General features: G+C 37.6%; 19 protein-coding genes and 1 long non-coding RNA gene across 44 annotated transcripts in view; 10 read left to right on the forward strand and 10 right to left on the reverse strand.

Annotated features, from left to right (window-relative positions):
• The window catches only part of bcl11aa (BCL11 transcription factor A a), a 65,612-nt gene extending 10,096 nt beyond the window's left edge, over positions 1 to 55,516 (reverse strand). Inside the window, exons 1-2 of one of the 2 annotated variants that reach the window (XM_077236985.1) lie at positions 51,738 to 55,516; positions 48,030 to 48,365 (exon numbers count right to left, since the gene is read on the reverse strand). In XM_077236985.1, coding sequence (XP_077093100.1) covers positions 48,030 to 48,365; positions 51,738 to 51,792 — 391 coding nt within the window. In that variant the 5' untranslated portion in view covers positions 51,793 to 55,516. Of the gene's footprint in view, positions 1 to 48,029; positions 48,366 to 48,817; positions 49,019 to 51,737 lie in introns of those variants that run through there. The other variant, XM_077236986.1, reaches the window with a different exon arrangement.
• On the forward strand, positions 52,541 to 58,898 carry LOC143745100 (uncharacterized). Its single transcript, XR_013205945.1, has 2 exons — positions 52,541 to 53,279; positions 55,890 to 58,898. It is a non-coding gene; the product is annotated as an uncharacterized LOC143745100 (long non-coding RNA).
• Positions 58,899 to 60,648: 1,750 nt separating this feature from the next.
• Positions 60,649 to 72,639, forward strand: papolg (poly(A) polymerase gamma). Of its 6 annotated transcripts, none has more exons than XM_077236989.1 (23): positions 60,649 to 60,807; positions 61,413 to 61,580; positions 63,092 to 63,158; positions 66,164 to 66,245; positions 66,384 to 66,493; positions 66,577 to 66,630; positions 66,712 to 66,823; positions 66,915 to 67,004; positions 67,257 to 67,395; positions 67,568 to 67,640; positions 67,728 to 67,848; positions 67,931 to 68,015; positions 68,094 to 68,147; positions 68,449 to 68,568; positions 69,241 to 69,350; positions 69,471 to 69,592; positions 69,693 to 69,856; positions 70,325 to 70,437; positions 70,565 to 70,767; positions 70,944 to 71,024; positions 71,195 to 71,254; positions 71,327 to 71,427; positions 71,512 to 72,639. In XM_077236989.1, the coding sequence occupies exons 1-22, from the start codon at positions 60,791 to 60,793 to the stop codon at positions 71,423 to 71,425; spliced, it is 2,244 nt and encodes a 747-aa protein (XP_077093104.1). In that variant the 5' UTR covers positions 60,649 to 60,790; the 3' UTR covers positions 71,426 to 71,427; positions 71,512 to 72,639. The 6 variants fall into 6 exon arrangements, with proteins under 6 accessions (XP_077093104.1, XP_077093103.1, XP_077093102.1 ...); XM_077236988.1 differs by having other exon boundaries at positions 71,327 to 71,442; positions 71,512 to 71,638; XM_077236987.1 differs by having other exon boundaries at positions 71,327 to 72,639.
• Positions 72,640 to 77,394: 4,755 nt separating this feature from the next.
• On the forward strand, positions 77,395 to 88,663 carry rel (v-rel avian reticuloendotheliosis viral oncogene homolog). Its single transcript, XM_077236993.1, has 10 exons — positions 77,395 to 77,507; positions 78,213 to 78,248; positions 79,097 to 79,236; positions 79,353 to 79,501; positions 80,212 to 80,303; positions 84,063 to 84,203; positions 85,752 to 85,856; positions 86,252 to 86,467; positions 86,977 to 87,120; positions 87,212 to 88,663. Exons 1-10 carry the CDS (start codon positions 77,501 to 77,503, stop codon positions 87,985 to 87,987), a joined length of 1,806 nt encoding a protein of 601 aa, XP_077093108.1. The 5' UTR covers positions 77,395 to 77,500; the 3' UTR covers positions 87,988 to 88,663.
• Positions 88,664 to 96,169: 7,506 nt separating this feature from the next.
• On the forward strand, positions 96,170 to 104,359 carry pdlim1 (PDZ and LIM domain 1 (elfin)). The gene is made up of 7 exons (XM_077236994.1): positions 96,170 to 96,466; positions 97,764 to 97,915; positions 98,831 to 98,918; positions 100,671 to 100,855; positions 101,412 to 101,557; positions 101,791 to 101,908; positions 103,634 to 104,359. The coding sequence occupies exons 1-7, from the start codon at positions 96,374 to 96,376 to the stop codon at positions 103,818 to 103,820; spliced, it is 969 nt and encodes a 322-aa protein (XP_077093109.1). The 5' UTR covers positions 96,170 to 96,373; the 3' UTR covers positions 103,821 to 104,359.
• Positions 104,360 to 105,194: 835 nt separating this feature from the next.
• Positions 105,195 to 107,833, reverse strand: neurog3 (neurogenin 3). The gene is made up of 3 exons (XM_077236995.1): positions 107,683 to 107,833; positions 106,067 to 106,260; positions 105,195 to 105,981 (listed from the first exon to the last, which is right to left on the reverse strand). The coding sequence occupies exon 3, from the start codon at positions 105,978 to 105,980 to the stop codon at positions 105,330 to 105,332; it is 651 nt and encodes a 216-aa protein (XP_077093110.1). The 5' UTR covers position 105,981; positions 106,067 to 106,260; positions 107,683 to 107,833; the 3' UTR covers positions 105,195 to 105,329.
• Positions 107,834 to 110,460: 2,627 nt separating this feature from the next.
• On the forward strand, positions 110,461 to 123,343 carry sgpl1 (sphingosine-1-phosphate lyase 1). Its single transcript, XM_077236996.1, has 14 exons — positions 110,461 to 110,718; positions 114,319 to 114,484; positions 115,717 to 115,784; positions 116,402 to 116,549; positions 116,782 to 116,861; positions 117,815 to 117,943; positions 118,250 to 118,338; positions 118,533 to 118,641; positions 118,752 to 118,850; positions 118,950 to 119,096; positions 119,712 to 119,950; positions 120,125 to 120,271; positions 120,501 to 120,621; positions 121,408 to 123,343. The coding sequence occupies exons 1-14, from the start codon at positions 110,707 to 110,709 to the stop codon at positions 121,570 to 121,572; spliced, it is 1,719 nt and encodes a 572-aa protein (XP_077093111.1). The 5' UTR covers positions 110,461 to 110,706; the 3' UTR covers positions 121,573 to 123,343.
• Positions 123,344 to 124,712: 1,369 nt separating this feature from the next.
• Positions 124,713 to 127,924, reverse strand: pcbd1 (pterin-4 alpha-carbinolamine dehydratase/dimerization cofactor of hepatocyte nuclear factor 1 alpha). Its single transcript, XM_077236997.1, has 4 exons — positions 127,795 to 127,924; positions 125,592 to 125,723; positions 125,401 to 125,481; positions 124,713 to 125,195 (listed from the first exon to the last, which is right to left on the reverse strand). The coding sequence occupies exons 1-4, from the start codon at positions 127,795 to 127,797 to the stop codon at positions 125,103 to 125,105; spliced, it is 309 nt and encodes a 102-aa protein (XP_077093112.1). The 5' UTR covers positions 127,798 to 127,924; the 3' UTR covers positions 124,713 to 125,102.
• Positions 127,925 to 130,058: 2,134 nt separating this feature from the next.
• On the forward strand, positions 130,059 to 156,469 carry LOC143744702 (heparan-alpha-glucosaminide N-acetyltransferase). Its single transcript, XM_077236347.1, has 18 exons — positions 130,059 to 130,161; positions 130,275 to 130,369; positions 130,655 to 130,773; positions 131,894 to 132,012; positions 135,016 to 135,085; positions 135,984 to 136,050; positions 137,420 to 137,499; positions 140,994 to 141,070; positions 142,249 to 142,279; positions 143,104 to 143,264; positions 146,523 to 146,635; positions 146,850 to 146,971; positions 148,262 to 148,385; positions 148,801 to 148,887; positions 150,065 to 150,142; positions 154,654 to 154,724; positions 156,014 to 156,126; positions 156,207 to 156,469. The coding sequence occupies exons 1-18, from the start codon at positions 130,086 to 130,088 to the stop codon at positions 156,386 to 156,388; spliced, it is 1,785 nt and encodes a 594-aa protein (XP_077092462.1). The 5' UTR covers positions 130,059 to 130,085; the 3' UTR covers positions 156,389 to 156,469.
• Positions 156,470 to 161,599: 5,130 nt separating this feature from the next.
• On the forward strand, positions 161,600 to 190,588 carry ret (ret proto-oncogene receptor tyrosine kinase). The gene is made up of 20 exons (XM_077236998.1): positions 161,600 to 161,864; positions 175,637 to 175,870; positions 176,865 to 177,158; positions 180,625 to 180,863; positions 180,967 to 181,162; positions 182,125 to 182,324; positions 182,780 to 183,062; positions 183,189 to 183,320; positions 183,447 to 183,557; positions 184,177 to 184,287; positions 185,042 to 185,298; positions 185,460 to 185,607; positions 185,724 to 185,831; positions 185,932 to 186,146; positions 186,234 to 186,356; positions 186,514 to 186,584; positions 187,018 to 187,155; positions 187,428 to 187,527; positions 188,543 to 188,690; positions 189,722 to 190,588. The coding sequence occupies exons 1-20, from the start codon at positions 161,801 to 161,803 to the stop codon at positions 189,877 to 189,879; spliced, it is 3,330 nt and encodes a 1,109-aa protein (XP_077093113.1). The 5' UTR covers positions 161,600 to 161,800; the 3' UTR covers positions 189,880 to 190,588.
• Positions 190,589 to 191,081: 493 nt separating this feature from the next.
• Positions 191,082 to 198,061, forward strand: csgalnact2 (chondroitin sulfate N-acetylgalactosaminyltransferase 2). The gene is made up of 8 exons (XM_077237000.1): positions 191,082 to 191,222; positions 191,972 to 192,842; positions 193,013 to 193,229; positions 194,858 to 194,959; positions 195,325 to 195,506; positions 195,793 to 195,887; positions 195,970 to 196,051; positions 196,550 to 198,061. Exons 2-8 carry the CDS (start codon positions 192,191 to 192,193, stop codon positions 196,840 to 196,842), a joined length of 1,623 nt encoding a protein of 540 aa, XP_077093115.1. The 5' UTR covers positions 191,082 to 191,222; positions 191,972 to 192,190; the 3' UTR covers positions 196,843 to 198,061.
• Positions 198,062 to 198,322: 261 nt separating this feature from the next.
• On the reverse strand, positions 198,323 to 207,511 carry sec23ip (SEC23 interacting protein). Its single transcript, XM_077236999.1, has 18 exons — positions 207,289 to 207,511; positions 205,779 to 206,284; positions 204,589 to 204,802; positions 204,131 to 204,324; positions 203,950 to 204,039; positions 203,042 to 203,162; positions 202,754 to 202,843; positions 202,485 to 202,626; positions 201,654 to 201,862; positions 201,364 to 201,461; positions 201,055 to 201,222; positions 200,872 to 200,967; positions 200,618 to 200,791; positions 200,331 to 200,486; positions 200,049 to 200,151; positions 199,126 to 199,311; positions 198,878 to 199,043; positions 198,323 to 198,786 (listed from the first exon to the last, which is right to left on the reverse strand). Exons 1-18 carry the CDS (start codon positions 207,419 to 207,421, stop codon positions 198,705 to 198,707), a joined length of 2,928 nt encoding a protein of 975 aa, XP_077093114.1. The 5' UTR covers positions 207,422 to 207,511; the 3' UTR covers positions 198,323 to 198,704.
• Positions 207,512 to 208,053: 542 nt separating this feature from the next.
• mcmbp (minichromosome maintenance complex binding protein) lies at positions 208,054 to 215,974 on the forward strand. 5 transcript variants are annotated; one of them, XM_077237007.1, is made up of 16 exons: positions 208,054 to 208,244; positions 208,394 to 208,479; positions 208,830 to 208,970; positions 209,133 to 209,174; positions 209,671 to 209,760; positions 209,897 to 210,026; positions 210,150 to 210,304; positions 210,553 to 210,650; positions 210,739 to 210,908; positions 211,806 to 211,929; positions 212,142 to 212,259; positions 212,381 to 212,546; positions 214,301 to 214,434; positions 215,020 to 215,184; positions 215,356 to 215,444; positions 215,528 to 215,974. In XM_077237007.1, the coding sequence occupies exons 1-16, from the start codon at positions 208,055 to 208,057 to the stop codon at positions 215,652 to 215,654; spliced, it is 2,025 nt and encodes a 674-aa protein (XP_077093122.1). In that variant the 5' UTR covers position 208,054; the 3' UTR covers positions 215,655 to 215,974. The 5 variants fall into 5 exon arrangements, with proteins under 5 accessions (XP_077093122.1, XP_077093123.1, XP_077093125.1 ...); XM_077237008.1 differs by having other exon boundaries at positions 209,136 to 209,174; positions 209,668 to 209,760; XM_077237010.1 differs by having other exon boundaries at positions 209,136 to 209,174.
• Positions 215,745 to 234,369, reverse strand: inpp5f (inositol polyphosphate-5-phosphatase F). 5 transcript variants are annotated; one of them, XM_077237004.1, is made up of 20 exons: positions 233,927 to 234,369; positions 230,430 to 230,510; positions 229,150 to 229,286; positions 227,521 to 227,649; positions 227,111 to 227,278; positions 226,230 to 226,286; positions 225,927 to 226,116; positions 225,660 to 225,839; positions 225,295 to 225,362; positions 224,486 to 224,610; positions 224,322 to 224,399; positions 224,079 to 224,199; positions 223,719 to 223,847; positions 223,189 to 223,306; positions 222,872 to 223,070; positions 221,857 to 221,928; positions 221,662 to 221,735; positions 221,445 to 221,573; positions 221,190 to 221,277; positions 215,745 to 219,939 (listed from the first exon to the last, which is right to left on the reverse strand). In XM_077237004.1, exons 1-20 carry the CDS (start codon positions 234,030 to 234,032, stop codon positions 218,820 to 218,822), a joined length of 3,369 nt encoding a protein of 1,122 aa, XP_077093119.1. In that variant the 5' UTR covers positions 234,033 to 234,369; the 3' UTR covers positions 215,745 to 218,819. The 5 variants fall into 5 exon arrangements, with proteins under 5 accessions (XP_077093119.1, XP_077093118.1, XP_077093116.1 ...); XM_077237003.1 differs by having other exon boundaries at positions 225,927 to 226,125; XM_077237001.1 differs by having other exon boundaries at positions 225,927 to 226,125; positions 227,111 to 227,296; positions 233,927 to 234,338.
• Positions 234,370 to 236,166: 1,797 nt separating this feature from the next.
• Positions 236,167 to 244,665, reverse strand: bag3 (BCL2 associated athanogene 3). Of its 4 annotated transcripts, none has more exons than XM_077237012.1 (4): positions 244,297 to 244,665; positions 239,394 to 239,702; positions 238,230 to 238,523; positions 236,167 to 238,080 (listed from the first exon to the last, which is right to left on the reverse strand). In XM_077237012.1, exons 1-4 carry the CDS (start codon positions 244,486 to 244,488, stop codon positions 237,385 to 237,387), a joined length of 1,491 nt encoding a protein of 496 aa, XP_077093127.1. In that variant the 5' UTR covers positions 244,489 to 244,665; the 3' UTR covers positions 236,167 to 237,384. The 4 variants fall into 4 exon arrangements, with proteins under 4 accessions (XP_077093127.1, XP_077093126.1, XP_077093128.1 ...); XM_077237011.1 differs by having other exon boundaries at positions 239,433 to 239,702; positions 244,297 to 244,609; XM_077237013.1 differs by having other exon boundaries at positions 239,394 to 239,671; positions 244,297 to 244,530.
• A 745-nt stretch (positions 244,666 to 245,410) lies between these two features.
• On the forward strand, positions 245,411 to 254,934 carry tial1 (TIA1 cytotoxic granule-associated RNA binding protein-like 1). Of its 3 annotated transcripts, none has more exons than XM_077237016.1 (12): positions 245,411 to 245,593; positions 248,346 to 248,442; positions 248,762 to 248,914; positions 249,050 to 249,104; positions 249,573 to 249,660; positions 251,050 to 251,125; positions 251,438 to 251,546; positions 251,643 to 251,738; positions 251,840 to 251,924; positions 253,045 to 253,168; positions 253,338 to 253,477; positions 253,586 to 254,934. In XM_077237016.1, exons 1-12 carry the CDS (start codon positions 245,565 to 245,567, stop codon positions 253,698 to 253,700), a joined length of 1,167 nt encoding a protein of 388 aa, XP_077093131.1. In that variant the 5' UTR covers positions 245,411 to 245,564; the 3' UTR covers positions 253,701 to 254,934. The 3 variants fall into 3 exon arrangements, with proteins under 3 accessions (XP_077093131.1, XP_077093132.1, XP_077093133.1); XM_077237017.1 differs by having other exon boundaries at positions 248,765 to 248,914; XM_077237018.1 differs by lacking the exons at positions 245,411 to 245,593; positions 248,346 to 248,442; positions 248,762 to 248,914; positions 249,050 to 249,104; positions 249,573 to 249,660 and adding exons at positions 249,679 to 250,325; positions 250,534 to 250,601.
• A 55-nt stretch (positions 254,935 to 254,989) lies between these two features.
• On the reverse strand, positions 254,990 to 263,611 carry pkd2l1 (polycystic kidney disease 2-like 1). Its single transcript, XM_077237015.1, has 15 exons — positions 263,184 to 263,611; positions 262,703 to 262,816; positions 261,703 to 261,830; positions 260,843 to 261,096; positions 260,526 to 260,750; positions 259,560 to 259,788; positions 259,228 to 259,398; positions 257,992 to 258,173; positions 257,719 to 257,839; positions 257,526 to 257,624; positions 257,256 to 257,377; positions 257,043 to 257,160; positions 256,846 to 256,940; positions 256,400 to 256,538; positions 254,990 to 256,003 (listed from the first exon to the last, which is right to left on the reverse strand). The coding sequence occupies exons 1-15, from the start codon at positions 263,473 to 263,475 to the stop codon at positions 255,833 to 255,835; spliced, it is 2,460 nt and encodes an 819-aa protein (XP_077093130.1). The 5' UTR covers positions 263,476 to 263,611; the 3' UTR covers positions 254,990 to 255,832.
• A 2,712-nt stretch (positions 263,612 to 266,323) lies between these two features.
• Positions 266,324 to 266,736, reverse strand: atoh7 (atonal bHLH transcription factor 7). Its single transcript, XM_077236348.1, has one exon. The coding sequence runs from the start codon at positions 266,734 to 266,736 to the stop codon at positions 266,326 to 266,328; it is 411 nt and encodes a 136-aa protein (XP_077092463.1). The 3' UTR covers positions 266,324 to 266,325.
• A 6,531-nt stretch (positions 266,737 to 273,267) lies between these two features.
• The window catches only part of LOC143745122 (RING finger protein 122), a 17,824-nt gene continuing 2,733 nt past the window's right edge, over positions 273,268 to 288,358 (reverse strand). Inside the window, exons 1-6 of one of the 5 annotated variants that reach the window (XM_077237025.1) lie at positions 282,405 to 282,534; positions 275,354 to 275,510; positions 274,979 to 275,021; positions 274,820 to 274,861; positions 274,438 to 274,520; positions 273,268 to 274,038 (exon numbers count right to left, since the gene is read on the reverse strand). In XM_077237025.1, the coding sequence (XP_077093140.1) occupies positions 273,918 to 274,038; positions 274,438 to 274,520; positions 274,820 to 274,861; positions 274,979 to 275,021; positions 275,354 to 275,463 (399 nt within the window). In that variant the 5' untranslated portion in view covers positions 275,464 to 275,510; positions 282,405 to 282,534 and the 3' untranslated portion in view covers positions 273,268 to 273,917. Of the gene's footprint in view, positions 274,039 to 274,437; positions 274,521 to 274,819; positions 274,862 to 274,978; positions 275,022 to 275,353; positions 275,511 to 276,261; positions 276,284 to 277,621; positions 278,619 to 282,404; positions 282,535 to 288,358 lie in introns of those variants that run through there. The other 4 variants (XM_077237023.1, XM_077237024.1, XM_077237026.1 and 1 more) reach the window with 4 other exon arrangements.
• calhm2.1 (calcium homeostasis modulator family member 2, tandem duplicate 1) lies at positions 280,716 to 282,582 on the reverse strand. Of its 2 annotated transcripts, none has more exons than XM_077237020.1 (3): positions 282,405 to 282,582; positions 281,505 to 282,123; positions 280,716 to 281,398 (listed from the first exon to the last, which is right to left on the reverse strand). In XM_077237020.1, the coding sequence occupies exons 2-3, from the start codon at positions 282,048 to 282,050 to the stop codon at positions 281,015 to 281,017; spliced, it is 930 nt and encodes a 309-aa protein (XP_077093135.1). In that variant the 5' UTR covers positions 282,051 to 282,123; positions 282,405 to 282,582; the 3' UTR covers positions 280,716 to 281,014. The 2 variants fall into 2 exon arrangements, with proteins under 2 accessions (XP_077093135.1, XP_077093134.1); XM_077237019.1 differs by having other exon boundaries at positions 281,505 to 282,131.

Here is a 288,358-nt window from a genome sequence, read left to right on the forward strand (position 1 = left end):
ATTTCAAACAGCTCGTCTGGGATGCAGAATGTATAGAATCCGCCTAGGGGACAGGCCAGTCGAATAATATTGCAAAAGTGCACTCGTAGAATTGTAGACAAAATAACTCGTAGACAACACACACACATAACCTATTTGTCGGTGTTCAAAAGGCATCGTTTTAGTTACACAAGCGCATTTACAAATGAAAAAATGTTTTACCGTCATACCAATTCCATTAAAATACAGTTAAATACTGCTAAGTGCATGAAACGAGCATTACCAATGGATTTATCTTGACTGACACACATGGATGACTGACATGTATAGATAGAGAGCGTGTATATTTGGAGTAATGTCTACAGTTGGCTTTGTTAAGAGAGCGGGGTGCATTTCTATGTGTGCCGTCTGGATCGATGGCGCTGGCAGACTAAGATGAATGCCAGATTAAAACAGCTCGGGCAGCCCAATATCCCCGACATGCAGATTCATCCATTGTTCTTCCTCCCACCACTAAAACCACCCCCCTCACTCGGACTCTCACACACACACAAACGGCGTCCACGGCAAACAAAAGCACCGGATATGAACGCACTTGCGTAAAGCAATTCAAAACCTCCTACATGCGAAAGCGCAGGTCATTTGGACAGTTGCTGGCATTTCACAAGCTGTACTCTCAGGCTTCCATCTCGACAGCTTCACTGCTGTCACTAGCCGAGACTGCGGCTTCTTTTGTTTTGTCCTTGACGATTGTGTTAAGACAGCTCTCAGAGATAATGGTAATTGAAGTAATGCAACAATGCAGTAACAGGATTACTGAATGCAGGGGGGGAAAGGACAATGCCATGTAATATCATTTTTGAATTTTATCAGCGGCTTATGCTTTCAAGAGCCTCTGCATATATTTGTGTTTGAGGTGTCCCTTCACCTCTGCACCTGCTCAAGTCTCAAAATTATGAAATTACAATTTTCATATTACATTTTCATAAAGTAAATTAAGCACAATGCATATGAATCCTGTTTACAACGAATAAGTATTTTTGGGTTGCAATTTATATAAACGTACATTATAAAGAATTATATTCAAAAGTTTGGGGTTGGTAAGATTTTTTAATGTTTTTGAAAGAAGTCTCTTTGATCAAAAATACAGTAAAAAAGTAATATTGTGAAATATTATTAGCATTTGAAATAACTGTTTTGTATTCTAATATTTTTCTAATGTAAAAAAAAATGTGATGGCAAAGCTGAATTTTCAGCAGCCTTTACAGCAGTCTTCAGTGTCACATGCTCTTCAGAAATCATTCTAATGCTGATTTTAAAAATGTGATACTTTTTCAGACTTATTTAATGAGAATAAAGTTAAAAAGAACATCATTTATTTAAAGCAAAAAAAAAACTGTAACATTAGGCTACTAATGCCTTTACTGTCCCTTTTGATCAATTTAATGTGTCCTTGCTAAACAAAAAAATATCTTACTGACCCAAACTTTTTAAATCTAAAATTTGGTAACTGGTCCCAAATTCATTTGAAGTTTTTCACAACTTTTTGCATTAGCTAGATCATTTTAATTGCCCTGCAGTGTAACAAATACATTTTTAAAAGTACAAATATTATGCATACACATACACACGTTTATAGCAAAATACTGTTTAAAATACTTTTTACAAGTTCGCACTGCAGGCCATGTGAGTGAATCTCCGAAAAATACCAAAATACCAAACATCTAAAAACACAATAAAAAAAGAAAAGAAAATGTTTGCTAAATCTGACCAGAGTGAAGTTTCTAATGAGTGTCTGCGTTCAGGTCATGTGTGCCTCTGGCTTGTATCAGTATTCCTCCAAGCAGTCTGGTCGGGTCGGCCCAGCATCGCTCTCACACACTCGGCTCTTTGTCCGGTTCCAGACTCTTTGTGGTGTGCCGAGTGACTGGCCACAAACAAAGGCCTGTTTGACCAACACTTGTTCACTGACAAAGCTGGACAGAGGAAGTGCCATAAAAATCCTGCAAAAGACTCTAAGACACTTCTCACACTGTGTGTCCTCCAAAACCCAAACATTATGCATTTCTCTCCCTGTTGCCAAAAGAACGCAGAGTAATATCTAAACAACGAGATGTAATGCGCCCTTTATTTGCACTTTCCAAATAGACAGAGAGGGGAAAAAAGACTTAATTAAAAGAAATATTGAGATGACACAGAAACTACTATCTATGCGTGGAGTTAAGAAATAAAAGTCTTAAAATCTGTGACACTTGCAGCACTATAGCTTTTATAAGGAATGGAGTAAAAGAGTGTACATCCACAATTTTTGATGGTCAATCATCCTAAGGGGATAAAAAAATATGGGTTAAAATTAAAAAATCCAGCTGGAATTCCCTTTCCACATTATGCAAGTAATCCCAGCATCAACTCATTCCGATGTACACCATCATGTCTCCCGTCTGCCTGCCTGCCGGACAAACAAACGCAATTAAGAGCAGGAGAGATTTCCACACACCTGATTCCCCTCTCCTTATCATTATTACAGCGAGGAGAGACGTGTCCCCTCCAATCAGAAATACACACGGCTAAACAGGGCCTGCCCAGCTAATGATAACTGCAGAAAATGGCATATGTTTCCCTCTCAAGCCAGTCAAATCAAACCCGGCTGCTCAGGACCAACCGTAACGCGTGCGCATATACAGTTATTGCTGAATACAAGAAGCTGATTTCAGTATTTAAGAGCAACAATGAGGCTAATTTCACAATCCTCTCGGTGTGTCATTAGGCACTGCTCTACAATCTGCCACACAAGAACGAAGACAAAACACAATTACCCCCCAATGCTTTAAAAGAACCGGGATATGAAAGCGTTATTGTTTTGGCAAGGAGGCCAATCAGGACTTTATATGCGTGTATAAATGTATATTTGCGCATGTGAGACACGTGCACATGTGTCGTAGTTGGTTTGACTTTTGCTGGGGAGAAATATAAATACTGAGTGCGAGGGAGTTCGACTTCCCTGCTGCGACACTGTGCTTCTCTGCTTGTCATACACACATATTCACTATACAATATAACATTTATTTTGGCATTTATTTAAAAAAAAACATACAGCCCAAAGCAGTTTATGTTTTAAAGGATAAATATACACCATTCAAAAGTTTGGGGTCAGTAAGACTTTTTTTTTATATTTCATTTTTAAAACTTTTATTCATCAAGGACACATTAAATTAATTAAAAGTGACAGTAAAAACATTTGTTACAAATAATTTATATTTCAAATGAATGCTGTCCTCTTGAACTTTGTATTCATCAAATAATCCTAAAAAAAGGTATAATGGTTTCCAAAAATAAGCAGCACAACTGTTTTCAACACTGAAGATAATAAGAAATGTTTCTCAAGCAGCAAATCAGAATGATTTCTGAAGGATCTTGTGACAGTTTAAATTAAAATACAAAAAATCTGTTTTGTATATATATATATATATATATATATATATATATATATATATATATATATATATATATATATACCCAAACTTTTTAACTGTAAAATTGTGTATATTTATCACGACAAAAATATTGTATGAACTTGTTTTTTAGAGGATGTACAAAGTCCGTTCTTTTCATTTAGAGTCCATTTAAATAAAAGTAACCGCAAACATGTCTTTAAAAAGTGAAGTGAAGTTTTGGAGAAAACAAAAAGCATCATGTGTTTGCAACTGTCACTTGGTTTGTTTTTAATACAAATTACATTCATACACCTGCCTTAAGTGACCAAAAGTGTTTAAATGCTGCATATCTATGCAGACTTAACGACCTCAGAGAAACCTTTTCTTTAAAAAGCACTAACTCAGCAGTCAAACATACTCGGCTTATGGATGTGAATGTAGGGAGAGCGTGTACCCTGATGATGACTTCATGCAGAAGCAGCCCAGGAGCTGTGCTGGGGATCTGCTTTACCACTGGGGAACATGCCTGGAGAGCAAAATTCCCAGAGGGACAGATGGAGAACTCTTGGCGAAGACACCCGTGAACATTGAACAAAAACGTTATTCTGTCACCCGGATTATTGTAACTGCTGCTCCGACCGCTCCTGCACTTTGGATGTGCGAATCAGGCTTCCATAGACACTGGAATGGACTGTTTAAAAATGAATTCCTGCATAACCTCATAAATATAATTTTAATAATACAGTCAGAGCCTCTTAAACTGTGTTTATGAGTGTAATTAAATGGCCAAATCTTTATATAACCGTCAGAGCGTAAAACCATGTGCGCATCCTCTGTCTCGCTCTCTCTCTCTCTTGTGAGGAGAAAACCTCACTGCTGATGGTAGCAACTGTAGACTACTCTTAACCCAAAACCAAAATGTCAAAATTATAGAGAGCACAAATTACAGCATAGGAGGGTTGTGTGCTTTGCTCTTTTTCTTTTTTTAAGCTAAGGAGAAAAAAAAAATGCTCAGAAAAAAAGACCAGGCTAACCTGCATCCAGATACGCACACACATATCTGGGACCCTAGAAAGAATGATGCGACTGAAGAGGAATGGAAACAGAGAGTTATGTTCATTGTCATAAATAGCCTAATTAATCAATGTGCAAACTACTATACTGTTCCAAATGCATCAATTAATTAAACCCAGATTAATTTAATCCTGTGGAGGAACACAGGCTTTGTGCCCAAAATAATTACTGCAGAAAAAAAGTCATTATATTATTGGAATTATTGTTATAAAATAGATTTCAGTCTGAGGTATCCCCAAAGATTTACAAAAATGCATTTTTTGAAATTTACTTTTCAATATGACTGAGTACTAATTAAGCCTTAGCACTCATTTAACCGGCACAAACACCGAAACGGCATCAGTGTTGCACAAACATACAGATCATTCCTATAACAATGCGCACCGACGGGACTTCAGCTGCAGCCTCTGAAGCGCAGATCATGGAGACCTCTTTTCTTCATTGTCTCTCTCAGAGCCAGAGAGAACGATGGAATGAAATAGAGGGGAGGAGGTGGGGGTGAGTGAGATATTCACAGCACGTTCTGCATAAATGTATCGCTGCATCTGTAAGGAAGAGAAATTGGAGCTGCGCAGAGCTGGGGCCCGGGGCATGGCTTCAGACACTGTCAAAACATTTTCAGCCATTTTAATTAGAGGACCAAAGCCAGTTCTGAGGCTCCATAACATTTGCTTTCACATAATTGCACTTCGCTCAGCGTTTTCGCCCTTTCTGTCCCCCATCGTATTCAACTTGGGCAATTCATATTTCCATTAAGGCTTTTTTGTGCTTTTTCAATTTGAATATATTTTCTTATAGGACATTCAAACATTTATGAATAGCGTGTCCTACGGTGGCTGAACAGCTGGAAGTCTGTTCGCTTGTACTTCATTAATTATTCAGCTACCTTTGGCTCTGTCACTGTGGTATAGTGTATATAAAGTACAGTATCCGAAAAGCTTCCATTCAGGTTTTTTAAGGTTCTTATTCCGCATTTTCTCCGCATTTATCCTCTTTGAATCCCTATGCTCAGATAAACCTACAACCACACAAATGCTGACACTTGTGATGGGAGGTGTTCATATAAATTCAGAGGGGTAATTTTTTCCTGTTCCTTCACACGCAACAGGTCAGCGGTCACCTGTATGCAAAACACACACACACACACATATACATGGAGAGAACAGGGATGTGCAGGGACATGCAGACCAGAGCTGACAGCAGCAGCAGCTGGCGGCCACAGAAGATCACTCATCAGCCTTATACTATCATAAAGCTCAGCAAACACCAGGTACTGGCCTCACGCACTTGGAAAGACACACATGCATAAAACACAAACACTTTGCCTTTAACAAGCCATTATTTTCTATATTAGCAATAGGCATACAAGTACAGCTCTAATTTATCTGAATGGATTTCATTTCAATTGGGCAATAAAATTTTTAGCCGCAACGCAAAAAAAAAAACTCTGCTATTGACATTTTGTTAATACTAATACATACAGTAATATCATAAATAATCCAGTGCCAGAGCTTATCTAGCTGACTTAGTAGTAGGTGGCAGTATTGCACCTTAATGCTGGGTATAAAGTGCAAAAAAGAAGAAGAAGATGATGATGATGATGATGATGATGATGATGATGATAATGATGATGATGATGATGATGATGATGATGATGGTGATGATGATGATGATGATGATGCAGTGTGTAGCTACTACTGTCACACAAAATCATGTCATCAAAGATGACAAACGAAAGTGACACTTAATCCGCACTCAAAAAAGTTTGATAAAACACAAAAATAATTTAAAAATTACTTTGACTTATAGCATGATTTATTTTTTATTTTTTTATTGAAAATCTAATATAATGACAGGCCTAGTTCAGGTAAATTTGCATGTGCACTCTACAGGCAATTCTACAAACCAATGGGCCTTTTAAACTAAAACGCAGGACTCTCTGCCATATTAAACATTGCAATTTCTCTCGTACATCTCCTCTCCTTTATACTGTCTCTGGTATCTCTCCCTTTTGCTCTTTTTCATTTGTCCATCGTCACCAGGGGGCTGTTCAGGTGTTTGTTTTTCCCAGCCCAGACTATCGTTGGAAATGTTTTTTTTTTCTTCACTATCTGGCTGCAGGTCTGCACTGACTCAACCTTAGGGGTTCAGAAAGGAGAGGAGGGAGTTGATGATGGAGAAAGAGAGAAAAAAGAACAAAAGGAAAAGTTAAACCTGTAAGTCAGAGCCCTTTTTGCTCTGCAGTCTCCGGAGAAGAAACCTCAGCAAGACTGACCCTCTCTCATAAGCACACACATACAGAATCTAACACACACCTCACCTCACCAAGAGGCCGCTTTCTGCCTCACAGATGCCCAGAGCTCTCAAAACAACAAGGAAAGATGAAGAGAGAAAGAGAAAGTAAGAGAAAAGGAAATGGGGCATATGGGACTGTGAGCCGGATTCTAACATAAAATAGAATATCGAGAACATTAGAATAAAAAATTAGTCTTAAGAGCTACTTTTTTTTTGCACTTTTGTAGGAGAACTGAGTGAGAATTGATTTAATTACTGTGCAAACATACTAAAATCAGCATTTTAACAGCTACAAAAAAATAACTGTAATTATATTTTTCAGAAAAAAGCCTTTATCAGAATATGTAAAATGATGTGCACATAAACATGGTGACTGGAAAGACAGAACCCATACGGGCTTTAGCCAGTTATACAACTTTATCTCAGCATTTTTCCTCTGTATTAGAATATAGTCTTCAAATATATTCAACCAAGAGCTACAATCAATAAAAATACATTTTTAACGCAGATATATACTGTAACTGCTGCCTCGTCAACAGTAAAATCCCCTCAATAATTCTGGTGGCAGTAAGGGGGTTGAGAGAGCCATAAAAAGTTTATTCACATAACTGCCTCCTGGAGCCACTGACCCTTGCACTACAAGAGTTGACAGACATGCAGAGAGAGGTGTGAGGAGCCTGTGTATGTGTGTGTGTGTGTGTGTGTGTGTGTGTGTGTGTGTGTGTGTGTGTGTGTGTGTGTGTGTGTGTGTGTGTGTGTGTGTGTGTGCGTGCGTGCGTGCGTGCGTGCGTGCGTGCGTGCGTGCGTGCGTGCGTGCGTGCGTGTGTGTTCATGAGTAACACATGAGATCTGACTGTAGCTAGCTTCTACGCTTCAAAAGCTAATACTCAAATCAATAGCGGAGAAAAACTCCCCATGCAGCGGCCATGAACACTTTGAAAAGCACATAAAAATTACATTCATAACCTATTTTTTTTAAAAATTCTTTAGACCAATTAACCCAAAAAAACGGTGGTTTTGGGGAACAAGTTATTAAGTATAATTCTACAAAAATTATTCAAAAGAATATGCATGTTAGTGCCTAGATGTCATACTTAAAAAAAATGTTTTTTGAATATATTTTACAATATCACACAAGCAAACGCGTTTTGCACACAACTCCAAATCATATTCTGAGGGGGGGGGGGGGGGGGTTTAAATTTAAGTTCGTTAAATTTAAACTGTATTTACTTTTGTAAATACACAAACATGAACTGCAATAAAAAGTGTAACCAAAAGAAGTAGAAGAAAACATTTGAGACTTTGTTAGAACAGTGAGAAGTCTGCGTTGGTGAGGCTTGGTGAAAATAAAGAGATGAGAGAAGGTCCAAACAGATAGATCACTCACTCTGCCTCACAGCTCAGGCCTGTGTCTAACAAGAGGACAAAATTTCTCAAAATTATTCAGAGTGGACAAGCACACATCTACTGGGCACTGCCCTAAAAAGAACATATCCAGAGAGCGGGAAAGTAAGCGAGAGGCTAGCAGGAAAATGGGAAAGGGAAAGAGAGAAACAGCAGTTTGATGAACGTCAGAAGAAAGGCAGTATTGCAGCAGCAGGCCGCCTGGGGCTAGTTGTGTAGGAGAACACAGAGGCACACAGCCGTTACAGAGAAGTCAATAACGACACAGCCTCTGACATTTACACAAACACCAAGGCCCCGCCACTAGCGCCAAACAAACACCCCCAAAACACATACACACAGCCTTTAAAGGAAGCCCACAGTAGCTCCTCACACGCCAAAACAGAATGGGAAAGAAAAAGAGGAACAAGAATATGTAGAGGCTCTTTGCGCATGAGTGGATTTAAAGACGGGGCATGTAAGGAGATTGAGAGGTGTTGAAGATCCCTTTGCTTTACCGCTTTCTCTTATCATCAATCTCGTCCAGAGAAATTACCGACCGCCCTGGTTTCATTTTTTATCTTACTTAAGGGAGAGGGCAGCTGGCAAATTACAGAAATATATAAATCACACATTAAAAAGTTCCAGAAAACTATTTGCAATAATTTTTTTAGTGGTGTGTGCGTGCTAGAGTGTGAGTGCTCCATTAGGGCATTTTGAGAGCAGTCTAATGTGGCTAATGTTCCCATCAGAGATACTCTAAGTGCTGTGCCATTCATTTCCCTTCCACCCCCTTGAGCGCAGCGGTCACAAGCCCTCCAAATGCTTCCCTTCGAGGAGTGGCCAGCGCCTTTTAGCCAGGCCCAAAAGATCGGCCGGCTGCGCGGGAAGAGCCAGTGCCCGACCACCGACGCCCTCTCCCAAAGCTATGGGTCTACTAATTACCCCCATCTCAACACCAACAAACAACTTTTAAGACCTATTAGAGGGCAGTTGTCCGGGAAGGGGTTTTATGTCCCATTAAAACCAGAAGATTAAATTGCTATTCACATAAATTCACCCGACCTCATACCAGTAGGACTCGGATGCTAATAGCGTGTGGCCTATCGCTGCTAAACAGGCTACAGCAGGATGGCACCCTCCTGGAAAATAGCCTCGAGTGCGATCACATAAATAACCTCGGCTTTTCCGTTGAAGCCATTTCAGGTTTCAGTGGAATTCCTGTTCTCACGTCTCTCCCGACCTGTTTTTGTCTTTGCGCTCCACTCCCAGAATCCCCTCAGCATTCACTATCTGGGTTTCTTTGTTGATACTACCTTTCTCAGCTTTCGGTACGGCCTGGATGAGGGGGGGCGGGCAGGACGAACGGGCTGGATCTGCCGGGGCAAGAACTAGAAGTAATGTCAGCCAAGGCCAGAGAGAGCGAAACCCAGCAACCATGTCAAAGCCAACAAACACTCCCTATCTCATTCCCAAAGGAACTCTGTGACTCACTCTCCAGCAAGCCCCCGATTCGCTCCAAAACCTCTCAGCATAGCCATAACATACATGCCTCAAATTTGGCGTAGAAACCACAGCGACTAATACCAGAGACGTGAGTGTTGGGGTTAAAACGAGTGAAGATGTAAAACTTGATAAAACTTTTCTGGGCGCGAGGACACCAAACCCAACAGAACTCTGTCTGACCTGATACATCACACCACCCTCCTGACTGCCGCCCCAAGCTGTGTGACATGTCCACCGGGTCTGTGGAGAACATGTGACATTCATGCCTTTAAGAAGGAGTTCTCAGCACATCTATCGAACTCAGCTGGGACACGAGGCCACACACAAACAGAGCACTGTTTCAAGAGCGGCCAAGGCAGTGCTGTTGCATTCCTCCCGACTGGCGCATGGCCGGCTGGTGAGAGTGCGGTCGGCCTCCAAAGCTGCCCGTCATCTCAATCGCTCGTACGCACTGGGTCTGCTCTCACTCACTCTCTCTCTCCATGGAGACGTATGTTTTGCTCGCCTGGGCCGTAATACTGTAGCGTATACCAGGAAATTACATGTTCATTTAAAGCTTCTCATAAATACAGCTGAATTTAAAATACATCGGTTACTCATCTGAAGCCAAATAGGAATTCCCTGCCATCTAAATTACCCTTTTTCTAAACTTGTATGACTTCATATTATTCGGTGTAACACAAAACAAGGCAGCTGAAGTGTCTTGGTGTTTTTTGTTCATACAATGATTGTCAATAGGGTCCAATGTTGTTTTGGGACCCATTAACTTACAAATACAGTTGAAACCATTTTTAAAGTATCTTTTAAGTTCTGCAAAATATAGAAAAGTCATACTGGTTTGGACAACATGAGGGTGAGTAAATAAGGACAACATTTTCAGGTATGCCTAAATAAAGTATGGATGAAAGACCCTGGAGAAAAGATTGCCTCTGTCTATCTCAATTCACATTAACCTTTGGGCTTGAAATCTGCTGCTTGAACTCTTTTTCAGTATCTTCGTTTACAGTACATGTTGGTGCTGGAGAGGTGGAATGTCCATCAGGGCCAAGGGCCAAGGCTATAGAGGTATATAAAAGTAAGAAAGCAAAATTCAGAGGAGGGAGGGTGGGGGTGTGAAAAAGATAATGAGACAGACATCAAAGATCAGACCAGGAAACAAACTGCTTCCACATGGTCATAAAGCAATTTGAGCCATGCGTCAATACCCTGATAAGGCACATCAGATGCCCGTGGTGAGGCAGTGAGGCAGAGGTGAATGGACAAGCACTTGTCTGTGTGTGTGTGTGTGTGTGTGTGTGTGTGTGTGTGTGTGTGTGTGTGTGTGTGTGTGTGTGTGTGTGTGTGTGTGTGTGTGTGTGTGTGTGTGTGTGTGTGTGTGTGTGTGTGTGTGCTTTATTCATGCGGGACAGAGCGCATGACTCAAAGCCACTCGGCCCTGCACTTTATCGGGATAAAAAATTCAGACTGACCCTTCTACTGCCCCCGTTTGCAGGCCACAGCCATTAGCAGAAAGAAAGAGGGAGAGGTAGAGAGAGATAGAAGGAAAAAGAGAGAGACCTTTAGGTTTTTGTGACACCAGAGCACTTCCCCCATAAGTCTGATATAGCAGTGATGGGGAAGATAATTTAAAACTTTAGCATCTAAAGTTTAAAAGCTACTCAAAATTTTAAGTATTTAAACTCAAGTCAAGCTACTCTTTAAAAAAAATAGCCGGCTTCTCTTGAAGCTACTAACAAAAATCTAAATAAAAATATCTAAACAAAAGTATAATAAACAATAAATTTTAAAAGTATACAATAAATGATCAAATATAATAAAACATATATACAAATTATGTGTACTATATATATATATATTTCTGTCATAACAACTCTCAGAGAGATTTGCATGGTAACAGAAATTGGCATGGTAATGGATATAGCGATGTTAATGTATTTGGTCTATTGATAATAGATCTGCTATGCTGCTGCTGCAGAGCAAGTATAGACTTGCTACTGTGAATACATTTACAGACATCGCTGTGAGCATGTAAGACATGCTGCTGCTGCACATGAAACATAGCAGGGGAGCAAGGGTTCAAATAGCTCACGGTTCGGTTTGTTTCACGGTTTTAGGGTCACAGTTTCGTTATGGTTCGTTATGTGCAATGTTTAGGGGAAAAAAACAATAAGAACAAATAATCTAACCACAAGCACAAATAAATACAATAGAGCAAAGATACTAATAAAATAAACTATGCTTTTCAGGTAAGTCTAACATTTGTTTTCAGGTACAGAAACTGAATAAAATAATCAAATGTAAAATAACATTGCATATTTGACTGTATAAATTAAAGATTAATCCTTATTAAAGTTACAAAAGCTATCCAATTCAGAGCTGATTCAGAAGGCCTGCACTGATACAGTGAGTTGTCTTTCTTGACCATATAAGTTCACTTAAAGGGGTGGTAAAACGCATTTTTCCGAAGGCTTGATTGTGTTTGTGGGGTGCACTGTAACATCTGTTCATACTTCGTTTTTTAAAAATTGCATTATTTTTCATATATTTTACCTTTATTCTATACTGCTCTGCCCCTCCTTGTAAAAACGGTCTGATGGTTTCCTGATTCTATGAAGCCAGTCCCTCAAAACTACGCATTGGGCTCAGATTGGTTAGCTGGCCCAGTGTATTGTGATTCGCTAACCGTCTAGTGCACATTTTCCGGAAACGTCACGCCCCGTACCTTAACCGGTAGCCTAGTTTGTGCTTTGGTGTATGTCAGCTGCCTGACGCGGCGCTGCTGAGAGGGACCACCCTTGTTCGACAGAGAGTTGTGGAAGCCCTAAATAGCCTACTTCATGTTAAGGATAAATATAAAGCCTACTGATAAAGACACTGACAGCAGTATTGACAGAAAAATAGACTACAGAATATTTCGTTCTGTACTGACAGGTGCAATATTTGAAAATCGATATTTATTTATTTATTTATTTATTTTTAAATTATATATTTACATTTATATCTGAATTTGTCAAAACCTAGACTTTCAACCATCAAAATGTAATTTGTTAATATGTATTCGTGTACAAAATAACAGATAACATCTTTTCCCTTTCAAGGGAACTTCGAGCTGCGTCAAACGCTGCGGGAACGCCCCTGCGTTGTGCGTCATGAAGCACGTATGGAATCAGCCCAATGGAGAGATGAAACGTCATAGGCGGGTGACGTCATCGACCAGGAAACTATAAAGCACCCCAAAAACACAAGCGCATTAGCTTCTGTGCTTTCAGTCGCGCTACATGTGAATCTGTCCCTGTGTGATATTGTCTGTCTTACATACCCTGCACCACACAAACAATTTATCCCTATATATATATATATTGAGAGATTATGGCGGACGAACAGCAGTTTAGAAAGTGTGTTCCTCCCTGCTCGCGTTATTTAACGAGCGGGGATACACATGATCTTTGTGTTGTTTGTTTGGGAGTTCAGCATGCCCAGTTTGCTCTCGAGGGAGCAGACTGTGAGCATTGCGAGCGTTTGCCGTTAAGGACGCTCCGCTCCCGCCGGTCGCTCTTTGAGGAGAGCGGTTCGGTGCGCGCTCCCCGCGGTTCGGGTCCCGCTTCTGCCGAGGCAGAGCGGCGGCGCTTATCGTGGGGATCGCAGATGGATCTCACAGCGGGGTTTGAGACGGGCTCTGCCTTATCTCTCCCTTCACCTGTGAGATCCAGTGCCTCAGTCCCGGGTTCGGAAGCACGCGCTGCGGTTTCTTCCGCTCGGGCTGAGGCACCAATGCTATCCAGTTCTGAGGAACTTGATGTTGTTAGTGTTGAGGGAGATGTGGAGGATTCGCCACCCCACACTCCTGAGAGTGATGAGCTTATGGAGGTGTTAACAAGAGCTGTTGAAAAACTTAATATTGAATGGCCAGTGACTAGACAGGAGTCTGTTTCTAAATCAAAGTTGGATGAGAGATTTTTGCCGTCACGTGTGCAGCCTCCACGCCGGTGCCTGCCGTTTTTCCATGATCTCCACACCGAGGTGTCGAAATCATGGAGAAAACCGGTGTCATATAGAGTGTTTAGTCCCCAGACTTCAACATACGCTAATATTATGGGAGCCAAGGCTCATGGTTATGGTGCGTTGCCTCGTGTGGAAGAGACGCTTGCGAGCCATCTCTCCCCCGAAGCAGCATCATCTTTTAAGGCACCGGCATTACCCACCAAGCCTTTAAGAAACACTTCGGCTTTGGTGGGTAAAGCATATTCGGCAGCAGGTCAGGCTGCGTCATGTCTGCATACTATGTCAATCTTGCAGGCATACCAGGCTGATCTGCTAAGGGACATGAGTGAGAGTGAGGAGGTCAGTACTGACGTAGTTCGCGAACTGCGTCAGGCTGCTGATTTATCCCTGCGTGCCACCAGAGAATCGGCCAAATTAATGGGTCGTTCTATGGCAGCTCTGGTGGCCGCAGAAAGACATTTGTGGTTAAATCAGACTAATATTAAAGAGAGAGAAAAAGCTTTTCTTTTAGATGCTCCTCTTTCTCCCATGGGGTTGTTTGGTGATGCTGTGAATTCAGTTATCGATAAATTCCAAGAAGAAAAGAAACAAACTGCAGCTTTTAAAAAGTTTCTTCCCCTTAAAGTTCATGTCCCTGGGGCTGCTGGGCGGGAGCAGCCCCGGCCGTCTTCGAGCTCATCACATAGAGCGCAGCAGAGGCAGAGTGTCGCGTCTCGTGCTCCCCCTGCTGGACAGTGGGCTCAGCCGCGACACTCTCAGCCGAAGCCTTCTCCCAGTAGAACTGATCTGAGGACAGTTATATTGGCTAAGAAGGCTTCGGCTAAGAAGAAGTCCTGACGCCAAGCCGTTCAGGATGCTGAGGGTGGTCCCCACCGAGGCGGAAAGGTGTTCACCTCTTTTTACGGTGCCCATTCCTCCTCGGTGCCCTCAGGGGCTCGTTCTGCCAACCCCGCCTTTATGCCGGGGCACAGACGATCCCAGCGAGCGCTTTCCCGAGGGACGCTCGCTCCCTCTGAGGAGGGTCTCAGAGCGGTCAGACCAGTTGTTCCCTGCCGGTGCGCCGTTACAGGGCGCTGCGTCTGCTGCTCAAGTTACACCAGAGGCCAGTCTCGAGAGGCTGGTACCCTTAGTAGAATTTCTGGCAGAGTGGAAAAGCCTTCCAAAAATATCTCATTGGGTCCTGCAGACAGTAGAAAAGGGTTATGCTATCCAGTTCAGGTGTCGTCCACCAAAATTCAGAGGGGTTCTGCACACAGTGGTGGGCCCCGAGCAGGCTCTGGTATTGGAACAAGAGGTGAAAACGCTCCTTCAAAAAGAGGCTATAGAACGGGTTCCTCCTCCCAGTTTGGAGTCAGGTTATTACAGCCGATATTTCATCGTTCCAAAGAAGGATGGGGGGTTGCGTCCAATTTTAGACCTGCGCATATTGAATCGCTCGGTAGGGAAGCTAAAATTCAAGATGCTCACTATCAAGCAGATCGTGTCTCAAATCAGGTCCGAGGACTGGTTTGTCACGATAGATCTGAAGGACGCATACTTCCATGTGTCCATCCTTCCACAACACAGGAAGTTCCTGAGGTTCGCCTTCGGGGGCGAGGCGTACCAGTACAGGGTTCTTCCGTTTGGCCTAGCTTTATCTCCCCGCACTTTCACGAAATGCATGGATGCAGCACTAGTGCCTCTGAGGCTTCAGGGCATTCGTATTCTCAATTACATCGACGATTGGTTGATTTTAGCTCAGACCGAGCAGATGGCGGTTCGGCATCGAGATGTCGTCCTCGCTCATATCAGAAAGTTGGGGTTGAGGCTGAACGCAAAGAAAAGTGTATTATCTCCTTCCCAGAAGACCACTTTTCTGGGTGTCGTTTGGGATTCGGTATCGATGCGGGCGCGACTCTCTCCGACCCGCATCGCTTCGATTCTCTCAGCTGTGAAACAAGTGAAGCTAGGCCAGCTACTCACTGTCAAGCAGTTTCAGAGACTGTTGGGTCTGATGGCAGCAGCGTCCAACGTTATACCTTGCGGCCTGTTGTACATGAGACCGCTACAGTGGTGGCTCAGGACCAAGGGATTCTCCCCGAGGGGAAATCCGCTCCGCACGTTCAAAGTCACGCGGCGCTGCCTTCGTGCTCTGGTCATGTGGAGAGAAACTTGGTTCCTATCCAAAGGTCCTGTGCTGGGGGCTCTTTGTCGTCGCATAACGCTAACGACGGATGCTTCCCTCACAGGGTGGGGGGCGGTCATGAGTGGTCGCCCAGCCCAAGGTCTGTGGCAGGATCATCATCTTTCGTGGCACATAAATTGTCTAGAGATGTTGGCTGTGTTTCAGGCTCTGAAACACTTCCTAACAGACCTGAGAGGCCATCATGTGTTAGTTCAATCAGACAACACGTCGGTGGTCTCTTATATAAATCATCAGGGGGGCCTGCGGTCTCGCCGGCTTTACAAGTTGGCCCGTCAGATCCTCCTGTGGTCCCAAGGGAAGCTACTATCTCTGAGAGCAATGTATCTCCCTGGGTATTTGAATGTGGTAGCAGACTCCCTGTCGAGGCAGGGGCCGAGGCCAGGGGAATGGAGACTCCACCCCGAGGTGGTGGAGCTCCTTTGGTTGAGTTTCGGTCGCGCCGAGGTGGACCTATTCGCTTCCAAGGAGACCACTCATTGTCATCGGTGGTTCTCCATCACTCTTCCAGCCCCCCTGGGGTTGGATGCTATGGTGCAGCCGTGGCCGAGGTCACGTCTGTACGCCTTTCCCCCGATTGCTCTGTTACCAGGAGTTCTGGAGAGGGTCCGCCGGGACGGGGTCAGTCTACTACTAGTAGCCCCGTTCTGGCCGGCCCGAGTATGGTTTGCGGACCTGATTTCTCTCCTGGACGGTTCTCCTTTGGAGCTCCCGGTCAGGAGGGATCTACTCTCCCAGGCGGGGGGCACGATACTTCACCCCCGCCCAGAATTGTGGAAACTGTGGGCTTGGCCTCTGAGGGGGCCCAGCTCATAGACTCCGGTCTCTCAACCGAGGTTGTTGAGACCATTCTTAACTCCAGAGCTCCATCCACGAGGAAGCTTTATGCCTTGAAGTGGAAACTTTTCACTTCTTGGTGTGGAGAACACCTGCAGGACCCAGTTAACTGCCCAGTGGGTGCAGTGCTGGAATTCCTGCAGGAGCGCTTCTCCACAGGGTTATCCCCCTCCACACTAAAGGTGTATGTGGCGGCACTAGCTGCTTACCACGTCCCTTTCAGTGGAGTTTCTCTTGGGAGACACCCGCTTATAACTCGTTTCCTCCGTGGCACTTTGAGGCTGAGGCCAGCAGTTCGTACGAGGGTGCCGACTTGGGATCTGGCCATTGTATTAGAAGGTCTTTCCCTAGCTCCTTTTGAACCTATCGAAGAAGTTCCCGAGAAGTTTCTCACTTTTAAGACTATCTTTTTGCTTGCTATCTCTTCACTAAAAAGAATCGGAGATTTGCAGGCTCTGTCGGTTTCACCCTCGTGCCTGGAATTTGCACCTGGCATGGTTAAAGCTTTTCTGCATCCTAGACCAGGTTACGTTCCTAAGGTTCCTACTAATATTGTTAGACCTACGGTTCTGCAGGCTTTCTGTCCTCCTCCATTTATGTCATCGGACCAGGAGAAACTTAATTCACTCTGCCCTGTTAGGGCATTAGACGCTTATGTCCACAGAGCTGCCCTGTGGAGGAAATCAGAACAACTTTTTGTATGTTTCGGGCCACCCAGGAAAGGGTGTCCGGCGTCTAAACAGAGAATGAGCAAGTGGGTGGTTGAGGCTATCTCACTTGCTTATGAGTCGGCTGGCCAGCCTTCACCTTTGGTTGTCCGAGCTCACTCTACCAGGAGTATGGCTGCTTCTAAAGCTCTTTTGTCGGGGGTTTCCCTGAGTGATGTTTGTGATGCGGCTGGATGGTCTTCACCGCATACTTTTATTAAGTTCTATGACCTAGACTTAAGCTCTACCCCTGGGGCACAGGTGCTCTCGTCCTCTGTGCGCTAGTCTCACATGACGGTCATTTGGTCCTATGGCGACGTGGGTATTCGCGTTCCCGCAGCGTTTGACGCAGCTCGAAGTTCCCTTGAAAGGGAACGTCTCGGTTACGTATGTAACCCTAGTTCCCTGATAGGGAACGAGACGCTGCGTCGCTCCGCCATACTCCCGGCACTCCCGTTAGCGCTTCCTTCAAGCCTATCAGAAGCTAATGCGCTTGTGTTTTTGGGGTGCTTTATAGTTTCCTGGTCGATGACGTCACCCGCCTATGACGTTTCATCTCTCCATTGGGCTGATTCCATACGTGCTTCATGACGCACAACGCAGGGGCGTTCCCGCAGCGTTTGACGCAGCGTCTCGTTCCCTATCAGGGAACTAGGGTTACATACGTAACCGAGACGTTCATATTCTATTTTGCCTGGAAACGCTTCCAACACGCTTGCGTGTCACGTGAAAAATAGGCGTCGGTTCTATTTCTAGCATGCACGCATTTTCCGCGCGGCTCAAGCCGCGCCTGAGACGCGCGTGTCATGCAGGCAGTCTGCAAGCTCTAACCAGTTAACATGGGAGCCGAAATAAAAACGGACACACCACGCAGCTGAGACGCTTAGGGATTTTTTTGAGTAAAGACTGTGGATCTATAGTGATCGTTTCTGACTGTATGTATATATATATATATATATATATATATATATATATATATATATATATATAAAGTGGACCTGCAATCTGGATGAAAATAACAGCAGCGTTTCGACGGCATTGCGACAACTCATCTCCAAAACAGCAATATAAAATGGCCTCGCCCCGTTTATTAAGTATTCTCGGAGGAGGGGTTTATGTAAATAATGGGATATGCTGACATCAGCAAACCAGGAGGAATGTCGTGTAGTCCAAAACCGGCTGTTTGCTGTAGTACTTAGAAATTGAATTTTTTAAAAGCAAATATCTCCCTTTGCTTTGAACTTTGAGCGCTGTAACTTTGCAGATGTTGTTTATGCTCAAACAGCAACATTACATTCTAGCTAAAGTTAGAAAAGTGAAATCGTGTTTTACCACCCCTTTAAGGCATAACAGTATATGTCTGCTGGGATACTCATCAAGACGGACATGTTGACATACTTTTTGTGTGAATTTGTCCATCCAAGTGCAAGACTTGAAAGAGAACTCAATATTTGCGAGCAGTCTGAGATGAGTAGGCTACACACACACACATATCTTCTCACAGTGCGCACAAGTTCTTTTTCGCGTCTTTCTCTTGAATGTTTACATTGGCAAAGCTTAAATGAGTTTAGTTTTAAACACCGATAGTAACGTGTGCAGTTAAGGTCTCGCCTGCGCTCTCGCGCTATCAACTCCTGGGTGGTGATGATGCCGTAAATGACTGGTCATGTTCAGGCAGAGTTTACAAAGAGTAACCATTTTTTGATTATTGCTGTTGTAATGTATTATTTAGGAAGCCAGCAATTGAATTTATTGACAGTGGAACTGTCTGTTTTCAACAAACCAGATTATAGATGCATCATCAGTAGTGAGATCAACCACGGTCCAATTGCATCTTTTTTACCGAGAACTGTTACACCCCTATAACATAGCCTACATGAAATAACCCTCATAGCAGATCTACACAGGTGGAGCTGGAGAAGGTGGAGGGTTTCTAAAAGCGTGCTGCAGGCTGCTAACAGCAACACTACCGGTATTTGAATGTTGAGCCGCAGCTCATTGGCCGCTAATGCAATCAGCTGCGCTATGTAGATTATGATGAGATCGCAACCAAATGAGTTAAAGAACTATCAGCCTGCGCCATGTACAGTTTCATACCAGAACTACCTAGTTCTGGGATGAAACTGTACATGGCGCAGGCTGATAGGTCTTTAACTCATTTGGTTGCGATCACATCATTTTTACACAAACAATACATAATACAGCAACAAATCAATGACGATTATACTGAAAAGATACATTTACACTAAATGCAACTACTACTATTAGAAAATGCCACCGTTTCTTTAAATGCTGCAGTTCACCATGTTTTCAATTCCTAAAGCTACAAAAAGATTTTATTAACACTGACATGAACTATCCCAATTATCCAGTGAATCAGACTGCCCAATGTTACACATAAGAGAAGGCAGTGTGACTATTTTAACTTTCTTGGCTGCAAAGTTACACACACTATAAAATAGGGGGGTCTGCAATTATACTATTTGTCATGAGTATTATTATTTTGACTACTGTCAAAAGTACCAGCTACTGTGGCACTACTAGAAAGTGTAAAGTAGAAAGGCTGTTTTTAGTTAGTTACTCCACAAGCCTGTATGACAGTCTGAGAAAACGCTGCAAATACTTAATTGCATCTCTCTGAGTGTGTTTGATGGGTGGAGGGGACAGACATTAGCACGGTGTGGAAAGAAGATGCTAATACTACAGTATAACATTTACCATTTGTAACGGGGTGGTAAGATGGATGCCATGCATGCAGGGCTGTGGCTTTTGCTGCTCAGTCTAATTCTTCATGGCAGCGCTTCTACCCACATTTACTCGCAGACCCACAGATAATTCAATACAAGTGTTCTAATCCATATCATCCCATCGTATGTTACCGCTGACAGCCTAGCATTGGGGCTACAAACACTCCGCCTCTAACAACCAGTCAGTACGGCCACAGTCCGAACCCTCCTCTGCAAAAACGAACATATTACCATTTGTTTCATCTCCATCCATTTTTCTGCTTGGAGACAGAGTTAGTGGTATGTGTTGGACACAAAGCAAACGCTCTGAGCTCAGCATGAAGGCCTTTTCATGTATGAAAACCAGCCATTCATAAGCCAAAATGTGACTCGTTTCAACCCGGGACGCTTACACAACTGATACAAAAATCTTAATTACTGCAGATGTACCTGCAAGCCCTCTTCAACAGCTAAAGTCAATAAATCAGGTTTTAACACGGCAAGGAGCCACAACTCAAAGCATGCTGGAACATTACCTGCATGCTCTGCCAAAAATGTGTCCGGGGTCCTATAGATCAGAGATCTTATATGGGTGGCGTGAAACAGGGTACAAGGAAGTGAGGTGAACGGAGGGGGGAGGGGGGTCTGGGAGGAGGGTGGGGGTGGGGGGGGGGGTTCTGCAAGGTCGCTCAGGTTGACGCAACATATCTCAGATGCTTATCTCAAGTGCCTGGACTTCCCAAAAACAGCCTTGCAAAAAAAGAGAGGTGTGTGTCTCTGACATTTATTATGATGCAGTGTGTTTACCGTTTCTAGAAAATTGACTCACCAAACCCGTTTGAGCCCTTGACTTCAGGTTTTTTCCAGTAGCTGAGATGAGCAAAGGACACCGGTCTCTCTCTATCTGAGTATGTGTAGGCGAGACTTCACTATGTCTATATGATCCTGTTTCAGCTTCTAATTTTTGACCCCAACCTTGCCCTCCAGAGCTCGGTCCTCGACCCCATGTTGCATTACAGAACACAAAGTTATATAAAGCGATGTAAGTAGAGCAAAGCGCAAGCAGCAACGTTTCTGCCCTCTGTGGCTCCCAGCCAAACAGATAATGTATATTCAGCCTGCGGTGCAAACTAGGTCTGTATTTGTAAATACCACAACTCTGTACAGTATCAGACTGTTTTTAGAAGCCTGTCTGAACAGAGTAAAATTATGTATTTTCACAGTGGACAAGTGGAACTAATCCATTTCATTAAAAACAGACAATCAGATTCCAGTCACAGAACAGAGCACTTAGCGCAGACTGGCTTCAAACGGCAACTGACATCAATACTCTCTGCCCCGCAGTAGCGTGAGGAAGCGGGCTGGCTAAAATTGATGCCGTTCACAGTTCAAACCCCCTATACTTTCTGAGCTCATTTACAACTGTCTTTTTTACGCATTTCATCGGGCTGGAAAAGGCCAGAGAGTAGTCTCTAATAAACTCTAGATCACTGTGCACACACACATACATGTATATATTTACATTATTCACATAACAAGGCACGGTATACCTTGAATACGAACACAAATATTACACGTTAAAGACAGGAACAAAGGGTAGTGTCCATAGGGGTGCCATCTCAAAATTCTCAAAAAGTTATTTCCTAAGTCAGAGATGGGACCTAAAAAAAAAAACAGAATTAATTGAGGACTCAGGGAAGCATTCAATACAAGGAACCAAAATAACACAAAGTGCAAAATAGAGAATGAAGCAAGCTCAACAAAAATAAGCTGCAGGAGCATGTATATACACACACAAGATACATTATGATCATCAATGAGACTCCCATACAGCATGTAGGTCTGCTCAGCTTAAATCTCAATGTGAATGAGAAGTGTAACACAGCAGTTCTTAACCCTTTTGACTCAATGGACCCCTCATTGTCCAAAACAATATTCAAAGGCCTCCCATATTAAATAAGATGTTTCCTCTGGTATTTCTGCTATTTATTTTCAAACTTTTTTATTAACAGAAACTGACAGTGTGATATATTACATCACTTTACCACGATTCATTTTGTTATTCCAGAAGATTCAAGAATCTGATTCTGTATGGTTTTCAACAAACACAATAGTTATTAAATATTTTAAGTCACCCCTCGGAAGTTTGCTTAGTGCCAGTCCATTGGGCCCCGGCCCCAAGTTGAGAACCACTGGTGTTGTGCTATAATACATAACATGCTATAATAAGTCCATTTCCACATTATAGTCTAGATAGATGGATAGATCGATAATTATATTAATATAATTCATTAATTTAAGAATATATTTAATTTAAGTATATTAATTAAATTAAATTTAAAACTGCACATTCTTTTGAGTCTGTTATAAACATTAACAATTAAATTATTAATTTAAATTGGGGAATCACCCCTGCATGAGTCCTATAGTAAGTAAGTAAAGATTATTTCTCAAGCGCTTTTCAAAGATAAAATCACAAAGCGCTGTACACGAGAAAGGTAAAATCAAAACTTTATATAAACGATGTAAATAAAATGTATATACAGTAAATATGTAAAATCAAAGTGACACTAGTTAAAACCCATCAACCAAAAGCTTTCTTGAATAAACAAGTCTTCAGATCTTTTTTAAAAGAGTCAACAGAGTCAGCCAGACGCAGAGACAGGGGCAGGGCGTTCCACAGACTGGGGGCAACATACTGAAAAGACAGGTCCCCTCGAGTCTAATAACGAGTTTTGGGGACCATAAGCAGGTTCTGACCAGAAGACCGAAGAGTGCGGCATGAGGAGTGCGGTCTCAAAAGGTCCTTGATGTACTGCGGGGCCTGACTGTTTAAGGCCCAGAAAGTCAGCACTAGTGGCCACTCTAGTCAAAGATGTCAGGACATACCTCTGCAAGGAAAAGACCGAAAGAGGTAGAAGTACAAGGCTGCAAGAAACTTTGCCATGTCACTTGATAAGCAACACTGGGCAGGGCGTGGTGACATTGTAAGAGTCACGGTACAGTAAAGTAGACCAGGAAATCCCCTCTGACCTAAAGAAAACACACAAACACACATTTACAAAGGCTCCTTCAGCTGTCTGGAGCTTCTTACCCAGACAAAAGAGCCTCAATCTGAGGAAATTGCATGAACCTTGACAGAACCGAGCGTAACTATGAGTATATGACACTGTTAAGAAAGGGAAAAAAATAAGATGACAGCCCCATTCATCAATAGGGTGTGGAGTGTATCTCACAATACGTCCAACTCTGAGAGGACAAGGGGAAACAAGCGGAGAAGCCATGTCAACTTTTCTAATCAATGTGCTTTGTGTGTTTAATGAGGATGAAACAAGACTTTTTGCCACTGTTGGAAATAAGGCGGCAAATAGATCGAGGGAGAGTCAGTGGACAGCGTCAGCCGTGGCACCCTTTTCCCGGTGGTGCCAGATTACATTTCCAACAACAGCTGCCTCCTTTGTCCGCTCGCAGCCAAGCCAAACTGCGCCTAAAATTTCATTTAATCTGCTGCAAAACCTGAGTGTCAGCCACTTAAATGGCAGCTAAAAGCACTACTCTCAGATAACTGACTGACACTTGCTAATAATAGACCCTGGCAACAGGGGAGCCAAGGCGGACATTTTGTGTAACCGTAGAGATTCGCCGGGTGCCTGGGAAACAGGGGAGTGGACGGTCCCAGCTCCCTTGATGGGTGGGATCCTCTCACAGGCCGTCTGCAACATAGCCCCCTCAAGCTCCACCCTTCCCCTTGCCCTGATCAGCCAATCCTAAACCAATGACCCAGGTTCTCTCTTTCAGCCCTCAGCCGCCATGCAACAATAGGCCTACATGCTTTTGTCTCCAAGTCTGGGGGCAAGTAGGAGGCAAGGAGGTGCAATCCAAAATAAAAAGTGAGGATTTATTGATGATATAAAAATGTCCTCTTTTCAACTTAAGCCCCCATATGTCTGAATGGTGACTTGGCTCTCCAGTCACAGGTTCGTCAAGCTGTGGCGGTTTGGACCCGGTCAAGGAGCAGAAGATTAGCGCATGGAAGAATGGGGGAAATTGGAGGAGGAGAAGGGGGGACAGGTTGAGCAGCTTCTGTGGTACTGTGTCATTACACAAGGTCTCAACACGCCCTATACGTGGGAATCTGAGACAAAGCCTGGCAGGTCAGGGCTGAGCTCAAAGCAACAGATCACCACGCTAAAACTACTGCTTGTGTGTTTAAGAGCAAAAAACCCAACGGACACATCATCTTGCTTTCTTTCTCTCATACGCAAAGGAGAGAGAGTTTTTAGAGAGGAGGAAACACCCTTTGTCTGAAAAATAAACAGATTCACTGTACTTCGTTGAGGCAACAACATAAAAAAAAACGTTCCGGTTCAATGGGTTCACAGATGCTGCTCTCTCGGTTTTGTTTTTCACTACCCATTTTCTGCTTTTCTTTCCTCAGGTTTCGAGAGGTGAAGCCGTCTGGAGTGGACACGTGTGGCAGGAAAACCTCAGCAAGAAACAGCAGAGAGGGACAAAGGGACAAAGGAGGCGTGAGACACTATATTGGGTTCGACTAACTTTCACATTAGTGAGGTTTCGATGCGTCTATATATATACATATAGTTTTGCAATGTTCTTGAACTGAAAGTCACCGTTAAGGTGCGATCATATAAACGAAACTTGCAGATTAGTAAAAATGATCAGGTCCATTGTCCATGATGCAGGAAGAACAACTTAGTCTTACTCAGAGGTCACTTCCAAACTAAGCAACTTTATCTTGGTCAACACAGCAAATTTGAAACATTCAAAGTTTAACACACTTTAAAATTATGAGAAATGCTTGTGTGGAAACGTTTTGACTCTCTCGCCCCTTACGTTAAATTCCAGATCACGCAGATTCCTATAACAAAGACAAAGGTGTGTTACAGTTATGTGCCCCTATAACAATCAGATCCCAAAATGGCACCATGACACATCTCATGACACAACTATCATGTTTGCATAATAGCTGCAAATGAATAACAATCATCATGGGGTTTTGAAGTTTAACTCAAGTGGTTAATGCATTTTTACCACTTTCTTTGCACTTTGTCACTTTACTCATGCCCATTCTCAAGTACTCATGCGGATCTCTAACATATCTGCTCAAAAGCAGGCTGGAAACAGAGAGATGGACAGAGAGAGTAAGACAGGAGGAAGAGAGCGGGCAGGGGGCCTCTTACAGCCTATGATGAAGACATAAAGGGAGTGAATGGAGGGGGTGATTTAGTCTGCTGTGGGAGATTTTCACTTCTGCATTCTTGTCATGTCCAGATGTTCTCCTCCAAACACACACACACATGCACGCACACACACACCAAACAGTGTCCATATGTACTCACTCAGTCTATACAAACACCGTAAACATCAGCGCAGTGACTACTGCATCAATACTAGGGGTCCGATGATGGATTTTTCCTAGAAAGCAGGACCGATGGCTGATATAATGCCTACGTAATACAATTTAAATATTGCAAATGAAATGCCCACAAAATGCTGAATTTAAAAATAATCAGTTAAATAATTATTTAACATAATACTCACTTACATAAATGCACTAAACTGATGTTTTTTTCGGAATAATTTTTCTTTGTAATGACTTTTTTTCCTTTTTGCGTTTGTTGTAAATAAGGGAGATACAGTACGATTCAAAATGTTGGGGTCGGAAAGTTTTTTTTTTGTTTATTCCGCAAGGATGCATGACACTGATCAAATATGACAGTAAAGATTTTTACATTGTTCATTTATATTTCAAATAAATGGTGTTCTTTAGAACTTTCAATTCATCAAAAAATCCTGAAAAAAGTATCAGTTTCCAAAAAAATATTGAGCAGCACAACTGCTCAATATTTCAATTGTAATTGTCAAAAAGTTTCAGTTGTAATAATAAAAAGAAATGTTTTTTGAGCACCAAATCAGCATTTTATAATGATTTCTGAAGGATTATGTGACACTGAAGACTGGAGTATTGATGCTGAAAGCTTTGCCATCACAGGAACAGTCACTTTAATTATTAGTTATATTAGATATTTTAAATTGTTATTATATTTCACATTATTTCAGTTTTTACTGTGTTTTTTATCAAATAAATGCAGCCTTATTGAGCATAAAAAAACTTTTTTTAAAAGATTTAAAAATCCTACCAACCCCAAACAGTAGTTCATTCGGCGGGCTGTAAATCTGAAAACAGAAAATGTGTATTATCAATTGACAAGGCGGTCAACAGATTTTGAAAATGACCCAAGTGTGATATCACTAATTAATACTGCTCTTTTTGTACTGCAAAACTTACACAAAATTCTCTCTCTATAGTCTCACTCTCACTATAGATAATCAAGTTTAAATATAGTACATTAGAAGTTAGTTTTACTCTTGTACAGGAAGCACAGTGGTGAACCTGTTAAGCAAAACAACCTCTGTCATCTCCACTGAGAGCGACGCATTTCGGACTAGGCCATGACAGCGGCGGGCCGCTCGGCGCAGGGGAGCGAGGCCTCTGACGAGCGAGGGGAATTGTGCGCCGATTACTGGCAGCTTGCCTTTCTGACTTGGCAGCTAGTGGTCACTGGGGGAGGAGGACATGATAGAGGCAGGATTTAGCCTCCGCTATACACACAGGGTAATGAGAGCCAGCCAGCGTGGATTTATGTGCATTAGGAGGCACTGGGCAACCCGGCCTGTGATACATTTATTTGGCTTTATTAGCCTTGTGGCATATACGTATTGTAGGTAATTTGGTTAAGGCTGTTAGGTCCATTATGCAGCGAGCATCGTCGGAGGAGGGAAAGGACTGTTATTAGTGGTCATCAGATGAGAATTATGAATGATAACGGAGGCCCATCTCTAATTTGTGTGGCTAAGGTCTCCATTTAAATTATGCATACAGTGCAGAGCCGATAAACAGCGGGGCATCTGTGCAGGGATGCGGCCGTTCCTGTGGTCAGGAGAATACTCTGGTCCCTGCTTTAAAATAAACACACACTTACAAACGCACACAAATACCCACAGAAAATCAATCCTGAACTGTGCTCGCCCTTTAGTCTATAACAGCTCTCTGTGTGTTCTTGTTTGCAGTGGTCTGGGCTGTATCTACGGCCTACTGGTCAGCTGTGTGTGACTGCGTTGTGATGCTGGGGTCACCCTATTCTGAAGGTCAGCGGGGACACGGATCAGTTTATTGACCGCCAGCTGAATGCAGAGCTCACCCCGGCGGACTGCTCTTACAGTTTACTCTCTTCCTGTGACACACTCACCTCCGCCGGGGCCTGTGGACACTCAGTGTCAGAGAGTAAAGCTCTTTTGTTCATTTCTGTGTAAAAGATAAATAAATAAAAGTACAAGGGCTTGTAAGACATATGAAGAGTGTTACAGTCCTTTAGTCTACCAGGCACAGGGGTCACCTGAGAATTCGGCTCTCTGCTGCTAACAGGTCCCGCACAGCACTGCCTGGTCAAGCAGAAACAGACATCTGTGTCTGGTCACAGGGACCATGAGAGGAAAACACGAAGACAAAACAGGAGAGGGGATAAAAAAGACAGAGAGGGCAAAAGGTTGCTGCACATAGGAGTTATCATGAATCAAAATTCAAACATGCTAGAAAAATAAATAATAATAAATAAATAAATAAAATGCAATAAAATTTGATCAAATAAAATAAATAAAATAAAAAGATGGCTTAATAAAAATTGCTAAATTAAAAAAAGAACTGAAGTGCTCAAAAATAATATTAAAAATACATACTACATAGAAATAAATATTTGTATATTTAAACAGAATTGGAATATTGAAATGTTTACAGATGGATTTTTTTCAGATGCTTTTATCCAAAACAATTTTATAAAACATTATTATAAAATTATAATAATATATATTTATTATTATAATCAATTTATTATAATGTTATAATAAATAGATATTCTGTGCTGAACTTTAAGAGGTTGACTCAGCACATTATAATTTCACTTTATCATAATTAACTGAATATGGGTTCATCAGTTAAGTAAAAATTCCATAATTGATAAAACACATTTTCTGTTCTGCAACCACTTGCATGTTTATTGTGCCAACATTTCATTATTGTTTTCTGAACATTCTTTTTTTTTTCTTCTTTTTTTTACAGTCAGCATTCAAAGACATTAAAAAGCTGCTATGGAGCATCCACACTCATCCTCAACACAAACAAACATCCAGCTAGGTAAAAATGGGCAAAAGGAACCAAACGCATGAATCTTAATTTCACCCGTCTCATCGTAGTAGAGTAAAACTGAGCTTTTTACAGTACGGCTCCCCCCATCCTGTGCAAGTACTACTGTACTGTTAAAAATAACTGAAGAGCGAGTAACTCTCTGGCTATTGATACAACCTCAACTCCAGCAGTGAGGTCACACACAGTCTCCTCCCCCACGGCCCGTCCACGCACGCTACCTCGCACATGCACCCGACCCGCAACTTATCAAAGGCATTAACAACTTTTCGTTAAAAGGCTATAAAGTCTGGCAAAGGTCAGAGTTCAAAGCGTTAGCTCTCCAGAGCAGAACATCACGGCTTATGGAATCAGTGTAATGTGTTTAACAACGCAGAGTTATAAAAATGGAATGTTTAAAAAAAGAGAAGGAGAGAGAGAGACAGAGATACACTCCTACACAAGCCCCTGTGTGTGTCGGAAAGGGAGAGCAGTACAACATTGAACAAAGAGCAGCCAGGCTGGCATGATGCATGTGTGTATGTGTGCACGCAAAAGAGAGAGAGGGTAAGAGTTTGCCCGCGGCATGCCGAGATGTCAAAACTGTCTCTCAGTAGCTGCAGAGAGACACAGACAAAGGCAGAGAGTCAGCCACTGCTGCTATTGATTACTTCTCACTGGAGAGCACTGTGTGAAGAGGGAAGACAATGGAGCAGATCAAACTCACACGCTCACCTCTCCACCCCACACAGAGTGCCACCGGCCTCTGCTCTCATGCAAACCACAAAGCCTGTGCTGCGCTCGCCAAAAACTCTGCCACATTTCAGAATTAAAGGAATAGTTCGGTCAAAGATGAAAATGACATCATTCACTCACCCTCGTGATGTAACCTGTATGACTCTCTTTCTTCCGTGGAACGCTAAAGGAGAATTTCTGAAAAAATTACCGGCTGCACTTTTCAACATAATGAAAGTAAATGCGTACTGTTGCTGGCAAGCTTCTAAACGCAAAAGCATCATAGAAGTGGTTCCTGCGACTGGTGGTTCAGTGTATGCCATATCTAATTGGTTCAGTGTACTCCATATCTTCTAAAGTCATACAAAAGATTTGTGTGATGAACAGACTCAAGGTATTAGTTTTTAGTTTGTTTGTTTTTTTTAGTTATTTACATTATTAATCCAACCTATTTAAATTTTATTTATATTCTCTCGTGCACATATGTGTTTGTATCTGTACCAAGAGCCCCTGGAAAGCTCTCTTTCATTGCTTGCTTTCAGAGAATAGAATGTAAATTTCAATCTGTTCATCATACAAAGCTACCTTATCTGGACTACTGGACTACTTCTTATGAAACTTTTATGGTGCTTTTGCATCCTTTTTTTAACTAAACAGCCCCTAATCCTGATTTACTTTCATTATATGTAAGAGTGGTTAAGATATTCTTAAAAAACTCTCTTATGTTTCAGTAGAAATTCATACTGGTTTTGAGATCACATAAGAGCAAGTAAATAGAGAGCGAAATTTTCCTTTTTGGTGAACTATTCCTTTAAAAAACTGCATTTTACAGGTACACAGATTCATTTCTCTATATATTCCATGTTCTATATCCTAATGAATTACACACATAAAGCTGTCTGGATATTTTAGTATTCAGGATTATAGTTTTGTTGGACACGTTGAAGCTATCAGTTGTGGACTGGGCCCCATTAAGGGCACTGATGTGGCTTTTGATGGTCCTTCTGCAGGAGTAATAGCTGTGGAAAACGTCTCTCTCTCCCTCTTTTTTTCACTCTCACTCTATGCCTCAGTGCCAAAGAGCTCTTGTCCAGGCAAACTGTTAATAAAAAGCACTTTAACAAGACTTCACACAGCCCAAAAGCAAACATCACAGATACTCTGGCCCATGTAAGCAGAACAACTACACGTTTACATAACTAAACAGAAACATCTAACAGTGCTGGGTGAACCTGTATCCAAGATAAACATGACAATTTCGTTTCATGGCACGGGCAGTGAAAAACAGAAATGGGTTATATAAACATGATTATATATTTATGTAAACATAAAAAAAGAAACCTCTTTGCCGCTGCACTTTTTTTTAATTCAAGCCAATTATAACTCCATAAATGAGGGTGCACCAGGGGTGTGGGAGGGCAGTTTTGGCTGCTGTGTTCAGGATGGAGGGAAAGGAAGGGTGAGCAGGTGCTGATGAGAATCTGGAGGGCATGTCCATTCATCAAACGGCCCAATCTTACGGCCCCCGCGCACAAACAAAATATGTCACGGTAAACATAATCCATACATCAAACTCCAACACAGCAGCCCCATTACCTTGTTCTCTCTCCACTGAAGTGAACAGAAGCAGTTGAAGCGACAGCCGGTTTAAGGCCGGTAAAGATCATTCACTTCCCTCTTTTGAAATCCCAGAACCCTCTGCTTTCGTTTTAAAAGAATATTTACACAAAACACTGCTAAAGCAGCATTACAAGAGAGCTCCATATGAGATATTTGAATCTCACACGAGTTTGAAGTTAGCATGTTGCTAAGCTAATAACCAATTTCTTGTCATCTTCCCTATAACTAGTAATGAGAAACGCTTGTAAACTGGCTGTTGTCATCAAAAGAGAAGCTTTTAGGGCTTCATCTGCAGTTTTCTGACTAAATAAAAGATTGGTGGTTTAATGTATTGAAAATGGAATTAAGACATTAGGCAGCCATAAATATTACTATTGTAATTTTACAGTTGCACCGTAAAATTTGACAAAATTGAGGTAAAATGAGAACAAAAACTTTGAATCAAGAGTCTCTAAAGAGAGCAACTGAAGTGTGAAGGGAAAGAGACAGTTGAAAAGAGGAGGAAGTACTGGACTTTATTTTTCAGTTGGTGTCGTGGGATTTTACTTTTGAAAGTTCCTGTTTGTGTAGGGAGTGTAATGCTAATGTCAAATAAAACACATTACGAGACGCGCGTTTTTGCAATTTCTTGGACATTTTACCATTTTAAAGAAATAGCCTGTTGGCCAAAGTTGCGAGAAATAGTATCGAGTTTGTTCTGTGCCATTTAATACATGCAAAGCCAGATCACATCTATCCTTAGAAATCCAAGCCAACTAAGACGGTGGGCAGGCTGTAATGAATTCCATGTTGTCTATGTTGAGCCTGTCCTTCTATACGTTCTGCTCTGGCCTCTCTATGTCCAGTCAGCCTGTCAGTCTGGCCCGGGCTGAGCCGTATCTGGCCTGTGGTTACATCTGGGGTTCAGATCTCTGACCCCAATCGGGATACATGTACCACAGTCCGTCCGTTCTTCCACACACATACATGAGCGGCAACATGAACACACTCTGAAATACCAGCCGTCTCATGTAGCACACACAATGTGACTTGTGTATCCGCCACCAAAACACTGTACTGGGTGCCGAACTTGTACATACCTTATGCTGGTGTTCAAAGGGATACTTTATTTCTTTATTTCTTCTGTGGCACACAAAAGAACATATTTTGAAGAATTTTTTTGTTTGTTTGTTTATTTGTTTTTTGGTCCATTAAATGAAAGTAAATGGGGTCTAAATGTGTTTTGGACCCCATTATATGTATAAAAACAGTTGAAATGTTTCTCAAAATATCTACTTTACTGTTTCACAGATGAAAAAGGTCTTGCAGGTTCAAAATGCCATGAGGGTGAGTAAATGATGAGGAATTTACATTTTTGAGTGAACTATCCCTTTAATACAACATGGTTTTCAGGAAGACGGATAACACACACATACAAAGCATTTGACAGAAGACTCACATTTGCTGGTGTGTCGCCGTGAATTCAGGAAAAGAGCTGGAGATATACACAACCGGTTCCTTAAAGAGCACCTGTAGAAAACCTCTAGACTGACTATTCAGATCAGCCACACACACTCACTCACCTACAAATAAATGTGACTGCCCTCTGGCAAACACATATTTGAGGAAAAATAAAACTCACCAGGAAATCATTCCACTAAAACTGGTGCGGGTTAATAAAAATAGATATAAAAAGAACTGCAATTATGTCATAAACATCTGGTGACATACTGAATGCTTTGAGGAGCATAGCAGAATGTACATAAACACACACTCCCCACACTCTCACACACAAATATAGCCATATAAAAGAAAAAATACATATTTTTTGTCTGGAAAAATCTAAATGACAACGTCATCTGTCGTTTAAACAAAAACATTCAAAGCATTAGGCCAGAGTCGCCCCTCATACCCCCAACCTGTGATTGACAGTTGGTGGCCACTTGAGTGATCGACTGGATAACTGTTGTAGCTGTGCTGGTCTAAGGCAGATGTGTCTGTGCGTGCGTGCGTGCGTGCGTGCGTGCGTGCGTGTGTGTGTGTGTGTATACCAAGGTTGATTAACTGCAGAGCAGACCAGTACTGACCTCTGTTCCCTGTGTCCAAGCTCACCTTTGATACAGAACCTAGCATGAGATGGGGAAGTGGGCCGTGCCTCAGATAAGACAGAATGCTTTTATGACACATTGCCTTAGAAGGAAGGAGTCTACCCTCACCCTCTCGAGATCATTCTATTGTAGAATATTTAAAAAAGTTTATGTATCAGAGCCCCCCACCTTCCCCGCTATTAGTTTTGATACAACGAAATCCAACAAATCAAGCAAATCGAAGACTCACACGAGTCAAGATCTGTTCTATCAAATCAACAGGAGGTGTGCATTTGTGACTTTTCAAAACATCCATGATTACTACGACTGCAACAATATATTAAAATTCTGCCCAATACCAATAAGACAATAATTATTTTCATTTTACGGCTGATGGCTGGCCAATATTATACATCTAAATTAATGGTAAAAAAACAACATTTTAAAATTAAAAAAGTTAATTTGAATAATGAATGTACAATATGAAAGATGAAGCATACATTTTCAATTTAAAATGTGCTATAGATAAGTGTAAATTGTTTGAATTGGGGGGGGGGGGGTTGTTCATATAAAAAAATACAATAAATATCCAATATTAATATACTGCTCAAAAGTTTGAGGTCAGTAAATTTTTTTTTACTGTTTGTATGGGAAGTCTCTTATGCTCACCAAGGCTGTTTATATTTGATCAAAAAAAAGTAAGATCAGTAATACAATTTACATATAAAATTTGAATACAATTTAATTTAATTTTAAATACAATTTAAAATAACTGTTTTCTATTTTAATATATTTTAAAATGTGATGTATTCATGTGATTGCAAAGCTGTATTTTCAGCAGCCATTACTCCAGTCTTCAGTGTCACATGATCCTTTAGATATCATTCTAATATGCTCAGGATTATTTTATAAATTGAAAGTTCAAAAGAACAGCATTTATTTATTTTTAAAAAATATATATTTTGTAACATTATCACATTGAAGTCTGTCACTTTTGATCAATTTCATGTATTCTTGAAGTATTCATTTCTGGAAGAAAAAAAAGTGTTGACCCCAAACATTTGAAACTTTATATTCACTAGAGAATATATAATTTAATTTCCATTATAGTTTTTAAAGGCATAAAATTCCCTGATATTTCCAGGTTTTAATGCCTGTGGGAACCCAGTAGACCCGTGTCTAAATCAAACGACCTAGCCAAAGTTCGAATATCACTAGGAATGAATTATGAAGCACAGTCACAACTGATGAATCACTGTTGCTGGGTCAGTGCCGGCCCAGGGTTCACTGACCATCCCTCAGAGAAGAGGGAGAAATCGATGGTGTCCTCTGTTGGCCGAGGGTAAGTGGGTCATACATCAGGGGTCCCGGGTTCAGAGAGCTGTTTAGCAAGTGGCGATCAGGCACTGGGCGGACAGTGACAGACTCCACAGAGGAAATGCCCTTGCTATGGCTCACTCGGCAGTTGACCCTGTCCAGTCAAACAAACACACACAAGGCCTTCATGTCCCGTTTAATGCACTGCTATAGCCTAAGCTCAGCATAATGGACAAAACAGTCATAAAAAGACCTCTCAAACACATCGATCAAAGCGGGTTTTTCTCAACCTAACAGCGCTTTTTCTTGTTAATTTGAACTCCTTCTTTCCTTTAAATCACAAGCGGGTACCTGCAGGTCATGAGCATTATCAGAATTGTGCTTTCATTTTCTTTTGGTTTTTTTTTGTTCTCAAAAGTCCTCCAAGCTAAAGAAGAAGATGACGGAGCCCTGGCTACAAGGCCAGGTAACCGGTCTAAACTGGTTCTGACATTGGAGTGTGTGCAGCTGGTGGTGAGAGAAAAGTAGCGTTGTTTTTGCCTTTAGCAAAAAGGAACCTGGAAGCATTTGAGGAATCGGCTGCAGGTACAGTAAAAGAGAGAGAGAGAGAAATCAAGAAAGAGAGGAGAATGAAAATGAGAGGTAAGGAAAAAAAACAAGCAGGCAGCACGACTGATGAGCGAGAGAGGAGGGTGAAAGGAATTGTAAAGGCTTGAGTGAGTGCGGGCTATGACACGGTCTCATCAAACAGCTGGACCTCAGCCAAGTTCATCTGTTAATGGACAACCACCATAGGGCCCCCAGCACTCCCCCTTCAACCAGCGGCTCCCTCACCCCCTCAAACCCTCGCCGCTCTCTCTTTCTCCCAAAAAGAAACAGACGTAGATTATTCTAAAGCCTTTTCTTTTTGTTGGAGATAAACAAAGTACTTCAGGTTCAGGGCTCGCCCTGGGACTCTGACAAAGCAATCTATCTTCCTGTCTGGCTCAGCCAGTTTGACCACACTGAGTCCAAGGAGGCTAATGGACCCACTGGACAATTTTGTCTTTGTGTGGTGGATGCCCCCTCCATTCTGCCACCCCCGTTCCAATGCCCCCTCACAGGCACAGATGTGCTTGACCAGGCCCTCTCTAACCTGGATCCATCTCTTCCTCTGTTTTATTAGATATCAAAAACTGAAACTGCTTCTAGTTTGCATTTTTGTAATGTATTTAAATATTTACAATTAGAAATGATATTATCAGCTGACAACCTGAAAAAAATGAAAAATGCATTTTAGAATGTATTAGTTTTAATGACAGCAGCACTCATGTTGCATGAACACCACATGCTTTATCGACTTAGAGCATTTTGTGTTTCAATGGAAGCAAGAACATTCTGACAGTCTATACAAAGAATTTCTTATTTTAAATTATAACGTAGCTTTATTTTAAAAAACATTATTTATTCTCAGGTTTAAAATGGATTTTGAATTTTCAATGTGTACACCGTGTGACACTTTAATACAGAGTGACAAAAAATAAGGGAGAAAAAGACGAAAAATAAGAATTAAAGATGAAAATGAGAGTTTGTGAGAGAAAGAGCAGGGGAGATACGAGATAAAAAGAATGGTTAGCATTAGCCTCAGACGTGTCGAGACACATACGCCTCCTGGATTTTCCCTGGAATGACATGCAACGGAATGAAACTCATGAGAGGGAAAAGTATAAAAGAACAAGGGAGGGAGAAGGAGAGAAAGTGCAGAAGAAAGGGGGGGGGAAAGAAGTGGACTAAAGTGTTTTAGTCCTTGCTTGCAGGGATTTTCAAACAGAGGGCGATTTCACTGCAGTTTTGTCTCTCAATCAAAGGCAGCATTATATATTCTTTTCATACTTTTCCTCGGTCAGGTAACACATTTGTCATATTGCACAATGTTCTATGCAGTTGATAAATCATGTGGTATAAGACATGTCACCATTCTATCAGAAATGTTTGGAAAGTTCCTTACCCACTTTTTTGGATATATTTGAGGGGGAAAAAAACTGTTAACAAATGTTGATTTAATAAGAAATGTAATGAATGTAAAACAAAATAGAACCAATAACAAAGTGAGCAAACAATCAGGAACACAGTGATTTTGATCTCCTGACCCTTAAACACAACACAGCACTCTATCCATTCTTGGTTCATGAAGTTAGACAAGGTAAAATTACTTGCAAATCAGTAAGCGAGCCAAATTGAATTAGAAACTGCTCCAATGGATTAAAAAAAAAAGTTTGTTATACACTAAAAAAAATAACCCACTTAAAGTATTCACTTGGGAATCAGACTTACTGGTTGCAGGGTGTATTTTTGATTGACTAAAAAAGTACCGTCACATAAGAAGAGTCATTCATTTGAGAATCTGATTTAGCTGTTTATGCATTGTAAAAAAAAAATAGGTTTCAAGGTTTCTAGTTCTCCTACTATTCGATAGAAAACTAAATAAACGCACAAACATAAACATTAATTTACTATGCCACACATCATCCATTACAGCAAGGACTACCAGACAAATGTTACGTCAACTAATTAATATTCATAAGCCTGATACAGTTTATAATATGTCCACTCCCACTTTTCAGATCATTCCTGGTTTCTTCTGAAAATTGATACAAGGATTAAGGAAGACTCAACATGAGCAGGTCGTCTATATATCATGCATGATTCAAATACACAGGTAAAGCCCCACTGTGTGTGTGTGTGTGTGTGTGTGTGTGTGTGTGTGTGTGTGTGTGTGTGTGTGTGTGTGTGTGTGTGTGTGTGTGTGTGTGTGTGTGTGTGTGTGTGTGTGTGTGTGTGTGTGTGTGTGTGTGTGTGTGTGTGTATGTGCTCATGCAACAGACTAGAGACAGCAGCACCCATCAGGGATAGGTTCCTGTTCAGAGCACAAACAGACACGGTTCACAACCCCCACTGTGAAACAAACAGTCCAGAGCCTCTGCCAGGATCTCATCTCACACTTACACACACACACATACACACACGAGTGAATGCATGCGGCATACAACACATCACACAAGCTGACTGCAAGCAGTCCAGAGCAAGACGTCTCAATCAAACAACAAACATAATTCCCAAAGGATGACAACACATTCTCTGCTGCACAGGTGCAAAGAGATGGTGACAAAGAGGGAAAAGAGCTTAAAGCAGAATTCAAGACGGAATTAGACACAGATGGCCGGAGAGAAGACCTCAGGATGGAGAGATATTTGCTTTTTAAGTCCGCTAATCAAGGAGAAAAGAGAACTAATCAACCCGTATTACAGAGATCAGATGTGCCGCCCGGGACGGAGTCAAACGGACAGCCAACGCTCTTCCCCTAAACATGCACAGCCGTTTCGTTCTTTCTTTACCCATTTTGAGACGATAAATTATCCATTAGATTTCATCATATCTTACTAAGGCAATTACATCAAGAAAATGATAGCACATTTGGAATCAATTATGCATGCCCTTGGCCGGAGACCAGAGGCTGGGAAGTCGGAAAGGGCAGATCCACTCCGCACATGCACACAAACACACACACACACCCATACATGCAAAGAAACCCATACTACACCGCGCTACACACACACACACACACACACACACACACACACACACACGCACACGCAAATAAAAAAAGACCCTGGATCTCACAGATGTGCCCCATCAGTTCATCTTACTGCCTAAAAAGTTCATGCACTTAATAATTTATTTGTGTTCTGGATACGGTTTCCCAGCTGAATATTAACAACTTTGAAGCGTGCTCACAGCCAGGGTAGGGCTAAAGGAGTCCGGAGGAAACAGTGTCTGCCGAGTCCCACCGGCCCGAGTCCATTCTCCTCCCCCTCCTCTCCTGAAACCAGCGGGTCCGTCCAAGGAATGAACCAAGCAGCCGTGCCATACACAACTTACTTTTACCCTGATTAAGAATTCTTTTTCATTGCAATGTAGGTTTCAGTGCTCCCTCGAACCATTTTTGACATAAACCGACGAGGAGAGAAAGGAAAAGGAACAAAAAAACGTATTATGCAAAATATTTTTATTTTAAATGATTTCCCTTTGTTTTTGTTTTTTAAATTATAATTATTATAATTTTATTTGAAATTGTATTTATTTCAGCTCTCTTCCTCTAATTGCTCACTATAATATATGCATTAGAATATGCATTTATTTGATTGACATTTTTTGTCCACAAGCAGCCTCTTCCTGGTTCAATTACATATGACAGTCTCTCTTTTGGGAAAAGCATACACTGAGATGTGTGTGCATTTCCATATGGGCTCCTCTGACTGTACGAATGCATGTTTGAGATCTGGAACCATTACAGCCACATGTCCACATGTGGAGGGACACACGCGACGTGCTGAAAGATTTAATTAATTTCCCTCAGCATGTTAACAGAGAGCCTCACTTAGTAAGACAAATCACTCTCAGAAAATGGCACTAGCATTTGAATCCCAGCAAGTGTGTGTGTGTGTGTGTGTGTGTGTGTGTGTGTGTGTGTGTGTGTGTGTGTGTGTGTGTGTGTGTGTGTGTGTGTGTGTGTGTGTGTGTGTGTGTGTGTGTGTGTGTGTGTGTGTGTGTGTGTGTGTGTGTGTGGGGGGGGGGGGGTGCTCAACATCTGCTTCCTCGTTGGGAAGGGGTTTTACGGTGGGTTTGGAGCAGAAAAAAATGTGTGAATGTTGTCATATGCAGAAGGTAGAATCGTCCTCCATGTGTGTGTAATTTGAGTGGTTAGACGAGGCTCTCACTGCTATCTCTGCAGTGTGTTACAGCGCAGGGCTGAGCCGGGTCTGATCAGCAGTGATTAAGTGTGCCGCTGTATGCAAAGTGCATTAATGAGGGTGTGCAGAGTCATCAAGTAAATTAAATATGTCAAATCTCCCGGTGAACTTTCAATCTTCACATACAAAATGCTGCTTTCATTTACATCCTCCATTTCTCGCTCAAAATCTGGGATGAAAAAAGCAAAGCACAGAAGCAATTAATACCTTTGCTTTTTTCTTTTTTTACGCAGGACCCCCTCCCCTGTGGAAGCATGCACACACACACACACACACACACTTACAAACACACGCATGCTTTCTCATACACAGCTCCCTGCAGAAGGTCTGACAGGCCGTGCTGATGTGTTCAGAATGCGTATGGTAATAGGCCAATCAAAAATGCAAAACAATTGGCAATTACTGAGAAGACCTAATGGTCATTAGAATTTACAACTAGGTAATGAACTAAAGTCTGCCCACACCATGCATATTCATAAAGCAATTTAGGCTTTGAAGATTAAAGAAGTGCTTAAAATTCAAATGAGCCTGAGCAAATTATCAGTAAGATTCAGTCAGGAAGTAGCGTGTGTGTGTGTGTGTGTGTGTGTGTGTGTGTGTGTGTGTGTGTGTGTGTGTGTGTGTGTGTGTGTGTGTGTGTGTGTGTGTGTGTGTGTGTGTGTGTGTGTGTGTGTGTGTGTGTGTGTGTGTGTGTGGCCTGGTAAACCCTACATTATGGGGACAAAATGTCCCCTGTATAATAATTTCAGATATGGCAATATCTGAAATCCTTGTTCGTGTGGGGACATTTTTTGGTCCCCATGAGGAAAACAGCTTATAAATCATACTAAGTGATGTTTTTTGAAAATGTAAAAATGCAGAAAGTTTTCTGTGATGGGTAGGTTTAGGGGTAGGGTTAGTGTAAGGGAATAGAATATACAGTTTGTACAGTATAAAAATCATTATGTGTATGGAAAGTCCCCATAAAACATGGAAACACTACGTGTGTGTGTGTGTGTGTGTGTGTGTGTGTGTGTGTGTGTGTGTGTGTGTGTGTGTGTGTGTGTGTGTGTGTGTGTGTGTGTGTGTGTGTGTGTGTGTGTGTGTGTGTGTGTGTGTGTTCTGTGTGTGTCGCCAGCACATGTTTTTACGAGTAGATGTTGCACCATTTTCCTCAAGTTTGTTAACAGGAAAAGCTGCCCAGCGTGTGTGTGTGTAAGCGAGTATGTGAGCCCCGTGGGCCTGACGGAGGCTAGTGAGGGTCTAGGTGTGAGCTCAGAGACCAATCAACACAATAATGGCTGCTTAACAAAGCTGGCTCTCAGCTTTACTCGACTCTTCGAAATCTTTATTTGTCTCTGTCCTCTCTTGTTCAGATTGGTTAATTCATAGAGACGAAGCGCTGTTCTGGCAATTGCCGGTTTATTGAGTAAATGGTCAATTTGAAAAGCGGTTCAATATTTGTGGTATAGCAAACATCTGACGAGGTAGACCAGTAACAGCGGTAATAAAACTAGCTTTAGTGCCTGTATAATAATTTGTTAAAATAGAACCATAATCATTTTCCATTCATTATGCAAATTACAGTGCCGATATTATACTTACAATGAAAGTGATTCAATTCAATCAAATAGCAATAGATACAAATACATAGTATTTATCAAAAGAAAATTTTGCACCAAAAAAGTAATATTTACATTTTTTGTACTATAAAAAAAACACAAAATGAGACATATCGCTGAGAAATAAACTTCATTATCCTCAACTACACTGACAGAATAAGGTTTTCAGATGAGCGCTCATGGAACGACAAATCCTTGTCTTCATCAATGAAATGAAAGGTTGATATCTGTGTCTAACTGTACATGGATCAAATATTAGAGCTTCTGTGCTCACAGGTAGATTGAGTCTGTGTGGGCTGCAGCTGGGATCTGGGTGGCTTCATCCCACTCAAATCTAAAAATAAAGCAATTAACTTATTGGCAGGCAGGAGGGGAAAGAGTATGACAGGCCGTCCTGCTCAGGGTGAGGGGTTGTGACCCAAACGGATCTCCAGCACAGTAAAGAAGAGCATAGTCACCACTGGAACTGACAGAACAGAACATTTCTGAGCATCCATATGGATCTATATACAGTATACACACACAGACACACACACACACGCATACAAAGCTAGAGTGAGCTTATCAGACTATGTGAGAAGTCCAATATCAAACACAATAAGAAGAATCAAATAAACATAACCATCAACCTATTGTTAAACTGTTTTATATGCTTTTTAAAAAAATGCTAAACAAAGTAACAGCTCATCAGTCCAATGAAGAGCTGATTTGCTCGAAAACACCACATTGTGTACTTTTTTGGTCATGCATTTTTGGATGTGCTGGCTTTTCATGTTCCTTTGATATCCTTGGATTAATTTTACATGTATACATTTTAAACAAAAAAAATATAATCGTTATTAATCTATGAAAGATCTGAGCCCTCGTCACGCAACGCGTCTGCATACCGTCACCGCAGCAGAGTTTAAACCACATACACACGCAAATACGTGTGCACACACATACACAAACACTACAACCCACTAAAACTAGGCAGGCACCCAATACCAACATGAGCACAGCAGGCAACCACCCAAATCACACACAAACACGGAGAGGGAGATACGGACAGCAGCTCCAGTCGTGGCACGCACGTTCTGGAGGACCTCACATGGGTAAGGGGTGTGGAGTGGCTTCAAGTAAAAGTCTGAGTGAAAGGATTTGACGGTGATCCACCAGCCTGCAAGAGACGGCCTGTCCTGCTTAAGCCTCTCTTGGTTTATTTTACATAACCGGATCAGAAAGTGGGTATAACATCCCGTCTTCACCTGTGTGAGAAATCTGAGGGCACTTCCCTGAGGAAAATTTCATTGCTCAGAGATTGCTTTTTATAGTTCAGGTGATAACTTTAAGAGGGGGTAAAAAAGAATTGTAGGATAAATTAAAAATCAAATACAATTACAGCTCAGATAATTCAGTTATGGGAGAATTTAATAAGAAATGTTCCATCGGAGATCTCATTTGACTGCAAACCTTGGTTATCTTGGCAAATCTGAGCACGGTATGAAACATTAAACTAGAGAAAAATCTGAGAAGCACAGGATTACAGCAAAAAAAACGCATGCTCTTTTATAGCTCAGTTTAAAGCAACAACTTTAAGAAGGAGGATAAAAGAATTTTAGAAGGAAAATATAAGACAAAGTTGATCTTTTCTCAGATGTTTTGCTAAAATTATTTAGGGAAAATCGAAATTAAACACACATGAGATAACTTTTAACAGACAACAAGAATGTGGATAAATTAAAATGAAATAAAACTATAGCTCAGATAATGCAGTTCTTGAAGAATTTGATAAGAACTTTGATTTCTTGGCAAATCTGAGCACAATCTGAAATCTCTTCTATGAGATTCCCTTTTTTCTGAATAGAAAAATCTCAATTTAATCACATTTTCGTTTTGATCAGCTTTTGAGATGCTAAAGCGATCTCATTTGTGATTTTTCTTCCCTACAGGTGGAAAGCGGACCTCCCTTAAGAGATTAGGAGAGACAGAATGATAGAAGGAGCGACAAAACAGACAGGAAGGGAGAAGAAAGAAAAAAAACACAGAGCGCTCAAGGTGTCTGTAGAGACTCAAGTCCTGCCATCTGTAACCATTAGAGCCCAGATGAATTGATCGTATTGAGCGACCCGGCTGGCGCGAGGGCAAAGCTGGTCAAGGTGACCTCATAGTGGAGTTGTGTCGCCCGGTGATACCAGGAGAGATAGAGCAAAAAGAAAGAAGACAGAAGTAAAAAATGAACTAGCCTAGCTCTGGAGCAGTGACGAGGCCATCGCATGTGTCTGACAGTGTGTGTGTGTGTGTGTAAAAGGTAAACAGAGTAGTGGAGGACACCCCTCCTGAAGCCCACCCGATGCCTCTAGCCCTGCTCTGTGCCAATTTCTCTTTGGCATTGGCCACTGAGGGATGTCCTGCAGTACTAGTGCCAACTCACACACACCTCGCATACACGGCTGCAGAAAACCACAAACAAACTCACAGGCCTCTCGCAGCCACACACACGTGGCCTAGTAATTCGGCACCATTCCTATCTGTGTTTATAGAAGCTGTCTGTAATCCGCAGAGATTTATAAATATGCTTTGTAGTACATAAACATTTTTATGGACACGTTCCTCTAAAACATCTGACACAATTTGAGAGCTGCAATACGACAGGACCCAGTGGGTCTGTGGCCGTCCACCCACATGCAAAACACGCATTCATGTTGGTACAAATAAAACGAGGAGATCAGACCAGAGGGGAGCTTGAATATCAGCTAAATTATCACAAAATCTCTCCGTACAGGTATAACCACACTTCTCACGAACATAAAATCAACCCCTACACCTTCTAGACCTGCACGTACCTGCGAACAATAACAGCGTTTTACATTGAGCAGACAATCACTTTTATTTTTCATCTAACATCCGGAAGAAAGACAAAGCGATCACTCGAGGTAGTCCAGGAAAGATGGCGTGATCAGGTGGCATTATGGAGATGAGGACAGACAGAAAGGAGAGAGCTGGGTATTTCTCCTCTTGCGATGGAGGAGGCGATGCCATTGTCTGCAGGAGGGGGGGGGGGCTGAGAGCGTCATTGGGTGCTAAGAGCGTATGAAGGGGTGCGGGGGTGGGAGAACTGAGACGGAGCGGGTGGCACCGTGCCAGGCAGTGCCCGTCTGGCTGCTAAATACCTTTGTTTCCTTGCACACCAGCTTTTGCGCAAAAAAAACAGGTAAAACGGGCATGATTTGTAGGGTTTTAAGACTTTAAATATACTTTTTTCATTGAATATCTCTCAATTTCAAGCGAATATAAAAACAATGGTATTGCACAGATAACAAAATATATATATTCTCGTTTCTCATTTTTTTCCCAGGCAACACAAAATTCCCAACCCAACAAAAAATGTGTGCTGTAGCCCATTAGATGAGAATGGCGAATGAAAGGAAGCCGTCCACCCCCACAGCACCAAGCCGACTGTATCATGCAAATCAAGCCCGAGGATGCAGAATATCACAATGTTTCTGCGAGGGATGCTGCGAGACACATCTCCACATGCAGCAAAACCGCTCCAAGAGAATTAAACATCATTCTGTGCTATTATTACACCTCATCCCTCTGGAAAAGTTGCACACCTCTCACACACACACACACACACACTCACTCACATATTCAGTAATGCTATTTTTCTGAGATCAGACATGAGATGGTACGTATGCAGGGACTGGATACAAACACATACAAACACACATGGGCATACAACAGCGCGGTTTTCTTTGAAAGGGAAGACGGGGCTTGTGTGTGAAGAAATCCTGACGGTGAAAGAAAATAAAGGTTTGAAAAATTAGACCCCCCCCCCTCAAATTCGAAAACATATTCATAAAGAGTCTCTTTCAAGGCACCATCGCCGTTCGGGTAAGACATGTCTCTTTGTCGCTTCCTTATAATTCATTTTCCTGATTGCAAAGAAAAAAAAGGACATGCAAGGTTTGGGTGTTGCCCCAATAAAAAGCCGTGACAGCGCACACACACCTGCACAAATAAAATGATCTTGTGACACTGAGCTGACTCTGTATACATGCATATTTTCACATGTGCCGTCTATTACGTCTGTCACACACACTGCCATGCTATACACGGCGGTTTAGAAAATAAAAGCAACTGTCGTGGTAGCCTCGGCTCTCATTGATGACTGAACGTCAGCTAACGCTGCTCCTCACAAGTCCTCTTAAAAAACGATCAGTGTCAGCACACTCGCAGCTGAACTCCAGAAGGGTGCTTTGATGATAATTATGATCATGACAGATCGTCAAGCTCCAGATAATATGTGATTTAAAAAAAGGAGGAAGAAAAAAAAAACAATAAGGGGAAAAAAAGCTTAAATTGCTGGGGTCTTTGTTAAGCCACTCATTTGGGTCACATTTTGGCACAGAAAATTGCAGGCAGCTCACATGCCAGACAATCGCACACAGTGTAATTGATTCAATATTAATTGGATGCCCCTGATTTACATTGACTGTTACAGCCATATGCATAGCAGAGAGGGAAAGAGTGACAAAATGGGTGAGCGAGCGAGCAGGAGAGTTAGAGGCATTAAAAACCCACCCAGCAAAGGCCATTTAAAAAACAATTATCTGTATTGAGGTCCGTTCTGCATGGCGGCAGTGTTAGTCCGATTTAATCTGCCGATTTATTGGAGAGCAGTCATAATTTCTGAAGGGCTGCCATAGCGAAAGACAGAGTCTTGAAAATCGCTTGATAAAAAAAGTTCAGAGCTCCAAATGGCCCCCATATCGTGAGCCAAAGCGAATTCAATCTGTTCCATCGACATGTTTTTGGACAACGCGTTGCGAAACAGAAGATCATAGGATGTTACTCTGCATAATTTTTACATTTCATCAGACGTCTTACATTGTGAAGCAAAGGACACGATGCAGATTATATCAAGAGAGCGTATTCAAAGCTCTGGGAGCAGCATTAATTCAACTAGACACTTTTGTGACAACCTGTCTAATTTTTAGACATTTTCAGGGAATTGGCGGCTCCAAAATTTCATTTAGAGATTAAAAATTAAATAAATACATTATGTCTGTATCAAATCACAGCATTGGGAGAGGAGAGGGTCTCAGTCTTCTCTAAGGCCCTCTCACCAGGATACATTGTGCTATTTTGGGGTGATAGACAGCCACACACATGTGTGTATTGCCACTTTCTATGCTCACACAGCAAGTCCATTCCTCTGTGGCAGGTACTGCTTTTCCTCACACTGAACTGCTCTACATGGAAATGGAGCTGTTACATCACACATAACAATTTCCTTATTTGGTCATCCGAACTACACCATAATGATCCCTCTTAAAATAGATCAAATAAAATGCATAAAACTAAACATTAATTAAAAATATATATAAATAAAATATATAAACGAATAAAAGTTAAGAATAAAAATTATGTAAAAAAAAAAAAATTCTAATAATATATAAAAATATTTCATAGAAAGAATGTACATAAAAATCTTTAAAAAAAATAACATATAACAACAAAATAAATAATAGATAGAATATATGTCACAAAAATGCATACATAAATAACAGAATACAAATGTTTTTCTTTAAAGTGTTAAACTATCACCTTCAGTTTTGTGATTTTCTAGCCCACCTCCAACCCAGGTACAGATACACGCACACTATCACAAAGAATTCTAGTTTACATATTCATGGTAAGCTGCAGTCATAACTAACCTTGAATGTGTTATGTCTGAAATCGTCTATAATATGGCTAATTAATATCTCTTCCCTGTCTGACCTGCCATGGCAGCATATTCAGTAACATGCTGAGAATCTGTTATGGTCCTTCTCACAAAATTGTTTAAAAAAAATAATAATAACAAGCACACATAATACCAGTGACCCAACGCTATCAGCTGAACCCTGATACATTATGATGTAAATGAGTTTAATAACCCAGTTTAGCGGCTGACAGAAACAAGAGACGTGTGCAATAGCCGGCTCGCATAAAGGTTGTATAATTTGTGCTGAAACTGCATCAACATGCTAAAAACAAAGAGGGCAAGCAGACACAAATGACCCAGTTCAGCCTCCATATCTGATCAAATTTAAACGTACTATAGCACAGCATTGTGTTCCACAGCAGATTATTGAATACATTTGATATGCACACAGACCATACAAATGCACTTTCTCCATCTCAAAATATGCAAGTGGGAACTGTTGGAAAACAACTTGATACTTGAACTCAGCCGCCGATAATTAGCCCAGAGCAAAGGGTCAAGTCCAAATGACTGTTGATGGGGCTAACCGGACCCAGACGCTTCCTGGAACCTGATCTTTGAGGCAGACCAGAGAATGACCAAACGCAAAGCCAGGGCAGAAAAACAGACTGGAAAGTCTCACTCTCACATTTTCTACATTTAAAAAACAGCCACTCTAAATCACCCCACCAGCCCAAGACACTCATGGACACATAATAGCACGCCGACAACTTAATTTCACTTAACGCTCAGCTTAAGGAAGATTAGACTTATGCTGCTTTAAGATTCCAGCGTTTTCTTTTCTTTTTATAAAGTTGTTTACAGTGGAAATTAGGAGCTTGTTTTTTATGACTGTATTTTCTGTTTTATATAGTGCAAGTCAACCTCTAATTAAAATGCACATCCACGAAACTCAAACAAATAATTAGTGTTATATTATTGTTCCCTGACAAACCAAAATAACCAAACGGCCTTCCATTTCCTTTCCTTTTTTGACAGAAAGTGAAAATGTGCAGACGTGCATTTATACGGATAAGATGTGGCTGTGCAAGAACCCACAACGAAATCAAGATACATCTGTCGAGACCACATGAGAGAGGCTGTGCAGCACAGAGAGGCATTTCCCATGAGTCTGTGGACACACACCGAGGGGGATGGCCTCTCCTGTCACAGCAAGGACTCCTCGAACCGCCCTTCCAGTGCCAAAATCTCCCCCTCTCAATCCCTCTTTTTCTCCCAGTAGGGATGAGGGGCCCGTCGTGCCATTAAGAACACACCCTTTGCACTCCACTTTGACGGCCAGTAACAAAACTGCAACTTTTAAGTCAAAGTCTACAACTATGGGCCTTGAGGGGAGTGAACGACAAGTTACCAGAGAAAAGGGATTTAAAAAACACAAAGTGAAATTGTGCTAAACCGAAGCATATAGACGGTGGTGGGAATGTGTGATCTACGGTTAGAGTCTGAGCTTAATTATCCAAATCCCACAGAGTCAAACTGAAGGAGATGCTTGATTCAAAGCAGCGATGATCTTAAGATAATAAAGCAGTTTTTTTTGTTTTTTTTGTTTTTTTTTATCTATGTATGAAGTAATGCCAGTTCCTCTTTTTGGTCTTAATAGCTTCTCACTCTGAGGTTTGATTGAATATACCCCCTTCCCCTTCCTGCCCCACAGCTTTAAAATATTCAGCGTTCTGATACGTCTCCAGAGCTGGGAACGAGACGCCCCACGGAGGAAGGACATGTGTCTACGATATGTAGCCCACGCAACAACTCGGCTCCACCACAAACGTTCCTCACACAGACACAACAAAATAAATAAAAATCACATGGGATGAGATTACCTGTAATGTTTTCCTGTTTGGGACAGATTCCTCGAGAAGACGTCGATAAGCAGTCGTCATCCTCCGGCGTGACCTGGACGCCCACCTCCACAGGGTTGGACGCTCTCCTCAGCTCACCATGCGAGGGCGAGGGGGGCTTATCCACTGCTTTGTCCATGCACAAAGTGCCATTGCACTGCTTCCTTTTGTGCTCAATGAAAATAAGGATTTCTCCCAAAGGGAAGTTCATCTGACACTGGCCACAGGTGAGCAGGTCCTGGTCTCCCTCTGGAGATACCTGTACCAGCCCGCGCTGTTCCTGCCTCTCCTCCGAGACCACGGCTGACAGGGGCTCGGCTGCTCACAGGAAGAATCCATATGCGACACAGAGGGAACGAAAAGCAGAGGGAATATTAGAGACTGGGTGCTGTAATGAACGCAGGCAAAATGAGGGAGCACATTTATATCCGGACAAAAAGAAAAAGAAAAACATTTTATGCTCCACATCAAACTCCCAGCATTTTAATTTAGTATTTAATTTTAATTTCAGATCCATTAAATGTAATTACCTCACACAAGTTATAAATAATAATAATAATAATAAACATAAAAAAGAAAATCAATTAGTCATTGCCAGTTGAACTTCAATGAACAAGTACAAAAACATAAGATTCTCATAACTAATAGCAAGGGCCTGACATTTTATTAACATTTAATTTATTAAATGTAAAAGTAACATAATTTTGTTATATCTGTTTTGGTTCATTAGCATTGTGTTTAAAACTACAGTAAATTCATCTCAGGCTGACTCTTTGTTTCACTCAACGATACACACATCTGGATCGTGAAATGACTGCATGGACAACACGTGTAGATATCCAGCTAACCCAACACAGTCACACCTGCAGCAATACATGCTTCACGCTTTTTCCCCTCACGACAAAGTTAGATATAAGGTTCACACACACATTCGGGTATTTTATAATGATTGTTTAGTGAAAGCTTTTGCGCAGAGGTTAAACTAGCTTGCTAACGGTTAAGAATCTTGACCTTCTTTATTAGCTGCCAATTTCATGCTTTAATGAACCTAAAACCACAGAGAATCAAAAAATAGATTTTAATTTTAGTGGGTGATGATTGGTACAGATTTTGATAAAAAAAAGATGTTGGGATCATGTGCAGGTCGGATAAATTTACTTCAGCCCAGTCTGGGGCAGCTATGAGGGGCAGATGTGGAGAACCTCCTAGACGTGCTTATCAGGAAAATATCCCACGCATTTGCACATGAAATAACAAAGATGAAGTGTGATAATCCCCCCTTCTCTATATGGAGTAATGCTTTTCGTCAAGTTTAAATGCTCACCATACAAATAATTAAAAGAAAACCTAAGCGATCAAAAGTGAACTCAAAAACTATTTTAATTCTCATAGATACAGAGTGATTCTTCACAGTGATTCTTCAAAGTGATATTGATTCGTAATGAATATGTGATTGTGATAAAATAGAGATAATCGATATATGCCAAACTTCAGACAAATAATAGCGAGCGAGTAGGCTATTATAAAGTTACAAAATATATATTTCAGTTAAAATACGTCACAATAAAATAGCAGCCTATATTCAACACTTCATTTGGCTATAACAATTATATACCTATTTTACTATCGCAGCTGCAATATAAAGATATCCGTACATATGCATATTGTTTAATTAGGCTAAAGAAACTTGACTGGTCTTGTATAAATAAACAACGATTTTGTAAATATGTTGCAAAGTAATATTCGACAATCTAGACATTTTAAAAACTGATAATAATAATAATAAGTTGGCTCAGAAAGTGTGGAAACTGTGGAAAAGTGTTTCATATTGAGTTTTCCCAACTGTTTTAAATTCCACAACTCACAGCGCTGGCAATGATATTACCTACATTCAAACTGTTTTTAAACCAGATAATATATTTAGATATTTCAAATCAATTCAAGTCTCTGAAATCAAAAGAAGCTTAATGCCAAAAAACAATGATAATATTTTCAAATAGTTCTTCTCTGAAATAGGCTATCGCTGTGTGTATGAACGTGGACATTTAAAGCTGGTTTTAAATAAAAGAATAAAAAAAATAACAGCTCATTCGTTATAGTGTCTCGTTCGCTTTAAAAAAATAACTGCCTTCCGTGTAATTATGAATTAGATAGCAAAGTTTATCAAGACTGACATTTGGTCTATAGGCTAGTGCCTAATCCTCATTTGTTAGTTTGCTTGATACTAGGGTACAAAAATACAAGGTATAAAAATTCTACATGTCATGCCAGGTCAGGACGGGGTTAAAAAAAAACAGTTACCAGTTCATATACAATACGTTTCGCGCTTGCTAACATATGGTCAAAAATAGATAAACGATAGCGGTGAAAGTGATCTGGTTCGAGTCTAGTTTATGATCGTCGTCTGCCCCCTAGCGGTGAGTTTCTGCCATGTACAGCAGCAGCGAGCACACGGAGTAACCCGCGCTCAGATCCCACAGCCTGTGTGTGGAAACCCAATAATGTTACACGATACTTTACAATGTTACAACAACTCGGGATTTGTGTCAAACATCCTTATCTAATAAAACGTGGACTGATGCTTTTGTAGCTTTACATTTGAGGTAAATATCTAAAAGACTGGAGCTAAAACGTTTTCGTTTTGTCGTCTTCCTGACAACATTTCAGGTCTATAAAATACAAAGCACACTTTGTTTACAAAAATGCAACTTACCACATAACTTCAAGACATGTTTAGAGTAAATTAAATAATGATAAAGATAATTCTAAGAATAGTAGCCTAGCAGTAGGCTACAGTAGCCTACAAAAATAGCAGAACTGACTGGGTTTCTCGATACATTTGTATTTAAATAGTTGTAACCTATTACATTTAGGTTTCGTCTTACCTTTGCCACCGACATTTAAGACAAAATCAGGCCTACGTGAATTTGAATTTATCCTTGCAAATGCACTCGAAACGGCAAAGATCGTAGCGTAAAATCGTCTCCTACTGCTTTTAAGCGAAAGCCCAAACGAGAAGATCAGAATCGCGTTTTGCTTCAAATGTAAGAAAAGCTTAAGTTTCAAATTCAAGCAGATTTTATATGCAGACGGGTTTCAATGTAATGTTAGTCTCACACAGGCGACTATGCGTGCTCTATTTGCTGGCAGTGGGTAGTACGCGCACGCGGCGCTTGTAAACAGTCGGACACGAGATTTTTCCCAATCAAAATTCACTTCCACTCTTTGAAAATCTTCCAAAAATAGTGCGTGAGGGGGGAAATCCTGCCCAGAATCACAGACAGACAGCGTTACGGGACATTCCACGAGATGTGAGCGCAAATAAGCGAGCGAAAGCCAGCGTGCATATACCCACCACAGTCCGGTATATGTGAGCGCTTGCTCTTAAGTGGTCAAAGCGACTGGGGCACGAGAGCCAAGACATATGCGCCTAAACACAGAGTCGGCATGAACTTCTCCAAGTATAGCGATGGAAAGCAAACTTTTCTGGCATTTCGGAGGACGAAGGTGTGCGTAAAGGCATTTCAGAGATGGGAGCGCTCTCTTCTCTAAAGTCCACTTGATCTGCGCTGTCCAGTGTCCAGTGTGTCTTCACTGAGAATTACGCTCCTCTCCAGCAACTCAACACTACAGAACGGAGCCAAAAACAGGTAAACGGAACGGGAACAACATATATTTGTCTTTACTTACGCGAAAAATCCCGTTTGCTTAAGTGCTGGGGTTTGCCTTGCTTGCGGCGAGACATGGTGGTTGGTGGTGGCTTTCAGCTCGGTTCACATCGGGAGAGCCGGGTTAGAAGGGAGACTCCAGAGAAATATCTTCATCAATGCCTTTGACATCCAAAATAAATTAGAAATAATACAAAGATGGCGCAGGGAAGATGGATTGTGGGATAGCCGTCATGGCTTTTTTGAAAAGAGAGAGAGAGAGATGAAAAAATGGCAAAAGCCCCCCTGAGCTGCAAGTTCAAGTGCGGACGTGACGTCCCTGCGAACTTGAACGTCAGGAGATGGATGGACATAGACATACAGAACATGGGCAGGGCAAAGCCGTGGAGTGGGAGGAGGGAATGGAAATAACAAAACCAATGGACACTCATTAGGGGCTGGACATGAAAAATAGACCCGAAGAAGCCAATGGACAGAAAGATCAGGGGGCCGGACAAGAGGCGAGAGAGAGAGAGCGAGAGACACGCACACACTGAAAGAGAGAGAGGGGGGAGATATGCTTAATGAAAGCAATGTGCGCTGCGGTGCGCGCGCGCGCGGGCGCGTGTGTGTGTGTGTGTGTGTGTGTGTGTGTGTGTGTGTGTGTGTGTGTGTGTGTGTGTGTGTGTGTGTGTGTGTGTGTGTGTGTGTGTGTGTGTGTTACGTGTGCGAGCGCGCGCGCCCGCTGGGGGTGGACGCAGGAAAACAGAGCACGAAAAGCCAATGGACAGGAGATTCAAGGGGGCCGGACATGCTATATATACAAAGAGAGGGGAGAGGGACCTCGCATATAAGGTTTCGTAGTGGACACTGATGGTGCTTCAAACACAGTCACTCAACTCCTGGTCAAACAGTCAGAGGTAGCGCGCAAGCTGCTTCTCGGTGAGATACGATCGGGTTGCATGAACAGGACAGACAGGTTCCGAGTCGGGGCATGTGGGTTCAACAGCCGCGTGCGAGACCACATTCCTCCAGAACAGAAGCCCACAGAAACTTAAGCGACATCACGTTGAGCGGGATAGGATACTAGCTCGCGCGCTTTGCGAGCGATGTAGGTGGGACTTAAATACTACAAGAGTGTAATTGTAAAAATATAACAACACACACTGACGAATAGATTGTGGGATCAGCCCACTAGAAAGAAAGGGGACGGGGTAATAACTTTCAGATGTGTTCAGATTATAGAGAATGGCGACTAGGGGGAGGAGGGGGGTGTCAGTAAACCGCCGCGTGGATTTAGAAATATAAAGATGCTGTAAACAGCGCCGATGCATTTGAAATTAAAGAGACATGAAGCGTATAACCTAGCGCGATGACAAGCTTGTTCAATGCATGAGGTGGGAGGAAGAGAGAGACACCCCTGCGAACTAGTAGAAGTACGACTAGACTATAGCGACTGCTCCAGACTCAAAGCAGAGGCTGCGTGAACAAGTGACAGTCTGCGGGGAAAAGGCACAATTCAATAGGGAACCGATCGGAACTGAAATCGAATGCTGGAGATAATACGTGACCCATGAGCGAGCGAGTGAGTGAGTGAAACTGCTTTGCAGGGTTATACGCTGACATCTTTGTTTCTGGACCAAGACTGATTGCTGTGTTGATGCGTGTGTGTGGGGTTTTTTTTTTTCTCGGCGTGAGGTGTCAGATCTTAACGCGAAAGTTGGGTGCGCTGGGTAAAAAGGTCAACGCTGCTCGAAGGCTATCTGGGAATGCCAATGGATTCGCTCGACTGTATCACACTGACTGTGCCGATGCTTTTCAGGTCATAGTTCTCAACAAGTGAAAAAGCACCGTATCGATCTGAATTTTGTATATAAAGCATTTGATTTAGTTTCATTGCAGCGCAGTATTCTCCAGCATGCACAAAGAGAGCTAGCTACATTTACAGCGATTTTGTGAGTGCAGCGCGTATATTAATAATAATAATTAATAATAATGATGTGTTTTAAGCAAAGAACGATTGCCTATATTCAAAGAAACATGTAGGGTTCTTGCATTTGCTATTATTTGCATATTACAAAAGCTTAGAGATAATTACATTGGTTTAAAACACCAGATTGGTTTCTGGATAAAAAGTAGGCTATCATAAGAAGATTCGCATGCGGACTAAAGCTGTAATACACTTTTTGTCTCTATCTAGGACCTTTATTTTTAAGTGTCTAATATGTCTGCGACCGTGCAGTGTGATTGACAGAAATGCACCACGGATTCCTTTAGGACCTCTCAAGAGGGATGTAGCCTATGTCATGCATCCCACAAAAGGATTGCATTGTTAAACCTCGATCGGAATATTTCGTAAAAAATAATAATAATAACTTTGTCGAGTTAAAAGAAAATTTTGTGGGTAGAAATGGCGTTTGGGGTTTGCTGTAGACTTAAACTGAAGGAATATTTCCCCGCGCGTGAATAGCAAATATTGGTGAGGTTAGAGCGCAACGTCTGTAAATAGCGTTTACTTTTGACTGATCGGTCGCTGTGTAGCTTTTGGTGCTGCTGGACAATTTTGAGGACGTTCATGCACTTCTGTAACACTAACCATGGCACCTACCCACTCAGGCCATTGGCTGATGGACTGCCTTTTTTTCTTTCTTTTTTTTTACATTTTCACTTTTCTTGAGAGTATGTCCCTGCTCCCAGGCGGACATTGATCAGCGCAAACGGAGCGTACACCTCCTTCAGGAATGAAAGCTATCAGCCTGCAACAAAACGCCGCGTACAAACAGAATCTCAATATGTAAATGACAATGCGATTGATCCCATCATAAATCAGCCAGACGTTAAATGCATAGCAATATCCATCTCTCCAATCCACGGTCAGGCGCGCTCGCTCGTACTGAAAAGGTGCTTTTGTGTTAGAGAGTGACAGAGGAAGCGATTGGAAATGAGAGTGAGAGGAAAGTGCGATGGCAGATTCATGCTTAAAATAACGTTTCAGCTCAATGCGCGAGGCCCTGTGGATGACACAAAAACCAGATTACCAAACCTATGACCGTTGCTATAAAATCAATGTATTAAAATGCTACCTTCTTGTAAATATATAGGTTTTCACTGTTTGGGGGAAAATGGATATAGGTCCATAGGTCAGAGAAGGAAAAACAAAGATAGTTACATTTCGTTTGGCCGTGTGCTTACCTTCCACGGGTAGTGGCTCAAGGAAATTGCCCCTTGGGCACATTTTAATATATGGAAATGACCAAGGGTTTATGCGATAAATCAACGCCCAATGCCCTGTTCATGCTTCATTTCTCTCATTTTCCCACTAGCTCTGACACTTCATCGGCAGATCTGTTTTCCTGCAACTGTTGTCCAGCGCTGATGACATGTTGAAAGAGGGGCTTTATTGGCATCTATGTTTTACCAGAGAGATTAGCACTGTCGCGTGCAGTTTGTGCGGGTATGAGGGAGAGAGTGCGCTATAGTGATTTCATTAATCTTTAGCCAACTTTATCTGTTAAGACTTTTTAGGACATATATGTTCGTTATGGGTCTTTCTGGTTGTAATCCATTTATTATTACAAAAGTAGGTTTTCCGCGCGTATTCCGCTTGAAAACGTGACAGGACTGTTCCAATACGTTATCTTGCCAAATTTATTAAAACTTTTCAAATAAAGTTGTAGTGCAAAGAGCAGCTGTCAGTCAGTATTGAGCATTTTATAGATAAAAAAAAAAGTTTAAGGCAAACACGACTAGTACTTGTTCTAACACTAATTCGTGTTAATTAGTGCTAAACAAAATGCAAAAGAAAAACGTATTGCAAAAGAAAAAAAACTATTTGTGCACCCTTCTTAATGTTTTGTGAATACGTACTTAATAAAAAATGCTTATTTATTCATTTTCTATTGTTATTTTTGTTATATTGCTAAGTTTTATTTATTATTACACAATGTCTTTTCTAATTAAAAAAGTGGGCATGTATACTCTTATGGAAACTTTCTTAAACGACTACAGTGCAAATATGTTACAGAGAATTGAGCCACGTTTTACTGGTTTAACCCAAATACAGAGCCAATGGCAAAATGTAAATTAAAAAAGTAAACAAAAATATTTGCCATATTATTTATTTGCCTCTTTATCTGCCCGTTTTGTTTGCCAGATGTGGCTAGTATGCTTAGATCTCACACTCTCTGGTTCACAGATTTTTGTGGATGCCTTTGGACTGATGTACAGACAGATCAAGAGTGAAGGCCATGCACTGACCCACCACCTGGATGGAAAAAAGGTTTTCTTGCCTTGTTAATAGTGCTAAATTAAATGGCATGTATTTCTCAGATATAGTTGTAATCTTTATTTATCTTCTTGCGCGTTCCTCTCAGTCTCTGCAAATCGCTGTTGAGTAATTAATGTAAAATGTCAAGAAATGTGAGCATTATAAACGAAATTATTTTGTCTCCGTCCATTCTCTTCGAAAGCATGTTTAATTCCCTAAAACACACCAGTGCAAACAACATTACTCCACTTTGTCCACTGTCGCAAAGACGAATATATATTTGACACAGGAAATCTGACTGACCAAGATTAATTATAGGCCTTGTCGTGTCGACTGTGACCACCTTATCCCACTGAATACAAGTTTTACCTCAAACGACGGAAAGAGGCGAAATGGGAATGCTCTTAAAATCCCTGGTAAGTCAAGTCTTGCCTTCTTTAAGGAATGTTAAGCTTCAGCAGTTCAGGCACATTCGCAGACTGAAAATTAATATTAATGGCTAGATTTCACAATGTGGCATTATCACACCGAGCGATGGGTGGGCATGCCATCTGGGTTTTGGCAGGTATTAGATATAATCAAAGGGATTACGTCTCTGTGGGCGAAATTATAAACGTGAGTACTGGTTATTCTGCGAAAAGGAACGGTGTGTGAGTGAGAGACAGAGAAAATCAGATTAGCCTACCCCTGATTGTTGACTACATGGGGACACATGCTGTAAGATATAAAGACTGCAATTATTGTATTGAAAAAAAGCTTTAATAGAACAAAAGACAAAGTAAAACACATCCATGAAATATTATTGCGTAATCGTTGTTATTTCAAGATGACGTGCTTCACAAGTTCATGCCAGTCGGTGTTTAATCTTACATAAATAGGATTGTGAATGGAACTATAGGGACGCAAATCGTTTATCTGTTGAGTAAGGTCTTTCGTTTATTTTCATGTTATTAGATTGCGCATTGAGGCAGTATAAGTTCATAAACACTTAAGAGATGTTGTTGCTTAACTTAAGAAATGTGTGAAACAATAAGTGGGGATATTCAACACATCTACACATAGGCCTGTGCGTTAACCATATGACAAACAAATAAACCACACAGCTCACATCCCCACAAGGATGGCTGTCATATTTGCTTTCATGCTAAACTTAGATATAGGCCTAACGCAATTAGTTATCAATGACATTGAAGTAATTAAAGTTTTACAATAACCCGTGTTATTGAAACTGGTAGGCTTAAATAAGTTAAATTGCATTGTCTGTAATGTGCAAAATGCAACAAAATAAGCGGTATAAACATGGCATTATTAATAAAATAGTAAAAAAAGTGAATTATATAAGTGGGATAAAAGGATAAACATTGGAGTCATTAAAGAGGTTTCTGATGGTCAACATGATTCGCGGAGTTTGAGAGATGCAGTCAGAGAAAAAGCAATATGTCGTGTTCCAGGCTCCCTCTGCTGTTCAGAATTAAGAGGACTTGACAAAAAGAAATGAACGTATCTTACTGAGAGAAGTGAATGAACCAACTTGATTTTATAACATTACAGACCATTCAATTAAACACAACGGAGTAAAACATATAAACACAACTTTTAACAACGTTATACGTCTGGGATTTAAAACTGAAATCTGGTTCTTCATTACAGTGTGAAGCTTCTTTTCCACATATTTGATTTTTTTTACAGTTGAGTTCCTGCTTGTAAAGAATGGTTTGTTATTTAATTGCACGTTTGACTTCTTTTTATGATTTTACGATTTGCTGAAGACTATAGGCTACAAAACGCACTGTTGTGTGACGATTGTGGAGAAAGGGACGTGAAGGTTTATACAATTATTGATTTTGTTCTTGACAAAGAGGAGGATGATCATCTTCTGTTATAATAAGACAAAAGGAAAATTAAAAGGTTCCAGTTCTAGCATTTTTCTATGAAAGATGAGTAAAATGTAGATTTCTTGAAGCTTTTTATAATTGCATTAGACATAAATTCTGCAAATCGTCCAAAACAAGCCAAACATTAAAGAATCTTTCCTATATTTTTGTCATTTAAATGCATTTTGTATTAAAAATTAATTGCACTGCATTGCATTTTGTTCTGTTGTTTCAACGACAGCCTTAAAATGAAGAATGTCGAACTAAACATTATCAGTCACTTTAGTTTTGATATACAAAGAACGAAAACAGAGATGCAATTTATTACTTGGTCCGAATATCTTTGCTTACCACTTGCATCCAGCAATAATTTGGCTAGTTGACTGACTTGATTTGACTATCATCAGACTGAGGAATTCTGGTCGTTATAATTGCTTCAGAACCATGGACAGCGACTACACGAAATCAACTCTTGCAAATGCTTCTCACAGCCACATAAACTCTGCCATTAAAAAAAAACGTCTCTGTAAACACGGCAGACATTCTCAGGAAACACGTTGGTTTCACGGCTCACGATACAGCTGAAGAATTCACTGAATGGTCTTTATAACATAGCGGGATGACCAGCTAAAAAAATTACAATATCTTTCTATCTAACAACTGATTCGGATTACATTACTAAATGCTTTCCTGCAGAATGAGGCTATCTGTATACATGCCTTTGTTAAGAGAACGAGGAACACGTTCAGCTGTTTACCTGTTGCAAAGACAAGAAAAGAAAATACAACAGGCTTCACTCTGCAGTAGCCTATAGAAGTGTTATGTTGCCATCAATGCCATGTTAAAATACAGTGGTTTCTAATATAATATTGTCTTGCATTGTATTGCATTTATCTCAGTCATATTCATGACTTCACAAAGTGCTTTTCTTTTATTCGGTTACAATTGTTCATTCGGACTTTTTACTTTCTGCTTCGAACATTTTCTTTGTAAATGCTGTCCATCTAAAATAAAGTGTTCTTGAAATGTTTTCGAAAATAAAGATGATCATTGAAATTTGAAATGGTGATAAAATGTTGTAATTAATAAAGAAAATGTCGTTGTGAGGCTCGTTTCTTGGTCTTAAATGAGCCAATAACATACATAGCCTATTAAAAAAACGTATACAATTTGAATTGAATTTATACAATCGACTGCAACATTGGAGGACGACATTACACAAGAATGTTGAAATGTTGACCAACGTGGTTTTGAGGGAAAAGTGTGATAAATCAAACTGAAATATAACGATTTGAGAATGTCAACGTGAACGCTCAGCAGAAAACTTGATTAAAGCTGTGCGGCTTTTATACACCTTTAATACAAGATCCAGTATAAATATAGCCCTCATTCATTTTTAACGATCGAGTAATTTTATTCTTCAAGTCACTGGAACAGAGTCATTGTGAATTTGTAACATGATCATGTATAAAACTTTGTAATATTAGGCTAAATAAAATAAATTATTGCCTTAAATTATTATTTAAAAGATTTGTTTGGGGGGGGGGGGTTACGACTATCTATCTATATCTATCTATCTATCATCAAGTCGAGAATGGTGTAATTTTTTCTTGCACAATAAAGTGAAATAGAATACAGCAAACGTGTGATTCTATGTGAAAATGGCCTTTTGCATCGATACACACATGTGTGCAGGCTGATATTATGGTGACAACCCTACAAAAAAAAGAAAGAATTTACTACAACACCATATACCACAACAAAACAGTATTGGGCATAGTAAAATAACTCTCACGCAACATTTCCTGTTCTGGTTTTCATTGGAGAGCTGCTGGACGTCATCACGCCCCACCACTGCCATTGAGCCACTAGAGGGTGCTGTAAATATGCGATTACGCACGGCACAAATTATTTTGCCAAAGCCTCGCTTGTGTCTAATCGATTCAATCACAATATGCCAAAGCTCGTATTAAACTGGAACTATTACTCACGCTTCAACAAATGGAGAAGATACAGCCCATTATAACCCTGAATGAATGTCCAAATTTTTCGTAAATAAATGGATTCCCTTTACTAGGGGTTAAGAATAAATATCTAAATAAAGTTACCAGGCCGTTACATGCCTCCAAAATCACAGACATCTGATTTAACAGATGAAAATGTATCCCTGTCAGTGTAATATACGGGTAGACAAGAATTATAAACAATAAGAAGTAATTTTTTTACAAATGTTCAATACCAGCAATATAGGAGACCCTGTGTTTTTTTCCACAGAAGAATATTGATGTAGGCTAGTTCTTGAGAAGCTTTTTAATGTCGTTTGTTTTTTGTTCAACTACATCACTTTCATCCATCAGTACTGTCGAAAAAATAGCTCAGTGTCGATAATCCCTCATTTTATGTTGAAAAAGGACCAAACTTGTCATGCAGTCTGTTGTAGCTACTACTTACGCAGATTGTTTGGTCACGTGATGCTGCCAGATAGCGAGGGGCACGTTGTCACAAATGGCCATCATGTATTCAAATACTTTTTTTGTCAAGGCCAGTGACTGAGAAAATGTGTACGCTTTTTTTTTTACATGTCTATGATTTCACTTTCAAAATAAACCTATTCTGAGATATATCCAACCGAATAACAACAAGCCCCGATCTCTACAGGATTCCTACGTTTTAACAGAGAGTGCAGATTTTCTTCAATAATATAGAAAAAATACTATTTATTAGTCGTCTCGCATGCTGCTCTGCTCAGTGTAGTCCAATAAAATCGTGATTGATATTTGAAAACATTCATCTGCTAGTGTCAGGCCGCAGAGCATGTCGGGAGATGTCTGTCCGGTGGGCGCCATATTGGAGCAACAACTATTGTTATAAATTGAGACGGGGCTGCTGCTGGCTGAGTTTACATGTTTTCTGCGCGTTTGTTCTGAAAATAAGTGGATATTTATACGCAAGGTCATGAAAGAGATGTCAACGTAAGTGTTCCATGTCCCAAAGGGATTTTAGTAGAGTTAACGGGTTAGTTGTTGATTTAAAAAAATGCCATGCTAGGCTAGTTTAGCCAGTTTATTAAGATAACGGTGAGAGAATGTAGATTGCAGCTGATAAACGGCCCGATTGTGTGTTTTTAATTTAATAAATTATTACATGACAGTGGTAAATACACGCATGCTTTAGTCCGTTGCATTTAAACAAAGTATTTTGGTGGTGTTTGTCAAGTAATCTTGTCTTTGTTTACACAAACATGGATTGGGCAATGCACGGTTCTTTCAATGCTTGTTTACGTTTCATGAAACGAAGCTTATTTGAATGTACAATATGATCTGCCATTGTTTATAAAGTTAAGCATATACACATAATATATAGGTCTATGTGTGTGTGAACATGAATATTTATATATTACTATTTTGTACTGTCATGATATGTTTAGAGCACCCCTTAATTTTTGTAAAGCTTTTTTGCTCAATACTATTTGATTTGTTAATAATATTAATATGTAATGTCTCTACAGTGCAGAATGAACCTTTTATTATTATTATTATTATTATTATTATTGTCATGATTGTGTCTTCATTTGCAGGACTGGTGACAGTACGCTTGGCGGGCAGCAGCCTCGGAAACATTATGGCATCACATCTTCAATCAGCCTGGCCTTTCCCAGAGAGATAGACCATATCTACACTCAAAAGCTCACTGAGGCTATGAAACCATTTGGAGTGTTTGAGGGTGAAGATGAACTCAATCACAGGTGAGGGCTTTCATTTATGTAACTTTTCAGTGGTTAGAGACTGCCACATGTTTGTTGCTATCTGTCTAGTGTCTTTGATGAAAGTACCAACACAAACCTTTGAAGGATCTTTACAGTCAACATATCTGGAGCTATCTGTATGCAAAATGTTCTTTATTGGTTACTGTTTTTGAAAGTATGATGACAACTTTTTATTATTATTTTTGTCATTGAAAACTATATGAATATTTGGGCACAGTACACCAATCAACACTTTCTAGTCCTTAAATGACAGTGCGTACTCTCTCTCCATGTTACTTTCATCCAGATATCCCTGTTTATTTGTCAGCTAAGTCCGTTGGATGGATGGAAATATTTGTTAAAACTACAGATCATACTTCAGCATTTTTGTATGTTTTGGAAAGGCAACAAGCCCAGTACATTATATTTGTTTAAGTAACTCTACTTTTTTGTAGGGCATAGCCATTCTCTCAAGTCATGTAGGACAGTTTAAAAAAAATTAAGATTTAGTACCCCATAGAAAGCCAAGTTTTATTAAAATCCTGTTTTGCCAGCATTGAATTGCCCCTTGAAGGTTGTCATTTTTGAGGTTTCACCCTCCAACATTTAGTCAATCCTATAGTACGTTTTTGAGTGCCCTGGAATTAAAACGCAGAGTGGCCGCCTCCAGTTATGTGGTGTGTGTGCTTGGCTTAGGAGTCACTGTGACATAGCAGTAACCACTTGATAATCATGGGACCAGCACTGACCCTGAAAATATTATAAAATATTATTGAGTGTCTTTGTCTTGGAGATTTGTTCCTTGGTGGAAAATACAATTTAAAATATGTATGTAATTGCTTGCCATCTAGTGCATAATAAAACAATTAAATTCTATATATATTTAGATTTTTCTTTTAATAACTGGAATATTTGAACATTTTACATAATTACTTATTGTAAATACATGTAGAGTATGTATGTGCAAATGCGTAGTGTATAAGCTACGCTGTCAGGCTAATTGTGTATCTGTATGCTATTCTGTATGCTATTTTCATTAAAATGTAGTTCAAACATATCATACAAAACATGATTTTGTGGGAATTGTAAGCAGGCTCTAAAGAAAGTACCTATTGGAGTCCTGAGACCCGATTTCAAGACACAAGACCTGATTTCTCATGACAGTGGTGCTCTATCTTACATAAAAGCATAAAATTAGAAAAATTATTGCAATCTTGCCATACCCTAGCTCACTTTACTTGCTTAAAATGAGACAATAAGAAATTGTGCAAAACGCTCATGTAACAGATTTTTGCATGCACCCAATTCAAATAAATATTTTTTTTTTTTTGCATATTTAACTAAACTCATGAACTTCTAACAATTTTTACATGGTTTTTGTTGCTGGTTAAGCAAAAATCCATAGACTTTTAATAGTTTTAGGTGTATAATTTACCTTCTACAAACTATTTTTTGTCAGAGTGTCTTCTATGTTTGTAATGACTAAGAGAGATGTGTTTGTGTCTGTACAGGCTTGCAGTTCTTGGGAAGCTGAATTCATTTGTTAAGGAGTGGATTTCAGAAATCAGTGAAACAAAGGTAAATAATACTACAGGTCTCTTGGCCTGTTACGTCATCGTCACATCACCTGTTATTAAGGATGGGAATTCGAGAACCGGTTCTTCTTCAGAACCGGTGCCCAGTGAACCGATTCCTTGGAACCGTTAGCATGCTTGCTTAACGATTCCTCTTATCGGTTCCGCTCGTTGCAAATGTGTCATGACGTCACACACGCGCTACGTTGTTTTGGTTATATTTCACGCGAAAAGACGACAATACAGTCACTTGCAACACTTGTAAAATTTCAATTTCGTCAAAGGGAACTACCTCCAATATGCAGAAACATTTGGCCACACAGCATGCAATTAATTTGACGCGAGTGTGAGTAATTAAAAATGCTCCAACTACTTTAAAAGCCTACATCTGGGCACATTTATGCTTTTATGAACAACCTGGTAAGCACGACCTGGAGAAGAGACAGTGCATGTGCGCTCATGTCACGAACAAATAGAATATGCAGGAGGTAATACCACTAACTTGAAATACCACGTTAGCCGTGTTCACTCGAGCTGTTATAACGCCTGCAGAGTCTGACTGCTTTAGAGTAAGCATGAGCTCCAATATTACCCAGATCCGCAGCCAAAAACAAATCATCTAGGCTTGGGCGGTATCCAAATTTTGATACCGTCAAACCTCCTCCCTATTTTACCGGGGTATACGGTATTACCGTGACTAATTAAAAATTATGACATAAGGCTCAGACAGCGTCACCAAACTGTTGGCTTGTGCCTACACCGTTCAGAAACTGAATACCAGATCGGGCAAAAAAAAAAAAAAAAATCAAGGCCAACCCGTGCACGTTGTGTCTGATCCCGGCTGACGGCATTAAATATAATATGAGCCGTAGCCCTATTTAGACTCGACTATTTCTAATACGTGGGCCGTTATAATATGGTGGTGCCAAATAATTATTTAACCCAGGTGCTGAGGGGGTGGTAGATATAAATACTATTTATAAATGAGCAAAAATAGGACAGTTGATAATATTTAATTATTTTAATTATGACAATTGTATTCATTTTATTAATTAATTTAAATTAAATTAACAAGCAAGAAGTGCATTTGTAAATCCGGTGACACACGTCCATTGATTTTTTATTAATACAACTTTTCTGTCAGTGCTGCAAAGATTAAGTTGACGATCGCCATCTCCTATTGAACGCGCATATAGAGAAATGCAAATCATGGATTACATAATCAGAAGGTATAGGCCAGCCTTTTTCTTTTCGTTTTGAATTGTTTCGTTTAAAGAAATTGACTATTGATATCTCCGTAGTGAACGCGCCTATAGAGAGAAATGCACATCATGGATTAATCAGAGAGTATGCTGCCTATATTTCTTTTCCTTTTGAATTGTTTCGTTTAAAGAAATTGATGAATCGCCATCTCCATAGTGAACGATAGAGAGAAATGCACATCATGGATTACATAATCAGAGAGTAGGCTAGCCTATTTCTTTTCGTTTGGAATAGTTTCGTTTAATTTGATGATCGCCATTTCCGTATGAACGCGCATAGAGAGAAATGCACATCATGGATTAAATAATCAGCGAGTGGCCTATTTCTTTTCGTTTTGAATTGTTTCGTTTAATGAAATTTCAAGCTTTATGATGAGATTTCAATGCAAGTGACCGCGGCGCACCAGCGCACGATCATGTCATGATTATGTTGTCTGCTATATTTGATTCTTATTTATTATTGGTTGATAAAAAAAGTATTAAAATTAAGATACAATTTATACAAAACAAAATTCACTTTAAAGAAAGGCCTTTTACAAAGTGAAAATCAATTAAGTGGTCAATGTCTGACTCCCGATGCATCCCATCTTACTCGTGCTGTTCAGTTTTCATTATCAACGTAAAAAAAATAACATTATAATATTTTAACAAATATAAACTAATGCGCTTATTTAATGAACTCGGGGCAAAATGCATCCTCGCAGCAGTGAGTGGGTGGTTGTTTCGGAGATGCGACATTAGGTTAGAGGTGTTTCCATCTCTCGCTGTCACCTTTTTTATTGCAACATTTACAAATTGCCTCGTCAGTATTTACCGCCTCTCTCTCTTTCTCCTCCACACTGTCACTTGATGACAACTACATAAGCATTTTTAGGCATTGAATAAATTATATTTATATATTATATATAAGTGCCGGTAATGACGGTAATGAAACTGATACGTTGCTATTTTAAGACCCCGCGGTATACGATATTACCGAAATACCGCCCAACCCTCCCACCCGCCCTAATGTTATCTGATTTAGGTATCCGCACCCGATGGTCAAATTACAAGTATTCTGTGTTACGCGTGATTATAAATGGATGATCGTCTTCAACAACGGACTCGTTGACGGAAGCGCGCGTCTCAGGGTAACATTATACAATGATGAATGAGCGCTGCTTTTAAATGAACATTTCTTTAAAACAAAATTGATTTGACAGAATTTCATTTTCTTAATGGCATAAACAGACTTTAGTCCCATGAAACTTTAACTGGAATGTCACTGTTTCTGTCACTGCGACTTCCCGAACAGGCGAACACACACACACACACACGCATGCGCACGCACACATCACTTTTGAAGTAAAATTGAAAATTGGATGCAGTGCACCGCGATGCTTCGAGATATCGAATTGAACTGAATCGATGACATGATAATCGTAATCGAACCGAACCATGAGACCAGTGTAGGTTCAAACCACTAATACTCTGTGCTGTGTCTTCTGATCAGATATTAAAGCGAGTTAATACAAACAAACACATTTGTACTTATTCCCTCACCCAATGAGAATCAATAAGAGAATCTATAAGGAATCGAATCGATTAGCAATATCGATAATGGAATCGGAATCGTTAAATTCTTATCAATTCCCATCCCTACCTGTTATGTCAAGAAGTTACTTTTTTTTTTTAACTTTTTTTTTTAACTTTTTTTTTTATCAAGAATTACAAGTTGCTTTTCTAAATAGTCTCTTTTGCCTCACAGAATCTTCCACCGTCAGCAGTAGCGAATGTTGGTGGCAAAATCTTTACTTTTGGGTCATATAGGCTGGGAGTGCACACTAAAGGTACATTTGATGAGCTTTCCTGTACAGTAAAGCAGCAGAACATTCTTAAAAGTCTTTCTTACCTTAAGGTTGCAGATCTTTTAAGTTATAAAGAGGAATATGTACCCTTTGCATATCAATATGTTTTTTTTTCTTTAGGTGCTGATATAGATGCTTTGTGTGTTGCCCCACGTCATGTTGAAAGAACTGACTTTTTTTCATCTTTCTTCGAAAAACTAAAACGGCATGATGAGATTAAGGATCTACGGGTGAATACCTTTTCCATTACTCAGAATTTCTGCCACTGCTTTGTTTTAAGAGTGACTTTATCTTGTGTATAATTCCTGTTTAGGCTGTGGAGGATGCTTTTGTGCCAGTGATCAAATTCAAGTTTGATGGCATTGAGGTAAAGCATCTGATGACGAATTGTTTATGATATAAGCCTGCATGATATTTATTTATTTACTTTTTGTCTTTACCCCCTCAGATTGATCTGCTGTTTGCCAGGCTCGCCCTACAGTCCATTCCTGATAACCTGGACCTAAGAGGAGACTCCCTCCTCAGAAACTTGGACATCAGATGCATTCGCAGTCTAAATGGTAATAACCTTCAAGAATTTATGTTTTAATGTCACATGTACAGTCTTAATTTCTCTATTTCATAGATTTACTTTTTATGTACATTTTGCAGGTTGCCGTGTTACGGATGAGATCCTATATTTGGTCCCTAATAAAGAGAATTTCAGATTAACATTGAGAGCGATTAAATTGTGGGCCAAACGTAAGTGTGAATATTTTTTTTCATTGCCTTTTGAGACTTTTTATTATTATTATTGATCGAGTATAGGAGAACAGAAATGATGGGGAGAAAAGGGTGAAATCGAAGAGGGAAATGAAATTGCTTCACACTCATGAGCACCACAGCTCAATGTGTCTTAACGTGTTAACCACTAGTTTCTGATGTCTTTTATTCTAAATCTTGGCTTTGCTAAGAATGCAATTCACTGATTTTTTTTTTTTTTTTTTTTTTTAGGCCGTGGAATATATTCCAACATGCTAGGCTTTCTGGGTGGAGTGTCCTGGGCTATGCTGGTGGCCAGAACATGTCAGCTCTACCCAAATGCTGTTGCCGCCACACTTGTGCACAAGTTCTTTCTGGTCTTCTCTAAATGGTGAGGTCACAGCACATGTGGTTCATATGGTGGAACTGAAACTTCACGTATTGTGTACTATTAATGTCTAGTCCATATCCTGTAGTCATGGAATGTCCATTGCTTTCCCCCCCCTCTCATCTCTTCACTGCATATTCTTTTTTAATTTTTCGTCAAATTTTTACTTCATCAGGGAATGGCCAAACCCTGTGCTTTTAAAACAACCTGAAGACAGCAATTTGAATCTCCCAGTCTGGGATCCGCGGGTTAGTATTATGTTCATCGTATACAGTTTTTCTAGGCTTTATGAAACTTTTCTGATTTCACTCTACCATCTGTTGTTTTACTTTAAGGTGAATCCATCAGACAGGTATCACCTGATGCCAATCATCACGCCTGCATACCCACAACAGAACTCTACCTACAACGTGTCTACTTCCACACGCACCATCATGAGTGAAGAGTTCAAGAATGGTATGTCATTTAAGTCAAAGCAGGTCAGATACTGGCCATCCCCCTTGACCATTGCTCATGTTTCTAATTTTTCTGTTTTAAGGTCTCACTGTTACAGATGAAATTCTTCTGGGTAAAGCCGACTGGTCCAAGTTGTTTGAACCTCCCAACTTTTTCCAGAAGTACAAGTAAGTGGTTATCCTTAGTGTCATATCAGAGATCAATTCCAGTAAAGTTTGAACTTAATGTTGGTTTTTTTGTTGCAGGCATTACATTGTCCTTACTGCCAGTGCATCCACTGAAGAAAACCATCTAGAGTGGTAAAATTAATTTCTTGGTGCTGCTTTTTTTGTGTCTGCAAAAATTGTTCTCATTTTAATTGGACTTAGTAATATTTGTCAGAGATCTCAAATTTACCTCCCAACCCCCAAAAAAGTATTAGAGTTTGACTTGCTTGTATGGGTTTGTACTAAAATGTTTTCATTCCACTTAAACAGCATACTAATAATAGAAAAGGCTACACTTAAACTCAAATTCACGATCTACATTCTGAAATCAGTTCATTGGGTTCTGTTTCTGGAACCACAGACTCTTCAAATAATGATGTTCTGGCCTCCACAGGATTGGACTGGTGGAATCAAAGATAAGAGTGTTGGTTGGAAATTTGGAGCGCAATGAGTACATCACCCTTGCTCATGTCAACCCACAGTCTTTTCCCGGTTCAAAAGAGAACCGCAATGAGTAAGTCATAGATAGGTCCAACAAATTGTCTAGGTATGAGTAATTTTATGTCACAATATAATGTTTGATTGTTTTTGTTTTCTTTGTCGGGTTTACATTTTATATTAATTCATAGTGAAAATACTCTGCATTTCAAATAAACGTGGTACCATTTTTGCATAATAGAAAGAAATCTTTTACAAGTGAAATGTATTTAATGTATTTTTTTTTTTCTGGAACTTGTTGGACGCAAATTATGATTTTATCATACAAAGTGCCTATGTAAAAGACAAAATCTCATTAAACATAAGGTAATGATTCCTGTAAATGCAAAGCAGTCCTGCACAGATTTATATCTATCATGGTGCAGACAGTATGGCAAAATCTATACCAGTTGACATTTCTATTGTACTTTATCTATCGTATTGTCATCCTGTCATAAAAAACACGAGGCTAATGTTTTGTTCATTAAGGCAAGAGGACAGATGATGCGAGGACACTATTGGATTTGCTCCGATTATTATTTTAATTTTATATATGTTCTCAGGGTTTCAGCTTCTGCTTCATACAACCAACTTTAATCACCATTTTATAATGCCAATATTTATTTTGCTGATATCTAATGGCCTCTATATAGGGACTAATAAAGAGAAATTAAAAATGTTTATACATTTGCATGCTGTTTTTTCACAGGAATGAATTTGTTTCCATGTGGTTTATTGGAATCAGCTTCAAAAAACTGGACAATTCTGACTGTGTGAATATTGACTTGACCTATGACATCCAGTCTTTCACCGATACTGGTAAGCTGCTCCGTCTGTGCATTCTGTTTTCCTCCATTGTCCTGTTAAAGTTACTGGTTATTTTTGGTGTAGAGAAAACGTGGGGTCTTTTAATGTCTAAAAGCTGGATTTCCGTTGTAGTTTATAGGCAGGCCAGCAACATCAACATGCTAAAGGATGGCATGACTATTGAGGCCACACATGTGAAGAAGAAACAGTTGCATCATTACCTGCCACCTGAACTTGTGCAGAGGAAGAAGAAGGTAAAACCACATAGTCTTCTAGTGTTTACATTAATGATCAATGCTCTTGGTCTCTAAATCTGTATAGCTATATCTGTAACCTATCTCTATCTCTTGGCAGAGTTTGGGAGATATAAACCGAAGCTCAAATGGTGGTGGGTCGAAGCGCTGCTCCCTGGATAGCAGTCAGCTGGACAGCTCCAGGGACACAGACATCGGCACCCCATTCAGCTCGCCTACACCAGTCAGCCAACCATGCCAACCAGTCTCCACACCTGAAGACAGGTAGTGTCACTGATTGTGATCAAATACTTGTGATTTATTGTAACTGATTTATCTGGTTTACACCAAAGAATTCTAAGGGATTCCTGAAAGATTGGGAGTTTAAGTGAATCTCAAATACCTGCCCAAGGGGCTGAGCGGGCAATTTTAAATTGATTGTATCAAACATGACTTTAAGCAGGCTTTTAAGAGATCTAGGGGTTGGAAGAGAAAACGAGATTTTTTTCTTCTCTTGCTTCAGTGCACAAATAATAAATGTCACAAATTGCAGTTTTTTTGTGGTCAAGCTAATTTTATGGCCTCATTCTCAAGCACAAGAAATGCAAAAATATGAGTTGGCCGAAGTGTCAAAATGCTGTTACATAAAATTTACTTATTTACAATTACCTAATTTTTCAACATTGACAGTAATTTTTTAACCTTCTATTTCTGTATAAGTATCTGTATCTTTTATCTCCCTCTTTTTTTCAGTAGTATCAGCCTACCCAGTCATCCAGTCCTTGTATTCATGGACAGCCCACCAGCATCAGAATTGTCGCCTCCAAAACCAGAACAGGGAATGTCAATTCCAGTCATCGGCTCCAGTAAGGGCCATTATATCTTCTGTCATTGACTAGTTCCTGTTTTTCTAATGGGGAAACACATTTGTTAGTGTTTTTGTAAGTTGCAATTCATTCTGATTCCACTCATTTAGTACGTTTTTCTTTTCAGAGCACATCGCCACTCCAGTTGCCAAGCCTCCAACACCTCCCGCTGGCAACACCATTCCTACAGTGGTGGGCCGCAGTGTGATACCACGCATTACCTCTTCCTCCCCTAGCCCAACAGACCTGCCCAACAGTGTCAATGGAGCACCAAAGAGACCTCACTCTCCATCTCTGGAGGATCCACCTAAGAGGCACAAAGACACAGAGGTTTCACAAAGCTCTTTATTTGCTTTTTCGTATACCATTCAAAAGCGCACACACACAAAAAGAAATCCATTATGAATGGTCAACCTCTTCATTTCTGAGGAACACTAATAAAAATGGAAAAATCCTATCTAGTCTTAACTTCAAGCATGCCTTAATATGTGAATGATATGCTTCAGGTGTTTTCTGATGACTCTGCGTTTAAAGAACCGAACCCTCCAACTAGCAATGGCTTGGATGGTGATGATGGGCAAACAGTGGTGAGTGTGTATATATATATTTTTTTCTTCATGTTTATTGCATTAACCACAGGTGTACACCACAATTGGATCATTTCACTGAAACTGTTTTCTTGCATCAACACAATGAGACCTAATGCAATGTTTGTGCAAAAAAAAAAATCCTGACTCCGCCCCCCTATTTGTCACAGGAGGGTCTTGCAGAAACCAAACCTATGCCAATACCAACAATCGATACATCAAGATCACAGGTAATTGACATGCAATTATTTTCATTATTTAATGTCAAAATTGAAATTAATTTAATAGTCTTATGTTTTCAGAGACTACCCAGTAAAGAGCTTCCGGATGCATCTTCCCCAATCCCCACAAGCAACCTCCGTGTGATTAAAAATTCAATCAGGCTCACCCTTAACCGATAACAGTGAGCTATCTACAGGTGACGTGAATTGTTGCTGTTGCTGCCACTCTTGGGTTTGCCCTTTAAACTATTTTTCCCCTTTTCTAGAGCATTTGTCTACACGGGTTTTCCCTTAAAGAGTGGAACCACACCCGTGTAACAGCAGTGCTGCTTTTAAACTGCTACTGATATTTGGCTGGTCTTCCTGCTTGTTAAAGAGTTGGTGTAAAGTATTGATTTATCCCCCCCCCCCCCCCCCCCCCTCCGAATGCTTGCTTAGACATCTATTTGAGCTTTTGAAACCACTTGTACAGTAGAGTAGTTTGTAAATAACTTTAAAAATCAATGTTAGTCTTTCTATGCCACCTTAATGTAGTTTTTATTAACAAAAAAAGTTGGAAAAAAAATTGTCCTGTTTGTCGCTGTAAATGAGATTCTTTGTTTGTCCAAAGGTTTTCCTTGCAGTCTTTTTGTAATGGCTGTATTGATTCTGGTACAGTATCTGGGAGGACCTTTTGTGTGGGGTGCGTATGTGTGTGAGTGTGTATTTGGACCAGCATTAGTAACTCAAAACCATGACTCCCATTACCGGTAACAAACGCTGCTGCCACTCCATAGTTTCGTTATCAGCTCAGAACAAAATAACCGTATTAGATCTGAGGTTTGGGTTTGTAGGGCCTACATTTCAAAGCAGGTTTGTGCTTTTACTGTGAGTTTGCTAAATGATAAACAAGTCCATGTTGGTTTTGCGTGTGCATGTGCATGATTGTAATTTCCTGCGTCTAGGGCGTCACCCCCTGCGCCTCCCATGGAGGTCTGAATGGCAGTGTCTCTTGAACATTCAGAACAGAGACTAAATAAGATTTCTGCCCTCTTTCCATTTATATTCCATTTTTCCTCCTTCATCCCCCATCCTTTCCACAACCTACTGCCCCTGCCCTGTTGGGGTGTACAGAGAACCTAGGCTTACTATTCATTTTGGGGTTTCTTAACATTTTATTTATTTGTACCATTATAATTTTTTATATCACAGGTATTGCAGTTTAACATCTTTTTTTTCTAGACATTCATTTCATCGCTCAGTTTGAATCTTCCTGTTACCTTTAGGACAATTTAAAAAAAAATCTACTTGTCATATTCTTTTGTAGGGCAAAAGTTGTATTTGAAAGGGTATTTTTGTATGTAATGTAAACTGCCTTCTTTACATTTGAGAACATAAAATTCACAAAACCCCAAGTGGCTCCTGTCCTTTTTTTTCCACTTTTCCTAAAACGTTCTTGTTCATGACAACGATTATTTTAAAGAGAAAACGGGACATATATTCTTTACATGCAGTGTAGGTATTCATGTTGCAACCAAGTAATAGCGCCACAGCTTACGATGACGACACCACCTATGGGCCATCCCTGCGACGTAGTTATTACTTGTGAAGTTGTAAACACTCGTCTCGTTGACCACAACTCTCACATAGGATGTATACTAATAAGCTACAAATAACAAACTGTTAATTACAAAAAAAATGTTTAACCAAGTAGAGTCAAAGCGTAATTTCTCTCGAAGAAGTTATTCTTTCACTGTTGTTGGAAATAAACTTCCTTGTTCGTGGGAGATTCCCAGTGCGTGCAGGGGATTACCCTTTCATGGGTTGATCACTTGCGTGAAATTTTAGTAAATACATGCGGCGTCCATTTTAAAGAATATTATGATACTGGTCATTCAATCTCTTAAAAAAAATGCACACACCGTGTCAGAACGATCTGATGTAGTTTTTTTTCTTTCAAAGTAGGTCCTTGTTTCTTAAAGAGATAGAAACGGCTATCAATTCAAAATGCAGGAGAACATCAAGAGGGGAGAAACTCCCAAGTCTCTGACTTGCTGAAGTGAAACTTGTAGTATAAAATAAAAATTTTCGTGGGATTTCAAACAAGTATGTATTTACTTTATTTTTAAAACAAGAAAATGTAAACACATTAATTATTAGTACACCTTGACATTTCTCATTTCAGTTCTGTCTAATTTGAATTTGACTTCGCACTATGCACTTCCCTTGTTGGATTGGCTGCGCAGACGACGAATAATATGGCAAGCCATATTAACAACTAGTAGGGTACAACGGGGCTAAAGGCACACCTTAAGAAGAAATGTGCTTTTTACTATTCCCATAGTGCATGATTGCAGGGGGGGGGGGGGGGATTGTATTGAACATTTATAGAGCAACAGATTTTGTGTGAAAATAAATCATAAATCACACATTTATACAAATATATGCTTAAACTAAAATAAGTTAATACTTGTTTAAAATGAAGTTAGCAAAGTTTGCACTATTTTCTGTTTATTTTGATAAAATAATTCAGTTTTGTTCTATAAATACTGTCATTAAAATGTTAATTAAAAAATAAAATTTAAAAATACATAATTATTTTTAAAAGTAAAGGTTCTGAAAGCATTAAATGAGATGGCACAATTTAATATAGATTTACAGTAGTAGCATTAAATCATATTTTGTTAAATGATGTTAATATCACATTTTTAAATATGGTTTCATTATAAATATGGTGATTAGTAAAGGTGAACACCCAATTTAATATATAATATTTAAAATCTGAATCTAACCATGTAAGGTCAACAAATGGAAAAGTCAGCCAGCAATTTATTAGATTAATAATTGTGCCTTTAGACCCGACAGCAGGGGCGCCTTTTACATATTCTGCCGTTGTTGAAAAACTTGCTTTAAGCTTGAATAAAACTGAAAATCATTAAGAAGTCCTTTGTCTCAAAATATATTGAATAATTTTAAACATTTTAAAAACATCTAATATTAGATCAAATTAACACAGAATCAACTTTGCACTGCTTCCCGTGATCATGTCAAGGATCAGCCAAATTTCCACATGCATCTGATTGTTTGGAAAGTGCTGCTGCAAGTTTTTGTGCCATCTAGTGGTTAAGAGGAAAATAAAATCAATGGAGCCTTTTACACCCTGGAACCTTTAGCCCTTTTGTATCCTATCTATATTTAGTTGCTAATACTTTTCTATTTAATATGTAATCCAATAGTAATTATAATATTCAATTAGTCACTATTCATTATTTTTTTCTTTCTCACTATCCCAGTCTGGTCTAGTCTTTGGAAGTCCATGTAATGATGTTTTGCCCTTGCAGTGAAAAAAATAGTTCCTCAATATAGTGATAAACTTTCATGGCCTTACAACTACTTTTGTTTGAGGGCAAGCCAAATTCGCAAGAGGTGGCATTATGCAAATGTAGGGTGACGTAGTTACATTACGGAAGTAATGGCAGGACTACAGACAAGGGCTGCATCCGAAATCGCGTACTTACCTACTATATATAGGCAAAATACAGTTTTTGACTAAAGTTCACTGTAGACTACTCATTAAAGAGTAGGCAATAATTACCTAGATGATCTACTTCCAGCAAGATACAGAAGTTCACACATAATGGAGACTTTACTATCCCATGAGGCCACGGATTTGTGAATGGCAGTGAAACAGCACAACTTGGCTGGTTGGTCACATGATAATGACAACATGGCAAATGTATTATTTCCAGATTACATTCATACTACACACATTTATATACTATATAGAAAATGCTTTTTTAGCAGTTGCAAAGTAATTGCTTATTCAAAATAAATACAAGAGAGTATGTGATGTGCCCTGGGAAGATTTCCCACTTTTTCGGTTCGTTCTTAGCAAAAATATTTTTTCGTTTAGTCAGGTTCCAGAGCGAAATTAAAGAACGTAAATTCACTTTACCTAATGAGAGTTTGTGCAAAGAGGCTAATATTTGAAAATAACTATAAAAATTGCAGAGAGTCAGAGACAGGTGCAGTTGTATGCTAAGCTAAACATGTTATTTTGTTAGCTATTTAACATTTTTAAATGGTCTACAGCAGTGTTTCTCAACCTCTCCTGCAGGGACCCCCTGACAGGACATGTTTTTGTTTTAACCCTGAAATGGCACACCTGATTCAATTAGTCAACTACACATTAAGCGTTTGAGCCTTTAATTAATTGAATCAGGTGTGCCATTTCAGGGTTAAAACAAAAACATGTCCTGTCAGGGGGTCCCTGCAGGAGAGGTTGAGAAACACTGGTCTACAGCAACCGTCAACAAAGGAGTGCGGGCGGCGTGCCTTCAGTTGTGGATGCCGCTTTTAGCTTCAGATGACCATTCTAAAATTATTTTAGAGCTCCGGATTCAACCCACTTTAATTTCCTCATTTGTTTGAATTTTTTTTAATTACTGTATATATTAATTAACAGCATACAATTATTTTACTATTGAATTATTTATTCATTAAAATAGGCTATAGCCTAAATTAGGTAGACTACTTGCATCATGTTTGTGATTTTGTTTTTATTCGTCATGTAGGATAGATTCTGACAATTAAAACAAAAATCAGGCCTGTTTATTTGTTTAAGACATCAATTACTTAAGACATCAAGTTACTTAAAATGTTATTCTTGTATTTTACTTTTCATATTTGTAGTAGGCTATATGGTAGTAAAACTACAGCGCTTCCAGTATGGCTATTTAACGGAGCTGTCAACACAGGAAAATCCGACAGCATGCCTTCAGTTGAAGAACACCCAATTATGTCTTATTAAATTGTATAGAATTTTAAAAAAAATGTATTTATTTACAAGTTTTGTGTTTGTTTTTTGTTTTGTTTTTTTTGTTTTATTCGTTGTACCTGTTTCTGAATATTGCTTTATATTTGGATCAATCAATAGAAACTAGTGCCTATTCAATTAGTAGGAAAACTGAATTACTGTGTTTGAATAGGGTAACACTTTTTTTTACAGTGTCTGTAACGCACGGACAGAGGCGGTCGGATCGATGTGCATCACTTTATTTCAACTTAAACACAAGCAGACATAAACCCAGGCATACAGTTAAACAAGGGGCAATCCAGTAACTCGTGGTGATAACAGGCTTAGGTCGAGGCAGGCAGCACAGGTTCATAAATAGTCCAGAAGACAGGCAAGGGCCAAGAGTCCAGGAAAACACGGAATACTAGAACAGGGAATAATCCTCAGAGATGTACGCTTACAATGTAACAAGACTTCGCACCAGACACAGAGATCATTCAGGCTTAAATAACGAGCTCAATAACCGGTAATCAAACACAACTGAAACATAATTAAACATAATGAGTCCATGGTAAAAACATAACACAAGAAGAGAGTACCCTCCGGTGGCTCACGTGGGCACTCCAGCTGGCATACAGGACAGTGTCCTTGTTACGTCAAATGTACTTGCTGCATTAATAACAGTAAATTATGCATAATTATATGCAACTAACCCTATAGTAAGTACATGTTGTTAATTAATATTAGGCCTACTCTGTGCGTAAATGTATAATTCAATTTTAATAAATAATAAATAGTTATTAGTAAAACTGCAATTAATGATCATCAGCAGAAGATATAAAATACAGAATACATAAAATATAAAGGCAAATGTGAAATTTATAACTAGTAACAATGGAATAATTACTTGTCACTATTGAAATAGTGAGTAGTAGCAAAGGAATACGTACTAGCATCTATAATAAATAATTATTAGTGGAATTGAAAACATAAAATCATTATTGTGTTGTAAATTATTTCTAGTAAGTTACAAACAATACAAATCATGAGCTTAGAATTATATGGTTCTATCTCCACTTTTGGTGGAAATAGAGTTTTTGACATAATCTTATCCATTAGGTGTTTATTAATGCCTGTGAGGTGTTATTTGTGTAAAAAAAAAAACATTTTGTTAGTAGCCTAGTTATTAATAAAATAAAAAGGTTCCATCTCACAAAACAGCAGGGATTTAAAAACTTTGATGCTCAATATCTCAGAACTACCCTAAACGGAGATAGAACTGTATAATTCTAAGCTCACGAAATGTTAAACCGGCTTGCCATAGAGGGGCAGGAGGAGTTCTAGAGTTCTGTGGGCGGTGTAGTGTATATAGTGGGGAATTCCCAGTCAGTACTCTTCTGTGTTGAAGTGTTACTGTATATCTGTTCAGCACTTTAGAGCTCGGACATAAGACAAACCTAAGTCGAGGGTGTTCGCATAATATGGATGGTGAGTACTATTAAGTTAATCAATTAACTCTATTTTTTATTTCATCTTTCTTGCTCTTTGTCGGTTTAGTTAAATTATGCTAGCAATATATATCTGTGTGATGGTCGAATCGGAAAAGAACCGTTTTTTAATGAGTTGTTCAGGTAAATTAAACATAGGCCTAATTAATCTGCTAACTCATAATTTTATTATATAGAATCCGTCTAAATAAAAATGACTCTGTTTTCTTCTGTTGTCTTGAGTTGGTAAATCTTCACAATGTAATTTGTAATCTTTACAGTGCAACATGTTCCATGTGTTTTTTAATAGAAATTCTATTTAAGAAAACATACAGGCATGTAGTTTTATATATTATTGTAGGGAATGAAAAGCAGAGTTTTATTTGTGCAAGTGTACAATCACATAAAGCTCTTGCGAAAGAAGATTCTCATTACTTGAAAACACAATTCTAAAGTTAAGTCTTATAAACTTACGATAAATCTCACGTAAACTAAACAAATCAAATGAGTTATCAGTACATGAATATATGAGAGACAAAGTAACACCAGGAAATAAAAAAATGGGGAACTTTTAAAAGCTGTTTCAGCTCTCTTATTCTCATTTGAACAGTTGTTAATTCTTATTCAATATAAAATGCATTGTAATGTATATTTAGCTGATTTTCTATATTGATTTATGTTCTTCTATCCATGCTTTCGTGTATAGTGCATCCCCTCTCAATGCACAGGGATCCCAATCTAAGTAAGTAACCTACATTATAAACATCTGTGCCAAGTGTGAAACACATTCTGTTGATACTAGTAACATGTTTAGGGTGGACCATAAACTCTGACTAATCACTCATCAAATGTGTTCAAACGTCACCCAGTTGCCTTTGTAAAAAACGATATTATGTTCAGATTTCCTTACATTACTTCCTCTTTTGTGATAAAGATATGACTTCCTGTATGTGACAAATCTCATGAGCAGGCAGTAGTGAGTGACATCTGCTCACTACACTAAATCATTGGATCTTTGTCATCCATAATAACCATAAATTTGATATCTTCCCCAGCTTATTTTATTATATTTCACAGTGTAAGAATGCCTATGCGAATAGATCTCACCTATTTTTGTCAGTGTCAGAAGCAAGTGTGTTAAAAACAACCAAATCTATATTGCATGGCAAATCCAGCTGTGTGTGCAGGTGTCTGACGAAGTTATGATTAGTATGTATGCTTATTGGCATAAAGGCACCTGGATGTGCTCGTAAAGGGTCTGTGCTGACAGGTGCAGAGAGCGGGAATTTATTTACCAGCAGGCTGCGTTGTTTGTGGTCAGATTATGGTCAGGTTCTTTGAAAGACACAAGATGTTGTTTCTGCAGGTGTTTTCAGCCCGTTGTCATGTTCTTATGCATCTTCAATGTTGCCATTTTAATAAACAGTAGATATGCCTGCTGGGCATTTCTGCCTAACACAACTCTGCCGTTGCCACATAACTAATTTAAATTTCTAATATGCTTTTAGTCTGTAACATTTTTGAATATTTAAATGAATGATATTTAGATCTCTGAGACTGACTGATGTCATTTTGCTGGTTTCTGTGTAGTGGGAGAGCCCTGTGCTCAGATCTTCGAGCAGCCAAAACAGAGAGGCATGCGATTCAGGTACAAATGTGAGGGTCGATCAGCGGGCAGCATACCAGGAGAAAGAAGCTCTGACAATAACAGAACCTACCCAAGCATTCAGGTACCTGTTTTTTAAAGGCTTACACCATTGGGAAAAAAAATCACTGTATAATTAAACTTAATTACTTACTAAGAGATTTTATAAATTGTGTCTCTCTTCCTATCATTTTCTATTAGATACTAAATGTAAGCGGGAGAGGAAAAGTACGTGTTACGTTGGTAACCAAAAGCGACCCATACAAACCCCATCCCCATGACCTAGTGGGTAAGGACTGTAAGGATGGTTATTACGAGGCAGAGTTTGGACCTGAACGTAGGGTCATCGCGTAAGTTGATGCTTTTAATGTTAAAATCTAAATAATTTTGTTGTCACTTGAAGACAGAAGGTTAAAACCTTTTGATTTAGTGCTATCAAATCGATTAATCGTGATTATTCGCATCTAACATAAAAGTTTGTGTTTATACCCACATATATGTATGCATAATGTATGTTTATAAATATATGTATGTGTGTATATGTATATAAACACAGACATGCACACACACACACACATAGATGCAATTAATCGCGATTAATCGATTTGACAGCTCTAGATTTAATATTATCGCATGCTTTGCTCTAATCTCGTTTGGTCCTGTTACTAGTTTCCTCTTAATGAAATGAAACATCTCTGTGTCCCACATCAAAGCCATTCCAATGTGCTTTCCGTATTACTCCAGCCCACACACTACCACAGTTCTCTTCCAAAGGGCTGTCCATTCTTCTTCTTTTAGTTTTTTTTTTTAAAGAAGCATGTTGTTTCAGAGTAGGGAGCCATGCAGGGGATTCCCCCGATATGAAAATGAGAGCCTCAGAGCTCCAGTCTGCCCTCAATTTTAAATAGTATGTCAGTATGGTTAGTTCTAACCTCACTCTTCCTGTAAGCTTTAGTCTTTGGGATCAGAGTTCAAGATGGACAATTCATTTAACTAAACAAATCTGGGTGCTCAAAATCAGACTACACAGTTTAAAAGATTTTTTATTGTTTTTTCCTAGTTTCCAGAACCTGGGCATCCAGTGCGTGCGGAGAAGAGAAGTGAGAGATGCCATAATGCAGAGGGTTGCACGAGGAATCAACCCCTTCAGTGGTGAGATCCAACACCATGTTTTCTCTCCAGGCCCAAATAGAGTCTGTATATGCAGAAAATTCCACAAATTTTCCCTGAATTGGGGGAAATTCATAAAAAATGTAGATTCCATCTGGGCCTTCTAATCACCCTTTTTATGTTAAAAAGTCGTATTATTACTGACCCTGTTTCTTTGGCTTTTACTCTCGTTATGAGACAAACAGTGTTTAGGTGATGGTCAACAACATCACGCTGTTAAAAACACAAATGCTCACACATTTCTCTCTTTCCTTCCTTCAATACTGTTTGACACAAACTAGCATCTGACAATGCAGGTAGAGTAGAAAAAGAATCACTTCTCTTTATTTAGTGAAGATGTTGCAAAACTGGCTGCGGTATTGAGCGGCATATGATCAGGGGGAACTTATTCAGATAGGGAGGAATGTCAAGAGGAACTGTAAACTATACGTTTTTGTGTAACAGATAACTTTGGATTACTCTGCCTCGAGTATGCAAACAGCCAAATACTTCAGGAATTCCATGCAAACTATTGTGTGGGAGGAAATTATAACAGGGTTGACATATTTAAAGCAACTTCTCTAGGTAATTTTCTTTGGCACCATCAGCATTGTATTGTAGCTTTTGTGGTCACTGAAACATTTAAATTAAAAGTGTTTAGTATCAATAAAAGATCCCCTTCTAGGGTTCAGAATCTCCTAAACCCCTGGAAGTATATAGTAGTTGACCTAAAGAGTAGCTGTTGGAAATGCTGCAGTGTTCATTTGACTTGATTTGATTGTGCTTTGAAATGCGGTTATGATGATGTTCTTTTATATATAAATTGACTCAACAATCATGTCACATTATGTTAGCAGTTGGTATATAATGAATATGTAGTTTAATTGCACTGTCTACCCAAACAATATTTGAGAAATTCTGAAAGTGTTTGCTATAGGTCATCACATAGGGAATATCAGATCGTTACTTCGGATCTGTGTTTGCTTCCGCATTAATGTTCTGCTGCTCTCTGTGGTGAAGGGCTGTTTGAGGCACTGCTCTCACTTCTGCTGTGATAACCAAATAAAGATCTCCTTCTTTGGCTGCCTAACACTAACAGTCCCCTGAAATTATGTTGATTAGTCATGGTGGCAGTCGTAGTGAGATTAGTTTTGATATTACTTTTGAAGTTTGGTCATGTGTTGAAGGGATGACCTGCTATAGCGATGACCTCATTTGCACTGACGTTATCCCACAATGATTTCAATGATGACGCATGCATATACAGTATATATTGTCATTCGTTTCTAATATTGAGTAGGTAATAGACTGCTTTTGCGGCGAGGTATTCATTTTGCGATTGGGGCTGTCACAAACATGAAAGGGTAGCTGATGATGAATTGTCATACCAGTATTTGAGATTAATTATGTAATTGTTTCATTTTCTGCTTAATACTCATACACTGAAAAACATTTGGTGAATGATTTCATTTGAAACAGTTTTCACTCAAACACATTGAATTTAACTGAAATTTTGAAGTAGAAAGACTAGTATTTTCTTGTAAAACGTTCTCCAATAATCTGTTTTGTTTACAACTTTGAAAATGTAACAAGAAAATGTAATTGATTTACATTGGACTTGAAATCATTCTTTAAAATATATAATCTTTATAATATTTCCTTATAGGCTTTAATGACTTATATGATATTTTCAAATAAAAATCAAGAAACTATTATTATATATGATATAAATATTTCACCTTCCATTTACCATTTTTATTCAGACAATATAATATAATGTAATATAATATAATATAATATAATATAATATAATATAATATGTTGCAAATATGTTGCAAATATGTTGCCAATGTCTTATTCATTCTGTCAATGACTTATTCATTTCAAATATGTGCATTTGAACATTTCGACGTTTGCTTACAATTCCCTTATTTGGTTGGTAATATGTGACTGGAATATAAAGATCACACTAATTCACAATTAGTTAAAATTAGTAGGCATTTGTGTCATGTTGCAAAAATAAAAGTGAGGTTGCCCATAGCTGATTTTGCCATGATGGTTACTGAGTGGGTGTTCTGCTCAATATTGTGTTTGATGTCACAGACGGTGGGCACAGTAGGGGAGAGATGAGTGTCAGGCTTGGGAATGGTGTTATACCCACAGAACGGAGAATCTTCACCTCCCTGCCCCCATTTCTCTCTCTCCTTCTCTCTCTCTCTTCAGCTCTCACCCTCTGCTTCGCCTCCCACCAGCCAACGCTAACCTAAATCATCCCCCACCTGCAACTGCTGTCCACCCGTTCCTCTTGCTCTCTGACTCCACTGAACGCAGAACCAGAGACGCACATTTACACAAATAAACATGACCACACCACTGCTCGCAGTTGCCTTTCTCACACTCCACCTCTCGCTATCTTCCGCACCCACTCATCTCCTCCCACTTTATCTCTGTTCCTCTGTTCCTTCGCTCTACATCTGTCTGCTGTGCTCTTCACTTGCTCGGCTTCCATCTCCATCTTTCTTTCCCACTTCTGGGCTTCTGGTGTGGACAGAGGTGTCTCTTCACGTCAGGGGGTCATCCCCCTCTCTACAGAGTCGTCACTGTTACTCTGTCGCTCGAGCCCTTTCTAACCCACTGCGATGTTTCCACCCGCTGTGACCTCAGAACGCTCAAAGCTCGTCATACAGGCTGTGGGCGGGATTGCCGGGGGGGGTGAAGAGTGGGTGGAGAGTGGAGATGCACATAGAGAAACGTATACACTTGCACTCGTGTGGGTGGTTGTGTGCTTATAGGTTGATGTGTCAGTGTCATATCTGGTGGTGATGCTGCTGAGTAGAATCTGCAAGAGCACTACATGCCACTTGCTTGTTCGTTTGCACTTTATATTAAGATGCTTTGCAGGTGGTCCGAAGTGGATGCAACTAAATATAGAGGCTCTCGCAAGCGGCCACGCTGTGTTTTGTCACTGCTGATGCACACAATATATAGAGCTTCAGATTGTCACCTCAGAGTGGATTGGATACTTTGTTTATGTATAGCCTGTAAAATCACTATATAAATTACTTATTTTTTAAATATAAATATGTATATATTTTGTATAAATGACTACAATTTACAAACCAAATACTGTTCTATTTTTTCATTTATTTAAATCATCAAATTAAAGGCAATGCAAAAAAGCAACATAAATAAATCAACTTTTCTATGTTCAAATAAAACATCATGCTTATTTAGTAGGCAGTGGCCTACTAAATATACATCAAAAACTGATCACAAGTGGTCACACAGTGTTTTGTCTGTCCTGGTTCATGGATTATTATAAATATTTATGTATTTTGCACAAATTACTAGAAAATACTGTAAAAATGATAACACGCTGTAATATATTAATTCGTTTATTTAAATCTTCAAACTGATGACAATGCAAAAAACACCATAATAATTATATAAATAAATCTAAATAAACCACTATTTATTTTGTTGCATTCAAGTTTTTGGTAATGAGGACTATGGTAAGCATGCTCATGAAAAAAAAAATCTAAAAACATCACAAGTGTGTCAGCTAGTTTTAAACAAACTGACCTGGATTTCATTCTCTTGCCTGTTTCGTTTTGTTCTCCCACTTCCCCTCCTTTACCTCATTCACATGACTCTCTGAATATCTCCTGTCCAGTTTTGACATAAATTACACCTATGATTAATGTGTTGATATGTTTCTTTTGCTCACTCTGCAATTGTTGAACGTTGGTTTTGTGTCCACAGTTTCCCGGGAACAGCTGCTACAGACTGAGGAGTATGATCTGAACGTGGTGCGTCTATGCTTCCAAATTTACCTGCAAGATGAGACCGGGATGTACAACACCATGCTGCCTCCCATCGTCTCCAACCCCATCTATGACAACAGTGAGTTGGCACAAATAAGAAGCACACAGCATTAAATGTGAAGTGTGTCATCTCTGCATGGCAACAAACTTGGAAACTGTTTGTTTGACAACATAACTTTGACTCAGCCAGTGATGTGAATTTGGGTCGGGGAAACCTGTTTTTGTTCAGTTTAAGACCTGGGTTGTGTTTGATGCGACTAGTCACACAGAATTACACCTCACTGGGGATGAGGAAGTTGATCTTGATATATTGATGTTGATTTCAATAACAATGTTGGATTGAGAAGAAGGAGGTTTTTGTTTTCTGATGATTTTCATATTTATTTAGCTTGAACATATTTTATTTTCATTATTATTTTATATAATATTTTATTATTTATTTAAAAAATATTTGTTTAAACGATCTGGCAAAAAAAAAACTTTATTAGCAAAGGTGTATGAGAAAAGCTATTTCATTTTAATATTTTATGTATTTAGTTTTTAGTTTGTTGATTTAAATAAATAAGTAAAAAGATGACAGTATTTTTTTTTTTTTACTGTAATAAAATAATGATAGTATTTTTTAGTAATTTAAATTTCACTCCACTCCAAGCTAAATGTGACATTTATTATAAGCTAAAAGGTTTTTGTGGCGTTTTATATAAGTTTAAAGTGTGGACATTGTTAAATTATTGTTCTATATCATGTTCTATAATTAATCTAAATTCATTATAATTAAAAAACAAATGGGTCTATTTTGAAGCTTTGGATGCTAATAATGACATTTTGTACAGAGAAAACACAAAACCTTTGCATTTAATACAGGTACTGGTTTTCAGTATCTGCTATATTAGCTATATTTTAGATTGAAAAGAAAGTGGTTTGGCGAAACAGTTTTATGTCAGTTTTGACTAACTTACTGTTTGACATGATGCAAGTTACTACTGTCGCAGAGCATGAAGATATAGCTGTGGCAATGCATTGCTAAGGTGACAGAGAGCTGTCAGTGGCCACATCCCTCACTGCAGGAAGTGAGCACGGTCCATTTCAACACTTCCTCACGTGATGGTTGTGTACAGGTTGAGCAAAGCAGCAGTGCTTGCAGAGTGTTTTTGTGCGGTTGTGCGATTCTAAATAAGTCAGAGCGGATAAAAAAAGCTCATGGCATGACTTGGTTAATGGTTTAAAACTCTTTCTCTCAAGTCGTTCATGTTGTTCTCATGACAATGCAGATGTTGATGTTTCAAAAAAGCATATGTAGGTATGTTTGACCTGAAATATTTGATATATTTGCAGCCAGTGTTTAATAAGGTTAGCTGTTAAATCTAACCATAAATATGAATTCAGCCACAGAAAAGAGGAAGCAATAAACAACCTCGCCCTCACTGTCTAAATCATGACAGGTTTGACTGCTTTTTTAGTCTCTGCACATAAAGTTTGCAAGTGTGGCTGTGCCTGCAGATACTAAGATAACGTCAAAGAATATGAGAGATTGTTTCCTATTGCTAATACCAGTGCATATCTGTGTTTCAAGATTGTTAAACTTGGTTTTCGAATCTTCATTCTAAGTGCCCCGTTCTTTTTTCAGGGGCCCCTAACACGGCCGAACTGCGAATCTGCCGGGTCAACAAGAACAGTGGCAGTGTGAAGGGAGGTGATGAGATTTTCCTCCTCTGCGATAAAGTGCAGAAAGGTACATGACGGTTTTAAATCTTTAGAACACTTCAAGGTGCGATTTCAGCTAACACTCGTCCTCTCCAAAACTTCACCCCTAAAGATATGTCAGCAAACCAAAACTGTCTGTCACAGAGACTAGTGAGATATGTGGATATTTACATTTTATGCATGATATTCCCTTAAAATGGCTTACAGCACCTTTACTAAAGAAAATGAAAAGCTTAAGTAGAGATCTGAAATTAATTTAGATATTTATTAACTCAATCATTCAAACAGTCTCATATGTCCTTTTCTCTTTATCATCCTTTTATTTATTTTATTAAAAATCATCTTTCCATTTCCATTGCCAGTTATTTTATGCCATTCTTTCGTTTAACCCATTTCTCACACCATAACATCACCTCATTCTAGATGACATTGAGGTGAGGTTCTTCACTCAGACCTGGGAGGCCAAAGGCGCTTTCTCTCAGGCAGACGTACACAGGCAAGTGGCCATAGTGTTCAAGACACCAGCCTACTGTGACACCACTATCACATCCCCCGTCACAGTGCGCATGCAGCTGCGTCGTCCCACAGACCAGGAGGTCAGTGAGCCCATGGAGTTCAGATTCCTGCCCGACGACAAAGGTAAAAACATCAGCCTACAGTTTCATGGTACCCACATCATGGATTGTTTGATTTTGGCCTATGTCTTCTTTGTTGTTACAAGTGCCTCAATGACAAATAAGAGTATCTGATAAAGAGATGGGAAAATATTTTTAAATACTGGTTTAAAACACATGCCAACTTCCTAGAAATTTACTTTTTGTATTCATGTAGGTTTCATTTTGAAAAACTTAACTCCATTTTCAAGAAAGGTTTAAATCTTGTGGTAGTAAAAAATAATTTGAGTGTATTCCTTATTTTCAAAAATATTTTAATGAAATATCTATTATTTAACAAATATCAAATTATTAATTAAAAAACATTTAACAAATGTCTGGACAGTTGCCCCACATGACATTTTACAACATGAAGTAACCTTGCCTTCTCATAAATAGGTCATGATATAATTTTTTTTTCTGCATGTTGATTGCATCACATGATTTTGTTGGGTCGATTTGGCAGACAAAAAATGAGCCTCATTTTTTTCTCAGATCCATATGGCTGTCAAGAGAAGAAACGTAAAATTGAAAGCCAGATGAAATCCTTCCCTAGCTTCTCTCAAGGAGCCATGAGCTTCATGAACAGACCAAAAGCTGTTCCTTTAGCCAACCCAATAAATCAGAGAATCAAAATTGGTAAGACGCATGTCACTTTCCATGTAGCCTATACTAAATAATACATGAACATTTTTAAATAATTATTTAACACAACATACTCTTTCTACAGAGCCAACAAATTATTATCGTCCTTCCAACCATGGGGTGGTGCGCCCAAATCAGTCACTCTATTATAACAAAACCTCTTCGTCCTGCCCCATGATGCCACCCGTATTGGAAACCTCAACGTCAGGAACGCTCAGTCAAGCATGGGCCAGTCAACTCAACAGCAACGGAGCTAGTAATGGGGTGGGCCTACAGCAGGTCAACCCAAGTCCCAGCATGCCCACCACAGGGGAAAGTGGAAACAGCCTCCCTCTACTGACCTCTTTGGATCTGGAGTTTCTTCAACCCAATGGCCCAACCAGCAGCCAGCCTCGACAGGACCAACCAAACCAACAGGTCCAGCAATCCCAGCAGCCATCTCAAAGACAAGGACTGGAAGGAGCCCATACCTGGTTTAACTATGTCTCCCAACAGCCTCAAAGCACACAGAATGGAGCAACAGGCACCAGTGGGTCACTGGGAACGGGGTACTCATATGCAAGCAGCTTAGACGAAGAGTTCTTTCAAAACCTCGTGGTCAACCATCACTTGAAACAGGAAACTCAAGGGCCGAGCAACATGCCTGGGCTTGGGCCCACCTGCACCCCGTCTTCAGACTGTGTGCAGTCCTTCACCGCCCTCCTGAACTGCCCCAACCCCAATGGAAGTACTCCGGAGACCATGAGACAGATGGAGGCCAGTGGGCCCAATCAGATGGTCTCGCAGATACCGTACCCTTCCAGCAGCATGGGGCAGGAGAGCCATCTTGATTCTTTTGCCTGGCAGTACTTCCCAGAATAGCTATGAATTCCATAAGTGTTCGACATGTTCATGATTTTGTCCTTTGAAAAAAAGGCTCTGATTCATGTTCACTGAATGTATTTTTTTGAAGATCACGAGAGTTCGTTGTCCTGGAAATACTGTAAGATGCTTCTGCTAATTTGGTAAAGCAGTGAGATTTTATGAAACATTTATGTATAACAGTCTGATGGTCATATTGGAAAGGTTTGGGACCCTTTGTCCACAAACGCTTAAGTATGGCAGGGTAATTGTGTTCCTTAACGTGGGAACTAACAGGGAATTTTCCCTCGGTAATGGCTATGTCATTTTAAGCATACTTCTTATCCAAGGTTCTCAAATTGTTAAAACAAGGTCTTTCATTGGTAACTCGAAAGTGATATTATGGCTTTAGAAAACTACTACCAATGTCTCGTTCTGTTTTCACTTTATTCATCATACACTTGTGCTAATTGTGAAATTTGCTTTTACATCACATTTCTGTTGGTGAATTTTTGTATTTTTATAAAATTAAAGTATATACTACTGAACATGTGATTTTGTTTATGAGATGAATTGTGGCTTACTTATATGTGGAAAAGACACATGTTTGTTTTCATTCATATTGGTCATTTGATTGCATCGTATATTTCTGTTTCACATTCCAAAGTTCAGGTAAATAAAATAATAAACTCTCTAATTTGGGTCTAAATATTTGTTTTCTTAGAGGGGCCTTTAGATACGAATATGTCAATTCCAGCTCATGTATTTCTCAATCTGAATTCTGAATCTTTCTAAATGAAGAGCTCTGTGACATGCAGTGGTGATGCAACTGACATAAGCTCCTAACAATGAGTGAAAACCAATAAAGCAGTCATTTTTTCATTCGAGAGGTTTAAACTCCCAACAGGGCTATATATACAGTATATATATTATCACACAATATATTGGTTATCGGCTATCAAATACAAAGAATAATTGGTTATCAGCCAAAATGTTCACATCGGCGCATCCCTAATAAAAACACGTTATGTTGATGAGTTGCTCAATTGATTTTGAAACTTGGGAATTTTTTACTTTTTTCCACAATTTGGAAATATACTCTTTTACTTTTTGTTTCTCTTTTTATGTAATTTCAGTACTGTTGGATTACAAAATAATGATGAAGGTTTTTATATTTTTCATATAGGCCAATACAGGGATATTGGCATTGCATATACAGGGCATTATTTGTAACCGTAACCCGAACAACATCAGTAAAACAATTAAAATTATTTAATTGATAATAAATAAGAAATGAGCTACAGGGGTAAAATTCAAAAATGACCACCACCCTACCACCTGACTTCCATTCAAACGTTTGGGGTTGGTATTTGTTTCTGAACGAAGTTTCTTATGATCAAAAACAGAGTAAAATCAGTCATACTGATAAATATAATTACCATTTAAAATAACTCTTTTCTATTTTAAATGTACTTTAAAATGTAATTTATTCCTGTTATGGCATGTTGAATCATTCTAATATCCTAATTATCTGCTCAAGAATTATTATTTTTAATCAATGTTGAAAACAGTAGTGCTGTTTTTGGTGACACCTGAGTAGAGCAAGTAAAATGTAGGTAATAAAGTAACATCTGTTTTAAAATTTTATATTTTTTTATAATTTGGAATGAATGTAAATTTAATAAGCAAGTTCTATTGTATTTTATATATAACATTCAAACATGCTAAATAAACTTAATTGAACATTAAAGCACAAAAAAACGACATCCTTCAGCAATAAAAATAGCCAAATCTTTGAATTATGTCCATATAGTGTGATTAAAGGGTTTAAAGGGTCCTATAATGCCATTTTCACAAGATGTATAATAAGACTCTGATGTCCCCAGAGTGTGTATGTGAAGTTTTAGCTCAAATTACCCCATATAATTGTTTATAGCATGTTAAAATTGTCGCCGTTTTTGTGTGTGTGTCCCTTTAAATGCAACTGAGCTGCTGTTCCCGGCCTAGAGGGCGGAGCTTCAACAGCTTGTGTGTGTTAGCTTCTTCAATTACCTCACACAGACATGCACTGAAAATTTCAAAAACTTTTTGCCTTTTATGTTCAAAACAGAGCTAGAGAAAGATCAAGAAGTGACAACATGTAGAATGTAACAGAACATTTCTCAATGGTTTGATGAATTTATGTAGCTGATGTGGAGTTAAATATCTTCTAGTCATTGGGTAGCATATTCTGTCATGATAATCTATAAATCGCGTTCCCCGGGCGAGTTTTATGTAAATTGTGAGCTCACTGTAGTCCCTACCATCTGTTTGTTGTAGGCTAGTCCTCAAAAAGCGATTTCTGTAAAAAAAAAAAATATCTCCCTTTGTTTTGAACTTGGAGCGTCATAACTTTGCAGATGCTGTTTATGCTCAAACAGCAACATTAGACACTAACTAAAGTTAAAAAAAGTTAAATCAATCAACCATCCCTTTAATACATTAATTGGTGCATGAGAAACTTAAGCTTCAAAGAAAAAAGCTTTTGAATATTGTACAAAAACAGGAGCAATCTAGGCCTGAAGTCATTCATTTATACGTCAATACATGGAGTTTATAATAATCGTATGCTATATTCCAATAATTCTCACAACATTTCTTGAAATTGTGTGGTTTATAGCCAGTATGAACCAGAGACAACAAGAGCTGCTTTCCCCATAGAGACGTCAACACCTGTGAATGCAAGACACACTTGAAGACAGACTCATCTTACGGTCTTATCTGGAAGATAATGCCGTTTAAAATTGCGGCTTCCTGTCTGTCTATCCGTAGCAAACCACAATGCAGCTCCTAAACAGAAACAATTCAGTCATATGCAGGGAAGGCATAAGCATTTTGGTAGGATTTTAATAAGTTGTTAGTTGTTATTTGAAAATGTTTTCTGTTATGCATGTTAATGAGGGCAAAGGTTAATGTCTCAATAGAGTTCCTTTGATCATATCAAAAACCTGATGTTGTCATAACTACCATCATGAGGTAATAATCACTCAGATCTGAGGGGAAATACTTGAGCAGATGTCGGTGAATTAAATAAGTGACGTTTGTTTGTTCTACCTTCCTGGAACTAATGAAGAAGATGAAAATAATAACCACCAACACTATAACATCAACTGATATTAGCAAGCATAACGATCAAAAACAAGATGTAGGGTTGAAATGACCACAGTGATGCAGTTGCTGTACTAATCCTAATATACTCCTACTTATTTTCCAGTATATGGCATATCTATAAGTGCTTTTGTGTTTAACATGTGTTAGATTTCTGGGCCCTGGCCAGAGCATATAAACCTTTAGCACAACAATGTCATTATCTCATTACCTGCATTCAACACTGAGCTGGAGTCAAAAGGGATTCCAAAGTTATTTGTATTAGTGAGTCTACCTTAGAATCATGCATGTTCGGTCAGAGCATTTCTGCCCTGGAACAAAGCCAGGGCAAAACACTACAGAGCCAAACTTCTCAGTTCCAGTCAAGCTCCTCCCCCATCCTCGTCAGAACACACACACACACACACACACACACACACACAAACACACATATCATTGCTTGATGGGAAATGGGTGACGCCTCACAGAGCTGCCTTTTCTTCTGTGCTGCTCTCACCAGGAGAATGAGGAAGTTCTGAAGGAAAGATCACATTACAGTCTAATAATGAACTGGATGTTTATGAATGATGATTGAATGAAAGCTTCAGTGCCAAAGTTTGCTGACTGGCGCCGATGAGAGACAGTGATTTATTTTCTGTAAAGATAGAGAAAAGGATTGATAATAGATCCCCCCCCCCCCCCCAAAAAAAAGATGGACTCACAGTAAAGAACATATTTCAAACTATTCTGGTCTAAATGTCTAATAAAGGACACCAAGCAAAGCATTCGGATTCGCTTAAGAATTCACTACCAAGAAAACCTACCTTATACATCTGCAAATTCAAGGGTATACTCATTAAACAGTTTTGCTTGGAGTTGGAGAAAAAGAGGCGTGTGCAACTGTTTTGAAGGTCTGTCTAATTACATATTGCTTGTGTGTTTGACTGAAAAGCTTACCTCATGTGCAGTGAATCTCAGATTTCAGCACAGAGGGAAAATCCCTCTAACCCTTCAGAGAGAACTGCATTAACACTGTGTGCTTGCAAATTATCTGCCTCAGATCTGATCTGAATTTGATACTGAGCTTATCACCATTCAATTCTTAAACTCAATCCATAGTCAATGTATTTTCTTCACTTAATCTCCACACTTGCTCTCATACACACTCGAACACTGAATAAATAACAAAAACACATTGTACAGATTCCTACATACCATTACACACCTGCCATAACCGAGATATGTTGCACTGTGTGCTTTTGTGAGAGCAATAGTTTTGCAGACCATTTTTCCCAAAGCAGCATATATTGTAGTCAAGGATTGCACTGTAAAACGTAACGTTTTACAATATAATGAAATACTTTAATACGTTTATTAAGATAAAATAATGATTTTAAAAAAAATGATTTAATAAAAAAATTAAAAAAATTAAAAAAAAAATTTGTAATCTACATCGTGTTTTAAAATTATCAATAAAACAAAGTTGGTTTGTACATAAACTGCTGACAAAAACAAAATATAATTAAATAGGCCGATCATGCTAAATTTTTATGATAATTTCAAATTAAATTATATTTTAATGAGCATTTATTTATTTGTTTACTTAATTATTATGAAAAATATTTAATGAAATAGCCTATTAAGTATACAAGAAGTATGAAAAGTTCATTAGTTTAATAAGAAAAAACAATGGATTACTAAAAAGTAATCTAGTGTGAGAAAATAATCAACAAAACATGTTGAATAAGGATAAATGACAATGAATAATAATATTAATTTGATTAAATATTGTGAAAACTATATTATGAAAGAATAATTGTAATTTCGATTTCAGTTTAATGACATTTTACTTAACATGTGTTTATGTAATAACAGATATCACCCTACCCCTTGTATTAAATGCTTCCATTATTCAGGCGTTTTCATTATTTTTCTATTTTACAATATGCCCCCATTCACCACCCTCTAGCTGGATCTGGCCACACTGTAGCACCTGCTCTTAAGTTGGTCAAGCCGAACTGCGTCACAGCCGTGGGTGGGGGAGTGTGACTGAGAGAGAAGGTGTTAGCAGCTCAAAATGTCACCGTTGGTGACTTAACACGCGATGTGTGACGTCTTCTATATGCTCTCGAGCTTCACCTTTCATTGGTGAACTGAGTCCCACACAATGACATCATAAGACACCTCTCTAGCTGCGCGGCAACAAGGGGCAGAGGGGCCTGACCACAAGATTTAAACTAGGCTACTTCTCATCGACTCGTACTTATAGTTTCAGCAGGTCACATGCTTTACTTCTGCTTTTCAGTAGTTCGCTGACAAAGAGGAACCATGTTAAAAAAGAACAGCTTAGGGAACTAGATATTCTCTATACCGTTGATACAAACACAAAAATTATGATTTTATAAGGCACTAGACACTGTGTCTGCTTCGTGTATTGTAGGTTGTCTACACTCTCTTGAAGACCAAAAAAAACTTACAGAACTCCAGTAATATATTGGTCTCGCGCTAATTGTTGAGTTAGAGCAAAAACACACATAGGCGATTATAATTTAAGAACGAGCAGTGTGTTTGTGGTTATGTCCTTCACGGTGCTATCATCACGGAAAAAAGAAGTGGAAACGAAAACAAGACATTTCAGAACTGTCCGTGTGTTTGAGAGCAAAGGGTTGAGGATGACCTCTGTTGGCCGTGAGTTTACATCACATCTGATCTTATTTATGTATGTATATAGGCAAAATTTCCACTGATAGACACATTTATTAGGCTAGACTAAAACAATTGAATACAATAGCTATTGTAAAATCTGTACAGGCCTATTAAATCCTTCTCAATAAATAGGTCTATATAGCCCTTTATGCATATATACCATATACCGGTCAAAAGTTTGAAAACATTAAGGTTTTTTAATGTTTTATAAAGTCTCTTAATCTCACCAAGGCTTCATTTATTTGATCAAAAAACTGTAATATTGTGAAATATTAGGCTATTACAATTTAAATGATCTGGTTTCTGTTGTAATATATTTTAAAATGTAATTTATTTCTGTGAATGCAAAGCTGAATTTTCAGCAGCCATTATTTCAGTCTTAAGTTTCACATGATCTTCAGATATCATTCTAACATCATTATTAATATAATGTTGAAAACAGTTTTAGCTGTCTATATTGTTTAAAAAAATTGGGGGGGGGGGGGGGGGTCATGATACTCTGACATTCAAAACTTTGGGGTAGGTAAGATTTTTTAAAAGAAAGGAAGAAAAATTAATACTTTTATTTAGCAAAGGTGAATTAAATTGATCAAAAAAGACAGTAAAGACATTTATGAAATTTTTAAATATTACAAAAAGTTCTATTTATAATAAATGCTGTTATTTTAACTTTGTATTCATCAGAAAAGTTTCCACAAAAATAATAAGCAGCAGAACTGTGTTTACTGTTTAGCATTAATAATAATAAAAAATCACATATTTCTGAAGATCATGTGACACTAAAGACTGCAGTGGCTGTTGAAAATTCAGCTTTGCGATCACTGGAATAAATTACACTTTAAAATATATTACAACAGAAACCAGACAATTTAAATTGTAATAATATTTCACAGTATTACTGTTTTTATTTTTGATCAAATAAATGCAGCCTATTTTCTTTTTTGTATTTTACTTAATTTTACATTGCACAATTTCTTATTGCAAGCCATATACAAATGTATGGATTTTATTACAGAATGTGATGACATTTCTATAATAATTAACTTTGTTTTTTATAATTCCTTGTATTAAAATAAAATGAATGTACATTTATATCACTGTACGTTATTAGCCTGGCATTAAAATATATATATTTTTTAAAAGTCAACACAGCTGTGATGAGGTTTCTGATACAGTTTCAATTTGACATCTTTCCTCATAATACATTTCTTCCATTTACCTTTATAGGTAAAACGTTAAGCCAATACATTGCACATTCCTAACCCAGAAATGTGAAGAAGGTCCAAGCGCATTGAATTTGAGGAGGGGACGCATTATAGAAATTAGTCCGTGTGGGCCAAAGATCACATTTTTAAAATCTTCCATTCTGTAGAGTTTAGTTAAGCATACCTGAAAAACTGTTACTGAAAGACTTTCATACTCCTTGATAAAAAGCATGTGAAGCAGGGTTAAACTCTGCAGGAAGGGTGTTAACTAGGCTGTATATTACAGAAACATCCTATCTGAAGTCTTAAGATCATTAAGTTCAGTAAATGAGATCCTAACTGAAATCACCATAGTTACTAAATAGATAAGATAGTCCCCTGGGACCATATTACAGAATCTCTTTCAACCATTTAAATTTTACTTGGAAAATAAAGTAAGAGATCAGCCTCTGGACTACTAACACAGTTTATCTGAAAAAGTGAATACACACACATAATGTAGGCTACTTCAATGTACACTTATTCCTGAACTGGGTAAAGATAAATCAAAGAGTATACACTCCCATAATCTTAAATAATCTTTGCATTTGTTGTGCTTGCATAAACAAACATAATGTATTAAGCTACAATGCCAGCAATTGTCCAAATTAATGTACTAGATGCAATGTATTGAATGTAGAAAGAGTGAGTATTTGTGCTCGGGTTTGGTTACATTTTTGATGACCAGACCTTTGAAAATATCCTCACAAATATTTTGAAATGTTTTTTGAGCATTTGAAATTTCCTCCTCAGTATTTCACTGAGGTATTTCAGTAATTCACTGCAAGGCTCACAAATCATGATGCAACATGTCTTCACTTGTGCTTATGCTGTTTATAACGTTCATAGAACTCTACACACACCTTTGATATAAATCAAACATTATGCTGCTACCGCTTTGCCTGTTTTGTCTGCACTTGCTCCACTTTTGGGGAATGCTGAGAATGTGACCCATAGTCCTGGAAAGCATATTGTGTTTTGAGCGAACAGGAATTGGCCAGGATTTATACTGGATTGGGAGTGGCACATACCAAATCCCAGGATTTGACTCTTCCATACATGGTAAACTCCAATATAAGATGACGTAACGGTACCCCCCCCCCCCCCCCCCCCAAAACAAACATAGGAAACAAGCTCTTATCAGCACAGAGACCTGACATTATTCGCTCACTTCTAAGGAAGCTCCGCCCAGGCACCGTCTCTTCAAACTGAACGCCCTGTCCCGCTACAGTTACACCAAACTACAGACGTTGTAGTGCACTGCACAGTTACAGTGCACCACTTCAAGAATAACTTTACTATCGCCGTCTTGTCTAAGTGTTGGAATTATAATGCCTGTACGGGTTGTTTTACAAGGCCCTGGACCGTGGGGATTCCGTCTGGTCGGAGGGAAAGATTTCGAGCAGCCTCTTACAATCTCGAGGGTAAGACATTAACTTCGGATTTGTTAATAATTTAGCACAGAGAGAAAGTGGCGTTCATAGACACAACTAGGCCAAAATATTGCTTCATAAAACGGATAAACTTTCTCAAGAACGTGCCACGCCTGCAAGCCGCAGCATCCAACCGAAACGCACGTGAACGAGACCGTAACGTGTTTTTAGACTCGAGCGTGGATTAAAACGCCAATGCCATTCTTGTAAAACATGGAAGCCCAAACTAACAAATAATTGAATAACTATATCCGGACACGAAATCAGATGCTTTCTCTAAATAGAACTACTGTAGGCCTACGTGATTCCATATAGTTTCGTATAATGTAGACTGAAGCTGGTTATATATTTCAAAATATTACAAGAATTCGTGGCATAAGTGACGCTAATATGACACTCACGCGCGAGTTTCAAAAGTGTACCTTCAACTGCAACAAGCTGCTTGTCAACTCATTTGCACTCAATGTGTTTTGTTAATTAAAATATTTTACATATAAAGAAATAGTATTACAATTAGCCTATATTCACTTACATTTGAAGAAGCCTCCAGGCAACTTTCTAGAATAATATGTTTTACACAGAGTGGGTCTCCCTATCATGGGCGCTGCAATGTTGAGATCACCTACACCTACGGCTTCATATAGCACTTCCTGTCAGCGATCTATGTAAAAAAAATATATTAAGGCCCGTTCACATCAACAACAATAACTATTACCTTCCAAAAAAAAATCATGATAATGTTCTGTTCATTATAAGCTGGCACTGCAGTCATGTCATTTGCCACATTAAATGCTCCAGCTTTTAAAGCAGAGTGGAATCTGATTGGCTGATTTTTATCAGCTAGAAAAAAAGTTCTGAAAGTGTATACAAATAAATATGAGAGAAACAGACAAAAAGGGTTTCAGCATCAAGTTGCAGATATTATTAAAACAAACCTCATGCATTCAGGCTGATATAAACCACTGGTACTACTGGGATGAATAACTTAAGCTTGTGTCAGCTAAACATAAATAAAAACTTGCTGACTGCTTAAACAACAAAGTGTCTTCTCATAAACAACGTGCACACCCTCACACTTTCTAGAGGAAGTCATCACATAACAAGTGAAAGCTGATCCAAAGTTATTGTGCAAAAATGTTGCAATATTTTCTTTCAGTTTATATTTTGGCATGAAAAATGGCACAATTATTTCAATTTAAAGTAACAAAGGGTGGTTTGTCTGCATTCACTAAAAAGCCTATTTTTCCTTCTAGACAATGATGATGATACTCATTTTTGGATTTTTTAGGTGACCCCAGGAAGTAAAGCGGCTCAGGCTGACCTTTGCATTGGGGACATGATCCTGGCCATAGATGGAGAGTCAACAGAGGGCATGACTCACCTGGAAGCACAGAATAAAATCAAAGCCTGCCTTCAGGAAATGGTGCTTTCCATTGACAGGTGAGGGGAACATGCTGTGTTTTGTCTGAATTACCAAATATATATCATTAGCCATGAGTAATCTTGACTAATAAACCAGGTGTCATTTATTACGAATAGTGGCTGTTGGACAAATTATTTTATTTTTTTACCTTATTTGTAAGTCACTTTGGAAAAGGTATCTCTTAAATGCACGCAGAAAAGGATGATATAACAAAACCTATTTTACAAAAAATACAAATGTACACATTGATTTTTTTTATAAATTCTGCCAGACAATAGATTTAATATTTTGAACCATTAGGGTGCCATTACTCCACTGGTCCATGTATTAAGGTCCTTAGTACAGGTTTTTAGTAAATTTTGTAGAGATCCCCATTAAAAAAAGTTTTGCAACAAAGTTTTTCTGCAAGTGGAGATTTTATAAGTTGGAGATTGGCCATGCACCTTTTAATGGGCTCAACAATGAGGATTTGTATTTGTACAAGAACGTTTCATTAAATGTTACAAAAATCAATAGGTTTTTAATGTGTTATAATAGCTAGAAAGTATAATATAATTCAATGACACCGTGGAAAACAATGGCATACGTTGTAAAATGTTGCTGGGTGTAATCTTCGGCTTGTTTTTACTGAAGTTTTACTGAAAAGACATTCTTACAATTTCGACATATCCTCATCTGTGTCAGTCAGCTAGAAAACGCTACCTTGGTGGCAAGTCAGAATTTGCAACAACATTGTTCAATACATGACAGAAAACCTGATGTGTTTTATGCCTTGCAAACACAATACAAGATTAGTACAATTACATCAACTTGCCCAAAATTCACTCACACTGGTCATCAGGCCATTCTTACTTTTAAGCCTTAATTTTATACTTTTTATTTTAATCAATTATTGATTCACTTTGACACATTTTTTTTATTTTCTTTTTAAGATCAGAGACAAAAATGTGGTCCCCACTGGTCACTGAAGAAGGAAAGCCCAATCCATACAAGATGAATCTGGCAAATACAGATACACAGGTGTGTTTCAGCTCTGCTTAACTGGTAGCTGAGGAATTTTTAAATGGACCCCTGATCATTTTCAATGAGCTTTAAAGCCATTCGTTGTGCTTGAGGCTGTCATACATAACAGGACCGTAGCCGCTAAACAAATAAAGGCACGCCACTTATAGGCTGCCAAAGTGAAGTCATTGTTTATGTCCTAACAAGCCTTATCCATGGAGACCGGTGAGTTTATCAGCCAAAGCCATGACGCAAGAACCCACATCCTGCAGGCTAAGTTGGAAACTTAGGGTCAGAATGTGAGTGATCATAGGAAGTGTGAGTTTGACTACATAGTTTGGGTGTTATAAATGTTTCCTGATTCAAGCAGAGAGCGAAACATAATAAAAAACAACTGCTAAATATGTTGTTAACAGAGGAAACTTTCATAGTGTCATTAAAACCTCAGTTTTTGGCAAAACTTTTCTATGTATGTTTTTTGTTTAATTGTCTTAGTTCACATCAGCTTGGTTAATCTACATTTCTTTAAAAAAAAAAGAAAAAAGTAATGATTGATTCTCAGATATTTTTTCTGGTGTAATAGTTATATATTACTGCATTCCTTATTAAATGATATACCCCCGGTTTCACAGACAAGGCTTAAGCTAGTCCCGGACTAAAATGCATGTTTGAGCTGTTCTAACTGAAAGCAACTTGCACTGACATATCTCAAAATATGTCAGTCATTGTTTTATCTCAAGATGCACACCAGTAATGTTATTTTCCTTTTCTAATTGACTCTTCGCAGGGAATTTGATTGACAGTCGATCTGACCAATCATAACTCGCCATCCGCCAAATCCGCCATTTTTTTCCGATAAACCAGTCAGGAGAGTTTAGGTGGATTAGAACTTGAAAAACGGCGTGAAGGCTACAGATGTCTTTCCGCGGTTAAAACAACATTCCTTCTTATGTTCTTTCATGTTTATTTGATGCTATAAATTAAGTAGAAGGAAGAGATGATCGGTTCACGAGCAGCTTTAAGAGGCTCTATAAATAAGCGATCTGTCATAACACATTAAAGAGCCACAAAACGGTATTTATTGTTCAAATTTCTTTTAAAAAATGACCAAATTTGAAAGTTGAGACTTTGTTTCATATCAAAAGTAGCCTGGTCTGTCCTGTCTTTAAGCGCGTTGTCAGTGTCCTCTGCTCCGCGATGTATATTTCACTGTGTGAGAACATGGTTTGTGGCTTGTCGGACATAGCAACAGTAACTAAAGGGGGCGTGTCTTTGCGAACGGTCAATTGAAATAAGGAGGGCCCTAATGTCTTTGGATTTGTTTCAATCTCTTAAAGGTATAGTTCACACAGAAATTAAAATCTGTTATCATTTACTCACCCTTGTGTAGTTCCAAACCTTTATGACTTTTTCTTCTGTGGAATACAATAGAAGACATTTTTCATGTATTTTTCTGTACATTTTTCATGTGCTTGTATGTAAATTGTAATGTCCTTTTAGCATCTGAGCAAAGAACTACAGTTGGAAATATTCAGTTCAGTTGGCTAATGGCATATTTACAGGAATTATAATGTGTAATGTTCTTATAAATAAATGTAAGGGTAGGGGTAAATGTAAATTCGCACAGTTTTGTACAGACATGAGGGTGTGTAAATGATGCCAGAATTTTCATTTTTGGGTGAATTATGCTTTTAAAGCTACACTTCTCTCCTCTGTTTGCCATGTTTTTAAGATTAGTAGTCTCATAGTTCCTGGTGTCTTTTTCTGTAGGATGTAAAACAAATAGGCTCTGCTCATAACAGGAGTGCTATTCCATTTAATTCTGGCAGTCCCAGGGTGGTCACCAACCTTTACAATAACCCCGCTGGCCTGTATTCCTCTGAGAACATTAAGAGTTTCAACAGCGCAGTGGATGATGTCCAGACTTCTGCTGTCTCCAATGAAGCCAGTAGGAAGTAAGCATGATGCACACCACACTGGCATAGTTGTCACAAAGCCATGTCACAAAGCAACCAACATATTTTTGATCAATTTAATGGGTCGTTGCTGAATAAATAAATAAATAAATATTTTTTTTTACCGTTCTAAACTTTGGAACGGTAGTGTATATTTATTTAAAAATATATATTTAGGTAAGGATTGAGATGTGTACACTCACATGTATTCAGTGTGTAAGGAAAATATGTTATTGGTTTTTACTTGATTAAATTTAAACTTTCTCGAAAATTAGTTTTTCAAAACCATACGAAATCAACATTAATATAAAGTTTTAAGAATTAAGCATGTGTGTTCTGGACTAGGTTTTTAAAAGATATTTGTCTTAATCATGAACACTCTTATAAGTCAACGCAACATTCATTCCAGTTCTGTGCTGTATAAGTATAGCTATTAGAATTTATTGCTGCCAGGGCTGAAACGAGTCAGTTGGGATTGGCTTGAATAACATAATACTATTGAGATAACATTGTTTGTCTTGTGACCGTCATATGTGACCTTCTTCCTGTATTATAGCTCAGATCCCTGTAAACCTGGCCAGCCAAAGCCTGCATTACCTGAAGACTCGGAGGTATACAAAATGCTGCAGGAGAATCAAGAATCCAATGAGCCTCCTCGCCAGTCTGCCTCTTTTAAAGTTCTGCAGGAGATCCTGGAAACTGGTATTATATTTAACGCACTGTGTATACCTTACTACATTGTTACTGAATAAACATGAAGGTGACCAGGCCTTAGCTTCTGTTGACAAAATAGGTATCTGCAATTCTGGTCATTCATAATCATTAGTTTCTAACTCCATGCCTGTGGCCTCAGCTATGAAACACATTTTGCAAATGGCATCAGAATGGCTGGCCTATTAAAAAAAAGCCTAAGCATCTTTGTTTCTTTGTGTCAGGTGATGTAGATAAACCCTCTGGCTTCAGAAGTGTCAAGGCCCCCACCCCAAAAATTGGAGCCTCAGTTGGGAATCCTGAAAAGCTCTCTCTATGTGACAAATGCGGTTCAGGGATTGTGTAAGTTTCACTGTTTTGGTATATCTTTTTAGGAGTTTTAAGGAAATTCATGCTTCCAGGAACAGTTGCAAGTACTTTGTAGTTTCATGTCCAGTGTCACCATCTAGTGGAACATTTTGGAACTGAATCTCTTCATATTATCTATTGGATTTGGATTTCTCCATAATGATCAAGTGGTGTTCACTGCAGAGCCAAATGATTGCCTTGTCCAAATACCTACACTTGCGTCTTTGCACTTGACACCTTGTCTACTTGCATGACGTGTTTCCTCTATTTGGCCCAAGTGTTCAAGCAGGTGTAAAGACTGCAAGTGTTTGTTGAACTTTTGATTACTTGATGGGATAGTCACACTTATAGTGTTGTAAAAAATGCAAGTATACAGTGCTTTTATTTATTATATTTTCAACACTTTGCATTTTAAAATAAACTTCTACATGTCTATTCAGTAGTCGCTATGTAACAATTAAGCCCCTTTCACACAGCGCGGTGATCCCGGGAAATTGCCAGAACACCTTCTGTGTGAACGCAAACACGACCCGGGATTGATCCCGGGATCGATGCTGGGTTGGGGACCTAGTAAAGCCCCTTTCACACAGAGATTCCGGAAAAAACATGGATAAAGTGACCTGGGATTTGACCCGGGGTCGTTTGACTTTGGTTCATTCACACTGCCAGTAATTTTCCGGAATCTGAGATTGCGTTCACACACAACCCGTAAAAATCCTGTAAAGACACGTGACATCAATGTGACATGTAAAGTCTCAGCAGCGTCTATAGTTTGCTTATGAGCTGCGATTTCTCTCTCGAGTAACCACACTTGTGCATTTTTTTTCTCTGATTCGATCATAAACTGGCGCATTACGTACCGTTTCACGCTGGCGAACGATCCCGGCTTCTGCGCCATCATTACGACACGGCATTGATTACAGCTTTTGTTCATACAGCGCGCGTTCCGGGACTGAACACGGCAATGTTACTAGGTCCCCAACCCGGCATAAGTCCCGGGTCGTTTTTGCGTTCACACAGAAGGTGTTCTGCCAATTTCCCGAGATCAACGCGCTGTGTGAAAGGGGCTTTAGAAGCACCACAATTTTAAATTTGTGTCTTCTGATAAAGTGATAAAAACAGTTGCAAAAGGCCTACACATACCATACTTCTCTTTACACTAATAAAATGTTTTACTATCAAATTATATGAATCTAATTCATTTAAAAATTACAGTGGAATATTTTCTTCAAGATTTCGGGGCACACGAGTTCCCGAACATAATGTAAGATGGTATACGCTTAGCCTCGAATACCGCTTTGAAGCAGTATTGATTGTGTGGGTTTAGTGTGCATTAAGGGCACTGCACTTTGGCATTTTTTAAGACATGGGACACTTGCGCTCTTACTTCCTGTTGCGAGCACGCGCTCTCAAGTGGCCAAGACCGCAAGTGTGGGTATGTGGTCATGGCAGATGTCCGGCTCCCCCACTTTGGATGTAATGGGTGGAGCTTTATCTTGTCCAGCTCCACCTCTGTTAGGGTTAGGGATTGGGTCAGGCTAAGGTGTGTCTAGACCTTCACGCTCCACCCATTGCATCCAAAGAAGGGGGGCTGGATGTGAAGCTCCACCCATTGGTTCTGCAGTGAGCAGCCTCTCATAATATTAGGATTTTTTACCAAACATGTTTTCCTATACTGTGACTAACTTTGATCTCTCTCCTTTTGTTTTGGTTTTAAAGAGGAATGATTGTCAAAGTTCGAGATAAGTTTCGCCACCCAGAGTGCTACATTTGCACAGACTGCGGGATCAATCTCAAGCAGAAAGGACACTTTTTTGTTGAGGACAAGATTTACTGCGAGAAACACGCACGTGAACGCGTCACTCCTCCAGAGGGTTATGAGGTTGTCACGGTTTTTCCAAAGTAGAATCTTACCAACATTCGACTTTAAAACTGCACATTCCCTTATGTGGGGTATTCCTTCAGAAATCTGTTACACCTTATTTGGATAGTCTTTCAATGAGGCTGCTTTGTTGGCAGCATGAATGTTTGAAACAACTCTTACATGCTCAGACAGAAGTGCATGGATTTAAATGGACTTTGGCAACAATAATCAGGAAATGTGATTAGACATCACCTGAATATTTGAATATAGGGTCTATCCAGATTAAGTGTTATTGTTTTCATACATTCCAATTTCTAAGTCATTCCATACATGTATCTCTTTGTATAAAATGCTCATATTATTGATGCTAGGGTATCTTAAGACCACTTACTGCATTAGCAGTTTTTCATAAGTTGATCATTGAAATCTATTATGTAATCATGGTCATATTTCTCACACGCATCGGTATGCAAAATCTATTCCCTGTATGTATATTGACTTTTGGATACTCCAATATTTTTTTATGAAATAACTTGTTCAGCCATGGTAGAAAAATAAAATGTTGCATATCCATTGTGAAATTTCTTTGGTTTATTTATTAATATATTTACTTTTTACAGGCTTTTTTGATTAGGAATGTTTATTCATTTGAATCGCGCTGGGCTTTCAATAAAAGCCTTTCTGCAGATGCAGAATTATAGCAGAATAAATGACTGAATATTTGAATGTTGCATTGAAAGCACAAATATTCATACTTCAGTCAGAGTGCAATTTTTGTTTCAGCAGCTGTAAGAAATATCAAAATTGAACCTAATCACAATTACTCAGTTCTTGCAAGAATATACTAATTGAAACACAGGGTTATTTAAAACGGCATATGGATAGGGAAAAACACACACCAAGCATAATGATAAAAAGGCTTGTTTATGAAAATAAATTAGATAAAATAAATTTAGAGACATTGAATGTGCCTGGAGTTTTTTTTTACTTCAGAAATTAAGGTTTCATTTGTAGGCCTATTTAGCGGGGATATTTTAATGTTTTTTTCCACTGGAGATATTGCACTGTCTCCCCGAGTGTGAGCACCTGTTGCTCTGGGAAAACTCAGCTGGTGTAGAGCGCATGCGCAAAGCCCTGTCAGTAAAATTAAAACACGCAAACTTGCTTCACGAAACACTAAAGCATTTTATATGAATTTATTTATACTAGATTGTACAATTTATATTCTACAAAAGCACTCGAAAGAAAAAAATATAACTTTTTGTTTATTTGCTTGAATTAAAAAAGTATTAAGGAAATATCAGAAACAATATTTACAACATTGATTTGTCTGTCATCGTCATAGACATATAAATGGAAGCATGCAATAAAACGTTTGAATAATTCAAATGATAAAATCATTATGTTGTGGTTTTTTCAGGCATAAACGAAAAGTAAAATTAATACACATATGAGCTGCCCTGAAACGTGTCATACTCGTGGTCCTAATAGCAATGGTGAACTTTTGCCAGATTTGTTTTGCTACTCGCAGATTAGAAGTTCCTCAACAAATCAAAATGTCAAATTGTCCTGAAAATTGCAGTTAAATTCCTCTAGCAGCAAATCAGTGTAGTAGCATTGGGTTTCTTGCCAATTTGATGATGAGTTTGTGGAGTGCCACTTGGACGCGCACGAGCTTGATGCGCTGTAACGCGCTTCCAAGCTAGCGCTTGGCACCGTGAGGTTCCCCTGATCCCGAACGTGATATGAAATTTGTCGAACGTGGTCTGCAATTCTCAGTGTTTCTGACAATGCCCAAATGTAGTTGTGCGCGAATCTCAACGTCTCAATTTTAGTCATTTTCGCGTCATCTGGAAAAGTTGGAAGCACGCTTCTCAGAGTATCCAGAGCGGAGTTCAGCTTATGCATGCGGTGCCTTTCTCTATCGTTTGCCTTCCCTCTGCGATTCCCACGTTGTCTGCTTGCTGATTTAACTGGCATCTTTTTCTTCATTCTTTTATTTATTGTATTCTCTTCGCTGGAGGTAGATGAGCATTCTTTATTCGCTGTGTCTGTGTTGCCAAGCTCACATTCTCTGTTGTATTTAATTTGTTGACCTTTGGTAATGTCTGTGGATCCAGACTTGAGATCTAATGCAGAACTCCGGTTAGATGTAAAGGTCCCATTCCTTCCTCCCGAAGCGCCCGTTGATTTTGGAGTCATTCTGTAAACATAAAACACAACTGGACATCCTTGGTTCAAGGTCTCGAATAACAATCTAAGAAACCTGTCATACTTTAAATGCGTACCTGTTGCAGACTGGCTCGGTGAAGTTCCGTGAGGGCAGAGGTTCCGTGAGGGTGTTGGTCTAAAGCACTGCGAGTCCTGTCTATCAGTGAGCGACATGCAGTCTCTTTATTCATTCCCTTAATATATAAATCAAGAGGACAATAGAGGGTGATGCGCCCATTCGTCATTTACGTCCCTTTATCCTGTCTGCGCTCTAGGACAAACAAATGAAGTCAAGTGGCCAATCAGAACTGAGACGGTCTTTTCCAAAAATGTACATTCATAGTTTCAGAAATAAACTAAGAGAGGATTTTAAAACAGGATAGAAAATGTCAGGTGAAGTTTTCTATAGTTTTCTGTCATTTTCTATCTTAGACATTTTTCTCGTTTATATTAAAAATCATAATTTCACCACGCGAAACAGCCTACTGCAAATATATAGTGGCATGCAAGCCTTTTTTCCCACAATGAATGCTATATCGTCACGATTGAGTTAATAATGACACTGAATACGCATTTAGTGTTCTCAAACACCAGCTTATGGAATGGTATAAAAAGTTAATGGATCTGGAGCAGGAATAGCAGGAGCACTTGGTAACCTTCTCACTGCGTTAACATAGAAACCATGTAGGTAATATGAACATACGTGCCTCGGTGACTTTTTAGTGGCACTTTTAACAAGTCATTTTTAATAATCAGAGCTGAAAATAATTACTGATAAACGATATTATTTTAGTGTAATAGCCTTTGTGCGCCTTCTGGTGATATCCCTGTGCGTAAATTGTGTTGTAGTGCGCAAAACCCTGGGAAATTTATATTTAAGCGAGGAAAATGTGGAATAACGCGTGTCTATGTGTAGTAGCAGTTCCTTTGTGCAATGAAAACACAGACAATTATGCACAACAAAATTTGCAACGAAAATAAAATGCGTGCGCACTGATGTCTCCAAATGGAGTCCGTTATTAGGTACATTAAGTGCGCGTCGTAAATATAGTCACAGTTGCAAACAAGACTTTCAACATGGTCGGATGGCACGAGTTTACACTTGGCCCCAAGTCTTGATAAATCTTAATTTATTGGAGAGACCAAGAGCCCTGTGATGGGCGCAAAATATTTACCGTGGTTCCCAAGTGTCCACAAAGCCACTCATAGCCAGTCTAACTAAATATGTATTTTGGAAGACATCTGATAACCATATGCTTTCAATAAAATGGACAAATAAAGCAAGGAGATAGGGAATGTTGTCGTGCTGTTGTAAAGTCCTCGAAATAATCCAAAGTAAACCAAATATTACCGCTTTACAAATAACTTTTGATGCCAGACCCATATTGGGACATCGCGGGACAGGTGTGGGTTTGTGACTGTCAGATTTGTCATCCGATTTTTATCAGTGCAGAGTAATATCTTGCTTGTTATGCAAAGTATGGGCAAACATAGGCGACCTGTTGCTGTGGAAATCATAGATATCGCATAGAACATGATTTAACAAAAAATGCGCCCTATACTGAAGAGCAGGTGATACCTGGCCTCGCTCTCTTGATTGATAGGCTACTTCTTCAACTGCAGCACTTTACAATCTGTTGTAGTTGTTTATGAAACGAAATCTATTTCTTATTATTTTAACAAACAGAAGTACCAGGTGGGGCTTTATTTTCATCCCCAGCCTTTGTTTGAAGGGCATCTGAAGAAGGCAATCAAGGACCAAAACTCGCTGACCAGCTTTTTGCCATCCATTTGTCCCAAACTGGCAGAAAAGCTATTTAATTCTTCTCTCTTGTTCAGACGCGGAAAAGGCTGCACATAAAGAAGAAAAGGAAACTTCACTGAGAAGACAAAAACAACAACTTAAAAACATTTAATTACAACCCGGATGCCATATGTACACCTCTTGTTAAAACTCAAACAATGTCAACTCTTTTGTGTGGTAAAACGCGCACCTTTGGAGACGTGTGCGCTTTTGGAACGGTGTGCGCATCGAGACCAGAAAGATCTTGAGTACACTTCTTGGAAGAAGTAATGCAGTTTTAATGTGCTTTTGAGCTTTCTTTTAGAGTCCACCCATTGTGCTAAAACGCATATGCTTGTTATGACCGAATACACCAATTATAATTGAATAGGCAAGAGCTTCTTGCTAAAACCATTTGGTTTGAGCAATCGGGGGTCACCCTCAATAATTAAGCTTTGGTGCTGCTGTGAATGCGTGGGTTCAACTGCAGCTTTTCTCCAAATTGTACCCACATTCAGCACAGACTTGAATCGAATTTATCTTACTATTGCTATAACTTGCCAAGTTTTGGGGGAAATACATTTTCCATTGGCATGATGAAAATAGACTAAAATTATATATTTTAAAAAAAGTAAATAAATACATATTAAGAGTTGTAAATAATTTTGGAAAACTATGAACTCCACTGCTCTACTATTTCCAATATCCATGTGTAGCTGTATAGATTAGTTAAAATCTTTATTTTCGTTAAAAGCAAATTTAAGATTTTTTTGTTTGTGCACTTTTATGTCACATTGGTTAAATTAGCAGAATTTCAACTTTGTTGTAAAGCTTTCTTAGAAACGTTCACCTTACTTTCGTTATTTCGATATACTTTTTCAAATGCATTTAATTAATAGGCCTATATTTTTGTTGTGTTTTCCCAGACTTACAATCTTTTCCTAGCCTAAGGTTTATTTATGGTTACCAATATTTTAAGCCCCACAGAATACATTTAATTTATTCCATCTTTACCAAGAAATCTGATATAATGAAGAAAAATGTGATATTGTTGAAGAAGTATTGTTTTATTTGGTCGAATATTTTTACTTTAGACAAAAACTTAACCAACCCACACCCTTAAACCAATGCAACAACAACAAAACAAAACAAAAACTTAGACTAATCCATCCGTTTGTTTTCTAATCTTGTCCAATAAACCTTCACTGTAAAAAAAAAAATGCTGTCTGAAATTTTTGAGTACAATCCACTTGGATGTTTAAGCCATATTAACTTACACTAGGCCTACATAAAACTGACCTGAAAAAATTAGTTGAATCTTGTTGCTATAACATAAAAATATTTCAAAATTGCTTACCTTATTTTGACGAGTTAGAGCGATGTAAAAACATATGTTGCCATAACTTATTGATCATATATTTTTTTTTACAGTGTGGCATTATTACGAATATTGTTGGCTTCTTGACAATTGCTTTGTTCCTCTCATGTAAGTCGCGTTGGATAGAAGCGTCTGCTAAATACATGAATACATGTACATTTATGTACCTTACTCTAAATAGGTAAACAAAAACAGACACACAAATAGGCCTAAGCATTTGCAAAAAAAAGTCGTTAGGCTACATATTGTAGTTAAAAAAAGCCTTAGCCTATGAGAACTGTACTGAATTAAATCTGTCACTTTCTTCAGTGTAGCCTGACGAACTGTAATAAATGTAAATTACCATTTACTAATATGAACCACCTATTAACTCAGTTGAAAAAAAGTTAAACAATACAAGGTAGAAACATTTGACCAAATTCCCCAGTATGTCTTTTAAAAACATAAATAGCGCCATCAAGTGACCATTTAAAGCACTGCATGTGCATGAAACTATATAAAACCAACACAAAAGTTTGCCACTGTCGCTTTTGTCGCCTTTGTCTGTTGGCTTGCTTAGTTGGGGACACTTAATATTCAACAATATTATTGATCTGCCTGGATTCACACCATTAGCCTATGAGAACTGAACTGAGTTGGACGATGACATCACTGTTTTCTCCAGAGCGGCTATAAATTAACGAAATTAATAATGAACAAAATACAACATAAATGAACCATCACTGAACTTAATTAAGCTGGACGCTATTTTCTTCTAGATTTGCTGTACAGCCGAAACAAACGTTGTTGCATTATTTACAGTTATCACTGTAAAGCTGCTTTGAAACAATAGCCTATTGTTAAAAGCGCTATAAGGTGACTTGACTTGACTCCTAGAAAATATCAATGCAGCCCACCTCGGGAGATCATTATCGTAAATAAATTGTGAAATTATTCATGCAATGAATATTAATCAAGTTTTCTAGGCTGTCCCTTCTTTTACAAAAAACAACACCACGTAAATTTGGTGCTTTCTGATATTAAAACTTAATTAATCATTTTAAAAATAAAACATGACATAAAATGATTAAATATGAACAAACAACAACAACAATAATAAATACATACAATATATATAATATATACAGTACTAGGCTACATTAAAAGATAATTTCGCAGACTAATATAATAAAAAGGTAGGCTACTCTACACACAGACCTCCCTGGAAAATACCAGGAAAATACTATGTAAACCGTGTCGAATCTGCGAATTGGCAGCAGGGGCTAATGACTCTCACAGATTCTAACAGTATGTGTGCTGGACTAATCACTGTGATAAAGGACACTTGCAGTATATGAAGATCAGCGAATGGGGAGTCTCGCATGAAAGCAAATCGCGTCCCCTTTTACTCATACGGCACTTCCTGACATAAGCTTGCTCCTCTGATTGTGTCATGCAACGGGGCATCCGCTCTCAAAACTAGCCAAACAAAGATCTTTCAGGCTGTCTTCCCCATTTCTCCCGGGGTAGTTGAAGAAGCGACTTTTTCCAGACGGGGTGTAACCTTGGCAAACAAAATGGACTACAGGGTGAGTGGGTATGATGTAAATTAGAAATCAGCTGTGCTTTAAAAATAGTCTGTTCCAGCTATCCAAACAAGCCATGTTTATGTCATAACGAAATCTTCGACTATGAAATTTTTTTTGGTCAATCGTATTATGTTACTTTGTTTTGTTAACCGACATACTTTATTTACCCTGAAGAGCTGTAATGATGGTTTAGTGTATCAGATCTATAAGTGACACTTTCATCTGATGTAATATTTTTTCACTTTCACTGTTGGGAATTCAAGTGATCTTATCATGTAGGAAGATTATTATCCATTTGATGTGTTGTTGTTTTTTAGAGAAAGAGAGAGAGAGTCTGGGCCCAAATGCCATACCGTAAATTTTGTGTAGCTTTTGTTTTCTGTGCTGCTGTGTAAGAGGCACATCATGCACAGTTTGATAAAGGTGAAAGGAGAGCTACCTATTATAAAACCGTTTCTTCTTTATATAATTCTCTATAATAATCACTTGTCTTTGTGGAAGAACCAGGTGCAGAGAGGGACATTTTCATTGTGTATGTGTTCTTCAGAAACCTTCCTGTGACAGGCTCAAACCCAGAGGAAGTGCTATTCTTAACAAGAGTGTACAATGGGGGCAAGATCTGTTTTGATTATGGTTTAGCAGCATCTGTTGCTTGTCTGACGCTGTATGAATGCTAGTGATTTAATGTGTGTGAATTAACTTCAGGGCTCTATGAAAGGGATATTTCTCACCCCATAAATAAAAGTGTCATCATATAGTCAGTCACCTGTATATCATTTCTTATGTGGAACACAAAAGAAGATACTATGAAGAATGACAGCCTCAGTCATCCATACATATATATATGTGTGTGTGTGTGTGTATGTTTATATGAGTTTATTTATTTAATTTTTTCTTAATGCTTTAATGTACACTTCCGTTCAAATACTTGGGGTCAGTAATATTTTTTAAATGTTTTTAAATGAAGTATCTTATGCTCACCAAGTCAGCATTTAGCCTATTTGATCAAAAATACAGTAAAACAGTAGCATTGTGAAATATTATTAAACATTTAAAATATCTGGCTTCTCTGGTAATATATTTTATATAATATAGTTCTTTTCTGTGATGGCAAAGCTAATTTTTTCAGTATCATTACGCAAGTCTTCAGTGTTACATGATCCTTCAGAAATCATTCTAATATGTTGATTTGCTGCTCAAGAAACATATGATTTGATCGTAACATATGAACATAAACGTATGATTATCAATGTTAAACAGTTGTTATGCTTGTTATTTTTTTGGATACTTGTGATACTTTTCCCCCTCAGTATTCCTTGATAAATAGTCAAGGATCCAAAGAATAACATTTATTTGAATATAAATCTTTTGTGCCCTTATAAATGTCTGTACTGTTCCTTCCTATCAATGTAAAGCATCATTGCTGAATAATTGTCTTAATTTCTGTCTAAAAAATTCATCTTGACCCTAGACTTTTGAATGGTATAGTCAGTGTATAGGGTGATTGCATATAAAAGCAATTGTGTAGGCTATATACTTTTAGCTACTTAAATTATTTGAATTAAACCAATTTTTGTTTGTTTTTTCATGTAGACTTCCAACTTTTATTTACAATTCACTTTATCATAGACCTATTGTCTTGAGTCCTATGAAAGATAGACTGGAATCATGAGCTCTTTGACTCAACAACGGACAAATAATCAAAGCTTGAGTAGAGAGGGTGTGCTTGTCTCTACTACACTAGGACCTGAAAGCAGCGTTTAGGGGCCACAGCATATATTTTTTTATAAACGTATTGATTCAAACTAAACCCATCCAAGTGCTTCATACATGTTCTTTTATCACAATCGTGATATCTGTCATGTTCAGAAGACTTGTTGTATAACATAGCAGACGTGTACATCTAGTCATCTCTTTTGCAATGCGTTTCTGTTGTCTTTGCCTTTTGCCCCTTTTACAAGATAACATAATCTCAGCATTTTATGGCACGTTATGCACTGAGAAGCTGTGTGTAGGTCTTGTTACATAAGACTGATGGTCACGATGCTTTTGCCAAGTAAGACATGTTCCTGTATCAACATATTTCATTGATCCTGGAACAACAATTAGTCCTAACCTGTCTCCCTAACTCTACCCATAACGTCTCCCTAAAATAAGAGGGAAATGATATGAATAATACTGATGTAGAAGCACCTATTCTGGTTGTAAGCCTAATCTTGACATAAAGTGTAAACTTGTCTCTCAAATCTGATTGGTTGATTGAAATGTTGTTCCAGGATCAGCAAAGACGTTGATCTAGGAACATGTTGGACTTGGTGAAATCACGTTCACTGACTGACGGGATGCTGGCTTTAAAGATTTGGTTTCAGTGCAGTTGAGGTTCCAGATTTCATGCTGTTTGTTATATTTGGATCCTGAACGTATGATGCACCTAAGTCCTGGTCAAAGTTTCAGTTGTTCACTAACATGACCTGTTTACCTGCTCCTCTAAATCCGCTGTACTTTGCAAACCCTGCTAAACCTGTTGGAGAGCTCGTCATGGACTTAGAACTACATTCAGGGGATGTTGTTTAGCTCCTGTCTGATTTATTCATTATCTCCTTGACAAAATGAATACCTCTTAATTTTGCTTTATTATGTCTAATAGTCTAATTATGTGTCACTTATTGTGGTAGATTTAAGATATGCTTCTCATATAACTAGTGCTCTTTACATACTCCGAATGCAAATTATAGCTTTTAGTCTGGCTTTTGAAGAAGAAGTGAAATGCTCATTCATTGCATATTTACTAGAAGTTGACATACTCGTGAATATGGTTGGCTAAGACTTTGTTCTGTTTCCTGCATGCTGTTATGAGACACAATCTGCGCTGTTATCAAGCAAGACCACATTGTGCTGTAAAAAATAGTGATTGTGAAATGCGTCCACCAGATATGCTTTTTTTCCCCGCTCGTTTAAATGAGATAAACTAGCCATTTATAAATATGTACTTTTCAGTATAATGGACTTGAACTAGTATTTTTTAGGGGATTTTCTTAAAGACCCATTTTAAGTCTCTGCTTTGGGTTTTGTGTGGCCAGTTTCCCATAATAAATAAGGTGTGGTCAGTAGGAACAATATCTGTGAAAGTAGGCTAGTTATCTACTAAGCTCTGCCTGGTTCTTATGGCTGAAGTTAGACATTCTCCTGCCACAGTTGTCTTAAGTGTCATTAGTGAAGCCAAGCTCTTCAGACAATTAAGTATGAGTCATTTCTCTAAGTATTTAAGTATAATTTTGAATGTTTTTTATAGAGATTTTAATTTTCTAGCTGTTATTATGCTAATCTGAGAACTGATTGCCAGCATTTTGTAGGTAGTTTCTAACCCCGAAGAATTTCACTAGTAGGTTGTTTATTGACTCTTCTATCAATGTTTATTGATTGATTAATGTGGCTAAGGCTTGTAATTGCTGGTAAGTAGCCAATTATTGGTGTCTGTGTTGAATCTGTCTTGATCTGCTTGAGCTTTGTATTTTCCAGCTGTTTATTGAAAACGGATTGGGTTTATTTCTGGTCAAGTTGCCTTGATTTAACAATAACATGTCTCCTTTACTCATGCAGAGTGCCTTGGAGGTGTATAAGGAGATGGTGCTGCTGTACATAGAGGAGGCTCGGCGCTTTGTGAATTCTCAGTGTGCTGGTCTGGAGCCATGGCAGATCATTGCGACCACTTTGCTGTCCACGCTCGGTGCGGTGTGGCTAAAGGGTTTCCTTTTCCAGCAAGATAGTAAGTGCTATTGATCATTCCTGTCTTTGAACTTCTGAATATTAACTATGTGGTCAGGTTTACACTACCATTCAAAAGTTTGAGGTCAGTAAGATTTTTTAAATGTTTTTGAAAGAAGTGTCTTATGCTCACCAAGGCTCCATTTATTTGATCAAACATAAAACAGTAAAATTGTGAAATATTATTCAAATTTACAATGACTTTATATTTTAAAATGTAATTGATTTCTGTGATGTGAATGTTCAGCATCATTACTCCAGTCTTCAGTATCAAATGGTCCTTCAGAAATAATTCTAATGTGCTGATTTGCTGCTCAAAAAACATTTCTTATTATTATCAATGTTTAAAACAGTTGTGCTGCTTAATTTTTTTTTGGAAACTGATATTTTTTTTATTTTTTTAGAATTCTTGAATAAAAGATTTCCATTTCATATATATATATATATGCTGTTCTTTTGAACATTCTGTTGCATTATAAAATTCTTAATTGTCACTTTTTATCAATTTAATGCATCCCTGCTGAATAAAATTACTTTCTTTTCTTTTTTCAAAAAAGGTTTTTACTGAACAATTTTACTGACCTCAAACTTTTGAATGGCAATGTGTACAGGATCTGGAAGGTGTATTTCCAATAGTCAATAAAGAAGAGAAAAAACAAACAAACCATGAAATGCAATGAATTTTGTAGTATTTTCATTTTTTAAATATTTTTTTTAATATGGTTAATAATAGTCAGCGCACATAATGGTTGCTTTATCAACAGTCTTTTCATAGTCATAAGATACAGTTTTCTTTGTTACTGTGAAACAATCTGAAATATCATTATGTTGCAAGCTAATAGTAGGTAAATAATCATGTTGTCCCTCTTTGCTATTCATCAGTCAGGAAGTCTTAAACAAAGTTGCAAAATTTCAAGGCCACTTGAAAATAACAAAATCTGTGGCACTTGTTTTTTAATTCATTGTGTCATCAACCAGAAACAATGGTTTCTGAGGAAGCTGAGGAAAAAACACCCAAACTTTTACACGGAGTTCTCTCATTTGTTTAATTTTACATGCCAAACTTCTATTGACTCTACATCTAAAATAAGAGATTGTTTTGCAAGTCTCTAGCATTGACAGGCTTGCATTGACAGGAACTTTGTAAAGCAACTCAGATTTGAAAGAATGTCTCTGTGGAGTCATTTCATCTCACATCTTCACCACAATTTGCTCATTGTTCGTGTTTTCTAGGCCTGACGTCAAGAGTAAAGAAGCAATTCTTTAAAATCATCAGAAAAATCCCATTTGTCGGAGCAACAGTAAGCATCTAGTGGTTTTATAGTTCCCTTTCTTCTTTCAGACTTCTCTTTCTGACTCACTGATGGATGATTAAGTCACCATTGCCATGCCTAAGTGGAAATAAAGCTTTTATCACACTTTCATAATAGGATCCTGTGATTATACCAGGGTTTACTTTAGGTCATCAACCTGAAAAGATATGTCTGGCTCCAGTCAGAACCGACTGCTGGTTGATTTTGATTTGAGTCTGTCTTGTCTTCTTTATGATATTTATTGAGATGCTAACCAGCTTAACATTACAAATTATTACAACCTAAACACCCCTTAGACAGTGGTTCTTAACCTTTTTTACCCTAACCTGTTTTGTTTGAATAATTTGAGACTTTCGATATATATCAAATTAATTAAACAATTATTTTTGTGATTCCATAAGTTATATATATATATATATATATATACATATACACACAATGTAATGTAAAATACTCTGTTTACACCTTGATGTTTTTGTTGAAGTTAAATATTTAAAAATAATGTATTTATAAAGGTTTATTGTCCCCTCAATTTCTGGTTTTAATGAAATATTCAGAGGTTTGTTTGACACTTTTTGTTTTCTCCCTAATCTTTCCCTCATCAGATTCAGAGTCAGCTCAACAAAGCATTGGATGACATGTCAGTGAGTCTGTGCACACTGAAGGAAGGCATGAGCTACACCAAACACCTACCAGCACAAGGCCTCACCCACAAACAGCTCCTTGACAAGATCAGGGAGTATGAGACACTGAGTGAGTCACCTTCTGCCTGTCCCAACTCCCATCTGTTATAATGATGGAGAGCCCAAAGGCTTCAAAGATAAATCAGAAACTCAGACTGAATTTGCCCTACAGTAGTATGGGTGCAGTTTCTTTGCAAGCAAGTTTATTTACTAGGAAATAATGCAGCTGATTTATATTACAAGTTAATATCCCACTGTTCTGTCATCAATTTTTATTTTTTTTGTAATACTTCTGATTTCAGGTGAGGTAGACTGGGCGAAAGGCAAAGTGTCAGGTGCAGTCTACTGGGGGGATGAGAAGCTCACAGATCTCCTGGTGAAGGTATAATGGCCTTTAAATCATTTAGATCAGTAAATCCCAAACAGGGGTATGTGTGTTCAAGGGGGTGTTTTTGATTTTGCTTTAACCTGTAAAATTGGACAAAATAAAAGATTAGTCTCATGATTCAGCTCATTCTCAAGGAACATGTGTGCAATGATTTTATACGTGTGGATCACATGCAGAATATTTGTGCTATCTGATGTCTTTGTTTCACCAAAAGTATTGATTTGCTATTAGTGTAATAAAAATGAATAATAAAAATAAGAAATAAAAATAATAGTGTAACTATTAAATGTGATGAATTGCATCCAGTATAATCTCATTTAATTTAATATACACTTCCATTTAAAAGTTTGGAGTTGGTAAGATTTTTAAAAAAAAAATGTTTTTGAAGGTCTCTTGTGCTCACCAAGGCTACATTTGGTTTGATGGAAAATATAGTTAAAACTGCAATATTGTGAAATATTATTACACATTAAAATAACAGTTTTCTATTTTAAATTGTAATTTATTTCTGTGACGACAAAGCTGAATTTTCAGCATCATTACTCCCAGTCTTCAGTGTCTCATGATCGTTCAGAAATCATTCTAATATGCTGATTTAGTGCTTTGGATAATTATTAATGCTCAAAACTGTTGTGCTCCTTAATACTTTGTGGAAACGGATGCATTTCTTTTCAAGATTCTTTGACAAATAGAAAGTTCAAAAGAACAGCATTTATTTGTAATTTTACTGTCACTTTTTAATAATTTAATGTTACTGACCCCAAATGGTAGTTTAAGAGTTAATGGGACATTTGATTTGGTGTAGATTAAGTGCTACTTGAGGTTGTAGTTATACATATGACAAACAAGGTTGGGAAACACTTTTAGATGTTCACTTTACTTTTGAATCTAGCAAAGCCATTGCAAAACAAGAAATAAATCCTGGATTTTGTGTTCCTCTGTTGCAGGTGTATGGTGACTTTGCCTGGACAAACCCCCTCCACCCAGACCTGTTCCCCGGGGTTAGGAAGATGGAGGCAGAAGTGGTGCGGATGGCGTGCACTCTATTTAATGGAGGGCCAGACTCCTGTGGCACAGTCAGTTCTTCTCACTATCTTCCCTGATGGAATAATGTGGTTGTGTGAAGTTCCAGAAGTTCTTTGCTCACTCTCTGAACCCATTTGTAAAAAGGGTTCTGCTACATATTAATACAGTTGTTTGTACGTAATAAATGGCTAAATGTGGTGAATGTCACCTGAACCAAATCCGTAGAATGCTATGAGGGACTCATAAATGGGCTACATTCACACAGCAACAGAATAAGTTTCTCAGTCCATCGTTTTTCATTAGAAGACTGTTCACTAAAATTGAATTATTCGTTTTGTGTGTTCCTATCATGAAAGGTTACCTCAGGTGGAACAGAAAGCATCCTGATGGCATGCAAGGCATACAGAGACATGGCTCATGAACGGGGCGTCAAACACCCAGAGATGTATGTACTGTCTTGGTCTAGTAAAAATATCCAGCCGTTGCAATTATAATGCTCTCTTTCTACTTGGGTCAATAAACAGTTTATTTTTATATTTACTGTTTTATTTTACTTGAAGAAAGAATTTTTTTTAATCAGTGCAACTTCAAACCCACTGTAAAAAGTGATTTATATTATTTGTTTTGTCTATGCTGTAGCATTGCTCCCGTGAGCGTCCATGCTGCGTTTGACAAAGCTGCACATTACTTTGGGATGAAGCTCATTCACGTACCTCTGGACAAGAAGACCATGAAAGTTGATGTGAAGGTACTGCTGTTTGGTTTGTTCACAGTAATCGGGTACATTTCTAATTCATTCAATGTTTTTATGAATATTGACATCCATCTAACTTTAACGACTACTTTTTTTGACTATAGGCCATGAAGAGGGCCATTTCTAGAAACACAGCAATGCTGGTGTGTTCAGCTCCTCAGTTCCCGCATGGAATAATGGACTCTGTAGCAGAAGTGGCAAAGGTAATATTTGCTTATTATAATGGACATGTAATCCAGTGATTTTGTATCATTGTATAAATTAATCTAAAATATATTCTATAACTTTTTTCTTCTTTTTAGCTTGCCGTAAAATACAACATCCCATTCCATGTGGATGCATGCTTGGGTGGGTTCCTGATAGTATTTATGGAAAAAGCGGGTTTCAAACTTGATCCCTTTGATTTCCGGGTCAAAGGTGTGACCAGTATCTCAGCTGATACGCATAAGGTGAGAACTTGATAGTGATATATATTAATAAATGAAAAACACTACTGTTCAAAAGTTTTTGGTCCATAAGATTTTTTTTTTGGGTGAAAGAAATTAATACATTCATTCAGCAAGGATGCATTAAATTGATCAAAAGTGACAGAAACTCCAGAATCTTTAAAAAATGCTGCAGAATTGATTTAACATTGATAGTTTTAAGAAATGAGCACCAAATCAGCACATTAGAATGATTTCTGAAGGATCATGTGACACTGAAAACTGGTGTAATGATGCTGAAAATTACATATTGAAATAGAAAACTGTAATTATATTTTACAATACTAATGTTTCTACTGTATTTTTGATCAAATAAATGCAGCCATAAAACATTAAAAGTTTTACCAAGCCCAAACTTTTTATTGGTTGTGTATTTGAAAAAAAAGGTACATTTTATTATTTTGATGAGTAACACAATTAGCAAATGAGCTACTCCTGACCTTTATTCTGGCATTTAAAAACTGATATTTTTAATAATCTGTTGAGAGTAATCTGTCCAAATGTAATTGCAATGAAAATTACAGTAAAAATGCAAAGTCTACTTAATTATTATTATTTTTAATCATTGTGTCTCCACAGTATGGTTATGCTCCCAAAGGCTCCTCAGTAGTGCTCTACAGTGAAAGGAAATATCGCCACTACCAGTATTTTGTAGCGCCAGATTGGCAGGGAGGAATTTACGCGTCTCCATCCATGGCTGGATCTCGGCCTGGAGGCATAATTGCAGCTTGTTGGGCTACCATGATGCACATGGGTGAGAACGGATACGTTGAGGCCACCAAGAAAATCATTGGGACAGCACGCAAAATCAAAGCAGGGTCAGTAAAGCGTCATTTATAATATAATGCATAATAGTAAATGAGACACAGGCTAAGTGTTGCTTTGAATGTACATCAACTGTGCCAATTAAATTTGCATGGCAGGTAACATTTACTTGCCAGGAAAGACATTACGTGCTGAAACAACATCTAAAAAAAACTCTCTTCCCACAGAATCCGTAAAATAGATGGGCTGTTTGTATTCGGGGATCCAGAGGTGTCTGTGGTGGCATTAGGCTCCGATGTTTTTGATATCTTTCGCTTATCTAATGCACTGACTTCAAAGGGCTGGAATCTCAACACTCTGCAGTTCCCATCTAGGTATGGTTAAAAAAAGAGAAATGTGTTACTTGAGCAAGTTATGCAAATTAATGTACCGTCCCTGAAACAGAATGAAAGTTAGTAATACTTCAATGCCACAATTAAATAATGCAGCAACCAAAAAAATACACTTATACATTTTCACCATTTTAACTTTACATTTTAGGTACTGGTCAGAAAAGTTGTTTCTTAGATCATTGTTCATACATCTTTTGTTGTTCCCTTTCAGCATTCATATTTGTGTCACAATGCTACACACACAGCCTAGTGTAGCAGAGCAGTTCGTCAGTGACGTGAAGAGAGAAGTAGCCATCATCATGAAGAATCCTAAAGAGAAGACCACAGGAATGGTGAGTTTCCTTTTTTTTGACATACCAACAACTTTGAGTCGATCTACAACACTGTTTTAATGTTTGGGGTCAGTAAACTTTTGTAATGTTTTTGAAAAAAGTCTCTTAACAGTACTCTCACTAGGGCTGCAAAAATATAATAAATATGGTAGTATTGAGAAATATTATAATGATTTAAAATAACTGTTTTCTACTTTAATACATTTTAATATGTATGTTATTCCTGTGATGGCAAAGCTGAATTTCCAGCAGCCATTAATCCAGTCTTCGGTGTCACATGATCCTTCAGAAATCATTCTAATATGCTGATTTGGTGTTCAAGAAACATTTCTTAGTATTATCAATGTTGAAAAATTTGTTAAAACCTTGATACATTTTTCAGGATTCTTTGATATTTCAGTTAATCAAAGGTTTAGTCTTGTTTTAGTTTAGTCAGTTTAATGCATCCTTGCTAAATAAAAGTATTATTTTCTTTCACAAAAACAAAAAAAAAATCTTACTGACCTCAAACTTCTGAACAGTAATTCCTATATTGTTGCACTCCTAGATGTTGACCAAATTTTAAATGGATTTGTCCAATCAAAAATGCAAACTTCACATTTTGAGTACTTTATATACTATATACGTATACTTTTTTTTTCTGGCAAAATGGTTATTGTCTTGAAAGCAGATGGGTAAAATCCTCTCTATACCTCCAGTCCACTTCAGTCAAGTTGTACACGTATAATCTCATCTAATAAACCACAATGAAATTACCATTGTTAACTCTCCTCTTTTGTGTCGTAGGGAGCCATCTATGGCATGGCCCAGTCCATTCCTGACCGATCGATGGTGACTGAGATCTCACAGGGCTTTTTGGACTGCCTCTATAGCACTGAGGTGCCCAAGATACAGAACAAGCCCCACAAAAACCATAAGAACCACATGAATGGCAACTCCAAAGTGCACTGAAACTGCCTGCCAGTGTCTCCACCCTTAGCTGGCTGAAGGGATGCCCATCACAATCATCTAATCATTAATTTACTTCATTCAGTCGTCTATTTACAACTAACTATTTTATGTATAAGCCATAGTCACCTGATATTTTGGGATTCGTGACCGAGGAGCGACTGTATCCTGTCTGTAAGACTATGGAGACAGCTGCACAAGTATCTATGTGAATCTGTGAAGGGTCTGGGATATCTTAGTCTAATTTTGGTGAGCAATGAGTGCAGATTTACTTCTTTAATTTCTTATTTTTATGACCGGTGTACACCATATGTATTTGATCACACTCCCACTATTTTTTATTTTTGGAAGTGTTTTCTGACACTTAAACCTCAGGATACCAGGGAATAATGTTGTCACAATGTTTTAACTGGTAATTTTTCACCCAAATTATTGACAAACAGTTTGGACAATTTCTGAGAGTTAAATAATGCAGATTAGGATAAAATCCATAATCTGATCAACATTGACAGTGTAACAAAACAGTGTTAGTTTTTTAATATTCCCAATATATTATTCCCAATAGAAACTTGAAAACATAACAGACCATTTTAGAATGGTAGGGCTGCTCAGGTGAACCTATATTACACATGTTTAGTTTTATTTATTTAATGTTAATTCCCCATATATATTAGACATTTGATAGTCCAGTCGCAAAACATCCATCTTATTGAAAAGATATCTCACTGTTTTTAAATGACCTGATATCAGGGCAAAATGTAACGATTCCATTGACCATGTTGTAGTCAATATTACCTGGTTGAAATTCCCATCCATATGGGTTTTTAGTGACCACATTTCACCCTATCTACCTCAAATCTATTTCAAATAATTGTATACTTAATCATTGACTGTTTCCCTTTTGTCTAAATCCTGAGAAATGTCACCTATCAATGCCATGCTCCAGGTTATGGTTTTTCAAAGTACGGTTTGAAGGTTTTCAGCTGTCTTTCCAATTGATTCATGACCTGTCATTTGAGTTCTATTTGTGTGTTGTATTTGTTTGGTTTCTTTGTTCCATCTTAACTCAATTGAATGACAGCTAAGCCCTGGAACAACAAGAAGGGAAATTAATCTTTGCATGAAGTCAGTGATATGAGGAAGTGTGATGACATGGTACCATGGAAACATCACATCAGATCTTGTCAGCTATATAATCCCATAAGCATTTATAATATTTGTGACCACTGTGTGTTCTTTAAATATTTTAAATCACTAATATAATGTCTCATATTTCAATGTTTTTTTTTTCCAATTCAGTAATTTCCATGTACTTTTTTTAACCTCTTTTGGGGACTCGAGTAGGAGGCAGAATCGTTTTTTTTTCTGATACCACTGTAGTACAGTGTATACTCAAGAACTGTAACATGCCTTAGGCTAAGACATAGATGTGGATTTTTGTCTTCTAAAAGTTACCCTTCTTGCCTAAATTAAGCATTTTAAATGTTATTATGCAATAATCTGTAATTACTGTAACTACTGAAACTGAGGCACCTTGATCTGAATATTTGAAGCATTACATGACCTCTATGGTTATGGTTGTATGAAGCACAAAACTAAAAGCATTCACCTAAATGCCTTTCACAGTCGTCAGGGTGTGCGCTATTAGGTTAACATAGTAGCTAAATCTGCCTCAGGGACTAGGCCTTTACCACATCATGCAATCCGTTTCAAGTTTGCCCTGTAATGTTTTCTTGTTCCTAATATAAATCAATAAACATGGTCCTAAAAGAAATATGAATATTCTGGTCGCATAATATATATACTTTTCACTGTTTTACAGAATGACATGTCTGATTGGGTCCACTTCCCTCCGTCTCGTGTTTTTGAAACTTCATTGATACTTTTCCGTTGTCCATTTATGCAAACATGCACTAGATGGACATGTTTGATCAATGCAATCGTGTCTCTTGCAGTGTCTCGCGTTCTAAAACACTGCGCTCAAGTTAAAAATTAAACTTTAACCCTAGAATGCATAAATGGGGTCAAATTAATCCGTATTCATTTCCTGTGGAATTTTTAACCTTCAGTATTTTTGTTTAAAATGTGTCAATGATTATATTTACTTTCTTTAACTTTATGGATTACTTCAAAAAACAACTTTTATTTATAGTGCAACTTTGGTTTGAGAAGTGGGGGGTGGGGATATTTTGAATCCCATTTCCTTTATTTACATACATTTAGGGACAATGGGGATACAAAATCCTGGAAATAATTTGATTATAGTGATAAATTCTGCCAAAAAGAATGGTAGGGTATGTAAGAAAAATATGTCTTTCTTTTATTTTTTAATAGGGGCCGATCACCAAGACTTCAGAGAATCATTTTATAAAGTAATAAATGTTAGCTATTAATGCATGCGTTAACAGTCATGAAGTTCATCAAAAGTATAACCTTCTCAGACAGAATGCAATTTCAGATGCAGTAGAGAAAGGCTACTGGAAGGACAGCTTAAGGCCCAAACAAAGGAAGTGGTAGTCTCTCTAAAAGTATGAATGTGAAATATTTTGTCTGTCTACAAAGATAATTTTCCCATGATATGTGAGATATGTAGGTGTAGAAATGTAGTGAAGGTTCAGACTAGAATATACTTTACAGTAGATCTAAATTAGTTTAGAAAAAGTACAACTGCATTTTAAAAATAACAAATTTCATCTTTTGTAATGTATATATGCAAAGAAATTTTATGGACAAACATGTTTGGTAAACTAAAACATTTGTGTTTCGTCAATAATTTGTAATTACTTCATTAATAGGACACCGATTTTTTAAGAAAACCATTAATTCCAATAAGGGCCATTTTGAACCCTTTATGCCTTTGTGTAGGTTTTTTGGTTCATGCATTCTAGGGTAACAAAGCAAAACTTATCTCTAAACCTTGCGTTTTTTAAAAACAAAAACGCATCTGTCGATCACACAGAATGCCTGTATTAAAGTGGAAGATGCAACACTACTACTGAATGAAAAATAACACACTGACTTGAAATTAGTTTTTAAAACTTGAATGCTGAAAAGCAGTACGATTTTTAAATCCAAAAATGCTTTTAGGGTCCATCATTGATTAAATGGGAAGCAAATAAGTACATTGATTTCACATGCCAAAGTTGACAAACACTCAGTTTATTCCAATTCATTGAGGCACTAACCATTTCATCATTGGATCAAATGGAAATTAAGGCACCATACATTTAGTTTAAAAAATACTATAAGCCATAGAATAATACAGTAATGTAATCGTGTTTCACCGGTCTCAATGGTGTTCTCGCAATTCTCTGATCATTTATGTACTGTGAATGTGAAATGATTTAAAAGATGAAATGTGTCTTGAATGTACTATTAATACTTATTTGGAAAAGATCAAGTGTAACAGGCAGACAACACACAGTCAAAACTTATATGGTGATAACTGTGATACAGGAAGATTTACAACATTTTTGATCCAGTTTTACAGGCTACAGAGGTTGACTGACAAGCTGTCAAGAGAGAGGATCCATTCAATAGACAGAGGCCTGATCTATAAAGGTTGCGAGGGTGATGTCACGCTGTGAGATTCCTCCACATTCATGAGTACTGAGAGTGATTTGAACCTACCAGAGATAAAACAGGCAGACAGGACAGTCAACATGAAATAAAAATTGGCCGCATTTATGTTCTTCAAACACATTCATGGTCTTATTAATGATTAATCAGTAATTAATCATATTACAATAAAATTTCTAATCCCTTATTTAGGCACAAATGCAATCACAGCCATGACCATGCTAGCCTTACTGATGATGGGCCTATCTATACCTTGTTATACACATTAAACCATTCGGGATGATGATCCATTTTCTCAGCTTGTAGTGCTACTCTGGACATGAACCCAAAAGCCTAAAGAGAAAAGAGCATGTCATTGGGTAGGCTTTATGTGTTGTGAAGTATTTCACTCTAAATAGTTTTATAACCTTAGTCTCTCTTGGCAGTTTTACATAGTTTATTACCTGATTGAAGTCTTTGAAGAGAAACTCTTTGTAAATAGCATCTCTCCCCACCACCTCCACCCACTGAGCATTCCTCATCACGGGCAGGATGTGCTCCCTCTCCTCCATGGTAAGAGTCTGAATCTTCCCAGCCTTAGGGTTTAAAACAATTCTGGTTAGAAAATATCCTAAAGTGAATTTCGTAAAAATGAATGTTACAAAGCGTGTCACATCTCAATGAGTAAGATGTTTATATACACTCCTGGGCAAAATGTCGAAGTCAAAAGTGGCTTAACAATAAGGTTTTAATTGTCTTAATCACAAATTATTGGTCAGAAAATATAAGAAAAAAAAAAGAAAAGAAAATGCACTACTTAAAAAAAATAGCTATCTCAGAAAACCATCAAAGACAGATTTATGTTTTTGGCAAAATATGGGAAGATGTGTGTGGAGTGATGAATTACGATGAAACACGAGTTGCATGGTGATGCTCCAGAGCGATGTCCTCGAAAATCTCTACCACAGATAAGCATGTAGGAAGAGTGCCATTGTGGGGAGCCTTATAGCTGCTGCGATTGGTGAGCTACTTCACTGTGAAAAGTAATGCTTTGGTGTAACAGGAGAATATTATAGAATGGCTTGCTTCCCACAACTGAAAAGTTATTATCTAAAGAGGAATGATCAGATGTCATTTTTCAGCAAGACAATGCTCCTACCCAAACTGCAAAGACAACCAAGAAGTAGCTTGAGAACAAGTCCATCAGGATCATGTTTTGGCCTTGGTCAGAGTCTAGATTTGAATCCTATAGTGAATATTTGATGTCACATTAAACTCAAGCTAACTGGAAGACCTTTTTCAACTACTCATGAACTGTTCTGCCATTAACATTGAGTGGAACAACAGTGACTCTTCTTCCGGTAAAAAGCTGTCTGCAAGTTTACCCACACGGTTTAAATATTTAAAGAAAACAAAGGGAAATGATATCCCATGGTAAGTTACTTTATCTACAGTTATTTTTGCAATTCTTGCTAATTTCCTCACTAGTGATTTGTGATTAAAATGGTTAAGACCATTAAAAGACCACTACATATTTTTCCATTTGCAATGCCCAGGAGTTAGTGTGTGTGTATGTGTGTGTGTGTGTGTGTGTGTGTGTGTGTTTGTTTACCTGCATAATAATATAACGAAACAATAATTATTTATAAAAATTAAATAGTACTGTATTTAATTGTGAATGTTTTACATACTAAGATATAATCATTATTTGTTAATAGAACAAATACTTTTAGAACAGTTTTGCAAACACTCACTCTCTTAAGCAACCATTCGGAGGGGGATGTTTCAGAAAAACACTGTGATTGGTTGTTGTGAGCCACATATGGAATCAATGATGACTTGCATTTTCAATTTTAGGAGCTTCCACCATATGACTGTGGTCGGGGCAATGAAATTCCTAAGCAACTTAACCCTTCGCGCCCTTTCCCCCTTAAATAAAAATCACATGAGTTTTAAACACAGGTCTGTTACAAAAAGAAGACATTATTACAATCTATTGAAATGTGCATTTATAAAAAGGTAACTGACTTGAAAATGTAGGCTTTCTACATTTTCTCTATATGCTTTGTGATACATTTTGTGCACTTCGAATTGAATGAAATGGAAATTAAGTTGATTTGAGTCAGCATTTTATTTTGTACTATCCACACACTATAATCCCTGAATGAACCATCAGTGAATTGCGTCAGAGAGCCTGTGCAAACACATGTCAGTCATTATGAAGCTCCAACACTGATAAAGCAGACTGACATCAACAGGTCTCTTAGCAACAGTGTAATCTGCTGAGCTAATGCTGCTGCACGAACAGACACGCCGCAACAAAGAAGGCGAAGTTAAGCCATGGCAGTTATATCAAATCAATAACAGACCTTGATATGTTAATGATAACTTGAGCACTATACTATGTGCTTTCTAAAAATATATATACACGAACAATTGTATATGGCAAAACACGAAAAAACTTGATTGTCTCTAATAAAAAACTGTTGCAGATTTTAAAAATCACTGTTAATATAAAAATAGCACGATACCTGTTCAGCCCATTCCAGTTTTATTTGAAACATCTCGTTTGTGGCAATGTTATGCATTTATGTACAAAGACACTAGCGTCTTAATCCACATGCATTAATAAGAATAAAAATATTAAATATATATGTTTTCTCTTACCATGTTGAAGGCGCTGTGCGTGTAGTGCTGCTATGGTCTCGTGCATGCAGCTGGATTTCAACCTATGATTTCAACATATACAGTTCAACCTGACAGTGTGTCTAGAGCACGAATGTACGAATCCTACTATGGTGAAGGGGCGTATTGTGAATATTAAACTAAGTTGCGTATTGGACGCTCTTGAAAGATTACCAGGTTACGTCAGCACGCTCTATTTAATATTAAAGTAGGGGCCCTCTTGCTGCTGCCCTGCCAGAAGCCTGAACAAAAGATGAGTGTGGAAAATCTTGTTTTACAGTCTTAAGGTGAAAACCTTTTTTTTTTTTACAGTCTATGGTGAAAACAGAAAGGCGTTTGCAATTCCAGACAGTGAGAGAACAGAATACAATTAGACCATGAACAAATAATAACAGCAGGATCCTACCTGCCTCCAGGCGCCAAAAACGGTTAAAAAAAATGGCTTCTAGCATCAAGCATATGTTCATGAAAATGCAAGCCATTAAATTTTTTTGTAAAAATGCACATTTCTTATTATTTGTAACGACTGCTCTTCATGCCTGAAAAGATATGAATTTTGCACACCCGGAAATTATCCCTGTTAAGTGAAAGGATTCATCAAGGGTCACACACACCTTAATAAAATAAAAACACAGAAAAACGGAAGAATTACCATGACAGAGTACAAACATAAGAAGTTCTCATTTCCCCTTTTGCCCTAAGATAAGATAATATTATTTTAATGAAATTTGTATGTTCTTCTCTTTTCTACTTAAATACACTTATAAGTTATAACATATTTTGAATGCTGATCATGGTTATTTGCGCCTTGCACAAACTTGCAAGCAGTTTTTAGCCGTGTTGAATGCTCGATTCTGATTGGTTGGCGAAACTCAAGGCTAAAGTAGTTCCAGGCGGGTCTTGACCGCAATCGCTTCGCCAAATGATTTCAGTTATTTTAAAAGAGAGCTGGCTCTGTTACAAAGGTCTTTCTTTACAACCCACAGAACCAAAACCCACAACGACACTGACCGATTGAACGGGGTAAAAAAGGAACCAAATTGCCACAAAATTACGTTTTTCAAGAGCGAGGTGCAGATAACAGTAAAATTGGTTTCGCTACATAGAAGCAAATGAGAGAGTGAGGTAATTCTCACACACGCACGCGCGCACGCACCCACGCTCTCTCTCTCTCTCTCTGTGTTACTACTAGCCTAGTTCTAAAATTACGTTTTGGAATTATCAACGGAGCTTAAGATAAAATGCATATTAGATCTTAAGACACATCTGGTGTGCATTTCATCGTCAATTATTCATTACTTATCTAACGTTAACGTTAGCATGTACGGACTAGTCCTAGACTATAGCCTCATGTCATTCCAAACCCTTAAGACTATAGTTGAGATTGTAACGGTAAAACTTATACATATGAATTAATCAGTTTAGTCCAAATTTTATGAAGAGACACGATTGCTGATTGCTAGAGGCTATTAGGGCTGCACGATTAATTTAAATGAAACCGCAAGCGATTTGGCAAAGGCTGAGATTATTTTAGCACAACCGATCAGTAGTAGGCCTAAATTCTGCTCCATCTGAAAGCCAGTAAAGCCAGAAAAAGTACTATAACGCACGTCATTCAAGGAAATCCATATGGGTATCATCAGAGAATGTATCATAGGCCTACTACTTTCATAGCTAAATAAACAGAAGATTGAAACGTTTTGATTGATTAAACATGACTAATAAACACACAACTGCCTTATTCTGTGTAAGAAGCCACATCATCTCACTCACAGGATGCTCAACTGTCATTATGAAGTGAGTTTGGAGTAAAAGCATGTTATTAAAGGGGTGGTTGATTGTGAGTTCACTTTTTTAACTTAAGTTAACTTAGTGTGTAATGTTGCTGTTTGAGCATAAACAACATCTGCAAAGTTTCTACGCTCAAAGTTCAAAGCAATGGGAGATGTTTTCTTGTACAGAAATCAGACTACAACAAACGGCTGGTGTTTAAATTATATGTGAATAAAATCCTAAATTGAATCTGTTCATCATATAAAGCGATTGAGTCTCTAAAGAAAATTTGTACTAAATCGCTCAAGAAAAGGGACAGATTTTTGGGTGAACTATCCCTTTAACCTTCATATCTTCCGTCAATCTTGTGGTGCATTCTGGTAATAAAACTACAACACATCTCAAAGATCACTGTAATCAAATGTACAGTGATCTTTGAGCTTCCTTTTATTTTCATTTGCACAAAAAGGAAAAGAAATAAAGCAGATTTGTATTTGACAATGAAGATAATCAATATCTTGAATGTTTTCTTTTTTACTCTTCTCTCAGCAGGAATGTGTGAAAGACGGCATAAAGGTAGGCATAATTATGATATTCAAGTTGTTTAAAATATGTATTGATGAAATAAGTGTATTCATTGTATTGTTAGGATACTGCAATCTCAGTGCCTTTGTCCTTTTTTTTTTTAGTTTACAAGCTGAAAATGGATGAGGCATTGCTAAAATTCCATAATGAACTTCCATACAACATTAGTGTTTACTACACCTCCGATTACTGTTATAAGGTACTTAAAAGTTGTTTAACAGTGACTTATGAGTGTTTCAAGCATTTTGTACCAAAAAGAAAGAGACAGAAATATAAATAAATTTGTTCCATTCACAATACAGGTTGAGTTTTGTGACCAATATAAACATTTATGTAATTTCCCATACTAACCTGTAGAGTCTGCTTGAACTGTCAAAATTATATTAAATAATATTATTATATATTATTATATATATATATTATTATTATTATAATTATTTATATTAAATAAATGTTAAATAACATATATCTACGTCTTCTATAGTGTCTTTATCAGCCCCTTGCCACAGTTGGGAATGGTCTTAATATTTCTGTGGTGGTGAGCACACAATTCACATTGACTCTAAGAATCGTACCTGTGGATGGAAACAGCACTCTGTGCGGGTAAGAATCACCTTGAACTACACCTCAACTTGCTAATTAAGGTGAATATATTACTTAACATCATCCTGAATATTGAAATATATATATTTTTTTAAATCGGTACAGAAGGACCTTACATATAGGCTAGATATATAGCCCCAATAGCAGCCAATTGCATTTGCAGTCAGTGAGACTATTTATGACCATGTGTTTGAATGTGACCTGGCTTTAGTGCTGCCCCTTGGAGAATTCCTCACTGTGCATTGATCGCACTGCATTTTGGGGTTAACAAGCTGACACTGAAATAAGGATGAAAAAGACCATTAAGACATCAAAGCTCGTGGTCCTCTCACAAACCCTAGCTGGGATGTTTCCAGCAGGAAAACTTAGTCATTTTTACAAACAACCTTGGCCTCAAACAGCCATCAAGTTTTGGGCCATTTTTTGAAACGAGTTGTCGAGGGTGTCTGATTTCATAAGACAAGTCACAGTATCTCTCCCACACTGTGGCTGAAGTCTAGTCCTGGGCTTCTTTAAGATCGATACCGAGGTCCCTTTCCAGACAGAGCCATTATCGATTTACCTTCTTCCCTAAAGAACATGCTGGCCACTATGTCATTCCCAGGTCGATCAATAAAGGCTTATAGTGCACATTTTGGGGGATGAAAAAGGTGAAATGGGTTCAAAAGTTGCAGTTTTCTCAGTTGCCCTCTAGATGGCCCTCTTCAGCCTCTTGTATGTCATTGTTTTGTAATAATTCTGCTCCATACTGCAACAAAGAGGCATTTATATATACAATACAATCAGAAAATACAAAAATATTGGTGATAACCATATAAATCATTTTGACTTTAATAAATATAAAGACTAAGTTGATTCTTGGACTACTTTAGGTAAACAGTTACATGACAGGCTACTTACATCAGTCAGCAAACAATTTGTGGTTAACAAGAAAACAACAAATTCATACATTTGAAAATGCTGGTGATGATGTGTAACAGAAAATGCAAATAACATTTCAAAACAGGAAAGCTTTTTAAACAAAACATAAAAAATTCAATAACCGTCATCATGACTATAAGGATGTGATGGATGGATCAGTGTTTTATTACATGTTGATGACATTATTTCTCCTCCCTAGTCTGAGTCAGACATTTGAGGAAGCTGGCCATTATTCTCTCTGGATGAGGCAGCCTAGCTTGCTAAATGATGTAACCTGTTCTCTCACTGTGGATAGGAGACCGAATAATGCATACCTGCGTAAGTATACATGCTTTGTAATTAACAACATTAAAGGGTTAGTTCACCCAAAAATGAAAATTATGTCATTAATGACTCACCCTCATGTCGTTCCAAGCCCGTAAGACCTCTGTTCATCTTCGGAACACAGTTTAAGATATTTTAGATTCAGTCCGAGAGCTTTTTGTCCCTCCATTGAAAATGTATGTACGGTATACTGGCCTTGTCCAGAAAGGCAATAAAGACATCATCAAAGTAGTCCATGTGACCTCAGTGGGTTAGTTATAATTTTTTGAAGCATCGAAAATACATTTTGTTCCAAAAATAACAAAAACGACAACTTTATTCAGCATTGTATTCTCTTCCGGTTCTGTTGTCAATCCGCGTTCATGAGTCCGCTGACGTAAGACGAGCTGACGTGTTATCTGGTGCGCCCGAGCTTCGTTTACAGTCTGAGGGAGACGCACGCTGTAAACAAAACAATCTTTGCAAACATGTCTAAGGATTTCAACACAGGGGAGGACTTGCATTTTTTTTAACCAGACATATTTATTTGAACCCGAATACACGGACGCACCAGATAACATGTCAGCAGCGTCTTACGTCAGCAGCGTCACTGGCCTCGTGAACGCGGATTGACAACAGAACCGGAAGAGAATACAATGCTTAATAAAGTCATCGTTTTTGTTATTTTTGGAACAAAATGTATTTTCGATGCTTCAAAAAATTCTAACTAACCCCCTGAGGTCACATGGACTACTTTGATGATGTCTTTATTGCCTTTCTGGACAAGGCCAGTATACCGTACATATATTTTCAATGGAGGGACAAAAAGCTCTTGGACTAAATCTAAAATATTTTAAACTGTGTTCCGAAGATGAACAGAGGTCTTACGGGCTTGGAACGACGTGAGGGTGAGTCATTAATGACATAATTTTCATTTTTGGGTGAACTAACCCTTTAAGTAAGTCACCAAAAGACATGTATTGTGTTCCAAAGTTCAGCAGCGAAGTGCCTCCCTCATATCCCAGGAGTCAGTTGAGACTGTATTGATCCGATGAACTGCTAATTTCTTGAAAAAAAAGAAGAAAAAACAGCTCAAAGAAAAGCTTTTCTGCCATGTTTGTTTTGGAAGATGCCCCGGGAGGGGAGCATTGTGGGAAATACATTAGAGGAGCGTGAAGGATTAAAGCATAATGGGGTTTTGAAAGCACCACGCTCTATAATGTACAGACTACTTTGCAATAGTGCAGATTATGTTGTAGATCAGACTTTTAAGGGCAAGTAGCCATTATCTGTCAGATATATGGCCAGTGTGACTAAACTCCCGGCTATATGATGAGCTTCCATTAGCCGGACTGGTTGATGATTACACTCCAGCTCCAAAGGGCTCTTACAACGTAAGTGATGGTGATCAGCAGATGTTAAGAAGCACTGATGTGGGGACACTGAACAAAAAAAACAAAAACAAAATATGCTGTTATCAAATGAATTGCACTACCCAGAGTGACACTATTTTAAGCGCATCTTGGCCTGACAAATGTAAACTCTGACCTCAATCTTGGGTCTATGATGAATACAGGCAGTAAATACAAACATGTAGTAATTTGCCTGCTTATCCTTAGATACTAATTAACATTTAGACTGAACTGTGCAAATTAGAGTAAATTTTAGTGTTGCTGATTCTCAACTGAAGCAATTAGTGTAAAATAATTTCCTGTGAAATAAGAATATAATTTACTGAGGATTATAAAACTACTGTATATGCAGATAAAACCAGGGATGTCAATAGATTAAAAAAAAAATATATATATATATATATATTTAAAGATAATCTCATAATAATAATAATATCAAATAATATTTAAAATAATTGTATTAAATACAATTATAAATTTGACATCCCTGAACGTACATATAAACAAAACATGCTAAATTAAAGTACCTGTTTTAAGATGTTAGTTTGTTTTCTGTATTTTTCTTAGTAGCAACCAATCTTCTTCTCTGACCTCTCAAGTTAAAGGACATTTGAGGCATGGCAAACATGACATGTTTAAAAGTACTCTTAAGTGGTCAGAGTGTTAGGTGTACACGGCGTGTTTATTTATCTCAGGGTCAGTTTGTCCAGGCTCCTGAACTCAGTCGTCACTATAGTATCATCACAGCTTCACTGTTTCCCCTCATGTCATCAAGTGTATTCACACTTTGATCAAATGGTGCTTTCTTTGTTTGTTTTTCCGCAAAAGGCCTCCACTGTTCCACCAAAAACTGATCGCTTGAGATCCGCGGGGGTAACATGTCCATTTGATTAGCCATGATATTCTGTGTTGTCCATGTTTTGATTGTAAAAGATGATAAATGGTTGGCTTCCAATTTAGACCTTACATAAGCATTATGTAACAATGTTGAACTCAATTTGGTTTCACGCATTCTTTTTTGGATTAAGTGAAAAAGTATATCAAATGCTCCTGCTCTCACTTCAGTATGATTTTCAGTTTTATCTTGCAGTATACACAAACTCAATAAAAACGTCTGTAGCTTCCTAATACTTGGAATATGACACATTCATGCTTCCTGTTTTACACCTTCCTCTAAGCGACCAGCATCATGGAGGACGGCCTCTGGCAGCCAATATGATCCATTCCACCATGCACTGTGAAAATATTGCCTCAGTACATGGCATTATTGGAGACCCAAGGCTAGAGTTTCATAGATTGATTGTACGCCTATAGACTGGTTTCAGATTACATAAAAGGACACTGCTGGATTCTTGAGAGCTCCCTTGTGGCGTAGCATGGGTGACAGGCTGTTCAGAGCAAAGGCTGAGAAAATCGTAAAGCTGAACATGTTTTTAACCCTTTACTTTTAATTACTCTAACAGACTACTTACTGTCTGCAAGGATCATTCACAGGATCCTTATTGCTAAACATTGCTAAAAACAAGTTCCCCTCACAATAAATGCAGAAACAGCAGAAAACTTGTGTATAACCTTTGCTCTTATGTGTTTGATATTGATTCTTTAGCGCTGTTGGCGGCATTCTTGATTCTGGCTTCTGTCGCTGTATTTTGGGCCTCTATGCCTTGTATACTCAGGTAACAATATTACGTGTTTTTCTCTTTCAAATTTGAGTAATTACTCTACCGTTCAATTTTTGTTTTAGAAATGATTACTTTTATTCAGCTACAATGCATTAAATTGATCAAAAGCGACAGTAAAGACATTTATAATTTTTCAAATGTTACAAAATCCTAAAAAATGTATCATGCTGCATTCGAAATCGCATACTACATTTAGTTTTTTTTTTTTTTACTTTGCAACCAAAAAAAAAGGTTCTTTAATATGAAAGTGTGTAGTATGAATGAAATTCAAATGTAATATATCCACCATTTTGAAATTATCATGTGACCTAGCATCAGTTGCATCGCTTCACCTCCATTCAAAAATCCTCTCTCACGGCCTCATAGTAAAGTGTCCATTCAGAATCTCGGCAGAAGTAGGAAGTCATCCGGGTACATTTCGCCCACCGTTTTATGATTACTAAGAATTCGGACATACTACTTTGCTCACATAGTGTTTTTTGTCTACTATTTACTGTATATGGAAGTAGGCATATTCGGACGCAGCGATAAGTTTAACAAATATATTAAGCAAGTGTTTTTAACATTGATTATAAGAAATGTTTCTTGAACGCAAAATCAGAATGTTAGAATGATTTCTGAAGGATTATGTGCCACTGAAGACTGGAGTAATGCTGAAAATCTAGCCTTGTCATCACAGAAAACAACAGAAAACAGTACTACTATTTTAATTGTATATTTTTAATAAAAATAAATGCAGATTTGTTGAGCATGGGATACTTCTTTCAAACACAAAAAAAATACTGAATTTTGAATACTTGAAATTTTGAAATTTGTATGTATGTAAACAGTATTTTTCATGTTTAAACAACATTTGTTGAAGTTGAATTCACATGCATGTTTTATACCTCAGATGCAGCTGTACACAGAGGCTAAAGAATCGAATCTGCTGTCACAGGTCTCAAAACTCCATGGAAATGGTGAGGGCAAAACGGTTCATGCATCTTACAATAGGAACATATGTTATGCGTCAAACACTGAATTTGTTTATGGTTAGTTCATATCAATCCTAATCTGCAATTTCCATGATGATCACATCTAAAATGAAAATGGCTCATAGAGATGTCTATGGATCCTTGTAGTGGATATAGTTTAATTTTCTGTGGTATTGCTTGATTGTCCTGGTCTGAAAGTTTGATTAGCTTTGTCTGTGGCCTATCATGCAGTTGTTTGGAGAGCCAGAGCAGGAAGAGGGTAATGCTAATTTCTTTCTGATGGATCTCACTGCCATCGCAAGACCATATGGTGAATGGGAACATCTTCCTTTGGAAATGAGAGAAACTATTCATGCTCTCCAAACATGCTTGAGGCTGCTCAAGCTACCCAAACATGGGCAAAGTCACGACTGATTTTTAAATTTAATTTATTTGGAGTTCTACATCCAGAAATGTTAATTTTCTCATTTGACACCAATTATAATCATTATTCTATTAGTTCCTTGCAACATTGTCTTAAAAATAAATATGCTATTATTGTTTGTATATACAGTATATACATAGTACTGTATGAAATTATTAATTATTTACAGTATTTTTACAGTATATCTTTTGCTGTAGTGTGTCAGAAGGAATATTTTTAATAAAGTTACTTAATAAATAAAATCTATTTTGGACATTATTTTTTAAAGCATCCTTATCCAAGTGCTAAAACACACAAGTTTTCACAGTAATGTAGCTTTGCAGGAAGGTTTCTTCAAGCGTTTTGGAGGTGTTTCCTCTGGTTTCCCCTGTCTGGATTATCTTGGTTTGTGTTTTTTAATAAACTGTTGCTGCACTTGGATTCTCACCTCTCCTCATCAACAATTACATTATGGCCCGGTTTCACAGACAGGGCTTAGATTAAGATAGATAAAATATATTTTAGAGGAAAAAACATTACTGGTGTGCATCTTTGAAACAAAACAATGGCACTGACAAATTTTAAGATATGTCAGTACAAATTGCTTTCAGTTAAAACAGCTCAAACATGCTTTCTAGTCTGGGACTAGCTTAAGCCTTGTCTGTGAAACCGGGGGTATATATTTAATACTTAATCACATTTTAATATATATATATATATATATTTTTTTAAGTATATTTAATTATTTAATATATATATATATATATATATATATATATATATATTACCGTATTATTCAATTTTCTAACTGAAATATGCTTATCTTAAATTGTTTTCATGCTAATTAAGTAAAAAAAAAATATATAAAGGCTCATTTACAAACGCGTCTTTTGTAAACTTACATAAAAGTCTTAAAATTCCTACTGAATTGGTTGTTTTTGCTTATTTTAGGAGGAGGCAAATAATGAACATTGTGTGGACAAAAGCAAAACAAAGTCCTCCAGACTGAAGTCACTGGACACATTTCGAGGGTATGTGCCAAAAAAAATTATTTTCATTTATTTGGACTAAAACGGTAACAACCTCATTTTGTTCAACTCTCTCAATTCTACGAACTTAATATTTATCAATTGTCATTAAGTTGATGGCCGCATTCACTCAGAGAATGTATTGTGAGACTAAGGAGATTGCAAGGGGGTCACAGGCTGGACATACACTCACTCGAGCCATTGTTTCTAGTTGTCGCTCTAGGCATCATCTCTAATATCTTTTGCTTCTATGGTGGGGAACAGTGGATTGCTGTTGAGCAAGGGTGATGTGATTTAATCGGGAAGCCCAGCAGGGCTTGATAGTGGCTTGGGGGCAAACACATAAGCACGCCTCTCCTGAAACAGGAAGCTGCTGTGGCTTTGACCTCTCACATCCCAGTAATTGATGTAATAATACAGGCATCATATCAGCACATATTCAGCAGGCTGTAGATCTGGAGCTGGGAAGGATATGGCTTTCCAGATCAAGATTTGTGTAATGGATAATCCATGTGTGTTGCAAAAGTGCTTTTCAGATAGCAATCAGCAGTGGCAATTTGTACTATCAATGACAGTAAGCTTTTATGGTTCTTAGAATTGCCCGTCACCATGTGTTCTCCACCTGTTTATGTGAAACTTTTCATAAATATTCCATTCATATTTATAATGATATTCCTTGTAAACCGTAGTGCTGATAAAAACAGATGTTCCACTCAGTCTACACCTGCTTTTGCTCTTGTATATGAAACAGTCCATTTCCTTGTTAAGCCTAATGGTTTTATCAGTGTGGCTGGAGACTGGTTTTTTGTTTCACTGTTTCCTTCATTTCAGCCTACGTATACTGTAATCTGGAACTAGTGCTGAATTTAAATATGATATAGACATCATTTCATACATATAGACTCAGAGGATGACATCACAGCTGGCTTGTCAGGTCTGTTGATTCATGATGTCGAGGTAATATTAGATTCTGCAACAAATGCATGATGTTTCTCAAGAGCTTTGCAGTTAATGCAGGTCCAAAACAGAATCAACACTGTGCAAAGTACACATGGGATCCCTGATTTGGCTATACGTGAAACTTAATAATGTCGGTAGATGTCTTTGCCTCTCTGTGAGAATATCAACCCAGAGAAAGCCAGTGTTGCAACTCCCTTGCTGTATAACATGAAATATGGCCTGTCCAGCAGTGAGTCAAAACTTTTCACTGAAGACAGAAGCATCTGTCATCTGCCCACCGCCCTGGTGAAATTGTTGCGGCTACGTTTTTCCTCAGAGCTGAAGAACAGCGCCCTCAATTCATCAGATGCCATCAACATGATATATAGTATAAGTATGGACTTTGTTTGCATTTTAATTTTTTTAAAAGGATCTGGTTTTTAATCTCGCCAGCCAAAATCCTGCAGCCAGTTTCCTCATATTTGTGATTACAAATTGAGGTTGGTGGTTTTGTAATGATAAGTTACACAAACAGCAAATGTACATACAGCAAAATGTTCCCAATTTGTTAAATATACCCAATTCTTTCCTAAGCAGGAAACTCCTTACTTTTAATAACGGGTTTAGTTTTGTTTTTGATGTTTGGCATTTATTATGTAATTTGAAAGTCAATCATACTCCTGTTGCAGCTCCTCTGTTTTAATAATTTTTCATAATTATGTTTTAGGTATTTTTTAAGCTAATTATGTATAACTAGTTTTATTTGATATCTCAGGCTTTTTACAGTGAGAACTGCAGTACATAAATAAATCACAAATGTGCCCATTCAGGGATTACAAAGAGCGATAGCTCTGGGATAAAATGACAATGACAAATATACTCTGAGAGTTACTGCCAAAATATTTTTTTTTTACTGGTTAACAACAATTGATAATGAGAGGCAGCACAAAAACACAACATTGTTTTACTGTCTGCTACAGTTTTTTTGATTACGTTCAGGTTATGATATAAAGACAAAGGAAGCTTGAAGCTATAAAATATTTAATGTCCACTAGAAGGCTTTTTTTTTTAGAAGATTGAACGCCTCCCTAACACTGAGGGTTTTTTAATTAAAATGATTGGCTATAACATGCTATATAGCAAACATTGTGCTGTAGTCTCATCTTGAAAATGACTTAACCTTTGTCTTTGTTACTATGGATACTAATGGATGCAGTCGCAAAGTGTGTGTGCGCGAGAAAGAGAAAGTGTGTGTGAAAGAGAGAGAGACAAGAAAGACAAAGGCATGCTTACTTTAATAGTGCTCTTTAGAGGATGGCATGTGATTAAAATCTTGTATCAGCAGGTTAGGCCTAAAAGGAGCAGTAATGGTCTCTGTTCTGATCTGCTAATTGAATTTGGTGAGGAAAAATTTAGATCGTTTAGATAGAGTGAAGTTTATCTGAAGGTCTATTCAGTGCTTTGGTTTCTCAGTATGTTCTTATACTGAGAAACCATAGAGAACACACTTCAACACCATGATTTACGTGTTGTCAGTTTAATAGCTGAGGGGTTATCTCTGAGTTTGATCACCAAAATCAATTTCTTGTCCACAGGTATATTTTATGCTGCGTGGTGCAAACATGCATTTTCTGACATGCAATAAAAAACATCATCTGCTGCTGCTAATTCAATGTAGTGTTCCATCATACACAATAAGTTGCAGCTTGGCTTCGTTGCTCTAAGTTACACGTCTACAATAAATTACAGCCGATGGCTTTAGTCAGCACTTCTGGGTGGGGCGATTCAGAGGACAACCGTTCATTTCCTGAGTGATTCATAATGCTTAGGTTGCATTACCTTACACAGCATTTCGTCGTTGATATATAAAACAAATGCTAAACCCTCTTGCCTTATGATCCATAATATTGATACAGTTTACCTCAAATGTACAACTGAGAGTTGAGGGACTTGAGGATATTTTATAAAGATTTTTGTGTGTGTGTTTTTTTTGTACAGTTTGAAACTTTGGAGTCAGTCTCTTATGCTCACTAAGGCTGCATTTAAATAACTGTTTTCTATCATATTATTTAATATTTTAAATGTAATTTACTCATGATGGCAAATTTGAATTTTCATCAGCCATTACTGCAGTCTTCAGTGTCACATGATCCTTCAGAAATCATTATAATATGAGGATTTGGTGCAATATTTCTTAATATTATCAATGTTAAAATGGTTCTGCTGCTTAGTATTTTTGTGGAAACCATAGTATATTTTTTCAGAATTCTTTGATAAAATAAACATAATTTATTTGAAATGGAAGTCTTTTGAAACATTATACATTTCTTTATTTGCCATTTTTAGAAATTTTGTTAAAACAAAATATTACTGACCCCAAACTTGTGAATTGTAGTGTTGTAGGTTTTAAATTATAAGACGTCAAAAGGCTTCTGACTGCCTTTGTTGAATTCTGATCATAATATGAAACATTAATAGACTTAATATTTTATATTTTATACTTTATATTCTTTTTTCTGTATTCTGTATTCTGTTTTCAGTGTCATTTGTGTTTACAGATTCTCCCTGACGGTCATGGTATTTGTGAACTATGGAGGAGCTGGTTACTGGTTCTTCCAACATGCACCATGGAATGGTGGGTTATTTTGCTGATAGGTTACATAATGATCTATGATGAGCTTTCTAATAGCTCCATAAACTGACTGCAAATGTGACAAAAAATCAGGAAAACTTTGTGTGCATCTATAGGCAGTTTTGAGAAATATCAACTTGTTCTGTTTCTGAGCTGTGATGTCCGAGTCGTGAACTAATTAATCTGTATTATTGAGTCAGTCAATAAGATTCACAAAACAGTGAATCTTGGTGTTATTTTTTATTTTGTCTAGTTTGAAATGGACAAAGAATCATTCACTCAATGAGCAAAAGTACTACTTTGTTGAGCAGGCTTGTAATTTGTTGACTTAAAAAATTATTTGACTCCTAAATACTTAATTTTAACATTTAACACGTTCAACCCTGGTAGCTTGTTTTTCTTTTTTTCTTTCTTTTCTTTTTTCTTTTTTTCCTTTCTTTTTTCGGCTGGAACAGAGCTTGCAATACACACTTATGTATTCTAAGATAATAAATGTTTTTTTATATAAATAAATACCACTAATTAAGGGCTTCCAATATGAAATGAAAGGCAAAATGATACATCATAAATCTTCACAGACTAACAAAGACCCACTGATATCAAATACTTACATTTAAAGTGCTTTTTTGCACCTTAATTCAGCATTAAATTTATACTTCAAATCTACTGCATGTCGTTTGGATGAACATCCTCAAAGGACGCAGATGAGAAGGGGTTGCATGTTAAATTTTAATGGGGGTCTATTACGTAGCACATCTCCTGGAGTATTCACAGATGAACTCAATTTAAGGATCATAATGGCCTCTTCATCATATCAGCAGAATTGTATTGATCATAAGGGAAAGCAGATGGATTTTCATATTACTGTGAGGCCGCCTCTGTCATAGCTGTGTGAGCATTTATAAATCATTGCTGTCTGAAAATCGAAAAATAATGAGAAAACAACGTTTTTAAGGGCACACAATCTTTTATCATCAGTTAGTATGCTCTAAAGGACACCATTTGTTTACAGTTAAGTGTGATTATATGGATAAAACTTATTTTGTCAGTCATTCAGCAATTAGATTATGCGTTTACTACATGTCAATCAAACAGCCAACTTTCCAGCAACTGTAGACAGACATGCACCAGAAGTGTGTGTGGTTTTCATGCGTGAATGTCTTTTTCCATGTACCTTACAGGTCTCACAGTAGCTGATCTTGTGATGCCTTGGTGAGCTGCCAGCATGTACTTAACGAATCGATGGAGAATTATTACTTTCCATTTTGGAGATTAATATGGAAAAGAGTGGGACTTCAGTCCAACAGTTTGGATCTCCCTTCAAAACCATTCAGATTTAAGGCTTTTCCAACCCAGTACCATTTATAATGCTTTGACTATGCCAATAAATTTTTCTTACTCTGAGAGTATAAAGCTTGTAATACCCAGTTACTTCTTAAAAAAAGGCCAGCATATAGAGGCTGAGTAATGCAGCATCAGCCTTAAAGCTATAGTTCACCCAAAAATGAATATTCTGTAATAATTTGCTCAGCCTGGAGTTGTTCAAAAACCTGTATGAATTTCTTTCCTCTGTTGAACACAAAAGAAGATATTTTGAAAAATATGGGTAGCTAAACAGTTTCTGGTCCCCATTTATTTCCATAGTAGGAAAAACCTGTTTGGTTACTGACATTCTTCAAAATATCTTATTTTGTGTTCAACAGAGGAAAGAAATTCATACAGGTTTGGAACAACATGAGGGTGAGTAAATGATGACAACATTTTGGGGCGAACTATCACTTTAAATTGTGAGTTTATTTGTTATGGAAAGTTTAAGGACAAAGATTGTTCATAGAAAGCTGTGCATACTCAATCTACCACTTATTCCTTCAATGTTTTTTGACATACAAAAATCAGTAAAACAGAACTGCTTTAAATGTTGCATTAACCAGGGCAAATATCCCAAAAGCATACATATCAGTAGTGATGCCCAATGGTGAAATGACACAGTATGTTTCTGTATGTGACAATAATACGGTCTTTAATCCTTTTGCAAGGTTTGTGTTCATCATAGGAACTTCTGTAGTGCTAGCATTCAACTCGATGCATAGAAAAGGTGTTTCATGGCTACAGCTTCTTCGCAAGGTTACTTGGAGAACCATCGTCCTGATACTCATCGGGTTCTGCTTCATGAACTACAGCCCAAGAGATGGATTTTGTGAGTAGAATATACTTGCATTATTTTTTTAGTCTTTCTCTACAACCGTTGTTATTTTATTTTTATTGGTTACACTTTACAATAAGATTCCATTTGTTAACATTAGTTAACGTAATAACGATGAAAAATACTTTTATTAAAAAGTTAGAAAAAAAGCATCTTATTTAATGTTAATTTTAACTTCGCTAACATTTAACTAACTATTAAGTTGCATTTTTATTAGCCAACACTAACAAGGATTAATAAATGCTTTAACAAATGTTTTGCTCATATAGTTAATGTTAATTAATGCATCAACTATAACTAATGGGACCTTATTGTAAAGTGTTTTCATTTTATTTTATTTTATTTTTGAGGAACACTAGGGACATTGGTTCACTTGGTGCCTTATGACAAATAAAAAATGCTTAATAGTTTTTATATAAATGTCAGATTGAATAGTGCTACAGTTTTTGTTTAGAAGGAAAGGGTATTCAGGTTTAAATCCTGACCTAACAAGCTGCATCTGATTTGCCATTGATGCTGTTTTGTTGTATGAAAAAGAGCATATTTTTTATTTTGTGTGAGAAATGTTTTTAAATTTAAAACTTAATTTTCAATGATATATATATATATATATATATATATATATATATATACACACACACACATACTGTGTGTGTATATATATATATATATATATATATATATATATATATACTGTATATATTGTTTTGTTTTGTAAGTTGCTTTGAAAGTCCAAAAAAGTCAATGCACAAAGTTTGAATTGACTTGATGCATCTTCTTGTATTGCATTGGATTTATCATAGCACCATAGAAAGCAAGAAATCTCATTACTGCTGTTCACTGCTGGGTGGCAGTGACTGATACCAAACAAAGAGTGACCTGCACCTTTCAATCTGACTGTGAACTTTTCCTCACGTAATACTAAAACGTTACGTATCTAAGTCACCAAATCCTCATTTTACAAATGAAGTCCATTATCCTCTGTTAATGATGGAACAAAAGAAGCCAAAATGTCTAATCCGAGGCCTCAGAGCAGCACATTAGGACTGTCGGGGTTAAGCCAGGAGGGCAGGGAGGACTGTCTGACAGGTCAGTACAGAGCAGTGCTCATACATTAGCCAAAGCAGTATTAGCTGTCTGGCAAGATGGATGTGTAACTAAGTTAACAAAAATATTGTGATACTTTCCAGTGATCCAGTGGCAATCACAATATCTGGGCCCGTTGAACAGAGGTACGCAGAGCAAAAACAAGCTTGCCGTTAATGGTCAATTATCACAGATAGGGTTTCATCAGGCCAGCTGCACAGTGGATTTTATGGAACTTCATGTAATGTAATTACAGCTTTTGCCCTAAACTGCAGAAATTACCTCAGCCTGTGTATCACTCAGAATGATGTTTAGAAACATTTTCCCACAATATACCTGCATTCAAATGCAACAAAATGTATTACAATTCATTGAAAATCATTTGATTTAATGATCTATTTAAACATGGCACCAGTGAATATTTTAGTCAGTCTGTCTCTGCTTGACCACTGAAGCCATTATCATTCTTGGAACTTAATTTAAAGAAGCGTAATCATGGAAAGATGTGCATTAATGGTTTTATCTACCAAAACAGTCCTAGTTTTGCATAGTTTACCCTTTTCTTTCATTCCATAATTTCATAGTTTACAGGTAAACACATTCAAATCATTACATTGTTGATTGTAAAACAGATATTTTTGCAAAATTCCTGTTTGTCAATTCTTTGATTGATAAATTACAGAGCAGATTTTCTCTAGAAAGTGTTCGTATATGGGTTTTAATTGACAGATACCATTAGTCAACGAACCACTTCCTGTCTCTATGTGCAGAGGTGGAGTGTTTCCGCTTTTTATTTGATTTGTTAGATCAATGATCAGTATTATATTGTTTCTTGTGGCCCTTCGTATGTGCCACAAAGAGGTTTTCAATTAACTAATGTGCAGATTACCATCAATCTCTCGCTCTATATCGCTCCCTCACATCACCCTCCCCGCCAGAATCTCTTTAGATAAGCATTATTAGTCTCCGGCAGGGTAGATCACACCTCTACTGTCCTGCAGTGAAAGACTTCTCACCTCAGCCTGAGTCTGTGTCAGCATAACCATCATTAGCCTGTGTTATAAACATAAATCTTCTGTTCAGTGAAAAACAACACACCACCCTGTATAAGTGTTCAGACTTTAGATGTACAGTAAAGTTTCTTGCTGTATATTCACTGTATAGGATACACGGTAGTTCTACAGGAAAATTAAATGACAGTTATATATTGGGATTTAATGAACTGATCAGGAAATATGTATGTGTAAATATACAGCTATGTTTGGAATGGTTACCAAGGCTGCATTCATTTGATCAAAAATACATTAAAAACAGTAGAGTTGTAAAATGTTTTTATTATTTAAATAACTATTAAATAACTTTTTTCTATTTTAATATTTAATATTTTAAAATGTAATTTAATCCTGTGATGGCAAAGCTGGATTTTCAGCATCATTAGTCCAGATTTCAGTGTCACATCATGATCCTCCAGAAATCATTTCAATAGGCTTATTTGGTGCTCAAGACAAATTTCTCATTATTATCAATGTTAAAAATGTTGCGCTGATTAATATTTTTGTGGAAACTATGTTTTTCAGGACTGATGATTAAAAGTTCAAAAGAACAGCATTTCTTAATGTCATTATTAATCATTATTAATGTCTTTACTGATCAATTTAAAGCATCCTTGCTGAATAAAAGTGTACGTATAAGAGTGCTATCACTTGAATAAATTCTGCAATTGTTATTTTTTACTTTACTGTTTCTTTGTCACTTTTGCCTACTCATTTGTTCAAAATTTCTTTTAATTTCAAATTTTAATTGCATGTCACAATTGGGTTTGCACTAATTGACCTACAGTATTATCCCACAATGCAGTGTATTTTTCAATGTTTTGAATTATGACAGAAAATGGACTTGCCTGCACTGATTTTACAGCAAATGTCTGAATAAAGTATATTCCTGTAAAATCTGATATTTGACAGAGTTGAATCCAAGGAAAGATTCAAACTTAATAGGAAAATCACTTGTACAGCTACAGACACACAAGCCCACCATTGACTTGCTTGTTGACTCCTATTAAATGCAAACCTATTAAAAATACATTATATAGGAGTGTTTATCCATCAATAGTTTGTAATTGTAATCTTGTATGTTTATATGTGTGTGTGCCCATAAATTTGTTAGTATCCTGGTCCTGGCTACGGATACCCGGAGTGCTCCAGCGTTTGGGTTTCACCTATTTTGTTCTGGCAGTGATGCAGACTTTCTCTCCCCACAGAGAGATTCCCTTGAGGGAGGTGGGTTAAACTCTATGGCTCACATTTCTCTCAGATCAGACATCTGTACAGGAAGACACTTGTTCTGAAATAATGATTAATTTCCAGAGGTTACAGTAAAATGAAGTCAATGTGTTGACAATGATTTTTTATATAAGCTTATTACTGTTGAGTTTTATAACGTGCAAGACTGAATGATTTCTAACCCTCTATGTTTTCTGCATGTTCTCCTCAGCATAACTGGTGGAACCCCATTCAAGATGTGGGTTTATACTGGCCTGAATGGCTCATCATTGTGTTGCTAGAGACCATGTGGCTGTGTCTTACTTTCTTACTACCTGTTCCAAATTGTCCCACGTGAGTTCATATTAGCGTCAGGCTTTGTGATGAATTATGATTAACTATCGCACTGAACAATACAAACACTGTGATATGGAATATAAATCCTGTGCATTCAATAATTAATGTGTAATGTGTCTGTCAAGCTAGAATTGACTGCAGTTCATCCCTTTATTAACATAATAATAATGTCATTCATACATCAAGCTAATTCCTTGGTTGACATATATGTTTGCATTAATACACAAGCGTGCCGCTGAGAATATATGTAGAACGGAGGTAATGTTGGACATTTACATCAAGAATGCGCATATATATGCATCGCAATATTTGGTCATTTGTGTGCTGTTGTGTTTGTGAGTCTTTGAATGCTCAAGGGTTTGTGCCGTACAAGCCTTTTTGTGCGGCTCTTATGAGATCTGTGATTTATGAGTGTTTGGCGGTCGCTTTAGAGGGGATAATTAGCCAATCTCAGTCTGTCATGTGCACTAAAAGGAGGCAGAGAGAAAGGATTCATCATCCTTTCTTTGCCTCTCTCAGTTTTTCTCCCGGAATCCGCTCAACCTTCCATTTATGTCGTCCTCCTCCTCTCCTTCAAGATTTTTTTTCAATGTGTCTGACCCTGCATGACATTGACGATCACATGCAGTGCACAGATAATTCTGCCTGAATAAAAAACATTTTGACCTCACAATCATTGTCCTTGTGTTGCAGCACAATGCAGCAGTCAAATTTTACTACCTCCAAACACACTTCCATCTAAATAATTAAACCAAAGACTCAAATAAACCTTTGATTTATCTTGATTTACCTTGTTCTGTCACCTTTGGCTGTTTCTTTGTTGAGATTTTTTGGAACAATATGTGCTATGAACAGTGCTGGTGAATGATCAATTATTTTACATTTCTGATATATAGTCATTTGATGACAAGGAAATCATATACTAACATTCAAAAGTTTGGGGTCCATATATTGGGATACAATATGTTGATCAAACGTAAAGACGTTGTTTTAAAAAATTTATATTTGAAATAAAGGCTGTTCTTTTGAACTGTCTATGTATCAAAGAATCCTGAAGGATTTCTGGAGAATCGTGTGACACTAAACACGAGTAATGGCTGCTGAAAATTAAAAATAGGAAACAGTTATTCTAAATTCTAATAATATATTTCACAATATTATTCACAATAGTATTGTTGATCAAATAAATGCAGCCTCTGTGTGCTCAAGAGACTTCCTTTATTAAAATATTGCCAAACCCCAAACTTTTGGACTGTAGTGTAAATTGCGTTATGTTTCCTCTGCTAGTGGATATTTAGGAGCTGGTGGTATTGGAGATGATGGTTTATACCCCAATTGCACAGGAGGAGCAGCCGCGTATATAGACCGGTGGTTATTTAGAGACAAAATCTTCTGGTATCCATCATGCAAGGTGAGATTCACGTATTGATCATCTTTAACCACTTCAATGAATTAAATATCTAAAACCTAATCCTTGATTGTGATGGCCAATTGGGTTTGTGTGGAAAATATTTGTGCATAGTTATAGTTTTACTGCAACCAATCTCCTACACTGTGTTTTGTGTCTCTTGTATCAATCCATGGTTTTGCAATTCAATATGTCCATTTATTGACATACGTAACCAGTAGACATGTTGTGAGATTCACACGGAGATTATTTTGCGATAATGACCAGCTAATTGTTCACTTGTTTAAGTGGAAGTACAGCTAGTTAAAATGATTAAAATGACATTTAAATTGGTATTGTAGGGATTACAGTAAATGCAATATGTATAAACTCTGTTCTCAGGTAATGTTTTGCCTTCATTCACAACTCTCTGTTTTAGGTCTTGTATCATACAACAGAGCCTTTCGATCCAGAGGGTGTTCTTGGTACAATTAATTCCATAGTCATGGGATTCTTTGGCATGCAGGTAATTTAATTTATAGTACAGTATTCAAGCAGTTTCAAGTGAGCTATTGTGATATTGCTATAAGCAAGAATAGTTATATTAACTAAATTAATATTAAGTCATTTTTATTTTAGGTACTACATGGACAATTTTTTTTGTTTAATTGTTCTAAATAGTTCAGCAAAAGTAGTTCCCGAATGCAACCTAACAGCTTGTCCAGAATGCCACAAACACAGACAATGAGAGTGATACAACCAAAAAATGCAAAACACTTGGAATGCTGTTCAATCAAATTCAAGGTTCAGATCTAGCTGTATAAGTCCAAAATTGTAATAAATTAAATAAAAATAAATTCACTTATTGCAGGACATGCACCAAAGACAACTGAACAAAAGTGAACCAGTGACAAATGAGATAGAAAACCCAAACCTAATCCAAACCCCAACATCATGTGACTTATCCAAACCATTTATTTGACAGACTATAGATCGTTGGCTGGTTCAGCATTTTCTCTTCTTGACTCGTTGATGAATTTCACTTTTAGTTCAACTAGCAATGACAAATCTATAATATTGAGCTGGATTTTCTGGCAACACTCTTAGACAAACAGCTGTTCTACCTCACTGGTCCTTGCTGTTGTGGACAGATGTGTGCGTCTCTGGCAAAGGTCAGAAAAGTTTCTCACCCTTTGATGGTGACAGTGCCCCGGTGACCGCTGAGAACTAGCCAAGCAAACTCAGTTGCATTGCTGAAATCCCTGTGGGCGGAGGCAAAAAACAGTTAGCGCCAAGCCCGTCAATCAACATGTCTTTGAGAACACGGCAGGTGTCGGCCTCTCCGTCTGTGTCCGTCTGCTCCAGCGTCCTCGGCTGAGGCTCATTCGTCATCACCGAATTAATCAGTGAGCGCGGCCAACTTCACAGCCGTGCATGGCTGTGCAGGGAGCGTTGAAACTTGAGCTCTTTTTCAGGGCCACAACCACCGCTCACATCCTCTCTCTCTGTTCTAACATGATATCAGTAGTATGACGTATAATAGGCATTATTGTCCAGCAGTCTATTTGCTATTAATTATATTAGTTTGCTTGGAGGATTATGACCTATTTGGCCTAAAGTGCTAGCCTAATACACATATTTTTGCTATACATAAAAAGTATTAAGTCTAACGTTGGAAATAATCTTTGTTTTGGTCTCCACAGGCTGGAAAGATACTTCTGTTTTTTCGTAAAAGGAATAAAGGTATCCTGGTACGATTCCTGATTTGGGCCCTCATCCTGGTATGTGCACACACACACACTTATATGAGAAATTTTAAAAAGCAGACTTCAACAGCAATAATTGCGCAATGCAGCAAAGCCCTCTCTGTAAGTGTTATATTGCTTGTAGTTGTAGACAGTTTATGAAATAGGTGGATGTCATATGATATGTGTATATATGCACTGAATGAATTCCAAGACAGAGATTGCTATCACACCCCTCTCGGGACTGAACCGGATGGCTTGTTCGGCTCAGGGATGTCTGGTGGGGCTTTGTACCGCTATTATTGCATATTAATTTCCACTGGTTCTTTGGTCCTGCATGAAAATTGTTACTGTACACTGCTGTTCCAAAATTTGGGATTAGTATGTTTTTTTATGTTTTTGTAAGAAGTCTTTAATGGTCACCAAGGATGCATTTATTTGTTTAAACAATATCTTAAAACCACTAATATAGTGAAATAGAATTACAATTTAAAATAGCGGATATCTATTAAAATGGAATGGAATTTATTCCTGTGATGGCAAGCTGAATTTTCAGCATCATTACTCCAGTCTTCAGTGTCACATGATCCTTCAGAAATCATTGTAATAAGCTGATTTGGTGCTTAAGAAACATTTCTTCTTATAAATGTTGTTTCAATGGTTGTGCTGCTTAACATATTTGTGGAAACCATGATTTTTGTCAGGATTCATTGATGAATAGAAAGTTCGAAAGTACAGCATTTATTTTCGATAGAAATCTTTTGTAACATTAAAAATGTCTTTACTTTCACTTTTAAATGAATGAAATGCATCCTTGCTGAATAAAAGTATTCATTTCTTTTAAAAATAAAATAAAATAAAAAATCTTACCGACCCCAAATTTTGAGGTGTATAATGTATGATGTTTGGACATTTATTTTGAAATTAATAATTTTTGAAATAATGAATATTTAATAACCTTTACGGGGTAATAATGAAATTAAAAATGATAATTTTACTCATCAGCATTGTCTCTGGGACTCCAAACATGTAAAGCAGTCTCAGCAGAACATAAGAGTTAAACTAAACTATGACCTCTGCTAGGTTGGCGCGGAGATTTCCACTGGTGAACCCGAAAAGTGATTAGATCTTAGATTGAGATGACGATAGTGAAAAAGGCTGGCAGATTTGTGGGTTAAGTGCTCCATTTGGGTGGTCCCACAGACACAAGGAGCAGAAGCTGGGCTGGGTGGGAAGTGCATGAGGATGTTTAAACCCCCGTCTCATGGGAAATATCCATGTGCTACTACAAATGTTTTTCAGGGGCAAAGAAAGCAGCACAGGTCACTTACTGCTGCCCATCCCTTGCAGAAAAGCTTTTTTATTGCACCATGTGGGGTGAATTTACCCTCTCTGCATTTCCACTCTGTATTTTTCTAGTTTTAATGAGCATGACAAGTTAAGCAAGCTCAAGTTATATGGCATGTTTAATCTAAAGCGAACTGTGTAGCCATTTATTCAAGGTTATTATAGGAGAATCATGTTTCTGCACAACGCAGCATATGTTGATCAGAGGATCTACACAAAAAAAGGAGTTTGCAGGATTCTTTTGCATGAAAGACCTTGCTGCTGTGTTTTGTTTTGGACTTCTGGAGGCAGAGCTGCTGGAATGCCCTCTCTAGAGACAACAGGTGCTGATGGAGGGGTTTTGTCTGGCAACCTCAAGACATGGATGACGGGGGCAAATGACCTTAATTTCTCAGCAATTACTTTGCTTGCCATTGGCTTATTATTAGTATGCACAAGAATGTTGCATCTCATTTGTTTTCACTTACTAAGGACTAAAGATTTGAAGATGGGTCATTTATATGAGTCCACATTTCTCTAAATGTCCCTTACAACATCTGTTTTATGAATGGAATTCATTTATCATTTATGATGCAATTCAATTAATTATTTATTCAATTATGACAGACAAATGTATATATAATATACATCCTTCTAGCACTACTTTATTAATGTTTCCTAGTGAGCTTTTTGTTATGTAATTATTTTGGTGTTATAATGCTTATCTGAGTTTGATATGCAGAGACAACTTAGAGTAAGCCATTTGTAGGTTGACTTTCCGGTAAAGTATGAACACTTTGGCACTTTTGTTTGTTTGACTTGGCCAACAGCAACACTGGCTCATACAATGGTGTGAATTGAAAGCGGGGCTATCTGTTAATCCGACTAATAAGAGACATAGAAACCTGTTTGGTAAAAATGTTTGAAAACAGTCATTTTGATTTGAAAAATACATTTACATATCTTTTTTTTATATTGTATATTCTATTAGGTTATCATTTTCATTTTTCTTAACCCATTGGTAACTTGTTTTGTCTTTGTTCTTTCATTTGCATTTACATTTATTTAGTTTGCACCCTAATCACACATCCCTTCCTCTTCTCACAGTGAAGCATATTCCGATGGTGTGCTTGTTGTGAACCCAGATCCACAGTACGCAGATGTCTGATCCCAGTATTTTAAATTTCATTATTCCCAAGGCCTATGACAAATAGGGCCATTATAGCTGTATGTTGAATCATATTGGCCAGCATTATGGGGCCACACTGCTTGAGGTGCTGAAATAAATGAACAGAGATCTATTTCACTTTACCTGGAGGAGCAGCATGATAAAACAAACTAGCCAAAGGCAAAAAATTATGCCACCTCTGTTCACACACTGCCTCAGCCTCTGATTGTGCAACACAAAAATGGTTTGTGTATAATATAGCACAAGCATAATATTTAAATCTGTTTTTCTTTTTTTATTCAGATTGTGTGATACATTTATCATGTTTTTAGATACAAAGAATAGCGATCTAAGCTGTTGGGAAAGATTCCTTATTTTTGTATGCTGTCAGGTGTCTGTTTTAATGTTTTATTATTTTCCTCTCAACTTTTTCCAAATGCTTCATCCCAACTCTGACGTCAGTAAAAATATAGATTATTTTGGATTATTATGGATTGGACCATAGAGCATATAACCAAGGATTCAGGCGACCAACAAGACCATTACAGGCTTCATGCTTTGCGATAAACACAGCATAACACAAGCAAACAATCAATTATCATTGACATCTCTGGAGAGCTCTGAGGTCTGAGAATGTTTTAAGCAGCACATCTCGAACAGCCTCTTGTGTTGGTAATGTGCTCTTCACACACGTTATCCTAGTTAAACAAAAATGACCTCCCACCGCATCAAGTGTCATAAAACAGTGCACGTCTAGGGACAAAGGGGTTGTCTTGTCGCAGTTTGCATGAATCCTTTGTCAGATTGTGGGATGATTTGAAGCTGTTTGTGCTTCGGCATCCCAATAAAGAAGGCCCCTGATTTAATTAAAGTTCAACGATCACAACTCCGCAGTTTGAGATTAAAATTGAGCGATTGGCCCACATAGCAATGATTGTCCCACATCCTGCCTGCATAGCCTGGAGACTCAATCTAGAGCCAGCCAGGCTATTTCCACACCATTGATTCTGTCATCTATACAAATGATGGATATCCTCCTAACAAGCAAGTTTGGATACTGAACTGTCTGTCCTCACAAAAGCACAAGATTTTCTTTAAATGAGCCTGTTTTAATAATACTTTTACTACAAAAAAGTAGTCTTCCTCAGTATTTTTGTCTTGTTTTCCAGTAGAAATATCTAGACAAGATATCTAAGTCAAGATACTTTTACTTGAGAAGCAAAATTACTTAAGATATTAAGTCGGTCACAGTTAAGATTAGGATCCAATTCTCACTATTAACTAATAGCGACTCTTGCCTCAATGAACTCCTAATTACTGCTTATTAATAGTTAGTAAGGTAGTTGTTAAGTTTAGGTATTGGTAGGATTAGGGATGTAGAATATGTCATGCTTCATAAGTACTAATAAACAGACAATATCCTATAACATGCATACTAATAAGCAAGTTCATAGTGAGAATTGGACCCTAAACTAAAGTGCTACCATTAGGTCTTGTTTTTTCTGGAGAAAAAGAAGATTGATTTATGTTTAAAACACAAAACAAAATATCTGCTAATAAGACAAAACTTAGTTTAAAAGGCAAACAAGTTTATTTTTCTTACCCCATTGCAGATATTTTTTCTTGTTTAAGCGTAAAGTCACTTAATTTAGATTTTTTTCTTTCTTTTTTTTCAGAAAAAAACAAGATATGTAATTTTGCTTCTCACGTTAATGTATCTTGATATAAGAATGTTTAGATATTTTAATTGGAAAACAAGACAAAAATACTGTGGAAGAAAATCATTTACTTTTTCAGATACCTTTTAAGGTTTAAAACTGGGAATATAAAGCAATATAACGAAATGTCGTGTAAAATGTGAAATGACTGAGAGTTTTGCTGTAGGCATGAGGAGATGGATCTGTGTTTCGTGTGTTAGTTTGAGGGGCTTCACCTCTCGGGAGTGTCAGCTAATCTGCTTTATTCTTCATGGCGGTGCTGCGTTTGGGTTGTCTGATAATGCTTGCCTTACAGGTCTGCATTGATTTGAAATTTGTTTTATTCTGATCCTCAGGGAATCTCTGCAGCCATCCTTTCTAAGTGCACAAGAGACGAAGGATTTATACCTGTCAATAAAAACCTTTGGTAAGTGCTTCCTAACCCTCTGAATCCAGCCACTTCTCAATCCACAAAAGAAGGGATGATACTCCAGTAGGCACAAATCAGAGGCTGCTAAAACACGCGTTTACTTACCTCTAACGACAGAAAGTCCTGTAAATAATCACCCCCACTGGCGCAGGAGTGAGACGCAGCGGGTGATACATCCACTGTCCAACTAGATCACTCTTCTTTACAGCCAAGAGAGAGTGAGCAGTTTGATTTTCCCAACCATATATCTTGCCAAAATCTGGCTTATCTCATCCGCCTGTTGGGAAACTGAGCAGGATGAGGTCAGCCCTACATCTTCAGACCGATGCACATTAAATTATTTGTCACCTAATACCTCAGGATAAATAATGGTATGTAACAAAAGTGTTCAAAACACATTCATGCTGTTACAGTGTAGCAAAAAGGATATTCTGAGGTTTAAGCTTAAAGCAAAAACTGTTGCCAGTGGATACAAATAACTAAAATACAAATTTTTTTTTGCCTTTTACATTTTTGAAATATATTTATTTTATAATTGTATTTTACTTACCCTTTATTTCAATTAACGAAAAATATTTTAATATTTTTAGTTAACAATAACACTGTTTTAACTTGGATGTTTTAACTAGGAAACCAGACTAAAACAGAATATTTTTTGATACTGCGTTTTTACATTAAATATGACCTTATCTTGCCTTTGCTGTATGTGCTCTGTCTCTGTGACCCTGCTCTACTGTACCTATTTGAGTACAGGCATATACCTGCTTGAATTTTTATGGACAGTTCATCATGCCTGCTTATTGAGCCCCTGAGTATGTCTGTCTTCATCCCTAAAAGTAATTAACTCCCAGCCAAGAGTCTTTTTTGGCTCGACTTCAGCTGACATAAACGATGCTCTGGGATGCAGCCATTTTACATTAGATAAAATTCCATCGAGCATCCTGGCACTTAGGAACACAGAGGCACATATGACTTATTGACATGGTTGTACCGAGCAGGTGCCAAGGCTTCACTTTAGATGCTTCCTTGGCTTACCTTAAGCACAGAAACTACTATGCGTCCATCCATTATTTAGTCCCCAATTCTGCACTTGTCTTCGTTGTTACAAGAAAAGTTTGGCAAAGTTTTTCAATGGCGCAATGCACCTCTGGTCATTTATGCATATCTTTCGGAGCTTATTTGTGTATTGAAATGTCTTAAAGATATGTGTCGGCACTCTATGTTTTAAATCTCTGTCTTTTCAAATGGTTCAGATCGTACAACACAGATTTTCTGTCTGTCTTCAGGTCCCTGTCATTTGTGACCTGCATGGGCTGCTTGTCCTTTTTGCTGCTGGGTGTGATGTATTTTGTCATGGACATTAAGAAATGGTGGGGCGGCCAACCTTTCATTTATCCTGGTACGAGAATTCACTTGTTTAAAGCAATGTTTTATAAGCCAATCCAATCCAGAAAAGCTTACTGTGCATTTTTTTTATAGGGATGAACTCCATATTTGTCTATGTTGGCCACTCTCTGCTGGGCTTTTACTTCCCCTTCAGCTGGGAGATGCATTTCCAGGACAGTCACTGGGAGAAGCTTTTCCAGAACATATGGGGTACCGCACTTTGGGTCTTCATTGCCTACCTGCTCTACCGCAAAAAGTTCTTTCTTAAAATCTGATGCTGCTGGGATTTTTGTCTCATAAAAGTCCATTGATTTCTCTTGTCTTAATTATTCAATAATTAAATATGTACAACATTATGTTTAGGTATTTAGTTTTATGCATGGTACTATTTGATGTAAATGTACCAGGACCATCTTGGGTACATTTATATTTTTATATTCGTGAGTGTCTGAATTTGGTGTATTTCTGTGTTCAATTAGTTAATAGGCGTAAGAACTAAGACCAGGGGATCAGATTTACTGTCTTAAAATGGACACCTGCAATGTTTTATTTGATGTCAGTTGTGTTAAGACCTGAACGTAGTGATTAAATCAAATACGCTGAAGTGGTACTTAACAAATTAGAACACGCGATTCCACTTGAGGGGTAGCCATTATATCTCGGTTGCCATGGCCACCCCCCCTCGCTGCTGTGAGACAGAGAGTGGGTTCCATCTGCTCTTCAACTGACAGCCCTTTAATAGGGGTCAAGCTGCATGGCTCACAGAGGAGTGTTTCTGGGGCCAGCACTTTTCATGCTCACACTAATGCAAAATCAGGGAAATTACACCAGCAGATCTCATGCACATAAGGAAATTATCATGCAACGCAAAAAACCCTGATGTTCTCTGTCAAGTCGTATTCATGAGATCGAATAAAGTTATAACCACACATCTTTGCAGGCTCTGCAGTTGTGGTTCTCCGCTGGTTTTGCATTAGGATCCTGACCCGAGATTTTTTTATAAGACCCTGTGGTAGAAATTTCCCAAAAAACAAGTTTGGAATGACATGAGGGTGAGTAAATTATGATATATTAAATTATATTTGTCAGAGTGAACTGTCCCTTAAAGATCATTTCCTGGTGACACCTATTAACTTGAGAAGCCTCTTATGCTCAGAAGACACTATCACTTGTTTACATCGTAATGATTGGTTCAGTCCCCATCTTTTCTAAGTGTACCCTTCTGTTACTAAACAGAATATATATATATATATATATATATATATATATATATATATATATATATATATATATATATATATATATATATATATTCTACTTTTAAAAGTGTGATAAATGTATTTACTTTGCTATCTTAACTATGCATGACAATTTGGCTTGTTGCAATTTGTAATTTTCTTTTATACTTTTAAACAGACTTTCAACGCATTTTTGGGTCATTACCTACCTGTTCAACAATAATAAATTCACAAATTAGCCATTGCTTGACTCTAATATAATATCGGAGGTTAGAAGAGTATCACCAAATCCGTCTGTAAGTGGTCAGAAGAGATGCTGTCAGGATGCAAAGATTTAATCTCAGAGTTCTCAGAAAGGGCTCTGTGTTGACCTTTCACTTATAAACGACTGATGCAAAAGCTTGAAAAACAAACCGGCTAAATTGTTATCAGTACAGAAATATATTTATATACTGATACAGGTTATATATAATAATTATTATAGTTTATAATTTTTGTATCATCTTCAATCTAGTGCACCAGAGCTCTGGATTTGTAGGATGTTTATGATCTACAGAAGCGGTTGAAACATGTGAACCTGTTCACTCAATTGGAAATTCAATTGAACCCCTTTCTCTCTGTTAGTTAATGAGAAAGCTTTTCATTTTGAGGATCATATTACCCATTTAAACTAAGTAGAGCCTATGAGTGAAGCAAACTGGTCAACTGATTTTGGGAATGGACTAATGACTAGTGTTGTGCTACTCCATGTCCCAGTGGGAATATGGACTTATTTTAAGAGCTATAGCTTTATCTACCACAGTAAGCACTTTTTCCGAATCAATCTTTTATTAATCAAGTACTTATCATCATTATTATTTAATGCAAGGCATAGTGATGCAAAGCTATATTAGCAAAATACCACTGAGAATAGCTCCACCATGTTGTAAACAAAGCTTTCCTATTGTCTACTTGTTCAATACTAATGAGAATCTTTTTGACAGAATCTGACAGTAAAAATTGTGATTTTATCTACTATAAGAAAAGCTTTCATCTGAAAATGATCTCGTCCAGTAACCACATTCAAAAAGAACTCGCGCAGAGGTATATGTCATGAATCTGCCTATGCATTGCCTATCTATATTGATTTACATTGACCAGATGTCTGAAAATACCACTGTGTATCTGGTTTAGAGTAACCTGAGCTTTTTTTAATCTGCATCATGTATATGGTTATGAGCCTACATGCTGCTATGTAAACAAAACCATCCTGTGGCTAATATGCAGAGTAAGTGAAATATTTATACAAACAGCTGAACAAAAAGTTGGAGCTGGAAACAACACATTTGTGCTCTTTTGTATTTTGATGGGCCATAGTTATAATTGTTTTGTATTGTTGTTGTTTGACCAACATCCTTTATTTGCATTTAAAACTATTTTATAAATTACAATATAATTACACAAATCAATTCATTTAACTCTGTTAGACAATTATAATCTAATTATTATTTAAATTAAATAAAATGTTTTATTGAAAATATTTAATAATAAACCACAAATTTAAATGAATATTTAAAGTTTTAATTACTTACAAATAATTTTTATATAAATAATTATATATTTTATACACTCACCTAAAGGATTATTAGGAACACCTGTTCAATTTCTCATTAATGCAATTATCTAATCAACCAATCACATGGCAGTTGCTTCAATGCATTTAGGGGTGTGGTCCTGGTCAAGACAATCTCCTGAACTCCAAACTGAATGTCAGAATGGGAAAGAAAGGTGATTTAAGCAATTATGAGCGTGGCATGGTTGTTGGTGCCAGATTGGGCCGGTCTGAGTATTTCAGAAATCTGCTCAGTTACTGGGATTTTCACGCACAACCATTTCTAGGGTTTACAAAGAATGCTGTGAAAAGGGAAAAACATCCAGTATGCGGCAGTCCTGTGGGCGAAAATGCCTTGTTGATGATAGAGGTCAGAGAATGGGCCGACTGATTCAAGCTGATAGAAGAGCAACTTTGACTTAAATGACCACTCCTTACAACCGAGGTGTGCAGCAAAGCATTTGTGAAGCCACAACACGCACAACCTTGAGGCGGATGGGCTACAACAGCAGAAGACCCCACCGGGTACCAGTCATCTCCAATACAAATAGGAAAAAGAGGCTAAAATTTGCAAGAGCTCACCAAAATTGGACAGTTGAAGACTGGAAAAATGTTGCCTGGTCTGATGAGTCTCGATTTCTGTTGAGACATTCAGATGGTAGAGTCAGAATTTGGCGTATGAGAACATGGATCCATCATGCCTTTTTACCACTGTGCAGGCTGGTGGTGGTGGTGTAATGGTATGGGGAATGTGGGGAACCATGTCCATCCCTTTATGGCTACCATGTTCCCACCCTCTGATGGCTACTTCCAGCAGGATAATGCACCATGTCACAAAGCTCAAATCATTTCAAATTGGTTTCTTGAACATGACAATGAGTTCACTGTACTAAAATGGCCCCCACAGTCACCAGATCTCAACCCAATAGAGCATCTTTGGGATGTGGTGGAATGGGAGCTTCGTGCCCTGGATGTGCTTCCCACAAATCTCCATCAACTGCAAGATGCTTTCCTATCAATATGGGCCAACATTTCTAAAGAATGCTTTCAGCACCTTGTTGAATCAATGCCACGTAGAATTAAGGCAGTTCTGAAGGCGAAAGGGGGTCAAACACAGTATTAGTATGGTGTTCCTAATAATCCTTTAGGTGAGTTTATATATGTTCAGTTAAAGTGCACTGTCTGGCAATTGCCTCTGCTTGTTTATTTCTATATAGGACTGACATTTTTGCTATTTCCATAATACCCCAGTATTGGAGGCTTTTATGAATGTACAGTACCTCAATAATTCTGTTGGATCCAAAGCAACGGATAAGTTATTTTGTTACCAAAGCATCTTTGGTTGCCCTCTTTCTCCTATGTATGCTTAATTTGAGGTCTCCACTATAGTTTTATTTGGCATCCATCAGGGCAGACGTTGATTGGAGTGATTGCCCTGTGATGCACTGGTGGGTTGCCCTAGAGGCAGAGTAATGCATCATACTTACCCCTCTTCACAGAGAGCTAAGCAGTCAGCTGGTCCAAGAGCATCCCGGCACAGACATAGACTGATCCTAGACACTGCCAGACATCAGGGCCAAAACGGACCGACAACATCTTGAACTCAAAGCAACCTTCCTAAACCTTGGCTTTTACTGACCGTGTTAACTTCTCTAGAACACTGTTGTTTTGAACACTTCAGAGGTTATGAGGAACAATAGGCTTTGGGTGTGGTTTGTCCCATTTGTTGATAATAGTGCCTCTGCACCTGATTCTTATTAAACTGTTTTGTGGCGCAAACAAAATGTTACTGCAAGGAACATTTAATTTTTTTAGGCTTATATATAGAGAATGGGGCTAGTTGTCACACAAGAAGTATTTTTCATTATTGAAAGTCAGTTTCTGTATCAACACATTTTTTTAGGTCTTGGATAAATAAGCTATTTTTTTAAGAAAAAAAATACAGTTTATGTAACATACATTGATATTTTGTGACAACATGCCAACATTGCAGCAAGTTCTCATATATTGTCACAAGTTTTTTTTGTGTGTTTTTTTTACAAAAACAAGCACACACACACACAAAAAAACAGCAGAAAAGAACAAAAAAAAAGTGAAACAGTTCATTAACAGCCAAAATGTTAAAACACTTGACAACTTACCCGAAATTGACACTTTTCTTGAAATCACGGTTAGAGAGAAAGAGAGAGAACGAGTTTTTTGCACAACCTGTTTATTATTACTGTCAAAAATTGAATGTGTGTAATTGGAAACCTTATAATCACGGAGAAAATAACCTTTAAGGCAATTTCCCCCTGGGTTCTCTTTTTATAACGCAGATAGCATCTATAGGCTAGCCTATCTATTAATTTTATACCGAGTACTTACTGCGTGGGTTGTGTCTGCACTGCATATTTAAAAGGATAGACTCTGGGAAATGAGTGTGTTTATAAAAACTCAATAATTAATAATACAGTCTAATTCATAACATAAAGGAAAATTAAAAAGTCATACCCAGTTACCTTTCCTATGTTACGCACATTATTTGTATGTCCCCAGAATGCAGATTTAATTTATAAGGAACTCTTTGAGTTATTGGACAGCCGCCGATGTGATTCAGGACGGAAACACACATCTGAGGAAATTGGCTGGATGTGATGTGAACCTCCCCCTGCTGCGCTCTGTGTGTGTGAGTGTGTGTGTGTACGCGCGCTGACGGTCCAGCAGCTCGCGCTGCAGTCAGTCACCCGTCAATGGGACACTCACGTTAAGGACTTTTGTGGCTCCTTCGCGCGAATCATAAACACTGTAAAGTTCTATTTTGGGAATCAAAATACTTTTGCCTGTTCATTGTGAAATTACACTTATGATTGACAAGAATGAGAACTACGCGTGGAATCGTTTGGGGAGACATCGCTGTGCTCCTGCTTCTCCTATCTGAAGGTAAGGATTGACTCCATAACAGTCTGATGTCACCTCGCGCGAAGTCTACGATATTTAGCCCTCTTTGTGTATAATAAACTGTGTTGAGAGCTAGAATGGTGAATTACTGTTCAGAGCCAGTACTTTAGCTGTACACTTGTCGTATTTTAACGTAAATAGAATTGTCACCTCTCGTGTGCATCCATCAAAAACCAGTGACAAGACGGGCTGTGTGTCAAAACCTAGAGAGCTGCCTACCTAGACTAGTCTGTAGATTCTCAGATGACTCCAAAGAACCTTAAGTCCCTCAAAGACATTTTTTTATTCCCTTGTTCTTCAGAAGTCTTCCTAGATCCACAGACCTGAAGAACCTTTATGTGACATCATGCTTCTTTTAATCTACAAAAAAACCTAAGATAGTGTTACTTGTTCTTTATAAGAGGGTTCTTTGCTGAAACCAAGGTCCTGAGAAAAATAACCTCTATTTTTAAGGGTGTTGACAGGTTGCTCACTAGTTTTTGAGACAACGCAATATCATAACACAACTGGTCTTTTCTGCATACTTTTCCTTTGGATTATTAAATGTCATTAAATCTATATTAAAATATGGGGCCCGTTAATTTATATACATAAATCTATAAATCCTGAAACACAGTAAGCCATTGTGTTCTCTTGATTGTTATGGTATTCTCAAGGACGTTTTTGACTCATGGAAAACATTTTATTGTTTACTTATCGAAAAAAGTGAAGGATTATCTAAAATCATCAGGGATACACTAACAAGTAAGTTTTGCTTTCTGGAAATTATGGATTTAATTAGAGTAATGAAGAGGAAAGAAATGTATTTCACAGTGTTTTCACTATTTTTTTTATAACAATTTACATTTGATCATAAATTATACATTTTATAAAACTCATTTTTTTATCAGTTTTTTGTTTGTTTTTAGTTTCATTTTCCATCCTGTTTTCTCTGTAACATTGGCTACAAACAACCAAATTCATCTGCATATCCAGGGGGTCTGCATCTGGCCCCCAACAGATGAGCCACTGAATGTTACTGGAGAGATTTACCAGACAGTTTCATAGAGGCAATCTGGAGCTGAAGCCATAATATATGCATCCCTAATGTGCCACATGGTCTGTACAAGGAATACGCATGTCTCTATATACGTCATTATATTGTAATCCCATTTAAAACCTCTCTGCCCAACTGAACTAACACACCTCTCTCAAAATAACTGGAGCTAACTAGAGGCGAACACGTTCCTGAATAGATCCTGTGGCCTGTTGCATTAAAAAGGAACGGTCACATCGCAACAGCCTGAATACTGACAAAAGTGAAACATAACAAAGGTTTCACAGCTATTCTGGTCATTCGGAAGACATTTGGCAGTGTGTGAATGCACGAGTGTTGCATTTGTTTCAGCTCAATAGGGGTTCTTGGATGCAATGATGGCGGTGACTGAATGATCATTACTGAAAGAGTCAAAAGAAAGAAAACAACCAAAGATGCATTCGGAAGTTAACTGAATCTCTCAGTCTAAATGATAATGGGAAATTGAATTTTAAAAGTCTTGTTGACTCATCAAGTATTCATCTGTCCAGTAAACTACAGGAATTATACAGTTTTTTTTATACAAATTATACAAAATTTCCTAAAATGGATGCAAGGTCTGTTGGAAGCAGTTTATTATTATTTTTTTTTAAAGGTGCATGTTGTTGTGCAAGGTTGATATGGTTATCATATTACTAGATAGAATAATGCATAGTGTGTGGTATGATTGAAAGGCGATTGCAATGCTTATTAAATCATAATAAATCATTTTAGGGAGAATTTTTACTTTTTATATATTGATGTGTGCTTGGGTCTGTTTATTTATTTATTTAAGGAATAGTTCACCCAAAAATGAAAATGTTGTTATTATTTACTCGAGTTGTTCCAAACCTTTATGAGTTTGAACACAAAATATATTTTAAAGAATTTTAGTGAGCAGACAGTTGACAGCACCCATTGACTTCCATAGTAGAAAAAAAATACTGGTCAATGGGTTCCATCAACTGTCAGGTTACAAACATTCTTTAAACTATATTTTGTGTTCAACAGAAGAAAGAAACTCATACAGGTTTGGAACAACATGAGAGTGAGTAAAATTATGGCAACATTTTTATTTTTGGGTGAACTATCCCTTTCATTCTTCTCTGTGGGCAGTGGCTCATCATGTACTTATCTTATTTTTCAATACGGGTTTACATTTTGATTGATCGTTCTCAACGCAAACTTTCAGAATTTACCTTACACATTTATGTGAATAATCTCTGGGTAATCACCAGGTGGTAAAGAACAATACGATTAGATCTCATCTGAATGGCTCTTGTTTTAACCTTTGTTCGAGATGATGCGGAAGCACCTTGATGCCTTGCTGTGAGGAAAACAAAAGCCTGGAGCCGAGAGGTGGTCAGAGGGCAGGTGTGCAGCAGGTGTGCTTAGCTCTGGGCAAACACATTGTGTTTGTCTTCCGAAAGGAAAATACTGCCAGTAAAATAATAGAGTACACAGCTCCGATAACAGATGAGGCTTAAAACCCCTCATTAAAGACACAGGATGGTTGGCAGCGCCTCCCGCAAAATGGATCTCATCTATTTTATGACAAGCCATCCCATGAAAATGGATGATGACAAAAGCAATGGGTTTAGTCCATGCTGGGGATACATGTAATTGTGTATCTCTGTCTGGTGTCGCCACACTTGCTTTGATGGTTTGACATTTAAAATACAGTTTGTTTGGCCATATTATACAGTTTGTCCTTGAATGCGTTATTAGTATAGTGACGCAAGGTCTCATGTTTGCTGTTGTGAGTTCAAGTTTACTCTCTTGTCTTACTTTTTTCTTTTTATCTTTATTTGTCTCATGAAAAACAGGAGCTATATAGTCACCAAATATATGGTAGACAACAATAAAAAAATGTATCAATATCTTCTGCGCATATTTTTTTAGCAATATGCTGCATATTCTAAATAACGCAATAAAAAAATGAAATTAATGGACTAGTAATAAGGCGATGAAGGAGAGTATACAGTATGTGTGATTGATAATCAAATACATCCTTTGACCTTTAAAGTCACACAGCTGTCCATAGCTTTCCATCAAGCTAGTTGTTTGCATTAAATAAATCCAGAGCCCATGTCATGTATTGTGTGTGAGGCATTGATTTGTGGATACACAGCTTTGACCCTGTTACTTTATCTGTTGGAGTGCCATGGCTTCTGACCTCTGAAACCCTCAACCAAGAGGTATTTCCTCATGATCAGGCCACAGGAGATTACACCCATCCGATTGGAAGTTACATTGGGGAATCAAGTTCAAACCACCTCACAATCCTTCCCTGCATTGGGACAATCATTTTCGTCAACTGTCAATGCATAACGATAAATCCCATTACGTTACACTGTTGTATTTTGGACTTGCATTAAATAATTTCGTTTAGTTTGTCTTTAGCAATGTATATACTGTAAATCCTGCAAATTTCCCCACTGTCATCACAACTTTCAGCATGGTTGTAAAAACAGATATTATTTAGGTAGGTAATTTTTTAAGGCAACCGTTTGATAGAAACCATATGTAATGTTGTGTTGTACTATGCACATTGTATTATACTGATGCACTGAAAATAGATGGTTCTGAACATAAATCTAACCTAAAAAGGATTCATGGTAACATTTAAAATAATAAGTTAAATATACTATTTATCTGAATACTTATTTAGCTATCATTTATCACAAAATCAATCTAAATGCGTAAGGTACACCATTAAAAACTATAATTAAGGGTTAATCGTGTAGAAATAGCTCCTTAAGTGTAATTTCAGTGCTTTGGTGCCACTTCTTGTGTCAGTATTGTCATAATGTAGGCTGTTGTCCTGAGGATGATCCATTGTTCATGGACAATAATGAATTTATCCAAAACCTTATTTAGACTAATTGCACAGCTTTTGTACCTATTGCAGTCATATCCCAGATCCTTCAGTTAGTTATCGGTCACATTTCCACCCCATGCATCAGTGGAATCTAATTTGCTTTTGGTGGAAGGACAAGAAGACATTGATTGAAATTGTGTCCCAAGGGCGTTTGGGGCTCTCGATTTCTACATGGATCTTTACATGTTATTTTCTAGTGGTCATTGATGCATGGTGTGTTTGACTGATCATTTACAACAATGAGGAACCAACACAACGTCTTAGTTAGGACTTAACTGTCCTCGTTTGGTCTTTTCTTGAGTGCGTTTGGTGGGGGAAGAGTGCTGGATTGTGAATGGCTGTCATTTTGAGATTCATTCATTACCTGAAAATGAGTCAGTGGAGTTTCTTAAAACAACTGCAGGACTTTTAAAAATGCACACACAACCCATCATAATACTGAAATACTTTTAACTGTGAAAAGAGGTAACCTGCAACCTTATACCTTTAAATGCAGATTTGTTGGTGTAATCCAATAAATTGTATTTGCTTCAGTGACTGTAAATAATATTCTGACTCGAATAAAGTCAATAAATTTACATTTAAGGTTAAAAAAATTTTTTTAGTGCATGGGTGGTTTTACATTGCCCTCTTAAAATTCAAGACTTAGCATTTAGGAAATGCCAGCGAGTTCTTGATGACCTAATGACTCAAACTCACTAGTCCATGTAAATTCACCCACTGGCCCATTTCAACCCTGCACTGTGAATTTTAAGACTCAGCAGGTAAAAGCCACAAAAAAACATCAGTATGTGCAGTTTGAAGCAGTGGAGCGCTGAGGAATATACTAAGCAATGAATCATACTGGAGGTTATTTCAAAATATTGCACAAAATGGGGAAGAAAAGGGAAAGAAAAGCCTTCAGGTTTTGTTTCTGTGTTTAGTCTAATCTTAACTGTTGTTTTGTCTCTGGCTTATATTAGAACATTAAGTGAATAATGTTGGTAATTGCTTATGGTAATGATACCATCCAAGAGAACATGTTGTTCAAAGGTCTCTCATTTATGAGCTCTAATGTCCCATCCAATCCCAAAAGAGATTATAAAGTAAATTTAAACATACTTCCTTATCCCACAGGAGATGTGAAATTAGATTTCTTAATGATGGACGTCCATTCCGTGCTTACATTGATGGGATGCTGAATTACATTTCTGACATTGAATTTCTGATGATGATGGATACTATAATACGGTTGTTTGATAACAGCTTTAGATGTACACTTTAGATATGTTTAATTGTACTCTTTTCTGATTCTATTATAGAAATATACCCTGTTGCATTTGGCTAATTCAATAAAATTGTACTAATTGTCCAATTCTTGTCCTTTATTAATCACTCTTCCATCTCAGACCTTCTCAGTGCTGCATACTAAAGAATAAGAAACCCGTGCACATTCGAGTGAGGGGAATTTAACCATAATAATCAATAATAATAGTCCCATATTGAATTATAGCGTAATTGGCAGCCTTTTAGTTAATTAGAACGTTGTGGTCACAGAGTAATGATTCTCATTACTATATTATAGAGATGGAGTCTTAATCATTTTGCTTCGTAATTATGTATGTTTGCTTTGATTAGTCCTCGTACGCTGCATCCATAGTGTGTCATATGGAAGACATTAGCTGCTTCCAATAATTTGCATCATATTTATACTTAATTTTATATCTTTTTGTCTCTTTATTATTTATAAGAAACACACTGATATGAATTATGTGAAAAGATATTATTATTAATAACAAGAACAATTATTATTATTGTTATTAATAACAATTATTATTATTTTATAGTTTATCATTTTATTTATCATATTTGGTTATGAATACATGTTCATAGGTTAAGGATGCTGCTACTACAGTATTTACATTTAACTTTGCTGATTTTAATCAAGTGGCTTTTTTAACATGAGAGTCTGGTGGCATCCTTTACATATTTGTTAAAATTACGCGCTTAATGCAGGACGGTCATCGGCTGAGTGTGCTCAGCTGTTGATTAATATTGCTATTGATTGGCCTGCAACTTCTCAATTTGGTCATCACTGGGGACAGATGCTCTGCACATTGACCTTGGCTGGAAGGGCAGGGGCCAAGGGGCCGACATCAGCATGCTTTATGAGGATCCCAACAGAAAGAAGTTCGGATTGTCAGACCGAATCATTATCAAGATTGCACTATAGGGATATTTACGGCCTTTGTAGCTGCAGACATAAGGCTAGATGGGAATCCTATAGTGATTGCAACAAACACATCCCTGTGTTTACATACAGCATGTCATGAATGGAGGCCTTTGAGGAGTAAGTGGATTATGGAAAGTGGATTGCTCTGACTGCGAGCTTGTTTCCGCCTTTGAGTTGAGTTCAAGGAAATGGCAAGAAAGACCCATGCGCTCTTCCAGCTCCCATGATCTCATAGATGGTACATTTGTGCGGCGGTGTGCATGTTGAGCTAATTGAATTCTTGTCTTTGAGCAGTCCGGTCCAGAGGTCGTACCCCCATTAACCTGTTCTCTATTTGAGCGATCTTGCTTGAAAACATGCAGACCTCACCAAAGTGGTGATTGACTCAAACTCAGGACATTGATGCGCATTTGATTTCAAATGAATACTCTGAAACTACCATGGATTTCTTTATATTCAAAACTGATTGGTCTCTTGTTATTTGACTAGCTTGTTGCATCATCAGAAATGTTTTCAAGTAGCAGACTGAGAGCTGGCACACCTTCTTTTGACCCATAACAACAATGAACAAATCGCTAAAGGAAATTATGTGCAGATGTTTCATATAATTCCTAATATGACACCTGATTTCACTCGTTAAGCTTTTCCTGTCGTTTGTGCGTATGTGTGCGCTAAGTTCAAAGTCGATTCGCCTGTGAGCTGAAATCAATATTGCATCATAGTGTTTACAACCATGATCCATGATGTGGCTGTGAGAGGTCAGAGCAGTGAGCTCAATCTGATCAAGTGATCAGCCATAACTCATTTTATCCGTCCTTCTGCCATCATCCTAATTCTCACAGAATTTTCATCCACGTGTCACTTCCTGTCATACTCGACTCACTGAATACCTTGTGTCAATCTTGGTATGTCACAGAGTCACTCCTGCTGTGTACTGCTTTTGATTCTCTGAGTTAATTAGCTTGATATAAACTGCTTTCTGTTGGCTTCCGGCCTGGAAATAAATTGAATTTGGAATGATTCAAATCAGTTGGATATACTGTAGTTTGCAGCTGCCACACCGTAAAAGTTTAGAACTCAAAGGACTTTATGTTTGCTTAAGATTATCTCTTATACCTCGACTAGGAAAAACACTGATTATTGTGCTTAAAAGGAAAAAGAAAAGGTCTTGAAAAGTGTACAAAAAAGTATCAAGATTCTTGTTTTTGTTAACTGCTGATTGTTAAATGAAAGTGCATTTTGCTTTGAACCTGAAAAAGATTTTTGTATTCAAAGTTTTTGTCCTGATTGCTTTGTTCTTCATTAAATTTAATCACACAACATTTACGTGAATAATTAAGGAGAGAAACGGAACGATACATTGAAATTGCCGTTTAAACTGTTGTTAGAACAATTTATTCATGCTTGTTGGATCCTTGTCAACGTTTGATCATAAATCACTGAAAGCGTTTAGTTTTTGCCAACACTTCTCTACTTCTCTATCTTCAGATTGGAATACTACTTACTGAATACAGCACGGTTTACACTGGTTCTGTTTACACTTGGCATTATCTTGTGCTTGTCACAGTTGTGTTCTGTTTAGTTTGGTTTTATTGGACTTGTCTGCCTATCTTCATGTCACGTGTCATCATCATTATAAGTTCATCTGTATCACCTGTGTTTAGTTAATCATCATCATCATCTTCATCTGTTTCACCTGTGTTCTGTCAATCAATGTTCATCTTTGTTTGTATTTAGTTCCCTTCTGTTCAGTCAGTCTTGGTCCATTCTCCGTTAGTGTGTGTGAACCTTCTGCCTGTCTGTACCTGTCTGTATAATATTGTTAGTAAACGTTTGCATTGGAACTTTGGACTGCTCATCTTCTCCGGCCTGCTCCACGCCCTGACAGTGTTTATGTTTGTCCACATAAGTTAGCTTCTGTACCCAGATAACAGGTGGGATCTCTTTTCCCCGCACAATTAATAAAAAAAAATTTGAAATGCTGCTGCGATTAACGAAACATGAAGTGTTAGAGTGTATTATATTTATACTTCTGCTGCATTAAAGGTTTCTATCTACAACATGTTTTTTCAGCATTGAGAATTGTAACCAATCACAAGCGTGTCTGTTTAGCACTTAAAGGAATGGCCAATCAGAGCAGATCCTGCTCACAACTAGTTTCTTTCTTTCTTTCTTTCTTTATTTGTAAAGCACATTCAAAAACAACCCATGGTTGACCAAAGTGCTGAACAGGACAGAGTAATCAGAGCAAAGGTAATACAACATAATAAAAATAGCATGAGCAATAGATACAATTACAAACTTAAAAAGAATAGTAGAATTAATATAATTCATAGGAGAGTACATTAAGGATCCACATTAAGAAAGTGTTTTTTGAGCTTGGATTTAAAGGTGGCAAATGACGTGACTGTTCTAATTGAAAGTGGTAGGTTATTCCATAATTTGGGGCCTGCAACTGCAAAGGCACGGTCACCTCGATGTTTCAGTTTTGATCTATGCACTGTGAGCAATCCGAGGTTACTAGACCTATGTAATCTCGGTGGGTTATGGAAGTGTATTAGATCAGATAAGTAGCCTGGTGCTAGGCCATGTAGTGATTTAAAAACAAAAACAAAAATTTTAAACTCAATTCTCTCTTTGACTGGTATCCAGTTTAGGGAAGTTAAGATCAGAGTGACATGATCGAACTTACGACTACCTGTCAACAGTCTGGCAGCAGCGTTTTGTACTAGTAGAAGGCGTCCAATGGATGAATGGTTAGTTCCAATATAAAGTGAATTACAGTAGTCGATTCGTGAGGAGATAAAAGCATGAATCACTATTTCAAAATTCTTTAGAGAGAGAAAGGATTTAACTCTTGCAAGACGACGTAAGTGGAAAAAACAGGTTTTAACGACAGAGTTTATTTGCTGATCAAACTTAAGGCCTGAGTCAAACACAAAACCTAGATTTTTTGCAGATGATGTAACACAAGGGTTTAACTCGTCGATATCTAGAATACCGGAACCATAGCGATCACTAGGTCCAAACAGCATTACGTCAGTTTTGTTCTCATTTAGAGCCAGAAAGTTTTGTGCCAGCTAAAGCTTCACTTCCTGAAAGCATGCAAGTAGAACTTCTAGAGAGCTTGAGTTGTTTCGCTTAAATGGGAAATACAACTGAGTGTCATCAGCGTATAAATGAAATGATACTCCGTGTTTAGAAAAAATAGAACCCAATGGCAACAGATATAAGGAAAACAATGTTGGGGCCAAAATGGATCCCTGTGGTACACCGCAGGAAAGGTGTGCTGCAGAGGAAGTGCAATTTCCGATACAAACAGAGAAAGTTCTATTAGTAAAAAGAGACTGAAACCAATTTAAAATAGAGCCCTGAATGCCTAAGTTTGTCAGTCGTGATATAAGAATTGAATGGTCAACCATGTCAAATGCAGAGCTAAGATCTAAAAGGACCAGGGCAACAGCACTCCCATAGTTTTGTTCTAGTTTTGTTCAGCGCATGCTCATGTCCTGTTCTCTTCTCTCGCAAATGCTCTAATTTTGACCAATAAATTGTAGATTCAATGTAAGTAAGATATTTATTGTGCAATGTAGACAGCTTTTTTAAACTGGTCCTAATCTTTACAGTAAATCTATTGTTAAAATATTGGTGTTCGGAACACCAAGAGCCTGGAGACTGTCTTTAAGAGTTTAAGGTGTGTCATATTTTGTTTTAGTTATAAATAAAAATGATTTTATAGGGATGCACGGCTGCGTTCACACTGCAGGGGCTTAATGCTCAATTCCGATTTTTTAAAAAAAAAATTTTTTTTTGCAAGGCCGTTCACATTTCCAATTAAATGCGACCTTTTGTGATCTCCTGTATGAACGTGAACATGAAATTAAGTGACCCACATGCGCAGAAGAGTACTCAACGGTCAACGACGTCACACTTCAACGCAGAATTATGACGTTTGTCGCATATCAATGACGTGCGGGTCGGATACATGTGACCTGGCCGTTCAGATTGAAGTCGCATTTGAAAAGATCGGATACATACATATCGGATTTGGGCCACATACCCAAGTGGCCTGGGTCGCATTTGAAAAGATCGGATCTGTGTCGTTCAGACTGTCATGAAAAGATCAGATACAGGTCGCATAGGGGCAAAAAAACGGAATTGGGTCGTTTCAGCCTGCAGTGTGAACATAGCCTTATTGACATTATGGCTGATACTCATAATCCAATCATACTTTTCTAGCTGATAACTGATAAATTACTGATACTAATATTATGTATAATTGTCTCAAATCATTTAAAAATAAAGATTAGGCATCACAACATTGTAATGTACAGTATGAAAAATGTGTGTTTATTTTGAGACCTTCTAAAGATGACACTATCATCAAATTACTAGTGTTTTTAAAGATTAATTTTAAGTGATGGTAATCTAAATGTAAAAATAGGGGATATTACAGTGCACAATTAAATATCCAATATTGGCCAACATGTATTTTAATAGTGACTGATTTATTTGACTGTTGACTGATTCTATTGCATTTGAATCCATTTTCAAGCCATTAAAATATATGATAATGTCAACTTTTGGCTGTCCTATCAAATAATGTAAAAAGTTTTCTCAAAAGTAATTACTTCTCTGGTTCATTCATAACACAGGAAATAGTGGGTCAAATTGAGAGTATTGCATCGTGGGGTACCGTGTTTCAGTGTGCTCTGTTGTATACTGCACATCTTGACATACTATTTTTACCATACAGAAAATGTGCGTAGTGTATACTTTGACATTAAGAAATATTTGGAGAAGTGATCACCCTCGCTTGTATGTTTACATAATTTGTGCAGTTTCTAGATGTAAAAAGATGTCAGTCACAATCCCTGAATTCTGCAGTGGAGCAACAAGGCAAAGAGTTTTGCTTGCATTACCATGTTCTTAGTCTGGGAATCCTTGTCCCAGGAGGACCACACAACTACTCCAATTTCATGCATTTATTTAAGTCCAAATGAAAGTAAATGCCATCAGCCCTGCTCTAAATCTCAGGGTGACATAGCGCTGCTAAGCACTCCACCTGACACACTGATACAGGATGATGAATGAGTGTCATTGCAAATCCAGTGGCTTGTTCAACACAGTATCTGCATCAGTTAAGATTAATGCTGCCATCCCTCAGCTCTCCTGCAGCTATGCTTTATGAGCCAAGAACACAAGCCTTCCTTTGTACTATTGACTTTCTCTAAAAAACGCACCTGAAATACAACATGGATCTCACCTAACACTGCTCAGACTGCTTCTTTTAAAGCAATGAATCTTCAAGAGGTTTTTTAGGCTTAGAGGCTGGTCGTGGATAGTCATTTTTTAGGTGTTAACATTTAAAGATTTTAAATGACTTTAAAATCTATTAAATGGCCTTTTGACTGTTCTTTCTTGAATAGACATATTTTGTACTGAAACAGGAAGACAGGGTGGGAGATTAAGCGTATATTCTTTAGTTCAAGTCACATTCTTAAACCTTTGTTTGCTATTTTATGAAGTGAGAAGTTAACATCACCCTGGTTCCCTAGACAAAAACCCAGTAGTATTTTTCCAGTGGCTTTAGGATTACTACAGAAAATAAGCTCTGTGACCAACAAATCTTTATGGTTTTTACATGTTGGGTTCATCATGATAATTTTTACAAATAAATCAATCTATAAACAAACTGAAACACGGTCACATGACTTCAACGTCACCACCATTAAGTCTCTGACAACTCTTTCAGTCTTTATTTAAAATCATTTTCCCTTTGAGTTTGAGTTAGAATCATTTGCAAGAGCAAGATTATAAACACAATGAGGATGTACAGTAAAAGCGGACTAGTGAGTGGATGAGTTTCCTGTCCGGCATGATGACGTTTACAGTAATTTCTGTGACAAACTCTGTAGTCCCATTTAGCCACATGTTAGCAACCGAAGCTTTTCAAAGCTTTAAAAAGTCACAAGAGGGTATTACTGATATGTTTTATGTTGTAGAACAAAACGTGAAAATATTTTGTAATCACCACACACCCTACTTCAGGCATTTAACCAAAACCCTTTTAAAAAACATATTGACTTCAGGACGATGGAACGGGAAGGTGGTATTACGGAGAGGCATTATCAGTCTAGAAAGTGTTTGATTGGATAAAAAGTTGGGCGTGAGTGTCATCAACATTTTTGGTCCATTTCCCTAGCCCATATGATAAAGACTGTAAGCTGTACACTAGCATATTGATGGCTTCAAATCGAATAGATATGCACCTAAAACCACAAAAGTTTAATTTTGAATTCATGAGGTCTTTAAAGAATGTTTTATGTCTGCAAATGTGAGTGGTGACCCCATAGCAAAGGAACACAAACCAGTTCTGTGTTGTCTTTGTGTCTTGACAAGGCATTTAATAAAAATGGTTGCCGTGTTCCTGACTGTGTCTCCATCCTTCAGGAAGGTTGGCCACATTGTACACATCAATCCGGCCTCCTGTCATCCCAGCACAGCTAAATTAAATCAATGTCTGAAACCAGAGACAAGGCTTCAACTGCAGCAACAGAAATAGAAAATCTAGTTTTGCTGTCTGCTAATGATATTAGTACGTTCCTAAGTGGCCGCCCACCGTCGTCGGACAGGAACACAGGAGAGATATAATTACAGCCTGAACACTTGCATCTCCATTTACTGGTTAAACACGTGGGGATCTTACAGTGTTTTATAGATTCCCCGCCCCCCCATCTATCCACACTCGTCCTGCAGGTAATGATTCATTTCTAGGCAGTATTATGTTATCCACTGTAATTAAACTTCTCAAGGTGAATCCAAGGAGAATCGGAGACCGCATCATATTGACCATGTGAGAAATTCATTAAAAGACCAATGTCATATGAGACGCTGTTTCATTTTTCGATGACAGAGGAGCGTGGGCTATTTCAACAGAAAAGCGGATGTGTTTAATGAGTTCATTGTGTAACCTTCCTACTTGCGTGGAAGTTTCTGTTGTACAACAGATTGAGATAAGAAGAAGATCAATAAGGGAAGATTTGATGGAGTTAATTGCAGACTATTGAAGGCATCATGAGTGCCAGAGAATGTTCCTTTTTTATCATTTAGAGAGAATCAACAGCCAAATGTTGCTTTACCTAATGCACTGGCAATGTATTATTCTCCTTTAAAGCAGAAATTTGAAGATTATAATTTTATAGTCTTATATTACACTTGCATTAATTCTTTTGTTAAAATTCTGTATTATTTGAGCTGTAAAGTTGTTGTCATTTTGATGGTCATTTTTGGTGTAATGTTTTATGAAAACAAAGTTGTTAAATTGGATTTTCAAACCTTTTAATTATTTATACAAGCAATTTATTATTATACTATTATTATTTTTTTAGGAAAAGTTGGAACAAGTCGATTGAGCTCAACATTTATTGAACACAAAGTATTTCTTTGATGTTTATGGGACTGATTACATAGCTCAGGTGACATTGGTGACAGGTGTATTGAGGATGAGTAAGAAATGTTTAAAAAAAGGCTATAGCCAAAAGTTAACAATGGCTGGAGCCACAATGAATTGACGAATCTCTACATTTTATGTGTATTTTGGACAGGTTCACTTGGACTGTATTTTCCTCAAAGGGTGTACACTGAGAGCATCTATGTGGGTCAGCCGCAGGGATCACCAGTGCTTCAGGTCCATTCAATGCTGGAAAGCACTACAGAGAGGCCCTATTTCTTCCTGTGCTCCCACAGAGACACTTATGCATCATGGTTTCACATGGATGAGGCATCTGGGGTTCTTTCAATGAACAAAACCCTGGAGTGGGGCGACTTCAGTAGTATACGTGAGTTTGACGTCCAACTTTATTTGCTTGAATGCTTCTTTATACAGCAGTTTCGTCTGTGTTCATTTAATTTATATACAAAAAATGTATTTCAGAGTGTGAACTATTATACTTTTGCTCAATATTTTTCTGACGTAATCACATCTATTACAGAACATTGTTTTGATGTTAAAAAAATAAAGCAGACTGAAGCATAATTTTTATGCTTTTATTAATGTGTACACACTGCAAATAAAGGTTTTTTCTTTTTTCCCCGTTAAGAATATCTAAACATGCTAAAAACATATTTTATTTGATTTATGTAACTAAGATAAATTTACTTGAGATCCAAAAAGATAATAAATCTCTCTTTTAATCAGAGAATGTCTTCATAATGTTTACAATTTCCATTTCTTCTTTATGTGTACATCTCACTAAAATGTGTTAGATTCATGCTGAAAACAAGAAAAAATTGGCATTGAGATATTAAGTCTTAATTACTCTCTTTATTAAGCATTCTCTACAAATCTTAAGCAATTTTGCTTAAAACTTAATTTATTTGTTAACACTTTAGTTTAGGGTCCAATTCTCACTATTAAAGTTGCTTAATAGCATGCATATTACTACGATTTTGTCTTTTTATTAGTACTTATAAAGCACATATTAATGCCTTATTTTGCATGATCCTATTCTACATCCCTTAATCCAATTTCTAACCAATGCCTAAACTTAACAACTACATTTCTAACTATTAATAAGCCGTAATTAGGAGTTTATTGAGGGAAGACGTAGTTAATCGCTAGTTAATAGTGAGAACTTGACCCTAATTTAAAGTGTGACCATTTATTTTGTTTTAAGGATGTGTATATATTTTTTCTAGGAAGATACTTTTTGTAGCCAAATGTAATGATATATTTACAGACAGTGTTTAGAGAGCCTTGTCATGTGAACAGTGGGATAAATGACACTCTTGTTAAAGGACTCAAAATCATGCCTCGTGATATCTCTCCTCCAGGTAGCAGCTCGGGCAGGTCCAAGAAGGATCTCAACCTGAAGGTCGGAGTCTCTTCAGTGCCCCTGCAGAAAGTGATGTGCACATTCCTTCCCACAGTGGAGGTCAAACTGGTGTTCATTAATGACACAGCGCCCTCCTGTGGTCAGGTCGATCTGAGCACGTTGTGCTACCCTGATAAGGTTTCAAACCCGCACATCACAGAGAACCGTTTGCCAGGGGCCTTTCGGCAGCTCCAGCGCTATACACGCATGGGCATTTGCCCCAACTACACCATCACTTATGGAGTGGAAGCAGGTACACACCAAACCCAGAGTAAATGTCAATGCTTTTCTCCATATCACAGCACTGTAGCAAATTAGCCCAAAAGGATTTCCTATGAATAATTATATTATAATATATATATATATAATAAAATATATATAATTACAACTAGTTAAAATTCATTATACATATTTAGATCAGCTGTAAGAATTAACTTGATGTGTCAGAATTAAAACCACAATCAACTAACCTTTTCATCCTGCAAACACTCAGTGTTAACTGTTTATTAATTTCTGGTGTATGGGAAATAACTTTCTTACAGTATAGTACTGATCTACTGCACGATTAGGGACACCAGTGTAAGGGATTTTACAGTCAAAGACCCAGAACCAGATATGAATGGAGACCAAGAGTCAGAATTATAAAAAATGAAAGAAAAGATGCACTGAAGACTGTTTACACAGTCTTTCTTTACTGTTTACTGTTCGTAGGCCGCCCCCCTTTACAGTTACAAAGATCACAGGAGTTATACCATTTCCAAGGTCTAAGCTACGTCATTGCTTACAGGATGAATGATTCTCATTGGCTAAGAAATAGATAAACACAGTAATTTTCCACACATATACAGATAGACTGAAGCATTTCTCCATCGATTATGCAGCTCATGTTAGGCACGTCATGACCTTCCAGGTCGCAGATTTGGGTTGCTGGGCGCCAGCATGCCCAGAACAACAACTCAGTCAATCTCCAATAATGCCAGTGGTTCCTTAACCTGTAACCAAGAAGAGTAACACACACACCAACACAGAGCTTTTCCAAGGTTGGATTTGGCCAGGCTCTAACTATAAACAGGAGAGTCCTCTCAAAACATCAAGATAATGCGTTCTTTCTCTCAAGGATAGCTAAACTTTAGTCTAACTGGAAAGTAAGGCTTTAACAAAGAAATGGTGCCTTAAACTATGGCTTCAATGACCCCTATGTTTTAACACATTGAAGACCTTTCTCAAACACAAAACAAGTCCATATTTTATTTCTGGAATCCGGGCTGAATAAGCAAGCACTGTTACTGCATTCAAATATCAAATACAGACATTAAACAATGTCCCCCCCCCCCCCCCCCCCCTTCACCATATGAGCATGAACCACAAACAACTTTACATGGGACAAGAACAAGACTTTATTAACTTGACTAAACACTCAGACTAATCTAACATAAACACACCTTCATGTATGCATACAGTTAAGCAATGGAAAGAGAGTTGGAACTCAGGAAAGCAAGAAGTTATAGCAAACCAACAGTTTCTTAGTTCTAACGCCCCCCTTTAAAGGAGTAGGGGATGCTTAATGTGTCAAATAATGGGACAAAGTTTGATGCTTGCATGTCTCACCCATTTGAATAAAAATGTATTGTTGCAATTTGTTGAGGCTCCAGTTTATCTTTGAATTTGGCTTGATGAGAGAGAACCAGTTTGAGTCAGAGGATCTTTGGTGAATGGAAAAAGACCTTAGAAGACTTCTAGCTCAGCATCATCTTCACAACAGCATTTCTCACGACCCTTGTGATCTTGTGATCGGTGGTATTTAAACCGTAAGGATGTCACACCTCCAGGGGGTCAGTAAATCAATGGTAACTTTTGGAAGGGAAAGTTTATGATCCTTGGTCTTCTAGCAGGGTGTTTTGCGTATGTAATTTGCTTTGAGAAAATATTAAAGATTCTTATAATACTAATATGCTGGATACCAGTTATCAACATATAATTTAAATGATCATTCAGGAATTTAAAATAGAAGCTCATAGATACCAAACATGGTATGCATGTGATCTTGATTAAGTAAGGCTAAAACATTCATTCAAAGAGTTTAGATTAATACGCAAAACACTATAAAAGAACATAATTACAAAGGGCGATTGGATACATGATTATTCATATTTCAGTGTTCATATATAGAGAGGGTATAGGATTAGGATGGGCTGTGTAGACAAATGGTACATTCGTCTATTTCAAAGTGAATTTAGAGTGAAACTACATTCCTTTGATTTGTAAACCAGTCTTATTTTGAGGATTTGTCTTTGTTACCATGGTAAACAGAATATGGTGTTAGCTGCAGTTCAGGGTAATTCCATAGAACTCGACCTCATGGTGTGCTTGCTTGGTGAGGGGTATTGTGGAATATTTGTCAAATATAACAAATAGCTATTAGTCCATTCATTTTATGAAAAAAGGTTGAACAAATGCAACAGATGCAAACTCAACTGATTTTGTATCCTCAATATGTCCTGTGTAAGGGAAAAAAAGCCCCGAAGAATCCCATTACGGGAAAGGTTTCGAAAAAGACCCAAATAAATCCCATTAATTCGCCTATTCATTCTTTTTCTCACGTGAAAAGGGTAAAAATTTTAACCTTTAGATATCATCATGAAAATCACTGAGTTGATTACTTACATCAAGACAAACAAAACATGTATTACAAGTTTTTTGAAATTGTTTGTTAACATGGACAAACGGTGCATAATATAATTACGTATTAGCTCATTTGCATAATTACCCAAACAGATCTAAACATTGGGTATAGCAGGTGAAAATGTCTTGTTGTATCTTGTTGACATATAACAGTAAAAGACTTAATGTTAAGGTCTGAATGGAACCCATTTAGGCTATCCATGAACATTAATACAGGAAGAAGTACTTTAGAAACCAGCCTTTATTAATTATTATTGCAGAGATGGGGTTTGGGCATTGAGTGCATTGTGTACGTAACTAGATTTTTGGATCCAGACACTTTTTATTTCACCTACCTTTTGTCTTCTGCATTCTTCTTACCCTTGTCTCCTGTTCTTCCCTCAGACTCATCCCCCAGACACAGTCCCACGGCCCCAGCCCCAAACCCCATCTCTGCCATAATAATTAATAAAGGCTGGTTTCTAAAGTACTTCTTCCTGTATTAATGTTCATGGGTAGCCTAAATGGGTTCCATTCAGACCTTAACATTAAATAGTTTACTGTTATATGTCAACAAAATTCTACAAGACATGTTCACTGCTATACCCAATGTTTAGATCTGTTTGGTTAATTATGCAAATGAGCACATATGTAATTAGATTATGCACCATTTGTCCATGTTAACAAACAATTGCAAAAAACTTGTAATACATGTTTTGTTTGTCTTGATGTAAGTAATCAACTCAGCGATTTTCAAGATGATATCTAAAGGTTATAATTTTTACCCTTTTCACGTGAGAAAAAGAATGAATAGGCGAATTAATGGGATTTATTTGGGTCTTTTTCTAAACTTTCCCCTAATGGGATTCTTCTGGGGGTTTTTTTCCTTACTCAGGACATATTGAGGATACAAAATCAGTTGAGTTTGCTTCTGTTGCAATTTGTTCAAGGTTGACCCCCATTTTGGCTTAAAATGACTGGACTATATGTGTCTGATCTGTCTTAGATCTTACAGCACAGTGAGATTAATTTTCTGTTATTGCTTGTATTCAATTCAGAATCTCCAGTTCCATTTGCGGTCGACAGCTCCACTTCAGAACTGGTGGTCACTGCACCGGTGGACCGTGAGGAGAAGGAAGTGTACCATCTGGATATTGTGTGTATGGTACAGACAGAAGAAGAGCTGTGGAAGTACTTTACTTCTCTGCACTTGAACATCTATGATGAGGATGATAATCCTCCTTACGTGAATGGGACTGACAGTGAGGACGTCATAATAGAATTTAACCGTAGCGAGGTGTGTATCAGGCACTGTAACAACAACTATCTGGTAGACTTTTTGAGTTTATATAATGAAGTATGAAAGTGACTGAATAATGGTAATCTGTTTTCTTTTATAGGGTACTGTCTATGGAACTCTGTTTGTATATGACAGGGACACAACGCCTGTTTATCCCACAAACCAAATTCAAAACAAATTGGTGGGCACCTTAATGACGAATGACTCCTGGATCAGAAACACTTTTACTATTGAACACAAATTTAGGGAAGAAAAGGCCATCTTTGGCAATGTCCGTGGGACGGTTCATGAATACAGTGAGTAAAAAAAAAAAGTTTAACATTGCACAGAGTAAATGTTCCTATTTAAGACATTTTTTAGAATTTTTGAATTTAAAAACATTTTTTTAATTTGAATTTAAAACTTTTTGGCAGTGTGAAAAATCATGTACACATACATGAGATGAAGCCTCCAGTTGCTAATGAAAGTAGTTTCACTTTATATGGAGTGGATCGCCTCATTGGGGCCATTGATCCGCCAAATAGTAACAGCTTTTATAACTCCTGAGTGGAGAGCAGAGCATTTTAGTTGCTGCAGACCGCACAACTGACAGATCTAAAACCTTCATATCGTCTCTGTGAATGGCCGAAACCACTCACTAAAACCTAAAACGCCATTGTGAGTCCTGAAAATTTACAGGTGTTTGTTTAGTTAAAAGATGCAGTTGTCACTCTCTTTAATAAACAAACTGTTTGTGAACCTAAGGCTGGAAAACACTACACAATTTTTTTCCAGATTCTTGCCCTAATTTACAGTCAACGCTAGTCGACTCAGAGACACTTTGCAGAATATGGGCCAGTCATAATTAACAGATTTTAAAGAGAATCATGTAGCGTGTAATGTGTAGTTAAGCTTCAGACTTTGATTCCATCCAGTCTGAGGATATTAAACATGTTTGATATTTTGAGCTGATTTTAGATCACATATTGTTTTCATTTGTCATGCACCTCAGTCATTTAATATATAATGTTCAGCTTTTCTTTGTATATGAAGTTTCTGATGCCTAGTGTTTTAAAATTTGTTCAGTCATCTATTGTGTATTCCAGCCTTAACTGTTTAAAGCTCTGAAATACAGGATGGTTGCTGTATGAATTTGACCTATAAGTCCACAACTGTCATGTGAGCCTGTGAAATAATTACTGAGTGCACCTTTAATAATTTGATAGCTTTTTTTAACATAATATACAGCATTGTCCTTTATTCTGTTGTCTGCCCTCAGAGCTAAAACTCAGTCAGAATCTGTCTGTGACGGAGCAACGTTCATTTCAGTTGGACTACCTGGTCAATGACACCACTTTTCCGGGCCCCGAGGGAACAGTGCTGTTACATTTCAATGTGACTATCCTGCCGGTTTCTATTCGCTTCTCCAATATCACCTACATCTTTACTGTCTCAAAGAAAGCAACGACATACTCCCAGGTGCTTTAATTATGTTTTTAGTCATTTTGAACATGTGCAAGCAGGAGTAGAGAACTGCTATTGTAAATATTAAAATAACACAATATTAAATATTAAAGAAACAGCGATTCCTGAAGAAAAAAAAACAGTCTTTGCAAAAGAACAATGTTTTATGTAGTGAAGAGAAACATTTTAGGTAAGCTTAGAGTTTATGAAATGCCACGTCAAAGCTGGTACAAGTTTAATACATATAATATAAGACTTTTTAATCCCTATTGCTGTGAAAAGAAATACTAAATCACATTTCACTTGTATCAATACATTTATATACCCCTGTTTTCAAGTCCATGTGGAATTATGTTTTGTTGTTTTTGCTTTTTTTATTTTATTTGACAATTTTCATATAATAAGTGAAATTACAATTTGATAGAAACTCCAGATGATCCCCACTAATGTGTCATTTGTGTCTTTATTAGATTGGAGAAGTCTGTGTGGACAACTGTCTGAAGTTTAAGGGCATTGATGTCACATATCAGTTAGAGATCGCAGACAGGAACATCTCTGCTGATGCTCAGTCGTGTTACATGGCAGTTAGCCTTGCACAGAACCCAAATGAGAAGACCGGTGTGCTCTATGTGAATGACACTGAGGTGTTACGCAGACCAGAGTGCAAAGAGCTGCAGTACGTGGTTATTGCTCAGGAGCAGCAGAACAAGTTTCAGGCCAAGACTCAGCTCATCATCATTTTTGAGGGTGAAGGTAAGGTCAAAAATTCGCAAGAATATGTCCATGAACCATAGGTGTGAAAGCAACAGTGTTGATCCAGGTGCTTAGTGGGATTGTGATTTTGTGCTCTGCTTTTTCCTATCTGACTCTGCTATGTAGCAGATCTCATGAGGATGGATGAGCTGCGGGTTTTGGCTTGTGCAGAGAAGAGACAGCGAGGGGACTGTGAGGCGTCTCGAGGCCTGGGAGCCCCTACAGGCAGATGCCAGTGGAGACAAGGCAAAGATAAAGGTTAACCACAATACCCTTGACTTCTAAAGTGGCATAGAATCAAATTCACTGCACTTACCATATTACTGTGAAGCTGTTTCTATCAATCGAAAGGACACATTTTGTGGCATTGTGTTACCTTTGCAGGAATATCTAAAAAATACTCCACCTGTTCCCCTGACCTCCATACGTGTCCAGATGGTTACTGTGATGCCATTGAGAGCAAAAACATATCCATATGTCCTCAGGATTGCTCCAGTGAGTCAAATTTAAAGTTGCATTGTGTTTTGTGGCTTTCCATATAATACTGTTAAGTTAGATCAGCATAATCCTGCAGTTGTGCTTTTAGGAAGTGCATCAACCACACTATAAAAAATATTTTGTTGACTCAACTCATATTTTTTTTCTTTTTTTGCATGGGCTTTTTTGAGTTTTACTTATTTAGAAAAGTGTATCTGACACTTATAAAGTAATCTGAACTGGTTAAATTTAGTTATGAAAACTTCACTTTAGTTAGAGGAACATAAATTGGATACTTTAGTTAGATGAACATAAATTGGATAGTTACATAAACTTCACTTTAGTTAGTTGAACTTAAATTGGAGAGTTATAACTTCACTTTAGTTAGCTGAACTTTTTAGAACTGAAGCTGCAAAGCTGCTTTAAACGATACACAATTATTTTGAATGTATTAGTACTAAAATACTATTTTGTAAATTACATTTGACTTAGACTAAAATTATGGCAAATTTAAATCACAGTAATACATTTCAATACAGAATTTAATTTGCTGTCAAAAATTAAATCAACAAAATATTCTCGGGGCATGAACACTTTTAAATTGATTAAGATTTTTTTTTTTTTGGCTTTTTGTCAGGTCAGCCCATAATTGGGGGTTACGAGAGGGACCTGTATGGAATCAAAGCTGGACATGGGACCTGCTACTGTTTTACAGGAAAGTGCTTCTGTGAAAAGGATGACTCGGAAGGTGAGCTATATGATTTTTTTTTTATTACATTTTTCATCAGAAGCTACATAAGATATGAACATGTTTCCCAGAAGTCAAAATAAGTACAATTTTAATTTGCCTCGATCATTCAGTTCAAAAAGTTTACACCCCCCGTGTCTTATTTCAGTGTTGCCTTCTTGAGCATCATTGAATGATTTCACATTTTGTAATAGTTGTGTATGAGTCCCTCAATCATCCTCAGTGTGAAAGCTCAGATCTCAAAAGTATTACTGTTGGAAAATTATTAAAATATGTAGAAGATGCTAGAAAATCTAACAAGAAATGTGCAGGACCTAAAGGATTTTTTCTGAAGAACAGTGAGCATTTTAACTGCTCAGGACAAACAAGGGACTCGTGAACAACTATCACAAAACATAAAAGCAGTCCTTGATCATCCAGGTAAAGACACAGAGATTAGGATAAGAGATTAAGATTAAAGGGTACAAAACTTTTGAACTGGTTAATTTGTGTAAATTCGCTTATTTTGTCTTGTGGACAATATGTAAACATCTGTTAAGTGAATCAGCTTATTCAGGACACTACAAAGAGCAACGTGCAATATTTATGATATAATTATAAATCTGAAATCATTATATTTATGAAATGATTAACATCTTGCATATTCTACAAGGGGCATGTAAACGTATGAGCAGAAGAATTGTTTATATATAGAAAGAGAGGGAGAGAGAGAAAGAAAAAAAATTGCAATGCATTGTTACTAATTGTTTTTCAGAAGCTATTTGTGATGACATGTGCAAGACGGTCATTGCAACTGGTGTCCTCCTATCCTTCATTGTCTCCATTCTCCTGTCCTCGTACTTTATCCACCGTTATCACAAGAGCACTCCTAAGCCGCCCATCGCCTCAGCTGAAATGACCTTCCGCCGGCCGGCCCAGTCCTACCCAATCAGTTACTCAGCCAATAACGTTCGTCGAGCTTCTCTCGATTCCATGGAAAATCAGGTGGCCATTGACACCTTCAAAATACCCGTATGTATTGCTCAGTGTCTTACCTTAGTTTTCAGTGCAGTTCTTGCATACATGTTGATTTTTTTATATAAATTTTACCTGATTAATGAAATTATCATTAATTAGATTGTTTCTGATCTGATGAAGAGTACAGATTTTTTTTTCTCCTTTCTGTTTAACAGGAAGATCCAAAGTGGGAGTTCCCACGAAAAAACCTAGTGCTGGGTAAGACTCTTGGAGAGGGAGAGTTTGGAAAGGTTGTGAAGGCCACAGCTTTCCGGCTCAAAGGAAAAGCTGGATACACTACAGTTGCTGTAAAGATGCTGAAAGGTATGCAACTCAGAATCCATATTGCAGATGCAGTTTTGCATTTGATTAAATCACTTTTTAAATCTGTGCAAATCTGTCTATAATGACTTTTAAGCATCCATCTTTTTTCACCACAGAAAATGCATCTCACAGTGAGCTTCGAGACCTCCTGTCAGAGTTCACATTGCTCAAACAGGTTAATCACCCGCATGTAATAAAAATGTATGGAGCTTGCAGCCAGGATGGTAAGACATTTTATTTTTTTTTAAAACAACAACTGTATGTTCAATTCGGCATGCATCTGTTTTTGCTTTGCTTTGTGCTTACACAAGTTCCTCTGTTCAGGTCCATTAAATTTAATTGTTGAATACGCCAAGTACGGCTCACTGCGGAACTTCCTGAGAGAGAGCCGGAAAGTTGGACCAAGCTACATGAGCAATGATGCCAACCGCAACTCAAGCTACTTGGAAAACCCAGATGAGAGGGCTCTGACCATGGGTGACCTCATCTCCTTTGCATGGCAGATCTCCAGAGGAATGCAATACCTGGCTGAAATGAAGGTATGTCAGCGGTTTAGGGAAAATCCATCACAGAATATCAAATGTTCCGTTTTAAAGATATGTTATAATGTAAGAAAATGTCTTTAGCTTGTTCACAGAGACCTTGCTGCCAGGAATGTGCTAGTGGCAGAGGGAAGGAAGATGAAAATATCGGACTTTGGTTTATCTCGAGATGTCTATGAGGAAGATTCATATGTGAAGAGGAGCAAGGTGACACTTTTGTTCAGTTTAATTAACTGCATCAAACTAGATATATTATATTGTTCACAGATTATTGAATATTAGTCTCATTCTGTAAAATAACATATGGTTTAATGCAATTATACATTTGTTAGACTTTATGTCATAATGTGCTCTCAATTTCTAGGGTCGCATTCCTGTCAAATGGATGGCTATAGAGTCTTTGTTCGATCACATCTACACCACACAAAGCGATGTGTAAGTTATGGCAAGGTTTCATGCAACACATGTAAACTTTAAAGGCCTGTTCATAACTATAGCGATGACGAAAAAATAGTTCTAAATATAAAAGAATAGCAGAGTTCACACCACAGAGTTCACACCAGATAACAGCACAGAGGAATGAAATATAGTCCACCTTTCAGAATGATTTTGCCATCTGATGAAAACTGCAGCACACACAACAAACAGAACGATATTGGGCATTGATGTGGACGCTAGTATAGTTATCATTACGGTTATTATCTTTATAGTGTTCGCTCTTGGTGTGAACGGGCCTTAACCCTAGCTAACATATATCTTTACAAACAATCACCACTTCATATTTTACATTTGAAGAATTAGTTTATTGGAATAGGATTTCTTCCATAACAACTTTTCAATACAATCTCTCTCTAATTCCATTCATTAGCTGGTCTTTTGGTGTCCTCTTATGGGAGATTGTGACTCTGGGTGGAAACCCCTACCCAGGCATTGCTCCGGAACGGCTTTTCAACCTTCTGAAGACAGGCTACAGGATGGAAAAACCGGAGAACTGCACAGATGAAATGTGTGTTTAACAGCCATCATGTCATCAGTTGAATGTATTGTAGAATTAAGAGGAGAATGAACAAATTATGTTCCAAAACCACCATGCCATCATGGGATAGATTATAACATTTTAACATTTAAGTTTAAAATTTTTCATTATGTCTTATGCAATCTTACGGACACAACAATTAACTTATTTTGTGTGTACTTTTTTCTAAATTTCATTTGTATCAGGTGTGACAATCAGAGATGTTTTGTATCAGGTGATGAATGCTCTGTTATGTGATGTAGGTACAATCTGATGCTTCGTTGTTGGAAACAAGAGGCAGATAAGCGGCCCACTTTCTCAGACATCAGCAAAGAACTTGAGAAGATGATGGTGAAAAGCCGAGTAAGAACTCAATGAGCACTTCCTCTATACAGTCACACACTGGCACAAATCCAAGCAAATCAAAACACTTCTGGATGAAATTACAACCTGAGTTGAACCTGATTTCACATGTATAAGTTAAACATTGCAAGTTGAAAATTATTTACACACTTATTACCTTATACATAAAATACTGTTAAAAGGTTTGAGGTCAGTAGGACTTGTTTAAAGAAATTTGTACTTTTTTTCAATAAGGACACATTAAATCGATCAAAAGTGGCAGTAAAGACTTTCATAATGTAACAAAAAAATGCTGCTCTTTTGAACTTTCAATTCATCAAAGTATCCTGTAAAAATGTATCACAATCTCCATAAAAACATTAAGTAGCACAACTGTTTTTAACATTGGTAATAAATGTTTCTTGAGCAACAAATCAGCATATTAGATTTATGAAGGATCATGTGACACTGAAGACTGGAGTAATGGCTGCTTAAGAAATGCATAGTAAATAATTAGTATAAGTAAATAGTTGTTAAAATAGAAAAGTTATTTTAAATTACTGTTTTTACTGTATCATATTATGTAGCCTTAGTGAGCATACAATACTTCTTTCAAAAACAAACAAAAAATCTTAATGACCACAAACTTTTAAACAGCAATGTATGTTTATTCTTTTATGTTGTTATAATGATGAAGAATTCCTCAAGGTAAGGGATAATGTAAAACAATGGATGAACACAGAGGAACCTCCTGCAGAGAGTAAAGGTTTTCCTCGATTTTCAACCATCATAACCGAATGTAATTATAACTTAGAATAAATTAAATATCAAATTGACTTTATACTTAATATGCTATCATACATTTTATTATGCTAACAATTCACAATTAGTATTATTTGAAAACCTACTGTCTAGTGAGGGGTGTTCAGTAGTGAATAAAGACAAATGTCATCATTATGTAAATGTTGCTCCAGACATTTTTTGTTTTAATGTAATATGTGGTAACATTGAATAACTGTGTGTGTCCCTTCATCAGGACTATCTGGATCTCGCGGCTTCCACACCAGCAGACGCCCTGCTCTATGACGACTCCCTCTCTGAAGAGGACACACCCTTAGTGGACTGTAGTAACGCCCCTCTCCCTCGAACCCTCCCCTCCACTTGGATTGAAAACAAGCTCTATGGTAGAATTTCCCATGCATTTACTCGATTCTAATACAGGGAACAAAATCAGTTTTTGTTTGTGTCTTCCATAGGAAGTGCTGTGATTGTGCTAACGGCATGGTTGCCAGTGACTTATGAATACTGCTCATGTTTTATAGATTCAGTTAGAGCTGTAGTGTCTGGATCTAGGGATCAGATGTTTCATTTGGACCTGCTTCCGATGTACTCTATTATTTGAAATATAAATTTTATGACTTTTGATAAAAAATAAATCAATTTTTAAACATATAGACACGACTTAAAATGTACTATGTTCAGTGAGGAAAATATATTTTAAGATGTGTTTATGATTTACATCATATGTGAAATTTGTATTGGTTTGCAGTGCTTTAGGTTGAATTTTACATTTGAAACAGGTCCCGTGTGCTCTGGATGTGCTCTCTCTGTAATATCCTGAACATATTACAGAAAATTAATGTTTAAAGTAGATGGAGTCCGTTCTGAAATCAGTAAAGCTTTTGAATTAAACTCTTCATTTAGAGCATAAAAATATGCAAGACTTTCTTAGCTTTCCCTAAAATGATGGCATTAATAGTAGAATAAAAAAGCAATAAAATGGCCAGCAGTAAGACAGTTTCTGTGCATGGGCTCTTTGATGTCAATTATTTTTGGGAGTACACACACACACACACACACACACACACACACACACACACACACACACACAACCTTTTAGTAGAGCACTGATTATGTTTCAGTTAAAAGCATGTACATAGAATGCCAAAGACAACAGAAGCCACAATACTGATGTCATGATGACATCATAGAATATACTTTATGATGTTTTACAGTGGAATATTGACATGAATGACCAAAAAGCACTCAAAAAGGACCAAAGAATGATTTCATGCTTATTCCACATGCTCAAATGAATCCGAAATGCTGTTTTATGTAATTATGTTCAAAAGCTGAACTGAGTTTTGTTTGAGAGCCTTACTGTCTGGACTTAATGCTTCCTCGGTGCAGAAAAATGATATGTTCTCGTTTTTAGGCATGTCATACCCGAACTGGCCAGAGAAGAGCCCGGTACCTCTCAACAGACTTGATGCCACTAACCCTGTCTTTACAAGATATGCCAATGATAGTGTTTATGCAAACTGGATGGCTTTGCATTCTCCCGCAAAAATTGTGGACACGCTCGATAGTTAAAAACGCAAACCAAAATCATTGGTGGAAAAGACGTGGGGGGTGGGGAGATGTGTATATTTATATGATACTGTATATATGTTGTATGATGTTAAAGTCGGTTCCCTTTTATTTCTGCTGTTGTGTAGAAGATGGGAGGGTGGTAAAAGATTTCAAATTGGCTGGAATTGCATAAAACATGCTTCAGCAGCTCATAGGCGATTGTTACCACAAGGCCCTGTTGGCCATGTTGTGTCATTGCATGACTCTGTACAGTTCAATGTCCATGTTTAAGTGCCTGTGCCGCTTCATTTAGAGAACACCAGTTATAAATGCATGGCCGAGACAATCTTGGTCCCACTCCAGGAATTAAAGGGAGCTTCTTTACCATCACCTATTGCAGATGTTTGCCTCAAAGACTGGACATGTTTTGTTTTTGTTTGTTTTTTGGGACGAGGGGGGGGGGGGGGGGGGGGGGGTGACAGAAACAATTACTTTTTGTTTTTTAAATATTCATATTTCGCTCTGTGTTCACTACGAGTTATGAATATTTCCCATAACAGAGTATGAATATGTTTAATTTAATGTCATATGGTGGTTTAATTTTTATTCTTTGTAAAGACATTATTTGTTCACCAATAACTAGGCCTGCAATGCATAAAGCTGAGTGTGGTTCCTCATTATGTTGTCAAAACAATACATTTCAATAAATAAAACTGTAAGAAGATGTCAAGGTTTCATTTCTGTGTTTGTTATTTCATTACCAGACTTCATGAAAGAGTGAAAGAATAATTATAATTATTTACATAAAAAGATTCAAATGTTATGACATATGTCAAATCATGATTCTTATACTGTATGACCACAAAATTAATGAATGATCTGAAAAGCAAGCCCAGACTAGCCTACCCTTTGTAAACGTCAAATGGCCTAAAGGGTTATTTAAAAAAACTAAAAAATGGGTTAAATTTCCCCTTTGAATGGGAATATCTATTTAAATCAGACACAATAAAAGTTTTTCCTGACACACAAAGTGGAGCAGCAGCACGAACACAAAATAAATACAAGTAAAAAAAGACATGAAATGCAACTCTAAAAAGGAAGTAGGTTGATTTTCAACGCATACTTTTCAAAAATTTTAGGTTATTTTGTTTACCACAGTTTTTAACAATTTGTAAAACATCTAAAGACGACATACTTGCTTTTATTTTGAAATTTTGCCGCTCATAGCGGAAGGAACATGCTTCCTTTTTTTCATTGCCCCGTGGCGTTGTGTTCCCACCGTTCCCACATTAAGCTCGGTATTTTATTGAACAGTTGCATGAAGAAGCGGTTACCGACAGCCACATACAATAACAACCGCCGAGGTAAGTGTCGCACATTTCCGTGTTTGGTTTATCCAAGAAAACAACTTCAAGCTCGATGTTTTTTCCACAAATTACATTATTAGGTATTTGCCATTATGTCTTTTCATCAGGCTTATTGATCAATTAGCCAGATGTTTCCCTGTGCGCATAAAGCTGTGTTTCCTAGTTGATCTACAAACAAACTTAATATTATTCAGAGTCTTAGGTGTTTGTTTATATTAAAGCGTAAACATAAATTGCGCTACACATATAACTTACAGTTGTTTGCGGTGAATATGAATAGTTTTAAGTTATACAGTGTAACGTTACGGAGCCAGTCGGCAAAATAAACAGACCGGTTGATCAGGAATCCGCTTATCACAAGGCTGATAAAAACATTGATTCAATTTTTAAATTATTATTGTTGTTGATATATTTAAATTTGTATTGTCTTATTTTTGGATTATCTAAATTTCGATCCGCTTAAAATTATAGTCTATTTCTACGTAGACAACAATCTGAAACTTGCCTAGCAACAGTTTTACAATATTAATTCGTTTTATAAATAAATAACGTTTTAATAAAAAATTATATCATTGTTTAGTAACTGTTTTAAAGTTAAAAAAAAAAAAAGCAAGGCACTGTAGGCTGTTCAATTATTTTATATAGTTTTTAATTATTTTAACATTTGTTTTGACTATTTCTTATCTGGTTTGGTCTAAATATACTAAATAGAACATATATTTTTCATGATTTTAATCTCTTTTTAGATGTGGTGTTTCTCTAAACGGAGGGATATTGTGCAAGCAGGATGACAGTTTGTCAACTGTATATTCACACATCACTGAGGAATCTGAGCATGATCGACGTGCTGTAGTGTGAGAGGAGCAAGATTGCAAGAGAAATGTGACACTAGTGAACTTCCTCCGCTTTGCTTGGGAATGGATTAATGTGAAAGTGGCTGGTAGAGAGCACCCTGCCTCTCAGATATGCCCAGACGGGGGCTTCCTCTGCAGGGGCGGGCGCGCTGGCTTCTACTAGGTATATTTTTGATCCTGGTGCTGCTGCTCTTTGCTTACCTCCTGGAGTGCACACCGCCTGCGGATGTGAGTCAGGTGCTGCCTGGCCTGGGAGGAGATCCTTACGGGAAGGAGTATTACCAGGCCCTACTGCAGGAGCAGGAAGAGCGGCATCTCAGCCGAGCGGCCAGCCTTAAGAGGCAGATTGCGCAGCTCAAACAAGAACTCCAAGAGATGAGCGAGAAACTGATGGTACTTCAAAAAAAAAAGGAGGGCCCCGGGCCACAGAGCCTGATTGATGGCAGAGATCAAGAGCCGAGTGATCTCTTGGAGTACCTGCACTCACAAATCGACAAGGCGGAGGTGAATACGGGAGCGAGGCTACCGAGCGAGTATGCGCTTGTGCCCTTTGAGAGCTTCACCTCCACGAAGGTGTACCAGCTAGAGATGGGCCTGACACGCCATCCCGAGGAGAAGCCTGTGCGGAAGGACCGGAGGGATGAGTTGGTGGAGGTGATAGAAGCGGGTTTGGAAATTATTAATAACCCGGAAGACGATGACGGACAGGAGGACAACATCCCCATGCAGAGGCAGATGTTCACTGAAAGACATTTTTTTGAGGGTAAGAGCTGTTAAGATGAAGTATACTACTTTAGGTACCGTGTGTTCAGGGTTTCTGTGTACTTAACAGCGTTTGTTTGTATTTGAGGATAATAAAGGTGGTGTGAACTTTGCACAGCAAGAAATATTCTGTAACTCTAGCTGCTTTTGCGTACTTGCTATTCTTGGCAGGACTCTACAGGACCGAGAGGGACAAAGGCACACTGTATGAGCTCTACTTCGCTAAAGAGAATTCCCATGAGTACCGTCACGTCACCCTCTTCCGTCCATTTGGGCCCCTCATGAAAGTGAGGAGCACGTCTGTAGACGCCGCCAGCACCATCATTAACATCATAGTGCCGTTGTCAGGCCGCACTGAAGTCTTTGTTCAGTTTTTGCTCAACTTCAGGTGAGAAGGTCACTGTGGAAGGTTGCAGGAAGTTTGCTCGTGTAAATGTACACTTTTATAGAGTGCTGCAGTGATGATGCATTTTTGTTTCTAAGTTTCTAGACAAAAACCCAATAGGATTTTTTCCATTGGCTTTTGGATTATTGTAGAAAATAAGCTCTGTGACCAACAAAAATGTATGATTCTTACATGTTTACTTCATCGTGATAATCTTCAGAAATGAACATAACTTTTATGAATTTTGAAGCCTAAATACAATCGGCAGAAGTAAAAGAGCTAAACGTTGGCTATAAGGGAAGTACACCACAGTCGCCACCATTAAGCTTCTGAAAACTCTTACAGTCATTATTTAAAAGCATTTGTCAGTTTAAGTTCAAATAGTTTGCAAGATCGTGATTAAGAACTCAATGAGGCTGTAAAAGCGCAATAGTGAGTAGATGAGTTATTCTGTTCGGCTGATAACGTTTAACCCAACAACCTCTGTAGTCCAATTTAGCCACTTGTTAGCAACCGGCTTTTTCAGGACAAGTAAAGTTTTCTTCTTTTTTTTTTGTATGAGTGGTGTATTCCTGATATCATAGATATGTATACGTAGATTCCAGATGCCATCTTGGAACAGTCAGCATGTCGTCACTCACAGTAAGAATCAATGATGCCACAACATTGCGTAGCTTTTGGTTGTCAAACCACTTAGATTTAAATTCCAGAAGAAATGGGATAACCTTTCACAGATGAGAATGTGTTGGGTTGTGTTTTAAATCAACTCAAAAATACAGGTTTTTACTATGGTACTTTTTAATGTTGTGTTAGAGGATGCCTTTGTCTGGTATTGGGTTTGTTTTGCAAAATAATCTGCTGAAGTCTATTGCAGAGTCAAACATGTGTCTAACTGTCGGGTGCAGACGCACCGCTTTGACTGTTCCAATATGGCGGACGGCACATGTATAGAGGCCCATAGAAACAGCTGCAAATGAGGAATCTATGTATATATATATATATATCTGACTGATTTATTTTATGTCTTAGAATAAAATGTGAAAGTATCTTGAGCTTGTGTTCACCCCTAAGCTCATTGACTTGAGGATGATGGAACCGGAAGTGCTAAAATGCTAACTCGTTTCTGTGTTTTCGCCTACAAATACACGTAGGCTAATTTCTGCAGCACTAAAGAAATTCACAGACAACAAGATCCATTGTTCATTGTCAATAGCGATATAAGAAGCACTGATGAGACAGAACTCGCTTTTAATCCAAGTAGCTTTCTGATAGTCAACACGGTGAATTCACGTGACTAACTTCAACCTGATGCTAAGTTTATTTGGGAATGTGCAAAATGTTTCACCCTCATGCACACAAAACTCCCGACCATGTGGACTCCTATTGAAATGACTGGATTTTAAACAAAATTTCACCAAGCATGTAAAAGAGATTCTGGGTTCGTGTCTGGGAATGTGTGTCAGTGTGTTCTTGTGTGCTGCTAATCATACGGTTGAACCTTCTAAAGATGTGTGGAATGCAGCAACACGCAGCCAGATGTTACACAGTTTTACAAGGGAATGTTTTCCAGTACAGTTTTCTCTTTGGTAGTTTTGGAAATGTTGTGATCAGACGGTGTTTTCTGTGTGCAGGGAGGTTTGTGTACAGCAGGACAAGCGAGTGCATCTCACAGTGGTGTATTTTGGTCAGATGGGCTTGCAGGAGGTGAAGGCGTCTCTGAGGAAAATGTCCAGGTTTGAGCTTTGCAAATGTTCTGTGATATTGCATGTTGCACTGATCCTCAATGGAGGAAACCCAAGGAAAAGGAATTTGCTGTTTACTCATCTTAATGGGGCAGTAGAGACTGTAATTTCCTTGAATAGCAGGAATTAAGCTTCCTTTTTCATAATTATTGTGCGCAGAGCTCGTATAGTAATTCACATTGTCTGTACAGTACCATTCAAAAAATTTGAAGTCAGTAAGATTCTTATTTAAAAGAAATAGGGCTGCGCAATATATCGCAAAAAGATTGTAAACGCATGTTATTTCCCAGTGTGGTTGGTATAAATCTTCTAAGCCTCATTTTGCTTCCTACACTGTTATTCATGATCCTTTCCAGTGAGGAGAACTTCAGTAACTACACTCTGATCCCTGTGGATGAGGAGTTTTCGCGTGGCCGTGGTCTGGACATTGGAGCTCACGCGTGGGAGAAAGGGGGTGACGTGTTGATGTTCTTCTGTGACGTTGACATCTACTTCACACTGGAATTTCTTAGTACCTGTCGTCTCAATACAGCTCCAGGTTTGTCATCTCAACAATCATTTATATCTAAAACATTCATGGACCCATTACTAGAAAAAACAATTTTGCCCTTGTTTGATTGCACTATAAGATGCGTGTACTTTCAGTTTGTTTTCCATCTAAGCAGTAATAATATTAGTGATAATAGGATATGTAGCAGATAAATTAATGACATTTACTGGTTTTATGCATGGTTGACAGAACAGTATAAATTATCTTCATCAAGAATCATTTGTATACTAAAAATGTAAATGTAATTTTATTTAAAAAAAATTCTCCCTTGCAGGAAAACGAGTTTTCTATCCGGTGGTTTTCAGTTTGTACAATCCAGCTATAGTTTATGGAAATCTTGAGTTTCCACCCCCAATTGAGAGTCAGCTGGTATGTAACCAAGATTTATTTTTAGAATGTATGGCTTTCTAGTGATTCAAAAGAAAATGAGACAATTGTATGCCGTTTATAGATTCATAAAAAAGATGCTGGATTCTGGAGGGATTTTGGATTTGGCATGACTTGTCAGTATCGCTCTGACTTCCTTAGCATTGGTAAGTTAATGTGGACTTTTAGATTGTAGGAAATATTTTAATAATAATAATTTTCTTATGTAGGGTGACCTTTGACCAATAATTATATAAATATATATATATATATATATATATATATATATTCTGATTTAATAATAATAATAGGAAATTTTACTTAAGCAGCAAATCAGCAAGGATCATGTGACAGCTTTGCCATCACAGGAATAAATAAAATTATAATATTTATTTAAATGGAAAACAATTATTTTAAATTGTAATAATATTTCACAATATTGCTGTTTTTACTATATTTTTGCTGAAATAAATGCTGCCTTGGTGAGCATAAGAGACTTATGAATGACATATGAAACAATAAACAAGATTTTCTTTTTTCCTTCGTAAATTAATGCATGTATGAGAGTACTAATCCATCAGATGCTTTAAATTACAATAAAAATATCCTTTTTTTTATAAATATATATATATATATATATATAACTCATGGTTTCTCTTTTAAAGGAGGATTTGATCTGGAAGTGAAAGGCTGGGGTGTAGAAGATGTGCACTTGTACAGGAAGTACCTACGGAGTGAACAGATTGTGATCCGGACCCCTGTGTCGGGCCTCTTCCACCTTTGGCACGAGAAGCTGTGCGCAGACGAGCTGACCCCGGAACAGTACCGCATGTGCATCCAGTCCAAGGCCATGAATGAGGCGTCACACTCTCATCTGGGCATGCTTGTGTTCAGAGAGGAGATTGAGACTCACCTTCGAAAGCAGGCCTACAAAACTCAGAGCAAACCAGCAGAATGAATCAACAATGCAGTAAAGAGCACATCTTTGTTGATAACAGCAATGAAGAAATGGGCCAAAATGTTGTTGTCTTTTTGAACTGAAGTCAAATCAAAATAATTATCCTGGGATTACAGAAGACTTTATGACAACAAAGAAGACTAAGTGTTACGGGAGGATGGTACTGATTGGTACTACATAAATAGTTTACTTTGATTTACGTTCTTGAATAGTTTGCTTTAATGCCAATTTAGGTTTAGGTGTTAAGCACTAAAAGGACTTTTTAGATTTATTACATACTGTATGTGAAAAATGAAAAGTCCCTCTGGGGAAACGAGTTACTGAAGAAATTGTCTGGGCCTCATTCATGAAAAAAAGTTTGTGCAAAGTTTTATTGCATAAATTGTCTCATTGAATTGAATGCAACAGCTTGCATAAATGTTTTATACAAATGATTTGCACAGTTGTTCTGCTTATAATTTATAAATAATGGCTATTGAGAAGACATGTAAAGAGCATGTTTTTGTTTTTTATTTTGCCATTAATTGGCTAAGCCATTAGTTACATTTCTATATTATGTCTAGTGGTGTCAGATAGATTAATTGTGATTAATCGCATCTAACATAAATGTTTGTAAATATATAGTTTGTGTGCGTGTATATGCACACAAACTTTTGATTAATCGATTTGACAGCACTAATAATTTCTGTTGAAAATCGTTGCGCTGTGATAAAAAGGGAGATCCGTTGCTAAAAGGGACAATCATCCACATATGGATGTAGATAAACTTGCCATGCTGGATTTGTACTGTAGGTCATGTTTCTGCTGGAACAGTATTCAGACTTTCCCCCAAGTCTTCCACGTCTTTGCTGTGTGAGATAGCATGGACCTGATATGCATTTTGATGCATGTGTCAAACTTTTACTTTGCACCATGTGTGAGGACACTGGTCAGTGCTATAGTGTAATCTGTCAACAGGGTAAACGGGACCTAAATGCTTTGGCCCCTGCAACCACTTTGATTTGAATCTGTGGTATAGTGTGGTATAGTCAGTGTTGAGGTATTAAAAAAACTGAACTACCTCCTTCATTTCTGACTGAACTGTTGATGGACATTGAGTTAATTCCACTGGCTGGTAGATTGAAAATAACCTTTGCTATCTATTGTAAAGCCTCAAATTGATCAGGATGTTGAGTTCCATTGCTAATTTTCTAAAACAAATAAAAAATACAACAAGCTATTTTTAATGTTTGTCCCCAAAATAAACCATGAAGGTGTATGATTAGATTTTAGTGCTTGATCGAAATTTAACTCTTTTAGGACTTCTGGGAAGTGATGCAGCAGTGCGAACCTTGAAACATAGTCCTAATATTTGATTGTCAGCGGTTCTGCCATACATTTTTGTTCCAAATCATAAGCCAGTAAATATCATTTACTCAAATATACCAATTTACAGAAGATAACATAACATATCTATAACAAGCAAGAGCAACACAACCGCTACTAACAGTTCAGTTTATTATGATTCTTGGTTGTAGTTTTTACACAGCATAGTCAATATTTATTTTCTAACTCTAGATAAAGTTTATGTTAATACCATGATTCCATTTGCAATTGCACACAAACATTTGCAGCTCTATAAGCTATAAAAAAAAATATATTTTAACCTGTTGCAGTGGTATTGAAATCCACTATTAATTTCTTAATTTAAGACACATGGAATAATACAAGTGTATTCATTTTTATACAACAGACTACAGGAAAATAAAATAACAAAAACTGCTGGGACAGTCCAGGTTGAATAGTTGAAAACTGTTTAAAATATTTATTTATCTTCAAAGCAATATGATTTCTGATGAATAAGGAGTTAGTGATCCATTACATTAATGCACTGAATGATCTGGCCGTACATCCATTGACTTATAAATTTCCTTGAGAAGAAGCAGAGCTGTATCTTCAGATTCCCTGAGGAAAGAGACAAAACAGTCTTTATTGTATTTCACAAAATGAAAATAATAATAGTTACATAATGACATTGTTATGGAAGATCACATACCAGTAACACAGATGACTCTGGAGTGCAAACAGGTATTCGTTAAAGCTCTCGATGGGTTTCTCTTGCAGGACGTAGTCAATGCGATTCCCTCCATTCAGCAGGCCCACTTTTACATGCGTCTCCTCTTCCTTCTGAGGCTCGGGACTCTCAACCATCTTACTCTCCTCTGCAAACAAACCATTAGATTCAGATTCAGTTTGCACAGTGAACTGATGACACTAAGAGGATCTGCATTGTGGGTGACTGACCTTCCCCTTCCTGCATTTCCTCTTGTGCTTTGATCTGACTGGCGACCATGGCGAGCTGTTCGTGCAGTTGAGCGGAAGAGGTGTGAGCACGCGCAAACTCATTCAGAGTCTGCCAAGCAGTCTTCAGAGAGCTGATGAAGCCGTGCTTTAAGTCAGAGCCCATCCTGGATAAACTCTCTTTTAATTCTGGATGCAAGACACACAAAGTTTAGTTTGTAACCAAGAAAATTAATGCATTCTATTATGTTACAATGCTGCTTATTTATTTTTGAAGTTTTCTTTGCTTTATCAACACCAGAAATTTGAACCAGTACAATTTACTAATTTTTAAAATAATAATAATTATTTAAAATGTATATTTAAAAAGTTGGTTATTTAAATCATATTTAAATTAAACTATTTAGAAAAAAAAATGAACGGTATAAAATGCAAAGAAATTGTCAACAGGGTTCATACACATTTCTACCAATAAATTTCCATGACTTTTGAGGCAAATATTCATGACCAATATTCCATGAAATGTCTGTGTATACATGTAAAATAAGAATAAAAATCCATATTCAAATTTCAAATCACAGCAGATCTTTATGACAAGCTATGTGGTTTAATACAAAATAAACATGTACTTTATTATTTAGTATTCGTTTCAGCGATGACTAATCTGAATGCCTCTGATTGGCCATCACAATAATAAGCTCAACAGAAATGTGTGTGATTGGTTATAATGCTCATTGCTGCAAAACAAAATCTGATGGAATGCCGCAGTCAGACAGATCGATTTAACGTTATGTACTGTAGTTTGTTTAACCAATATTATCACTTAAACATATATTCTATTATATAAATATTTTGAAAAAAAACACGTCCATATCTTTCCCAAAACTTCCTGGGTTTATTTATTTTCCAAAACTTTTCAAACATACCGAGATGAAGCCTCTTTCTCCCTTTATGATGAGGGATCAAAACCGGTTCCAGTTCAATGTCTGGTAAGATCATGGGTTCAATCCTGTATGCAACTGGATCAAGCTGAGAACACAATATCATTAATGTATTACCGACACAGCTAACACTGAGAATGTTACATTTCCAAATCATGTTGTTTATTATTCTTCATTTACACTGACACTTTAGTCGTAAACCACATGATTTCCAAAAGATCAGATGCAGCTGTAGAGAAGCAGTAGACGATCTAAGACACAACTCACTGGATGGTAGATATTGAAGAACCCTTTGCAGGTGGGAAGCTGGTAAGACTCTTCAATTTTCTCCACCCCACGTACTGTCAGAAACATCCCGATGGGAGAGCCGAGAGCAAAGAAATTCACCGGTTCAAAGTCTAGAGCATGATATACCACCGACACCTAAAGGAGACCATCCAAGATTGCAGAGCATATTCATGTTTCAGACCCACAATCAGCTTCTGACAAAATGACCTTCATTCAATCATCTTGGTCCATAGATCAATTCGGGATGGTGTGAATTCAAGCTTTACCTGTCCTGTGCCTATTTCAAAATAGTTGTAATCTACATGGATTGAGGACATGTTCCTTCCCACTGGCAGTTTGCTGGTGGAAGGATCTGGTGTGGGCTCTGTCTGGACGGGAGGTTGGGTCTCTTTTGGTTCCTCTTTTTCTACAGTTTTCTCTTTCACAGCCTTTCGTGCCGCCTGTCGAGAAGAAAATGTGTTTCAAAGCATCACATCAGAATGGACAACTGAAAACCTAATGCAAACAACTGAAAATTTGCCTGTTTTGCAGAATTCTCTTTGACAAAGTTGGCAAGTTTTTTACGTGGCCCCAGAGGAATACCCATTTCCTTTAGGTCATCTACTGTGCATAACAGCTGTAATAGAGATAGAGCAATAGCAGTGATGAGTTGCTTATTGTTTTAATATAAAAGGTGTAAAAACTAATTTAGAAATGCTCTCACCAGAGACTCAATATCAATCCTCTCAGTTTCAAAGGTGCTCAGATACTCAGACAAACTCAGCATCTCCAGAACAGATGACAGGTTGCCAATCTCTTCTTCTTCCTCTTTGGCCTCTTCCTCAGCAGTCGCTACAGTAGCCACTTCATTGGCCTGGACGACGGGACTTCCCTACAATAATTAAAATAAGGTCATCTTATACACCCATAAAGGTTGTGTGTTGCAGGAATGCCATAAACAGAACATGTCATAATACTACTTCAATTAATGTGCAGCATTTTAAGATCATACTCATCCAAAATGTACTGATACCTGTTTCACTTTAGGTGGCGCATTTCCATTGGTTACTGGACCTGATAAAGGTGAGCAGACCTTCTGATTGGACAGCAGGTCAAAAAGTATCAAAGAGCCTATAGATTAGGGGAAATAATAAATTGAAAGAAATTTGAAATACAAATATGAATTCTAGTTTAGTTCAATATACATGGTGTTGTTAAAAACTAAATGTACTCTAATAGTGCATCACTTTAGTTCAAGCTTTATCTTAATCATTTAAGGCCAATGATTCAGAGCTAAAGCATGTAAAAGGAAAGGATTCTCACCCAAGCTGTGTCCAGACACGGACACTCTGCCTTTGAAGTCTGGGTTTCTTTCCATGAATAGTGTGTGTAAGCGGTTGATCTCAAAAGCCACGGTGTCCATAATGGTCTGACAGTAGGTTGGGCTGTTGTAGAAAAGCACGTCTAAAAGGGTTTCATTAGTGAAGTGACGCAAACGACCTGTGCTGGGCAGAGTAATCTTCTTTATCCTCCTACATGATTCAAAATGTAAAAGACAGAAAGAACTAAATTACAAAACAAAAGTTTATGATATAACAGACAACATATAGGGGAATGAGAATTATTTTTCAATAATCTTAAAAAAAAAAAAAGTTTCCAAAACTTTGACCAACCAGTTTCCATTTTTTTTCCAGAGAGGGATGAAATATGATCAAAAATACAGTAAAAACAGCAATATTGTGAAATATTATTACAATTTAAAAGTACTTTTCTATTTATTTTTATACATGTTAAAATGTAATTTATTCCTTGATCACAATTTGATCAAATCAAGCTCCGACAGACGCCAACAGACTCATGGGTAACTCACTGATATTAAAAAAAACAGACGAAGTTTCTGTTGCTGTCTGTCAGTGTGGTGGCCTTAAGGGATCCTTGCTGAACAAAAGTATTACTTTCTTAAAAAAAAAAAGTTTATTTTGAATAGAATTGACAATATATCATATTTATGTTTAAATTATATATTGGTGGGCTGAAGAGTCAGTACAAAAGAAAGCAATCAGCAAAAGCAAAACCGGGAACATTAGTTTTAGGCCTAATATAAAGCACCCAAGTTAGACTTCCTCTGAATGTAGCTGAAGGTTGTGTCTCTACCTGTCAACCCCTGTGGCGTCACCGTGCAGAGCCGTGTGCCAATGCACAGGCAGAAACTCCACACGACTAATGACATGATCATCACGAGCCTTCTTAAAATGACTCTGCAACAACTTCAAGGACACACTGCGGAAGTCATCCACTGAAAACACACAAACACAGTTTGACTTGTGTTCAAGACTTCACATCAAAACAGTAGGATTCATTTTTACTGAAAGTGTTTGACTAAAACCTTAGAAAACTGTTCTCAAAATGTGCGTAACACATACCACACTCCACCATGCTTCTAAACCTCAGGTCACAGACGGGGCCGATGCCATGCACCATAAACACCAGATGATCCACCTGAGCCATCTCGCCTAGACAGGAAAAGACCATTTTCTTCAGTGAATCTGCCATGCTATGCATTCACCATCACATAATACAGACGAATCTTGAGTTTGAAGGCTGTTTGACAAGTTGTATTTTGAAACTTTGGAGACTTTAAAGTGAGAAAGCAAAACTAAAAAATCACTTATTTTTTGTATGGCATTAGTGAGAACAAAAGACCGATTTACCATCAGGAACTTCATCTTGATCATCGTCCACACCCCTCTTGACAACCCGAGGTCGGGTCTGACCGTCCTGTGTCGTGCCCCACTCATCAGGCATGGCAGATGGCTGAAACTGCACAATCACCTGAGGAAACAAACAATCATTTAAGCTACAAGGAAAAAGTGTTTACTATATCTAGTGTCTATTCTAATGATAAGTTTAGATGACAATGTTGTATTAAAACCAGAAACATTTTTCCTTCACGTTTTTCCATGTACACATGACAATCCCCGTTCACACAGATCCAAGAAAACGACTAAAAACGCTGTATTATGCATGCCAGGCCAGTAGTTGGCGATGTCATTTTGTAAAGAAACACTTCCCACCAAAGACCTTATTCAGAGCAGCGCCCTGACAGGTATGGAAGCGAGGCTGTGAGGGATAGATTTACCGTGCTTTCAATGGAATCCGCTATAAAAAGTTGTATAAAGCTCCAAGATCACTTAAAATTTCGGTAGACAAAAAAAACCCACACAATATGAGCTGTGGAAAATTATGTCTCGGATAGATATTTTTTGCAGTGTTTCGTCAACAAAACAATCCAAAAACACATTAAATAACAGTATTACCTACTGAAAAGAAGCATGTCTCCTTCATAGCCTCACTTTCATTCCCATAAAAAACCAAAGTGGCGCTGCTGTGAATAAGGTCAATAGACTAAACATGTAATACGCATGCGCATGACCTCACCACTTTCACAAATTCACGTTTTTGTAATTTACACATAGACCAAAACTGTATCTTTTTGAAAAACTTGCACTTTGAAACCCGTCTTTAAAAATGTTGCATTTTCATGCCCCTCAAAACACTGTTGTTGTGTAAATAAATGGGCAAAATGCATGAAAAGTTTTCCGTTTCTAGAGCATCTTACCTTTGGATTGTGCATTACGATGGTCTCACCAGATGGGAATTCCAGTCGTCGATGCCACTGATTAGTGGTAACAGCTTTCTTATATTCGACCTGTTTACAGCAGACAACACTGAGCAGTTAAAATGTCATCCTAATCGTCTGTTCTGAATACTGATTAGGAAAAGTATAGGGAAGCACAAACCTCCAGCTTCTCACTGAATTCTTCTGAATATGGGATGAAGCGACTGTCTGCATCTCCTTTGTAGAACCAGGAACAGCGGCGGACCTCGGTGGGCTCTTCCTCCCAGTAAACAGAGGTCCGTGTGCGGTCGTACAGCTGCACGTCATAGCGCCCTCCATCCGTACACACAATCACATTCTCTGGATCTGGCTGGACTGAAGCAAAAGATTGCGAAGTGACTGTTGTGAAATAGACTAAGAGTGGCCACATGCTCTTGGCATACATAGAAAAACACTTTTAAATCTCAAACAAATTAAGTAACAGTGACAGAGGCATTTAGCCTAACATTCACTCAATTTAGTTATCTTAAAAGTAAACACACAGGCTCCATACTGTACATCATAAGCTAGAGAACTAATGCCAAAATTTTGGCAGCGCCTTGTGCAAATTTTCAGCCATGAAAACACTCCCTGTCTTACCAGAGTTGAACGTCTCTTCCAAGCGAATGGAATCCAGAATACTAAAGGGAAGCCAGACCATCTTTGACTCCACTTGCTTACAGTAGAACCAGTGATGTTGTACAGGTTCATAAACATTATATGTGTATGGCACCATTGAGTTGGCAGGAACTAACGGTCCTGCCATGCTAGTCGTTGCAGGGGGCGGTGGAATCTGTGTTGGGGGAGGCTGGGGCTGAGGAATAGCAAAACAGTATAAGGACAAAGTGCAATCCCTTTTTCAAACAGTTATATATATATATATATATATATATATATATATATATATATATATATATGTGTGTGTGTGTGTGTGTGTGTGTGTGTGTGTGTGTGTGTGTGTGTGTGTGTGTGTGTGTGTGTGTGTGTGTGTGTGTGTGTATAAAACAAAATATGCCATGTTTCTTAAACATACTTAAAAACACACTTAATTGAATAAACTTAAACAGTTTTTTCTTTCTCGATTTTATTAACATATATATATATATATTATATATATATATTAACACCAATATCAATATTCTGATTGATACAAATCTGCTAATTATTTTTATGAAAATATTTTTTAATAAAGTGAATTTAATAATTACAAAATTATGCTGTATAAGCATTTATAACTAAAACTATTAAAAATGTATTGGTGGTAACGGAAAGCAAAAATTAAATATAAATAAGATGAAATAAGAGTGAAATAAGTTAAATATTTTTAAGTGGAAGTACTAAAATGACTAAAAATTACTTAAAATGGAAAATATAATAATTCAAAATATTACTAAATACTAAAATAACACTGTATTGTACAGTATGAAAAATAGGATTTTATTTGATGTTATTTTATTATTAGTGTTTTTAAAGATTAACTTTAAATGAGCATTTCATGATGGCAAAGGTAATCTAAATGTAAAATATAGGAATTTAGCATCAACAATTAAATATCAATATCGGCTGATATAAATCAAATATCAATTGATACCAATAAAAACAACAACAAAATATCTCTAATAAGGGCCGACAACCAATGTGGTATGATATGAACTGCAGTTGGTCTCAATAGACAATTAACAGCACTGATATTGGCAGCAGATGCTATTTTGAGTTAAAAAAAAAAACCTTATAACTATAAATTTAAGCTCATAGTGATTTAAAGACAAAGATGGCATTACGTGACCAACCTTGGTGAACACTGTGGGTGGAGTCTGGAACGAGGGAGCAGGTATCGCCTGAGAATAGGGGTTTAGATGCTGGGGTGTTTGGCTGGGGGTCTGCTGCTGTAATTCAGGAGCCATGAGATAGGGATTAGCTTTGCTACTGGCAGCTGTGTGCCGGTATGGATTATAGGATTGCTGGGAGCTCTGCGGAGGAGGAGTCGGTGCATTAGGCGGAGGAGTGTATGAACCCACAGGGGTCTGATTAGCAACACTGCCATATTGCTGAATGGGGTTCATGTGAGATACAGGTGGGTTCAGAGGCAGACTAGCTGCAATGGATACAGGCGACGGGCCAGTTGTTGATGGAACGACAGTGGCGGCTGGAGGCGGGCATGGCTGTTGCCCAATAGAAGCAAATGGGTCGCTGCTGTTGGTCACACTTGAGAAATAATTGAAAGTGGACGCCTGAGGAGCTGCTGATGACGTCTGACCAAGAAAACTGTCTTCTTCTCCAACTTCAATGGCATCATCTTTACAGAGGATGATATAAAGAAATGCAAAGCAAATTTATAGTTTATAATATTAGTATACAATATTAATATATATAGTATTTATAACATAGAGAAACATAATATAACCGGTTAGTTAGAATACAAGAAAAAAGCATATCATAAGTGGTAAGCATTTTATTTTCTTAATTTTAAATTAATTTTTCAAAAATACATGAATAATCAGAGTGTGCTCAGGCTATTATAAATACGTCCCTGGATTTAATTGGCCACCCTGCGTTAACAGAAACACTCAAAATTAAAATAAATGTATTTTTTTATTCAAATAAATAATAATAAAAATTAGCATTAAAATTATTATCCATTAAACTATTCACCAGTGAAATATGAATATGAAGCATGAAGACTGACTTTGATATTTGCTTGAGTTGAATTTATTAATGTTTTCATAAATATCTGACAGTGTTTATAAAGAGTTGGAGAATATGGGGATAATGCATACAGGATTTTTTTTTTAAAATGAACCTTGTCCTTATTTCTGGATATAGCAGTAATGTTTCTGAAAAAGACACAAATGTATATTGTGTTCCTATACTATATAATGGAATTTAGATGACGTTTTGGTGTGATGACAGGAGGTTTTAGACAGTGAGTGACAATGCAATGCAATCTCATCATTTTGATGAAGACTAAAGGCAGTTTTGAGTTAAGAACATAGCAAAGAAATCTGATTAATTTTACACTGAAAATGTTACCGTTTGGTACATATTTGCCATGTATATAAAAGCAAGTGTAACGTCAACTGTTCTCTTACTAATCAAGCAAATAAAATCAATACAAAACTCATAAAATATTTGACATCAGTAAAAACGGGAAACTCTGTTTTCTGGATTTAAGAGTGAAATAATCTTACAGAAAGCATGATCTATTTATCATAAAAAGAAGAGACCTTTGAGCTGAAAAACAGAGGAAAGCTAACATCACTAGCCACTAAAGCAGCTCATTTGAAGTCTTTATAAGCTCACCTCCTGATAAAACCGCCGGGCCCGTGGCCTGACTGACAGGTAGGAACGGCAGGCTAAAGTTGAACTCCGGAGCTCCTGAAAACAGCAGATTTGCGCTGCTGCTAGGGATGTTATTGGCTTTCCTATCAGCCATTTTCAATCAAAAATTACACGTAGCTTGTCCTCCAGTCGGAACAGGCAGAGCTTTTTTTTACAACACTTCCTGGTTCGTCACTGTAAAGATAAAGGGGTTTTCTGGATTTTCACAGATCTTTGCTTCATTGATAGTCTGAAAGGTTCATACGGTAATCAAACTCTGACGCCTAGTACATGATATACAGATTAGCGACACGTTGACGTCCTAAGGCAAAAGTAATCAACGACAAACAACGTCGATATTTTAATTTCTTTCGTTTTTCTTTTAAAACCAGTTGTTATTCTAGGAAGCAAAAACACTTTTAAAAGTACAAGAACTTCTTACTTAAATGGTTGAATAAAATCTAAATTTCAGTTTTATGGAAACACTCTGAATTCATAGTGGTACTTGAACATAACTAATTTATTTATTATTAAATTATTATAAATGAATTTTACGTATTTATTATATATATTTATATATATATATAATTATTCAATATTTACTTTAATATAACAATGATTCTTGTGCACTGTTTGTAGAAAGGGTTTGACCCATTACTACTTTGTTTACTAAAGTTACTGTACATATCGGTGAACTACTGTTTAGTCTTCTTGATAGGGGAGTGAAGCGAACATGCGCCCTGGTCACATGGTAGTTTTTATGACGCAATTTTCCCGCCACTGTGTATTGTGCAGCGCTGAACTCTGGAACGTGCATGTTGTAGTTCTTGTTAAAGGAGTATTAAGTTTTAACTTTTGTGAGTTTCTTAATCCTGCAGCAATGCCTACGGTTCACGACTGGATCAATAATCCACTGGGTGTTGTTGATGGGATGTTCGGTAAGAAGCAGCAGTCAAAATGTGTATTTCCTAGTAATACTTTTTGAAGAGGAGCATGTGATCGTCATTATTTGCTATGATTTTTAAAGTTTACATGTACTGACCTGAATTTCATTGCTTTTGTGTTATGATGTTTTTTGTTCCTACAGCCCAGAGTCACTCCAGTCCAGACTGGGAGAAGAAAGTTGTGGAGTATTTCAAAGAGAAATTGAAACTAAACGATGCTCACGCATGGGTAACTAACTGTTAGAATCGTATCTGTTTTGGTATTTTTAGTATATTGACACACTTATAGCTTAGTGCAGTATTCATGTAGAAGTAACTTAATCTACGTGCTTACTTTAGGATAGTGGCCAGTCAACTGTGTAACGTTAACGTTACTGATATGAGGAACGGTTTGGTTTGACAGATGACATCAATATTATGTCAAAGACAGATTCATTTGACATGCATATTGGCCTGAGTATTTTCGGTTTTCTGATGACAGTCATAATTATTAGCTAGAAAATTAATATTTTTAATGAGGGATCAGTCCTCAAGTTCATCCGTTTGACTTTGGTGTCATTCATCTGCTGTTTTCTCTAGGTTCCATCTCTGAATGATGTTCCCCTGCACTACATGAAGCCTAATAGTCTTGTGAAATTCCGTTGCATGGTCCAAGATATGTTTGACCCAGAATTTTTCATGGGTGTTTATGAGATGAATGATCCCACATCAAACTCTAAAGTAAGTACTGCTAACCATGTCTGATTAAAAATCCACTAGCACTTTTTTGCTCAAACACAATGTTATAAATATAGTCTATTAATTCTGTTTACCACCTTTAGGAATTTTGAGATAAAAAGCCTGTTTGAATAATTTTATAATAACTTTAAACCTTACTCACAGCAGTTGAAATGTGGAAAATACAAAGATGTCACAGAGTGTGGGGTGAGTAAATGTTTGCCTTGTTAATTAACATATTGCATTACCCAATGCATTTATATTTTTATATAAAATCTGGGTACGATTTTTATGGTTGGTTGGGGTCAAATAGACCTTAATTTGATTCAGAACAATTAACATTAATAAATATTAAATTTTTCATAAACTTGTGAATATTATAAAAAAACATTTTTATTTTAAACAGAAGTGTGGAAAAGCACTTCTTCTGTGTGCTTTCCTGAAGCTCAAACAGTAGAGCAAAGCAACACTTCATGTTCGAATCCCTACGAACTGAACATGCATTAAATGATAAAAATGTATGCTTTCAATGCAGTGGAAGTTTCTTCTGATGAAAGTGTCTCCTAACAGCATACATGTGAATGCCCTAAGAGAGTAGTTGAGAAACTGACATGACAAAGTACATAATACATTTTTTTAAAGCTAGTTTGGTCTGTACAGCTGCCTTTAAATAGACATAATCAAATGGACTTTATATCAGCAGGTGGACTTTAACTCAAGAAACACAGTGACGTCAGAGAGACAGACCTTTTATTGTGTCCCCATCCCTGGAGAATCTCAGTGGGTCAAGGAAATATCCTTTACATGGACCAAAGAATTATCTTGTTCACACTTCAGATTCTACCAGCGTTTTCACAGCATATTATTGGTGGTTTCCCTTGTCCTTATTGACCAATATGATAGTTTATCTATCCTTAACTACTCCGAACAGCTACGCAGGCACCAGTCAAGCACGAGTGGTCCCCTCCACTTCCTATGTCCCGAACAGGCATAAGCGCAGCTATGAGGAAGATGATGCGATGGACACACAGCCCCAACAGAGGAAAGATGTCAGTCAAGGTACGAAGGACAAATTAACTTCACTAAAAAATTAATTTCCATTGAGTATGTGGACATTTTTAAATCTATCAAGCATATGGGTTCATGTTCAAGATTTAAAATATGATATTTCTCTTCAAACAGGAGCTCACAGCTCCGCTGAGTCTCATGGCAACATGGAGCCGAAGCGTCAGGAGACGAAAGCCCCCAGTCAGGACTCGTCCCCGTCACACTGCACATCCAGTCTGGACCTCAACTTCCCTTTGCCTGGAGAAAAGGGCCCAGCCTGCCTTGTTAAGGTTTAACTGTTCCTTCATTTTAAACTCTTAAACCATCCCCTTGACAGACACTCAATTAAATAGTTTTTTTTTTTGTAGGTTGTCATTTTTAATGCATGCTTTTAAGGCTAACACTATAATCAAGTTGTCTTGAGCAGGCACATGTTAACATTGTAATTTGCTTGCTATAATATGATGGTTTGCTCCGTTGAATTGTTCCCCACCTACACAGACAGCCATGTAACTCAGCCATCCTCTGTAATTGGCAGGTATACGAGAACTGGGATAGTTTCAAACTGAATGACATGCTGGAAGTATTTGGCATCCTTTCTGTGGACCCTGCCTTGAGTGTGATTGCAGATGAAAGGTAATCTGCAAAGATTTTGGGATGGTTGTAATTGCAATAGAAGGTTCTCTGATAAAACTGTAATGTATTGTTTGTTTCATGTTTTCAGAGAGGCGTCTTCACTGCTGGACCCCACAGAGGGAATGGAGACTGTGGAGGAGCAAAGAGTTCACAGCCCGCCAGCATCCCTTGTACCACGACTGCACATGCTGTATGCCCAGCCTCTAGTGCACAACAACCCACTACTGCCCTCTAGTGCCTTGGAGAATAATGGTGACCGTAAGACATCACTTATGGATCAGTGAATTAGGTCTTGCAGTGTACATCAGTGTTGTTTTAGTATTATTTATCTACTATTATAGCAGACATTCCACCTCTATTGATGTATTGATAGCGGCTCCTTGACGCCCGCAAATTTAATACAATATCCAGGAAATTAAGTGAGTGAGAGAGAATGCTGTTTTCACTTGGTATTATCATACGTTTCAAATGCATCTCCTTTGAACACTTGCATTTGGATTTTTTTATTGAGACCTTCCCCTTTCATCACACTCTTCATCACTTTCTCTTTTGGCACAAGGATGCTATTGAAAGAACAAACCTGTGTTACACAGCTTACGCAAATTAATGTAATATAATGTGGATTATTATTCGTTTCTAATGCAATGCATTGTTTTATTTTATATCTATTTCAGTTTTCTTAATTTGTAAAATCAACTTACTTACAATTTTTCATCTAATAATTTATTAAATCAGTGGTTTTTCAATTAACGAGAAGTGATTTTTAATAGTTTTAGTAAACAATAACAACACTGGTGTAAATGCAGTTGAATAGAGCTGCAAACAACTTTCTGTTATTTTTTAATATTAATTACATTATTTTGACAAGAAGATTAAAACCTTGTCAATATTAAAAGATATTGACAAGATGAAAATCATTGTTCTTAATTTCTGACTATTTACTTGAACAAGTACTAATACTTTTATTAAGAAATTACGACATTATTATTTAATATTATTACATCATATGATATATGATACCATCTTTTGTGGTATCAAAATTGGTAGCTACATTTGTGAATCTTTTTTTTTTTAGTATTGGCATTGACTATAGACATTTTGCATCGTGACAGCCCAGTGATTGTGACTTTCTATGTCTGTGTATGCTGTCTTCAGATTTAAGCAGTGTTCTTGGAGAACTGGCTTCAGTCAGAGCAGAGCTGCTCACCTTCTTCACACATGTCCTGATGGGGGATTCACTCGCTGCAGAGTACCTCATTTTCCATCTTATCTCCAATGTGTACGTTTCTCAATTCGAGTGTTCCATGTCTGAAGTATGACTTCCTGAAGCATGCAGTTCCTGTTGAATTTATTGCACTTATTTAAGCATTTATATAGTATACTTTGGAAAGTCCTATTCCACCTATTTGCCAGATGTTTCTTACACAAACAAAGTTACCCACAGTCCTTCAGACTACACATCATGAAGTTCGCATTGTGTCTTTATTTTAGATACAGCAGACGGGATGTTCTTCCTTTGGGCAAATTCACATTGAATCTCAGTGGCTGTCCTCTCAACTCTTCATACACTGAGCATCTCTACAATGTCATCCAACAGCTTGTGCCATCTGTAAGTCATCTAGATGGATCTTTGAATTATATTACTTCTCTTAGAAATAATTGATTAAATACTGTAATAATAGAAGCTGCCATTGCTACTACTATTCAACTTGATTCCCTTTTCTTGGTAGTCATTCAGGCTATGCATGAGCCTGCATAATATGAACAAACAACGCATGGTGCCACGGAAAGACTACACGGCTAACCGCCTGATGAGTGGGATTCTTCAGCTGGCCAATAACACATCACTGTTTCTGGATGAGACGCAGCTGGGGCAGGGCCAACTGGATACCACAGGTGAGAGCACTTATTATAGCAGGGAAAAGTAGTGTGCAGACTAGCCGTACAGTAGGAGTCCAAAAGTCTATGTTTACATGCAGCCTATAATCCATTTATAATCTTATTTATGGCTTATATATCTTATAAATGTAAACGCATCAATCCACTTGAAATTTTATTGAAAGGGGTGGAGTAGATCTTAATGTTTGACAGAAACATTTTTAGCAATTTAAACCTTTGAATCAGAGTACTTTCGGATACATTTGGATTAAAAAGTATGTTGCACACATGCACAGTGCTGTAATGAATGCCAATATGCATCTTACAAACATGCATATGTTTCATTACGTAAAGGTAATGTTTAACAGAATAAACACAGAATGTTTGTGACAGAATTACATGTTTTGTGAAGCTCAAGATGCTCTTTGTTGGAGAACATGATTATGAGCCTGTAGAGTTCATGCAGCTCAAGTGCTGTTGTCAGTGACAAGAGAGAGACTAAACAAATTCTGAGACATTCAGAAATTCATGTCCATTAACTGAATAAATAACGTGTAATGTAAAAAGTGTTAATTCCGAGAAATCATGTTCTCAAACTTTTGGACTCAGGAGCAGTAAGTTTAGTGTATTTCAGGAAGTGACTACTTGTGGTTTTGATATGTTCATGTATTTCTGTTTCTAAAAGCCTTTTTTTATTCATAATGAGATGTGCATAGACTTCGTTGTTCTTCTGCCAATTTTACACTGCATAGATGGCACAGAAAGCGATTCTGAAGTGGTATTTAGGTGTCTTTACATAGACTGTTTAATGCTGCTCAGAGGTGGCATAAATGCATTTATACAGCAATTGCAACAATACTGAGGGATGAGGCAGGTCAGAGCCGGCACAATTTAGTCTGCCATTTATTCAGCATTGCGGTAGTTCACTGAATTTTCAACAGGCACAGAGCAGTCTTAAAGGGGACCTTTTATGCAAAATTCACTCTTACATGGTGTAATATGAACATAAATTTGTGTCTGGTGTGTAAGCAACCACTTAAAAAAATCTACCCACTCTTTTTTTTTTTTTACAATCCCCCATAAATTAGAAAGAGTGTCTCAAAACGAGCTGTCCCAGTTTTCTGCTTAATGTGACGTCACATTAGGCCAAGCGCCGGCCACGACTGGTGACCCACACTCTGTCCGCCATGTTTATATCCCCACTATAATGTCAATTACTGTTCTGCTGTAGTAATGCACTTAAGGGAGTCTCCTTGAGCCACTGAGGGACGCAGTGGGTTCATTTTATTAATGAAGGGAATGTGCCCAGGAAAAAAAGGTCAATTTATATGTGCAAATCTTTTTACACCACACTGCCTTGCAATCGGGGGTCAGTACAACACAAGATTTGCACAAAAAAAAGTTGAGCATAATTAGGGCATGCTATAAAAAATGATCTGTGGGGTATTTTGATCTGTGGGGTATGGGAAACTTTACAGAAACATTCTGGGGACATTTGAGACTTATATTACACCATGTAAAAAGGGGCATAATAGGTCCCCTTTAACTTGGATTGCCTCCAACTCCATCAACAGCCTTAAAGTTCTACGTTAATTTCAGTACACTCATCCAACCTCTGTCAGAAACAGTTGCATGCTTGAAGGAAGTGTAAACATCTTTTCTGAAGCCTTTTCCTTTTAGATTGCATTTGCTCTGTTGTTCAATCAATGTATTTATCTTACATGTTGTTGATCGAGACACAAGTCTTTGTATAATGTCTGTTCTGGGTGTAGGTGTGCAGAATATCACTGCACTGGGGAACCTGATCTCCTGGCAGAAGGTTGATTACGACTTCAACTATCACCAGATGGAATTCCCCTGCAATATTAACGTGCTTATCGCATCCGAGGGCCGATCGCTTCTCCCGGTAAGAACATCAGGCCTGAGTCTCTTTCAGCATTTTATTATTAAAATATTACCCATGTGTATTTAGGGGCGAATTAGAGAGACAGACATCTTAATTTCCAACAGGTGAAAATGACTTGGGGGGGGGGGGGGGGGGGGGTGAGTGAATGCCTCTCCCATGGGAGTTGTTTCCATCAGACAGTTGTAAAGACAGCCTAATATTTCCATTACAGTCCACAGGGTTGCCGTCAGCTCCCTGGCTGGACTCTTATCGTGGCTTTGCTGTGATGCTAACAGCCTGTGGAATGTGCTGTGCTATTCCTGTACGTCAGCTCTCCAGTTGCCATGGTGGCTACTCTACCACAAGGATATTAGAGGGAGAGGGCAGGACAAGCCACTTATTTAATGGCACGAAGCTCGGTACACAGTATTTTACAAAGTTTAAAAAGGCACTAAAGGTTTATTCGGGGTAGTTTTATGATTCTTTAATGGCTTCTGACATTTCTACAAATGAGAATTTAAAATGTCTGAGATTTAGTCGATTCGAAAACACATGGCAGAATAGAAAAAGGACCATTTAAAGAGATTTCCTTCTTTGCTTTCTCAGTCTGACTGTCAGATTCACCTACGGCCCACCCTTAATCCACCTAACCTGGAGGAGTACCTGAGCGCTGTGCAAGTGGCGCAGGTTCCGTCTCAGATCAACAAGTATCGCATCTATCTGAGTATGGCACGTGCCCTAAACTACACCATTTCGGATGAGATCACAAAGGTCAGAATTTTGTCTGATATGATTGTTTATGCTGATTTAATGTATTTGCTGAATTCAGAACCGCATACTTCTCTCTTGCAATTTCTACCATAAAAAAGATATGGTAGTAGTATGCTAATATGATGTTCCTAATTCAGCACTTGTCTCATGGTTGGTGGTCTTGATCTGTAGGCAGTAGAAGAGGATTTCGTAGAAATGCGAAAAGATGACCCTCAGAGTATGTCTGCGGAAGACCTCCATAGATTGCTGGTTGTTGCGAGGTGAAGTTTTAATTGCCCCTTTCACAGCTAATCTAGTTCTGTTAACCATAAGCAAATTAAATACCAAATTTATTCTGTTTCAGGTTGCTGTCTTTAAGTCACGGGCAGAACACACTCTCTAGAGATGGCTGGATGAAAGCCAAGCAGCTAGAGGTCTTGAGAATAAGTCAAACACAGCAGCAGAAATGTGTGAACGGACACGAGCCTTAAAATATATTGCTATTTACAAATACGTGAACAGGAACCATACTTGTTAATATTTCAAATGTAGTGTCATATGGCATATGACTTCTTGTACAGTTTTTTTTGTTGTTTTTTTTTACTTCATTTTAAACATGTGGGAAACTACAGACACTGGTGAAGTAGATTTTTGATACATGCATTCTTAAATTTTGATTTTGGTACTTGCATTGTATATTAACATTTATATGCAAATGCAGACTTGTCAAAGAATAACTGCCTTAAAGCAAATATGTACACTTGTGGCACAGGGGTATTAGGAAAAATAAAGTTTTGAATACTCTATCATATATATAGTCTTTCTTAAAATATGGATTAATGATTTGCAGTAAGGTTCCATTTGTTAACATTAGTTAAGATTAACTACAACGATGAAAAATAAGTATTTATTGATCTTAATGTTTATTTATTGATCTTAACGTTAATTTCAACATTTACTAATCTCTTATTAAAATCAAAAGTTGTATCAGTTTAGCATTACCAAATATAAGAATGGCAACAAACTAACAGTTGTTCTGCTGTATTACCATCAATATTAATCATGCAATTGGAAAGCCTTACAAGAAGGTTCATCAGCATGTTTAGTTAAAAATAGCATAAGCCTGAAAGTGCCAGTGCTTACACGTTAATGTTAAATGTCTTGGGCAATGCAACACTAGCCTATTCCTCTGTTATAACCTGAGTGAAGGAGCCACAAACCTCTCGCACTGCATCTAAATGCAAAGAATGTAGCTCTGGGCAATCAAAATGTCTTCACTGGGAGGAACCACATACCGTCACTGTAAGGAGAGTTTACTGTGAGATCAGTGAGCGGTGTGTTAGGAAAAAACATTTCGCAAGTGATATCTGCAGTATTTGGTGATGAAAGAGTTAGAACTAGTGAAAGCTTATGTTCTAGTTAATCTGTCATCAAAGTTGTAAATGAATCAAAATGACAATCTTTTTTAATTATTTACTTAAAAAGCCTCCCAGGTACAGCCCATAACATTTTAAAATACAGCAGTTAACAATTATTAACATAGGAAAATACTAGGGAATACACTTTGAGAACATGAATTTGGAATAAATACTCGGCAAAAAAAAAAATGTTGGGTACAATAGATGAAAACAATTCGCCAAAGAATATGGAGGACATTCTCTTAAATGGGAAGAAGCTGGAAGTTATGTGCTTTTGAAAAAACAGACTGTTGGACAAAATATAATATGATACATGTCAGTTCAGTTACAAACATTTAAAATAAAATGTGGATTCAAAAGCACTTTGTGACAATTTGCAACATAAGATGTTGGGGAACAACCACAGAGACAGTGCAAGTCTTTATGCATAGACAATTAAAAATTCATAAATAAAAACAATCCAAAACAAGAGGAATGTTTATCAAGATCCTCCACCAAATAAGAGCATTTTAAGTTCAAAGCAAAGAACAGGGAGCAATCCAGTGCGTGCTGTTTTAAATAGTAAAAAAAGAAGAAAAAAACGTAACAAAAAAGTCCACTTACCACCAAACCTACTGCGCATGTATTTATCACTATTGCATAACAGCCACCATATATTAAAGCTAGGACAGTGTCAATCTCAGAGGGTTAATAAACCACGTACCAGCTCCAGGAATGTCTGAATGTGTATGCATTGCAACAGCATTGTGTAAACCAGTGTCTTGCACAGCACTCTATGCTACAGTACATGTGAGAGAAAGATAAGAAATGATGTGCGTGAGAAACAAAGCTTGTGGCGTGTTTGAAAAACAAACTGCGGCCCAAAGAACGTATAAACCGGCCCTCAAAGCCAATATAATGTTCTCACTGATGTTCGCTTGAGATCACAGTATCTTATTTAGATATCACGTAGCCCATAAGATTTTGAACAATTTCTCTTAATATACAAAGATCAATCCCACAGGATCTGCACTTAAACATCATTAAATAATGCATGATTAACCAAGGTTCTACTGGATATCACCCAGTAAGGCTTTATGTTCTTTCTGCATCTAGAATATATTGGGTAAGGCAGCCTCAAAAGATGATCTAATCTGTATCACTTCTTGATCTTGAACCAAATAGCCAGAGCGAATCTAAAGACATCACATAGCTACTACAGACAAAACATAAATGTAACCTGAATGACTTCTATGAAAACAGATTTATAGGTAGACTTGGCATTTAGCAATCTGATAAGGCTTGCACTTGCCATTTAAGAGTGCAAAAAGTTGTGTCATGGGTACCCTGCATCAGACCTGTGTCAAATACTAGTCAAAAGTCATTATATATGCATATGCATACGGAAGTCCAATGCCTTTGCAAATAAATTTGATGTTTTTACAGGTACTTAAAACAGGTCGTTCCCCAACGTACGTTTTAAGCATTTTAAGATATCAGCAGACCACTGTTACATTATCCCACAGCATACAATTGAAAAACATGAAACAAAAAGGATTTGAAGACAAGCTTTTCTCAAGCTCTTATTTAGCTGCGTGATTACATCTACAGAGCCCAAAAGAACGGGAGATGGACTGTTTCCATCAGCTATGATTATAAACTTAAGAGCATGTAAAATATAATTCTCTCTCTATAAACATCTTAATTGGAGAGTACTAAAGGAAACTGCTACAGTACTTACATATAATACTTAGTTGAATAATATAATTTGACCATGGATTCTACACAACTATTGTGGTCCTATTTTGGTATATTTTATGACAAACACCACATCAAAGATATCCATATAACTGTACCGTCTGGTTATCTAAGCTGCCCACTGATAGATATTCCAATCGAAAAAGGTTTTAGTTACAGCTACAACAGCCAGTGAATTGTACTGCACAAATGGGGTCACAAGACATATCTAGGTCTTGGGTTTTGAAATGCCATACAACTTGCCTGTCCTAATATACCTCAGAGTTACCTGCTTCTTAACATGCAAACCAGCAATATATAGATGTTTAGGATTCGATTTGGACTCAGGGGCACAGTCGGGTTAATCTTAGACGTACTACTTACTACTAAACACTGGCTGTAAACTTTGGTTTTGTTAACTGGAGGGTAAACTAGTGGAGTGGCTTGACTTCTGTGAGCTTATGCTACCATTACTTTACAGGAAGTCACGATCTAACACTAAAAATGTATCTGCTAAGCACGCTATATCTGAATGATCCTGGTCTGGCACTGTGTAAACATCGCTCTCAATTCGTTCTCTTGGGTTTCGTTGACAGCGTCTGTCTCTGGGCTTTTCTGCACCTTAGCTACAGCAAAGTTGATGCCTTGGGTAAGTCCGGCCTGGGTAAAACTAGCCACCTGCACCATGGAGCTCCTGATCTTCGCAAAGGGCGACACGACACGGCTTCCATTGCTGTCTGCCGGCGAGGGTCCTGTGATGCCTTCCAAACTCTTTTGTGACCCGCATGATGTGGCTGAGCCCGCAGGCTGGACAGTCAGTAGATTTGCCCCTCGGACAGGGGTCTCCACCTCAAGTTGAGATGGGCGAGGGAGTTGCTGTTGGTAATTTGAAGACCCCAGTCTTGTGTCAGGAGCCGGGGGGGCTTGAGGTGCTTGCGGTTTGGGTGCTGGAGCCACTTCCTGGAAAACCTCTATTGGTTTGGTCTTGGCATCCTGGACAAACTGGTGGCAGTAAGCATCAATAGGTGTCCCAAAGTCAATCAGAATGGCTTCCTCTGCCTCCGAGGCTGTCCCAGGAGACTGGCCATCTGGGCCAACTGACAAGCTATCCGCAGTCTTATTATCACAGCCTGTGACTCGGATGACAGAGGGCACAGCAAGCTCGACGCTGCCAATTGACTGCGAGCGACTGCCAAGTCGTGGTGCAGATGCTACAATTCCACAGCTAGGAAGCACATAGTCTACGTTTTCCCGAGAGCCTGAGCATGGCAGCTCATCAGAGTTGTAGGAATCGGAATCAGAGGAAATCTCATCCGAATGTTTGTCTTTAAGGTCTTTCAGGGCTGCCGAACCAGTATTGCCATCATGGGTCTCTAAACTGCTGTCTGATTTCCAGAGGTTCATATGTAAATTGGGCTTGAGGAAGTTCACTTTCACCTCAGGCTTAGAGAAGGTCCCCAGTTTCCCCAAGGGCTTGAAGTTTCCAATGTTGACGTTAGTCTTTGTCTGCTTCACTTTCTGGTTTAGCGATGAGAACTTGTTCAAAAGGAAACTTTTGCCTTGAGCCAAACCAGACCCAAGGACTTGGTCCACAGCTTTTCCTTGTATTCCCATTATATCCTCATGTGGTTTGCTGTGTCTCCTGAAACAAAGCAATTAAAGCAAGATTCATTAACAATTTGGCTGTTCAAAAAAGCCAGGGGAAAAAAAACAAAGTTTTGTAGTCTTAGGGTGCTTTCACACCTGGCTCATTTAGTTTGGTTGAATCGCACTAGAGTTTGTTTTCCCCCTTAGTGCGGTTCGTTTGGGCAGGTGTGAAAGCAGCAATCGTACTCGGGTGCGCACCAAAAGCGGACCAAATAAGCGTAGGAGGTCTCTGTACGCTTTCAAGCGGTTCGTTTGTGGTGAGAACGTGATCCGACCTCGAACAGACCCTACTGCCAAAAAACTGCGCATTTTTTGACTAAACCAGCTGCCGTAGTCAAACTAAATTATTATTTCTAAAGATTGTCAATAGCGCTGCCTTTAAGCCATGACTGACTTACCGCGTTCTGCACTCTCACTCAAATCTCATCATAAACACTGAAGTTGTCCGCACTGCACAGTGAATTTCTTATTTATATCAGTTCTAGACTTTGTTGTTTATGGGGGGATTTGCGAAAGGATAAAGCTTGTGCTGATTCTGAACATACATTGTGAGCGAATTCTCCGCATGTCTGCCGGATTTTCTATTTTGTTTACTTCCGGGAGTTCTGTTGGAATTTTCCCGCACGTTAATTCTGACCAATTTAAGTGCAGTTGTGGAAATATGTTCAAGACACATCTGGCCAACGAGTGATGTGGATGTAGTCACGTGACTGCATTTTGGTTTGTTTCATCAACTCATCAACTGATTCGGACCAGAGCAATCAGTGTGTTGTGAAAAGGAACCAAAACGCCTGAAAATGATACAAAGTATAATTTTTCGCCCTTAGTCCGGACCAAATGAACTGAACTACAGGTGTGAAAGCACCCTTAATGTGAAAAAAAAAACACATTACATCTATTTAAACCTGATCCAAAACACCATTAACAAAAGAGATTTTTGTTAATGTGTCTCAGTCTAAATGATCAGATTGGATTTCTTTTTTTTACTTTTATCTTTTTGTCATTTGTTGTGCAACGAGTTGAAACATCCATTACTAAAGTCTCACAGTAACCTACAACAATCATACACAACAATCATATCCATTCCAGACACATAACTTATTTAGAAATCAGATTTATAAACAAAATCTGATTTCCCATGCAGTGTCAACAAAGCCTTTGTGTCCTTTGTAAATAAGGTAAAACCCTTAAAAATTATTGATTAAACTGAAGAAACCCATATACAAAAGTTTCTTCTTTTTTTACCTCTCTAGTTTCTTCTCAACGACCTGGACGTCAAGCCCCATAGCTTGCTTTGTAATACGAAGCATTTCAGCAATGCACTGGAGTGTGTCTGAAATGCAAACAACCCAACAAGTGCAGAGGAAAGAATCAATTATTCAACACAAACACAAGGCCAAGCTTATCTTTTACCAACTTAACCCATAATGTTATTCACAGAATTATGCAATACAGAAGCTGAACTAGTGCCACAACAAATCATGGTATCCCAGCACAAACCTTTCCCATCATCCTCTGGATTCCGTGTGACAGCCCTTAGCGTATGGAAGTAACCGCTTATCTCCCCATTCTTATAGTGCAGCCGCATGCAGCAGTATTTAGGTTTTCCGAAAAGAGTTGGTTCTGGCCCTACAAAGACCAACATTAGCTAACTGTCATATCACAGAACATTATATTGACAAAAATTACACCCACAAGTTTATCTACAAGCTATTACCAATTTCGATCTTTTCAAGACCTTCTAAACTGAGTCTCTGGTACTGGTTGACTTTGTCCGCCTCCTCATCATAACTAAATAGAAACAAAGTGAATTGGCATTACTAAATCAATACCAAGAGAAAAAGGATTTCTTATTTTAAAAAACACAAACTTTGAGAGAAAATACACAAACTTTGAGAGAAAATCCACTTACTAGGCTACATAATATGCACAGTTGGACAGCAGCAGAAGGACGTCAACATCTTTATGGGTGGCATCTATAAGACTAAAAGTGTGGAACAAAGCAACAGCAGCACAATAAAAGGTCAAAATCTTCAAAGTGAGGCTCATGAATATTACCATTAAACACTGGGCATATAGGAGAAAAAGAAACAAATGGAAATGCAGAATGCATGACATTTCACTAGAATGTTGTATTTAATCATCTGAGGTTAACTCTGACCATAATATATTATGCTTATTCGAGCATATCTTGTAGGAAGATTTACTCAAATAAGCATTACATATTATGGTCAGAGCTAACCTCTTTCAATTTGCAAAGATTTGAAAAGAATTCCAACCCAATCAATAACAGTTTTCATCTATCACCATGGCCTACCACCAACAGATGCTCAATAGATTTGAGGAAATATGGCTCCCTCACCCAAACAATAATTGTACAAATATGAAAAAACAATATGCCCAAGTACCTCTGAGCCGTTGACAACAAACTGTAGGAGGAAGAGTACACTAAACATGTGAATTTTTAAATCAAGCTTTATAATAGATTCTAGCATTATTACAGTCATTTTTTATTGCAATTAATTTTTGTATTATTTAAATTTTTTATTCTTCGGTTGTAACTGAATATTTCCCAATAAAGAAAAAAAAAACGAATACACCATTAAGGGCCGTTCACGCAGAACACATTTCTGTATTCCACTGTGCTGCTTTTTCATTATTTTTCTTTGTAAATATGGATTAGACTAACATCTACACAGCATCCTAAAAATATGCCATACAAGTTAAAGAAACATTTTTAAAAAGTGCTTTAAGACCTTCTGTTTCTTTTGATGCCACTGCCCTAAGTCTTGCGTATTTGAATGCAAAAACTCGTCCTGAGTGTGCAGCCCCTTAATACAGCATCTTTTTCTGAAACTGCATCATACAACTTGCTTGAAATGAGAACTCTCCTAAAAACACTACATGATGAAGTTGAGGGCTCCCACCTTGGATCACAGTCTATAAGAGCCCATCCACCGTGGAACTTCTCATCATCAGGTAACAGCATCTGCATGTACGTCTGCAGCAGAAGGCTGACCTGCTCCTGAGCTCCTCTTTGGCTCTCCTTCTCCTTCTCCTCATGCTCCTTCTCTTTGCTGAAGATGGAATACAGGTCTTCTGTTACTGGATGTCCCATCATGAGGTCTGGGAGGATCAGAGATGCAGTACATGGCAGATGAGGTACTAAGCCGTGCTAATAGCACTGTGTGCCTAACATCAAAAACACATAATAAGGATTCAAATGACAATCTCCCATGCTCACCAATGACGGCCTGTCGGTAGGCATCTCTGAAACGGTTCAGATAGTAACGATTAGCTGAGTTCACACCATCCTTCATCACCCCAGCTAACTTTCGCTCTCCTGTTCTTGTGAAATCTCCCTACACAAGAGACAGCACATATCAGACTAAGCGGACAAGCTTATTGGGTGGTCAACATTGTCCTACTTCAGTTATGTTATGAGACTAAAGGTTTTAGTCTCAATTTTTTTCTCCTATTCGTCCTTAAATAGATGCCCAAATTTAATTACAAAACCATTACAAAAATTACTTAATTTGTTTGTATATAAAGTAATAATTAACAAATAAATTAATCATGAATTTACATAAGTAAATAAATTATTTACATAATATTTAGATGATTTATATAATATAGGCACTCCAGATAAGATGAATGGGCAAAAGATTACTGACTTGTCAATCTGCAGTCTAGATACTATATGCTGACAGATGATGGTGTAAACAGGCAATGGGGACAGCATAAAAATCAATGGCAGGCATTCAGTCTATTTACCTTTAGGGCAGCTGTGCCAGCATACTGACGGCTAATGGTGTCTCCATTGTTGGCCCACATCACCTGATAGATTCTGTAACACTTGAGGGGCAGTGGCTGCTCTGGTGGCATTACACCAAGTTTTTTCAGCTGGAACCAAACAGATTAAAAGACTCTTTGAATGTACTGGCACACTGAAAACATCTGAGAGAGGCAAAGACACTACACTGTTCTGTGGGTGCGGTATGGCAGCGCTCCTAGAAACCAGTTTTATTTACACCATAAGGCACATAGCATATGATCTTATCCAAAACGACTTTAATTTTTATGTGTGAATTTATCAGTGTAGCATGTTCCAGTCTCAAATGTGAATTTGTATACCTGCTGTTCCATGACCACACGGGCTATAGCGGCCTGTACCACATTAGTTCTGTCCAAGCAATCCATGCAGTTAACCCGGAAGATGCCTTCCTGTTGGCAGATGACTCCTGCTTGGTCCACCCTATTTGCAAATCAAAGTAGATTGATTACAATCAACCAGCAGTCCAGCTGACATTGACTAACTCGGGAGCAAAAGTAGTTTTTATGAGAGAATTGGGACTAAAGGGCCAGTGAAAGACTCACCAGGCCCATCTCGTGTCTGTGATAATGTCATAGATGGCATCAGTGAGAGTCTGCACATTTTCAAACTTCATCCCACGACTAGGAAGTGACAAAGGAGAAAATCTGTTGTAGAGTTTTGACCATAACAGGCTCTTTTGTAAAAGTCACAAGGTTGGGTATCTTACCAGTGCTCATGGAAGTCAAATGAAACGTATGTTAGGTTGGGATTATTGTACAGCAGCACTTGTTTGAGGTAAGCATCACCAATTATCTTCTCACGTCCATTTTGATCCACTAAATTAATGATGACCTGATGGTGGAAGAAAAGAAAAAACACCTCTAATATAAGCATGATATTTAATGGTTTTTGTTAGAGCTGTTAATGTGTTGACAAATGCAATTATGATTAATGCAGGTCATTTGTTTTGACCAATAACATTAATTTTGACATTATAACAATTGTGTTTTGTCTCATTTCTTAAAAAAAAGAAAAACGAAAATAATAATTAAAAACTACAAAGGTTTAGTGTCAGAAAGTAGGTTTTTTAATAATAATAATAATAATAATACAAATAAACACCAAATCAGGATTTTAGACTGATTTCTGAAGGATCATGTGACACTGAAGACAGTAGTAATGGCTACTTGAAAATTCAGCTCTGCCATCACAGGAATAAATTAAATTTTAAATATATAGTAAAATAAATAAAAAGTTCTTTTAAATTGTAAAAATATTTCACAATATTTCTCGTTTTACTATATTTTTAATCAAATTAATGCAGCCTTGCTGAGCATAAGGATTTCTGATCAGTGTTGTTAAATATTATACTTTACATATTTCACTATGAATGTCCTCCAGACAAAAATGCTGAATTCAGTAATTACACATATTTAAAGTCTTGTAAAGAAATCGAATGCCCTACTTTTATACTACATTAAAAATAATTGTATTTAATTTAATATTAGTATTTTTGTTATTTTAAACACACCTTACCAGTTTTTTGTAAATCTCAACTTGCTGTTCAAAGTGAGAGGCAAAATAAGGCATAGTTTCCCTCTCTCCTGCAACAAAACACATCTGAGATAACACATCATGTAGGAAACTCACAACGCTGCAGGTGAATCACAGAATCAAAGTCACAGTAAAGTGCTGAGCCATCACCACTGAGCCCCAACATCCTCTCTGTTCAACTAAGAAACCATGAAAACACACCTGCTTCACACCTGATGCCATTCACAGGACAATGACTAAACTGATGAATCACAGTAATAGCTCGTCTATAAACAGAAGTGCTAGACTGCGCTGCGAGTTAGATCACACTTATGATTTGAAGAGAGAATTACACAGATACGCCTCACCTTTCTCTATCCGAGGTCTGGGATTGTAGCGGTACCCAGCTTGTGTCCAGAACACAGGGACAGAGCCTCGCGTTTGTACAAAGGACAGCGTGTGACTGTGCACGTGGATTAGCTGCTCCGTCTCCACATAGTTGGCCACATGTCCGTCTGCATCCACCCCCCTCCGCTTGTAACGCATTCCTTCATTGGAAAGCACATGATGATGTGTTATCATATTAACGGCATGCAAAATAAATTTGAAGTTCTTTATTTACTTATGCACTGTACCTGCACGGTGACGGCTTCTTCTGGAGATGAGGGCCACGGTGAAGCGAGGGTGAATATCATCCACACAGGTAGTTTCCTGCAGAGGCGTCTCCGGGCTGCTCCTCTCTTCATCAGAGCTCTCGTTATAGTTGACCACCAGCTCCTCCACCTGCACGAAGCCTTGGATGATAGGAATCACCCAAAAGTCCACCTGAGGCACCTGCAAAACAGGGCTTTTATTATTATCACCATTCAGGGCTTGTTCAAACATATTCAAACATTAACCATTACGGTTCTGGAAAATTTGATTAAACAGTTTTGCACCTGCAAGTCAATTAGGTCTTTGACCATATGCTTGTTCCAGAAGAATCTATCATCCACCTAAAAGAAAACAAAAACATATTATGGGCATCAGTATTCTGTGAGTTTGTGTGGGGAATATGTTCATTTTTGTGTTTTATGGACTTTCTATTAGGAAATACAGAGAGACCGGAAATGATTGCGGGAACAATGGAGAATGGGATTGGAAAATGACACAGCTCAAGCACTGACTTAAGAACGTTTGAATAAGTTTGTTATGGTTTTTGTCATTCTTTTTTTGTTTTAAAATATTTTAAATTTTATTTGAGATTTGAAAGAATGAATGAATGAATGAATGAATGAATGAATGAATGAATACATAGCTAACAATAACACTGTGGTGAACCCACTATCGCTTCTTCCGTTCAGTCATTGTTCATTGTTAGCTATATCTTAAGAAATAACTGATACAAATTTGTCAGAGATCTACTGTTTAATGCAATATCCAGGAAGTTTCTTAAGATAATAGTTTATTTAATAAAAAAGAGAAATGAAGCTTGGCTATAAATGTGTTGCATCCTGTATGTGTGGTAGAAGTGCAAAAGAGTGCGAAACATCATTACTCAAATAAACTCAACAGTTTACTGCTTTCTCATATATCTGCACAATTGTCACCTATACCAATATTAAAAGACATTTTGGAGTTTCATTATCCTCAAGTTAGTCTTTTGTCATTTTTTTAACCCGTTGCTCATTGAAAATAAAAGGAGTTGAAGCAAATAAATGGCTAATAGCTACATTTATACTTGCGGTCTTTTTTTAAATAATAACTTGGAAACCACAAAGCTAAAGCACTCATTCAGTACACATTTAACTTTCAAAATATATAAAACAAAAACTCTCACCTTTTTCCACAGGGGCTGATCTGACTTGCCTAACGCTCCCTGTCGCTGGACTGTATTGGTTAGGTCATAGGTCAGACTATAGTAAAATGAATCTGAGTCCATGAATATCTTATAGAGCTCTTCAAACAGCCGCCTCTCCAGACGTTCCTTCTCTTTATTCTCCTTGACCTGAAAGGCAGGGGAATACTGGATGGGAGTGAACAAACAAAAGGAGATTAAAGAGACAATACTGAGTTGAGTAAAGAGAAGTACATTTATGGGCGAATCAGAGGGCTCTGTTTTTACATTTTCAGATTTTATTTATATTAACAATGCTAACATGTCAAACAGATTAAGTTAAATGAGAATATTTAGGCTCAAAATTATTGTCATTTTAAAGTGATATCAATGATCAAAATTTCCAAATCAACCTTTTTCTTCATGGGAACAGCAACATTAGATTTGATCTGACTCAGGGTCTTTAACAGGAACTTGGACTCGTCCGGTGACTGGGTGATTTTCTCTGGTTTGTTGATTCCAAAATGATGCTTTTTACAGAGCTGAAGGAAAATGGAAGAAAAAGAATAGTTGATAAAGAGTTAGTGTTATTGCTAACAATCTGCTGTTATTGGTGACAAATCTACATTCATATATAGTACACGAACATCTCTGTTTCCCTGCTCAAAGTCCATCTGAAAAATGCTGCTACAGTAATTGCTCTAATTAAAACCAAAAGGGTGCCTAGATGAATACTAAAACTAGCCTGCTGATGCCAGGGCAGATTCATGTGCCCATTAAATAGACAGAACAAGTCAAGTCAAACTACATAGGCAGGCTGCTATTTCAAAGTAATTCAAGGCAATTATTCTGTGATAAACTACTCAAGCAGTGATAGCACGCCAGGAGAATGGATAGCAGTGACTTCTGACTGTTTCACTTACATGGTTAAACATCTCCTTTAATCCCAGATGCTCAGCTGAGAGACTGACTCCTTAGAAACATCATGCTTCCTCTGGAACCCTTAGAAACACACACCACTACTCTTGCACTAGTTATAAACCATTTACTACAGGAGAGGGCTGAAATATCTAAAGTTGTGGTCTAAGCATTAAATGGACGCACTAACAAGTGGGAATTTGGGAAGACAGTCCGGTAAATTTTATCAGGATCAAATGCTTGCTATAAGAAATCACTCTTCTAATGTTTTTCTTTTTTTCAGTTCCAAATAATGTTTTTCAAAAACTTAAAGGGGCTATTTGTAAGAATTTTCATGTATTAATCTCTATTTATTGCCAATATGTGAACAGCTTGTAATGAAATTCCCCGACTTCCTAGGCTGTCTATGAAAGCCTTAAGACTGATTTTGTATGTGAAGGACTCGGGACATTTTTGCCAGGAAAATCAAAAAGATGTGACGTTTATGCATGCTCCCAAGAGCCTTTCTTCCATTCAATGAGACATGAAATGAATGCTTATACGATGTTTAGGATATTGCAGAAAGAGCCATACGGTAGTGTAATGTCACGGAGTAATCCAAAGAAATGTGATTAATTCAAGCTATAGTCTCACATATCCAGACCTGGGTCTCTAATAACAAGGGGTTCCGAATTCTACATATAGCCCCTTTGACCCTGGGTCATTCTATTATTATTGTTTTAACCCTGGGTCATTCTAAACCCTGGTAAATGGAATCCTGGTTTATCTTGCTTAACATTTCACAGCACTGCTCACAATTTACCAAGGGTTACAATTAATCCTGGGTATTCACGAATTCCACGTCAACCATTTACTACACAAGAGGGCTAAAATACCTAAAGTCTTGCCCTATGTGTCTAGGCACACTAAAAAGTGGGAACTCGGGTAGACAGTCCAGTAAATTCTATCAGAATCCAATGAATGCTCTCTACCAACATGGATAATGGCAAGAAATAACTCTTCAAATGTTAGAGCAACACATCTATACGATGAAATGTAATGGTTAATGTAGCCAATTTGTACATTATGTCTTTGTCTGATTCCAACATGGAGAACGTTTTCACAAAACAGTTAGTATTAGTCACCTCTAATTCTAGATCCTGTGGTTCATCCTCTGAGAGTGGAATGACTACTATCTTGGTGATCTTGTAGACTTTGTGGTATCCTGGCAACTGGCCCACCAATGCTTTCTGGCGAATCAGGATCAGACCCAGAGGAAGATCTGCCCAAAAGGGGGGAGGAGGGAATGTGTCATGAGTGAAGAGTTCCACGCCTCATTTTCCTGCTCTATCCGGCATGATTCATTCCAATGGCAAACATACATAACAATGACTTCAAAGACATTTGCATTGAGACGAGATGCAGTCATACTTTCACTGACAACTCAATGTAAATCAACAGATAAAAGCAGTAAAGCACACCCTGCAGCAGGCAACTCTGAGATCTTTTAGGTGGAAAATTTAATGAGAACAGCCTTGGCTCTTTGTAGGAACGGTGCAAGGAAATATCAGGTTTGCCCACTGGGTTATGTTACAAAGTAAGGCATGTATAATATGTAGCAAGATACTGATGATATGGCTCCTCTGTGTAGCCTTGCCCTGAAAAACTGCAAAAGAAGTCGAACAATTATTTTAGCCATCTATACTATTACAAAATGCAGAGTATATATACAGAGAAAGCAAGTGTTTCTCTGAAAAAGGAAGAGAGATTGGTATTATAGAGAGATTGGCATTATAATGACATTATACATAATGTCAACCTGTTAACAATAGACAGAGGTTGACTTCTCAAATCAGCCACCGAATGATGAAATGAAAGTATCATACATGCCATAATTTCAGTTCTGTACTAATAATCCCTCAAGAGCTTCCTTTTTAATCTATTAAGAGGCATTTGTTTAATGGAAATGGATTTCTATATATGGATCATTGATGACAATATTATTTGAACTGTGTATCCTGTAAATACCACAGTATGTGAATAAGGCAAATATTCAATGCCATTCTATTTAATCTACTAAAGCTACATCAGAACAGATGGGCTTAAGCACTGAGAGACATTTAGCAATTACAAAAAAATAATGAACCAAATTTAGCTGACATTTCTGATGCTGGAGCTGCCTTTCACTATGTTAATTATGAGTCTCTGGTGGTACCCAGTTTCTTCCTGCTGCAAACTGAATTACAGAAGAAAAAAAAGAAAACAATCACGTATTCTATTAAATCAGGAACTGATTGGTGTTTTATATAAACATTAGACTATAAGCTTTAGAGCCACTAAATTTATTGCAAACATTACAGTGAATTAAAAATGTTGATTCTCAATCTTTATACACAAAATATACCAGTCTAACGATCAGACTTACCGGCATGAAGCTGTATTTTTCCAATAATACCCTCTACAAGGCCCAGACAGACAGGGTTCCATGCTAGCAGGAGGTCGGTTGCTGAAAGAAGGATTACAATAAGTCACAAGCATTCAAAACATTTTTTCAGCTCCTAATAAGGGCTTTTCACACTTGAAATAATTAACCCTGGGTCATTCTAAACCCTGGGTAAACAGAATTCTGGGTTATCTATCTTGCTTCGGATTTCACACTGCTCACAATTTACCTGGGGTTAACAATTAATTCTAGCTATTCATACGCTGAAGATTCAAACAGTACATTTCTAAACCCTGGGTAAATGACTGGATGCATTACATGACCTATTTACAGGCTCTAGCATTGCACATCATCACATTGCCCACTGTACTATGAAGTTTCTTCCTGAATTTTCCTGAATTCAGACTATAAAGGCAAGAATGAAACCATCTCTTCTTCACTTCAATTCATGTTTTCCATCACCATTTGACATGTTTCTCCTGAAACTACAAAACGACTGTTTATACAATGTGATGCGTTTCCATGACTGTCCAAAGCATGTGAATATAAGGTATGCGTTTAGGTGTCTGTTGTTAAGCATCTAGCTGTTAGATTCTAACACCACATCATTTCACACTGCACGAGTTTCATAACCCTGGGTAAAAAGCGGTGCTAAACCCATTATAAATTGCACGTGAAATGTTTCTCTACCTAGGATTAAAATGGGGTTTAGAAAACTGAAGGTACTTCAAGCAACAGAAAACAGGAGTAACTCAAAGGTTGCCAGTTTTCGTCCTCATATAAGGAACACTTTATTTATTTTTTTTATATTTTGGACAATCGGCCTATATGTTCATTTCGAGTGTTTTTTAAAATAATTTTGCTCATTAATTTTATTATTACAATTAACGTGAATATTTTTGTTTATTTACAATTAAACACACACACACAAATAAATTTTTTATATTTTTATAAATTGTTGTCTTACATAAATTCTTTTTCTTTCTTTTTTTTTAACTCTGCATCTGGGACAGAAGAACCATCACAACTTCCTTCGACTTTCTAAGGTTATGTGGCTGCTCACAACTGATCTAAAAAAAACTATCAAAAGCATTTTTAAGCCATGTTCCTCACAAAGATGACCGCTAACCTGAGTCACCAATTTCATTGCGGAGTAATTCCTCTCAAGATGATTGATTAGCATCACCTACATTTTTAGGAATGATGAGCAGGGTCTGTGATGTCATGTGCAAAGACAGGATTTTATGGAGTATCTGAGAGTATGGTAGCTTAATAGCTCCCACAACCTTTGACAGATATCATAGTTCCATTTGGAAGTGGACACTCTCAACACATTTGCCACTGTCGTGCACTCAACCATCTCCTGTCCTGACTAACTAGGAAGAGACATTCACAGTCTGATGATGGATGGGAGCTGGATGTGCTGCATCATGAAGTTGCCAAAAACCCTCCATAATGACCATGAGCTTGGCATGATTGGGCATCATTCCAGTTTGAGGAAAGTTCTCCATCTACTAGGCCATGGAAAGCTGGTACATCCGTGGAGTTGAATGATATCTTGGTAGCAGCAGTTACTTACCAAATACCAAGAAATTCTGAAACTAAATTCAATTCAACATTGCACTCAACTTGTTATGATGATAATGTAATTTATAGTTAAAATTACATCACTGTGATCTATTCATACAAGTATCTAATAGAAGTTTGAAGTGGCTAACCTTTAATTTGACATTATTATGATCTATTCATCTGCCACACTACACTGACTGGGACTGAATAATAAGCAAACTATTAGCTAAGTAATACGGTGGTATAAACTCACCCAGACATGCTGGCAACTATGGAATTAGTTAAAAAGAACTGAGACTGTATCTATGCATCATGAATACAGTGGAAACCCTTATCCAGTTAAATAATGGAACAGACTGCAACCTAAACCTGATCAGCTTCGACTGCGCACACACATGGCTAAAAACAGTTAGAACTTATTCAAATCCTCACAGGCTGCAATTTTCCAGATAATCTCCAGGACAGACTAGCTGCCCATCTAGTTTTAGGCTTGGCAAGAGATAGAAGTGGTGTGGATAGGTAGACATTCAAAAGCGAGATGAAAAAAAGTATGAGAGAAAGCCATAAAACAGCTGTCATGGTTGAGTATTGCAAACCTTTTGGTAAAAAAATCTAAACGCAAAAAAATATAGGCTATATCTCCAAAACACTGTAATTTCTGATAAAAGACATACAATGCATACATGACACAAGAGCGATGTAAAAACTGTCTGAGGTTAAAGAAACACATCGGTACCTAGTACTTTATTGGTTTAATGCCTGTGCAGAAAACTCTCATTTGACTATCTACCACTACTATGCCTTGCCCGAACACACGTACCACTTTCTCCAAGAGAACAGTCACATGTATGACCCTGACTTTCACCTTCACCTTTTAACTGTATAACTATATAATTATCTTGTGAGACATCTAACAGCACTATCCAGCATATTTAGAAATACACCAACTCACTGGTAAGATGAGTTGATGGACATTTAAATATTTATTGACTACTGACATTTCTTCTCAAACAGCCATTTTTAAATAACAAATTATGATAAAAAAATAAACTAATAATGTTTAATTAAGGCCATTTAGTGGTCATCTGTAACCCCTGTAAACTAGTTATGTATACTATTATTCACAGATCAAGCCTGCACAATTGAAACTGGGCCCAAAGGATATCATAACATCAAACCAAGAAAATGTTGATGCAAAAATGCGCATCCTCGTGTTGTATGGCTCTCTTCCATGGAACAAGAAAGTAGATCACAGGCAGGATTTTAGGGACTGACACTTTCACTATTCACTTTTATTCTGTGGGGGAAAACATGATATGAAAGTAGTAGTGGTAACTGAACCTGTCAGTGCCTAGCACTCAGTTACATCTACTTTCATGTTCCACCTAAGAAATAGTTACACAGGTTTGGAATAAAATAGTGAGTAAATTATGACAGAAATTTTATTTTCATGTTTTGTCCCATTAAGATTTCTCAATCTGACATCTAAACGCCCTTGACCAAAATATACTGACCCCCAAACCATATACTGTCTGTAATTAGTGAAAGGGGCTTTAGCTACGACATCATCCGGTCAAAACATCAGAGGTTTGCAGTTTGCACTGACACTCATTCGCTGCTTTGAAAGTAGGGCAATGAAAACACCACAACTGGGCATCTTTCAAGACAACAGTCTAGCTCGACCGATTAAAAAAATCTGACATTTCCATCGCTTTAACGTTTATACAACTAACGTTATACAACTCAGTGATCCGTCTTCTCATGTCAGGAGCACAAATCACTAATTTTGTCTCTGTTTTGAAGCAGTGTGTCGTGTAACATTATGCACGAGGAATGGCAACAATGTAGACAGTGAAAACGAAAACATTGAAACACATGTACACTGTATAAGTTAAAAATGCAAGCATTACCCGGTCTCACGGCCAGAGATCCATCTTGCCTGCTGCACCACAGCGCGTTATCTCCGCTCTGAAGAATATAATGATCTTTAGCTTGAAACAGCTCCATGTTCATCATAATACCAACACATAAGAGCGTCTCGACACTAAACCGCTGGATTTGTTCCCGATCCGAGAAACGAGGAAATGAAGCAGCTCCCTTGTCGTCCACTGGCAGTCCAGGCAGACGCCAGCTAACCTGCTAGCCCTCTATCTGTGTAAACGTTTATAATCATCTGATAAAGCATCATGCTTCTATGTCAGGTACTGGACGATCATCGAAAATGGCTGCGCATTTAATGTCAGTTTAATAAGGGCGATATTGTTGTAGTGGTTCGTAAATGTACCGGTCTGTCTAATATTTTCCACTAAGGGGAGCAGCAGCGAATGAAACGATTTCCTCCAGTTATACACACACGTGACCTCTTCCGTCACACCGAACATAGGTCATTTGTGACTAGATGCCCCACCTGCAATTCTTGTTTTGATGTATTGTTTTATATTATATCGTTGCTCGTATTGTATTGTATTTTAGAGTATTTTAGAGAACCTTATATAATTGTTGACCTGTTTCAATATTATATTGCTGATTCGATATTTGAAGGTTTGTAAAAGTGGGTATTATTCTAATTCATATTTCAGTGGGTTAAAATAATAAATCATTCAAGTCCAGCAGTGTCAATTATACATGACATTGTGGGGGTCACACTTATCTTAAAGGGGACCTATTATGCACATTTTTAAAGAGATGTATAATATAATATAACTCTGGTCTCTGGAGTCCCCAGAATGTGTTGTAAATGCTTTGGTCTTTATGGGGATTAAAAAAAGGAGTGGGTGGATTTTAATCATTATAGGCTGGTTGTGTGCACACACTGCCGACACACATTTATGTTTAAACACCATGTAAAAGTGAATTTTGCATAATTTAATGATCGAATGTATTTGGGAAATGTACTGTTTAAGAAACTGATAAATCAGTGCTGTATTTCAATTTTGTCTATGTAACATCTGATTGTGATTCTAACAAAAGCGCTCGAGCAGTAATGTTGTTGTGATGTTTAAAAATATGGGTAGGAAACCATAGCAACATTAGACCACATGAGCACTTTTGTTAGAAGCATTATCAGATGCTATATCGAATGCATTAAATGCAGTGCATTGGTAGCCTATCAAAAGCAAAAACATGTTCTGTATGTTTTTGCTTTTGTTCTGGCACTAGTTTCTGGCAGTTTATTACTAGCTCCTTGACAGTTGATTGCCTTGGGCCCCTCACAAAATAGCATTTCGGGGGCTGGGGGGACACTGTCTAATCAGGGCCCCTATAGACTCATCCTAACATTCCACTGTTAAAGCACTCGTGTCTGTGTCACGCATGCAAATTGAGATCGGTGTCAATGGAACCTGAAAATGAGGGCTAACTTTTGAAACATCCGAAAAAAAACTTGCTATTTTACATTTGGCGAATTGGTAGCTAATTCTTATAAAATGCGCTCTCTGTATGTTTTTCTACGATCTACTTACACTGACGGTTAGGTTTAGGGTTGAGGTTATAGGGTGGACCTTCTGAACGTTTCCATACAATTCATACGAAATCACATAATAAATTAGTTTTGTCATGAGATAAGGTTGAAATTCGCTGAAACTTTTACACTTATGTCAAACACTTTTTTAAGGCCAACCTTTTGTTTTGACCCCCTTTTATATTAATATTAATATAATACAGACTATATTAATTTATAGTTTTTGATCCTAAAATGACTGGAGAGATGTAATCAGTGGCCAGTGAAATGTTCGCTGTCTGGCTGGTAAAGCTGTAGTTGGCAGTAGGCGTCACTCAGCAACTCCTTTGTACATTATAGTCTTTGATGCCCATCCTCCTAAGAGGAATTAAAATGCTTTCTAGATGTAATATTATCCCCGATAGATTACATAATTCTGTGGTCTCTAGTTTTCAAGAAAGATTTATTCTGCAAATTTGTCTAAAAGGACTCTTTACCACTGACTTCAATTTCTTGACTTTCCTAGCGCTGACCTTTTTAAGTACTGTGGTTTTGGTTGACCTACATGTTTAAAAATTATACCTAATAAACCACTGGATAGTCCATGCAGTAGTTATCCCGTTTGTTCCTTTGCACTTCAAATACAGTTACTGGACACAGCATACATTATTTTTAAACTGTGGTTGTAAAATTATAAACCATGCAACTTAATGTAAGCAAATTGCTTTATTATATTTTATTTGCAGTTATGCTCATGTGACCATATCATGTAGACATTTTAACAAACTGCAAATTCCCAAGCTGTGAACACTGAACATTGCATACTATTTCACAAAACAGACTTTGAAACCAGTTTTGTTCGCATTATTATTACGATATCAGAGTCAGTAACAGGTCATTGAGATAAAAAAGCCTCACAAATGTAATGTGAGACATACAGCACTCTCTTTTAAACTGAAATGAGCTGACACATTATACAAAGTAATTTTTGGTACACTCATTTCAAGTCCATTTCATGCATGTTGTGATTAAGTTGCCTTGCTCAAGGGCACAATGTTGATAAAACAGAATTATTTTGGTAATTTTGAGTTCATGAATCACCACAACTTTGGACCGACCCTGACTGCTTTAACAAACCGTTCCTTAAACATAAGGCGACCATATATTCTGTGAAAATTTTATAATGTTTTTTTTAGATTCAACATCTTTAAGAAGAACATTCTTACTATCGGACATGTTCTTTTTGGCACACAAAAATAGAATAAAAATATAGCATTATTTGTATCACTGTCATTCAACAAACAACAATACTGACAAGAGTTCGATCCATCTCAGGGAATTCTGTCAGCAAAGCTCACTCTCAACAACAAATTATTCTCCCTGTATGATGTTCAAACATTTCTATTAAAGGCAATAATTGTTTATACATTATATATATAAACAAAACCTCTACCAGAATTCAAATCCAAAATGAATGCCTTTATATTTCAAATGTATACATTTCTTCTATTTTAGTCCTATTTAGTATTCAAAATTCTCTGTGATGGCCCACTACTTCAAAAAAACAAACATTTGTTCTTGAGGATTATTAAAAAGCATTTTAACACTCATTCCACATGGTACAAAAGATACTAACTGGACGTTAAAATACTTTCTTCTGGTTCAAGGCCTCGTTTTCATATATGTTTTTGAATAAAACTTGTCACCACTATGTCTTTTGCTATAAGACACTGGCATGGTGAGATTTGACAACAGCAGCATCACAAACAGCACACATGATTGCACTCAGTAAACAAATCACATTAGATAATTTAATTTCCAACAGAAAACTTCAATTATTCATGCATGCAACTAATAGTAATTGTGCAAGTAAAACCAAGAATGGGGATTTGATTAGTGTTCTTCTCAAATTTGTCTCAAATTTTGCTATTATGAAATCTCCTTGACCTTTTCTGTGTTTGCTTGATAAATCATACTTGGCTCTCCTTTTGCCTCGTGGCACTTGTCACCAGCCAGCCTTTCCAACTGCTCTCCAAACACCTCCAGTTCATCTAGAATGGTCTGAACTTTGCGGACACCATCCCTGCGAGCCTGACGCACATCTGGGCGACCCTCAGGGTCTACCGAGTCCAGAGCCAGCAGTTCTTTGGTCAACATCTCCTCCAGCAACAAGTATCTTTTATCATTCTTCTTCCCATCGAAACATTTCACCTCCTGTGCCAGTTTCTCCACACGTTCCAATATCTGATGCACTTTGATCAGCCCTGGGTGACTCAGATCTTGTTCCAGAGTCTCCTCAGGCTGGACGTATGGAGGTGGGACGTCTTGAGGTGTTTGAGGGGGAGCTGTTTCCTGGGGTTCTGGTGCTGGAGGAACTTGTATGGTAATATTGGATGTCTCTGATATCTGCGGTGACTGCGGTGTAGGTTGTTGTGCTTTTGGCTGAGGTGTTTGTGTAGGTTGTTGTTTTTGTTGCTGTTGGTGTACTGGCTGATGATATATTTGTTGAGGAACGTCACTAACTCTCTGAATGGGAAACTCAAATGTAGGCGACGCTCTGACAATTTCTTCAACTGGTTGTTCAGCTTTAGGTGGTATTACTGGGTGTCCAATGTGTTGCTGGATCTGGCAATGTCAACATATTTACTTTTTTTTAATTTCATATATTACTTCTGAACACTTTAGCAATGGTAACACTATATATTACATAAATGAACATTAATGGCTTGATCTTATGTCAAAAAATACCTAATATCTTACTAAAACACACATACCTGGGGTCTATCTCCCATGACCTGAGAAATGACTGGTGACTGGGCCCTTAAGGGGACCGAGATGGGACTGGCAGCGCGGTTCTGTTGAATCTGAATGGGCACTTGTTCACGGTAGATTGGGATTTTTTCACGTGTGGGATGAGAACTTTGGCTAGGCTGGGATTGTAGGCCCCCTCCTACACCCTCATGGATCACCGGAATAGGGATGTAGCCTGCCCGGAGACCTGTATTGCTGGGTCGGGGCTGTTGATGAAGGCCACTGATTTGTTGGTGTGTCCCCTGTGGTTGATGAACCTAGTGAAAATGAAAATACAGTTTGATTTTGGAAAAAGCTAGCACTATCTTTACACTATACACTTCCATTGAAATTAATACTTTTATTCAGCGAGGATGCATTCAATTAATTAATTAATTATATATATATATATATATATATATATATATACATATATATATATAATATTGTATTGCATTAACTTGGGCAAGGGTTAACAAAGCAATGTGAAGTGCCACAGTAAATAAAGACAGAACATTAGAATCATCAATAATGTGTTATTAGCAAGTGTTAATTTTCAGAAACCTATAAAACTATGACATTTTTAAAATGTAGGGTAACACTTTATTTTACAGTGTCACTGTTACATATGTTACATGTAGTTACTATAGTAATAACCATAAATTATGCATAATTACAAGCAACAAACCCTAAACTAAACCCTATAGCAAGTACATGTAGTTGCTTAATATTACTCAGTACTTAAATGTATAGTTACAGACCACTTAAAATAAAGTTTAACCAAACCAAATTTACAATACAATACAATACAATTAATACTTTACTGTCCCCTTAGGGAAATTTGTCCTGGGCTCAGTGTATGCTGCATTTCCAAATCACAGAATAAATAAATCAATCAATCACATATATCTCACCTAAACAATTCAAACAGTGGAGCAGACATGTAGACGGGCGTCATATTGCACAGCTAAAAAGGCTACTGTTATTGCACAAATTCTTTAGCAAGAAAATACAGGGCACCAAGGGATATTTCCAAGTGAAAATCCTTCAGAAGCATAGTCTCAGAAGCATAAATGAATGTGATTCTTTCACAATGAATCCAAAGTCTGACAGAAGCTGCCATATCTAAAAGGGTCTAATGGGCTTACCTCAGGCCCATGTAAAGCAGGAGAGCAAGACAAACATGCCTCTGATGGGGCCTGCACTGGAGATCTAGGCCGACAGTGTGCAGTTGGGGTCGGGGAAGGTGTACGTCCATCTGTTCTCAAGTTTTGCTGCACTGCTGGATGGAAGTAAGAGAAACTCGGATACTGCTGCAGCCTGGGTTCAGTGTTTTCATGGGAGACAGGGATGGGGATGTAGCCCTGGCGTAGCATTGGTTGCCTCATCTCTTGAATAAAGGTTTTTTGCATGTCCTGAGGAGACTCTGAGGACATAGAGGGGCCATTTGAAAAAATCTGAAAAAATAAATAAATAAATAAGTAGTTGAAAACACTATTGTATTCAAAAATAACTGGCTATATCCTCACACAATGATGACAAATTTAACACCATAATGTAAGTAATGCAATATACTCTGGTAAACATAGTTCTGATCAACAACATCAGTTCTGATGATGCTCTTCATTCCTTCTCTGCTGAAGTATTTAGTAGCTATACGGCAAATTGTTTTGCAGGAGAAGGCAAATAACGAAAGCATGCGGTTGACTGGGTTACCGAGTAAGCTCCAATTATTAACAAGCAGCATGACAAAATATTTTGACTTACACCAATGACTTTGCTAAGGCCAAAAATATTAAAAACAAGCCAGAGTTAATGGTATGTAGATGTTTTTTGTGTAATAACCCTGCATAATCAGTACCTAGATTATTCTCATAATTAATCTAAACTGTAAAAGGAAAATAATGGGTATTTCTGCTACACCATAGCCAGAATGGGGAAAAACGTTTGGGAGTTAAACATTGACAAACGTAAGAGTGTTTAATAGAGCTTTACTACAAAGCACAACGTTAACAGTTATGATTATACACATTTGTGAACTGAAAGTCACTTTCATAGACTTATGACACATTTTGTGATGTGATTAATAGTGTTTTACACCCACAACATTTTTCCTATTAGCTTGTAGAGTTGTAGAAGTTGTAGAATTTTACGACTTGTCATACTCAGTCATATGCGAATTCCACCCGTTGTAAATCTGTCTAAAGTAAAATTATATTATTTATTAAGTTACTCCGGCCAACCAGTCAACTTGCTTGTGGGTTCAGTCACTGCTCCGATCCAGTACGTACAGTTGTGGTTAGAATGAATGGCATCCCTGGAAAATATGATCAAAGATGGCTGTAAAAAATAAATTTTGCATTGTTTATCCTTTTGATCTTTCATTTAAAAAAATAGCAAAAATCGAACCTTTCATTGAAGTAAAATAATTGAAATTGGGGGGGGTCACATTATGAAATTAATGTTTTTCTCCAAAACACATTGGCCACAATTATTGGCACCCCTAGATTTTTTTTATGGGAAATATATCTCTGAAGTATATTCCCATTAATAAATACCTTTTTTTTAGCACAACATGATGACTAGGAACATGATTGTCTAGCTATGACTTCTTCGGTCACAGGAGTTTAAATATGAGGAAACACAAAGGCTAAATTCCCTTAATCATCAAAGAATATAGTTCTGATGTGCATCAAAAGATTGTTGAGCATTACAAAATAGAAAGTGGCTGTAAGAAAATAGCTAAAGAATTGAAAATCGTTTCCAATCAACTAAAGATGTTACAAATCTGCCAGGAAGAGGATGTGTATTGTCTTAATGCATGGTGAGGAAGAGAGTTTGGAGAATGGAGAATTGCAGAGATTAGTTGAGTCTTGGTGTCAGAAGCCTACCAAAAATAAAATCAAACAACCTCTACATCACCACATGTTGTTTAAGAGGGTTTCAAGAGAAATCCTCCTCACTCATCCAAAAAAAAAAAAAATCCAACAAATTCAGTTGTCAGACACAACTGGAACTTCAAACGGCAAAGGGTTCTATAGTCAGAGCTTTTTGGCAGCAAACATGCAAGATGGGTTTGGTGCACACAAGGATAAAAAGTACCCCATGTGTACAATTTAATATACTGTTGGATCTCTAATGTTGTGGGCATATTTTTCTGCTGGAGGTCCTGGACATCTTGTTCAGATACATGGTATCGTGGATTCTATCAAATATCAATAGAGAACCTGACGGCTTCTGCGAGAAATCTAATAATGGGCAATGATTGGATCTTCCATCAGGACAACGATCCAAAACAAACAACAAAATTAACACAAAAATGTGTTACGGAGCACAAAAAGAAGCTTCTGCCATGACCGCCCCAGTTCCCTGACCTGATGAGTTGAGTGAACTGAAGAGAAGGAGCAACAACATGGATCTGGGAATCTGAAGGATCTGGAGAGATTCTGTATGGAGGAATGGTCTCTGATCTCTTGTCAGGTGTTCTCCAAACTCATCAGGAATTACAGGAGAAAACTCAGAGCTGCAATCTTGGAAAAAGGAGGTTGCAAAAAGTATTTAATAAAATGGTTCCAATATGTCATGATTCCTGTCTGGTGTTCTCCTTGTCTCATGTTGACTTTTGTTATTTCCTGTTCTGTGCCATGTTTTGTAGTCCTTTGTAGTTTTTCTTGTTTATTAGTCTCTCCAGGTGTTTCTAATTATCCACGCCCCCTTGTTATCTTGTTTAGCTTGTTTGCCTGTGTATTTAAACCCCTGTGCTTCAGTTGTTGTTTGTCGGTTGTTGTTTTGCCTGTAGCTGTCTCCTTGTTCCTGTTATGAGAGTCTGTCGATTACCCTGGATTACCTGTTTGTTAAATTAAATTTGTGCTTGCATTTGGATTCGCTCTCCGCTTCATTCCTGCTCCCACGTTAAACAATAATTGTAGCCAACGTGTTTTGGAGAAAAACATTTATTTCATAATGTGATTTCCCTCCCACTTTCAATTCTTTTACTTCCATGAAAGGTTAGATTTTTGCACATTTTTTAAATGAAGGATCAAAAGGATAAACAATGCCGATTTATTTTTTACAGCCATTTTGATCATATTTACCAGGGGTGCCATTAATTCTGACCACAACTGTATGTTAAACTCATCTTAAACACAGCTCGCGTTTTCTCTCATCCGTTTGACATGAAAAGGTCAGTCCGCCCTCGTTCAATGACAAGGCTGTACAGGATCAAACATGAAACACGAGTGGGTAAAAACCTGCTGTACACAACAACTGTCAAGCGACTGCATTGGCTTACAGGATATACCCAGTATGCAGTCGATTCTAATGCCATGACTCACTCTAGGCAACATTTTCAATGGGTTCCTGTGCTGTTGACACTGTGTCTTAAAATACTCTTTTTGAGGGGGAGGGCCTCCCTTACTCATCAATGTAAATCAGAGGTGCACAGACACAACAAACATCAAATGATATAATATCCCTAACAAATTATCACGAAACACCTATTCTGATTTCAAAGCCGCAGAACAGCCAGTATACATACTTAAAGACACTGGTTTTCAACAAGGGGCCAATTATTACTAAACAAAAGTGCGGCCAGTTACTTTTGCTCATCGTCTGCGAAATTTCAACAACGAAATCTAGTCATCTCAATTGGAATCTACATGATTGAGATTATTGCATGATAGCAAAAAAATTCCCCAGCTTGTGTTCAAGTTAGTCAAGCAGATTTGCTGTGTTGAGCAACAGAAAGCTGCTTGGTTTGAATGTGACTTCTGTATGAGCTGTGCCCCTCATGCATCGATTAACTACACTACTGACAATTTTCAATCGAGTTTTTTGTCTGTGAAATTCTATTGAAATGTCGCTAATTTGACCGCAACTTAACAGATTTTTTAGAGGAAAAACAGGTTATGCGTTAAGTACCAAATTTTTATAAAGTTTAGATGCTGACGTTCAGCTAAATGTTTCTCCATCCCAAATAAAAATGTCATGTACAACTACAAGTCTTTCCATTGCATAAAAACAAATATGTAAAGACATTAAAATGGCAATATACCCAATTTATTATTGGCCAAGCCAAGCTTAAAATGCAACACTGAATCTGATTCCTTTCTCTAGGACTCCTAGGCCTAAAAAAGATAATAAAAAAACACCTGATTTTAAGGTTTATAATGTTATCAAATTAGGACATTTAACCTATGTAGTTTTACTAAACTGATTCAAAACCAAGTTGGTGAACTGAGAATAACGGCTAGTAGCCTATATGACCTTACGCCTTCTGCTTTTTTTTTTTTTGACACGAACGCCAAGAGTAGCGCCCAGTTTATCTCCTGGCAGCTGTGTCTTTCCAGTAGATTCTTGGTGACACTAACTTCGGACAAGTGTTGATCTACCTAATGGAGGATGCCAACTGGCAAGCCCTAGTGCCCCCGCCCCCGACATTTTTTACTTTCAGAACAGTTTGACACTTCCAGTGTGTAACTTTCAAGCCCATTCATTGGGAATGACAGATTCCGTGAGTGGGTGGACCTTTCTCAAATCCCATGTAAGGGAAACTTTGAGGGACGTGTGTTATGCTGTTCTGTTCCAGGGATGTGGAGAACAAGCGCAGTGTGCGTAGTTCTCGGGGCTTTAAATAAACATTGTGGAGTCGTTCTAACACTCTCACATATGACTGCAGTGCGTCACACACTAATCACTTTAGCTGAGATCATCACACTAATATATTTCGCCTGTGCATATTCCATCAAGCCGTTCGAATGCACGCGAAGCGCTATTTCAATAGAGGTGACTGCGCGAGCTAAAGCAAATATATCAAGTGCGTGGCTGTTCTACCCTAGACAGTCAGTGTCTGCTCAAGTATGATTTGGATACTGAGTGGGATTGTAGCCTACGCACTCAACAAAATTGACTTTTCGATGAAACACCCAGTAAAATGCCGTAACACAAGGTAATCTATTAAACGCGCCATCTAGATCCGCATTTTTATATCACCTGAAAGCCGATGACGTTTGACAGCGCAACTTCCAAATGCAAAATCAAGATCTATCTTACCTTTTTCGTGTCATGTCTCGGATCATTCCACGTCGTTGTGCGATTGTTGTGATCCACAAAAAATGGCCAACCTGTCTGCGGGTCAATTTTGATCTCCCACCCAGGTGGTAGAGGATCGTTAGTTGCCATCGTTTCGACTGGAGACAGTGTTTTCATACTCTGATATTGCTTCGCTCCCGAATATTGTGCCATTACAGCAGCTACAGACGCTTTAAAGGGTCCGTTTGATGACGTACTGTAAATGGGGATGGGTTTCTGGAAGCAGCAAGGTCCATCCGAAAACTACCGAGAAAGTTCTAGGGTTCACTGTAACACTCACGTGTGTGACCATAAATGACCCCCTGACCCGTCCAGACAGAGACTGGCTCTGACACTTTAATCGCCTCCCACTCCGGTTTATTGGACCGAGAACACTTGTTGCTTTTTAGTGTTCACCTCTAAAGACAGACAGCATCAATACTTAAAAAAAATCTTTAAAAAATTAAGTATTGCAAATTAACTTATATAATTGAATACAATAAAATATTGTGAAATACTAGGAAAGTTATATCAGTTATATCTTTGGTCTTTTGACATGTTGTACAGATTTAGTAGTGGTTTGTAAATCTATTATTAATTAAATATTTGACATTTTATAATATGCAGGCCCTCATCTCATGCACCTTTTATTATGAAGAATATATTGCAACAAATATTTTTTTCTATAATAATATAGCCTATACACACACACATTTTACAAAGGCAGTTTTGGACTGAGAATCGAATTTGGTGATTACATTTTCAGACGTTTTCTTGGTTCTTAAAATATAACATTTCTGTCTACAATCACTACCAATTAAACATTCTATTAAATTATATCAGTGCTATCTGTTTTTCTTTTTGCCAAAGACCATGAAGGCATCCATTAAAACTCTTAACAAGTGGTCACTGAAAAACAAGTAAAAAGCCTTGAAAGATTAGGCTGAAAGAAAACACACAAATACATAACATGCAAGGTCACTTTATCAAGTAAAATACATGAGAAGCATGATATATTGACACCTGAAGTTACACCAGCACGGCGCTTTTATCAATATCCCCTTTCCTGTCTGTCTGATCAATCGTCTGCTTCTGCGCATGCGCAGTGGTTGTCTTCCTGACTGCCCGGGTTCCGCCATTTTCTACTCAAGATTGAAAGTAGCACCAGTCCAGTATTGTTCATCCTAAAAATAAACCACATTTGAGATAGTGAAAGCAAGCTTTGTTAGCACTTCTTCCGGCATCCAAGAATGGAAGACGAGAGCCACCCAAAAACCCTGTAAGTAGCGGAAAACTCAAATCTCGTCAGTGCTCAGTGAATTACCGCTCAATCGTTAGCACCACTGACATACTTCTAGCTAACAGCTAGCTCCAAGTAGGACGTCCTACAAACGTTTTTGACATCAAGGGCTTTTAGTAAGCACCGTTTAATATCGGCAGGGGTTCAGTCAGTTACTATTGCTCACATTTCGTACAGTAGAAAGATCGAAAAGCTTTTATCTTCATCCGACGTGCGTGGGAAACATTTAGCTGTAGCATCCTTAAGCTAAGATAGCGGCTAAGTTGTCAAATTGGCTACATATCAAAATAATTAAATCAAATGTAATTAACGTAGCTAAATGTGAACTGTATTTCCTAAGTTACGGTATATGGGGTTAATATGTAAATTAATAAACCACTATGTTGTTCAGTATCCATGTGTTTAAACGAGTAACGTTATGTCATTGTCTGCTTATTTAGTAAAGGCCTAACGTTAATCTAATCTCAGGCCTGCTATCTTTTCTAGAAATGTATATTTTATATTTTGTACAACGCTGTCAGATTAAATTTCTCCTTATTTGACCGGATGATTAAATGTAACACATATTTCCAGTAACTTCGTTCCATTATGAGGACAAATGTGTGTCTAATGTCACTCACGCAAAAAAGGAGGGCTGTCATCTCTATACCTGGCTCATCTATAAATATACATATAACCGAACATAAGTTTACTTTCACGTGGAGGATGTTTTATCCCTGCACTAAGAAATTTTTTTTTTTTTTAGTTTCATGTTTCATAGCCATATGGACTCTCAAATATACTTTTGAATTATTTTATTATAATTTATAGTGTAGTTTTAAAAAGCTCAGAAGGACACTGAGAATTATTTATATTTTTTGGTAAATTAGGGCCTCAGCAAGTTTATATTGGCGTTTTAAGATTAATTTGTAGTCGTATCAGTGATATATCATGTTCTCTTTTCTTTTTAAAAACCTATATGTAGCCTAGATCTAATACAATCTCTCTAGATGTAGCCTAGTCTAAAAAATGTGCTAAATGTAGGGCTGTAACGATACACCAAACCCACGATTCGATTCGTATCACGATTTTTGACCCACGATTCGATTCGTATCGCGATTCTATCACGGGGGCGGGGCTTGAGGGGGCGGGGCTTGTGGTGAAAAAAAGAGATTTTGAGAGAAGAAAAAAAATACCGGTATTTTTATTAAATAACATTAGGAAAAACCTGTATAATCTAAACACCAAAGAACAATAATAACTATGCAAATTATTATACTATACGGCAGTGTAGGCTGCTGCTTTTGGGCTGTGTTCTGTACTCCAACTAAATTGATTTCGGGATGGTGCCGTAATATGCATCTGCATGTTGGACGTGTTGCCGGTCAATTGAGGATTAATTTAATGCACTTTCTGAGAATTTATATTTCAAGTTTTGGCTGCAAATTTCACGTCCCCCCTTTAGATGATTCTCATGGGGGGGATTTTTTTTGTTTGAGGGGAGAAAGGGGGGGCATTTTTTCCAAACAAAATTATTACATTTATCTTGCCTAAATGTTTGCGCTCATTGCATTTTTACAATGGGGTAATAGCCTATTGTTGTTAAGAATTTACACATCACAAGGAAGCTTGATTTAAATTGTTTAATTAAATTGAAAAAAGTAGCACAAATAAATACAATAGAATAAAGATACAAATAAAGACAATTAAAGAGAAAAGTTTTTGAATAGGTCTAACACTAGTATTTATATACAGATACTGAATAAAGTAATCAAATGGAAAATAACACTGGGTAGTATTTTAGTCCTGAATAAATTAAATACATAGGCTATTAATCCTGATTCCTTTAACTTAAAGCCATCTTTTGTTGTTTTGACAACAAAATTAATGACAGACACATATGGCTGCCGTCACTTTAAGAGCTAGTGCACGGATCCTGTGTTCATTATACTGGCATGCGTTTTATGTTTATTAAAGACAAAACCGACTATAGCCTATTTAGAGTATAGCCTACTCACAAAGACCGAAATTGACAATTTTGCGTGTTAAAGCAATATAATCCGCGAAAAATAGTTACTAGCCAGCTGTTTTTGAGGCGGATTATCTATGAATGTGCGCATAGAAAATAATCTCAGAGAGCGCGCGAGCACTGATTAGTTTAAAATCGCTTGAATGTTTAAACTGGTAAGACTTAAAAAGACTTCAGTCACGATGCACTGCTGGCCCGATTGTGCAAGTGAATATTCCGTCATGTCCCGACCTTACAGTCTATGGTCCCGACTCCAAAACGCGAGTGTGTATTATCGCCGCAGCGCTTGATGCCTGCCTTGCACAAAACATTATGAGAAGAGATAGAAGACGCGCGGCACCGCTGAACACTCACGCTGTTTGTGAAATTGCGTCTGGAAGATAGTTGTTAAAAGAATGATTTTATTTTATTATCTGTGTGGATTACGATTGCGGGAATTTCCCACATTATAAATGGGAGACCTGCGGGAATGATTAGAATTATGCGCAATACCCGCGCCGAAATTCGAGCCCTGGTTCTGGACAGGAAGGATAACTCTGGGAGTTGGAAGGGGTGTGATCGCGATTCTGCCTTCTCACATCGCGATACAGGATCGTGGACCTGAGTATCGCGATTTCGATTTTATATCGCGTATCGTTACAGCCCTAGCTAAATGATTAGGGGGTAATCTTTAATTACCGTTTATATCTTTTAAATTAATGTATGCTTTATCTGCTTTTTCAGCTACGTGGGGAATCTTTCAAGAGATGTAACGGAGAACTTGATCCTTCAGTTATTTACTCAGATTGGGCCATGTAAAAGTTGTAAAATGATAACGGAGGTAAAAAAAAATCATCACAAATTGTTTTTCCAAATGTTCCCTGAAATGTATTATATTTGAAATATATTTCACTCCTCCATGATGAGTTTGTGAGTGTAAATGGGTTTGTGTGGAAACACCTGCCAAACTCTACATTTGTTAATATTTGGAATAAATTTGCTTTTAAATGATCCTAGAACAAACTAATCACAATTTCTTACATTTTCTTATTTCTTAAAATAAAACCAAAATTATGTTAATGACAGAACATATTAAACAGAGTCTTCCACCCAATACCCATGACTTTGCAATAATATATTTTCCTGGCTTTTCTTCTCAGCAGTCCGATAGCAGCAGGAAGGTGAACTCTTCTATTGGATTTTCTGTTTTGCAGCAAACAAGCAATGATCCGTATTGCTTTGTGGAATTCTTTGAACACAGAGACGCAGCAGCTGCTTTAGCCGCCATGAACGGAAGGAAGATTTTGGGAAAGGTGCATCTTGCAGCATTGTTTCATTAGACAAGTGTAACAAGATTTGGGTGGTTTGATGTTCATTGTGGTTCGTTGCACCCTGAATATCATGTTACAGAAAGGTAATGGCTTCAACAACTGTATTTCTATTGACAGGAAGTCAAGGTAAATTGGGCGACTACTCCTAGCAGTCAGAAGAAAGATACATCTAGTAAGTTATTGTCTTTTATAATAAAGCTGCAGTCGGCAAGTCTGGCAGATTGAGGGGACTTAACCAAAATTTCGAATGTTTACAACTCTCATGCCCCTCCCCCACTACCACGAGCACCCTCCCATTGTGTTTGTGCTTGTCAGTGCGTGTATACTGTAATGTGCACGAGGGGGGATCTGTGGGGTGTGAACTGTGATTGACAGTCAGATCTCACACAGCCCTGCGCTGATTGGACCAGAAGAACCGGGAGCGGTGGATTTTTGCAAAACAAATAACATTACCTCTAGGTGGAGGTAAAAGTGCAGGTTTATTTCTAAAACCGGCTGATTTATGTTGTTCTGTCGGAGCATAGTGTCGATTTCAGTGAATATGATTAAAAAAATCTTGCCGACTGCAGCTTTAATTGTGGTTTATTTATTTTTTTACTCTTAAATGTAATTGTTTATGTTAAATGTAATTTTTCTGCAGATCACTTTCATGTTTTTGTGGGAGATTTGAGCCCTGAAATCACAACTGATGACATCAGAGCTGCATTTGCACCCTTTGGGAAAATCTCGTAAGTTCCATGTAGTCACACCTTTGTATGCAATGTTTTGCTTTTGTCTGAATAATGTCGAGTGGTGGTGTGAGGTTACTTTGAGTCATATGACCGCGCTCTCTATTTTTTTAACCCCTGTTTTCCCTAAAACCATGGAAACAATTTCATAGATTTATTTATTTTATTTTGGTTACCTTTGGTTGTTGATAGTTGTTAACATATTTGCTCATTTTAGGAATAAATTGATGCAAAGATAAACATTTACTTTACGTTTGTCATTTGTGCTGCGATTAGCTGGCATTTTAGTCACATTTCTGTCAGTAATGAAAGCTTTATTTCTCCTTGATAAATTTAATAGTCCCATAAACAGTATTATCAGCAAGCACAGGGCAGTATAGTCAATATTGTGTACCCAGATCGATCTGTTATAAAGTGCACCTTAAAATTTTTCATCACTTCACTGCTTTTCTGAAATTGGTAAGTAGTTTTGATTTACATAAATTAAATTTGTAGTTGTCAACACACAAAAAAACATTATGCACTGCTACTCTGCAAAAATGTCAGTCTCCTTTAGCTCTGAGTGTCAGTTAATAGAGCTCTGGTTATTTTACAGAAATGCTCATAGGATTGGACAGGAGCTTGAAGGCTAACAGCAAGGAACTGTGCACTCTGGGAACTCAGATGTAGATTTTTTTTCTATTTATTCTTTGCTTTTCATATTTGTATACTGCAATATTTTTCAATTTACGCTGACGTAGTGTAGACTTTTAACAATCCCTTGATAATTCATGAATATTTGCTTGTAAATTTGTTTTATGATGGTTTTCCTAGTTGTGTTGATAGTTTGATTCTCCTAAACTTCTGAAAATGTTAATTTCTCGAAATTTTCAGCTTCCCAAACTCCATATTGGTGGTAAAGAATTGACCAGGAAAAATAAAGAAATCTGTTAACAGGCCATGTATGCCGTTTAATTCCTTTTTTCTCTTTTGATATTTCTATGTATTCTTGAGTAGAATTAGAGACAGCAGTTCAAACTAGGAATGCATGGTAATGACATTGATGACTTTTACTAATACAAGATATTAAGTACTAGTGATTAAGATGAAGATTGGACCATTATGTTGTGTCACAGGAGATGTCTAAGAAAAGTTGCAATGTTTGCAGGAGCTTTTAAACACATGCAGTAGTGTAGGTTGCATGACTTTGTACTTGTTTTTTATTTTATATAATTTTAAGTACCAGTAATCAAGAGTATATGCAGTTGTTAGTGTAAAGTTTTTTTAGATTAATTTAGGATATTGTAACAGTGTCAGTACAGTGCAATGTGTGTGTGGTTCCTTTCTTTTTTAGATCCTCTAGCAAGCCTTCAATGGACTGACTATTCCGTTGTTGCATTTTTCTTTCAGGGATGCACGAGTGGTGAAGGATATGACAACAGGGAAATCAAAGGGGTATGGATTTGTGTCCTTCTATAACAAACTGGTAAGGCTCCAGTACAGGAACACAGAGTGAAGGTTATTCTATTTCTGTTTACTACAATTAATTTTATAGCTGTAATATTACAGATATTCAATCTACTGAGATGAGTCAGACTGTTCGAGTTTAGTTTGCTGTTTGAGTGTAAGGTTTTAGTCAGTTTAGTAATAGTACTTTAAAGCAAACTAGGGCATTTATGTGGGTAGTTCCTAATTATAAAGTTTAACTATTAAAAGACTAGTAGTACTGCTGAGAGGTTGTGTTTTTTTGTTTTGCTTGTACGTGTGTTTGTTAAATCTGTAGTTTCTTCTCTTTAAGGATGCTGAGAATGCTATTGTACACATGGGCGGTCAGTGGCTTGGTGGACGGCAAATCCGGACTAACTGGGCAACTCGGAAACCACCCGCCCCCAAGAGTTTGCAAGAAAGTAAGTCGGATCTCAATCCACTTTGTCTTTCTTTGGTTTGCTAACTGTCTTGGAGTTGAGCTAATTTAATGTGACTGTAATTGGGGACAATTTCAGACAGCTCCAAGCAGCTTAGGTTTGATGAGGTGGTAAACCAATCGAGTCCTCAGAACTGCACAGTGTACTGCGGGGGCATTCAGTCAGGTCTCACAGGTATGTGTACATTTGCCCTTTTAATCACCTGTTCTGAGTATTAGTAGGCATGCTCGCTCTTATTGCTTTGTGATGTGACTCACACTGCTCTCTTCAAACAGAACACCTTATGCGACAGACGTTTTCTCCTTTCGGACAGATAATGGAGATCAGAGTTTTCCCGGAGAAGGGTTATTCTTTTATCAGGTATCATTCAAGGAACTATTCTTCTGATGTTTTCAGTCGTCTTATATTTTTATGTGTTATGATGTGGACAGTGTATGTATAATATGAAATATTGTAGAAGCATCTATATTTATAATAAATATAATGCAAGTCGTTAATGGTTGCTTGTTGTGGTTGAATAGTATGAGCTGCAATTAAATGGTTCACAATGAGATGTGCACAAAGTTGCTGAAATTAAATCAATACTTATTTGCTCATTTTTACTCCTCTCACACCAAAAAAAATAGATAATATGGATTGACAACTTCTCTTAATCAGCCAAGCCAGCAAAATACCAATTTCAACAAGGCCAAATATCAGCATAATATTAAACTGATTTCCCAAAAGGGGGCAACATAAACTAATGCAAAAAACAATCAGGCAACCTCTTGTTACACATCTAAGACTTTGAAAGAAATAAAAACACACAAATAAATTATTATTAATTTCAGTACCATTGAAAAGTTTGGGGTAAGTAAGATTGTTTTAAGAAATAATACAGAAAATATCCATTAAATAGATAAGTGGTGACAGTAAAGATATTTATGATGTTACAAAAGATTTCCATTTCAAAGAAATGCAGTTTTTTTGTTGTTTTTTTAACTTGCTATTCATCAAAGAATCCTGAAAAAAAACTATCACTGTTTCCATACAAAATACACAGCTGTTTTGAACATTGATATAATAAATGTTTTTCAAACAGCATATTTGACTGATTTCTGAAGGATCATGTGACACTGAAGACTGGAGTAATGTCTGGGGGGGAAAATCAGCTTTGCCATCACAGGAACTAATTAATTTTTTTAAATCAAGTAAAAACAGTTATTTACAATTTTATTTCACAATATTACTGATTGTATTTTATTTTTGATCAAATGAAGGCAGCCTTTTCAAAAACAAAATCGTACCTGATCTTGTATAATTTATTATTTATAATAAACAATGTTTCTAATATATTATTTCTATCATATACTTGTTAATTTCAAAGGAAATATCAAGATTTAATTAGATGGTGACAAAGATAGTCCCTCTGATTTTATTGTAAGCCATAGGATTGCTGTGCTCTTCCATTTCTTCAATCACCAGCATCATTTTTTGTTAGGTTCTCCTCTCATGAAAGTGCTGCTCATGCCATCGTCTCAGTGAATGGTACCACCATCGAAGGTCATGTTGTGAAGTGCTACTGGGGCAAAGAGTCACCTGACATGGCCAAGAATGTCCAACCGGTAAGTGCTTGTGAATTTGCTTTATTAGTAGTATTATTAATCTCGATCTCATTTTAATGTGGCATTGAATCTATTCCATAAATAGATAGATAGGCCAGCATGTGTTTTTCATCTTAAAGTGTCCAACAGTAGAAAAGTCAAGCTCAAGTTCTTGATGCTTCCTTCACAGATGGAGTACGGTCAGTGGGGACATTGGAATCAAATGTACAGCAATCCTCAACAATACGGTCAGTACGTGACGAATGGCTGGCAAGTACCATCCTATGGAATGTACGGACAAACATGGAATCAGCAAGGATTTGGTGTAGAGTAAGTTTTCATGTATTTCTATGTGTGTATCATGGTTTACTTGTATTGAGTGTAGTGTCGATGTAGGAAAATGTTTACACCAACTTTTTTTGTTGTTCTCTGCTCTAGACAATCACAGTCTCCTGCTTGGGTGGGAGGCTTTGGGACACAACCCTCTCAGGCTCAGCCTGGCCCAGTGATGAACCAGGCTAACTTTGGCATGGCCGGGTACCAGACACAGTGATCTGGCCTTCATTCTCTATTACACACACTATAAACTAATAGGTGCACATCATCTTTTCCCTACAAGCTTTGGATGGGGAGGAATCCTTTATTGTAAAGATGCAAATTTAGATTAGAGGCAATTGAGATGAGCGCCTTCAATGGAAATCTGAATTCATTCATGAGATTTGTTCCTGTTTTAGTGGAATTGGAGATGTATTATATCTCTTGTACCCCCACCATTTTTTACTGCATATCTTGAGGAAAACTGCTGATTTTCCTTTAAACCCCAGCTTCAGGAACTCCACAGGTACATTGCCGAAAGCCCTTGGTGTAAATGCTTTTTTTTTTTTAACTAAGTATTTTCCTCTCTCTCTCTCTCTCTCTCTCCTTTCTCTATTCTCTATCTATCTATTCTCTCTCTTTCTCTTCTCTATCTATCTATTCTCTCCCCCCCAAACTGATCATGTGTTTGCTTGTTCATTGCAGTAAGGACTTTGAATTTTGTACAAAAACACAACAAATGGCAACAAAAAAGCTTTCATTCTGCATTCTGATTTGGCAAACAAATGTGAGTAAAGGCACTTTTTGGGGGTTCACTGGACCTGTGTCTTGTAAATGTTGACGTGTAAATGAATTTCTATGTGCAGTGGTGTATATTTAATCCACATTAGCTCCCTGTTCTCCTCGGATTCTAGAGCTCTTTGATACGGTGTGTATAATGTATCTTTTTACTCCAATTTACAGACAGTGAAATCTCTCCCGTTCACTATGGAGAAAGGGTCATGATGGCCATACCTGTAAATATCTTTTGATATCTTGGCCTGGAATAAGGGTTTCAAAGCATGCGCTCTACTTGACAAACCTTTGCAGAAGTAACGCAGCGTATGTTCGACAAACGTTACATGTGTGACTGACGGTTACAAGCAAGCCTTAATTTTTGCTCAGTCACACAAATTTCAGTTTAACACTTTGAGACCCTCGTAGAGAGCTGTATGATTTATTTTAGAACCTACTGTAAATTGGTCCTTTTGCTGTTTTAACAAATATGCGTGCCATTTTTGAGTAGCCAGAGATGAGGTTTGGAAGAAAAAAAAAAATCTGGGGATGTTTAGGAATTGCATGCTTCAAACCGTAATATTGAGGTTGCTCAAAGCATTGAATGTACAAGGCAGAAATGTTTGAATACAACTTAGCATTTCAAGTTTTCTTTTTAGTCTAAATGAGTCTCAATAAATGAACCATTGGACAAGGAATGTTTTCTCACTGTTGTTTTTTCAAAATAAAAAATGGTCTGGTTTCAACATAGTAAATGATAAAACCATTTATTTTGCAATTTCAATTATTTATTTGCCTGTAATTATTTTTAATCAGAAAAGATAAAGATAAATATTATATATCTTTTTAAATATACTAGCAATATTGTTCCAGGATTAGTGTATAAACTATAGTAGGCTGAGTATACACTGATATGCTTCTCACTATAAAATACAGCATTTACAAGTAATTCATATCAAAGTAAAGAAAGAGATTAAGGAAAATGTCTCAAAGTATATAATAACTTTCCATAGACTAATAATACACATTGCACTTTGATGACCATTTTCATGTCAAATGTAACTGACTATTCTCACTAAATTTAGCTAAATAAAGTTTCCATGTATAATTGGAAAGAAAGTTGAGATTACATTATCACAGGTTTTTTAATTATTATTTCTGCTTGTATCTTAATTGTGCAGAAGTTGTTTCACAAGAACCAATAGTAATCATGCAAATTCAGTCATCAACAAGGAGGAAGGTCAGAAGAATAGTTTGTGGCCTGATATAGTTGAAATATTCCCAAAAACTACAGGGAATGTATTTAACCCCACAATATGTCAATTGCACTGTGCTGAAACATTAATTAAGCCTTAAAGTGAAATATAATCAGACCGGCAATCATATTGCTATTAATCCCCTCTTATAAAAGCCACAGTGACTGCATGTTAAACAGTCAGTATGGAGGAGAGACACAATCAGATTCCCAATCACAATCCCACTGGTAACATGGAGTACTACATCTACTCTTTACTGTCATTTTCTGAGTCTATATCCACAGATCAGGCTTAGATTAAGCCTATTTGTTAGTAAGTTTTAAAGTCAGGTTTTGATGATTCAGTGGCGTGCAGAACTACTGTTCTCGGTGACGACTGGCCATCCTACATCTGGGTGCAAACGGTTCCTCATATTCCCCATGGGACCAGCTAATGACCAGGATGGTGGTCCCTGAGCCAAGACTCTTTCCAGGTTTACCTGAATATTCCCTCCTGAAGCCGGTCTTGATTCCTGTCGCAACACAGCAGCATGGGTTACATATCTAATATAATATCTCCATGATTCCTGTATTTAATACTGTATATATTCTAAAAACATTTTGGGTTACACTTTATTTTAAGGTGTCATTGTTACAGTGTAATTATATATTTAAGTGCCGAGTAATATTAAGCAACTACACGTACTTACTATAGGGTTAGGGTAGGATTAGGATTTAGTTGAGGGTTAGTTGCATGTAATTATGCATGATTTACTGTTATTACTATGGTAAGCACATGTAACATATGTAACAAGGACACTGTCAAATAAAGTGCTACCACATTTTGTTGTTTATTTGAATTTTATTAATGTATTATTTTAAATCATTTTAAGTACAATGCCATAAGTTCTATAGAAGTAAAAACTCACATCTTCTCTATTCGTCTGCTTGTCCATGTCTCTGTTTTCTGTGTTGAATGTCTGAAGTCTTATTTTCTCCATAACAACATCCAGTTTGGACATTAAAGTGGTCACAGATTTTTCAAGCTGAGCAACTTTGTGAACAAGCCTGGAATAGAACAATAACTTAAAAATGAGAAACTAACTAAAATATATTGAGAAAGAATTAAATGTAAAATAAATATAACAAAAAAGATTATAATATATAATAAAAAACAATAAATATAATAAAAACAATACAATAAAAAATGACAAAACAAAAAAATTTAACTCAAAATACCAAATTTTGAGTTACCAAAATATTCCTAAATATTCATAAATACAATACAGCATATAAATAATACTAAAATAACACGGAACATCAGGTTTTAATACTGACACTAAGAGTTTGCGACACAATGTTTCTGTACACAAACCTCTGAAAGTCCTCTAGAGGAACTGTCTTCTTTCTGTGGTCCTCTGCAGGTTTAACATTGTTTTCAAGATTACGAAGCTCTGCACTGAGTGCGTCCTAATTTAAAACACAAATTGTATATAGATATCAAAATCAGAATAATGTCAACATGGAGATCCATCAGAAACATTAACTTACAACAAAACAACTCAAACACACCCTTTTTTCCTCCAGCTCTTGTTTCATTATCTCCTGCTCCTGCTTGTCCAAAGTCTGGTTCCCATCTTGGTCAAATTTGGAGAAAGCGGCTGAGATCTCATGGTCAGCATGACCCATTCTGACATGTGGGACACATAAACCAGAATACATAAGTTCTTCTGCATCATCGCTGCTACTATACATAAATGTGTTTGTGTTTCACCTGAAACTTACTCTTTCAAAGCATCCCTGAAATCTTTAAACTCCAGCTCACTTGAGCCTGAATCCAGGGCTTTCTGAACATCAGAGATCTTTTCCTTTTTCAGTTTCAGTTTCATGAAGGTCTTTTCATAGCTCTGTAATTAAAGTATAGGTTTCCCACATGCATTTAAACAATGCAAACACAACAGTGTTGGTTTTCGTGGAGGTTACACTGTTTTCCACACATAAATGTAATAGATTTACAGATGTATCCACTGTATGCTCCAGTCTAGGATGACTTACCTGTTTGATGAGATCTGAAATCTGGAACTCATCTTTCTGAGAAGCCAGTTCTGACTTCACCTCAGAGTATGTGTCATTGATGATGGCCAGAAACATGTTCTGTTAATGCCAATTCATCATGTTAATTGATAAAGAACAAACTTGATTTAGAACAAACAATTGTAAGCAAATTATATACGTCTGAAGAACTTACCAGTAACACAAAGAAGACAAAGAACACATAGGAGAAGAAGTATATTGGTCCAAGTACTCTGTTTGCCCTGTCAATGGCATCATAATCGAAATCTCCAAGGATGATTCGAAACTGTGTGAAACTGCAGAGTGGAGAAACAAGGCAAAGAACTGATGTTATTTTCCATTCATTTTTTCAAATTAAAAATAGTTTTTTTTTATCAGAAATTAATATTTTTTGACAGCATAAAAAATTATAAAAATATGTTTTAACAGCGAGAAAAAGCATCCTTACATGCACTTGTTAAATGTGCTGAATGTTTCTACTTCCATTCCAAAGAGCAGGTAACCCAGCTGAGCATATGCAAAGAACACAATGAAGAACATAATGGCAAATCCAAAGATGTCTAATGCACATCGAGCCAAAGTGGACGTAAGCTGGGTCATCGTCTTATTGAAACTGATGTACTTGAAGATCTGCAGAGATTGAGGCCATCATAATATCAACACAGGTCACTTTACCTAAACATTTGAGGATCTTATTTAATGTGTCTTAAACTGCTATGTACACTCTTCTAAAAAAAAATTATACAAAAGCTGTCAACGGGACTGTAAAAAGGTTCTAATATTTACCATTTAAGTACTAATATGTACACTTTTGGTAGCATTATTTACCTTTAAGGTACTAATATGCACTTTTGTAGGTACAACGGTATACCTTTTGAAAGGGTACCACCCCAGTGACAGCTTTTTCTACCTTTTTTTCTGAGAATTAACTAACATTTAAATGAATAATTTATCTAAGTATAATATAATCTATAAAAAATATATATATAATATATAAAAAGCCAGTTGCATAAACATAGCCATTATGTTTAAGTCCCCCTGTGGTGAAAACAAGCTTTATATGTGGTTTGTATGTCTGTAATAATATTGTGCTTTAAGACAAATCATGTGCAAATTCATAAGTCAACCCCATTGCTCAGTATTTTCTCCTTAAAACTGCAATGAACCAAAACAGTCTCAAAAAACGCAGTTTGAAATCGCTTGTGTTTCTGACGTCACAAACTACCTAATAACCAATCATGACAATGTGTGATCGTCAACGAATGGATCTCTGAGCTGGTGTTGTGTGAGTGGAGGCAGGGGCTAATTTGCATATTCATAGAACAAAGTATACTAAATGAGTCAAGGGTGTAGTTATTGATAACAATTTCAAGGAAAAATTACTTTTTTTAAATACTTTAAAATATGTAATTTTGGTGATCAAAGTTGAGTTTTAAGCGATAAAATGATTGGCTATGGGGTTTTTTTAAGACTGTGTCTTAATAACTAATATGACCAACTAGCCGTTAGTTAGGAGTAATCAATCTTACTATTTGGTAAGAAATTAGACCAATTTTTTTTTTTATGTAATTGACTTAAAAAGTTATGAACAAAGAAAAAACTTTGATGACCAACTTAGTCTTAGCAGTTTATGCAACCGGCCCAAAGGGTATGTCATTTTAAAAACTTCTTAATAAAAAATTACCTTAATCCAAGCAAAAAACAAATTTACTGCATTCATATTGTTGTACTGGGTTTGCCAAAATGCAAGAAATTCAAAATCAGCGTAGATGTCAGGTTGTTCTAGAAGGTTTCCAAGTAGCTTGTCCACTTTGATGGTCCGAAATGCACTGAAGACTATTGCCACCACAGCAAGCTGTTGAAAAAAGAGCACATTTACTATTAGAGTCTGCTCTTGTCAAGTAATGTTTGCCAATTATATGATGAATTTTAATTATTATAGATAGAAAATAAAGTCTTTCAAATATGTTTGATATCGGATGTTTTGATGTCTGATATGATCTGCTTTCCTCCTACCAGTATCACCACTAAATCAAGAATGTTCCAGATGCTGTTGAAATGGGACAGTTTGTGGATTCGGAATTCCAGAATCTCCTCCACAATGTAATAGAGTATGAAGACACAGAACACTATCTCGCAGCCGATGATGAAGAAATCCCAGGTGGTGACGTAACGAATCAGCTTTACAGTACGGATCTGGTAGGATGGAATTGCTCCACCAGTAGCTGGAAATTCAACCACCAATCTGAAGAAAGAAGAAAACTATGATTTATCGTTTTATAAATAATATAATGCAACAACAAAATTACATCAGATTATTTATTCTATATATTGAACTTTTTTATATGTTTCACATTTATTGTTTGTATACATAATTTATAATAAACATATAAATATAATAAATATTTAAATATAATAATTAATGCTGTCATCGTGATTAATCAATTCGAACATATAAGTGTGTTTAAATAATATGTGTGTATATATGTTATTATATTTATATAAATATATATATAAATATATATATATATATATATAATATTTATATATATGTGTGTGTGTGTGTGACACACACATACACACACACCTATAACTATTTGTGTTTATGTGTGTATATATATATATATATATATATATATATATATATACAGTATGTATATGCATAAATATATATATATATATATGTATATGTGTATATATATATATATATACACACACATATATTATATAAACACAAACATGTATGTTTAAATTGATTAATTGTGATTAATCGATTTGACGGCAGTAAAAATAGTCCTATGTAATCATAAATAGGGCCAAACTTTTTTTGTGGTTTTTCTGTACATTGAAAGGGATAGCTTATGTTAAAGAACAGATGTAGAAATTGTATATTATTCACTAACCTAGCAAACCAAATGTATAATTTTGGACATGCAAATGCAAAAAAATGCATTATATATGATCTTGATTTAGGTCAAGTACCTTATAACACAGAAGAGATTGATGTTGGCATTGTATGCAGAGAAGTCAATGAAAAGAACACGAGTTCCATGATCAAGCCACAGGTTGTTTTTGAGGTCATTCAGGATAGCTGCACTCTCTTCTTTGGTCTTTGCCAGGTCTTGGTAATATCCCGCTCCGCTGTATGTGGTCAGTATTCCCCAGTGATTTGACCCTTTGATCTCCTTTTCTGAGTGGTACTGCCAGCTGAAGAATAATACGATTATATTTAATAAATAAACACATTTCAACACCCAAAGAGAGAAATACGACTGTTGCTTATCATAAATGTCACTCACGCTGTTCCGTTGATCATTCCAAACCTGCTGTCATCCTCCTTCTTGTCGCTGTAAACATCAAAACACTCGGAGATCTCCTGCTGGAAGTCTTTGTGCACCTTGCAGGAGTTGCTCTTCACTTTGAGCTGTCGAATCCGGGGGACTCCTAACAACAAGTTCTCGTAGTAAATGAAGGATTGATTTTCATTCTGAAGAGGCTCATCATTATACCACTTAGTCCAGTACAGGCTGTCAAGTAACGGGCCCTCCATGTACTGCAAAGATTAAAGGAAAAATCATAGCAAGAGGGACTTTGATGCTGTACTGGATGTGTCCCACGAATAGACAAACATTAATTATGAAGTTAATACTAAATAAACATATTATATAAACAATAATATTATTTTAAAACATTAAAATGTATTACATAAAACATATTAAAATCAAATAAACCATATTAGCAAAGTTCAAATTTGTGTTGGAATATTTTATTACTAAATAATATTAATATTACTAAAATAAACATACTTAAAACTATATAAAATAATTCAGATAATATATAAAAAATATTAGCAATACTATCCAAATTTTTACTATCCTAATCCTATTACTAATCTATTTATATTTAAGATATATATATATATATAACATGTATTATTAAATGTACATTATATATATAGTCTTAAGTAAATATATCCAAAAATCCAAAACTTGGAATTTGTGTTGAAATTAATTGTAGGCCTACTTTATTTATTGTACTTTAAAAATACCAGGGAAAGACCAATATTTATAATTAAAATCATTTCATATTATAAATAGATAAATACACCTTAACCCTGATTTTTATTCACATCAGAATAATAGAATCTGCTAAAACTCACTGTCCAGACATCATTCACGTTGCTGATGTAGTAAAAGCTGAATCCATTGCCACTCGGTATATTCACAAATAGATCAGTCATAGCTTTTGTATAGTAGTAGGTGGCGCTGCTGGTCATGCCATAGGTCACTGCATGAGAACATGATTGCAATCAGTCAACAACAATCACATCACTTATTGAACACAGACGTGCTACACCATTCACCCTCCACACAGATAAAGAGCATCAATTCATTGAAGTTTCATCCATTAGCAGTGCTCACGTCACGAATGCTGCGGCCAGAGATGAGGGGAGGGTTATTTGTTTGAGCACACACAAATAGCTCTCTTGAACAATGTGACCAGCACAGACAAAGCCTCAATTGCCTGACCTGAGCTCTTATCAGTAAAAGACAGCAGGGTCCAGCTTGTGTGCCTTTCAGGCCTAATTTTCCCCTGGACAATGCTGCGTTGTAACACAGGGGAGGAGTGGACATTTTATAACAAGCACTTAGGCTGATACACATCTCTGATCATAATAGAGCACAAGATAATGGGAAACCATGGGATAAGTTCGGATTACAGCCAGTATGAACAAAAAGACAAAAGAGCAAGCTAATGACATTTTAACAGTTTTGCATTTATACATGCGAATGTTTTAATGGATCTATCTATGACCTTAATATCCACAGCTACAAAATGTAAAAATAATTGTTGGTTTAACTTAAGTAACGTGGTTACCTTAGAATTTTGAGTTGACACTGACATTAAAAATATGAGTTAATAGAAACAAGGAGATTGGTTTAATCAACAGAAACTTAAATTATGTTTTCTGTACCACATTAACAAGACAAAAAGTTGTGATAGCAAATCATGAAAATAACTTTTTACAGTGCAGCTCTATATTGATCCATTATCAATAAATCCATTCAGTGGTTTCAACTCCAACAGGTGGTCCTAACAGGTAAAAACAGTACATTCAGACAGGGATAAATATATCAAACAATCAACCTAATACTTACACAGACACAAATCCACTAGGAAAACAATGTAGATGAACAGTTCTTTGAGATTTGCTTTGACAGTGAGCTCAGGATTCTCCTTTGTGTCTTTTCTTAGAGCTGTTCCCCACAGTCCTACCAAACCGAAACAATCACTTTTATATATATTTTTTTTCTTGTATTTTTTTAATTAACTTACAATAATATTAAGTAATGTATTTATTATTAAGTATTTATAAAATATCATAAAGTATTTTAAAATAATACAACTGAATATATTACTAATATTTCTATATTAAATAATACAAATATGTATTTTATATCATTAATAATAAATTATAAAAAACAATTAGCAACACTCAAACAAAATGTAATAATAATAATAATAATTGAATAGTAAACATGGAATGATAATAATACATAAATAAAAGCAAACAGTGCTTAAGTAAATCTAGAATAATCATATCATGGAAAATAGGAAGATGCATGGATTCTCCCTTACCTTTGATGGCTTTTAAGAAAAAGGAGCAGCATCCAGACTTCTTTTCCTCAGTGGGGTGGGTTCGCACCTTATCCTCGGCTAAATATGGGTTAGGCAGATTCAGTTGGTTCATGTTCTCCAAAGAACTATGAAACATGGGCTGAGGGTTGTAGATGGTGCTGACGGGGCGTATGATGTGTGCAGGAGAGCCACTGTAGGCCTGATTCACCCAGGCTCCTTTCTCAAAGTCATCCAGCTCGCACGATACTGTGTTGCCCAGCTGATTTTCTGCCTGGTTATTGAAGTGTTGCATTGTGGTAAATGGAGAGGTTAAGGTAGATGGATAGCCTATATCATGAAATGCTCAAGTGTAGCTTTTGCCTGAGGATAGGTTCAACTTGTATTTATACCTTTCTCCATGAATCCTCTGAATCTGTGTAAGGAGGGGCTCCTCTTTTGTTCACACATCCATTAAAAACACAACCCATGCCATTAGGGAAACTGAAACATCAGCTACAGATTCTATAGAACAGCATCATTGACAAAGCACAGCTAATGAATTTGCGTCACATGCGTCACATAGTTTTAGACATGCTGAAACAAAGATCAATAGCCAACTTTAATTATAAAGATGCACAGAAATAGTAATTAAATTATTCTGATAATTAAACTATTAGCTGGCAGTATACATCTAAAACAAATGACTGAAATATTGTGAAAATATTTTATATCTGAAAATGTCTACTTAACGCTTTCCTGCCATTGAAGAGTTTTTACGGCTTTTCGTGTTTTCACTGTTAGCCTAGACCTAACGTTCATGGGCGAGTACTGTATCTCCAGATCAAAACACAGGCAAAAAAGAAGCGAGCAATCCCATTTAAGCAGATGCATCATGCATGTGAAAAATAATGCGATCATCAACATAAACAGCATATAAATCAAAACGGCCTAATGTTACCATTGAAATATATCGACACAGGAAGTGGTTAGGACTGTACAGTGCATTGTAGCCTATAGGTGTCGATGGACTCGATCTACTCCTATGTTTTGATCATCGTTCTGAATTCTATCTTGATAGTCTTTGACAAAAACGCGATTTTCTCAGCTTTTTGCTCAAAATGTTTGTTTGTTTTTAAGCTGGTGGTCTGTTCTTTCTTTTGATATATTGCATGTTCAGATATTCATAGCATAGGCTACAGCAAAATATCATGGGGGGCATGACATTTTTGTGAAAATTACCAAAAACGCTGCTGTGGCTGGCAACATAAAAAAATAAAAGAAAAAAGAAAAGAAAACGGCTGGCGGGGAAAGAGTTAATATTAAGATAACAGAGTCTATTCTGTAGTAGCTGTAGCTATATTTACTTTACTCAGCATTTGGGTATTAGACTATAGGGCCTACATTTTGACAGCTGCCTATAAAGATAAAGACTAGAACTGTTTTTAAACGTGCATTAATTGCAAACAAAGAAATACATTTGTATCAAAAAAATGATTACATTTTTTATTAAAAAATACTTTTTTTTATTAAAATACTTTTCAAATTGTCCAGAGATATCATAGCACCTCCTTGTGGCCCCCTGGAGGTTTATAAACCTCTGTGATACATAATAAGCAATCATTTAGACCTACTTGTATTCAAGTATAGACCATCGATTTGTTTCTCATTCAAACATTTGTAAATTTACATTTGCATGATTTAATATGATTGCACGAAATATGGACTTTAGTATAAAATAAAATAAACAATGTCTTGACCAAGCTGCCTAATTTAGTAGACTAATAATTTTAAAATTATTGTAGGGGTGTCTTTGAGTTTAGTAGCTACATACTGATCATGGCATGATGATTGGTCATAATGACAGCTGAAACTAAACGGATTAAGATGGGTGTATCTCGCTTTATGTACACGCTTTCGGCTGAACTCAAGCCGTTCACGCCTCATTTGCACTGAAAAGAAACGTTATACACAGTCATTGGACAGCAAAGAGATTAACCTCCTCTCTAAATTAAACTCTCCTAGTAATCTTTAAACTCGGAAGGACATTCTATTGGTTTACGATATGACCCAAACCAAAATAAAAATGATTATCTAATTAAAAAAAGAAATAAATTTAAATAGATTCAATTTTGTAATTTTCGTTCATCTTTAAAACACAGTAGGCTACATGGGACACACAGTTCAACCGTGACGTCATTCAGTCCTTTAAACATTATTTATTCCTCCACTGAACTGACAGCAGAGACATTTGTTTGGTGCTGTCTTATCTTGGGACACAGAGTGCTTCGCCAAAATGTGTTTATCTGTCAAGTGTGCACACCATGATGAGAACTGGTATTTGTATTTAGGCCTTTATACAGAAAAAAATGCTGTAGTAAATACTGTGGTAAAATTTAATTTTATAGCAAATCTGTTTCAAAATGGAGGAAAATGTGTGCATGTCATTAAAAGTATACACAATTTAACATAAAATTCTCGTCTTGTCTACAGATGTAAGATGAGTTTTTTTTTTTTAAACAGACTAGGGTATAGCCTATATATAGTGGATAAAATGTTATTCTAATATTGATGTACTGTACACAAAGTCTTTGATTTCAGTGTTTATTTGTGCATTGATTAACTGCACTATAAACAAAACATTTTAAATCCTGTTTAAACTACAGCTCAAAATACATCACCTACAGAAACACTGTACATAGTTACAAGATACAATTTTATATCCATTATTAATATTATTCCAGATCCGTTTTTCCCTCATTGAGTTTAGTATAAAAATCAATAAGAAATTGGAAATTTTGGCAAAATAAGATCACAGTGTATTTTTTGTATGTTTTTTCAGCTTTGACTTAGCTGAGCATACACAAAGATTTGATACAAAGCAATGAAAAAATATGAACTGTGATCTGTGATTTTATCGAGTCATCATTTACAACATGCATGATGGAAGATTTTCTAAAATTGTACAGAAAAACATTCTTTTTTTGCAGTTAAAGCAACTCTACCACAAGAATGCCTTAGACTCTATTAAAGCTAATCAAACACTTGATTTCCAGAACCATAAACATAAAATATTACATAGTAATACATACATATTTACTGACTCCTGTATCTATGCAAAGAAAGATACAAGTGAATGCACCATTGCTTATCAGTCCCTGAGAGCTTAGAGGCTTTCGTAGTGGTAGGAGAAGGAGGGATGCATACAGTTATTTTCCACAGGGGAGTTATAGCTCATAAAGCAAGAATAGGTCTCTGGCTGTAGGCCATCAAGCTGTAGATTCAGCCAGTCTTTCTGAGGAGCTGTGTGTCTGCTGGCGTCGGTCAGGATTCGATTGAGGGCCATAATGTAGCTCAGGGCCATCTGCAGCGTTTCATATTTAGAGAGTTTCTTGTCCTGACCCCACTGAGGAACCACTTTGCGGAGGCAGTCGAATGCAGTGTTCAGGCCCTCCATCCTCTTTCTCTCTCGAGCGTTGGCTGCCATCCTTCGCCGCATGGCACTCTCAAACTTCTCTGGGTCTCTGGAGTCAGACTCCGACCCTGAATCTGCACAGCTCGGTCTGCGGGACTTCATGACTTCTGGGCCAAAGGTCCTCATAGGCCAACGTTGGTCTTGAAAACGGATCCTTTGAGGTGTAAAATTTCCTCAGACACAATGTCTTCTTGTCCCTGTATTGAAATAAATCCAGATAGTGGTGCAGTCCTTGAGGATAGTGGTTGTGGTCTGCCATAAGGATGACTGGTGCTTATATAGAGCTCTGGTATTAACAGGTGGCAGCAGGTGGAGCCCCATCCTTATTGCTCCAGCCAAACATTCATTATTATTAATGAAACACACATTTCCAACAGCAGGACTAGTGCACTCAAACTAGCTCCCCACCCCAACCCCCATTAACTCAAACTTTAATGACATTCCAATTAACTTTGGCTGGTCTATGCGTTACAAACATATAACTTACCATCTGTCCTGGGCCACTGCAACAACCAGGGGTGAATGACAAGGATTACAAGTGCATGCATCTTTTAGCAACCATGACATGCTTGCATCTCTTAGGCAAGAACATTGTTTACAAGTCATTGCCTTTATGGAATCAATTTATTTTACAGTTTTATAGCTCTCAACATCTAAATGAATAATATGATATGAAGACTTTAACCTTGTAATATAATCTTCATTATGAATTAACAAAGTAATAGTTTTTTACTATAAATATATAATGTACTATATGTATATTATTATTACACTAGGCTACTATACTGCTATATTAGTATATTTTTCTATACATTTATAATGTATGTTAGATGTATTAAATAGTAATATTTAAGGTAGTACATTTAATATTTATTTTAACATAATATATAAAATATAATATCTAACATTACTATAAATGTTTAATGTACTGTTTTAATTATGTTAAATATTAATATTTAATATATATATATATATATATATATATATATATATATATATTCATAATTATATTGTTAAATTACTACACTGATATATTAATATATTTTATATATATAATATATATATATATATATATATATATATATATATATATATATATATATATATATATATATATAATAAATTAATTTATATTATATTAGTATCAATTCATACCTTAATGAAATTACATTTAGATTAAATTAAGTTTCTATGTTTAGTAGAAATTATTTTAAACTGCATAAGTAAATTGATGACAACACCATGAAAAACATTTCTGGGATGATAAATAATTGATTTGCGTGTCTCAAAGGAACTGAGACAGACAGAAGACTTCGACAAGCTGTCTATCTCAATCTGTTCAATGTGAATCAAATAAAGCAGGGATAGATTCAGATGGTCATAGACAGTCACAATTTTACCCAAAAAGCCTGTTGAAGAATAAACATGAATCACAAATCACTATTTCTACCTTTTATGATTTAGTATTAAGATTTACTTCTTATATTTCTTCGTACAGATATTTTTAAAATATTTTTTAATATTTTTAAGTTTCCATATTACATTAATGTATCAAAAAAGCTGATTTAACCAGTTTAATTAAGAATAGAATAAGTGTATTAAATGCACAATGTGATATTAATCATAACATATAATATTGATAATATGAAGTATATTAATTTAATCAAAATGCAGTATTTCTCTTTTACATATTTTCTTGCAGGTACACACAATCATATACATCAGTAAGTTTTGCACAAATAATACATCTCTGGATCTTGTACATAATTCATGTCCCAGCTGAATACGATTCAAGCCTTATAAACTCATGCTGTCAGGTCATTTTGCATTGGACAAGTCATTTTGCTGTTCAACTGGGCATATAAACCCAATCCACTGGTTTGATTTCATTGATTGCAGATTGGCATGGCTGGCCAGCTGCTGCTTGTCTTGTTTAAAGGGCTTGGTCCAGACATCTAGAACAGCCTTGTTTTTCACTCATTCACATGATCGGCTTGTCTGGAGTCTGAGGCTGTCCTATGCAAAAAGGCCATATGTTACAAGCTCGTCCTGTAACTTTGAGACAGTGTTGAGCAGATTAAAGATTTACTCCATCTTGAAGAGGGGAAAGTGAGAAGGTCTATTATCAGTTTAACAGCTTAATCCAGGATTTAGTAAATCTGATTTTCATTTAAAGCTTGAAGCAATTAGCATTGATTCCAAAGGAGAAAATGTTCTTAAAAAGCGAATGTGTAATCCTCCAAACACAAGGAAAAGTGACAATCTATTGCAATGATTAAACACCCTGACAGCCAAACCATAGGCCTAACTGAGTCTGCGTACCAATATTAATAATTTAAGTTCTTTCAAAGTTAATCTATATGACAATATAATCTCTGTGCTAGAAGCTGCTGCTGTCATTTAAATACACGTAACCTATTAAACAAATGACCACCAAGAAGAAGACAATGGCAGATGTTTATTTCCATTTGGATAACATTTTTAAGTTGGCTGACTTCAAATGCAAATATTTAAAGATATATTTGATTGAATTTGTAGAAAAGGCATTGACCAATGAGGTCATTCAGAAAAGTGAGGCATATTGTTTAAAAATTGACCCCCATATGACGAGAATTGAACCCCCCATCCCACCAACACCATCAAAATAGGGCATCTGGTGAGATGTGGCTAGTCACTGTAATTAGGTCAAGGAAGGTGCTTGTAATTTCATGCCTATTTGAACCCTTTTTTCCCCTTCTGGTTGTTATGTTTAATCTTAACTGGTCAATGGAGTCTTATTGTGGAAAATCAATCAGACAAAAGAATCTATTTATGTTAAATTAGTATTATTACTATTATTATTTATGGAAACACATGTTGTTTCCTTTTTTTCTATTAAGTTGTATATTTATTTAGAAATCAGGAGTTGCATTTGATGGAGCAAAACATGCATATTAGCACATATTTAAATCAGCTATACAAATTACAAAAATGCTTGGCGAAACACTATGCTATAAGAGCTCGATATTTGACAGTTTTAGTTGTTGTTGCTTTTGTTTTGTATAATAATTAGATATCACATTGTTGTTTCTTTTTATTATTGTTTTTTTTTTTTTTTTACAGTGGATGCCATGTAATAACAGCAAAAGAACCTGGAGAGAAACACAAAAAATATATATTATACTTCACTTTGTCATTAACCAAACTGGACACAATCTCTATCCATCCATCCATCCATCCATCCATCCATCCATCCATCCATCCATCCATCCATCCATCCTTCCATCCATCTATCTATCTATCTATCTATCTATCTATCTATCTATCTATCTATCTATCTATCTATCTATCTATCTATCTATCTATCTATCTATCTATCTATCTATCTATCTATCTATCTATCTATCTATCTATCTGCCAGCAATGTCAGCATAAGTAACCAGAACACACTGGAACCAAAATATTTAAGTATATTAGCAAACATTTTCAAACCACTACAACATATGGTTACAGTTGTCCTTTTACGTAATACAGCATGTAACAAATCTTTATAAGGGGCACACCGGGTATGGTATCATGGGGAGAGTGGTAACACCACCAATTCCACTAATCAGGGATAAGCTAGGAGATCATTTTATTATTTACCCACTTCCTCCCAGATCACATATGAATGGTTGTCAAGGCGGTAGGTACATGCAGATTTCATAAAGGAAATTTTTTTTTTGATAAGAATATATTTTTTTCTAATCCTATATTTTTTTTAGTACTTAATCTTGTGCAGATAAAATCATAAAATTTATATTAGATTAAATTGTAGTTTCTCAGGCAAAATGTGATACCATTTTATCCTGCTAATTTCAAAGCATCATGCTAATACAGCTAGCTAAACAGTGGTGGCAGGGGTGGGGTAATAACATCTTTACATGGTTGTTACAACTAAGGCATACAACTATTTAAAATAACCGTACAGATTGCCTAGATAGTGGAAAAGAACGACAGATAGATGTGTGCCAACCAATGTTAAAAAAGGAACTGATGAGGTTTCAAAGAAGGGCAGGTCAGACAGATAAGTTGTGAAAACCGTGTTGAAAGCTTGTGGTGAGGATTCTGATACTTCAGACAATGAAAACGTTTGTTGTCTGCACGGAGCCATTTGGCAACTCAAAGCCAAAGGAAGTGTGGGTAAATTGTGCCCTGCCATCTCTGGGCCTTGGTCTGCACTCCAGGGTTAACAACACTGCATTTTCACCATTGTTAGCCTACTCTGATTAAGAATAATCACATAGATCCAGGTATGCTGCAGTCAAGTGTTCATTAAAGGGATAGTTCACCCAAAAATTATTTAAAATTTTTTTTTTTTATCAATTACTCACCCTCAAGTGGTTCCAAACCTGTATGGATGTCTTTGTTCTGTTGAACACAAAAGAATATATTTTGAAGAATGTTGGTAACCAGACAGTTGGGCTAGTAATGGAAAAATACTATGGAAACAAATAGCATGCCATCAATTTACCAACATTCTTCAAAATATCTTCTTTTGGTGAATAAACTTGCTTTAATACTTCCCACAATTGAATACATGCCAATTTAGCTGTTATATAAAAATTGCATGCAACAGCGTCAGTCTAGCTGAGAGAGCTTTGAAATTACTGTGTCTCAAATGGCTCAAGGGGAATTGACAGTCGTCTGATTCTTAATTCAACCCATGCAGTTGCGTCACATATTAAGGCACATCTGAAAATACACTTTTGAAGACTAACGATATATTCAGTAGCTTAATGCTGCAGTCGTTTTTACTTCCGTTAGATAAATATCGCCATCCACCGTCCAATAAAATCACTGCAAATTACCAAGATAACCACACTTATTCTTGCTATAAAAAACACAATACATTACGTAATAAAGGTTTTGGGGAAGGCCTACACGTTTTTCCAGAACACTTTAAAAATATATATATTTTAAGTTATTTTTTTAAGAAAGACGGCTGTCTCTTCTGAAAAAATAAATAAATAAATAAATATATATATATATATATATATATATATATATATATATATATATATATATATATATATATATATAAAAACATGAAGCTTGACTGAATCTAGTCATACATGATTCTGACCTCCAGGTGGCGCTTAGTTTACTCTTTTTGGCAGTTATCAATGCATTTTCACTGCTTTTAGTTGTAAAAAGACAAGCAAAAAATGAACAAAACAAAGCCATGCACAACCAAGACGAAGCTGTTGCTTAAGGTCATTTGTTGTTATTTAATTTGAGGTCATTCCCTTTGCTACACAAACAAGGCCTAATTTAATCATTTAGCAAGCACACACATTTCTTCATTTCCTCCTTTATGAGATAAAACTTCCCTCACAAGTATTTATGCAAGGATGATAGTTTCTATGTAGAATATCCACGAGCAATCAGAGCGACTCAAAAATTGTTCAGTTTGAGCACCATGAAGTGAAGCCTCTATGTTTCATAGTGAGTCAGCTATGCAGCCTAAATATGGCATTGTAAGTACATGCTAATTTGTGGTGACAGTTCATGAAGTTAAAGCCAATGAATATGCATATAAATGCTAATATATTGACATATGTGATGCTAGTCTTGTATATATTATCACTTTACTGGCCTCTTTCTGAGGCAATATTTTAGCCTGGCAAAGTATCAGACATCCTCAAGTAACACATTGCATTGCAGCAGATCACCACGTGACAGCAAGTCTGTACAGCTCAGAAATGTTATTTATCTCTTTTAATAAGAAGAATTACATGCTTGTCCAACACTCAGAGAACATGTCCCTGTGTTCTTCAGCTGCTTCTAGCAAGTCCACACTTGGCCACAAAGATTATAGGAGCTGACCAGCCTAGCTTTTAAAAATAACAAGCCTTTCCTTAATGTGTTTTGTTGACTCTTGCACTAGAAACGATCATGTTTAAGCACAACAAATAGGAGATGCTGAGCAATTCAAACAAGATAATTCATAAAGTCATGAGGTAATTTGTCACTTTGTATTGAGTCATGGAGGATGTTCTAATAAATAGATAGATGTGATTTAAAGGGAAATGTACACTAAAAAGAAATATTACGACTATTTAATATTATGACTACAGTAGGTTATGGAGGCGTCTTCAGTCTAGCATGTTTTCTTCTGGATACAGGTATTGAAAAAAACAGGAATATTGTGAAATATTATTAAAACAGTTTTCTATTTTAATATATTTAAAAATGTAATTTATTTCAGTGATGGCAAAGCTGAATTTTCAGTATTCGTTACTCCAGTCTTCAGTGCCACATCCTTTAGAAATCATTCTAATATTCTGATTTGCTGCTCACAAAATATATTTTTTTATTATTATCCATGTTGAAAACAGTAAGCAGAATATTTTTGTGCAAACAGCATTTATTTGAAACAGAAATATTTTATATCCATCCTTTTATGCCTCCTTGCTGAATTAAAGTTAAAAAATCTGACAGTTATATATATATATATATATATATATATATATATATATATATATATATATATATATATATACACAACTCATTTGCAGATTTTTTTAATCCTTGGAGTTCCAAAACAAACAGGTTCCTATTTATGAAAACTTTACATGATTTTTCATGGAGATGAATAAACACAAAAATTGGTTCCATCACAAAAACTTTACATTTTATTGAGAGCCATATATAGTACAAAACATCCACCTTAAATAACTTAAATTAGGCCAAATTCCATCCAAGTATGAGAGTTCCAGATTACAGCATGGGTTCTCACCAAGACCATGAGCTCCCTTTAGCACTCAGAAACACATTTATGAGTGTCAAATGTTAAAATATTGGCAAGAGTAAAAACCAATGAGCTCATTGATCTTTAAGGTCAGGACTCGGGCCACTGAGCAGCTCCTAACTTTAGATTCTGTAACTGGGCATTCCTAAACTTGACTCTTTATGGTAGTAATAGTGAGTCTCTCTTCGATGGGAAATACTGTATGATTGCACATATTGCACAATGTCAACTCAGACCTCATGTTTTGTGCATCTCCCCTGGTTTGAATATTCTTCTTTGTCTGTTTGGAGTCCACAAGGCGTGTGTTTATCTTGCTGCAAGCTACAGTACATTATGACCAAGAACACGGCACATCAGTTCAGTTCCACTGGGAAATGGGGATTGGTGGACAGGGGCGGTGGATGTGTATTTGGGACTAGTCCACCCGCTCCAGTAGTGTGGTGATTTTTAATGCAGTTCTTAGGTGTGTGTGAGAGCCTGCCTATCTCTGAGCAGTGATGTCCCTCTTCGGTCACACCTCCAGGGGGTTATGGGGCCCCTCGGCCCCCTGCAGAGGGTCTGGCTGGAGCCTGCAGATGGGCTTGTTGCACATGGGGCAGACGCTGCGAATTTCCAGCCACTTCACCAGACACCTGAGCAGGAGACAAGGTGAAAAGAGGAGAGATGGGTCTGTAATGCATCAGCTATCTATAGACTCAAGCGCTGTTATGCATTATACCCACGTCACAAGATGATGGGCTGAAACTGCAGAATGTCTTTGAGAAACAACAAACAGTCTGACAGGTGTTCCTCAAGGCAATGCCTTGACAGCTTAATTTGAGGTTCCTACATATTTACATTCTTGTTTTAGCCAATATTCTGTGCCATGAATTTATGGCATGCTTTATGTTTTGAAGGAATGTGTTGTTTTAAATTTTTACATTGTAATGCATCAATCAGTGTTTTAAAATATGGCATCCTATGCATTATTTACTGATTACAGATACATAATGAGAAAGGTTGGAAAGTGACAAGATGGTGAGAGATCTTACTTCTTGTGAAACGCATGAGCACAAGGGCAAACCCCTAGTTCATCCCGGCTCCGAAACTCTTCCAGGCAAACCGCACAGGTCTGCTGCAAAATAAATAAATAAATAAAAAAACAGAAACAGCCAGAGGGTTTATATTTATGTTACGATTTCTATACATTTAAACAATTGTAATGGTTCAAGGCATTCTTAATAGAGTTACAGGGATAGTTAAAAATTGTAGAAATCAGCTTGGACATTCTGCCTAAAATCTCCTTTAGTGTTCCACTGAAGAAAAAATAATAAAACATACAGGTTTGGAATGACATGAGGGTGACAAAATGATAGAAATTAGAATTTTTGTATGTTTATGTGAACTTAAGGTATTGGTTTGACAGGTACTTACTCCAAGAAGACTCAATTTTTTCCCCGGACCTTTAAGAACGACCTGTAAAAAAATAAATAAACAATGTAAATAATATATGATGTCTATTGTACATGTATGTTATATATTACATAATAACATACAAAACTCACTGCATACGTCATAAAGGAAAGAAATTACCTCATTATATCCATATTGTTCTTGTGCGCCCTGTCGTCTCAGTCTATGAATTATACATAGATAAAAAAGTATGTTTTTACCTGTATCTGCAATCGTTTACTATTGCAGTTTCTGGACTGTACTTTTCCTTACTGATTGCATTGTATTATTGACTTGTATTGCATTTTTTTCTTTACTATGCTTATGAAAAGGACTATGAGTTACCATTCTGAATGAAATCAAATATGCTACACTTGCCTTATGATGCTTAATACAGCTATGGCCCAATTCTTTTAGAATTTTATGTCATTTTTTAGCAATTCCATTAACAACTGCAAACTTCATTTTTGGTCATCCACAACAATTAAGACTGTTCATTTATTTATTTAAGTATACCTGAATAGGTAGCAGCAGAAGATCATGCTCAACATGAAGACGAAGAGACCTATCCCAAGAATGATGACATAGACATTAAGTGGGAGACGACCGGTAATGTCAGTGGTCATTTTGCAGAACTTGTCTGTAATCTGTTAGTCTGCGTCACATAGGCATGCTGCAAGAGACAAAACAAAACCATGTTTTGGTTAAAAATATTTTTTAGAGTTTATGGTGAAAGTCATGGGAGCTCACAGCTCAGGACTGCTTATAGCATTCATTTTTATCAGTAAAATGAATACAGAATTCAAATGTGATAAAAGCATAGACATTGATTTGATCACCCATCTTTCATGAATTTGTTATGTGAGTGGGTCGCATATTTCTTTCTGTCAGACCCTTGAAAGGCAACACACATCACTGTGATTCTCATGTGTACTCTTCTCAGTGGCCCCTGCATGCATATTGCATACTGTGAGCCTGCGGACTGTCCTCGTGTTTCTCAACTCCTTGTAACACTGCTCTCATTGTTGGACCTTGCTGAGCAGCATGAACTTTTCACTGTAATACATCTTTTAAAAAAAAACAAGAGATGTCACAGCGGTGCCGGATGATGTGCTCAACAGCCAAGTGCAATCGTTTTTGTTTTAAAATTCTTTATTTCTGTTACTGTATAGTTATTTTATAGATCGTACCTTTGTCCCTCAAAACGTATGAGGGTAAAATCCAACTCGTTTTTTTCAAATCACAGAAAAATACTTTGACTGTTCATTTAATACAACAAAATATTATTAATGCTACAGGTTAATGTGCACATTCAAACTTTTACAGAATTTTCATGGAGTGTAATGCAGCCATTACACAATGAATCTTCGTCTTTGTTGTGATGGAAAACACTCCTCAAAATGAAAAGTGAGCCATTTATTTACTTAAGTCTTGTAGAAGTCATCCAAAAGTCCTTGTTGCACCATGCTGACTTTCAGGGTTCAAGACATTTCATCACACGCTGGAGAATTTCCAGAGCAGTGAACATTGTTCAGACAACAATGGTTTAACCTATATCCTGAGGCAACACATGTAAATAGCAACACAAACACATTCAGCTGATGTCACAAGGCTTTTAGTTGTATGTGGGAGTAAAATGGTTATCTCATAATCCAAAACGATTCAGTTGTCTATATAATTTGATAGATTTAATATTGCCCTGGGCTTTCTGACAAAGTAGTGTTTTCTGTAGGATGACGATTAATATTTTCCAACTGCCATAGACCAAAACACTGTTAACAAAGAATAAACACGCACACTTCATTGTGCTGTGCTTGTGGATGAAACAAAAGCAGACAAGAAACGCTCCATTGTGCTGAAGCGGCGAGACAGTAAATGAAAATGCTGTTGTGCTTGGCTACAAATATTATACTGTATATGCTCTTTAGTATGATTTAATTAAATTGCTTTTTATATAATGAACTTTTCATAAAGAAGATGTCAGCGTTCCTTTTTGTAAAAATGGGTTAAAAAAAAGCTCAAATGTAACTTTATGAGTTGACTACAACTTTCAAATGCTTCATGAAAAAAAGAAGAAAAATAAATAAATGCTGCTCGAGGAACTGTACTTCCAAATGGGGGAGACAATGTAATATAAAGATGTTAACAGGTTAACCAATATTCAGAATTTCAAGCCCTTTAAATGCAAGTAATGGATTTTATTTCCCTTTATTAAAACAACTATTATTTGTCTTATTGTATACAGATTTGCATTTTCAAAGGAAAGAGCGAGAGAGCTTTTGGCACTGAGAGTGAAGCCTGGCCAATTGTCTGTGCATAAAGACAAACACTAGTGGTGTACCCTTTCTGCCATAAAGCCACCATCTGGTCCATCTATGAGGGGTTGAGGGGGAGGCAAGAGATGTGAAGGCCTCACCAACCCAGGCAGGAAGCACCATTTGGGGGAAAACAAAAATAACTGACCTCGGGTTGAATGCTACCAAACAACCAAACAATGTTGTGTCTCTCACAACAGACAGACACAAAGTGTGTCTTTCTAGGCTGTGCTCAAGTTCAGGTCATGGAAAAGAGTGTGCCAAACAGGAGAAAGGTAAAAAGGCTTGGGTTTTCAGGTGAAGGAGGGGGTGGTAGTAATTTAAGGAGCATTTTAGTTAAACATTGATAGAAAGCCAGTGGGAGGGTCGGTGGCTCAGTGCAAAACACATGGTTATGGAGATGTCCAGATTATGTAGCCACTAGAAATGAAGGGAAGAGAAGGAGGAGGGGGTTATGATTCATACTCACCGTTACACCACTGGATAGGTGCTAGATTGCTCCACAATACCAAAAGATCCAGCAACTTGTGTCCAAGGAGACAGCGCTGAAATCGGGCCAAATGAGTGGGCCGATCCCCTCACTCAAAACCAGATGAATAATACAAGTTTTACACTTCTAAAAACTATACACCACAAAAACACAGCTTTGAATATTCAGTGCCTCTAGTTAACACATTATGATCACAGCAGCTCTTCACTGGCATATGGAGGGAGGCAGGGCAACTCTGTTTTCTTTGTGTTGAAACATTTACAAAGACAAGTCAGTCATTGTTGAGACCTGTGTCAACACAGGCACAGATATCAACACCTACTCCTCGGTATCTACAATGTTTTGTGCAAGCACAAGTTAAAAGAAAACCAACAGCTCTTTTTTCCCAGCATCATGATCCAAAATCAAGCAGCAGCACAGAATATGTCAAATCTGCTATGTGTTTTTCACATCAACAATGGATCACCATCTACGTCCGCTTGACATGAAGTTGTTGTCACTGTTTTTTGTTTTTGTTTTTTGTTTTTACCTCTGTAGAGTCACGATAACAAAGCAGAGAGAGAGAAAATGTACATTACAGAGAGTCACAGATTTCTTTGTCTATCTTCAAAACATTGTCATAAAGCTCACCCCTTCCTCTGCTGCCGTCAGCCACTCTCCTTTAGTCTTCTCGCTCTAGATTGTCGCCCTCACGCTACAATCAACGGTTTTCCCCGTAACAAAGAAATAGGAAGAGCAGTGGCATACAGCCCTCAGAGCCAGAGCTTGTGAGTGCAGCCCATTCAATGCTGTGTCTTCCTCACACCATCTGGTCTGGCTTCTCCGCTGCAAATACACAAAGGATATAATGCATTTTCCAGACAAAGTGATGAGATTCCTGTGTGTTTCCTGTCGCCTTTTCCAGCAGCCCTGCCTCCACGTAATGGTGCCGATGACTTCTCTCCTGCTCAGTTTGTAAACAGATCTCTGCTCATGTGATTCGTTGTCTGGATCACAGCTCTCCTTTCACCCGCCCCCTCCTCACTCTCCCCTTCTCCTTTTCTATCCTTTGCTCTCTCTCTCTTCCTCCTACTTTTCTCCAGCTGAAGGCTATTAGGAGGTGACAGTGGCCAGGCGAGCGGGCAGACAGGCCGAGTCAGATTTTCTCTGATGAGTCTGTGTAAGACAGTTCTGGGAGGAGAATGAGGGTTAATTCACTTTGCTTGACTGGCAGGCACAAAAACAGCAAGAGACAACACGGTAAAAACAGTGAGAGAGTGACGCAAAAGGGTGAATAGAATAGAATAGAATCTGGGGATATTCGGAGCAACCCTACCATAAAGCATAAAAAGAAAAAATGAGCATGTGACAGAAGCAGTGACGCTAGTGATTTTGTCACAGCAAATAATAAACACACAAAAATAGAGCTAATTACCCAGTTTTGTTCATGTAGCAAAAGGAAGTACGCAACTGGTGATTCCTGTTGCACAATATCAGTGTGAATTGATAAAATGTTACATTTCCCTTTTTGCTAAATCTCCCTGCAGAAAGATTTTGAGGTAAGCAATTGATAACATTTGTGACATAATGTTGAACTTAAATTAAATACATTCTTATCAATAATTCTTAATTTAAATAATTAATTCTTAATTATTCTTAAAATTCCCAAATTTCTATATTATTTGTGCTTTAAGGATTATTTTTATTATTTGTGTTCCAGTTTGTTGTGGTCCAGGGCGTTAGTGTTTATGGCACTGCGTTACCATGGAAAAATAGGACATAACATTACACCGAAAAGCAATAAGTCCATTTTACACTATAACCGTGTTACCATCTTCTGAATGAAACATTGAGCATCTGCAGTGTTTACAAATGGGATCCATTCACTTCCATTGTCTTCTCTGAGCAAATGATGCAGTCACATGATCTTTTTGATGCACATTTAAGAATTTAATTGATATTGCTTCCAGTGGATGAAAACCCTGATGAATATGAGCCACCAAATCTTTATCTTAGCCAGTTAGCCCTCAGTTAACTGGGCATATGATCAGATATGTGATATCATGAAAATATCCACTTCATCTAATCAACAACCACAATGAATTTCACAGGGATCTGTACTCTGACCACTTTTATTCTCTCTATACACCATGCATCGCCTCTAATGACTGATATATTATCAATTTAATTTCTCTCTTTTTCCACCCTTTGACAACCCTCACAAATCACTTGGCAATCATCTCTGCCTAGCTGAACACCCATCACCTGAAGCTGAATGATCAAAAATCAAGCTGTTGCTCCTTCAAGCCAAGAAGCATCCTTGCCAAGAAGTCCATATCATTTCAATAGACAACTCAACCATCTCACCCACACACAAAGCAAAAAAATCTTTGCCTCACACTGGACAATGACTTGTCAAATGCAACCCACTTACTAACCAGTTATACCATGCAGATTTCTCCTGCAGAACATTTGCCAGACTGTAGTAAGCACTAGTCTGCTCTTGTCTCAACTACTGCAACTCCTGGCCAGCAACGTGTGTGCAATCAAACCTCTGCAGCTCATGCAGAATGCTGTAGCCCAAATGAAATTCAACCTACCCAAGTACTCCCATGTCACACGTCTGCTCCACGCCCTATCATAATCAAGTTTAAAGTACTGTGATAGCATTCAAGGCAGTTCGTTTTTCTGAATTTTAATAACCTAAAGAACCTTTTTCCACTACAAAGAACCTTTTGTGCAATGGTTTTATGTTAAAGGTATTCAATAGAACCACAGATGTCAATAAAAAAACTATTTTTAAGAATGTAGGCAGAACGGTATGTCTATTAAATTTAGTAGATTTATGTGCACCACTTGTTTATTTGTACTGGAAGCACTTCATTAGCATTACAGATTGCACGCTTGCCATCTGTTGATCGCAGTGGTCTCATATGTGATGCTAACCACTTTTGTAGGTCATTCTGCATAAAAGCATCTGCTAAAAGTCTTAAATGTACATAAATTACATTTCATTATGTCAGTGTTAGTTAAAATGATAAGGTGTTCCACTGTACTACTAAAGATGTTATATTATTCATTCATTAGACACCAATTTGTCAGATGCACTTTATTGCTTAGCAAAGAATAACAAGAGGTCATCTCAACTTGAGAGTACATCATGTATCATAAAACAGACGCTAAATAGTCTGTTGTGCAGTATGAAAATATAACCTTTTGACTTGCCAATCTCCTATCTACAAAGCTTAAACATATCATAATGTGTATTAAAAAAACAATAACAAATGAAAAATCTGAATTACAGCCTTTAATGACATATTCAGAATTCAGAATGTATAAAATGGCCACTGAAGACAGGATTAAACACCCAACTTATTACCCCCAAAATCTTTTTCAATCACTGAGCTCCTTTGTATACATGTCCCATTTGTTCAAGCGGCTGTACAGGGGAATGTCATTGATCTCTCTGTACATGTAAACTCCAGTGACGCGGTTCCACTCCATTCTGGGTATGACATTCTTGATTCCCTGACAGTTTTCAAGAAGCTCCTTATCCTGATTTTCTAAGGCTACAAAGCCAAAGAAGCTCTTGACACATTCAACTGCATTGTATTTAGCATGCACTTCAGCTGTACGCTGGAAAAGAGCTTGTTCGCTGGAACGATACTGGGACCAGTACGCCTCCTGCTGGTAGCCAAGGGTAGAACAGCAGTGTTTTAGACAGAGGAGCAGAAAGACAGTAAGGGAGATGATTCCCACCAGCAACCAGCCCAACAGCTAGATGAATAAAAGAGAAAAAAAGAAGTTATATATCATACAGAAGACATTTTTTTAATGAAATCAGAAGTATTAATTCAATTAAGGACGTTAAAGTGGTAAGTACCTGGGACTCATACTGTAACTGGCGTTCAATCACTCTTGAGTAATTCATAAATGGAGCAGGTACATCCTTACATGGAAACCGGGCCATGATTTCTGGAATCTTTGTAGTAGGAGGGAAATTATCCAAAGAAGAGGGGTCTACAAACTCACTTAAAGCACAGACATACGCCTCCCCTCTCAGGAGGGAAATAACAGACCAAGTGATGGGGGCAACGACTGCTCTGCCCACAATGGAGCCCAAAAGAGCAAAAGCAGCAGTCACTGATAGTTTCCGGCATTTTCTGGTGCGACACTCTGACACAACGTCCCAGGTATTTCGATTGAGCGTCAAGCCAATCACAAAAAAAGCCAGAGCTGGTACACCAATGGCAGCCAGACCGTACAGGTAATTTTTCTTTGGTGAACATGGACAGTTAAATGCAAAAATATTGTATGCTGTCTGACTGGCCACTGTCCCTAAACCTATCAGACCATTGAAGATCATGACATCCTTACTCCTGAAGAAGAGTGCAATAAATTTGAAGTTTTCGGAGATGAGTGAAGCCATCTTCTCCTGATTTTCTCAATGTGAATTAATGGCGATTAAACAAAGTCTTTCAGAGAGTCTTTGTAAATGAAACCTGAAACACTGACAGATGTGTAAATGAGTTATTTTTTGTTATCTAACACCATCATACAAGAAAGCAGAAACAGTATTAAAAATAACTAAAAAAAAAACATAGAAACAGATACAAAGAAATATGCATGTGTACAATTCAGGCTATTATGAGATACACATTAAATTCAAAGACTGATTTCATGGAGAAAAGCTCTTCGAAAAAATTCTCTTTGGGCAAGTCTCAGCGTGACACTTTGAGCCAAAATTAGTAACTGAAAACCATACAGAAACAGAAAGACTTACATTCCATTGCAACGAGGTACAAATGCTCTTGCTGAACATCCATAAAGTTGTACAAATATGTACAACCAAATGCATACAGCAAAAGAAGTCTTTAAAACAAATGAGATTTCTGTAGGTAGCTTGTGTTGTTTGGAAGTAGTGAAATCCCTCATTCGCTCTGTCCGTTGTGTGCAGTAGTGAATCATCAGCAGGAACTACATCTGGTTCCAGCCCCAGTGGAAAGTATGAGAATTTAACTAAAACAGGCTGGGCAACATAAATAAAAAAAAACCTCCTCGCATCCAGCAAAACAAGTCATTAAGTCAGCTAGGGAGATCCTCATTCTGAAGATGAACAAAAGTCTTACGGGTTTGGAACGACATGAGGTTGTGTAATTAATGACAGAATAAAATTTTTTTGGGTGAACTAACACTTAAACAACTGCTTCCCATGGACTGTGAACGCGCAAACAGATTCCCTGTTGCCAACAAATTTTCAGGTGAAGTTGCTACAAACAGATCAATTTGTTGCTAAAAGTAGCAAAATTATGTTGTGATGTCATTGCAACTGCATCAATATGCAATGACATCATTTAAAAATGGACTGGCCATCTTGGTGGAAAATATGATGTGAAATTTGCTAGTTTAGTTCTCTTACGAGAGTATCTCTCGTACTGCATAATATCTTACGCTATGGGGAAAACCTCTTTTCCACGAGATATTGAAGACAAAAATTATCCTTAATTTTGAATTAATGTAAAACGCTGTGCAGCAGCATGCAGACATAGGCAAGACGGCTCGCGGCAACAGTAGCAACCTATCAAGAGAGGCCCTGCGTGATGTGACACCCAATGGGGGCGCTTCGCGCCCATTTCGTCACGTCCCGCCAGAATAGGCGTGGCCTTGGCCTATCAATACATTCGACAGGCTGATACAAACTGATTTTCATTTCTTCAGCGAAGCACTACTGCATCGCTGGATCCGGAGTGAGAAGCCGCGCCGTCTGATAGTAAACCTTCAGCGGGAAGAGCCTTCGAGTCTGAAACCGCTGGCCTTTACCTAGCCGCCTTCAGCCGCCGTACCTGCTACGCTTTCCGGCGTCAATATCCTTTTACTCTGCTGAGAGTGTGTGTTCGCCGTCGCGACTCACACACTCTCTCTCCCTTTATCTAAAAGAGCAGCGTCTTTTTAAAGATGCTTCGTTCCTGTGGCTCGTGCCGAGCCGCATCAAAGCGACGGGGACCACCATTTCATCTGCGTTTCCCGCCTGGGTAAGGATCATGCAGCTCTCGCGCTCGCTGAGCGAGCTATTGCCATGGTGACTCTGAGGACTCGCCCGGCATTTTTTCTCCAAGTCTGCACTCCCGCCCGCTGTAGTGTCGTGCCGTAAAGCGCCGTACTCAGCGGGTCCCCGAGCCTTTTCCAGCCCGTGAAAGCTCGCCGGTTCGCCTGCCAGCTTCACCAGCTTCAATCGAGTCGCTCACTGACGGACAACGGCCGCCGCGCCGCCGCCTCCGCCATTATGACGACGAGATAGCTGCATCTGTAGACAAGGCCAGCTGCTCTATCCTGGCGTCGGACAGTGAGGATTGGGCGAGCTCTGTGGACCTCCCCCCCCTCTGCCCGCGAGTCGCCAGGGAAACGGACAAGCATCAAAACCGCGGCTAGCTTTCTTTACGTTATAAGAAAGCTACCCCGCCCCCGCCCCCCGTGGACGTGCGTCACCGTGAAATGAGTAAAGAGTGTGCTGTAGTCCCCCCGAGGCCGGACTAATCTCCATTTCTCAAACATTTCTCAGCTCCTCTTAGTTTGAGCGGCTGAAAATGTCAATATTGCAGCAGTGAGCCTGTTGTATAACACGCACGCCAGTGTTGTAGTCGAGACCAGCTCACTCGAGTCCGAGTCGAGACCGAGACCATAGAGGGTCGAGTCACAGTCGAAACCGAGACCAAAGAGAGTCGAGTCCGAGTCGAGACCGAGACCGAAGAGAGTCGAGTCCGAGTCGAGACCGAGACCAGAGAGGTTGGATAACCGAGGTTGGGTCTGAAACCAGACCTAAAGATATCTTCAAAAATATGTAAAATATTTGGTGCTAACAATACAGTAAATCAAATATACCATGGAATCATACACTGTAATGGTAAAAAGGCCTCATAGCGGTGTAAAGGTAATTTTATTAAAATTTTGACTTAATTATTACAATCAGTTAGTGCTCTAACACATAACATACTGCACACGAATTCTGTGTGGCTCTTATATGCAAACGGAATTATGGATGATAAGGCAGACATTTTCAATACATAGTTGAGCTAGAGGCCACATCACATCTGACCTGGGTCCTGCTGCATTTGCGCGCCGCGAACGTTACGGTGTATTCACACCGAAAGCGAATAGAGCGTCAAATACGCGTCTATCGCGGCTAGTTAGACGCTTGAACATTCGGTCGAGTTCAAATTTTTTAACTTGAGCGGAATACATTCGCGGCAAATGCGTCGCCCAATTCGCGTCATTCGCAACGCCCGGCGCGAATGTTGCGCCTATTCACGTCTTTGCATTGACTTTGTATGTAATCTACTCGCGCAAATAATTAAATTCGCGTTCGGTGTGAACACACCATTAGTCTCAAGTCATGCGCAGTTGCGCACAAGAGAGTCAGCAAGATGTTTCAATCAAACAACAATTTAAAGAAATATTCTTTATGCTTTTAACATACAGTAATAATCATGACATATTTTGAATGGGTCGAGTGGACTCGGGAATAACTCCGAGTCCTAATATGTTCGAGTACGAGTCAATTCCGAGTCCAAATGCACACGAGTCGATGACAAGAACGAGACCATTAAAATATGGTCTCGAGACCGAGTCCGAGACCGAGTCCGAGTCTCAAGTACACAACACTGACGCACGCCTGCAAACAAATGGCGACACACACAAAACTGTGATGACGCTCTCTTATCCGCTCGTTCAGTTCCAAGAAAATGTGACTGTTCCAGTGTATTTTGCAGTAAACAAGCCGGTACCATGGCCCGCTTGCCTGCACACAAATGCCATTTCCCTGGCGACCCCGAAAAATCATATAAGCAGTGTATTTTCTGGTATTCCGGCCACAGCCGATTGTCCAACGCATTCTCATCCTTTGGCGTCCTGTAGGTGACGCCATATGACATTTCGTCGAAATCTTACACACATGGCATCCTTTAGCGTCAATATAACACGCACTGTTATGGGTAGGTTTAGGTCTGGGGTAGGGTACGGTTATGACGCCTTGGGATCTGCGTCTCATATTCACGCTAAACGATGCCATGTGCGTTGGATTTAGACGAGGGTCACCTGTATGACGCCTTGGGTTCTGCGTCTCATATTGATGCTAAAGGATGCCATGTGTGTAAGATTTCAACGAAATGTACAAAGCGTCACATGTATGACGCCAAAGGATGAGAACGGGCTGGATTGTCTTATGAGTGTAATAAAAATGTTCACAGCCCAGTGTTCATTTCTACACACAAACACAGCCCGCCACAGTGCAGGGCTCGCACAAATGAGATCGACTGATGTCAATTAAATGTAGTGAATGTGCCCACAACCCAGTGCCCACAAACACTACACACTGCATGTGCCACATTTTCTGTAAAAGAAACCAACACACATACAATCAGCTAAGGCCCACGGTGTTTAAGTCTCACCACCAGACTCCACCGAAACTTCTCGCTCGTTCAGTTCCAAACAATTTGACTGTTCCAGTGTATTTTGCAGTAAACAAGCCGGTACCACAGCCTGCTTGCCTGCACACAAACGACCCAGATAAATCCCAAAAGAGTGTATTTTCTGGAATTCCGGCCACGGCCGATGGTGTTATCAGTGTTGTAAGAATGCCCACGTCTCAGTGCCCATTCCCACACACAGACACAGCCCGCCACAGTTCAGGGCTAGCACAAATAAAATCGACTCATGTCGATTGTGCAAAAAAACCAAACAAAAATGTAGTGAAGGTGCCCACGACACAGTGCCCACAAACACTACACAATGTGTGTGCCACGGTTTCTGTAAAAACGAAACCAACACACATTCAGTCAGCACAAGCCGACGGTGTTCTCAGTGCAGTGAGTGTGCCCGCTGTCCTGCGCCCACATTCCCTCATGGACACGCTCAACCCCACGGGGTTTGTCCCGCTCGCTCTCTCTCCACAATCTGTCATAGAGAAATCGAGCCCGACCAGGCTGCCCGCCGTGATCGGTGCGCCCCCCGCCTCGCACACTTTAAACACAGTGTTTATGTCTCAGCACACCGAAGCTCTGCAGCCGCCGCTGTGCCGCGGCCAGAGCCCAGATCTCATTTTACCTCTAGCTATTCACGCAAATGCGTGGGCAAAGCTTCCAGGGGTATCAGAATTGGTGTTGAACACTATAAAAAGAGGCTATTCGCTACAGTTCGCTCGACATCCCAGCCGTTACACGGCGCGTGTCGAAACCACGGTAAACAACGAAGTATCTCATCTACTTCGAGCCGAAATAGCGAAACTACTGAGCAAAGGGGCCATAGAACCTTTATCTCAGGCTCAGAGCGAAGGGGGGCCATACAGCAGATATTTTCTAGTACCAAAAAAAGACAGGGGTCTCAGACCCATTCTAGATCTGCGGCAGTTGAACAAAGCGCTTTTGAAGCGCCAGTTCAAAATGCTGACAACCGAAAATCCTCGCATAAGGTCGCCAGGGAGAATGGTTTATGTCAATAGATCTGAAAGACGCCTATTTCCAAATACAGATTGCGTCACGTCACAGGTGATTCTTGAGATTCGCCTTCGAGGGCCAGGCATATAAATACACAGTCCTACCTCCATTTACGAAGTGCATGGACGCGGCTCTCGCACCCCTGAGACTTCAGGGCATGCGAGTTTTGAACTACTTGGACGATTGGCTGATTCTAGCTCGATCCCACTCAGAGCTCATAGAACACAGGGCCACATTACTCGAGCATCTCGAGAATCTGGGTCTTACAGTCAATTGGGCGAAGAGTTCGCTGATTCCCAGCCAGAAAATGTATTTTCTGGGAACAGTGCTGGACTCGCTGTCTATGACAGCACGTCTGTTTTTTAAGGATTTCAGCGTGCCGCGAAATCCTTCCGCCGTGGCTCTATAGTCCCGCTCAAAAGGTTTCAGAAAATGCTGGGTCTCATGGCCTCAGCATCTTCGGTACTTCAGCTGGGCCTGCTTCGCATGCGCCCACTGCAGTTATGGCTGAAAGCACAAGTCCCGCCCCGGGCATGGACCTCTGGTCTGTTTCGCCTCAGGGTCGACATGAAATGCTTTTCGGCTCTGGGACCTTTGAAAATAGCCGACTGGTATCAGTCAGGCGTGAGTCTGGGGACTCCCTCGAGTGTGATGGTGGTGTCCACGGACGCCTCCACCTCGGAATGGGGAGCGCTGCTCGAGGTCAGACCGTTCTTTGGCCAGTGGTCGGAACAGGGAAAGCTCCTACACATAAACTGCCTGGAAATGCTGGCAGTCGACAACACGCTACGGCGTTTTTGTCCCCAGATAAAAGGCCACCACGTCCTAGTCCGGTCGGACAACATGTCAGTGGTGGTATACATAAATCGGCAGGGCGGCGTCAGGTCCCGAAACCTTTACAGGCTGACGGAATGCCTCCTGGTCTGGGCTCAGTACAAACTGCTTTCACTGAAAGCAGCGCATGTACCTGGTCACCTGAATCTGGGACCAGACAGACTGACCAGAGACAATGTCCAACCAGAGACGATCCAGCTACTGTGGGAGACATTCGGCAGAGCGCAGGTGGACTATGCTTTCCCCCCCGTCTCGCTCCTGCCTCAAGTGCTGTAACGAATCAGGGAAAACGGATGCCCAGTGCTGCTCGTTGCTCCGTTCTGGACGAACCAGATTTGTTTCCCAGTCCTGATGCGGCTGCCCCGTGGCCTATACCGGTGAGGAGAGACCTCCTCTCTCAGGCAAAGGGCTCGAT

This window comes from Siphateles boraxobius, unplaced genomic scaffold (assembly GCF_051911475.1).
Source record: "Siphateles boraxobius isolate OS27281-9 unplaced genomic scaffold, OSU_SipBor_1 20, whole genome shotgun sequence".
Taxonomy (NCBI): Eukaryota; Metazoa; Chordata; class Actinopteri; order Cypriniformes; family Leuciscidae; genus Siphateles; species Siphateles boraxobius.

Bases quoted from the DNA above. Each gene is read 5' to 3' on its own strand.
- ret (XM_077236998.1), top strand. From the start codon at position 161,801: ATGAGAACTACGCGTGGAATCGTTTGGGGAGACATCGCTGTGCTCCTG. The intron at 180,864-180,966 runs GTGTGTATCAGG...TTTCTTTTATAG, and splicing joins TAGAATTTAACCGTAGCGAG to GGTACTGTCTATGGAACTCT. The intron at 185,608-185,723 runs GTATGCAACTCA...TTTTCACCACAG, and splicing joins TGCTGTAAAGATGCTGAAAG to AAAATGCATCTCACAGTGAG.
- pdlim1 (XM_077236994.1), top strand. From the start codon at position 96,374: ATGCCTGTACGGGTTGTTTTACAAGGCCCTGGACCGTGGGGATTCCGT. The intron at 96,467-97,763 runs GTAAGACATTAA...TGGATTTTTTAG, and splicing joins AGCCTCTTACAATCTCGAGG to GTGACCCCAGGAAGTAAAGC. The intron at 98,919-100,670 runs GTGTGTTTCAGC...CTTTTTCTGTAG, and splicing joins TGGCAAATACAGATACACAG to GATGTAAAACAAATAGGCTC.
- pkd2l1 (XM_077237015.1), bottom strand. From the start codon at position 263,475: ATGCAACACTTCAATAACCAGGCAGAAAATCAGCTGGGCAACACAGTA. The intron at 259,789-260,525 runs GTACTTGACCTA...TTCTTTCTTCAG, and splicing joins AATCTCTTCTGTGTTATAAG to ATTGGTGGTTGAATTTCCAG. The intron at 256,941-257,042 runs GTGTGTTTGAGT...GTTTTAAATTAG, and splicing joins AAGAGCTGGAGGAAAAAAGG to GACGCACTCAGTGCAGAGCT.
- mcmbp (XM_077237006.1), top strand. From the start codon at position 208,055: ATGGTAGTTTTTATGACGCAATTTTCCCGCCACTGTGTATTGTGCAGC. The intron at 208,480-208,829 runs GTAACTAACTGT...TGTTTTCTCTAG, and splicing joins TAAACGATGCTCACGCATGG to GTTCCATCTCTGAATGATGT. The intron at 209,175-209,667 runs GTGAGTAAATGT...ACTTTATATCAG, and splicing joins AAGATGTCACAGAGTGTGGG to CAGGTGGACTTTAACTCAAG.
- bag3 (XM_077237012.1), bottom strand. From the start codon at position 244,488: ATGGCACAATATTCGGGAGCGAAGCAATATCAGAGTATGAAAACACTG. The intron at 238,524-239,393 runs GTAAGCCCATTA...CATTTTCACTAG, and splicing joins CTGCTTTACATGGGCCTGAG to GTTCATCAACCACAGGGGAC. The intron at 238,081-238,229 runs GTATGTGTGTTT...TGACATTGCCAG, and splicing joins TCATGGGAGATAGACCCCAG to ATCCAGCAACACATTGGACA.
- neurog3 (XM_077236995.1), bottom strand. From the start codon at position 105,980: ATGACTCCAAAATCAACGGGCGCTTCGGGAGGAAGGAATGGGACCTTT.
- csgalnact2 (XM_077237000.1), top strand. From the start codon at position 192,191: ATGCCCAGACGGGGGCTTCCTCTGCAGGGGCGGGCGCGCTGGCTTCTA. The intron at 192,843-193,012 runs GTAAGAGCTGTT...TATTCTTGGCAG, and splicing joins TGAAAGACATTTTTTTGAGG to GACTCTACAGGACCGAGAGG. The intron at 195,507-195,792 runs GTTTGTCATCTC...TCTCCCTTGCAG, and splicing joins TCGTCTCAATACAGCTCCAG to GAAAACGAGTTTTCTATCCG.
- LOC143744702 (XM_077236347.1), top strand. From the start codon at position 130,086: ATGAAGATAATCAATATCTTGAATGTTTTCTTTTTTACTCTTCTCTCA. The intron at 130,162-130,274 runs GTAGGCATAATT...TTTTTTTTTTAG, and splicing joins GTGTGAAAGACGGCATAAAG to TTTACAAGCTGAAAATGGAT. The intron at 135,086-135,983 runs GTAACAATATTA...TTTATACCTCAG, and splicing joins TCTATGCCTTGTATACTCAG to ATGCAGCTGTACACAGAGGC.
- calhm2.1 (XM_077237020.1), bottom strand. From the start codon at position 282,050: ATGGCTTCACTCATCTCCGAAAACTTCAAATTTATTGCACTCTTCTTC. The intron at 281,399-281,504 runs GTACTTACCACT...TTATTCATCTAG, and splicing joins AGTTACAGTATGAGTCCCAG to CTGTTGGGCTGGTTGCTGGT.
- sec23ip (XM_077236999.1), bottom strand. From the start codon at position 207,421: ATGGCTGATAGGAAAGCCAATAACATCCCTAGCAGCAGCGCAAATCTG. The intron at 201,863-202,484 runs GTAGAGACACAA...TGAATCATGTAG, and splicing joins GACGCCACAGGGGTTGACAG to GAGGATAAAGAAGATTACTC. The intron at 201,223-201,363 runs GTATCAGTACAT...TAATTATTGTAG, and splicing joins CGCCACCTAAAGTGAAACAG to GGAAGTCCCGTCGTCCAGGC.
- pcbd1 (XM_077236997.1), bottom strand. The intron at 125,482-125,591 runs GTAATAAACTAT...TTTTCTCTTTAG, and splicing joins TCTTCAAAGACTTCAATCAG to GCTTTTGGGTTCATGTCCAG. The intron at 125,196-125,400 runs GTATAGATAGGC...TATCTCTGGTAG, and splicing joins GGTTTAATGTGTATAACAAG to GTTCAAATCACTCTCAGTAC.
- inpp5f (XM_077237001.1), bottom strand. From the start codon at position 234,032: ATGATGAACATGGAGCTGTTTCAAGCTAAAGATCATTATATTCTTCAG. The intron at 223,307-223,718 runs GTAAATAGACTG...TCTCTTGTGTAG, and splicing joins CTGGCACAGCTGCCCTAAAG to GGAGATTTCACAAGAACAGG. The intron at 221,929-222,871 runs GTGGGAGCCCTC...CCACACTTTTAG, and splicing joins CTTATAGACTGTGATCCAAG to TCTTATAGATGCCACCCATA.
- sgpl1 (XM_077236996.1), top strand. The intron at 114,485-115,716 runs GTAAGTGCTATT...CGTGTTTTCTAG, and splicing joins TTTCCTTTTCCAGCAAGATA to GCCTGACGTCAAGAGTAAAG. The intron at 119,097-119,711 runs GTGAGAACTTGA...GTGTCTCCACAG, and splicing joins TCTCAGCTGATACGCATAAG to TATGGTTATGCTCCCAAAGG.
- papolg (XM_077236987.1), top strand. The intron at 66,494-66,576 runs GTGAATACCTTT...ATTCCTGTTTAG, and splicing joins ATGAGATTAAGGATCTACGG to GCTGTGGAGGATGCTTTTGT. The intron at 70,768-70,943 runs GTTTCACAAAGC...GATATGCTTCAG, and splicing joins AGAGGCACAAAGACACAGAG to GTGTTTTCTGATGACTCTGC.
- tial1 (XM_077237016.1), top strand. From the start codon at position 245,565: ATGGAAGACGAGAGCCACCCAAAAACCCT. The intron at 251,925-253,044 runs GTATCATTCAAG...ATTTTTTGTTAG, and splicing joins AAGGGTTATTCTTTTATCAG to GTTCTCCTCTCATGAAAGTG. The intron at 253,169-253,337 runs GTAAGTGCTTGT...CTTCCTTCACAG, and splicing joins TGGCCAAGAATGTCCAACCG to ATGGAGTACGGTCAGTGGGG.
- rel (XM_077236993.1), top strand. The intron at 79,502-80,211 runs GTAAGTTGATGC...GTTTTTTCCTAG, and splicing joins CCTGAACGTAGGGTCATCGC to TTTCCAGAACCTGGGCATCC. The intron at 87,121-87,211 runs GTAAGACGCATG...CTCTTTCTACAG, and splicing joins AAATCAGAGAATCAAAATTG to AGCCAACAAATTATTATCGT.
- atoh7 (XM_077236348.1), bottom strand. From the start codon at position 266,736: ATGAAGTCCCGCAGACCGAGCTGTGCAGATTCAGGGTCGGAGTCTGAC.